We start from the raw sequence: 222191 nt of genomic DNA, 5'->3' as shown, positions 1-222191 counted from the left end.
CCGTGGGCTTTGTCCTGGAATTGATGATCCGGTAATCAACTATCAGCCTCCGCTGGGGCGTGTCTTTTTTCTTCACGAAAAACACGGGACTGCCTGTGGAGTTTGGAACAGACAGGGTTAAAACTCCGTGGTGCCCTGCATCTGGGAGGGGCCGGAAGCAGGGCTTTACGTCACAGGCTTTGTCTGTGAGAGTTACTTTCAGTTCTACCGAGAGACGCTGAGAGACACAGCTAAACAGACAGGCTGTGTCTGTGTGCTTTTGGAAAGCACAGAGGAATGTCTTTGGAGAATGGCGGAGGTTTCCGATGGAGAGACTGATTTATGGCTTGTAAATAAACGCTTCTAGAGATAAGAACCGATCTGTCTTTTGGACTTGATTTATCCCTTTCTCACATGGACTCAGGACCGCTGCATTATTCTGCTAGGCCAGCTCAGAGCTTCCAGGGATACGGAGCTGAACTGGGAAGCTTGCTGGACCCAATATTCCGGACGGGGAATTTATTTTCATTCTCAAAGGTTATGGGTGTTACGTGTTTCCTGACAAGTGTGAGAAGGGAGGAGAACGCCAGCTTTGAGTTGCTGTGATCTCCTGCCAGGGAAGGCAGTGGGAGATGCTGGGGAGCGGAGCCAAAAGCCAAGAGAGATGGCTGCTTCGGACGTCCAGCTTGCTGGCAGAGTGAGTACGCTGAAAGCCCCGGGGGGAGGAGAATGGCTGCTGCTCAGGCACAGCAGGGCCAAGACAGCTACCCCGGTGAAAGGCTCAATGGGGCCAACTGGAAGGCCTGGAGTGAGCACATGTACCACTGGCTAAAGGGAAAGGAGCTGTGGGAATGCACGCAAGCTGATCCAGGCCAGGCCCAGCCCAAAGCAGACGTGGCTGATGCTCTAGAGAGAGAGCAGAGGGTGCTAGCCAGTTTAAAGGGCGGCATTCATGCATGGCTGTTGCCAGAGCTCCAAGGGAAGAAGCCCTGGGTCGCGTGGCAGGCACTGAAGACTGCATGTCAGAAAGCAGTAGTAGCCAGGCCAGAGGGGGCTAGAAGATGCCCAAAGGGAGCAGCAAGCCCAGGAGGGGCTGAGCAACGCCCAGAAAGCCCAGAGGGAGCTAAGAGAAGCCCAGAAGAAGCTGGGGCTGTTTTGGGGAGCTGTTTTTATGCTTCAACACATCTGTGTCCTGGAGAAAGGCTGGGAGCTGGAAAGAGGAAAGCAGTGGCAAGCTGTTCCTTAGGCGACGTGGCACCCAGGAGTGGGGGTGCAGGCCGATCCAAGAGCTCTGAGAAAGCCAAAGTCTCCAAGAGTTGTTTGTGCTTTGAGGCGAAGTCCAACAGCAAAGGGCATTGTTCTGCTGAGGCTCTGGAATGCAAGGTCAGCCACCTGCAAGGAAGGCAGATAAGCAGCGTTTCGCAGACAACAGAGCCTGGGAACAGCAGTAGCAGCCGTGCAGTAACCATGGCAACCAGGATGGACACTGGCATTGACACTTGCAGAGGCCCCGGTGGGGGTGCGAGCGTTGCCATGGCAGCTTTGGAAGACAGCCAGAGAGACACTTTATCTCTAATTATAGACACGGGAGCCACTCACTGTCTTGTGCCATCTGGTGGGCTCCTGAGGAACTGCAAGACAGTTAAATCTGGACTAAATGTCAAAATGGCAGATGGATCTAAGAGACCACTGACTGAATCTGGGTCTTTATATTGTTCTTTCTTGGATTGTTGGGTGCAAGCTTATGTTGTCCCAGAGCTTGCGCACTCTCTTTTAAGTGTAACAGCCTTAAATGATGCTGGGTTCGATGTTCATTTCTCTAACACTTGTTGTTGCTTCTACAGGGATGGGAAGAAGATCTACAGCGTTGAGAGAACAGACAGGCTCTTTCTGGTGCAGATGCCTGTTGAAAATGGGGCTGGTGGAAAAATGGGACTACGATGCTGCCCCCCCTCTTCCCGAGGCCAACTCCCTCTGGCTTAGGTCCTGGTAGTCCTTCCTTGCCCAAACGTTCCCACCTGTTCTGCAGATCCTGGCAGAGCGCTAGTGCTTCTTCCTCCCTCTTCTTGGATGCTGCTACTTCGGAGTAAAGCGCTGTGACCGCTTCTGTCAGCTCTTTCACCTGGTCCTCCGTAGTCTTCTTAGCCGATCTTCGTGAGCTCGCAAAACACCAAGTTTTGCCCCTCGCTGCGCCAACTCACGCTGCGAAGGTTTCGTGGAGACAGAGCTTACTGTCTGGGCTGCCCTAGGTCCCAGCTCACAAAGGACCAACGCCAGTCCGCTGTTATATACAAAACTCTTTATTGAAAGGCAGTTTGGATTTCAAAGCCGCGGCGTGCAGCCCTACGTCTTAAACCCTAGACCGCTGAAGCTCCGTCTGAATCTCCACCCCCCAGACACCAGTTTAAGACTCTAGCCTTGCTCCACCTCTTCCTTTGCTCTTTCCTCCTCTGGGTCCGCCTGTCCGCTGGGGTGTTGCCCTTTCTGGACTCTTCTGATGCTGAGTCCCCGGATTCTTCCCCCTGCCTCCGGCATGCTTTAGGACCTGGCTCCCAATCCGTGCTTCCTGCTGTCCCGCACGCCTGTACATTTGAACTTGGCGCGCGCGCCCAGCCAGCAACCTTTCTCCTGACCGTTACACTGCTCCTGTCACTGCTTCCCCCCTCGGGGGGGGGGGCTAGCTGGACCTGACTTCCCCTCCGTTCCCTCACTCTGCGATGGAGGCATGGCCAGCTCTGACTCATCTTCTCTCCCTACTGGAGGAGACGCTGGCCCTGATTCATGGGACTCTTCCCCCCCACTCCGCTCTGGTGGAGGAGCTGGTCCTGATCTCCCGCTGCTGCTTTGGGAGTCCCCGCTGGCCCCTTGCTTCTGGTGTGTCCCCCCTAGGACCCCCCTTGCCCTGGCCATCGGCGCCCCCCTCTGGGAATCTTCTGAATCGCTGGAGAAGCTCATGGAATCTCTCGGGCCACTGTCATACTCCCCTACGCTGCCCTCAGATTCTTCCCCTTCGCTCTCCGTTTCCTCTCTCCCCTGTGTCTCTGCTCCTGAACCCCTGACACATACGTTCTTCTATAAATCGGTATAGTGTTATTGTCCTAGTGCTTATGCAATTGTTAATATACATAGCCTACTACATTTTGTTTAAACTCATTCCAAATGTTATCGTATTTATCCATACAGAGTCTGCGCCTGTAAGCAGTCCGCTCATAAATTGCCACTGATGTCATGTCATCAGTCCTTGGATTGAAGGGTATCATACCTTTATTTTTCCGATTCCTCAATGTCAATCTCTTGGCCACCATTCAGGCACAGAAAATCCATTTCCGTTGTCCCGCCAATGGTTTCCATACTGCAAGTATACAGTTCAATAAAATATTCTCCACTGAAAGATTTAACTTTTCCTGCACAGTCCTAGTTACACAGCCCAGGACTTTCTCCCAGAACTTCTTCAGTGCAGAAGGCTGTACAGACATATGTTTCAGAGGTGCATTGTCCTCGCCACATCTCCAGCACTGAGCTGTCTTAGCTAGCCCTTCTTAATACAACCGTAAAGGAGTCCAATAAACTCTCAATTTTCTTTTCTGTTGTATTAGTTTTAATTTTAAATCTAATGACACCTTGGGTATTGAAGCTGAAACATTTCCCCACTGACTGGGCAATGTTGAAAGTTCCCATTCTTTATTCCAATCATCACTTACAGTCTGCATATTGAACTTGTGTATTGTTAATAGATATCTATAAAAAGTAATTGCTTAATTTTTGAATAAGTTGTCCAGTTGTTCCAGTATCTCAGCTGTCTCAGAAGCTGAAAGGCCTGACGGCTCAAACACACTTGTTAGGAGATGTTGCAATTGAAGATATTGCCATTGGGCTGCATCTGATAGATGATATTTTTGTCTTAAAACAGCAAGAGTATGAAATTCATCTTCCTCATCTATCAGTTGGTCTATTGTCAATGCACCTACTTCCATCCAATTTTTCCATATCGCTATTTTGTTTGCAATTCTTAGTGTGGGGTTTCCCCACAAAATAAGTTTAGCATGTGAAAATTGATCAAATTTGTTTTTATTAGTCAATATATTCCATATTCTTCTAAGTGATTTGTTTCCAGAGTCACCTGAGATTTCAAATATTTCAAACCTAATATTGTCCAATCAACCAAAGGTGCTATGTACATATGTCAGGGACTCAGCGGGAGCGCAGGGAGGAGAGGAGATGGAGAGCGAGGGGGAGCAATCCGAGGGCAGCGTAGGAGAGGATGACAGCAGCCCAATAGATTCCGTGAGCCTCTCCAGCGAATCGGAAGATTCACAGAAGGGGGTGCCGATGGGCAGGGCAAGGGGGGACCCAAGGGGGACACCCCAGAAACAAGGGGCCAGCGGGGACTCCCAGAGCAGCAGTTGGAAATCAGGACCAGCTTCCCCACCAGAGCGTAGTGGGGGGGAGGAGTCCCAGGTATCAGAGCCCACATATTCACCACCAGCGAGAGAAGATGAGTCAGGGGTGGCCACGCCTCCATCGGAGAGCGAGGGAACGGTCAAGAGGAAAGTTGCAGGCTGGGCGCGCGCGCCAAGTTCAAATGTACAGGCGAGCGGCACAGAAGGTAGCCCGGATAGGGAACCAGGTCCTAAAGCCCGCCGGAAGGAGGGGGAAGAATCATCAGGGTCAGCGTCAGAGGAGTCCAGAAAGGATGAAACCCTAGGGGGCAGGAGGGCCCAGAGGAGAAAGGAACTTAGGAAGAGGTGGAGCAAGGCGAGAGTCTTAAACTGGTGTGGAAGGGGCGGAGACTCAGACGGGACTTCGCCGGTCTAGGGTTGAGACGTAGAGCTGCGCGCTGCGGCTTTGAAATGGAAACTGAACCTCAATAAAGACTTTTGTACATAACTACAGCCTAGCGTTGGTCCTCTGTGAGCTGGGACCTAGAGGCAGCTCTGACAACATATATTCCACGGTTGCCCACATCGGCCAACAATGGGATTCCAATATTTAATACATGACAGTAAGCAAGCATAATGATATAATTCCAAATTTGGGATTTTGAAACTGCCTTCTTTAATTTGTAGCTGCATTCTCTGGAAGAATATTCTTGGTGTTGCTGAGCCCCAAAGGCATTTCCTGAACAATGAGTTTTATCTTTTGAAAATATGATCCAGATATAAAAACGGGAAGCCCTTTCGGGATATAATCTGGGAATAATATTCATTCTGAGAGCATTCACCCTTCTCCAAAGGATAAGGTTTAATGGCTCCCACCTATCGATATCTGAGGAAACCTCTTTTATTAATTTATTCATATTAACTGTAACTAACTGTGTTATATATCTTGGTATTAACATGCCTACATATTTAATAGATTCAGAACAAACTCCAAATTTATATTCCATGAATGAGTGTGTAAACCAATTTTGACCTATAGGCATCAATTATGGTTTGGACCAAATATCACAATAGCCTGATATTTTACCAAAAGCGTCTATCATTTGCATCAAGATAGGTATACTAGTCTGAGGTTCCAAAATAAATAAAAGTATTGTTAGGCGCGTCCTACACAGGAGTAGGACCTTGGTAAAGACACATGCCCGCCTAGCATGCTCTCTCCCTCCTGGTCGATCATTCGGGAGCTTCAAAAGCTTTCTCCAGCCCAAACATCACAGCGACTGATGCCAAGAAGCATCAGCACACATACGGAACAGCAGAGTTTTAGCGGTTCGCATAACAGAACTCAGTAGCTCAGCATTTTGGCTAATCTACTTTATTTACATATAATACACTCGGAGCATTCTGCCTAGCTCCCTCCTCTTTCTCATCAGACAGCAAAGAGAAAGAACAAAGGACAATAGTCCCACTTCATGGAACACAGTAACACAAGACATCCTGTCTCCGTCACTTCCCACACTGTGGAATGAAAACATACACTGTCATGTGATAGACAACAATCTCATGACTGCAGACACAGCGCAGGAATCCGAACAAGTATATCGTCTGCAAATAAAACTAGCTTATGTTCAACTGAATTATGAACTGCTCTGTGAATCTAGTCAGGTGCTCTTAAATATTTAAATAACAAAGGCAAGTGTAGACATCCATGTCTGGCAGCAGACATACCATTCACTTTGACTCTAGATGTGGGCGTCTCGTACGCTACTTTGATCCATTTCATAAATTCCAAGGGAAATCCAAATTTAATCCAAAGCTAACTCCATATAGTTTTTATAATTGCTATCAAAGGCCTTTTCAGCATCTAATGATATGATTACAAACTGATCTTTATTTTTATTTCAGTCAGCCAAATCTACCACTAATCTAATGTTATCTGCCGCCTGTCTTGTTTCTGGAAAGCCAGTCTGATCCCTCATGATTTTATTGCCACAATTAGCTGTTAGATTCTGTTTCCTGGTGTCTTTGGAGTGGCTGAAGCTGCAGGGGTCCCAAGGGAAGAGACCTATCCCTAGGATCGGGGTGGGGGTTGCAGGAGGGGGGGACCACCTCCCACCTCTGCATTGGGCCACTGCAGCGAGACGAGCTGGATCCCACCATAGGCCATGGCCCCAGTGGAGAGGGCAGCTGCTGATGCAGAAGTCCTTTGGGTCTGGCTCAGACAGCTGCTTCCCCTAGTGGAAGCAGTGCCATCATGGGGGGGGGGGGTGAGCAAGAACATCCAAGCTGTGCCAAGCCAGGACATGGGGGGGTCAACTATGTGGGAGGGGGAGAGCAGAATGGGAAGGAATTACCCCAGCACTGTGGCGACCAGGCATCGAAGGTTCGGTCCAGCTGGTCTGCTTTAGCAAGATGTTTCCTGTAGGACTGAACTCCTGAGCAGCAAGCTCAGGAGAAGGAGGGAAGGAGTTTCTGTGTTCCCCACACCTTCCCAGCAATAGGTAAAGGTCAAGGACCCCTTGGTGGTGAAGTCCAGTCAAAGGCAACCCTGGGATTGCAGCGCTCATCTCGCTTTCAGGCCAAGGGAGCCAGCGTTTGTCTACGGACAGCTTTCTGGGTCATGTGGCCACCATGACTAAACCGCTACTGGCACACAGAGACAGTGACGAGTGCCAGAGTGCATGGAAACACTGTTTACCTACCTGCCACAGCGGTACCTATTTATCTACTTGCACTGGTGTGTTTTCGAACTGCTAGGTTGGCAGGAGCTGGGACAGAGCAATGGGAGCTCACCCCGATGGGGAGATTTGAACCACCGACCTTCCGATCGGCAAGCCCAAGAGGCTCAGTGGTTGAGACCACAGCAATAAAAAAGTTTTAAAAACCTCGAGTTAAACATTGGCTCCATGCCCCAAATAGATTTTGGAGCAGATCTGGGTCCAGTGTTCCCCGGGCGGTAGGCAAACTAGAGCAGTTATTTTAAAAAAAATTGTACTTGGAAAGGAACAGGAGTGTTATAAGAAAAAACTGCTCCTTTTTCCCTTGTGGGGTATCCAAGAGCCCATATGGAGTCCTTATGTACCATAGGTTCCCTATCGGTAGGAGAAAATAACAAAGGCCAACCAGAGAATAAAGGTAAAGGACCCCTGACAGTTAAGTCCAGTCACGAACGACTCTGGGGTTGTGGTGCTCATCTCGCTTTATTGGCCGAGGGAGCCGCCGTTTGTCCGCAGACAGTTCTTCCGGGTCATGTGGCCAGCAGGACTAAGCTGCTTCTGGCAAACCAGAGCAGCGCATGGAAATGCCGTTTACCTTCCCGCTGGAGCGGTATCTATTTATCTACTTGCACTTTGACATGCTTTCGAACTGCTAGGTTGGCAGGAGCAGGGACCGAGCAACAGGAGCTCACCCCGTCACGGGGATTCAAACCATCGACCTTCCGATCGGCAAGCTCAAGAGCCTCAGTGGTTAAGACCACAGCGCCACCCGCATCCCGCCAACCAGAGAATATTGAGAAGCAAAGCAGCTAGTAAGCCTGATCTTTATTAAACTGTTGCAACAGGGTCCTCACTCACCATACGCAGGGAAGGAGGAGAGGAACCCTGAACATTGGTGTGCAAGCTCCTATATAGACTTTGAAACTGCCCCCCCCCTGTAGCCCAAGACCACCCCCAAAACATCATACATGCATCGCAGAATGGGGCATCTGCAGCAGAAATCCTGTTGGCCAGGATACGTGATAATGGTCACTTTTACAAGACATCTGAAGACAGCCCTGTTTAGGGAAGTTTAAAATGCTTTTTTAAATGTTTGATGGTTTATTGTGCTTTTAATTCTGTTGGGAGCCGCCCAGAGTGGGTGGGAAAACCCACCCTGATGGGCGAGGTTTAAATAATAAATATCATCATCATCATCATCATCATCATCATTACTACTACTACTACTATTACTACTACTGATTGCATTACCGGCCATTCTTTCTGGTGGTTAAAACTTTAGTTCTTGAATGCAGGTCACAGGCTCACCCAATTCATACACAAATATGCCCATAAGACAGGATTTGAGCAAAGAGACAATGGGGAGACTTTCCCATTTCCTTCCTCCTTGCAGAGAAATGTTTGAGGTCAATTTGGGAGAGTCAAAATGGCTTCAGGATTGCTCTCCAGTACTATTTCAGACACGTGGATTATATACTTCTGTATGTGTTCGCATTGTACATTTATGAACATTTGATTTATATTTGAGACCTTAGAATTCTGAGAACAGTAGGATGTTCTTGTGGCCTAAAACCCAGGAAATGTCCATTTAAAGAATGCTGCTTTCTTTGATTCATCTCACAGAGGCCTTTCCCAGTATATTATATTAGAATAAATTGATTTTAGAATGTATTTCAATTAATTGATTGTGACTTTATGTCAACTGTGTTATTTTTACTGTTGTTAGCCGCTCTGAGCCCAGCTTCAGCTGGGGAGGGTGGGATATAAATAAAAAAATATTAATAATAATAATAAAATTTATACAAACCCCCACTTCAGCGCTTCTTCCTGACTAATAAGCCCTATGCCCCTTCTTTACCAGCTCTTAATACACGCGTTCATGCAAAATGAAGAAATATTGATATCTACACAGCTGGGATGCAAACAGAAGCCCCTGTGGTTCATTCCCGCCGAGCAGGACATTGTCAGAGTTAAATCTTTTAAGAATAAGATGCTGAACAAATCAGATCCCCATCTGAAAGAGCCGACTGCCACCTCCTGTTGAGGAAGGGAAGGGACAAAACCAGGAAAAACTTTACTCTCCCTCCTGAAACCTCCAAACTGCAAAGAGGGGGGAGGACTGAACAGGTGGCTAATATGCGCCAAATTGCCTTGGTCACAAATAACACATCAAATTATATAGAAGATGGTGTTATAGGAATTCTAAGGTCTTATATATATAAATTAAATGCTCATAAATGTACAAGGCAAACACATACATAAGTACAGAGGTCAGCACTCCCTCAGACCTTGGGGGGGGCGGACTATATTTTTGGGGGGGCATGAACTATGCCCCACAAATAACCCAGAGATGCATTTTAAATAAAAGGACACATTCTACTCATGTAAAAACGCTGATCCCTGGACCGTCTGCGGGCCGGATTGAGAAGGCGATTGGGCCGCATCCGGCCCAGGCTTTAGGTTGCCTATCCATGCATAAGTATTTCTGAAATAGCACAGGAGAGCAATCCTGAAGCCCTTTTGACTCTTTGAGTCTTTCAGTGACCTTAAATATTTCTCTGCAGTAAGGGAGGCAAATGGGGAAAACCTCCCCATTGTCTCTTTGCACACAATTCTGAGTAGGGAAGCTTTTAATGTTTAATAGATTATTGTATTTTAATATTCTGTTGGAAGCCACCCAGAGTGGCTGGGGAAACCCAGCCAGATGAGCGGGATATAAATAATAAATTATTATTATTATTATTATTATTATTATTATTATTATTATTATTACTGCTACTACTACTACTACTACTACTACTACTACTATAACACTTCCATGGGGAGGAGCTCCGCATAAGAACCTCAGGGGAGCACAGCAGGATCAGGCAACGGGGGGGCCCTACTGAATACAGCCTCCTCTTCTCATGGGGGCAGGGGCCACCAGGGGCCTCTTCTGGAACCCAGAGCCCCTCTCCCCACCTGTGATTGGCAGCCACTGGGATTGTTAAGTGGAGCTGACTAGGGAGACAGAGCCTGACCAGGGCAGCCATGAGCCCCCCCCCCCAGCCCTCTCCTCCTGCAGGCATTGGCCTCATCCTCTCCTTAGCGCCATCACTGCTTCCTGTGGGAGGGAGTTCCACAGGCTTAGCTCCGCACTGCGCGGAGAAGCGCTTCTTCCAACAGCCTTTCTTTCCCTTATTGCCAGGGCTGGATTGAGGTTTGATGCGGCCCTCAGCTGCTGAAAGTAATGAGGCCCTTTCTATGTCCAGCTGCCCTTTGTCCACAACAAATTGTTGCTGTTTTTTATGTTGAATATATGCTATATGGTCGTTGATGGACCTGATAGTTATCTAAAGCTATTTGCACATAACAAAATGTGTATTTTATCAAAGAAATTGCTGAAGTGAAATACAATTAAGAAGTATGTTAATACTGAAATACAATTAAAAAGAAGTAAATTAATAACATTACTTACATCATAGGACCCTACACAACACAAAACACTGTTGCTGTACGTAGGTTTTATTTTATTTGTTTTTTATCTTATATTTATCATATATTTATATTTATACATACATATATATTCATATTCTTTAAATTGGGGGAGGCAAGAGAGAGGGGGCCTAAGCTATAGCTTGTTTGGCTTATACATAAATCCAGCACTGCCTAGGTCAGGCTTTGGTTTTGTGTATACAGTATTTTATAGCAAAAGGGCTACAACCTCCGTGAATCTGAAGCGGGTTTCTTTGCGCGCCCCTTTCCCCTCCCCATGTTTGGGGACTACAACTCCCATGATCCCTAGCTAACAGGACCAGGGGTCAGGGATGATGGGAATTGCAGTCCCCAAACATCTGGAGAGCTGAGTTGACCTCTGGATCCATGAGCTGCAGGTCGCTTGCAGAGAAAAAGGGGGAGTCCCTCTGGGTTCTGATTTGGGGCTCCCCCTTCTCCCCTCGGGCACCCGGTTTCCCTGGAAAAGGGAAGTTCCCTTCTTCCGAATAGGATTCCTCGCAGGAAAAGGGGAAGGTGGACAGCTGGGTCCCGGGAGGCGCCGCCCCCCCCGGCAGAAAGGGGCGGGGAGGAGGGCGGGGCTTCGGCTCCGGAGGCCCCGCCCTCCCGGCCAGGCGCGCCCAGTTCAAGCAGCCGGGAAGGTTCATGGGGGGGGGGAACCCCCAAGGGAAGCCCCGCCCTGGATTCCCAGCCGAGGGGCATCCAGTCCGGAGGAGGGCAGGCCGGGAGCCCGGCAGCCGAGAGGCGCGTGCGCGGCGGGGATCGGCGCGCTCCCGACTCGGCCGCGGGCACAGCAGGCGGGGAAGAGATGCTCGCTCGCTCCCCCGGGAAGGGCGCCCCTTCGCCGCCAGGATGTGCCCGAGAGCCGAATTTGAACTCAGCGCCGGATCAGAATTAGAACGCCTTCGCCTCGGCCCGGAATCGGAGGCCCCTCGAGTCCAGCCTCCTGGTCCCACGGGGGTCAGCAGCACCCCCCCCCCCGTCTCACTAGGGGGGGCTGAAAAGAAGGCCCCTCTGTTTCACATCTGGCAAGCCATGCGCCCCTTGGGCTTCACAAATGTTCGCGGTCCTCTAGCGCAGACATGTCCAAAGTCAGTTTGGGGGGCCTAATGCAGCTGTTTCATCCGGTCCCTGGGGCAGTTTCTTTCCTGGGGTAAAATCCTAAAAAAAAAACCCTTAACAACGTCAATCCTCAAAAAGGCTCAACAACTTTGGTCGGCCCCCGTGGCCCTTCGCTTCATCACGTCTGGCCCTCTTTGGACGCCACTGCTCTAGCAGCTCTGGTGGCTCCTTGACCAGAAGGAATGTACTTAGGGATAACCTGGAAGTGTGGACCGGATTCTGGCCACAGCCTCCTGGTGCATATTGTGCTCACAAGGGAGCCTGTTTTGGGCAGGAGCCAGAGAAAGTGCCTGGAGAAGCTGGGTCCGGGTGCAGGGCTTGCGCTGGAGGCTCCACTGGGCGGGGGCGGCCTCTGGCTGTGGGAAGAATCCTAGAATGGTGGCGCTGGAAGGAACCCAAAGGCCATCAAGTCCGACCCCCTTGCAAGCCAGGAAGCTCAGCTCAAGCATCCATGGCCGTAGCTATGAAGAAGTACACACACAATATTCTGGTGTTTCCTTTATTGCGTGCTTATTTGAAAATTTAATTTAAAATATCCTTAAATAGTGCCTAAGAAAAAATTCAACAAAGGCCGTCCTGCATTCAGTCATTAATCCTTGGTCTAAAATGTTGTCTGAAAAGATTAGTTACTTGAAACGGGTGCAATGAAGACAATAAACAGCAGATCCGTCGACCAACATCTTCAGAGCAGGGAGGGAATTTGGATGTTCTGAATTTGGATGTTTGGGGGCGCCTGCGAGGGGCTCATTCCTCCTCCTCCTCCTCTTGCTCTCCCACCTCCAGCTCCCTGGGGGGAACCTGGATGCCCAGGATGGCCTCCACCCGCCAGAGTCTGCTCCGCACTTTCTGCAGCTGCGCTCTCAGCTCCCGGAGGGACCTCAGGCACTCCTGGCATGTCCGAACGTCCCTTTTCCCTGCAGGGGGAAATAACAAAAATTAAGGTCTTAGATATATAAGAAATCTTCATAAATGTACCAAGCAAACATGTACGTAAATATATAAACCACATGTCTGAAGCAGCACAGGAAAACAGCCCTGAAACCATTTTGACTCCTAAACTGACCAAATGTTTTCTGGGCAAGGAGGGAGGGGGTCAGGGAGCCTTCCCATTGTCTCAGGAATTGGGAAATCACCATCTCAAAGGAATGGCCAGACTACCAGGAAAGGCCATCAGATAAGGCATTATCAGATAACCTGGCAGACAGGAAAAACAACGTTCCAATTTCTGTTGTAGACCACCTTTGATGTGATGTAGGTATGATGTTGGGGGGGGGTCTTGGGTTACACCCCTTCTGTGATATATGTATGATGGAAGGAGGGGTGGTCTTGAGCTCCAAGGCAGGGAATTTAAAATGTCCATATAAGAGCAGGCACCCCTTTGTTCTGGGTCCTCCTCCTTTCCTGCGTGTGAGGGGAGCACCCTGTTGCAACAGATCCATAAAGATCAGGCTTACGAGCTGCTTTGCTTCTCAATATTCTCTGCTTGGCCTCTGTTCTTTTCTCCGACCAATGGAGAACCTACAAAGGACTCTATAAGGGCTCTTGTGTCCCCCATAAGGGAATAAGGGCAGGGGTTTTTTTATTACAAGGGGAAGAGAGACGGTGATGGGCTGGTGGATGAGGGCCCCTCCTTGTCCTGGGTGCTCCTAGCCCCTTCCCAGGTTGGGAGGCCAGTTGCTGTGCTTTTGCAACTGCTGTGGGTCGCTGTGATTTCAATGGATTTTAGGGAATCTGTGGGCATTGAACTTTGAATAACAGAACGTCTGGGACGAGATGGGTTTCTGGCGGCTGCACCTCTGGCTGAAGGGTGTCTGCATGCTCGAGGGAGGAAATCAGGCAGTTTGGGGACTGGCTCTAGAAAAGACACAGAGGCTGGACTTGCTCTCTGTGCAAATCCAAAACGGATCGTTTTGGTGATGTACCTGGAACCCTAAAGGGAGGAAGGGGAATCCGTTGGAGCAGGGATAGGCAAACTAAGGCCCGGGGGCCAGATGTGGCCCAATGGCCTTCTCAATCCAGCCCACAGACAGTCCAGGAATCAGCATGTTTTTACATGAGTAGAATGTGTCCTTTTATTTAAAATGCATCTCTGGGTTATTTGTGGGGCATAGGAATTCGTTCTTCTTTTTTTCCAAAATATAGTCTGGCCCCCCAGAAGATCAGAGGGACAGCGGACCGGCCCCCTGCTGAAAACGCTTGCTGACCCCTGCGGAGCATTAATGCTGGGAGCCCCACCATCTTCTTCTCAGCCTGAATATACATGCAAAGTAAGACCTAGACCACAGAACACACTGCCGGTTTCCAGTTTTTCATCCCAAGCAGGGCTGGACTTAGGTTTGACGAGGCCTTAAGCTACTGAAGGTAATGTGGCCCTTTATATGTCCAGCTGTCCTTGGTCAACAACAAATTGTCACTGGTTTTTTGTGTTGAATATATGCTATATGGTAATTTATGGACCTCATAGGTATCTAAAACCATTTTCACATAACAAAATATGTACATCATAGGAGCCTACACAACACAAAACACTGTTGCTGTATGTAGGTTTTACTTTATTTCTTTTTTATCTTATATTTTGGAAATGTACACTTAGGTTTTTTTCCCTTTAAATGTTTTTAGGGCCCCCAAGAGAGTGGGGCCCTAAGCTATAGCTTGTTTATCTTATACATAAATCTGGCACTGATCCCAAAGAAGGCCAAGAAACCAGTGGCGTAGCGTGGGGGGTGCAGGGGGGGCCAGCCGCACCGGGCGCAACATCTGGGGGTTAGGGTTAGGGGTAGGGTTAGGGGGCGCAAATCCACGGGTTAGGGGCCGCAAATTACTTGCCTTGCCCCGGGTGCTGACAACCCATGCTACGCCACTGCAAGAAACACCCTGCTCAGAGCCTGGGGTATTGGCAATGACAGGATAGTTAGAAAAACGAGCTATGACAAAGCTATTAATGATAAATTAACATGTGCCATTAAGGTAAGGTGGGGAATATGCAGGAGAAATTATTTTCAGGCGATATGGAGGGTGTTTGTAGAATTTGTACTGTTAAAATGGAAAGGGGTCAAACCATCGCAAGAGGTGTTGAAATTTTGGGAGGTTAGATATTTACAACAGAATGGTCTTGGCGGGGCAGTGCACATTTTTATTCTTATTTATGTATGATCATTACTTTGTCAAAGTAAAGAAAAAAGAAAAATGTGCTATCGGGACTATGAGTCTAGTGAGATAGCTTGCCAAGGAGGGTGTCAATGATCTGAAAGACCATCTCCATTGCTAGGATCTCCTCGGGAGCGAAGTTCTGCAGGGGTGAGGCCGTCTTCCATGGTAGTTCCACTGGCCCTCAGAAGTATGGGGGACTGTGGCCCGGAGGGCAAGAGAAAGTGGGGAGACAGGGCCTTCTCTGTGGCAGCCCCCACATTGTGGAGCTCCCTCCCTGGCGCCTTCGCTGTGGAAGGTTTAATCTCTTTCACCTTAGCCTTCGCCATTTCTGTGGGACTCCTTTGGCTGAAATGTATGCTGTTCTCCACTGGGAACAGTTTGATCTGCATGGCAGGGGTTGGACTGGATGAGCCTCTGGGTTCCTTTCTGATTCTACACCTGTTTTTTATAACTTTATATTATAGGACTGTCACCGACCCTGGGGCTTATTTATAAAGAATCTTGTAAACAGGATCAAAAGGAAGAGCCACGGGGGGGGGGGGCCTTCTGTCTGGTACTTACGCTCCTGCAGCTGGTGGGCCTCAATTTCCAGCAAGGTCTCCAACGCTTCTTGCAGGACCCTGAGATCTGGCTGGAGGAGGGGCGGGGAGGGGGGAGGCGGGGAAAGCGGGTGGGGCGGGAGGGAAAAGCTGGAGGTGGTGGGGGTGATGGAGACCACCTCCCCAGAGCTGGAGGCTGAAGTCGACTCCAAAGTGGGCTTCGAAGATGACAAGCTTGGGCCTGGGGAGCTTTGGCAGACACCTGCAAGAAACAGGAGGGTGGGGCGGTGGAAAGCATAAATTTGGCAGGCATGGAAGTCCAGCATCCCCAGCATCCACCCGCTTGACCCCCCCTCCCCTGTTTACCATTTTAAGCTGATTTCACGCCACAAGAGGAACTTGGAGGCCAGCAAGACAGAAAAGAATGGGGGCCTTTTGTCAGAGCCTGGCCAAGGATGTGTTAAGTATTATTTAATTGTACATTGAAATGGAAAATGGCTCTGTATGTGTATTGCTAAAGGTTTAACATTGGAAAATTCCATTGAGGTCAACTAGAGCTCTCAGAATGCATAACAGGTTAATGGTTAGCTGCTGATGTATCTCTGCTGCTCTGACATGAGGTGTTTAACAAAGATCACCTGAGAAAGGTATTCAGTTACAAATCTCCATTTCAGGTGTGTGAGTTAGTCTTTGTTCTTAGGCCACCGGAGAAAAAGTGTGTGCATCATCTGTCTCCAGGAACACAGCCTCCTGCTAAAGTAGTCCGTTTTGTTGGAAACACAGAGCATTGTTTTCAGTTCCAGGTGAAGTAATTTCCTATTTCAAAGATGTTGTTCCTATGCTTGGACAAGCACATTATATTATGCAACTATCTGATGTAACATTATTTGCTTTTTTGTCTGTTTTGAACAAGTTCTATTAGTAAAGCTTTGGAACCATATTTTTGGACTGGACAGTTTTTATTTCAATAAGATTGTGTTTTTGTTCATCCTATTTATTTGAGGGGAGGGACATGGGTGGCGTTGTGGGTTAAGCCACAGAGCCTAGGGCTTGCCCATCAGAAAGTCGGCGGTTCGAATCCCCGCGACGGGGTGAGCTCCCGTTGCTCTGTCCCTGCTCCTGCCAACCTAGCAGCTCGAAAGCACATCAAAGTGCAAGTAGATAAATAGGTACCGCTCTGGCAGGAAGGTAAATGGCATTTCTGTGCACTGCTCTGGTTTGCCAGAAGCTGCTTAGTCCTGCTGGCCACATGACCCGGAAGCTGTACGCCGGCTCCAACGGCCAATAAAGTGAGATGAGCGCTGCAACCCCAGAGTCGGCCACAATTGGACCTAATGGTCAGGGGTCCCTTTACCCTTTACCTTTATTTATTTGAGTGTTAAAATGTGTGCACCACTTGGTTTGAAATAAACCTTCTAAGTGATTTCCAAAAATCAAGCTGCAATGTTAACATTGTAAATCAAGAAGGTTAAAATCCATTTGGCAGAATCCCCCTTTGAATCTTGAAGTATGGGTCCCCCCAACAAAATTTAAAATTTGGCTTTGTAATTCGGAATTTATGTGATGTGATTTAATTTGATGTGATTGGCCAGTTAATAAAAATTATTTTTTTTAAAAAAAGAAAAGAAAATTGAAACCCGCAGCAACTTCCGAAGAGGCGCACCAGGGCTGCTGGCTTGACGCTGCAGGCGGACCTCCGTGCGGATGAGCCTCCGCCGGGTGCGGCAGATCTGGAGACTGGCGGCCCGCAGGGAGCGCGGGAACTGATGGCAAGCGCTGCGGATCTTCACTTCTGAAATTGGGAAGCGGGAAGGAGAGGAAAGGGATCAGGTCCCTGGCAAGAGGGTTCCCCGGCTGGGGGCTGGGGGCCAGGAGGTGCCCCTCTCCAAGACTTACCTGCCTGAAGGTACTGGCTCTGCATCTCCTTGAGGACCTGCAGATGCTTCTGCAGAAGCAACAGGGAGCCCCTGGTGGGGTCCAGGAGGGTCTCCGCAGGGGGGCTGGCCAGCAGCGGCTTGACCTCCTGCTGTTGGGGCTCTGGATCTGGGGCAGGAGGAGTCGCAGGAGCAGCAGGGAGGGTTTCTGCAGGAGGAAAGAAAGGTGACTAGCAAGAAAGAGCAGGTGACAGCTGGCCAAGTTGGCTCAGGCCTTGACCTGCCTCCTCTGCAGCAGGGGTCAGGCTAGTGAGGGACAGGGGGCAGGTTTCCTTGGCAGCCCCCCGTGGGGCAAACGTCCCCAAGCAGAGCCCAGCATGTTGGTGGGGTGGGGTATGAATTTGGGTAGTGATCTGGGTTGCTGGACTAGACACCCCCAGATCCCCACTCACCCCCTTCCTGTGACTCCTCTTTCGTCTTCGGCAGCCTGGAAAGAGAGAGAAGCAAGGAATGCTCTTTGCAGCAGGAGGGCACCAGGAATGCCCCCCAAGATGCCAAGGGGAACAAGGCACCCCCTTCCCAGTTTCTTCTGGCTGTGGGACATGCACAGCACCCTCCCCAAACGACCCCAGCGGCCCTGGCTAGCTGTGGGTGCCTGCCAGTCTGCCCTTGACCTTCCAAGCGTGGGCAAGATGAGAAGGTTCTCCCTGCTGAAGAAACATCCACCACTTCCCTCTGGGGTCAAACCCTCCTAAATTGGAAGCTGATACTTTCTTATCAAAGGTACATTCAAGGGCACGAAAGAGCCACTCACTTTGTATTGTTTTCAGATCTGCTCCTGTGGAAGGAGAAAGAGGAGGAAAACATGGAGGCGAATTTCTTGGAAGTAACTGTAGGAAATTTAATGCAGACAGGCTAGCCAAAATAGCCAAACTAACAGCAAAAATTCGACATCAGGGTGACGAAACATATCAAAAGGAATGGGGAAAATTTATGTTATATATAGAGAAGACGATGTGAAATAGGGAAACCAGTAGAACTGAAATAAACCTCATAACGGGAAAACACAAGAAATTGATTGGATAATAATATCAAAATGAATTAAAAATGTATATTAGGACTATTATTGAACAATATCTGTAAATGAATATAGACAGACAATAAGAATTGTATATATAGAAAGATTTGTTTACAGACATTTTATGGAAAAAAATTGAAGAACAATTATATATAAAATGGAAAAAGACAATGCAAAAAGTTAAAGACAACATAAAAAGCTGGAAGAAGGAAGGAGGGAAGTCTGCTCGGGAGAGCAAGAACAAATGTGAAATATAATGTATGTGTATGTAGAGTATGTAACTATAAATTCAATAAAGATCATCTTAAAAAAACAACAACGGAAATTTAATGCAGACAAATGCAACTGTGCATTGGAGTCAGGGCTGGATTTAGGTTTGATGAGGCCCTCAGGTACCAAAGGTAAAGGGGCACTTCATATGTCCAGCTGTCCTTTGTCAGCAACAAATTGTCACTATTTTTTGTGTTGAATATATGCTTAATAATAATAATAATAATTTATTATCTATACCCTGCCCATCTGGCTGGGTTTTCCCAGCCACTCTGGGTGGCTTCCAACAAAAAATTAAAAATACATCAAAACATCAATCATTAAAAACTTCCCTAAACAGGGCTGCCTTCAGATGTCTTCTAAATGACAGATAGTTCATTTCTTTGACATCTGGTGGGAGGCCGTTCCACAGGGCGGGCGCCACTACCGAGAAGGCCCTCTGCCTGGTAATTGATGGACCTAATAGATACCTAAAGCCATTTGCACATCTTGGCATGCAACCAGTCCATGCAGAATGTAGGCACCCTATATATAAAGGAGCAAACCAGTGATATTTTAGGGAGCAGGCTAGTAGGTGGGGCCCATGACTTACATCATAGGTAAGCAAGCTAAGACCCCGGGGCCGAATCTGGCCCAATCACCTTCTAAATCCAGTCTGCAGACGGTCTGGGAATCAGCATGTTTTTACATGAGTAGAATGTGTCCTTTTATTTAAAATGCATCTCCGAGTTATTTGTGAGGCATAGGAATTTGTTCATTTTTTTTTCAAAATATAGTCTGACCCCCCACAAGGACTAAGGGACAGTGGAGCGGCCCCCTGCTGAAAAAGGCTGCTGTCCCCTGACTTACATCAAAGGAGCTACACAACACAAAACACTGTTGCTGTAAGTAGGTTTTATTTTATTTGTTTTTTATCTTGCATTTTGGAAATGCACATCCAGTTGTTGTTTTTCCTTTAATTTTGGGGGGCGCCCCAAGAGAGCGGGGCCCGAAGCTATAGCTAGTTTAGCTTATAGGTAAATCCAGCACTGGAGAACAACCGGAGTCTTTAAATCCTCGAGAAAGCTGCCGGGCTCCGGGGGGTCGTGATCCCGCATCTCTCCAGCAGCAGGAGGAAAAGGGTCTGTTTGCCATTTCTCTCTCGCTGAGCTCTGGAACCGAAGGGATGTCTGGCGGCTGCAGACGCGCGCAAAGGACCTTCCTGCTAACATCTGTATTTTTCCTCCAGGTCGATCTCCTGTGCCTCTGCCTAGATCCATACTGCACTGAAGGGCGCAAGTTCCCTGGAAGTAAGCCTTTCCATTCTTACTCGAAAGGCTGGTCTGATTGTTGGGGAGCAAATCCCAAGCGCCCGGAGAAGATTCCCAAAAGAGGCTTCGCCGCCTGGTCGCTGCTGGATCGCTGGGCAAACGAGGAAACTCCGCCGGGAGAGGCTTTCAGGCTAGAGCCAAGTCCCAGGGGTTGTTGCAAATGCACGTGGGATTTAGGGGAGTGTGAGGGGCTCGGTCCCCACGGGGCGCGGAGCCGGGGAGGGGGCGCTGCGGGGCGCGCCCCAACTCTGCCTTAGAGAAGAAGGCAGCGCCAGAGGTGAAGGTGCTGGAATTGGAGAGCCTGAGATCCGCCGCTGGTAGCAGGGATCACGAGGAAAGCTCTGTAACATCGGTCCATTTGCCACCTTGAGGGGAGAGCGTCTGCTTTGCGTTCAGAAGGTCCCAGGATCAGGCCCCCCTGGGAAAGATGCCTCCTGCCTGAACCCCTGGCTTGAAAGGGCTGAGCCAGGGTCAAGTTTATCCTAGACCTTTCAACAATTTGAAGGTGCATTGGACACTTGGGTTGGGAACGTGATCCGGGCAGAATGCGCAGGTTGCGATTCGGCGCTTCTGTGCATGCGCAAAGCGTGATTTAGTGTTTCTGCACATGCGTGAGCACCAAAACCCAAAAGTAACCCGTTCCGGTACTCCTGGGTTTCGGTGCGTCCGTAACCCGAAAACTCGCAACCTGAAGCGTCTGTAGCCCGAGGTAGGACTGTACATTGTAATATTTATTTATATCTTGGAATACGTAGTTGAGGGTCAATTTATTCCTGTTCTTTGTAAATTTTGAAAATGAAAGAAAGTGAAAGGAAGAAAGAAAGAAAGAAAGAAAGAAAGAAAGAAAGAAAGAAAGAGGAGGCTGAGCTAGAGGAGCCTGACTGCACCAGTAGGGACTGTCCTGTTGTCACCAGCCAGTTCTCAGAGCCATGGAGGGGGTGGGAAAGGAGGGAGGCCCCAACCAAAGAAGAATGGTAACTGAAGTTGACAGAATACCGTATGCACAGTTTGCAGACTCAACGTATAGAATAAGAAAACAAGAAGAAGATATGTTGGGAAACGTTTCTGAAATATATGGGGAATAATTGTGTACAGCTGGAAACACTGGCAGCATTAAGGTAAAGTCAAGGGCATAAATAAGCTTTGATGGATGCAATAATGGAATACGGAATGGTATAGTTTTTGTAAAATAAGCTGGGACTTAGGAAAATGAACCATGGAAAGAGAAGCAGGGAGGGGAGGGCCTTCTCGGTGGTGGTGCCCGCCCTGTGGAACACCCTCCCATCAGATGTCAAAGAAATAAACAACTATCTGACATTTAGAAGACATCTGAAGGCAGCCCTGTTTAGGGAAGTTTTTAATGGCTGATGTTTTATTGTATTTATAAGTGTTTGTTGGAATCTGCCCAGAGTGGCTGGGGAAACCCAGCCAGATGGGCAGGGTAGAAAAATTATTGGTATTGGTATTGGTATCTTAAGGTTGTATAAATGAGCATTTCAAATTGTAAAACAGAAAATTTAATTTCAGAAGTTATATAGAACCATGGAGGGGGAGGGGGGAGCAGAAAATGATTCCAATGTGTCAGAGCTGCCTCCAGGTCCCAGCTCACAGAGGACCAACGCTAGGCTGTAGTTATGTACAAAAGTCTTTATTGAGATTCAGTCTCCATTTTAAAGCCGCAGCGTGCAGCTCTACGTCCCGACCTTAGACCGGCGAAGTCCTGTCTGAGTCTCCTCCCCCTCCACACCAGTTTAAGACTCTCGCTTTGCTCCACCTCTTCCTAAGTTCCTTTCTCCTCTGGGCCCTCCTGCCCGCTAGGGTCTCATCCTTCCTGGACTCCTCTGACGCTGACCCTGACGATTCTTGCCCCTCCTTCCGGCGGGCTTTAGGACCTGGTTCCCTGTCCGGGCTACCTTCTGTGCCGCTCGCCTGTACCTTTGAACTTGGCGCGCGCGCCCAGCCTGCAACTTTCCTCTTGACCGTTCCCTCGCTCTCCGATGGAGGCGTGGTCCACCCTGACTCATCTTCTCTCGCTGGTGGTGCATATGTGGGCTCTGACACCTGGGACTCCTCCCCCCCACTACGCTCTGGTGGGGAAGCTGGTCCTGATTTCCAACTGCTGCTCTGGGAGTCCCCGCTGGCCCCTTGCTTCTGGGGTGTCCCCCTTGGGTCGCCCCTTGCCCTGCCCATCGGCGCCCCCTTCTGTGAATCTTCCGATTCGCTGGAGAGGCTCATGGAATCTATCGGGCTGCTGTCATATTCTCCTACGCTGCCCTCGGATTGCTCCCCCTCGCTTTCCATCTCCTCTCCTCCCTGCGCTCCCGCTGAGTCCCTGACATCCATCCCCCCCTCGAAGCCCCCCCTTCCCCCCTCCCCCTCTTCTGGCGTGGGTTCCGGGTGCTCCAATGCTATGGGGGTGCCTGTCGGATACCGGTCTTCCCCCCTGGCATGCTGCCAGTCCGTGACGGGTACATCGACGTCGCTCTCCTCCGCTTCCATCTCGTTGCCGGCGTGCTCGAAACCAGGATCCTCCCCCAACCCGTCCATGCCCCCTTGTTCCCCCATTTCCTCTGGGTAGTCTGCGTGCCAGGGCCCTCTGAGCAGTCCCCTGCGCCACTCCTCCTCGGGTTGAGTGTCCCACCAATAAGAGCGCTCCGCACCCAAGTCTGAGACCGACCCCTCCGGCGAGGTAGTCTCTGGAACCGTCTCCTCAGCCGAGGAGAACCCCTGAAACGTACTGGCTGAGAGTGTGGGGGTGAAAAGATATTCGTCAAAATAATCCTCCGGCATGGGCTTGTGTGGGAAGAGTGCGTGGAACTCATCTTTGAGGTAGTGCTCCTCCACCGCATAGTACGGCACCCAGCTGTTGGCGCTGGCCGGGGCACCTTCCCTTGCGATGAGATATTCGACGCCCTCTTCCCCCCATCTCGAGTCCAAAATCTCCGTCACCTCGTTGAGTGGCCCCGCCCTCGGCGACCCCCCTGTCATGGGTGCATCTCTAAGCGGACTGGGAGCTGTTCCTGGCTCCTGAAACCTGTGAGGTGCCTTGTAGGGCGTTAGCACCGATCTATGAAAGACCGGGTGCATTCTGGAACCCTCCGGTAGTGTCAAACAGAAAGCCACTGGGTTGATCTGTGCCTCGACTAGGTAAGGGCCCAACTGCTTGTGTCCTAGCTTCTTCTTAGCTAAGGATCTGGCCGGCACTGCCTGGGCCGCTAACCAGACCCAGTCCCCTACCCGTATGTCCTCCCCCACTCTTCTGTGTTTGTCTGCTTGCATCTTGTATACGTGTTTTGCTAGGTCTAACTGTCTACGGAGCTGTTCATGGACCTCCTGTAACTCCTCTGCCAATGCCTCTGCTCCCTGTGGCTCCCCCTCCCCCTCTTTCTCTAAGCCCGGGAAGGTCCTGGGATGTCGCCTGTGGTTGGCAAAAAACGGTGTCACCCCCGTGGACACGTGTTGTGTGTTGTTGTAGGCAAACTCGGCCAGGGGCAGATAGTCCACCCAGGTCGAGGGCTGCTGGTTGGCGTAACATCTCAGGTACTGCTGCATGACGGCGTTGACCCTCTCCGCTTGTCCGTTGGTCTGCGGGTGTCTTGCCGACGCTAGGTTGACCTTGACGTTCAGGATCCCCATCAGCTTCCGCCAGAAACTCGAGATGAACTGGCGCCCCCTGTCGGACAGGATAGACCGTGGCAGGCCGTGTACCTTGAACACGTGGTCTATGAACAGCTTGGCTGTCTGCTCCGCTGTGGCCACCTTCGCGCAAGGAATGAAGTGCGCCATCTTGGTGAACATGTCGACTACCACGAGTACTGCTGTTTTGCCCCTCGAGCTGGGCAGGTCAGTGACAAAGTCCAAGGCTACCCTCTCCCACGGTTCGGACGGGGTCTGTAGCGGTTCTAACAGTCCCGCCGGCGGTCTGTGTACTGGCTTGGCCCTTTGGCAGGTGTCGCACCTCGTGACGTATTCCGCGACTTCTCCCCGCATCTTGGGCCACCAAAAGTCTCTGGCTACTAATTCCACCGTCTTTTCCTTGCCGAAATGTCCGGCGCTGGGTGCGTCGTGTAGCTGTTGCAGTACTGTTGCGCGGAGTTCATCTCCCGGTACGTAGATGGCCCCCTTGCGGAGGAGCAGTCCGTCGCGTATCTGGAACTCGTCGTCCTTTGCCGTGCCGCTGCGCACCTCCTCCATCTTGGAGCGCGCGAAGGAATCTGTTCGCAGCTCGCGCCGTATCGCTTCCAGGTCTACTGTGGCAGAAGCGCATGCCCATGCCTTGGGTGCGAAAATGTGTTTGGCCGCTACCGGTGCTGCTTCCTCCAGATACTGCGGCTTCCTGGATAGCGCATCAGCCATGACGTTGTTGTCTCCGGGGATATATTCTATCCTGAAGTCGAAATCCGCAAAGAACTCCGCCCAGCGGATGTGTCTCTGGTTCAGGAACCGCGCCGTGCGCCAGTACTCCAGGTTCTTATGGTCCGTGCGAACTTGCACCGTGTGTTTGGCTCCGATGAGGAAGTGCCGCCACGCCTTGAATGCTGCATGAATGGCCAGCAACTCTCTGTCCCAGATGGTGTAGTTCTGCTCCGACTTGCTGAGTTTCCTGGAGTAGAAAGCACACGGCCTCCAATCCCCTTGCGGGTCTCGCTGCAACAGGACTGCCCCCACGGCTCTGTCGGAGGCATCCGTCTCCACCCTCATGGGCTTGCTGGGGTTCACATGCAGCAGTTGTTCCTCGGAAGCGAAAAGACGCTTGAGTTTCTGAAAGGACTGCTCCGCCTGCTCCGTCCAGATGAACTTCTTCTTCTTGGAGCTGAGGGTGTCCGTGATGGCCGTCGTCTGCATAGCGAAACCCTTGATGAACTTGCGATAAAAGTTAGCAAAGCCGACAAACCTCTGGACCTCCTTCCGATTGCGCGGGCTCTTCCAGTCCAGTACTGATCGTACCTTGGCGCTGTCCATGGCGATTCCCTTGTCGGACAGCTTGTAGCCCAGGAAATCCACCTCCGTCATGTCGAACTGGCATTTCTCCAGCTTGGCGTAAAGCCTGTGCTCCCGTAGTCTTTGCAGGACTTCCTTGACATCTCTCTCGTGAGCCTCCTGCGATTCCGAGAAGATCAGAATGTCGTCCAGGAAGCAGACGCACTTCTTGTATAGGAGCCCCGCTAACACGTGATGCATGAAGGCTTGGAAGCAGTGGGAGCCATTTTGTAAACCGAAAGGCATAACCCTATACTCATAGGTGCCCAAGGGCGTGAACATGGCCGTCTTCCACTCGTCGCCCTCCCGCATGCGTATAAGATTGTACGCCCCTCGTAGATCCAGCTTGGTGAAGATGCGTCCCTTTCTCACCGTCGCGAGCAAGTCGTCGATCTTGGGCATCGGGAAAGCCGTGGGCTTGGTTTTCGAATTTAAAATTCTGAAATCAACTACAAGCCTCTTCTGGGGCGTCTCTTTTTTCTTCACAAAGAAAACAGGACTGCCCCCCACTGCTTTGGATTCTCGGATGAATCCCCGCTTCAAATTGTGCTCTATGAACTCCCTGAGCTCTTGCAGTTCGTCTTCAGACATGGAGTACAGTTTTCCGGTTGGCAGCGTTGCCCCCGGCAGGAGGTCAATCTTGCAGTCGTAGGGTCTGTGGGGAGGCAGCTTGTCCGCTTCCTTCTCGCAGAAGACCTCCAAAAACGCCTTGTACTTGTTGGGTACCGCTTGCAGCATGCCCAGTTGTAGCTGTGGGTCATCCTCTTGCCCCTCGTCCTCCTGGTTAGTCATGATGCAATGTTCTGCGCAGTAGGAGGAGCAGAAGGTCAATTTACGCTGGTACCATGCCAATGCCGGGCTGTGCCTGTCCAACCAGCTCATGCCCAACACTATGGGCGTGTCTGACAGTTGGGTGACGTTGAAGCTGATGACTTCGCGGTGATTTCCAATGCGCATCACCATTGGCGGCGTTTGCTGTACCACCTGTCCCCCCAGCAATTCTCTTCCATCGACTGTCACTACTTTCAGGGGCATCGTGGCAGGCAGGAGCGCTATGCTATGTTGCTTGATGAAATCCACCCCCATAAAGTCTGCATTGCTACCAGAGTCAATGGTAATAGGCACTTCCATGGTGAGCCCATTGGGAAGCTGGAGTGTTGCGGTGAGCTGCACCACTGGTTTGGGCGGGAGGGGGTCTGTGGGCTGTAAGATTCCTGGGGACTGCTTTACTGATTCGTCTGGCTGGGCCCCAGCGGCTCTGCTTCCAGCCAGACTTCGTCGTTTCCCTGCTGCGGCTCCCTCTGCTGAGCTGCTTCTGTTACTTTTGCTGAGGCTGCATTGTGCTTGTGGAGCCTCTGGGGGCACTCTTTTGCCATATGCTGAGCACTTTCGCAGATGTAACACTTCCTGTTCCCTCTAGGAGGCTTCACCTTGGCTGCTCCTGGTGTGAGGGCTCTGGTCGCTGACTGAGCCTTGGCACCACCTATCTCCATCGGCTCCTCTCCCCCTCCCAGTGGAGGCGTGGATTGAGCGCGCGCTGAGTCTCTGGGGAAGAAAGGAGGTGCCCTTGCTGGCGTGCGTCCCCAACGCCCTTCATCTTTGCTCCAGGGACGTTCTTCCAGCCGCACACCAATCGTCAACGCCTTCTGGACCACTTCTTGAGTGCTCCGTGGCCTCTCCCCCCTTGCGATTTCGTCTTTCACAGCCCCGTTGAGCCCCTCCCAGAACAGGTCCCTGACGGACGCTGAGTCCTTTTCCCATCCCAGCGCGTTGACCAATGCAAAAAAGCGGGAATGATATTGCCTTACAGTGGCTCTGCCTTGTTTCAGACCGTGAATCTCTTTTCTAGCGACATCCACATCTATCTCTGATAAAAAACAAGCGTCCATTGCCTTAATGAAGGCTTTTGCGTTTTGGAGGGCTGGATCATTATCTCTCCACAGATTGCGCAACCACGCTTTAGCTTCTCCATGGAGATGCGTTAGTATGAAGCCTACTTTCTCCTGCTCATCTCTAAAGTCCTTCTCCAGCAACTTTAGCGCAAAAACTACGTCTGCTCTGAAGTTAGGATATTGCTGCAGACTCCCATCGAAATGCGACACCAGGCTCCCCCCTCTCTTCCCGAGCCCGATCCCTTCGGATTTGGCTGCCGGTGGCCCCTGTTTAGTCAACATTTCCAACCTGTTTTGCAGATCCTTGCAGACAGCATCTGATTCCTCTTCTCTCCTCCTTGCCGCTCGTATTTCTGCGTTAAGTTGTACCACTGCTTCTTGCAAAGCTGCCAGTCGTTCTTCTGTAGTCATCTTGTGCTGCTTTTGTGAGCTCGCGAAGCACCAATCTTCGCCCCTCGCTGCGTCCTCTCACGTTGCGAGGTTCTTTGAAATTTGAGACAGGACTTACTGTCAGAGCTGCCTCCAGGTCCCAGCTCACAGAGGACCAACGCTAGGCTGTAGTTATGTACAAAAGTCTTTATTGAGATTCAGTCTCCATTTTAAAGCCGCAGCGTGCAGCTCTACGTCCCGACCTTAGACCGGCGAAGTCCTGTCTGAGTCTCCTCCCCCTCCACACCAGTTTAAGACTCTCGCTTTGCTCCACCTCTTCCTAAATTCCTTTCTCCTCTGGGCCCTCCTGCCCGCTAGGGTCTCATCCTTCCTGGACTCCTCTGACGCTGACCCTGACGATTCTTGCCCCTCCTTCCGGCGGGCTTTAGGACCTGGTTCCCTGTCCGGGCTACCTTCTGTGCCGCTCGCCTGTACCTTTGAACTTGGCGCGCGCGCCCAGCCTGCAACTTTCCTCTTGACCGTTCCCTCGCTCTCCGATGGAGGCGTGGTCCACCCTGACTCATCTTCTCTCGCTGGTGGTGCATATGTGGGCTCTGACACCTGGGACTCCTCCCCCCCACTACGCTCTGGTGGGGAAGCTGGTCCTGATTTCCAACTGCTGCTCTGGGAGTCCCCGCTGGCCCCTTGCTTCTGGGGTGTCCCCCTTGGGTCGCCCCTTGCCCTGCCCATCGGCGCCCCCTTCTGTGAATCTTCCGATTCGCTGGAGAGGCTCATGGAATCTATCGGGCTGCTGTCATATTCTCCTACGCTGCCCTCGGATTGCTCCCCCTCGCTTTCCATCTCCTCTCCTCCCTGCGCTCCCGCTGAGTCCCTGACACAATGCATTTCATGTCTGGCAACCAATGCGCCCCTTTGGTTTCGGATAGTACATGGGCACACGAGGTGAAAAAGCCCAGGGCAAAGATTTTCTGGGGGCTCATTTACCCAAAGTATTTAGCATGAACCCTGGAAGTGTCTACTCGACTCTGACAATATGCACCAGGATGCTTAGCTTGGCCAGAATCAAGTAGACACTTCCAGGGTTTGTGCCAAATCCGTTCCTTCTGGCCAGGGGCGTGGTGCTATTTGCCAGAGCCTGGGAAGGCTGCATGCCCACACATACCAGGCGGGGGCAGAGAGTACTTGCCCAGCCCTCACCACCCACATCTCCAGGTGGGTGCTCATGCGCCAGCGGCAGCAAGGACTGGGGGATGTGGAGCCAGTGAGGGCTGGCCAAGCGCAGAGGGTGAAGATAATGTCCGCACTCACCCAGCCCTCACCACTGGAGCCCGGCAGGGTGGGCACAATGGGGAGCTCTGGAGGGGGTGCCTGGTTCGCGCCCCGATTGTGCACCCAGGGACCCCCACGCTAGGCCACTGCTTCTGGCAAATAAGCCACCCTACCCACGAGAGAGCTGTGAAAATGTGTGTCCTGGGCTTTTGAAGACTCATCTACGGTAGACAAGTGACAGATGTACATATCAGCTAAACAAGGTATAGCTTAGGGCCCCACTCTCTTGGGGGCCCAAAAAAATTTAGAGGGCAAAAAAACTGGATGTACATTTCCAAAATATAAGATAGAAAACAAATAAAATAAAACCGACCTACAGCAACAGTGTTTTGTGTTGTGTAGGCTATGATGTACCTGTCGCCTGCTCCCTAAAATATCCCTGGTTTGCTCCTTTCTATATATAGGGTGCCTACATTCTGCATGGACTGGTTGCAGGGCAACATGGGCAAATGGCCTGAGATACCTATTAGGTCCATAAATTACCGTATAGCATATATTCTCCTCCCATCTTGGATCAAATCTATGCTTCCAGGTGTCATAAGAAAGCTGCAGAGATAGCGCAGTATAGTAACCCAACCCCCCCCCCCCCCCCGGAAATGATCTCTTTTAGCTTCTGCCTTCTGGAAGAAGGTACAGGGTTATAAAGACTAGGACTAGCCGCCTGAGAAACAGCTTTTATCCAAATGCGATTTTGTTTTTAAAAGCAGTGTGAGGAGTCTCTGGGAGTATCTTGTATTTAATTATGGGGTATCAGAGTTTTTAGGGGGTTAACCAGGCTTGTTGGTTTTTGAATGTCTGATGTAGATTTTTTCCAATTTTGTTGTTCTGTATGGGACAATGACAATAAAGATTATCGTATTGTATCATATATTCAACACAAAAACCAGCGACAATTTGTTGTTGACAAAGGACAGCTGGACATAGAAAGGGCCCCATTACCTTCAGTAGCTGAGGGCCTCATCCAACCTAAATGCGGCCCTACGTCTACCCATGTGCTATCTGAAACCAAAGGGGGGCATTGGTTCACAGATGTGAATTCCCCCCCCCCACCTCTCCACCCCACTGCTGAGGTCAGGAATATTTCTTTTTCGGGAAAGACCATGGCTCAGTTCAGAATGGCCCAGGCTGCACCCAAGGCATTGCCAGGTCGACTTGAGAAGGTCCTTCGCCTGACATTCCTGCTGCTCAGAATAATTGACAATACTGAGCTTGGCGGATCTGAAAGGCTTGACTCCCCATCAGGCAACCTCCAGGGAAGCAGTCTGGAGGGGGTGAGCCAGAGAGCAGGCGGATGTCAAGAGCCAAACCAAAACCGCCTGAGCCCCTGAGCCCAGAAAGAGGGGGCGTGGGCGGGGCTGCCCCAGGTGCCATCTTGGAGGGAGGTGACAAATTATCAAGGAACAATTACTGCCCTACCAGGGCAGTTCATAAAAAAACTTTTTTTAAAAAATGCCTGCTCCAAAGGTCTTATCTTACAACACTAGGGATTATATAGCTACATATGAAATTTCACGCATATTAGTTAATATATTGACCCTCCACCACGAAAACAGCTGTTTACTTGGCCGTTTTCCTATGTCGCGAAGGCTGAAATTTCAACAAAGTACGTGCCTTTGCTGGACTCTTTTCAGGCACCTGCTAGAAGCATTCTTCTTTAGGCAAGCATACCTAGATGCTTAGGAAATTGAAGTAATTTTAATCTTAATATTTTAGCTTTTGTATCTTTTAAAGTAGGATTGTTAATTTTTCTTGATTTTACTGCTGTGGTGTTTTTTGTTGTTGTTTTTGTTGTTGTTGTTGTTGTTTTGGTAAACCACTTTGCAGGTTTTTAAAATAAATTTTATTAAATAAATAAGCAGTCAATATAAATAAAATAACATAAGCCAAAACACAATCCATCCTGTAGATTTAAGTATCTGTCCATAGTCGCCTACTTGTTTCAGAGGCTCAGAATCCATGTTCCTTTGTAAGAAAACCATTACGTAAAACCATTTTTGCAGGCAAAAAAAAAAATCATTGTGGGGGGGGGGGCAAGAAATTTTCCACACCGGGTACTACCTGACCTTCCTACGCCTCTGCCAGGGGGTGGCAGGTTCAAGCCATCGATTTGGCTTATTATTATTATTATTATTATTATTATTATTATTATTACCAAAGATTGTCTTTAAAATCTGGCCATGGGGGGGGGGGAGAGAAGGCTTCAGGATGTCTCCCCTCTCCCCCCTGACTTTACCTTCTGTGGCAGCAGGTGAAACAGCCGGCCATGGTGCCACCACAGGGGAGGCAGAAACCCGTTCCCTCGGCTTTCAGTGGATCCAAAGAAGGCAGTTCTCCAGAGGAGACAGGTGCCTGCGATGTCAGCTGATCTAAGGGTCCTTTCAAGGAACCCCCCTGGTCTCCCGGGAAACAGGGTTCCGCAGCCTATTGTAAGGTCAGAGCTTGGACAGGGATTGGCCTCGAGGGACGCTGGGCTCCTGGCCCGGGTCACCACTTGGTACCTTCAGGCAGGTGAACCTGGGCTCCCCCCCCCTTTTTTTTTTAATTCTGTTTATTGAGCTTTTGCAATATACATTAAACAGAAAAAAACAACAACACACACTTTAAAAGACAAAATCAAAGTAAAAGAGAAAAGAAAGAAAAAGAAAAGATGAGTTCAGAAGAAGAGAAGAAAAAAGAGACGGAAAAACAAAATCAAATTACCACGTTTCGCCATTCAGCAAACAAATTTACAGACACTTGACCTCCATCCAACTCGGTTTAGGTTAGGTAGTCTTATAATCTTTCTGCAGTTGTATTATACTAATTCTATACATCGCAGGTGTTAAATTCCGTCTACTGTGACCTTAGTAATTCCCAAATTGACTTCAATATAACTTAAATATTTACTCCAATCGTTTTTTAATTTTACATTATTTTGATGCCTAATTCTTTGTGTCAATCTCGCTAGCTCTATGTATTGAAACAGTCTCATTTGCCATTCTCTGACCGTGGGGGTGTTGGGGGTTTTCCAGTTTTGGGCTAATAAGATCCTGGCCGCCACCATGGCATACTGAAAGAATGTTTGATCCTCACTTTTAATCTCCTCTGCAATCATGCCCAATAGGAACGCCTCCGGTTTTTTAGGGAAGTTGTATTTCAATATTTTCTTTAACTCATCATAAATTTGTCCCCAGAATCTTTTCACCACATCACAAGTCCACCACATATGGAAGAAGTTTCCTACCTTAGTTTTACATCTCCAGCAAGTGTTGTTTCCGGTTTTGTACATCTTCCCCAGTCTTGCCGGGGTGATGTACCAACGATACATCATTTTTTCCAAGTTTTCCCGGAGAGCAGCACATGCTGTGAACTTCATACCCTTCTTCCAAAGTTTCAGCCATCTGTCATATTCCAGGTTATAACCAAGATCTCTGGCCCATTTAACCATAACTCCCCTTTTAGCCACCCCCCCCCCAAATGCCCCCAGCCTTGGGTCCCTCTGGGGCATCAAAGGAAATAAAGCAGACCTCAGCTGTTATCCACTTCCCAGCACCTCCTTCAAACTCACCTGTTCACCCAGGAGTTGCCCAACTCATCATTCTACCCAGACATTGAGGTCCAGCACCGAGGGCCTTCTGGTGGTTCCCTCCCTGCGAGAAGTGAGGTTACAGGGAACCAGGCAGAGGGCCTTCTCGGTGGTGGTGCCCTCCCTGTGGAACGCCCTCCCTTCAGATGTGAAGGAAATAAACAACTATCTGACTTTTAGAAGACATCTGAAGGCAGTCCTGTTTAGGGAAGCTTTTAATGTTTGATGCATTACTGTATATTAATATTTTGTTGGAAGCCGCCCAGAGTGGCTGGGGAAGCCCGGCCAGATGGGCAGGGTATAAAGAATAAATTATTATTATTATTATTATTATTATTATTATTATTATTATTGAGACAAAAACATGCCTCCCTTCATTGAGGGCATCGCACAAAAGGAGCTGCTGCTGAAAATCCTTCCCGTTCCAGTGGCAGAGAGTGGGCTGACTTGTCTTACGGAGCCATCTTCGCTCTCCACCTGCAGTCACCACCTCGATGGGAAAGCTTGTTTTTGCTGGACAGTTTGAGTCCCCAGGTGTTTTCTTTTTCTTTCTTCCCTGCCTGCAAATGGTTAATGCACGGCAGCCTCTTATTGGCCGAGGTTCCAGGAGGGGGACTTGAAAAGGAGAGGATTTGGAGAGAGAGAGTTAGTTGAAGCAGTGGGGGGGGGGTTTGAGGTTGGGAGGATCGGGTAGTCCAGGGCTCAGCAAACCTTTTCAGCAGGGGGCCGGTCCACTCTCCCTGCAACCTTGTGGGGGGCCGGACTGTATTTTGGAAACAAAAATAAATGATCAAATTCCTATGCCCCACAAAGAACCCAGAGATGCATTTCCAATACAGTGGTGCCTCGCAAGACGAAATTAATTCGTTCCGCGAGTTGCTGCGTCTTGCGATTTTTTCGTCTTGCGGAGCGCGGATTCCCCGGGTATTAACGGCTTTAAGAAAAAGGAAGCAAACCCGCAAGACGTCTTCGTCTTGCGAAGCAAGCCCATAGGGAAATTCGTCTTGCGAAGCACCTCCAAAACGGAAAATCCTTTCGTCTAGCGAGTTTTTCGTCTTGCGAGGCATTCGTCTTGCGGGGCACCACTGTAAAAGCACACATTCGACTCGTGTAAAAACATGCTGATTCCCGGACCGTCTGCTGGCCGGATTGAGAAGGCGATTGGGCCGGATCTGGCCCCCAGGCCTTAGTCTGCCTCCCCATGAGCTACAGAAAGGAGTCTCTGAGCTTCATGTAAAGGACAAGTGTGTGGGGTCCTGTGAGAGTAATCGGCCAGGAATGAACTGGGAGGCTGAGGCTGAGCCAGGAGAAGTGGAAGCTGTGAGAATGGAGTCTCTTTAGGTCTCATTCCAGTCAGGAGGGGAGCGATTCTTCTACAAAAAGAGAAGACTCCCCAAAGCAGTGGTTCCTTGGGTCTGTTACTTGGAGTACCTCAGGAGTAGGGTTGTCTAAGGGGCTGTAACTGGCAGGAAGTACCATCTTGTTTAAGAACCAAAGTATTAAGCAGCAACAACTGTGCAACATCTGAGAAAGCACTGAAGTGAAATAACATTATAATCTGAAGTATCCTGTGTTTGACCCACTCGTGTCATAAACTTCCTTTGTTAAATAAAATCTTTATTGTTTATTTGAACAAATCCTGCCTGAGATTCCAAATTACAAAGGTTTCCCTCACGCAAATCTCCCTTGCATTTGCGTGAGGGAAACCTTAGTAATTTGGAGTCTCAGGCAGATATTTTGAGCATATCTTGTGGGAATTCATGGGATTGGTGTTCTTGTGAGGTGAGTGCACAATATATAAGAGAAGTGTTGGCCCAAAGGCACCAGGGGAAAAATAGCCATTGAGCCGTTGGATATTAATTGGTGGTAGCACCGGGATACGTAGTTAAAACCCACACAGAAACGTACCCAGAGATACAGAACAACCAGTTTAACAAAGCATTGAGGATATATTATTAAAAGAAGAAAAGTTTTCTATTCGAAAATGGCCAGCAAGTACCAAGCGAAAGAGACTCGGGATGACCCAGTGGCAGGAGCTGCCACATCTGAGGAGAATCCTCATATTGAATTCGAGATGGTGAGGCTAAGATTGGAACTGGCTAAAGTTGAAGCAGAGAAACAGGGCCGTCTTTAGCAGATGCGGCACTGGGGTGCAAATATCTGCCCAGCGCCCCCAAATTACCATGGATAGTGTTGGGGTGGCCGTAGTGAGGCATCTGATCAAGGCCTGTATTTTAAAATGAGCTTAAAGATATCTTTGCCAATGCTTGTATGTTTCATGCCAGGCAGAAACCAGCTGGCTAAGTACTTTGGCAGTTGTTTATCTTCCTGCTCTCCTGATTTAGAGCAGTAGCAGGAGACAAGTTTCTCAAAGTTGTAAAAGGGAATTACAGGCTGGGAGCAAAGGTTACACTGACCCTACATATTACAGAATACAGTCAAGCTGCAAAAACACTAATTAAGAGTTGGTAAATAGTAAGATTTATTGTTTAACAGAAAATAATACCATGTGCCTCCCACCAGACTCTAGCCATATTTTCCTAAGGTTTAAGGTATACTGAGAGAGTTAAATTAGGCAAAGGATTTAGAAAGTAAGAAATGTTAGATTCTTATGTTAGATTCTTATTTCATTGATGGTGTGTGAGAATGTGAACCCAAGATCTCTGTTTAGATAGAATTTAATACCACGAGCCATTTGTTTTAGCCATTTGTTTTGGAATGCAGGGGCAACAGGGGCAAAAGGTGATCTGGTAATTAAGGTGCCTTGTCGAGGCAAATGTAAGATATATGGCTACTTGTCTGCCATTTATGGATAGAAGAAAATATAGCTCTTTGTCTCCCATAAAAGGTAATAGGAAATGGGCGTATCTTTTATGATTGGTTCTAGCAAACAGCCAATAGGAATTTCAACCAGGCTGATTGGACAGAGGCAGCCAAAGGAGGAGCAAGGGGGCTGGGCTGAGGAAATATAAGTGCTGGCCATCAGGGCTGGAGGGGGCAGAGCTTTGGTAACCATATACCACTGTGCCTATCATTTATTTGTCTGACAAATAAATTATTATTTTAATTTCTCTATTGCTGCGTTGAATATTTCATTCCAGCTAAGCGTTAACCACAAGCAGGGTGCTACAGTAGCTGTGCACTGCCAGCCATCCAGAGAGGTGCAACTCTCCCCCATGCCGCTGCAGGAGAGCGATCCCCACAGAGGCTTGGGAGGGAAGTTGTGCCCCTCCCAAGCCTCCTCAGGAGTAGAGCGATCCCTGCAGAGGCTTGGGAGGGAAGCTTTGCGTCTGCCAGTCTTATGGTTGGCGGGGCGCAGCTGGCGGGCATGCAGGGAAAGGGGAGGCCGCTGGCAAAGCCGCGCAGCTCCCCCCACTTGCTGGGGCGCACCTGAGAGGCCAGCACCTGGTGCAATGCACCACTAAGCCCTATGGGAAAGACGACTCTGCAGAGGAAGAAAAACATACAGTTGAAGCAGAGAAAGAAAGAGAAAAGGCCAAAATCGCAGCTGACATTCAGTTAGCACAGGCAGAGAGAGAGAGAGAGAGAGAGAGAGAGAGAGAGAAGAGTAGCTCATGAGGAAAAAGGAAAAGAAAACACTTGGGGACTCAACCTGCCCAGGAAAAAGAAAACCTTTCTGTCCCAGGAGCCACTGCCGAAAATTCTTCCCATTCCAGTGGCAGAGGATGGGCTGACTTGTCTTACGGAGCCATCTTCTCTCTCCACCTGCAGTCACCGCCTCCAGGCATCTTTCCGAAAGCAGTTTTGTGCTCCCAGGGGCCTTCTGTGGTGCTTTATTTCATTATGGCCTTAGAAACCCACCTTTCCTCCAAGGACTCTTGAGGGTATACAATTGTTTGGTTTTTTTAATAATATTTTATTTCATTTTAACAATAAAAAAAATTATAAGACAATATATAGAAAGAAAAACACAAGAAAAATACAAAACACAGAAATACAAAAATACAAAAATGCAAACATTTAACATAAAACAATAAAGAAAAGGAAAAAAATCCCTCTTTTTTAATTTCTCGTCTTTGATTAACTTATTTTCCTGACTTCCTCACGCCTCCCTTTTTTGTATTCCATTTAAAGATTGGTTCAGCAAATTCATATCCTGTTAGTTTATCCTTAATTATTTTTCCTCACATATTATAACTTCAAATTTTCATCTAATATCAATCCATTCTTACATATTCTTATACCTTATTACTAGAACCCCTTCATTTCATTTCAATGTCATCAACATTCAAAAACTTTACAGTGTTTCTGTAAATAAATTTTAAATTTCTTCCAATCTTCTTCCACCAACTCTTCTCCCTGGTCTCGGACTCTGCCAGTCATTTCCGCCATTTCCATGTAGTCCATTACTTGCATCTGCCATTCTTCCAAGGTGGGTAGGTCTTGTGTCTTCCAATGCTTTGCAATGAGTATTCTTGCTGCTGCTGTAGCGTACATAAAGAAAGTTCTATCCTTCTTTGACACCAATTGGCCGACTATGCCCAGGAGAAAGGCCTCTGGTTTCTTCAGGAAAGTATATTTAAATACCTTTTTCATCTCATTATAGATCATCTCCCAGAAAGCCTTAATCCTTGGGCACGTCCACCAAAGGTGAAAGAATGTACCTTCAGTTTCTTTACATTTCCAGCATTTATTATCGGGCAAATGATAGATTTTTGCAAGCTTGACTGGAGTCATGTACCACCTGTACATCATTTTCATAATATTCTCTCTTAGGGCATTACATGCCGTAAATTTTATTCCTGTGGTCCATAACTTTTCCCAGTCAGCGAACAAAATGTTATGTCCAATATCTTGCGCCCATTTTATCATAGCAGATTTTACCGTTTCATCCTCAGTATTCCATTTCAACAGCAAGTTATACATTCTTGATAGTGTCTTAGCTTTGGGTTCTAACAGTTCTGTTTCTAGTTTTGACTTTTCCACCTGGAAGCCGATTTTTTTGTCCAAATTATAAGCCTCCCTTATTTGAAAATAATGAAGCCAGTTTCGCACCTTATCCTTAAGTTTTTCATAACTCTGCAATTTCAATTTATCACCCTCCTGTTCCAAGATTTCCCAATATTTTGGCCATTTGGCCTCCATGTTAAGTTTTTTCAAAGCCTTCGCTTCCATAGGTGATAGCCACCTTGGGGTTTTGTTTTCAAGTAAGTCTTTGTATTTTATCCAGACATTAAACAGTGCTTTTCTGACAATATGATTTTTGAAAGCCCTGTGCACTTTAACCTTGCCATACCACAAATATGCATGCCACCCAAACGCATTATCATAACCTTCTAAATCTAAAATGTCTGTGTTCTCAAGAAGCAGCCATTCTTTCAACCAGCAAAATGCTGCTGATTCATAGTATAATTTAAGGTCTGGCAGGGCAAATCCCCCTCTTTCTTTAGCATCAGTTAGTATCTTAAATTTTATTCTGGGCTTCTTGCCCTGCCAGACAAATCTAGAAATATCTCTTTGCCACCTCTTGAAACAGTCCATCTTGTCTATAATTTGCAATGATTGAAATAAAAGCAGCATTCTTGGCAATACATTCATCTTTATAAGAGCAATTCGACCAAGCAAGGAAAGCTTCAGGCTTGACCATATTTCAAGATCTTTTTTCACTTCTGACCAGCATTTCTCGTAGTTATCTTTAAACAAATTCACATTCTTAGCAGTCATGTTCACCCCCAAGTATTTTACTTTCTTTACTAATGTTAAACCTGTCTCCTTCTGAAACCTCTCTCTCTCAATCGGTATTAAATTTTTCTCCAAAACCTTGGTTTTTTGCTTATTCAACTTAAAACCTGCCACCTGACCAAATTCCTGGATTAATTCCAAAACCCTTTTAGTACTAGACTCTGGCTCCTGTAATGTCAATACTAGGTCATCTGCAAAAGCTTTAAGTTTATACTGTTTAACTCCGACCTGAATACCTTGGATCAGATGGTCCCTTCTGATCATATTTAGCAGGACCTCCAGGACCGAGATAAACAAGAGAGGGGAAATTGGGCAGCCTTGTCGTGTCCCTTTCTCCATCTTAAATTCTTCTGTCACCACATTATTAACTATCAATTTAGCCTTTTGTTCTGAATAAATTGCACCTATACCATTTTCAAAACCTTGACCAACCCCCATCCCCTGAAGATTTTTCTTCATGAAGCTCCAAGAAATGTTGTCAAAGGCTTTCTCCACATCTACAAATATCAAAACTGCTTTTGTATTGATATTCACTTGTAACTTTTCTAAGATGTTGATTATATTCCTCGTCTTATCAGACAAATGTCTACCAGGGAGGAAGCCAGCTTGGTCTTTATGTATCACCTCTGCTAATACTTTTTTCAGTCTTTTAGCCAAAATGTCAGCAAAAATTTTGTAATCCACATTAAGCAGGGATATGGGGCGGTAATTCTTAAGTTGTGTCTTTTCAGACTCAGTTTTCAGTATAAGTGTGATATAAGCTTCTTTCCACGACTCTGGCGCTTTTTTCCTTGAGGGTATACAATTGACCCAATCGCCCTCTCCAGATTACCTTCATAACTTTATCTGTTGATGGACGGCCATTCTGATTCGGCCCCAGATACACGGACCAGATGCCTGGAAGCTGTGGCCGGATGGTTGCTGGGCAGCTGGTTGAAGCTAAATCCTTCAAAGACAGAGGTCCTCTGGTTGGGTCAAGATGACATGGGGTTGGGGGTAGGGAATTGGAAATTTTGGAAAAATTGAAAAAAAAATCAGTGTGGAGTAGTTTTACAAAATGCGTGAAATGCAGTGTTTATAAAAGTATTATGCTTTCAATAAAACAGGTAACCAAAAATACAACAAAAAAACAAGAAACCATCAACATATATAATAATCAGATTTGCCCCTTAGCACCAACAGCAAATAAAGTTAAGGTCCACCTCAATATTTAAGCTCCACAGGTCTACCCTTTGAGCAGTGCTTTAAAAACAACAGAAGACACAACAAATACATGCAGTTTATTCTGTCTCATTTTCTAAACTACTGCTATCACTTTCCATTTCTTCTTCTTCCTCTCTGTCATTTTTCTCATGGGCTTCTAAAAAACAGCTTTGGGGGAAAACAGGAAAAAACCTGTCCCCACCCCCACCCCAATTTTTCCATATTTTTTTTTCAGGCCTTCCCATCTCTACTTGAGGAGAGCTAGGGCAAAGCGTAAGGCAATTTTTTTTTGCATACCAGGCCCAGAAGGAAGCAACATCCAGTTACTGAACAGTATGTTTTTGAATTCTGGTGCTGGAGGAGACTTGAGAGTCTCATGGACTGCAAGATTAAACCTCTCCATTCTGAAGGAAATCAGCCCTGAGTGCTCAGTGGAAGGACAGATCCTGAAGCTGAGACTCCAAGACTTTGGCCACCTCAGGAGAAGAGAAGACTCCCTGGAAAAGACCCTGAAGTTGGGAAAGATGGAGGGCACAAGGAGAAGGGGACTACAGAGGACGAGATGGTGGGACAGTGTTCTCGAAGCTGCAAACATGACTTTGACCAAACTGCGGGAGGCAGTGGAAGACAGGAGTGCCTGGTGTGCTCTGGTCCAGGGGGTCACGAAGAGTCGGACACGACTAAATGACTAAACAACAACAACAAATGTTGCACTAAGGCTCAAAGGAAAAGGAGTGTGTGTGTTTTTTTAAACTGAAATTTGTTATTACATGTTATAAACCGCATGATGGTAAGAGAGCTTCTAAACAGTTTACAAAAATATACAACAGAGCATTAAAATGATTGATAAAACACAGTTAAAAGCAGGTATCTAAGGTGATTAACCCCTTCATGGATCACTGCCTTGCCGTGGCGAAGGGGCTTGAAGAACTCAGAGAAGCTATGAACTATGCCGAGCAGGGCACCCAAGATGAACAGGTCATAGTGGAGAGTTTTGACCAAACGTGATCCACCTGGAGGAGGAACCGGCAAGCCACTCCAGTATCCCTGCCAAGAAAACTCCATGGACAAAGACAACAGGCATATAAAAGTTATGACGCTGGAAGATGAGCCCCTCAGGTCGGAAGGCGTCCAACATGCTACTGGGGAAGAGCGGAGGGCAAGTACAAGTAGATCCAGAGCTGATGAAGCGGCTGGGCCAAAGCCGAAAGGACGCTCAGTTGCGGATATGCCTGGAAGCGAAAGGAAAGTCCAATGCTGTAAAGAAAAATATTGCATAGGAACCTGGAATGTAAGAACCATGAACATGGGTAAGTTGGAGGTGGTCAAAAATGAGATGGCAAGAATAAATATTGACATCCTGGGCATCAGTGAACTAAAATGGACGGGAATGGGTGAATTCAGTTCGGATGACCATCATATCTACTACTGTGGGCAAGAAACCCGTAAAAGAAATGGAGTGGCCCTCATAGTCAACAAAAGAGTGGCAAAAGCTGTACTGGGATGCAATCTCAAAAATGATAGAATGATCTCGATACGAATCCAAGGCAGACCTTTTAACATCACAGTAATCCAAGTTTATGCACCAACTACTGGTGCTGAAGAAACTGAAATTGACCAATTCTATGAAGACTTACAACACCTTATAGAAGTGACACCAAAGAAGGATGTTCTTCTCATTATAGGGGATTGGAATGCTAAAGTAGGGAGTCAAGAGATAAAAGGAACAACTGGCAAGTTTGGCCTTGGAGATCAAAACGAAGCAGGGCAAAGGCTAATAGAGTTCTGTCAAGAGAACAAGCTGGTCATCACAAACACGCTTTTCCAACAACACAAGAGACGACTCTACACATGGACATCACCAGATGGGCAGCATCGAAATCAGATTGATTATATTCTCTGCAGCCAAAGATGGAGAAGCTCTATACAGTCAGCAAAAACAAGACCTGGAGCTGACTGTGGCTCAGATCATCAGCTTCTTATAGCAAAATTCAAGCTTAAACTGAAGAAAGTAGGAAAAACCACTGGGCCGGTAAGATACAATCTAAGTCAAATCCCTTATGAATACACAGTGGAAGTGAGGAACAGGTTTAAGGATTTAGATTTGGTGGACAGAGTGCCTGAAGAACTATGGATGGAGGCTCGTAACATTATACAGGAGGCAGCAACGAAAACCATCCCAATGAAAAGGAAATGCAAGAAAGCAAAGTGGCTGTCCAATGAGGCCTTACAAATAGCGGGGGAGAGAAGGCAAGCAAAATGCAAGGGAGATCGTGAAACATACAGGAAATTGAATGCAGATTTCCAAAGAATAGCAAGGAGAGACAAGAAGACCTTCTTAAACAAGCAATGCAAAGAAATAGAGGAAAGCAATAGAATGGGAAGAACCAGAGATCTGTTGGAGATATGAAAGGAACATTTCGTACAAAGATTTCCATAATAAAGGACAAAAGTGGAAAGGACCTAACAGAAGCAGAAGACATCAACAAGAGGTGGCAAGAATACACAGAGGAATTATACCAGAAAGAAACGGATGTCTCATATACCCCAGGTAGTGTGGTTGCTGACCTTGAGCCAGACATCCTGGAGAGTGAAGTCAAATGGGCCTTAGAAAGCACTGCAAATAACAAGGCCAGTGGAAGTGATGGTATTCCAGCTGAACTATTTAAAATTTTAAAAGATGATGCTGTTAAGGTGCTACACTCAATATGCCAGCGAATTTGGAAAACTCAGCAGTGGCCAGAAGATTGGAGAAGATCAGTCTACATCCCAATCCCAAAGAAGGGCAGTGCCAAAGAATGCTCCAACTATCGCACAATTGCACTAATTTCTCACGCTAGCAAGGTTATGCTTAAAATTCTACAAGGAAGGCTCAAGCAGTATGTGGACCGAGAACTCCCAGAAGTGCAAGCTGGATTTAGAAGAGGCAGAGGAACCAGAGACCAAATTGCAAACATGCGCTGGATTATGGAGAAAGCTAGAGAGTTCCAGAAAGACATTTACTTCTGCTTCATTGACTATGCAAAAGCCTTTGACTGTGTCGACCATGGCAAACTATGGCAAGTTCTTAAAGAAATGGGAGTGCCTGATCACCTCATCTATCTCCTGAGAAATCTCTATGTGGGACAAGAAGCTACAGTTAGAACTGGATATAGAACAACTGACTGGTTCAAAATTGGGAAAGGAGTACGACAAGGCTGCATTTTGTCTCCCTGCTTATTTAACTTATATGCAGAATTCATCATGCGAAAGGCTGGGCTGGATGAATCCCTAGCCGGAATTAAGATTGCCGGAAGAAATATCAACAACCTCAGATATGCAGATGACACAACCTTGATGGCAGAAAGTGAGGAGGAATTAAAGAACCTTTTATTGAGGGTGAAAGAGGAGAGTGCAAAATATGGTCTGAAGCTCAACATCAAAAAAACGAAGATCATGGCTACTGGGCCCATCACCTCCTGGCAAATAGAAGGGGAAGAAATGGAGGCAGTGAGAGATTTTACTTTCTTGGGCTCCATGATCACTGCAGATGGTGACAGCAGCCACGAAATTAAAAGACGCCTGCTTCTTGGGAGAAGGGCAATAACAGGCCTAGACAGCATCTTGAGAAGTAGAGACATCACCTTGCCAACAAAGGTCCGTATAGTTAAAGCTATGGTTTTCCCAGTAGTGATGTATGGAAGTGAGAGCTGGACCATAAAGAAGGCTGATCGCCGAAGAATTGATGCTTTTGAATTATGGTGCTGGAGGAGACTCTTGAGAGTCCCATGGACTGCAAGAAGATCAAACCTCTCCATTCTGAAGGAAATCAGCCCTGAGTGCTCACTGGAAGGACAGATTGTGAAGCTGAGGCTCCAGTACTTTGGCCACCTCATGAGAAGAGAAGACTCCCTGGAGAAGACCCTGATGTTGGGAAAGATGGAGGGCACAAGGAGAAGGGGGCGACAGAGGACGAGATGGTTGGATAGTGTTTTCGAGGTTACCAGCATGAGTCTGACCAAGCTGCGGGGGGCAGTGGAGGACAGGAGTGCCTGGCGTTCTCTGGTCCATGGGGTCACGAAGAGTCGGACACGACTAAACGACTAAACAACAACAACAACAAGAAGGTGATTAAAGTCAGCAGTGGTAAATCGCATGCAGCTTCTACCTGTTCAGATGGGCTGCCCTAATGAAAATGTTTTGAGCAGATGCCGGAAAGAGTACAATGAGAGCACCTGCCTGGAGCTCCAAAGTGGGGGTGCTAGAAGGCTGAGGGGTGGAAAAATTTGGGGGGGGACAGGATTTTCTCCCCTGTTTTTTTCCAAAGCCATTTTTATCAGGAAAAATTGGGAGGGGGGAGTGTGTGGAATATTCAAACTATATCAAACTTTTTTTTTTCAATTTTTCTGGGGAAAAACGACTGTGGGGGAAAAACCTGGTGTTCCCCCCCCCCCAATTTTTCCGGGTTTTCTCCAGGCCTTCCCATCTCTATTTGGGGGGTAAACTCCCATCCCTTGCGGGGGCTCAATTAGTGCCAGCACCTTCTGTCAAGAGTCTGGGTGTCCCTCTCTATGGAGGCGCAGGTTACAGCCACGGCAAAGGCGGCATTTTTCCATCTGCACCATGCTAAGCAGTTGGTTCCTTATCTTTCTTGCCCTGATTTCGCCACTGTGATCCATGCAATGGTCACCTCCAGGCTCAATTATTGTAATTTGCTCTACGCGGGGCTGCCCTTGAAGCTGACCCAGAAACTCCAGCGGGTGCAGAACGCCACGGCGAGACTCCTTATGGGGTCATCGCTGTGGGATCACATTCATCCAGTGCTATATGAGCTGCACTGGCTCCTGGTGGAGTACAGGGTCAGGTTTAAGGTGCTGGTTCTAACCTTTAAAGCCCTATACCAAGGGTAGGCAAACTAAGGCCCAGGGGCCGGATCCGACCCAATCACCTTCTAAATCTGGCCCGCGAACGGTCCGAGAATCAGCGTGTTTTTACATGAGCAGAATGTGTGCTTTTATTGGAAATGCATCTCTGGGTTATTTGTGGGGCATAGGAATTTGTTCATTTCCCTCCTAAAATAGTCTGGCCCCCACAAGGTCTGAGGGACAGTGGACCAGCCCCCTGCTGAAAAAGTTTGCTGACCCCTGCCCTATACGACCTGGGACCCTCGTACCCACGGGACCACATCTCCTGGTATGCCCTGTGGAGGACCTTATGATCCGCAAACAATAACATATTGGAGGTCTGGGGCCTGGAGGAGGTTAGACTGGCCTTGACCAGTGCCAGGGCCTTTTCGGCAGTGGCCCCAGCCTGGTGGAACGCTCTGTCAAATAGACTAGGGCCCTGCTGGACTTGGCATCTTTCTGCAGGGCCTGCAAGACAGAGCTATTCCGCCAGGTCTTTGGCCAAGGCAGAGTCTGACCCCTCACCTTTTACAAGGCCCTGCATATAAGGGCCTCTCTAACTCTTCTCACCAGCTCATACAAATAGCTGAGCCTGGTGAGTACTTAAGGTTCCCAATAGGGATCAGCAACCTAAGGCCCGTGGGCCAGAAGTGGCCCGCTGAGGTTGTTTGACTGGCCCCCGAGCCGCCCCCAAACTGAGCTGCCCGCTCGCTTGCTGCGCTAAACCAGCACAGCGCAGTGCAGGGACTCGCTTTCGCAGCGCCAAAAATCCCAGGCGTGTATGCACGACCTGGCCCACGGAGGGATCTCCGCGGGACCGATCCAGCCCAGGCAAGATAAACCTTGCTGACCCCTGCCCTATAGTTATAATTTGCGGGTAGCCATCTGATCTTGTTTTGATTTTAATCTGATTTTAATCTGTATTTCAGTTGATTGTGAAATTTTATGTCTTAATGTATTATATATTTTGATGTTAGCCGCCCTGAGCCCGGTTCTGGCAGGGGAGGGCGGGATATAAATAAAATATTATTATTAAACCTCGAGGGTTTGGGGATCTTGGGGAGAGGCCATTCTCTCTGTCCTGACACCTTTAAAGGCACACTTGGTGGGGAGGCAGGAGAAGGCCTTCTTGGTGGTGGCTCCTCCCAGACAACTTTGGAACTCCCTGCCTAGGGAAGCCAGACTGGCTCCCTCCTTGCTGTCCTTGCGATGGCAGACAAAGACCTTCTTGTTCCAACAGGCTTTTGGTATGGGTTTAATAGATTTTAGATGCGTATATAGTTTTAATTCTATCAACGTTTAATTGCTTTATGTCAGTGCTGGCAGGGCTGCTGCACACCCGGTACTTATCTCCACATGCAGTGGGAATGTACAAAAATCCAGCCTTTCTGGAATTTGATATTCCAATAAATTAATAAAATGAGAAAACTACCATTGGAAGTCAACCCAAATTTAGCTTTACGAAGTATATTTCAAGACAACAATCTGGATTTACATAATAAAGCATTAATGAGCTATTCATTGCAGGTGGTGAGAAATAGCATAACTAGACTCTGGAAAGACGTTTCAGGGACAATGATAGACAATTGATACAAAACAACTTGGGAAACAGCCCTTCTTGAGAGATTAGCAAATAGCCTATGATTGACACACGGACAGATAAAGAAATATGGCTTTATTTTATTATTAAATTTCACAACATGCCAATATTCCAGAAAATGAACAATCCCCCTTCAGCCTTTGGTCAATCTAGTGAATCTAAATTTAAATGTCAACATAAATTATTATCTTCCCTTTGAACCCTGCTCCCACATTCATCAATATGCCTTCATATTGATTCACTGGTAGCTTAAGAGGAAAAATGACTATTACTCACACTTAATCTAAGCACAACCGCAAGGGTTCCTGACTAGGCATTTAGCAATGCAATGCTGCATGTTATCTGCTATTTCTCTTCTATCCTGTTTCCCCTTTGGTTTTGTTTAAACCAATTCACAAACCAAGAACTCACACATTGACCGCTAAGAATGAGCCCTGTGTTGCAGATGCTGCTGCAAATTTACTGCACTGTTTTTGTGATACACAAACGACACAAGAAGACTTGGTCTCTTAATTTGTGTCCTTTCTTATCCCTATGATCCTTGTTTATAAAACCCGACAAAAAGTTATTCAAAAAGGGGGGGAAACAAGAGGTCCTCAGGGCAACCCTTTTCCTTGTGGAATTCTCCATGTACCAGTTTGATTTTTTTAATTCCCTGCTTCTCTTGAGGATGATGAGATTTGCTCCTTGTTTGTTCATTACGCTGGAAATATTGCTCTGCAGAGGTCAGAGGGGGCTGGGGGCAGAAAGAGATTGCTGAATGCCCCCAAAATGCTGCGATGAAGTGTGGCTCTTTCCGATGCCCTGTTTTGAAGAAGGGTTTGCAAAGAGAATGTTTGGCTCTTGGAATGTAGTTTATTTCTTATTTACCGTATTTTTCGCTCCATAAGACACACTTTTTCTCCTTGTAAAAAGTAAGGGGAAATGTCTGTGCATCTTATGGAGCGAATGCATGGTCCCTGGAGCCGAATTGCCCAGGGGCAAAAAGCAGATCGTGCTTTTTTTCTTTCTTTCTTTCTTTTTAGAAAGAGGGAAGGGGGTGTTGAAACAAAGCCGCTGAGCAGCTGATCAGCAAGGGATTGGGAGGGAGATGAGGGACTCTAGCGATAAAGGAGGCTGCCTGGGAGGGGGGAGGTAAAGGCAGCGAACTTGCAAGGAGAGGAGACAGGAATACTAAAGCAAGCAATGAAGAGAGAAACTCACAGTCAGATCACATATCATGTCTGTGGCCACAGCATGAACCACAAAAATCATACATCCACTGTTTCGCTCAGAATATTTTTTTTCTTGTTTTCCTCCTCTAAAAACTAGGTGCGTTTTATGGCCAGGTGCGTCTTATGGAGCGGAAAATATGGGATATCCTCTTGTGTTGAAATAAGAAGCAGAAGAGCCTGCCGGACAGTGGAGCAGCTTGCAGGACAGCTGGGGTACTGTGACCAAGAGAGGGGTAGAACTAGTAAGCATAAACGGCAGAGCAGTCAAGGAGTGTGAGGTTAGTGTGAGGTTAGGAGGTCAAGGTCAAGGACCCCTGGACAGTTAAGTCCAGTCAAAGGTGACTATTTATCTACTTGCACTGGTGTGCTTTCGAACTGCTAGGTTGGCAGGTGCTGGGACAGCAAGAGGAGCTCTCCTCGTTGCGGGGATTCGAACAGACCTTTGGATTGGCTGTTATTGGAGGGGGGGCTGAGGGGTTTGGGCTCTACAAATGCACAAACTTTATCCCACCCTTCACCAAGGTCGGGTGAAAATAGCTGGAAGACATACAAAAGACAGTCCATAGCTGAACTAAGTGCCTAAACTATGACAGTTACAGATAGGTAGCCGTGTTGGTCTGCCATAGTCAAAACAAAAAAAATTCCTTCCAGTAGCACCTTAAAGACCAACTAAGTTAGTTCTTGGTATGAGCTTTCGTGTGCATGCACACTTCTTCAGATACACAGATCTGAAGAAGTATCTGAAGAAGTGTGCATGCACACGAAAGCTCATACCAAGAACTAACTTAGTTGGTCTTTAAGGTGCTACTGGAAGGAATTTTTTTTGTTTAAACTATGACAGTCACACACTCCCATAAGAGCCACCAATTTGGATGGTTTTAGAAAAAGTTTTGTCACATTCGTGGAGGATGAGGAAGCTGTCAGAGCTACCAGCCAAAGCCACGTTCTGCTTGGAGGCAGCAATGATTCTGAGTCCCAGTTGTCAGAAACCGAAGGAGGGGAAAATTTGGGTCTCAGGTAGGAACAAAATTGACCAGGAGCTTCTGCAGAACAGCAAGAGCTTCAAACTGCAAATTCAGGTCACTGGCCCAATTCTCCTGCAAGTCTTTGAGCCATTTGCACACAGGGCCATCTTTAGCATATGCGTCACCAGGGTGCAAAGATCCGCCCAGAGCCCCCAAATTTGGAGGGAGTTAACTCAAAGTTGTTGAGCTTTTTGGGGGGGAGGAAAATTGCTCACCTATAACAACGATGCAGCAGAAAAAACTGCTTTTGTTTCCTGACTTGTCGGGAATATTTGATGCTACAGAGTAACAGAGCGACATAGGAGTGGGGACTTTCGCTCCATTGCTTTTCACTGCCGCCGATCAAGAGGGACTGGCATACAGTAGGTATACATTTTGTGCCCCCCCAGAATTCAGCGCCTGGGTGCCCTGCACCCCTTGAACCGCTGGGTAAAGACGGCCCTGTTTGCACAAGGCGCAAGCCCACTGCTTCCCTTTTAAAAAAAAAAACACACCTGCATTTTCTTCTGCCTAGAGCTCACCCCCTTGTCCGGTGACCTTTGGCAGCCCACTGCATCAGAGAGCGTCCCCAGGGGTCCCTGCCTGCCACCTTGCCCAACAAAGTCACGGGGTGGGGGGGGGGCTTGCTGGCTACTTTCTGCTTCCCCTGGGTCCGGTTGTAAACCAAAACAGGTTGTAACCAAAGCTGCACTTTCGCCAATGGGGTCTCCCCCAAAATGGGTTGTAATCCCAAAAAAGGGAGCCTCGCCAACCATAGCTGTCAACTTTCCCCCTTTTTCTAAGGGAAATTCCCTTCCCTTCCCTTCCCGGGAAAAGTTGACAGCTATGCCCCCCGCGGTGTGGCGATGGGGCCGCTGCTCCCTCCAGGCCGCCGCTGCTGCTGCTGCTGCTGCTGCTTCTTGCCGGCGTCTGCCTCCCGCTGCTGCTGCTGCTGCTGCGCCTCTGCTCGCGCCTTTACGGCGGTCGGCGGGGCTGGGGGCGTGTCCTGGCGCGCTGACGCCACCGCGCACGCCCCGCCCCTCCGTCTCTGGAAAAGAGAAGAGAAAAAACTTTTCTCTTTTTTTTTTTAATTGAGGAATCAACAGCCGCCATCTTGTCGCGGAGCCGGAGCGCGTCGCGGGCGGGAGCCGGGCCGGGCCGGGCCGAGAGACGGACAGCCGGGCGGGCGGGAGGGAGGGAGGGCCGAGGGGCAGGCACGTCGACGCGGGAGACGCCGAAGCCGCCGGACCCCGAGGCCGGCCCTCGCCGAGACCCCGCCGGGCTGGGAAGGCGGGCAGAGGAGACGCCGCCGCCGCCGCCGCCGCTGAGGAGACGCCGCCCGCCCGCCCGCCCGTCAGGGGCCTGGTGGGCCGCGCCACCCGCCCGCCCGTGGGGCCGAGGCGAGGCCGCGCCGCCGGGAGGAGGGGCGGGCGAGCGAGGAGCGAGCGAGGAGCGGGGGGTCGGGCGGCGGGCGGGCGGGCGGGCGCCATCCGGGCACCTCCTGGGCCAGGGGGAGGGGCGCCGGGCCTGCCTGCCTGCCTCCTCCTCCTCCTCCCCTCCGCCCTCCCTCCCGCCCGCCCGCCGGCCATGGGGGGGCAGCAGCAGCAGCAGCAGCCGCGGGGTCGGCGGCCGGAGGCCCCTCCGCCCCCCGCGCCCCTCCAGCGCTGACCGCCGCCGCCAAGAGGACGAGGACCAGGAGGACCAGGAGCCGCTGCCTCCGGGCAGCAGCCGCAGCAGCGCCAGCGCTACGGGGACGCCGAGGAGGAGCCGCCGCCGCCGCCGCCGCTGCTACAGCAGGCCATGGCGGAGAACTTGCTGGACGGGCCGCCCAACGCCAAGCGGGCCAAGCTCAACTCGCCCGGCTTCTCCACCGCCGACCCCGCAGGTGAGCCCGGACCCGGACTCTGCCCCTGCTTCTCCCGCCAGCTGCAGCCTCTCCCCGGCTTGCTCCTCCCTCCCTCCCTCCGGAACGCGGGGCCGCCGCTGAGAAGCCCCCGCCGCCCGAGGGTTGGGCCAGGAAGACCCGCGAGGGGCGGAGGGGGTTGCGGGGACACACGCTGCGCCTCCGGGGCCTCTCCCCTCGGGCATCCTGCGCAGGTGCGCCTGGCAGCCGCGCACATGGACTCCTCGGGGTCAGGGATGAAAGGGAGGCGGAGTTTCCACGGGGGTCCGGGATGGATGGCCCTCGCTCTCCGCACACCCCCCCCGGGAAGGGCCGACGGACAGCTCATTTGGTGGGGTTGCAGGTTCCCAGTGCCCCAGGACCACCCATACTGGGATACTGGGGCCCTTGGCTTCTTCTCCAGCATGTTGAGCCTTCTGCTACCCATTGATGGGAAGTAACATTGTGGCCGCGGGAAGATGCTGAACAACACTGTATCCTTTTGCCACAGCCTGATCCCTCCTCCCTTGGAAGTTTTCTCTCTGCACAATGCTGCGCTAATGTCAATTCTGCTGTACAACTTCAAGGGTTGAGCGTTAAGCATTAGGCCTTATGGCATGGGACACAAGGTGGCTTGGTGTTGGGATACATTTTGTGCTTTCAGGCATTTGGATGAAACGCTGGATTGCCTCAGGCCCTCCAAATGTGTCATCAGGGTTAGGGTAGAAGGAGCTTCAGTAGATGGTTTCTCTGATGACATGCAAGGTGCTACAGGTAGCCAGCTCAGGAGATGCCTCTTCTTGCAGTATTTAGCTTTCAAATTATTCAATATTTCCACAATTTGGACCATATTCCAATAGCTATTTAACTCAGTGGAACTCCTCCATCAGAAATGAACTTTGTCTCAATGAAGGAGAGAGCTTGCTTGGCAATGTGCCCCCCCCCCCAGCTATGGAATGCCCTCCCTAGAGAGGTATACACCTGACGCCAGCTTGGTTTTCTTTTAAGTGCTGGGCAAAATATTTTCTATTTATCCAGATGTTTAAAAGCATTTTCACTATTGTGACTATTTTAAACTGTCTCATCAGGTGGTGGCTTTGTATCTTTATTTTTGGTTTGCTTGTTTATTGCTTTTAAACTGTTTGAAATATCGGATAAAATGTTCCATGTTAATATTTTAAACGGATAATTTGGGCTTGAAATTATGTAAAAAGAAATATTTACCTAGTTAACGCCATATTGAAATAATGTGACATTTCTGAGACCCTAGTACTGAAACTATATGCATGCATTGTACACCCCAAACTCAGTTAAGGAGTTGGTTCATATGTACTGCTGCACCATGGTTTGGTCCTGTACTCATATAACAGTAAACGAAACTATGGCTTATTGGGACTATGCAAAGGTGTTCGCTCCCTGAGTGGAGCTTGGACCCTTTTATAGTCCCGTGCAGCATTGGCAGCAAAGCCCAAGGTATGCCTTAGCACGTTGTTTGAAAACAGGATGATAATTAAGCTTTCTCTTCCTTAAACACCTTCTGCAGCAAAGAAAAAACCTCAGCTATAAATCATGGTTAGGGAAGAGAGAGCTTAACTACAGTGCTGGGTCCAGACAACATGCGAAACCCTACCTTGGCACAGTTGCCACTGCCATGCTGAGCTGAGCTGAAAGGACCAGGGAGGAGCAAAGGGACTGGGGTCTCCTCTTTGGGAGCCTTGTGTTTGCGCTAAGCCATGGTCTGCCTTAGTGTTACATGTGAACGTGGCCATTATTTTCAAACTGTGTTTGTGCAATCCTTGGAAACTAGGCTTTGAAGTGGATCTTCAAACCAAAAGTGATGCTGAGCATGGCTTGGTGAGATACTACTAATAGGCTTCTACATGGAAAGGGTGCTGCAGTATCTGTTTCTAACATACTTTCCCATTGGCAATGTACAGTATTGACATAAACATCAGAGTAAAGGTAAAGGTAAAGGTACCCCTGCCCGTATGGGCCAGTCTTGACAGACTCTGGGGTTGTGTGCCCATCTCACTTAAGAGGCCAGGGGCCAGCGCTGTCCGGAGACACTTCTGGGTCACGTGGCCAGCGTGACATCGCTGCTCTGGCGAGCCAGAGCCGCACACGGAAACGCCGTTTACCTTCCCGCTGGTAAGCGGTCCCTATTTATCTACTTGCACCCGGAGGTGCTTTCGAACTGCTAGGTTGGCAGGCGCTGGGACCGAGCAGCGGGAGCGCACCCCGCCGCAGGGATTCGAACCACCGACCTTTCGATCGGCAAGTCCTAGGCGCTGAGGCTTTAACCCACAGCGCCACCTGCGTCCCTCTGATGAGACAGTTTAAAATAGTCACAATAGTGAAAATGCTTTTAAACATCAGATTAGTTTTTCCTAAATTTGTGTGTTCTGCTACATTCTTGATTGCTCTTTGTTTTGTTATGATGTGGAAGGTACATTAGTTCATTCCACGTTTAACTCACCCTTCCTTCTAGACACTAAGGTAGGCATCCCCAAACTTGGCCCTCCAGATGTTTTGGGACTACAGTTCCCATCATCCCTGACCACTGTTCCTGTGAGCTAGGGATGGTGAGAGTTGTAGTTCCAAAACGTCTGGAGGGCTGAGCTTGGGGATGCCTGCACTAAGGTGTTGACAGGTCCTCACTCTCAGTCTCTCTCAAGGCTAACATAAAATATTTGATTTGATTTGAATACTATCTTGAAGCAGTTCTCCTGTGGAAAAAGGTTCATAAACCTCATGCATATGGAAACTAGATTTAAAAAGAGAGGAAAAGGTTTGACAGATTGTTATTTGCTTAAAGACTTTGCTTCCCAGTCATACTTGAGTAGAGATAGTTGAGAGGGCAACATTACATTTCCCCCCTTGTTCCTGCATGCACCTAATTTACTGGTATTTTGCTTCTTGCGTACAAGGTACTTTTGCGTTATGCTAAAGTTAAGTCATATGGTGCCTTATATACAACAATTTAAAACATGTTTGGCTGCTCAGCAAAGTATCAGAATACAGAAGGGCTTCGCTTTTCTTTAGCAACTGCCTCTCAGTTATTTGAACGGGGAAGCTGTAACATGTAGGCATAGTTGAACACAGCAGAACTTGTCTTGAGCAGGGTTGCTGAGCAGCTGCATCAAGAAGCAGATCAACTGGGTGTGAATGTTCTGTCTCTTACATCAACCTCTTCTGTTCACCTTGCAGATTTTGAGCCCCTGTTTGACTTGGAAAATGATCTTCCAGATGAGCTGATCCCTAATGGAGAGTTGAGTCTCTTAAGCAGCAGTGGGAACCTTATTCAAGATGCAGCTTCCAAACACAAGCAACTTTCTGAACTTCTGAGGGGAGGCAGCGGCTCTTCTCTTAACCCGGGAATTGGGGCCGTGAACTCCAGCAGTGCCGCCACGCCAGGAGTGAATAACCAAGTCCAGGGGCAGCCGAGCGGCGTCACCATTAGCAGCCTGGGCGTCCTGGGCAAGAACCCCTTAAGCCAGGCGGACGCTGCTGCATCGAGTCTGGCCAAGCAGGCCGCCAGCACTTCTGGGCCTAGCACCCCAGCTGCTCCGGCCTTGAACTCCCAAGCCCAGAAACAAGTGGGGATGGTGGCCAGCAGCCCAGCAGCCTCCCAGGCAGGAGCTGCGATGTGCATGAACACTGGCTTCAACCAGGCTCACCCGGGTCTTCACAATAGTAACTCTGGCGGCCACACGTTAATGAACCAGGCCCAGCAAGGGCAAGGGCAGGTAATGAATGGATCCCTTGGAGCAGCTGGAAGAGGACGAGGTGCCGGGATGCAGTATTCTACCCCCACCATGCAGGGAAATGCAAGCAGCGTGCTGGCAGAGACCTTGACACAGGTGTCTCCTCAAATGACAGGTCATACGGGCCTGAACACAGCCCAGGCAGGAGCCATGGCAAAAGTACGTGGCACTCACTTCAGTTGTTTTTGTTATAGTGTCTCTTGAACTGATCTTATGGATGCTAAAGTTGAAGATGTTTGCTTCTGGCTTGGGTCTAACTGGTCTCCGTGTGCAGCTATCAGAATTCTTGTAGGAATAAATACGACAGAATTGTCATAAGCAGTCAAGGAATTAGCTGGGCCAGTTAAAGTATTGATTCTTCGTGTTTAGTGAGGAGGATAATGTTAAATCTTGCAAGTGTGCCTCTATAACCTTACTTTTAAATATGTGCCCTTGTGTTACTGTTTCTCAAAGACCGTTTTTCACAAGCAACAGTTGTTGACAGCTGCCAAATAAGTCAGGTGTCACTTTTGTGGTACAGTCAAACCTCGGTTGTCAAACATAATCCATTCCGACCTTTCACAAAAGGAAGTCAAACGTCCAACGTAGCTTCGACTTGAGTGCAGGGTGCTCCTGCAGCCAATCGAAACCGTGCTTCGCTTGTCAAACATTTCAGAAGCCAAATAGGCTCTCGGAATGGATTATGTTTGACACTTCCGGGTTTTCGGCGTTCTGGAGCCGAAACGTACAGTAATGGAGGTGTTTGGGAGCCGAGGATTGGCTGTACCTGGTAAACTTCATTTTTCTTGGAACTGCACACTTTGGGGTTGTATCCAGCTAAGCTCTACTCAGCATAGACCTTTAAAAATTCATGGATTTAAGTTAATCATGTCCATTGTTTTAATGGGTCTTTCTTCTCTGAGTAGTACTAGCCTTGGATACAGCTCTTAATACTTTCAGGTATTACAGGGTTGTAAATATTCAGTGTTAAGGAGCCCTTTATTCTATTGCTGTTCAGGAAAGGATTTTTTTTTTAATTTTTTTGGACTTGAGCATCTCTACTAAATGCTGCCACCAGTTGCAGGGAAGAAGACAATTGAACAGAAAGCAAACTTGTATACCTGGGTGGAATAAAGGGGATTTTGTCAGGTACTCTAGACAAGCAAGAGCACCCCACTCCCAGAAATGTTCTGAGGGTCATATCATCACCTCAGCTTGCTTTAAATTAACGTTCAATGTTAAGGTCTCCTAATGTGGGATTGGGAAGAGTCTGTGCGTATTCGTTGTCATCATCTGGCTGTAGAGCAGGGATGGGGGAATCTTGTTCAACCTGAGGGCTGCAGTCCCCTGTAGAAGATCTGCTGTGGGGGTACATGCCAGTGGTAGATGAGGCCAGAGGCAAAAAAGTTGGCAGAGCAATGGCTATGCAATCTTTTCACAGTAGAGTATATTTCACCCTCACAAAGGGTTTTATACACACAAAGTAAAAGCACTTGAGGTAGATGTGGCTCAGCGCAGGAGAAGGATGGCCTGGGGAGATCCCAAGGGCCAGGCAGAGAAGCATGAAGGTCCCTGCTTCTGCTATGGATCACAGATATTTTACTGTGTTGGATACCTTGTCTTCAGAGGAATTGAAACATCTGCAACACTGATTTGTACTTAAAACCCAGAAGCCAAAATTAATCTCTTCTCCGCCTCAAAACTTCTGAGGGTCAAGTACTGAAAATGTAATAGGTATGAGTTTCTGTATTCTAATTCCAGGTGATCACAGCTCAGAGGCATTAGAATTGGAGGGTCTGCGGTGAATCACTGAAGTCTCACCTACCTTGAGGAGTTCCATGCTCTTCCATCTGTCCATGGCAAAGCAGACTTCACTGCCTTTTGCTTTTCATGCAAAATGTGAAGTTTTGACTTCAGGGGCTAAAATTAGTGGGGCAAAAGTGAGTGTGTGTGTGTGTAGATGAGACCTTTTCTCCCTTTGGACCTGGAAGCTTGTAATAGCTATTGCCCAGTTGTGAAAACCTTGTTTTTGGATGAGGAGCTGTAGAAGGTGGCGGAGATTCACTCCCAAGTGCCATTGGACGTAGTGGATTATCTGGGTCCATTTTCATCCAGGTTCAGTGCTAGGTTTGATCCTGAGACAGTCTTGCCATGTTGAATGACCATTGTTGGGGGAGAAATGGGAGAGGTGTGACCCTGTTTATTCTCTCAGTGGCTTTGACCATGTTATCCTGCTGTGTTGTCTCTGAGATGGAAGTCGGTGACATTTTTTTCCCACTGCTTCGCTGCTTTTAACAAATATGTATTCTGGGGGTGCTTCTGCATCCAACATTGTTACTTACAGATTCAGGTGGCCTTTTTCCATTTTGAGGTGGTTCATTGGCCAGGACTGTCCCTAGGCAAGGATAGTCTGCGGTCACAGTGATCTGTGCTCTAGTATCCTCCTGACTGCATTGCTGTGATGTACTGCAGGGGTCAGCAAACTATGGGCCTCGGGTCAGATCAGGACCAAAGCTGGAACCCGCCGCAAAGCCAAGGCTCCTGGCGATGGTGACAAGAAGAAGAGGCCGAGCAGCGGCAGCTCTGCTAATCAAACGCTGCACCTGGTTTACCTCAGTGGCGCTTGATTGGCAGAGACGTCCGTGCGCCGCACTGAGGTAAACCAGACACGGCATTAGATTGGCAGAGCTGCCGCTGCTCGGCCTCTTCCTCCTGCCGCCGCCGATGTCCTGGTGCTCCTGTGGGCCAGAGAGCGGAGTGGACGAGCTTGCTCTGCCTACCCACGAGAAGGTAAGCGCAGGGGGTGGAAAGGGGGACTACTTGCCCCCCTCGCCTTTTCTTCCAGCTCACCCCCCCCTCCATTCTGCTTCTCTGGCCCGCCACAAGGTCTGAGGGACAATGGACCAGCCCGCTGCTAAGAAAAAATTGCCCACCCCTGATGTACTGTATGTGGGGCTGCCCTTGAAGATTGTCAGAAAACATGAATTACCTGTCCAAATTTTAACTGGTAGCCTCAACCCCAATTCTAAAAGAATTATGTTGACTGCCTATTTGCTTTCAAGCCCAATTAGAAATACTGTTGCTTACCTTTAAGAATCCTACATGTCTTGGGATCCAAATACTTTAAGAATTGCCTCTTCCATATACCAGTCTGCCAGGTTCTTGGGATCATCAAAAGAGGCTCCTCTCTGTATTCCACTGTTCACAGAAGCTTGCTATGTGGTGATTTGGGATAAACCCTCCTCCTTGTTGGTGCCTTGTCTGGAATGACTGGTGCAAACTTTGTTATAATTTAAGTGACATGTTAAGACTGACACATTTTCCCAGGCATTTTAAGTTGGTGTACTTAAAATGTTTTTAAGTTACATTTATTGGTTTTAATGGTTGCATTTTGTATGTGTGTTGTATGTTACATTATTAGCTTTTTTATGTTCTGGTGTCTGTGCAGATGAAGAGTTGGTTATACAGTAAATAGTTTAAATTTAAAGAAGTAGCATTGGTCAGCAGCTAGTTTTGCTGGCAGGCCACTGAAATTGCATGTGATAAAGGACAACAGACTTCCATCGGTATTGAAGAGAACTCCCATGGACTCCAGACTGTGTACTTGAGTCTCACGGACATTATCTATGTGGCAGAAGGCCAAGATATCAGTTGTCCTTTTTACTTGGGTTAAGGTTTTGCAGCTGTTGCCCCACCCAGAAAGGATTTTAGGTAATTTAGCTTGGTGTTCTTGTGAATGGAAGTCATATTGGTTCCAAATCCCTACCAGCAGTTAAGGCAGGCTTCCTCAACCTTGGCCCTCCAGATGTTCTGAGACTACAATTCTCATCATCCCTGACCACTGGTCCTGCTAGCTAAGGATTATAGGAGTTGTAGGCCAAAAAAACATCTGGGGGGGGGGCGAGGTTGAGGAAACCTGAGTTAATGTTTCCGTGAAATCTTTCAATCACTAGTTTGTGGAGCTTGCCCCTTGGTTGCTGTATGTTTTCCTTGTTGGCGAAGAGGTACATCTAGCTTCTTCAGGGAAGGGAAGTGGGAAGGAATCCTGATGGTTCTCTAGTCTACCTCCTGCAATGCAGGAATCTCAGCTAGGTCATAAATGACCAATGGCCACCCATCCTCTTCTCAAAACCCTCCAAGAAAGGAGAGTCCACAACCTTCCGAGGGAGACTGTTCCACTGTCAAACAGCTCTTACCATCAGAAAGGTCTTCCTGATGTTGATTTGGAATCTCCTTTCTTGTCACTTGAGGCCATTTTATTATGTTTTATATTTTGCTGGAAGCTGCCCAGAGTAGCTGGGGAAACCCAGCCACATGGGCGGGGTATAAGCAATAAAATTATCATTATCATTATTGGTTCAAGTCCTACCCTCCAGAGCAGGAGAAAACAAGCTTGCTCCATCTTCTAAGTGACAGCATTTAGATACTTGAAGAAGACCCTCATATCTCCTCTCAGTCTCCTCTTTTCCAGGCTAAACATACCCAGCTCCTTCAACCTTTCCAGGCGCTTTATCATCTTGGTCACTCTCCTCTGCACACATTTCAGCTTGTCAATATCCTCCTTAAATTATGGTGCGCAGAACTGGACACAGTACTCCAGGTGTGGTCTGACCAAGGCACAATGGAGTGGGACTATTGCTTTCCTTGATCGGGACACTAGACTTCTGTTGATGCAGCCTAGAATAGCATGAGCTTTTTTGCTGCTGCATCACACTGTGGACTCATGTTCAGCTTGTGGTCTGCCTAGATCTTTTTCACATGTGCTACTGGCAAGCCAGGTGTCCCCCATCTTCTATTTGTGCAGCTGGTTATTCCTGTCTGTGTAGAATCTTACATTTGTCTTTGCTGAAATTAATTTTCTTAGGTTGGGCCCTGTTCTCCAATCTGTTACGGTCATATTGAATCCCAATTCTGTTTTCTGCTGCATGCTGCATGGTGTCATTTGCAGATTGGATGAGCACCCCCTCAGTATCTTCACCCTGGTTTATAAAGACATTGAACAACAACAGGCCCAGGCCCAGGCCAGAGCCCTGCCGCCCTGCAGTCCCCCACTTGTCCCTTTTCTCCATGATGACAAGGAAGCGCTAGTGAACCCAACTCTTTGGGTTGGGTCAGTCAACCAATTATAAATCCACCTAACAGTTATTGCATCCAGGCCACATTTTACCATCTTGTCCGTAAGTATATCATGGGGGAATTTATCATAGGCTTTATTGAAATCAAGATACACTGTGCACCCACAGCATTCCCCTGATCCACCAAGCTTGTAACTCTATAAAAAATGAATTGAGCCTTACTAACCACAGCTGCAAGGTCAACTGCACTGGTTTTCCAACCTATGTTCTGGTCTTTATAGTCCTGCACTGTTTCTACCTCTTTCTTTGATCCACCTAGAATCCCAGTTATCCTACAACTTTGTTTTGGTCAAACTCATTTAGAAGCTCTTCCTTCACTTTAGGCTGACTTAAGTTTCCGCAAGCAGGTTTAACGTCGATACCTCTTTTCTATCATCCACATTCTGTATTTTTGCAACAGTTTTGTTGTCAGTGTTCTAGTTACAGCCGTCTTGCACCTTTAACTTTCCAAAACTTCAGCCTTCCCCCTTTTCGTTTCTGACCCTACTTTGCAGTCTGTCTTTTTCTATTATTTTCACTTTCTGTATTTCAATGCCAGTAATATGCAATAGCCATGGTTTTCTTAACATGGATGGGGCTTCTTGGAAGCATGATACAGATTTATTTTATTAACTGACAAACTTTGCTTCCAAAAATCTGGACTCTCCTTCTACAAACATGGAATGGAATGGAAAATTCCAGGTCGTCCGTCCCCGTCCCCCCACTTTTCATTACATTGAATGGGAATTATATTAAAGGATGTAATTTTAGACCTTTTCCAGTGTTGCTCCCAAACCGTTACCCACGTAGTTTCAGCACAAGGCCTTGTTACAGGCTGATCTGGTGTTTAATGGCACCAGATAAGCTCCCAGGGACTTCCAGAGAAGTGTGGGTTGAAACTGAGGATGGGGACCAAACATCTAGGCCTCTGCCTGAGATGGTAGTCAACCGCTCTGCTCAGACTGTACCTTCCACTGTCCACCACCACTGAAATTGGGGTCATATCACTGTAAGCCCCTATGACACACACACACCTGGGCAAATCATAACACCATCACCCAACACCGCTAAGCGCAGTGCAGAGACGAGGGCCACAGATGATAAGGTACCCACTAGCAGTAAGCACACCTTACACTGCCATTTGGAAGACTGAAATGCCTTCTCCACATTGCTCCCCTTACCTCCTACTCCTCAGGAGGAACCCATCAAACAAAATCCTAACTGTCCTGCAAATCCCCCAAATGGCAATATCCTTTGGTGTCAGCCCCTTTTTGGATGACCGGACCACAGTCCAGCCCACTGTTGGTCAGAGAGTTCTTACCACTCTTGCTTCGTTCACTCAGCCAGAAGACCCCTCTAACCTGCAGGCAAATACTAAGTGGGACAAGGCAGCCGAGCAACTGATGCCGACAAATACACTTACTCTCTCCCCGCCCTCCTCTTTCTCTGGCCGGGAGAGCAGGCAGGGGCCAGGATAGTGCCAACCAGTCCCTTCTCCTTCATCTTCCTGTGGGTCTGCTTCCAAAGTCTCTTCTTATAGCCAAGGCCAGGTTCTGGACCATGCCCACACTTCAGCTAGGTCCATTCAGCCAGTGATCAAACAGTGCCACAGATAGCATCCTTGCCATTATAAAAACAAGGAAAGCCATTCTAAATGGAGCAGAATGGTACAAATTCAGCAAAGCAACTCTTGAGGGCCAGGGCAAAGAGGTGCGTCTTCCCGGAATGCCATTCCCCACACTTTTGAAGGTGGTGGAACTACCAAGAGACACAAACTGATCCACTCACTCAGAAAGAGATCTAAACACCCATGAAGGTCAGTAGGGATGGAGGTGGTCAGATATTTGGGGCACAAGTCATGTATTTTGTGTTTTAATCTTTTATCTTTATGTTATGAATCGCCCTGAGATTTTCAGATAAAGCGTGCTATACAAATTGAATAAATAAACAATTGAATAGATAAAATTTAGGGCTTTAAGCACTAATGTGAGCACCTTGAATTAGAAAGTATAGGGTGTAGGGGACCACTGGCTCTCCAGATGTTGCTGTACTACAACTCCCATCACTGGCATTGGCTCATGTGTGCTAGGGCTGATGGGAATTGTAGTTTGAAATTGTGGCTTTCCTCAGGGTGTTGAGGGTGGGGTTAGATGGAGGTACCTCTCTGCTCATAATGCATAATTGACTTTGAGAACTCTTTGCAACAAGTAGCTTAGATGGACTATAAGAAAACGATTGGACAAATCTGTGAGTGCTTCAGATGCAGCGCTCCTCTGGTCAGTGCCAGGAACAAACAGCAGGCCTGGGAGTTAGCCTTGTGCCCTCATTGTGAGCTGCTCAGAGGTGTCTGGTCAGCCCCAGAATGGGAAGCAAGGCCGGTGTTGATGGCCTTTGATTAGATGAGATGCTGAGGTAGCTTTTGATGTGGCTCTATCCTCAACACTTACAGGAGGGTGCAGTAAGTCTGATGATGTAAGGGCATTGTAAATAAAATGACAAAAAGGAAGAGAGAACCCCAGAAAGGTATGTCCCTTCTCACACCATATGGGGGTGCACATTCCATGTTGCAGGCACATGCTGTCACACACACACACCCCTTTCAGCAGATTGTAGCAGACAGTGCAATGAGGGCAAGGGCAGAGGCCAGCTTGGCTTTGTGGAACTGTGACCAGCATTTAAAGGCATGTCTTAACCTACACTGAAGCAACCGGAAGCATGTTTTTCATAATCGCTATTTAATTCACGGCAAAAGTGCTGGGCTTTACACTGACCGAGTTAGAGGTTTGTCTAAGTTTGCCCTTTGAATGTTGTCTTAAGGCAACCTTGTTCGAGAATTACACAGGGAAGGCTGCCACTCACTGGCAGAACATGCTCTTTGCATACAGAAGGTATCACAGGCTCAGTTCCCGGCAGCATTTCCAGTTAAAAAAGCAGGTGATGGGAGAGACCCTGGAGGGCTGCTGCGTGCCAGAGTAGACAGCATTGGTCTTAGGTGTAAGGCAACTTCTCATGTAAATCATTGTATTCAGCAACATAAGAATATTGGAGGAGCCTTGCTTGTCCAGACTAGTCACTTGAAGCTCAGTGTGAAGCGCAAGAGTCCCGTTCCACTCCTGTCTCCAGCAGCTGCTTTCCAGAAGCACGCAGCCCCCGAATCCTGAAGATGTGAGGTGTTGGGAGTGGAAAGGGAATCTATAAACTCTAATGCAAGCACACCTGCAGCAGGGCCTGAATACTGAAAAGGTGTAGAAAACTGACCACCTACATTTTCAGATGCACTGACAATTGGTTTCAGGGAACAGGGCTAAAAAAAAGTGGGGCTTCAGAGTTGTTCTTTGGCACTGTCACTTTCCACAGTAGGACGCCTCTTAATGCCTAGCACTTTCTAGTTCTGCATAGCATTGTGCTCCCTCAGGACGCAACTGAATCATGGCTTTCCTTTGCTACCGTTTGCTCCACTGGTGTCACAAATGGCAGAGAGCCTCAACTGGAGGAAAACATCCCATCTGATAATGAAAAAAATTGGTAGCTTGCTTAGAGAGAGCCATAAATCAGGAAATACAAGTTAAAAATACTCCTAAATGTTGTTGTTTGGTCATTTAGTCGTGTCCGACTCTTCATAACCCCCTGGACCAGAGCACGCCAGGCACTTCTGTCTTCCACTGCCTCCCACAGCGGAAATGGCATCACCTTTAGAGGAGAGAGGCAGCCGCTGCAGCCTCCCGGACCCTGGTTGGCTGGTTGACTCAAGGGAGAGCAAAACAGCTGCCATTCTGCCCCTTTGTGCATCATGCTGACAGCCCCGCACTTACCTCTCCCAGCACTGAGGTTTCAGCAGTTGTTCCCCCCCCCCTTTATAAATTTTGCATAATTACATTTTCAGATGAGTAATTAATTGATTAGTAATTGAGGAACAATGTAACTTTCAAGGTTGTTAGTAGAGCATAAAGATGAAATAAGTCACAATGGTAGAAAAAGTTCATATCACTTAAAATGATGAAACTTACAAAGAGCAGTAGTCACTTGAAGCTCTGCTTGTGCCCAAAGTGCTTAGAAACTATGGAGGCCACAAAAGTGAGGTTTGAGGGGCAGGAGGTAGCCTGTCCAGTCTCAGGAGCTTGGGGCTTGCCAGTTCAAGCATCAGAACTGCAAACTCTTAAGCATTGCCTGTCAGAGTAGACAGAGAAGCTGCCATTTGCTCTTCTGCTTTCCACTTCCAATATGTGATTGCAGCCCAAACTATTTGGGCAGAGCTTTTAGCTATCCTTGGGCCGTCACAAAGGATGCAGCCCTTACTATTAAGTGTTCTAAGCAGGAATAAAAAGGTAACGGGCAAACAACTTCCTCTTTGTGGGTTGTGTGCTTATGTTGAGTAGTAAGTCTCATTTCTTCAAAAGAAATATTTGCCGTTTGTGGCTGGGGTAAAGCAAAACCATACCTGTGGTTAGATCGCTAACTCATAAGATAGGGGCAGGTTATTCATTCAGCCAGCTGTACTTTTGTACCTGAGACTCAGAAAAATAGATGGCTTTCCTTACTGTCTGTACCCGCATTTGGTTGACTTCAAGGCACTAATGGTAATCATGTTGCTTTCATTCCAGATGGGAATGGCCAGTAACCCAAATCCCTTTGGGCAGCCATTTAGTCAAGCTGGAGGGCAGCAGATGGGAGAAGCGGCAGGAGTCAACTCTCCATTACCAAATAAGCCAGGCATGGCAAATAGCTTGTCTCCTTTTCCTTCAGACATCAAAAGTGTTTCAGTTACCAGTGTGCCAAATATGGTGAGTTTTCTGCAGCTCACAATTTTTCTCCATAGTTCTTGTATGCCTTCCATTGACACAAACTTTCTAAGCCTGTAAAAATTGCCCTGAAAAAGACAACTTCTTATATTCAGTAGAAATTGGGTTGGATCTGGACATGGTGAAATAGAGGCACCCTGAATAGCTTGGAGTCACAGCAGTCAGTGTGATATTTTGGACCGTTTTACCAGACTACCTGCTAAGATGCACATGCGCAGATACTGTTTCTTAGCTGGATATTTGGCATCCTTGTGCAGCATTCATTTCAGCAGTTTTCAGGAACAGCTCTGATGGGTCGTGCTGCTGGAATTTCATCTGTTAGCAACTTTTGTGATAATAAGGAAGCTAATGAGAAACATTAATTGTTATGCAACTTTCTGCTTCAAAAAAATGGATAGTGGGAAACGTATCTATGAATGAAAGGGGTGTTTTTCAAACATATAGTGCATGTAATCTCTTCAGTCTCTATATCAAGGAAGGAATATACTTCTGTAAATGAGTTGGAGGGTTTTATTTGCTCATGTTTGGCAGCTCAAAACACTTTTTGCTTCTGAAAAAATTGAGGTAGGTGGCAGTGCAAGACCATTCAGGATTTGGAAACCTCAGATTTTTAACCATAAATGTGAGTTGGAGTAAACTCTAGAAACAGTTTGCTATGATCTTTTCATCTTCTAGCTGTCCCTTCTAATCTTTCCTCCTGTCTGCCTTGCTTGATGAATTGACTACCCTGCTGTCCTTCTCTAAACTCTCCAGATGTGCCCACCTCATCCTGTCCTGTTTTCTAGGTTGCCATCTGTCCTTCCATTATTCTCCTTCACACAATCAGACACTTTGCTCCTTTTCCCAGCCCACCCGCCCCCAGCCCCATTTCAAATGTGTCAATACCTCCTCAAGAAACCATCTCTTGGTCCACCTTCCTTGTTTAGAGCATGCTCCATCTGCCATGACTTTTCCTCCTCCAGCTTCACTCTCAACCTCTAAATCTGGTGTCTGTCCCCACCCTCAGCATTCCCCTGCCTTCACAAAGACCACTGGCCCTCCACACTGCAAAATCTAAAACCTTGATACTTCAAACACCTTTGATACTTGATCACTCTTCCCTACTTGATTCCTTTTATGCGTTAGGTTTCCACGATTCTCCTCTTACTTAAGCATTCTTTCAGTTTTTTGGTAGGCATAAGCTCTTCCACTGCTTTTCTCCTCTTTCTATTGGGATCTCTGCACACACTGTCCCTGGGTGACCTTAGTAAACCCCATGGCCTTTACAAAAAAATAATAATAAAAAAATTGTCCAGTAGCGCCTTAGAGACCAACTAAGTTTGTTCTTGGTATTAGTTTTCATGTGCATACACACTTCTTCAGGTGTATTTGGGCACAGTTAGAGACCACAAAACAAACCCTGATAATGCAGCCCTATAAAATTAATTAATTAATTAATTAAATTTGTATACCATCCTATACCTGCCGGTCTCAGGGCTGTTCACAACCTTAGAAAGGAAATGGCTGAGTGGGTTGGGTGGGTCCCTGCTTTAGTTTTATTGAAAGAGAACTGTGTTTAATGACTGCAGGGCTAAATTACATGCTGAATTTAAGCGACATGGAAAATGAAGAATCAGCTGTATTCATTTTAAGATTGATATCTGAATATTTCATCCAGGGATCAATTTTCACATGTACGTATGTGTGTGTTATTGAATGTGAGCAAGTGGGTAAAAGACTTACTGATCGTTTTTAAAAATTTCAATAAATTTATATTTTTGTCAGAAGAAAAACGTGGTGGGGAAGGGACCTTATATTTTTCATTGGTCTTCCGTTATCTAACCTTGGTCTCTTTGTGTCTGTTCAGCACTCTGCTGCCAAAATTATTCCTCACCTCTCTGATCACCTGACACCTGTCCTAAAATCCCATTCCCAGATGCTGCTCGTCACGCTCCTTGTCTTGCATTCAGAGCCTTGCATGCCCTTTCTCCAGCTCTGATCTTTGCTCGCCCTTCTCCCTTGCGGCCACCAGTGCTTGGAGTTCCTCACATGTTGCCACCTCTTGTCATTTAAACGCTTCTTCAAGACACATTTTCACCCCCTAGTTCCCATGCGCTGTGTGTAATCTTAAGCATGCGCAGCTGGAAGAACCACACATTGCCTCCCTCTTTTCTCATGCCTCTCCTTCCCCTTCCTCTGCCTCTTTTTCTCAAATTTTAGAGGGTTTGCTCCTGAACACAGAATGGCCTGTCCTCCTTCTCAACCTTTTTGAGTCAGTGGATCCCTTGACCAACTACGTTCTTTTTGCAGCACCCCTGTGGGGCTTACGATAGGGTTGCCATATTTCAAAAAGTGGAAATCTGGACACAAAAGTTGTTGAGCACTTTTTTGGCAAAGTTGTTGAGCTTTTTTCTCCTTTTTTGGTTTTTGAGCTCCTGTTTTAAAGGAATTTCACCAAAATCTACACTTTCAACATGGGTTACCATACGTCTAGATTTTTCCCGGACATTTCAGCGATTTCCACCCTGACACTGTTTCTGACAGCTGTTTCCCGGCTATGTCTGGGAAATTCCAGGTGAATGGCAACCCTAGCTTGGGAGCCCAGTTATGTCACCCCAGAGCTGGCAGCCTCTTCTCCTCTCCCCTCTCCTTGGGAGTCCTGCAATCAGCTGCTGCTGCTGCTGCTGCCCCTGGTCTCTGAGCTGCCCCCCCCCAAAAGAGAGGGGCCTGGGAAGAGGATGCCCCCAGCCTTACTGGTCCAGAGGAGAACATGAGGCCCTCACCTTATCTGGGGAGGCAGCAGTGGGCGTTGCCAGGCCTACATGGTGGAAAGGCTCCCTTCAGCATTGGGCACTCAGCTCCCAGGCAGGCAGGCCTTGCACACAGCAAACACAAGAAAGGCCAGCGCACTGCCTGCTTGCCTGCCTGACCTCCCACTAGTCTGTCCATTCCCAACCCCAGGGGCTGGTGGACTGGCTGGCTGGGCTCCCTGGCCTGCCTGCTTGCTTGCTTGCTTGCTCGCTCTGAGGCCACCTCAGCTCCTGGCGACCAGCACCCCCTAGCCAGCCCCAGAGGCAGCACTCGCCTGCAGAGCTTGTCACTGGGGCTGCTGCAATAAACAACTGTGCAAGCCTCTGGGAAGCAGAGACGCAAGAGGGCATCAGAGGAAGGAGGGAAGGAAAGAGGGACAGAGGCCAGGGTTGCCCGTGGCACCCTTGACCATCATTCAAGGCACCCCAGGGTGCCACGACACACTAATTGAAAACCACTGCTCTAAAGCATTAGGCACACTGATGGTGCTATAGGTAAAGGTAAAGGGACCCCTGACCATTAGGTTCAGTCATGGCCGACTCTAGGGTTGCGGTGCTCATCTCGCTTTATTGGCCGAGGGAGCCAGCGTACAGCTTCCGGGTCATGTGGTCAGCATGACTAAGCTGCTTCTGGCAAACCAGAGCAGTGCACCGAAACGCCTTTTACCTTCCCACCAGAGCGCTACCTATTTATCTACTTGCACTTTAACATGCTTTCGAACTGCTAGGTTGGCAGGAGCAGGGACCCCGTCGTGGGGATTTGAACCGCCGACCTTCTGATCGGCAAGCCCTAGACCCTGTAGTTTAACCCACAGTGCCACCCGAGTCCCTGATGGTGCTATATATGAACATAAATGATATTTGATGTTAAATCCAGTGCTGCCATCCATGTCACAGAACAGCTTTTGATTCAGCAGAAGAGCCTACTGTCATAAGAGGAGGCAGTGTTCTTCATTTCCCCCTTCCTGATCCAGCCCCGTACGCTTTCTCCTGCTGTTCTGCAGTGGCTCCCCATTTGTGGAATCCTCCCCCCAGGGAGGTTCTCCTGGCACCTTCAGCGTACACCTTCAGGCGCCAGGTGAAAAGCTTCCTCTGTAGCCAGGCCTTGGGTTGATTGATGCCTAATGCCCTTCTAAAATGTGTTGGGAAGGGCACAGGTTATTGGGTTGTGTTTGTTTTTATTATGTATCTTATACTTTTATATTGTGTTTTTACATCGTAACTGCCCTGAGACCTGCAGGCAAAGGGCACTATACAAATTTAATAAATAATTTAGCAAGTAATAATAATAAAATAAAGGCCAAGGCCTGAGGTTTTCTGAGGCCTTAGAAATGGTCCAGATTCTGGCTGCCTGCAGGAGCCACCAATCCTTAAAGCTTTTGAAGTTACTTGTGAGCATTTTCCAAACCAAGGAGGAACCAGGTGCTGCTTTTGTAGAATGAAGGAGAAATGTTGGGGTTCCCTGCCTTTCTGTTCTTCCACTTGCTGAGAAGGCAGGAGCTGGAGGCCTCTAGCAGAGAAGAGCAAGCTGTCTCTCTGCACACTAGAGCCCCAGCATTGGTGGGGCTGCTGGGCTTGGCAGCTTCCCCAGTGGGTCATCCCCACATTGGTCAGGGTTTTGGATGTGTCTTCAGAAGTGAAGCGGATGGGCTCCCTTCAGAAACTGCCTTGTTCAAAAGAAGGCGACGTTGGGCCAGTCAGTACCTGCTGACCTGAAAGTGTACTGCTCTCTTTACCTGCAGAACATACTTAGCAAAGTCTGAGGAACAGTGCCTGCTTCTGTTAGGACACTTCTATGCCAGCTATTGTTGGCCCAGGAAAAGCACTGCAGTTTTTGTTTTATATCTCTAATTCTTTGGGATGGCAGCAACTTTTTCTTTGCTGAATAAGCATGAATGGTTTGCCTGTTTCCCAAACTAAAAATGATAGCTTTTAAAAATACCAGCTTTAAACTGACAAATGTGATCTGGAGAAGTGTGAATTGACTTCCAAGTATGTCTGAGGTGGTCCACATTGAACTGCTTGGAGTGCTAGTTATGATTTGGTGATAATTTAGCAAGAGAACATACTGCCTGCTGAAATATTATTAAAAGGGGAAGCAACAAATGTGGAAGTAGACAACAACAGGTGCTTTCAGATGGAGGCAAAGTAGCTTAAACTGTCAGTCATTCTCATCTAATCTCATGTGGATGACAACTGCATTGAAAGGAGCGAGACTTGCATGCAACATGTTTAGAATCATGCATACACCTGGTTCACAGCACACCTCAGGAGTTCCCATTGAATTTACTGACACTTCTGAGTATTTATGTCCAGGGTAGAGTGCATAGCTATAAGTTCTCCCACAAAGTAAATGCTAAAAATTGCATGGTGGAAGCTTAGTGGCTGTTAGTTGTGGCAAAATAGTTTGAGATGGTGATCAAAGGGATGCTCTTTAATAAGATTGCTTTGCAAGTTGTTCTGCCCTAAGTGAAGCTTCGTAAGGTGATACAAAAATGTTTTGTCTTTCTTTTTAGTCTCAAATGCAAACCCAGGTACAGCAGGTGGGAATTGTCCCAACGCAGGCAATGGCAGCCGGGCCAACAGCTGACCCTGAGAAACGCAAACTTATTCAGCAACAGTTGGTTCTGCTACTTCATGCTCACAAGTGTCAGAGACGAGAGCAAGCCAACGGAGAGGTGCGGCCATGTGCCCTTCCCCACTGCCGAACCATGAAAAATGTCCTCAACCATATGACACATTGTCAAGCTGGAAAGGCCTGTCAAGGTAAGAGCAAGGGTTTAAAACCTTGTCAGGAGGTCTGTGGTATATGGTTCTCCGTTGTTTGTCTTCTGCACGACTGTGTCCCTCTCTCTGGCCAGTGAAACTGGGCCTCCTTAAGTTTGAGCGTCATGGCCCAGTTGGCTTCATTGCAACAGGAGGCACTTCTCCAATTCCAGACCAGCCCATAAAGGGAATAGGTAGCTCTCCAGGGCTTCTGGCATTGGGGGTTAATTCCCTCCCTTGTGGTTTAGTCCTATATTGTTTTTGAAACTCTCACCATGCCTCGGTTCACTTGGAGGCAGATGGGATAATAAGTATTGATTTGGAGATTGCCTCTAGAAGCACACCTGTTGGCCTCATCAGAAGGTTCCAGGCTGCTGCTGCTTTTCTCTGCAGTCCTCAAGGTCTTGCAACAAACCTGCTGCAGGAGACAGACAGGACACTCGGATCCTTTCAGAAGTACTTTGGCAGGCTGAGCAAGTTGGGGTCACAAGTCCCACCCTGACCATGTAGGCATCTAGCTTGACCCCCTGCTAAAGTTGGAGATCCAGAGCTAGACTCCCCCCTCCCTACACATGACAAAGAGATGACTGCCCACCCTCTGCTGGAGGCCCCCTTCCCAGAAAACTGCTTCCATTGCCAAGCTGTTCCTACTCTTCTAAAGTTAAGCTGAAATCTACCCCATTGATCTTAATGCTGTTAAACCTGCGTGTTTCCTCTTTGCTCTCTTCTCTGGGACAACTCTTCATGGGTTGGAAGAGGGCTGCTGTGCCTCCCCTCAGTCTTCAACCTTTCCTCATAAGACTTGTTTCTCATACTGCCAACGAACTTCATTCCCCTTTTGAACCTATCCCAGTTTGCCTGCGTTCTTGGAAGTGTGGCACCCAGAGCTAGACTCAGGACTCCAGATGCAGTCTTACTAATGCAGAATAAAGTGGGCCTGTTAATTCTCACCACTTAGAAACACTGGTTGGCATCTGTTTGTCTCGGGAGACAGTGGAAGAGTGTGCGTACAGGGGTGAAGTCAAACCATTGGAGAGTTACAGCGTCTGCTGTGGCTGTAGAGGACGATACGGGGGGGAATATGTTTTGTTGCAGCTAGGGCAAATGAAGGCATCTGGTTGTGCTGGTACAGGTGTACCATGATGTTTCTTCTTAGAAACGGTGGTTCTGCTGAAGCAGCCTAAACTTGTATTGGCCTGTTTTTGTAGCTGCTGCAGCAGACTACTCATACTGGGAGTAGATTGCAGTCTCTTGGAAGTTGGACATACCTGATCTAAGTCATTGATAAAAATGTAACAAGGCTGCTCCCACGATAGCCTCCAGCACCTGCTTGGAACTTCCCCCCGACTTGATGCAGAGCGTTGATGGGCATGCATCCCTCTGGAGCACTCTTTTTTTACCAGCTGTGAACCCACCTGATGGTTTTTATCATCTACCCTGCCTTTAGCCAGTTAATTAACCCAAATGTCATGGAGATTTTTGTCTAATGCTTTGCTGAAACCAAGGTGAATTTCACTGAGAGCGTTCTCACAATCCTTCAAAGGATATGAGAGCAAAAGGGAGAGCAGGCTGCTTTTCTGTTCCAGGAATGTGACTCTTGACTTCAAAAAGTTTGCCTACCAATAAGATGGCAGTGCAGTGTGAGGCCAGGGTCCCCGTTCGTGTGGTGGGCAGGCATTTCCCCCGCAGCTGGCTAGTAACGAAAGGTTTGTAAGGCCTTCCTGCAGTGGCATGCTGCCCCAGCAGACCAAACCTACCACTGTCCTCCCTCATAGGTTCATGGCAGCCAGAATTAGACCTCCCTCTGAATTCTGCTTTTGCACAGGCTTTAAACCTGTTGTGATTCCTGTTTCAATGTTTGTTTGCAAGATCCAAAGCCGCAGGGAAGAAGTGTGGCACGCAGCAGATGTTTGGAGAGCAGCTAAGATATTTGGCTCCAGGATGGGTTCTCTTAGACCAGGCATTGCTGGTGGTGGTGGGAGTGGTCTTGAAAGGCTTGGAGAATGTCTGTATTAAACTGTTTCTCAAACCTTTGGGGCTTCTCCCTATCCCAGTCCAGCTTGCAGTCCACTGTGGTGGGGGGACGACAACGGAGGAGCCGCTTCCTGGGCACTGCAACCCAAGGCCAACTGTGCAGGCCGTGGCATGGAGGGCTTTGACTTGTCCTGTTATTGTTGCTATTGTTCGTTTGTTTAAATTTGTATACCACCCTCTTAAATACATGTTTGTTAAAAAACCCGAAGCCTTCCTGCTGGGGATAATTGGTAAGGATATCAAAGAAGAAGATAGAACCTTTTTTCAATATGCAACGGTGGCCGCCAGAACCCTCATAGCACAGTACTGGAAAACACCAAAAATCCCAACACTAAAGGAGTGGCAACTTAAATTATCTGATTATTTGGAGCTGGCTAAATTGACACAGAAAATAAGAAATCAAAGAAGTGCAAAATTTAACAATGAATGGGATAAATTTAGGATATATATGGAAATAGAGACAAGGGGAAAATTAAAATGTTGATCAGAAACACATATGTACTTATAGAAATCACAGTAGGCATGAGATAACGCTTACTACGTAAAAAGTTTTATTAAGGAATAGACACAGCAGATAGATAAACAAGATAATAATTTCCGAAATCGAGATAAAGGGAAGTCGATCAATGTCATCAAAGTTGTATGTATTTCATGTTTTGTTTGTTTGTTTTTTTCTCTTTTTCTGTTTTTTCTTTTCCATTTTGTCTTTTGTATGTTTGTGAAATATATTTATGTCAAAATTTAATAAAAAATTAAAAAAAAAAAAATTTGTATACCACCCTTCATCCAAAGATCCCAGGGCAGTTCGTAACGAAACAAAACAAAAATAATTAGAATACATAATAAAACAAAAACTGCCGTCCGCCCAGGCCCTGCCCTCCTAGTCCAGGTGGAAGTATTGCCTGAGCAGAGTGGGGGGTCTGGACTTGAAAACATTGCCTGCTCTCAGTTTCCCTGCTCTGGATCTGTTTGCCCAGGAGAAACAGACTTGGGCCTCCAGTGGAGGAAGGAGAACTCCCTCTACAGTGTCCGTAGCATTTTCCTTCACAATGTCCACCTTTGTTTCATCACATTGCATTTATTCAAGGATTAATGGCTAAAGTGGGGTGTGTTGTTGCTTTGGAAGAACTGTGAGGGGCTGAGGTTGCAGGATGGGGCCTGGTCTTTTGAGACACAATCTCTACTCCCTTTTGGGGGCGCAATTGCAAAAGCCCTATGAGTGGATTTAAGCTCAATTGGCATTCTCTTGCTAAGAATTCTGAGGTTTACTTTTTGTATTTCTGGTGGCGAAGCATCAGTGCTGAGTCCATATCTTTGGGATATCAGCTGTGCAGTGTGTACGAATTGCATTTCTTGTCCTTTCCGTCCATTATAGTTGAGTGGCATGTTGAGGGTTATGTTATTATGGTCATGGAAGGTGGATTTAATGTTTAATAATCTTATTTGAGTTTGCCATTTATGCATATTTAGATATATCCTTTTACCTGCCAAGAACCTCTAAACAGCTTTAAATAGATGAAGCATCTTTCAGATATTTCATTTTTATAAGTTACTGTTACTTACCTTTGGTAGGAGACCATTTAGTCATGACAGCCTTTTTAAAACGATAAAATAGAATAAGGAAATTATTTGTGTCCCCTTATCTTCATTAGTCTAGTAGGTGACACTGTCAGTGTTCCGTTTCTACACCAATGTAGAATGTTCTCCTGCTGCATTGTCTGCTTTGCTTTTTCCAGTAATGCTCCTTGTTCATAGATGTGAACTTTCAAATGCTCCTGCAGCATTTACTGGAGAAAACAGGTGACCTCAGAGTGGAACTGAGATCCTTCAAACTATAAAGATGTTGCATATGGTTTCTCTTCTTGTCCTAGTTGCCCACTGTGCATCGTCACGTCAGATCATATCCCACTGGAAGAATTGCACGCGGCACGATTGTCCTGTGTGTCTCCCATTGAAAAATGCCAGTGACAAGAGAAACCAGCAACGTACGTATTCACCAGTGTTCAGAAAAGTCTGGTTTGGAATACATACTTAGGAGATTCTGCCCTGAAGAAGTCCAGTGTAAATGTAATGCTAGCCTAATTCCCCTTCTGATTATTTTTGTGATTTGCTAGTTCGCAAACCTGCGCTAGCAAGTTGAGATAATCATGCATAAAACTGTAAGGGTGTCTCTCATGCCGTCTCTACATGAGAAGGTGTGATGGGATCTCTCCCCCTGCCTTCAACACCCCCAGCACCCCTTTACAATCTGCTGTGGAGGGTTGAGGGACCCCACCCCTCAGAGATGGTTTTGGCATGCTTGTAAGACTGCAGAACTGAGGAGAAAGGTGGGATCTCGTTGCACAAGTCCAATTCCACTATGTTGGATTCCACTCACAGCATCTAGAAGAATCGAAGCACAAACTGAGCAAGGGTCAGTTAATGCGCCTGCTCCTCAGTCGTGTGTGGCCGTGGGGTGTGGTTCTTATCATTGGCCCAGGTCTCTCCAGTCTGTAAAAGGGCAGAGTTATTTCAAGATCCTTGCCATCTCATCCTCACCTACACCCCAGGGTTGTTGTGAGGATAAGGGGGGGGGGGAGAGAACCATGTACACTGACACAAGCTTCTTCCAGGAAAGGCAGGGCATGAAGGCCATTCAGTCAAGGTTTTAAAAATCCAAGAACATCTTGGCCAGGTTCCTCTGCTCTGTCCAACAGCATTTCATGCTTCTTTTGTCCTCCTCTTTTGCAGCACTCCTGGGATCCCCAGTTGGTGGCATCCAGAATTCTATTGCCTCTGGCACGGGACAGGCAACGACTCCTTCTTTGAGCAACCCAAACCCCATTGACCCCAGTTCCATGCAGCGAGCCTACGCAGCTCTTGGCCTGCCCTATGGCAACCAGTCCCAGCAGGCGCCCCTGCAGGCGCCCCAAGTGCCCCAAGGCCAGCCAGCCGCCCAGCCCCAGGCTCACCCGCAAATGAGAACCATGAATGCACTGGGTAGGTGCGGGCGCATGCAGGACGGGGGGTGGGGGGGTGGGTTTCAAACGAATGTTAACTGCTTTGGGAGGCATGGAGGGGAAGGGGGTACAAATCTTACTAGAAATACAAAAACAAATGTAACTGCAGCCTCATTCACAAACTGCAAAATAGTGGAGCCTCCCCTTTTTGTGTTTGGTCTCTCTCTCTCTCTCTCTCTCTTGTCCTCCTTGACACCCACGCTTGCGCCACAGATTCATCCTTCCTGGTGTAGAACTTGGGGGGGGGGGAGAATAGTGAATCTGTTAACCACAGTTAACAACAACAAGGTAAATATATGAGATGAAATAGGGTGGAAGAAAAGGATCTGCAGCAGAATACTGTTTGAGTAGAATGCCAAGGAGAGATGGACCAGGAAGTCCTGAGAGAGGTGACTTGTAAGGGAAAAGGTGTAATGTATATACTAAAACTTTGGAAATGACCAAACTGCAGGAGGCAGTGGAAGACAGGAGTGCCTGGCATGCTCTGGTCCAGGGGGTCACGAAGAGTCAGAAACGACTAAACAACAACAAACATATATTTAAAATAGTGAATATGGTAGGACCGCTATTTATACAGTTAAGGATCTTGCTTGATCTATCCTACGGTACATATAAAAATGCTAGTGATTTAATGGTGTGAATTGACTGGTATTTCCTCTGAACTAAACGAGGGATAATCTTATTCCAAAGGAACTAATCAAATGAATCTGACTGCTGGAGGAATAACAGACCAGCAACCTAGCATGATCCCAGAAACTGCGCTTCCGACTTCACTTGGGGCAGCAAAGTAAGAAATGTTTTTAAAGGGTTGTTGAGTGTTTACACATGATTCCTATTTTCAGTTGTAGAAATAACTAGTCCTTAGTCACTCTTTTTCTCCCAGTTGTTTCATAGTCCCCTTTTCCAAGTAACTCCTCAGTTCTTTGTTTTCTATTTTCCCTTCAAAAGCAAAATTGCACTTGAATTTCATTACCTGCTCTGTTGTAGTCAGTTACTGGATAATTTCTTAGCCTTAAAAACAAGACTTTTCTGGAATGCAACAGAGAGCTTCAAGAGTTTCCCTCACTGCCTTTTCTTTCTCAGCTCCTTAATGAATGATGGCACAAATTCGATGCCCACAGCTGCACCACCTTCAAGCACCGGAGTGAGGAAAGCCTGGCACGAGCATGTCACTCAGGACCTGCGCAATCACTTAGTGCACAAACTGTAAGTGTGTTGCATGGGTGGACCCGACTTGCTGCGGGACAGGGCAGGGCAAGAGTCTTGCCAGAGCTGCAGCCCTGCTCCTTGGCGTTTGGGGGTTTCATGGGTCTGAAGGCTTCGGGGGGGTTGGAGGGTTACAGTCAGAACTGGTTTAAGAAGATTCTCCATTCTTTCCACTTACATTTTTATTTTCAACAACCCAACCCTAGACCCACATTTTCTCTCAGGGTGTAGCTATCATCAATTTCAATTATGCCATCCTAGGGGAAGACCGAATCTCTCCCAATTACCTGAAAACTGGGCTTTTGAAATCATTTTGCATGGTGTGGGCAGATAGGGGAAAGTAAGGTTTACCCAGGTCTTCCAGCAGCATTCGTGATGGAATTTATGTCTCTTCTTTCTTCAGCGTGCAAGCCATCTTCCCAACTCCTGACCCAGCAGCACTGAAAGATCGCCGGATGGAGAATCTGGTGGCTTACGCTAGGAAAGTAGAAGGGGATATGTATGAATCAGCTAACAGTAGGGTAGGTTCTGTACCAGACAAGAGCTTGGCCTTGTGAAGTCCTGTGTGGCTGAAAGTGGCTCCTTTCGACTGTGTTCCTCCACTGAAACAGCCTGGGATTATTATATAATTCCTGAAATCTTGAGTGCTGCGCCTCCTTTGTTCAGCAAACCAATGAGTGCCTAGAAGTCTTCCTGTCCATAGGCAGGAAGATCAACTGGTTAAAGAAAATACTGTAATCTTACTAGGGATAGCCTTCATAAATTGACAGAAGCGGGACTGGCTCTGGCCTTGTTATTGCCAACTTAGCCATTGTTCCTTTTGTCAAAGAGTCTACTTTTTGGTCAAGTTCCAGGAAGTGTCTTGGTCTTCACAGCATAGCGCTCAGATTCCTAAAACTCAAGTTATGAAGAAGAACTCTTCAGATCACCTTTCATGCAAAATAAAATTTAAGCCAGTGTTAATCAGTCATCCTTGCTGCTTTTTTCTAATATATTCTAAAACCTAATCCTAACATTTTCCCCCTTCTAGGATGAATATTACCATTTATTGGCAGAGAAAATATATAAAATACAAAAGGAGCTAGAAGAGAAGCGGAGGTCTCGTTTACATAAGCAAGGGATCTTGGGTAATCCGCCAGCCTTACAGGCTCCCGGGACTCAGCCTCCTGGCATTCCACAGGTGGCGGCAGCTGTGGGACAAGCCCAGCCTGTGAGACCTCCCAGTAAGTACTCCCAAAAGGCATGGACAAGTGGAGCAAGGAAGTCTGGGTCAGCTTCTATATCTGTGGCGCACCATTCAGCCTTTCACGAGGCACAGAAAGTGGGTTACAATAATAACACACAAAGAAAAAGCAGTATGGAATAAAATCACCCCAGAAAGGAAAGTACTATGTTTATAAAGCCACGTTGAGCAGCAGCAGCGTGCTTGCATCCCCCAGAGCCCAAAGGCCCTCCCAGGCAAAAGTACTTTCCTGCCTTCTAACAGTCTGAAAAGAAGGTGCCACAAATGAAAAGGCCCTGCTCCTTGCAGATGTCCAGGTAGCTTCTGTGAAGGATGATATCTGGAGAAGGTGCTCTTTGAGAGGGCCTGAATTTAGGGTGGTTTGTTGTCAAGATCAAAAGCAGCATGTTGAATTGACCAAGATGCAAACTGTTAGCCGGTGAACTTCTTGCAGGACTGGCATTGTCTTCCATACTTGTAGATTCTCGCAATAGGTTGGTTTTTTTGCCATTCTGAGCTGCCATAAGCTACGCTGCCCCCCCCTCCCCCTGTGCATTACAGCAGTTCAGCTGAGATGCTGTGGAAGGTGTGGCAGTGACAGGCTTCCGTCTGCCAAGGAGAGAATGCCGTTGGTGCACCAGCCAAAACCGTGAGAATTCTATCTAGGTCTCCAGGGGGGCAGCAGACGTCTCCCTTCAGAGGGCAGTGTGAGCAGAAGCAGCTCACTAGCTCAGACTCTGACCATCCCCTCTTACATGGATGGACCTGGTTTAGCATAAACCCCATTACTGTCTTCATTCGGGAAACCCATCACCGAGGAAAAGGAGAATTGAATAGGTGCCATCAACATCCAGAGACTTCCCCCAGCAGTTTCATGTAGGTGTTCAGCAGTGCAGGAGACAAGACTAAACTCTGCAGCACCCCAGAGGTTACTTTCCTTGGAGGGGAGCAACTGTCTTCTCTCACATCCTTCCAGAACCACACACACACACACACACACACACTCCAGCTAGTAAGCCCAGGGCTGCTGTAAAACAGCGGCCCCGCTCCACACCAGGCAGGTAAGGAGGACACCCTGGTTGGTGGCCTCGGAAGACAGTTACAACCCCAAAGCTCACTTGGAGTCCGTTGTAGGGCTGTTTGTTGATTAAAGACCCCTGAGTTGATTGCTCAGTGAGATTCAATCATTTCAATTGGCATATGCGTCTGTTGCACCATCTTGGAAGAGGCATTAGAATGAAAGGGGAAGGCCTGTTCTCAGATGGGGCCTGTCAGCTGCCGTTTTGATAGGCTCTGATATTAAAAATAGTGTTCGTTTTTTAAAACAAACAAACAAACTTGATGCCTAATTAACTAGGGTGGCTTTCTATTTAATTGAGGTTTTAATCTACACATTATTTGAAGTTTGCAGCCCTATCAGTTTGATTTCTAGCATTTTGATTTGTCTGCTAAGTGAAGATTGTGCTGACTGAAGCCGCGAAGGAAGAACTGACGGTGCTGCTTTTGTCCTCTTGCAGATGGGCCTCTGTCCATGCCGAATGTGCCTCTGAGCCGCATGCAGGGGTCTCAAGGTATTCAACTTGCACTCACCTGCTCCTTTCCTTACCCTCACTCTTGCGAGTCTCCTCTTGGGGGGGGGGGTTGTATCCTGCCTCCTCTATGCCACACTTTCACCTGAGCCTTTGTTCCAAGGTAGTAGACTGAGAGCATGCCACGGGCGGGGGGGGGGGGGGGCACAGCCGTTGAGGCGGATACAAAAAGCTTGGCTTTCTTGAGCTCTACTTCCCCCAACCCAGAGCGAACCAGGGGGTCCCTGAGTGCAACTTGGTAGCAGTTCTGGGGAGAATGCACCTATTCCCAGATGCCCCTCACTAATCTGTTGTGTGCATTACCCTCGCCACACAAAGCCCATAGTAAAGCCAGCCAGCTTTCCTGACATAACTGCAGGGTGCTCCAGACGCCACGTAGAGAGGGGGTAAGGCACCTTTTCAGTGACACTGGCTCCCTCTCAGATCCACTTCCTTTTATCCAAAGGGAATGGTGCGTGTACCGTATTTTTCGCTCCATAAGACGCACTTTTTCCCTCCTAAAAAGTAAGGGGAAATGTGTGTGCGTCTTCTGGAGTGAATGCAGGCGGGAGGCTCTGCTCAGTGCTCCCTTTAAAGAGCTGCGTGTGTGCGTTTCTTGGGGGCTTTTCCGCGAGGTGGGGGAAGGGACTGACAGGCTGCCCTCTGTCCCTTCCCATACCTCCCGGAAAAGCCAGCAAGAGCCGCTGCCAGGCTCTGCTCAGCGCTCCCTTGTAAGGGCTCCCTTTCGTCCCTCATCCCGCTTTGCTGGGAAGCCAGCAGAAGAGGCGCTGTGCAGCTATCGCTCTTGCTCTGCTGGCTTCTCAGCGAAGCGGGAGGAGGGACGGAAGGGTTTAAAGCAAGAAAGCCGCTTGCATGCTTTGTGCAGAATATTTTTTTTCTTGCTTTCCCCCTCTAAAAACTAGGTGTGTCTTATGGAGCGAAAGATACAGTATTTTTCACAACCCTTAGCTTTCCATTTTCCTTTCCCCAAACTTCAACATGGTTCCATTCAGTTGCATTTTTTCAACACAGATCCTGTCTCTGCATGGCACTTCTGGATAACCCAGCTTCTGGGAGTGGTAGAGGGGATGGAGGAACAGGAAGCCCTTGGTGCCAGCTGTTGGGGGAGGGATGGCTTGTGCTCTGAGTGCTGAGAATGTCTGTGGCTAGACTTGTGCAGGACAGATCCCATGTGGGGAAGACCACTAAGACTTGCGTGGAGAACAGTGTCTGCTGACAGTAGCAACTCCTCCCCTCGGTGCCCAGGCATCGCTCAATAACAAGACAACGGGACGACAAATGTCCCTGAGCTGCCCTTTAAACAGAATCAGAAAAGGTGTGCTGGAGAATTAGGGGGCAGATGGAAAGAGAGCTCTCCACATTTAGAGCTCCCTGTCTTTAGTCCCTCTGCTAAGTGTCTTCTGTGGGTTTCTTTCGCAGTCACTGCAAAGAGAGAGGGGTTGGGTCTCCTCTGCTCAGCTGCCCTGCAGGCCAGGCTTGACTGTTCCTCAGGCTGGAATGGTGGCAGGAGCATGGTGGGCTGAGCTGTGTGTTGATCTGCGCTTGGGGGACTCGCTCCTAATGAGCTCTTCTGGGGGTGCATTTTGCAGGAGTGAATCAGTTTAACCCCATGTCCATAGGGAATGTCCAAATGTCCCAGGCATCGATAGGACCCCGCACCACCCCTCCAATGAACCATCCTGTCCAGATGAACAACATGGGATCCATTTCCACGGTTTGTAGCTCTCTCTTTCTTCCTTTTCTTCCTGGCTATTTAAAGCTTGGGTTACGTTAAGAGAAATAAACTCATATGCTGGTTACCTCAGGTTCTTTCCCGTATTGCATCATTCAGTTTTGGATTAATTCAGTCACTTTATTTTATTTCATAACATGTATGTACAGTAGACCTGCAGCTTACATGGGGGTTGTGTTCCAGGGCTCTGCACACAAAGTCAGGAAGGCCCCCCCGGAACCAGCTCTCCATGTGAGCCCTCCTTTACGGAGCTCTCAGAAGGCTTTGTGAGGCCTCTGGAAGGCTGTGGGTGGATCCTGCAATATCTTTCGGGGGCCCTTCCAGCTCCCCCCCCCCTTCTCCATTTACTTACTTATTTTCCCACCACCTCTGCAAATCTGTAAGTTGTGGGTCTACTGTACCATTTGATTGTTTTTTTAAAAAGCAACAACCCTCAAAGCAATTCACAAAAAGAATAAAACAATGGTGTGGGGTTTTTTTAGTTAAAAACAACTATTTAGCACGTTTAAAAAATAATTGGGACGCGGGTGGCGCTGTGGGTTAAACCACAGAGCCTAGGACTTGCCAATCAGAAGGTCGGCGGTTCGAATCCCCGCAACAGGGTGAACTCCCGTTGCTCAGTCCCTGCTCCTAGGAGGTCGAAAGCACGTCAAAGTACAAGTAGATAAATAGGTACCGCTCTGGCGGGAAGGTAAACGGCATTGCCGTGCGCTGCTCAGGTTTGCCAGAAGCGGTTTAGTCATGCTGGCCACATGACCCGGACGCTGTACACCGGCTCCCTCGGCCAATAAAGCGAGATGAGCGCCGCAACCCCAGAGTCGGTCACAACTGGACCTAATGTTCAGGGGTCCCTTTACCTTTACCTTAAAAAATAATTAAAATCAATGATAAGCTGAAAACCAGGTTAAAATACATGTCAACTTTCTAAATTAGACATTAGGGCAATTTTCTGTTTCAGTTAGAAATAGAAATCAAATAAATACATTGGATGATTCAGTGTAGTGAAGATGTTAGAGGGCAGCCTGGCGGGAGGGAAGAAGAGACTGCAACTGGCAAGCACATTCAGCTCAGAGAGACGGTGGGGGGAGCCCACTGGTGCCTGGTGCCTGTTTTCCCTCTCTTCTGAAACGGATTCAGTGAGCACCTAACTCTCTTGTGGTCCAGACCCTTAATGCGCAGGGCCTGCTTTGTTTGCAGATGGCTCTGTCTCCCTCCCGGATGCCTCAGTCCCAGAACCTGATAGCAGCTCATTCCAACAGTCTGATGGGTCAGGCCTCCACCCCAAGCCCCTTCCTGCCACAGAACCAGTTTTCTGCTTCCAGTGGAGCTTTGAATGTCAACAGCGTTGCTTTGGGGCCAGCAGCGGCACAGGCAGGAGTGGCACAGGTATGGCTCATGGCTTGCTTCATTTTACTCGCCCTGGCATAATGTGGAATTCCAGGTTTCATCAAAACTGTGAGGACCATTCACTCGCTTCAGATATTTGTGTCCGCACCTTAGTATTTCTGTGGCCTCCACCATTTCCCTGGATGTCAGAGTCAAGGCACTGTGTCGCTGTGGTCCTGCTGTGAACATTTGTATGCAAGAGAACCTCAGCAATGCTGCCTTGTGACGGTGGTGTAGGAGCTCAGCTCTCAAGCCCAGCCATGACTGTGACCTGGGTCACAAGCCACTCACTTCCCAGACCTCATGGTTAAATCTAAGGAGTTGTCTATTGAGCTTACCTAATGCACACCTCTTCCCTCAGCCTCTTCTCCTGGTAGATAGGGAGCCAGCCCCTGTGTGCCATGCCATATCCTCTTCACCCAGCCACTGGCAGAGGAAGGGGGTGCAGTGGGTGCAGTCCCCTCTGGGTGTCATCCCTGAGGGGAGTGACATCGCTGCACCACCAGCACCCCCAGGATGCTTGCTGCAGGCGGCGCACCCCCCCCCCCAACACTTGCCCTGCCCCTGCAGGCAGCTAGCCCCACCCCACGGGTGCAGCTAGCTCCGCCTCTGCACCCAGCCAGCTGGAAACACCTGGCTAATCTGCATATCCACTTGCTCTGTGCCTTTGCAGACCTCTCCTTTCCTCCTCAGTCCTGCTTGTGCCGAGGTGTAGCAGTATCTTTCTTGCTCTCTTCTTTGATTCTTTCCTTGCCTTGTCTTTGTTGCCCTCCCGTCTCCTGGGGGTACACATCACTCTTGCATCCCCCCTCCCACCTTTACTCCTCTCCCCCAAACTCTCCATGGCTCCAAGGTGGAAAAGCAAGGCAGCAGAATCACATGCAGCCTCTTTCATGGCCCCCATGCAGAAGGGGCAGTTGCGGCCACTCAGGCAGCTTCTCATGCAAAGCACACGGGCAACCGGGCTCAGCCTTCAGCTGCAGCATGCAGGGAGCAGATCGCCACGCCTCCCTGGCCCAGCTGGGAAGGGTCTTCAGATTCGATGGCCGAGGCCAGCTCCATGACTTGGGCAGCGATGCCTCCAGCTGCATCTGGATGGGCTGAAAAACTCCTGAGCAAGAAGAGAATGAAAATGTACCAGAAGTGGCCTCAGCACACACAGCCACAAGTTAGACAACTCCTGAGAGGAGCCGCTCTCCTCAGTCCGCCAACCATCCACAGATTTGCAGCAGTGGAGAATACAGCCCTTAAAGCACTAGCAGAGACTCCCTTGAACATCTTAGATCTGTTTCTTTATACTCCAAGGCTGTGCTTCCTGCTGGTCAGCACAGCCAGGCGAGTTTCAGAGTTCAACACCCTCTCCATAAGGAAGGAACTATATTTCTTCCGCAAGCCCAGCATGACATTTGCATAGAGACCTTGCGTTTATCCACAAGGGAAGAGGGAATCCTGCCGTTCCCACCCTTCCCATCCTATAGAGAGGACTAGCAAATCCACTAGACATTAGAAGGGCCTTTAGGAGTTCCATAAAGAGCACTGAAACGAACAGTGGCAGAAGGTGTGTCTTTCTTCAGCCGATGGGTCCCAGCACCTGGACACATCACAAGAGTGGCAGCTGCCTCGTCTGCTTCAGCCACCACCATGGGAGATTTCTAGAGCCACTACCTGGACCTCCACTTCTGCCTTCACCTACCACTATTAATGGGACCTTCTTTCCTTGGCAGAGGCAGCACTGGGCAGGTGTGTTATCCCCACAGGAGCAGCCTCTTGTCACACCTCCACAGCACAAAGAAGCTGGCTGGCTCACTCTCTTACCACAAAGGGGCCTTCTCTGGCAGGCAAGGGACCTGGCCACCACCCAGCCCTGCATAGCAGCTGCTCACCACAAGTCTAGCCAGGCCTCAGGATCCGTCCTTCTGCCACAGCTGTCTGTGTCCGTCCACTGATCCATCTGTCAGCTCAGGAACTGGTCTGACCAAGCTTAGTCACAGGGGGAAACTTGAAGGAGAGGCAGGAGGAGGAAGTCAGTGCCAATTAATTGAGTTTCCCATTTTGGTGAAAAGCATACGATGTAACTCACAGTGGCTGGCTCACCTGCCTACCCAAAAAGCGTACTTTCTGCCACATGAGATATTGGGGAAACGGTGTGGCAGAGGGACGCAGCCAGACTGGCGCTTGGTCTGCTTGTGTTGCCCACTTTTGCCCAGGGGTTTTTGAATGCAGCACTAACAGTGTCTCCTTCCGGCAGGGGCAAGTTCCTGGAGCTGCTCTTCCCAACTCCGTGGATATGCTGGGACCACAAAGCAGCCAGCAGCTCTCGTGTCCTCCCGTGACCCAGCCACCCCTTCACCAGCCTGCGGCTCCTCTCTTGTCCAGCGTGGCGGCTGGCATGCCACCGGTCCAGCACCAGACCCCGCCAGGGATGACGCCTCCACAGCCTGCAGTGCCTGCCCAGCCGTCCACACCGGTCCCCGCGGCAGGACAGGCACCCACTCCAGCAGCCGGCTCTGTCCCCAATGCTACGCAGGTGCAGAGCACGCCTTCGGGGCAAGCCGCAGCCCAGTCGCAGATCCCACCGCAGCCTCAGACCCCAGTGCAACCCCCACCCGTGCCAACCCCGCAGCTTCCGCAGCAGCAGCAGCCAATGTCTGCCCAGGCCCCTGGCACTCCGGTGAGTATTTGGCCTTTTTGCATTACTGGGCCCAGCATTTGCGCCAGGGAGCAAGCACTCTGTCATGAATGGCAGCGGTGCTCTACAGGGCGCAACATTTTCCTCACCTTCGTTGCCTGTCGTCAAGCAGGAGCAGCATAGGAAGCTGCCTTACCCCGAGACAGGCACCTGGTCCACCTCACTCAGTACTGCAACAAGCAGAATCTTTCATAGTCAGGGACGGAACCAGGAGTCTTTTGTCTCTCCCACTGACCTCGGATTTCTCTAGAAGCTCTGCCTTCTCTAGAAGCATTGTGCGTAGTTTCAGAAGCAAAACAAAACAAAACAAAACACCCGAAGGAGATCGGGGCTCCTGTTCCCAAGTTGCTTGCAATCCAAATTCCATCTAAGAGGATCAAGAGAAGAGCAAAAAGAAGAGAAGAGCTAGGATGGGCTGGAGAACCTGTGGCCCTTTAGATGTGGAGGCCAAATGGTCAGGGAGGACAGGGGTTGTAGCATAACAACATCTGGAGAGATGCAGGTTCTCAGCAGGTGCTGGTTCGCAGCCCAAATGTTTCAATAGCACATGGTCTGGCAGCCAGCCAAGCTGCTCCTAATGCTCAGAGTGACCGCTGAAGAGCAGAAGTGTGTCTCCCACCTGGGAAGGTAAGCCTGCCTGCCTGCTCAGGAGACTGCTCAAGTCTTTTAAGCCTTCCGACGTTGAAGATGGGCAGAAGAAGAGCATGTTTACATGTTCCGCTCAGGCTGCTCTTCCTTTGACGCTGGCAGAGTAAGGCTCTTACTGTGACACAATCATTTCCCAGCCTTTCACCAGTTGGTGTGCTCTCAGCAAAGGGCAGCCCCGTATTTTTGTACCTTCAGGAGATGTTGATGTTGGTGTTGATGTAATAATTGTGTTTGTATAAGGGGAAAGGCCACAGCACCTCAGCAGGCAGCACTGGGTGAAGAGGTAAAGCAAGCTCTGAGGAGGAGGCCAAGACTAGTTGTGTTCATGTAGGTCAGCAGTGAGGAACCTCAGGCCTGAGGGCCTCAGGAGGCCCCACAAGGCCATTGTGGCCAAGAAGACATGAGCCCACCCGCCTACAAGGGGGGACAGGTAAAGCTGTGGCTGACTAGAGAGCGGGGTGGGAGGGGGCATTGTAGGCAAAGTATCAGCTGAGCAGGGGCAGCTGCAGAGCCCCGTACTGAGCACTTTGCAAGTTCCATCTTGCCTGATGGGCTTCCCCAGCCAGCCTTAATCTTGGGCCAAAATGGGTCACCCACCGTCATTGTGACATCAGGAGGCCCTTAGGAAACTGAGCCCAAAGACAGCGGAGACAACTCCTGGGAGGAAAAGACTCCATTTAGGAGGAACTGAACGTGTGCGCTTATAGAGCACAATGTTAGGGCTGGCTGGGGAAGCTGCATGCACCAGTGGAGTCCAGCGGAGGGGAGCTGAGAATTGGGACACAGGGGGACCCCTTTCGTTGGGCATTTTCAAGGAAGGGTTGCTTGGGTGGGCTTGAAGAAGGGATGGTGTTCTGTTAGGGCAGGAGCGTTGGCATGGAGGCAGCCGCAGAACTTGCAACGTTCCGCTCTTGCTTCCGTGCTTGTAACTCTGGGAAGCACTTGCCAGAAGGCAAAGATGGCCGAGATTGGCAGAGAAGCCAAATTCTAGTGCTGAAATAGAAATTGCCTGCCAGTTTTGAGTTTATTCATTAAGGACTCAATCAAGCCCAAGGTGCTTTTTCCCACTCCAGGTGTTACATTAGCCCAGGCATCCCCAAACTCGGCCCTCCAGACTACAACTCCCATTATCCCTGACCACTGGTCCTGTTAGCTGGGGATGATGGGAGTTGGGGATGCCTGCATTAGCCTGTCAAAGCTAGGAGGAGGTTATGGAAAGGGTTGCAGCCCTTGAGGAGGGTCCCTGCTGCTCTTGTGTGCAGAGCAGAGGAATGTCAGAATCCCACCTCTGGCCCTGAGCTTCCCTCTCCTGACCGAGGATGCTCTTCATGCCTCTGACAAAGTGGGCTCCAGGCAGTGAAAGCTTTTGCCACAATACATGTTAATATTTAAGAAGTTAATATTTAATACCCATATCCTGTCCTCTGAAAATCTTTCCCAGGGCAGCTCGCAGACTAGTGGGTGTGTTCAGAAGTTGTTTGTTTGCTGTGCATTTGGATCCCTCTTAAGATACCTCAACCAAACTTTGAGGGGCGGTTGCTGAGGTCAAGGAGCAGGTTTTTGATTGTTTGGATGCAGTTGGGTGCCATTCCAAATTAATACAGCAGACTCAGCCCTTTAAAATCACTGGCTTTCTTTGTTTGTTTCTTATGAGGTGGCTATTGGAATATAAAGCAAAGTGGTGAGGGCGGGAAGGAACAATCCAAAATACTACTAAAAATCACCACCGATGATAATATCAGACAGCAAGCAAAGAGCAAATGGAAAACCATGCACTAGAGCAGGCTTCCTCAAACTCAGCCCTCCAGATGTTTTTGGCCTACAACTCCCATGATCCCTAGCTAGTAGGACCAGTGGTCAGGGGTGATGGGGATTGTAGTCTCAAAACATCTCGAGGGCCGAGTTTGAGGAAGCCTGGACTAGAGCATGAAAATAAAAGCCAGGCACCAGAATGATGTTAATGTCAGGGAAGCTATCTTTGTGAGAAGTATTTCATATTTAGAACACCACCACTTAAAATATCATTTTCCTGCTTGCTACTGACTATCCCTGATGAATGGAGTAGCCTCTCCACCTGGCTTTTTAGTCGCAAGAAGGCTCAGGTGGGAAAAGGCAACCAGCAGGCATCCTGATCCTAAGCTGTGCAGGGTTGATCCAGCAAAAGCATTGTGCTCCCAAAATTATCTGCACGGCAGAGGTCCCCGCCCCTGCACCCCACTAAATCTGCTCCAGAGGGCTTGGGATACCTCCAGAGCAGATATGGGGGTGGCAGGGGCAGAGAGAGAGGTAGTTCTGTTCCCTGAGCACAGCAAATGCACAACCCTTTTTGGACTGAGCTTGGAAATGGATCAGGAGCCAGACATTTTGGCAAATGTTCCCAGCTCTTGGTCTCTGCGCTCTCACAGCTTGTTCTATCCGCAGAATATTTTCCAGGGCAGCCTCAGGTATAATGCATTGCAATGCTGCAGCATGGAGGCTTCCAGAACATGCATAATTGATCCTAGGGTATTTTTCAAGGCTTTCTCTGCTTAAGAACTTAATTCGTTCTGGAGGTCCATTCTTAATCTGAAACTGTTCTTAACCTGAGGTACCACTTTAGCTAAAGGGGCCTCCTGCTGCCGCCACGCAATTTCTGTTCACATCCTGAAGCAAAGTTCTTAACCCAAGGTACTATTTCTGGGTTAGCGGAGTCTGTAACCTGAAGCGTCTGTAACCTGAGGTACCACTGTATTTGCAACCGTGCTGTGGGAGATGGTTCTTGAGTATTCCCCATTTTAGACTATTAACAGTTATTTACTGTTTAGATTTCTACACCACCCCTCAAATAAATTATCAGGGCAGCTTACAATAAGAAGCTTAGGAGGTGGATGATTCCCTGATGGTTATGCTGTAACATCCTGTTAGGCCTCTTGTTATCAGATGTGAATTCTAGGCAGGGGTAAACTAAATGGATTACTCATAGAATTATAGACTGGACCCCTGGGGTAATCTAGTCCAACCACCTGCGATACAGGAATCTGCCTCCATGACTGATGGCCATCCAACCTCTGCTTAAGAACCTCCAAGGAAGGTGATCCCACTGTCTGTTCCACTCTCGAATGGCTCTTGCTGTCAGAAAGGTCTTCCTGGTGTTTAGTCAGAATCTCCTTCCTTGTAATTTGAATCAGTCTGTTCGGATCTTGCCCTCTGGAGTAGCAGAAAACAAGCTGGTTCCATCTTCCATGAAAGGATAGTCTTTCAGGTGACATGCTGGGAGCCATTGGTGATGTCCCTGTCACCTGACCTGACCTCTTTTTTTGGAGTTCTGCACTGGGGCACGAGGCTGGTTTCCGTGTGTTCAGTGTCTTTTCCCCCCTCCTCCCCACACCAGCTATCCCAAGCAGCAGCAAGCATCGACAACAGGGTGCCCACGCCAGGCTCTGCCACCAGTACCGACGTGAATGCTCAGCAGCTGGGGCCGGAGACCCAAACGCAAGAGATTAAGCAAGAAGGGAAGGTGGAGAAAGCAGAGTCCGAATGTGGTGAAGCTCAACTAGATCCAAAATTGGAGGTAAGCAAGGGCCCAAGGGATAGTCGTGGTCAGTCTGTGCTGTTCAGGGACACAGGGAGGAGGAGTTTGGTGCCCACCAGATATTGTTGGGCTTCTTACCTCCAGCATAACCTGTAGTTGGGGCTTATGAGAATTCTAGAATCCCATTCCGGGATTAGGCAGCAATTTCTAGCTTTCGGGAGGAAGCGGTAGGGAAATAAAGCCTGCCCTTTGTGGGGTAGAGCAGAGAACACCCACTGCCTGGTAAACTAGGAGGAGAATTCACAGGGAAGGGAAATCATCCAGAATATGGGATGGATGGATGGATGGATGGATATTAACATGTTAAATATTCCATTCTCTCTTGCTTTGCTGGGGAAGCTGACCTGGGTGGCTGTGGAGGTTATGACTCCTCACTGTGCCGTGTGCTTTTCAGGTGGAGGAGGACGTTCCAGGCCCCACACAAACCAAAGAAGACACAAATGGGGTGGAGATCAAGCAGGAGCCCATGGAGATAGAGGGGAAGAAGCCTGGGACAAAAGAGGAGGATGACGGGGGCAGTAACGGTGCCGCCTCCCAGTCCACGTCCCCATCTCAGCCACGGAAAAAGAGTAAGTCTACATCTGTGTAGCCCTCAAGTACGTCTGTCTGCCACTAGCTTGCGCTCCATCTTGTTAAAGTAGGAAGATAAGAAGCATCTTGCTCAGCTGGGCTTCCCCAGGTTGTCTCCTGCAGGGGCCAGGCAGCTTCACAAGCAGGGGGTGACGGGTAGCGACGGCGGCTTGCTGTCCCTCAGCCTCTCCTGAACAAAGGCATTCTGTCTCTGAATAGGGAGAGCCTTCTTTTTTACCTGTCACAGTTAAAGCCACTTCTTTTTTCCCTGTGAAGTGGCCCAAGTCTTCTAGTTCTTGTTGCTGTTCTTTAAATTTGTATACCTCCCTCCGGCCATCGATCCCAGAGCGACTCCCTGCATAAAAACACAGCACCCTGAGCAGCCGTTACCACATCTTATAGACTGAATTCCACCAGCTATTTACGATTTGATGACGAAATACTGCTTATTTCATGAATGAGATGACTGTAGATAGAATTGACCTGTGGTTTTATTTACGTTAACTCATTTGGATATTTTCAACAGTCTTTAAGCCTGAAGAGCTGCGCCAGGCCCTCATGCCCACCCTGGAAGCTTTGTATCGCCAGGACCCAGAGTCCTTGCCCTTCCGACAGCCCGTGGACCCTCAACTCCTGGGGATTCCGGTAAGTGAGAAGGTGGGCCGGGTGTCCCTGGGCCTTCCCAGGAACCAGCGGGTCAGTCTTGGCACCGTAGCTAAGAAACAATCTCTGGCAGATTGGATTGAAGCCAGTTGAGCAGCAGAGTGTTTTGCAAGCAAGTCACAGCTGTCTCTCGCAGGGTGTGGGCTTGTCAGGTAGGCAGTTGTGTGTAATTTTCACCGTTGGGCAGTCCTTTGACTGGTGGCAATTCTTTTGGATTTAGGTTCTAAAGTAGTCCCTGTGGCCTTGCTGCCCAGGAACTCCTGTAGCTCCCAGAGCCAAGTGCATAGTTTATTAGTCTGCCATACAGCCAAAGTTGTCTTCCAGGTCTGTCTCTGAGTAGACAAATATAGGAAATTTGAAGGCAAGACAAGATTTTCCACCGTTAAGCATTTCTTTCAAGTGAGGACTGTTTTCAAGGTTCCCTGTACCTTTCTGTCTAGGTCATTATTTTGTGTAGCACTGCTCAGAGGTTGGGACAGTTGGCTTCAGTATGTGCGACGTCTTGAGCTGCTTAATGGCTGCTGTTGCTAACGAAGCTTTGGGCATCCGTTTATTCAGAGCTGTAGGAATCCAGAGGGTGGTGTTGTCATCCCACCCAGATGGCACTTCAGCCCGATTCTCTCTAAACCCTGACAATGTGTGATTTTTGCAAGCAACATCCACCTGTGATAGCACCCTAATTTCAGGTGCATCAGACTGGTCAAGACGCAGGGTCCCTAAGAGCAAGATCTATCTGGGTGGGGATTTCAACCCAAGTCTCCCAGGCACTCTAACCATTACGCGACACAGTCTCCTGAGGTTGCTGTTATGGTGGGCTGATCTCCCATCAATAAAAATTACTATTTTTGGGAAACTTTGGATTTGAATGCCCAGCTGACACTGTGTTCCTTCTTTTTTCTAATTTGCAGGACTATTTTGACATAGTGAAGAATCCCATGGATCTTTCCACCATTAAGCGCAAGTTGGACACAGGGCAGTATCAAGAGCCCTGGCAGTACGTGGATGATGTCTGGCTAATGTTCAATAATGCCTGGCTTTATAATCGCAAGACGTCACGAGTCTATAAATTTTGCACTAAGCTGGCCGAGGTCTTTGAACAAGAAATCGACCCTGTTATGCAGTCCTTGGGATACTGTTGTGGACGCAAGGTATTCATGGTTTCTTCACAGCTATGGTCTTTGAACATACAAAACCTGTGTGTTTCATATTCACAGTGTGAATATGTGCATTTATCAGAACTTTCTCTTTGAGAAGCTGATTTTATGAGATTTACTTTAAATGTCATTTAAAAGAGGTTGTATCCATTTTTAGGCATAATTACCCCCTGAAATTAGTGGACCCAAGTTAATCCTATTAATTTCAGTGGATCTGCTCTGAGTAGGACCAGCAGGTCTTTATTTTCAAAATATCTGTGTTGAATTTTGACAGGTTCTTATACTTAAAAACGTTGACTCAGATACATGCGCAGGTGTGTGTTCCACTTGCTACAATTTGATGAGAACTAGATTGACTTCATATGCGCAGCACATCATGCTCTACAACTAGTAAAATTGAGCAAGTGAGGGCTTCTTTTGTGGCTCCTCGCAACAGGGGCTGCATGCTTCCCTCAGAATGAGGCAGCAAAAGCTGCTGAGTATCAGTTGGGGCTGAGCAGCAGCAGAAGGGCGGGCTCGTGATCACATGCTCTGCTTGCAGACTTCCCTGCTGTGCCTCGTTGGTCACTGTGAGAAATGGGGTGTGAGACCAGAGGGACCCACTTTGGTCTGATCTAGTGGTAGCCAGGCTTTTTTAATTTTTCCTAAAAAGTGCTCTTGAATTTTTAAAAAGATGAGCCACTGTTATGTTTTTGGCACACATGGATCCTTCTCAGGGAGATCCGTGTGTGAACCTTCCTGCCCTGAGCATTTGGTTATTAAATTTGGGGTGCAAATCTTGAGAACAAATGTTTTAAGGCATTGTGCTCTGCAAATATGATGAAGAATGTTGCAATTGTCTGCTATCTGTAATAAAGTGAGCCAGCAGCTAACACTAAGTATTTTTAATTCATACATAAAGGTCAGAACACAGAACATTCTGCTTAAAATATCTATTACTTTTTAAAAGTGTCTATGGCTTGCATGCTGTTTTACAGTTTCTAAATTCTGCCTGCGCAGCGTTGCAAAGAGCTGCTCTGCAGATGTTGGCTAACTGACTAAATAATCCCAAGATCATTGTGGTACAAAGAAGAATAATGCTCCGTTAGGGCTTGGTTTTTTTAATACTACAGATTTTAGTTAGACATTGCATTATGCTCAATCTCTTACTGTTTTCTGTGAATTTCTAACTTTCTGGATTTATCTCTTTTAATGAGTGTGAGTGCAGCCCAGTGTGTCTGTGTCTCCTTTCTGCTCTTCCCAGATGCAGTCCAGCCGTGCTCTTCAGCCGCCCGTCAGTTCTAGGGGCTCAAACAGGCACACACCCATTTTTATTTTCCAATTGGCACATAATATTCAGTGGTTGCTGGCTATGCTCCAAACAGGACTGTTTTTTTGAGGGGAAGGGGGTTGTCCTCTTGGAAAGAACAACAGTGAACAGTGAATTAAAACAATAAACTGCTGAAGCTAAAAAAAAAGCGCTGCCTCTGCTGTAGAAGAAATTTGTGCCACACAAACGTGTGCCTGTAGTTGTTGCATGTAGTCATCTTTTCTCTCTGGCTTTTCTTCTTTTTCAGTACGAATTTTCTCCCCAGACCTTGTGCTGTTATGGGAAGCAGCTGTGTACTATTCCCCGGGATGCCGCCTACTACAGTTACCAGAACAGGTAAGTCTGGGCCTTCTCAGGACTCAGAGTGAGGCAGTATTTTCTTAGAGCAGGACCTGAGCTTAGAGGTGGCTCCTCGCCCCACAAGAACACGGACAAGGAGTCCCTGGAGAGTTCGCAGCAAGACTGACTAGCCCTCGAGGGGCTACAAGTGGCATATTTTGATGTTTTCAGAAAAGCTCCCCACCCCACTTGGGGCTTGGACTATTGCGGTGATTTAGTGAAGGTATCCCCTGGCAAGCTCCTTGGCTGGTGGGCTGCATGTCGCTTGGAAACTCATGAGTCAAAATAAAAGAGAGAGAGCGAAAATCAAGAGAAGGGGAAGGAAGGAGAGGTGGCAATTTCACATTGGCTTATTTACAACACAGTGGTACCTTTGTTTAAGAACAGCTTAGTTTATGAACAACTTGGATTAAGAACGCTGCAAACCCAGAAGTAGGTGTTTTGGTTTGTGAACTTTGCCTTGGAAGCAGAACACGTTCTGCTCATAGCTGTCAACCTTTTCTTTTTTTGCGGGAAATTCCCTTATTCCAGCGCCGCTTCCCGCTGCTATCCCGGATTGTTACATATCCCATAGACTGTCCCCGGGACAAGTGAGGCTGCTGATCCCTTATTTTCAAAGCTGCTGATCTCTTATTTTCAAATCTGAAAGTTGACAGCTATGGTTCTGCTTCCTGTTCAGTGTGTTCCATTTGTAAATTCTGCTATGGGATAGCATTCCTTGGTTTAAGAACACTTTGGTTTAAGAACGGACTTCCGGAATGGATTAAGTTCATAAACCAAGGTACCACTGTACCATATTGGGACTAGCAGGTTGTTCCAAAAACTTCCTGGAAAGGTGGGTTTTTAGGTTGCAATCCTATAAATGCTTAAAGGTAAAGGTACCCCTGCCTGTACGGGCCAGTCTTGACAGACTCTAGGGTTGTGCGCTCATCTCACTCTATAGGCCGGGAGCCAGCGCTGTCCGGAGACACTTCCGGGTCACGTGGCCAGCGTGACAAGCTGCATCTGGCGAGCCAGTGCAGCACACGGAACGCCGTTTACCTTCCCGCTGGTAAGCGGTCCCTATTTATCTACTTGCACCCCGAGGTGCTTTCGAACTGCTAGGTTGGCATGCGCTGGGACCGAATGACGGGAGCGCACCCCGCCGCGGGGATTCGAACCGCCGACCATGCGATCAGCAAGTCCTAGGCGCTGAGGTTTAACCCACAGCGCCACCCGCTTACCTGGGAGCAAATCAGCTGAACTCAACGTGGATTACCGTATTTTTCGCTCTATAACACGCACCCGACCATAACACGCACGTAGTTTTTAGAGGAGGAAAATCCGTAGGCATGCCACCCGTAGGCATTCCCTCCATAACACTCACAGACATTTCCCCTTACTTTCTAGGAGGAAAAAAAGTGAGTGTTATGGTGCAAAAAATACGGTACTTCTGAGCAGAATGCACTCTTATATTGCCCAGGAATCCTGGAGTTTTAAATTTTTTGTAGTTATTCAGTGATTGCGCACATAGTCATAATTTAAAAATCGTGAACTAGTGAATGGAGGCCTTAGGCAAAGTCCTGGTTTTAATAATTCCTCCCTCTGGTTGCTGTCAGTTGTGCACCCTGCTGTCAAGGCCACCCACCCCCCTCTCTTGCTCACTGGGTCCCCTATGGAGGAGCGGGGGCCCTGTCTGTTGCTGCTTTCTCCCTGGGGAGGCACTTCTGATGCCTGAAAATCATCACCGGCCCCTGGTTTTCTGAATAGCTCTTGGTTGCTAGCTTGTCTTCCGGGAACAGACTTGCTCCGTAGGTTTCGATAAGAGCCTCTCTCCCCTTGAATGAGATAGTCCCAGGAGACTCTCATCCTGTGGACATTTGTGTGTGTGTGTGTATGTAAGGACCTCCCAGGAAACGGCGTTCTCATCTCCCCTTGGTTGGTTCATTGTGGTGGCCAGAGTGGAGAGCTGTGGTGTTCAGACGGCTGACGCTGCCCTGACTGCTCCCACCTGTTTCCTCTGTTTGTCTCAAGGCATCCCGGTGTGTCTCTGTGCCCCACCCCCCACCCCCCATGGATTGCCCTAGCCTGTGTTTCTTACCTTCTTTGGTGTTTCAGTTCATACCCTTTCCAAACATTTAGTCAAGATTGTCTTAGAAGGGATAGTTTTGCTTCCAGTTTACCCAGAGCAAAACAAGAAATATGGACTTGGGCCTTATTCGAACGCAGGTTTGTGTCTGAAAGAGACCTTGGCTTTTAACCTTCTTGGATTACTTAAAAGCAGCAAGGGATGTGGAAGACTGACCAGTTCAGTTTGGTTCACAAAATTTTTCACAAGTTCCTGTTTCAGTTTGCAAAGCCTTGATCTACTTTTTTAATTATATTGTATTTAATTACAATATAAACGATGTAGTTTATAAAGTTTACACACGTGACTGGAAACACTGAGCGATAGAAATGCATTTCTGTTAAATGTTTGTCTGGAGTATGAATTGGGTGTCATTTGTGTTCTACTACATTTTAATTGAGCAGCTGGTCACATTTAACGCAAGGTTTTCAATCTTGAATGCTTTAATGCATTTGGCAATGTTGAAATTGTTCCTGCTTCTGTGGCTTTAATAAAATAATGGCAGTCTCATGATTCTGGCTACTGTGAGACTGCTTGCTTCTTAAAACCTGACCTGAGAATTGGATCCAAATTCTGAAATGGATGCCCTTGGAAGTCTGCTCCAGAGCCTCTCCTGGTCACCAGCGGTGGCCTGTGGCGGCTGAAATGCGACCGAATGCTCCCCTGCGCTCTTGGCCGTGCCTTTCTGCTCTGCCGTGTCCTGGTGTCTGTCTCTTACTACTTCTGTCTGTGCTGTTTGTCCCTTTCCCTCCCCTCTGCTCCTCCTCATTGGCCACACTGACCCATCAATCGACCAACCAACGACGCTCCCCCTCCTCTCGCCTTGGTGATCTCTGCCCTGCTCTGATTGGTGGCTCCCTTGCTTGGGTTGCTCTGTGTTTTGATGGACCAGTTCACCCAAATATGGCCTTCTTGCTGACAGGTATCACTTCTGTGAGAGATGTTTCACTGAAATCCAGGGGGAAAACGTTACCCTTGGTGATGACCCTGCCCAGCCACAAACGTAAGTAATTTCTTTTCTTTAAATGCCGGGTCAGAGTAATGAGAGGACACGTTCCGTCGTGGCCTTGGGTGCAGCAGGAAGAGATGCGCTTCTCATTCAGGGTGCAGCCCCCCAGGTGCAACTTCTGCTTGGCTTTGGAGTCTCGTTCACTCCCAAGAAAGCTGCATCTCCCAGCCTTTGCCGGGAGAACAAAGGAGCATAGCGAGCTGGCATTGCATTGCACTTAGAAGTTCAAGAGTGTTCCCACGGAAGGGCCCCAGTTCACACACTTAGCGGCCTTGGGTAAACCCTTGTGCCTCAGCCTTCAGCCCCGTGTTCTGCAATTTGTGGTTAATAATCTAGGCTGGTTGAAAAGATTTCGAAAAGTGAATTAAGAGCACATTTTCAATGCCCAGGCAAGATGCCCAAAACTTAACTCCTTTGAATGTTGTTCATTCTCCGTAGGTGTGATGCTTGCTTAGGTGACCCTCTGACCTGTAAGCCCCTTCGCTGCCATGTCCCTTGGCAGCTTTCTGTATTGTCATTAACCTACATGATAGCCTAAGTGTTTTCTCAAATTGGCTTCAAGAATAGAGTTGACTTGGGATCTGCTCTTACTAGCTAATAGTTAGCCTGTCATAGCTGGTGTGGATAACTGGGCTGGCAATTATTTAGTTCGAAGGTTTGCTTGTTTAAAAGGTTTATGGCCCTCTCTTCCTTCAAATAATCCCAGAGCAAGGTACAATATAAAATATAGACTCTAAATTATACACAGCAATAAATTGCACAAATTGTGCAATTGACATATTGAATATGTCAATAGCACAAGTCCCGTGGATCCAATGGGAAGGCATGCTGTCTCTACCCATAAAAAATTAGCCAAGTGCAAAAGCTTGAGCGAATAAATGCTGCAAACCCTCCAGGGCCAGCCATCCCTGAGAGAGGAGAGCGCTCTATAATGGGGACACCGGCCCTGAGAATGCCTCTCCCAGGCTGCATCCTAATAGAGGCTGCAAACACAGAGTCATAACAAATGAGCAGGTCCACATGGGAGCAAGTGAATCGTCAAATATCTAGGTCCTGAGCCGTGATGGGCTTTGTGTGTTGGAACAAGCACCTTGAACTTGGTTTGGGAGCCATCCAGCCACCTGTGCAGCTCCTTCGGAATGGGTGTCCTGATTCCTTGGTGGGCTGCTGCTGAGGCTCCTGGACCTGGTTCAAGGGATGCCCCACATGGAGCACATTGCAGTATTCCAGACACGAGGCACCAGGGTGTGGATTGCCATAGCCAATTGCCATAGCCAAGCTATCCCTGCCCAGGAATGTCAGCCAGAGCTGGGAACAGGCACTCCTTGCCTTGGAGGCCCCTTTTACCTTCCTCAGACCCCTTGGATCCAGGGGTACCCTGGCTACGACCCTCTTCCTCCAGGGGGAGTGCGACCCCATCCCAAAGCGGCAAACTGCACCCTTCCCAGACCTGGGAGCTGCCTTCTCCCCACATCCTCCTTATTAGGGTTAAAACTTGCTCTTGGGAGTGTCCTGAAGGAGTCCCTGCCTCTGCAGATGCCTTTTTCGGAAGAGGTGCTCCCTGGCTAGGATGAAGCGGAGCAAAGTGCAAGACTTAACTTACTCTGTGTCTCTTTCTGCAGAACAATATCGAAAGATCAGTTTGAGAAGAAGAAAAATGATACACTAGACCCAGAGCCGTAAGTATCAAGACATCTCAGCATGGAGCCCTTTTTCACACTTTTTAAAAGTCCTTGGCTAGAAGTAGCATGAGCCAGGCTTTGCCTTGTCGAGTCAAAGGAATTGCAGAGGCAGGCAGTTTATTGTACCACATTAGCCTTGATGTCGTAAAGACACATTAGCGCCTGTGACTCCGTGGAGTGAACTATTTAGATTCCAGCAGCAGTTGCTGATCAGCTGCAGATCCTTCGCTTGCGGCTGTTTCTGCTTAAACCAAAACGAACTAATTCAATATAATTTTGCCTTTTGTGCTGCTGTTTCCCTATTGCATCCTCCCTGATTACTAGCCACACACAACTCAGTATTTCCTCTTATGGTCTGAGTTATGTCTCAGGTGTGGATGCTCATTACCCAGTCCAAACAGAGCTGCCGGAGGCCTGATTCTGGTTCATTTGGGAAAGATTAGGACCTCATCATTGTTTGTGGAGATCCCCGCCTGTGTCATGTGTGCTTTTTGCCTGGTTAGCAAGCGCACGGCACCTGCACACAGGCTCTCTTGCCATCTGGCCCTAAGCAGGAGCTGCTTCTGTTTCCGTTTGCCTCGTGGTGGCGCTTTGTTCTGACGTAGCAGAGCTGCTCTGCGCTCTTTGTGCCAAATCTGTTGTCTTGGTACCATCTGCTGATGGGTGCAAGTATTGCAGCTCCACTCCCAATGTTTCTGCAATGTTTCTAATTTGACTGCTCCAGCAGTGTCCCAGGGAGTCAGTAAGACATGATGCTCTTACGTTGCAAACAATGGAAAGATTTAATGGTGTTTCCATGAAATGCCCGTTCCGGCCTTCCATCTTTGAACTTTTTCTTCATGGTTTTACGTATAAATTGCAAAGCATAAGCTGGACATGATAGGACTTTACACCCAGCGCTATAAAAATGCTTTTTATTACTAATGCCAAACATGAGTGTCCCAGAGAATATCTGGTATGTTTAACAAGATTGCCCACTGTCGTTGTATTTCATATTTATTGTCCACTGAGGCTCCTCAACCTTGTAAAAATCCAAATTCCAAGAAAACTATATTTTAAAGAAATATACTGACAATATAAAATATTACACGTTGCTCAAATCGCCCTTTCTTATTCTTGGTTGCAAAGCCAAGTGAAAGATTTTGCAAACTTCAGGGAGGAAGTGAGTTAATAATCTCCTCATAATACTCAGATATTTAAAATATTGTTATTATTTATGTTATTATTTAAAGTTTTGTGACTACGGAAGTATTCTCTGGCTCCTCTTTGTGCTTCCACATTTTCGCTTTAAGAAAACCAAGGCTCGTTCTCTTGCCTGCTTTCCTCCCTCAGCTTTGTGGACTGCAAGGAATGTGGCCGGAAGATGCACCAGATCTGTGTGTTGCATTATGACATTATTTGGCCTTCAGGGTGAGTAGCTTCGAAAGGTGCCGGGGTTTGGGCTGGTGAAGCTTTAGCAAACTTCCTAGGTTCTGTTTCAGTTCAAATGATTTGAGACAACAATGCCTTCAGTCTGGCAAAGATGCAAAGTTTTGATTGGGAGCTCAGCATTTGCCTAAGCGCCTTGGGGTCGAGTCCCCTTGGGGTCTTGAGCCAGAGGACTCCCTCTCTGCTGATGCCCCTGAAAGACCCAGCGAGTGGCATCTTCTGCTTTCCCATGGGATGCCCAGTCCCAGCCCTCTCAGCAGTTTCTCCCTGTCATTCACTCTCTGCCTTGTTTTGGGGCACCTCGCTGCCAACAAGTTTCTCAAAGCATAGGCTTTTGTATGCACTTTGTCCATTGCCAGAAGGGTGATAGATGAATGGGTCAGAGGAAAACAGAAGGAAGGGGGCTCCAGTCCGTGTTGGTGATGCCACACAGGCCCCAGGGCATTCACACGAGATCAGTTCAAGCACAAAGTCTTTTGATACTGCAGTTTCAGCCATGTGACCTCTAAAGGAGTGTAGGGGAGAGAGGGTCTTTGGCCCACCCGGTTTCTCAGCACTCAGGTGCTGTGGCGTCTCCCCTCCAGAAGAACTGCCCTGCCAGGTGTTGGATGTGCCCGTTTGGAGATCCTGCCAAAGCTGCCGCCAGGTTGGGTTGAGGTTTGGTGTTGCCCAGTTGTCAATAGACAACATGGCAATCTTGCCCATGATCTGCCAGGCAGCACCAAAACTAAGCCCAGTCTGGTGGCAGCACAACCTGCTAAAATGCCACCCTGAAAGCCAGAAGGGTTGGAGCTTGAGCCCCCCAAAAATGGGCTGGCGTGGGCTGGAGCCCCACCTTGATGATAGGCCCAGTCCCAGGAAGAAGCGGCTGAAACACCGAGAGGTTTTTGGCTGCCACTGTGTTCACTGTGTTTGCGTCTATATTAACTTTCATAAACTTACTAGCTCTCCGTTGTGGTTTTAGCTTTGTCTGTGACAACTGCTTGAAGAAAACTGGTCGAACACGCAAAGAAAACAAATTCAGTGCCAAAAGTAAGTCTGTGGCCTCCTTAGTTGTATATGAAGATGCTTTTAATACAGTGTCTTAATGCATCCCCTATGCACCTTTCTAAGGTCTCCATTTTTGAAAAGTAACCTTGCGGGGGAAGGGTGCTGTTGGGCCAGATCCTGCAGGGAAGCTTCAGTCGAAATGGAAAATCAAGGGTGCAGTTTTAAAACTAAAGTAAAAGCATGTAATCTGTTACAAATAAACAGAATATGCCCAGCACTGGTACGTGGATAACATCAAATAAGTTGTAGGTTGACTGTTGTGATGTCCAATTAATCATGTTGATACTCTCCAAAGGCTACTGAGCAGATGTAGCAGTCACAGAATCAGAGGGCAGGACCCTCTTCTGAGCAGGGAGCAGGAGAGACAGAAGGGAACAGACTTTCTCGCAAATAAGGGAAATAGGAATTTGAGTCCCCAAGAATCTGTTCTGGGACTGGTGGTATTTCACATGTTCACAAATGATCTTGTCAGGGATGAGCAGTGAAGTGGCAAGTTTGCTGATATCGCCAAAGTATTTCGAATTGAGTTGGGATCTTTTAGGATTTACATTGGGTGTCTAAGTAAGCAAGTTAGTACCAGATTGTTGTGGGATAGTAACTTATTTTGGAGGCTGTGGTAAGGTTAAGGGAAATTGCTGAAATAAGTGGGAAAGTTGGCTAAAAACGGAGAAGGCATAGTTTGTAGAGAGGAGTATAAACATGTTTAGGGTTCAGAGGGAGGTAGACCTTGAAAAGGGAAATGTGAAAAGAATGGCCCTTGATGCTGCCAGGAGTCTCCACACCCGAGAGGGCAAGATTCACTATTTATGCATTGTGCCACTTCAGAAAGTAGGCAGGACTCAACATGCCTTTGCTAGCCAGATAAATGTTCTTGTCCCACGGAGCCTTCAGACACAAACACTTCCCTGCCTTCCCCTTGGCTTCCTGCTCAGTTCTTCTCAGCTCCTTTTTCAAAGCTGGCTTTGAGCCCGACCCAAACTACCTTTCCCCATTGGTTGCAAAGGGAGCACAGCAAAGGGATCAAGCCCTACCTTTTTCTAAGTGTGACCTGGATGCGCTCTCTTTGCCTCCCAAGGATGACTTCCTCCCACAGCTCTTTCCTTGCACTTTCCCCTCTAGGGTTGCAGACCACCCGCCTAGGAAACCATTTGGAAGAGAGAGTCAATAAATTTTTGCGACGGCAGAATCACCCAGAAGCTGGCGAAGTGTTTGTGAGAGTGGTGGCCAGCTCAGATAAAACGGTGGAAGTGAAACCGGGGATGAAATCCAGGTGAGTTCTGGCCTTCCTCAGCAGGCGCACATGGTTACCAAACTATTGAAACAGTTGTCATCTGCACCATTTCATTTATTCTGACTACAGAAATATTAATTCTTAATTATACTATACTATTAGCATTTTCAAGGACACGGGTGGCACTGTGGGTTAAACCACAGAGCTTAGGGCTTGCCGATCAGAAGGTCAGCGGTTCAAATCCCCGCGACGGGGTGAGCTCCCGTTGCTCGGTCCCTGCTAACCTAGCAGTTCAAAAGCATGTCAAAGTTCAAGGAGATAAATAGGTACCGCTCTGGCGGGAAGGTAAACAGCATTTCCATGCCCTGCTCTGGTTTGCCAGAAGCGGCTTAGTCATGCCGGCCACATGACCTGGAAGCTGTACGCTGGCTCCCTCGGCCAATAAAGTGAGATGAGCACCAGAACCCCAGAATCGTCCGCGACTGGACCTAATGGTCAGGGGTCCCTTTACCTTTTTATTAGCATTTTATCTCCATAGAATCTTTTTTTAAATGTGCTTTACAGGCAGGTGAGGAGAAGACCTGGTTGAGTGCATAGCAGCAGCACATAGAGCTGGAATCAGCTTGGGGGAAATTCCCCAAATATGGTCATTTTCAGCTGTTTTCATGCAAGAGCCTAGCCAGTGGGCTGTAGAGTTGGAAGGGACCCTGAGGGTCATTCAGTCCAACCCCCTGCAAAAACTTCCATGAGAGATGGCCGTCCAACCTCTGCTTAAAAACCTCCAAGGACGGAGAATCTGTCTGTTCCACAGTTGAACAGCTCATACGGTCAGAAAGGTCTCCCTGATGTTGAGTCGGCATCTTCTTTCTCGTAACTTGAATCCTTTGGTTTGTGCCCTGCCCTGTGTAGCAGCAGAAAACACGCTACCTCCATCTTCCATGTGACGGCCCTTAAAGATAGTTGAAGATGGCTATTGTACAGTGGGGGGCGGGTATTTGATCCTCTGCTAAATTTGCCCGTTTGCCCTCTGACAAAGAAATGACCAGTCCATAATTTTAATTGTAGTTTTGTTGTAGCTGTGAGTGACAGAATAACAACAGGAAAAACCCCAGAAACCCAGAAGAAAAAAGTCAGAGATTGCTGTGCATTATAATGAGTGAAATAAGTTTTTGATCCCTTTGCAAAAGATGACTTAGTACTTGGTGGCAAAACCCTTGTTGGCAATGACAGAGGTCAGACGTTTCTTGTAGGGGGCCACCTCCTCATTTCCAGGCGAAACATTCCCAGTTCCCTCAGTACAAAGCCTAAGTGGCCTGTTCCAAAGATAGCTGCCTGTTTCCCGTCTAGCTTTCATTCATAACCTAATCGTATAGGAAGGTTTCCTTGAGAATAGCCAGGGCTCTGTTGCCATTGATAATCAGCCCATCCTAGTAGTCCCCGAGGAGTATGTTTGCAATGAAGTGGCTGGTGACGGCATTCTCTTTCCTTCAGATTTGTAGACTCTCGTGAGATGGCCGAGTCCTTCCCCTATCGCACAAAGGCTCTCTTTGCTTTTGAAGAGATAGATGGCGTGGACGTCTGCTTCTTTGGCATGCATGTGCAGGAATACGGTTGGGATTGCCCACCCCCAAACACCAGGTACGTGGGGCATTGCTTCCGTTGGGGCTCCAGGAAAGGAAGGGCCTTGCCAGTGAGACACATTTTCCTGAATTTTGCCTTGCTTCCATTTTTGTCTCTTTCTCCCCTTCTCGTCTGTCTTGTTCCCAGATGCCAAAAATTCTAAATTTCTTTTTATCCCAAGCCACACTTTTTCATAATTATCTTTGTAAATATTTATATTTTTTGCAGTTAACCATATCCCTAAATATTTTACTTTTTTATGGACTTCTATCTCAATGCTTTGCTCCAACTCTTTTTTCTCTTCTTCCTTCAAATCTTTTACTTATAACTTGGTTTTATTTCTATTTAATTTAAATCCTGCCACTTCCCCAAATTTTTGAATCTTTTCTATAACTCTAGGGAGAGAGTTTTTTGGATCTTCTACTGTAATCACTAAATCATCAGCATATGCTTTCAATTTGAACTCACTTTTCCCAGTTTTTATCCCACTGATCTCTTTGTTTGCTCTTATATTTCTAGCAAGTACTTCCAGGACCAGGATGAACAAAAGCGGTGATAATGGACAACCTTGTCTAGTTCCTTTTTGTATCTTACAATCAGCCATTATCACCTGATTTACAATTAATTTAGCTTTTTGTTCTGAATATATTGCTTGTATTCCTTTTAAAAAATTGGGTCCGCAATTAATTTCTTCAAGTAATTTTGTCATAAAATTCCAAGAGACATTGTCAAAAGCTTTTTCGGCATCTATAAACATCATTGCTGCTTTCTTTTCATTTTTGACCTCCAGGTATTCTATTACATTCAGAATATTTCTTATATTCTCTTTCATTTTTCTACCTGGGAGGAATCCTGCCTGATCTTGATGTATATACTCATTTAATATTTTTTTCATTCTAAAATATTTGCAAATAATTTATAATCATTATTTAACAATGAGATAGGCCTATAATTTTTAATTTGCAGTAAATCTGAATCTTGTTTTGGAGTTACTGTAAAATAAGCCTCTTTCCATGTTTCTGGAATTTCACCTGTATTTAAAATCTCGTTCATAACATCTTTCAATGGGTTTACCAATTGTTCACTTAATTTTTTATAGTACTTTGCCGTTAATCCATCTGGACCAAGAGACTTGCCAATTTTTGTCCATTTTATTGCCTCTAACATTTCTTCAACTGTTACTGGAGTGTTTAAGATCACCATTTGTTCCTCTTTTATGTTCGGTAGATTACTGCTTTTAATATATTCCTCTATTTTTTTTAAAAAAAAAATCCTTCCCTTTCCTATATAAATCTGAGAAATATTTTACAAATGCTGCTCTTATTTCCTTCAGCTTATCTGTGATCATTCCATTTATATTAATTTTATTTATGGAGATCCTTTGTTCACTTATCTTCAACTGCCATGCTAGCAGTTTTCCTGATTTATTGGCATGCTCAAAATATTTTTGTTTTATTCTTTTTATTTTCCAGCTAATTTCCTCATTAACTATCATAGAATATTGTGTTTGTAATATTCTAATTGCCTATTTGACTGGCTCTTTATTTGCTTTCTTTTACAATTGTTTCTCCTTATTCACAATTTCATCTAAAATCTCTTTTTCCCTTTTTTCTTTCAATTTCTTTTTAAATGAGTTTTGTTGTATAAACAGTCCCCTCCTTACCGCCTTACTTGCATCCCAGATCGTCTGCAATTTTGTCTGTCCTTGCGTGTTTGTTTCAAAATAATCACTCAAGGCCTTTTTAGCTTTATCCATAAATTTTTGATCATCTAATAAATCTTCATTCAGTCTCCATCTGAATGAAATTTGGCTTTCTTTTTGTATTTCCATTGTCAAGGAATTATGATCTGAAAATGTCCTGCGATTGATCTCAATTTTTTTAACTCGAGGTTCCAACACTTTGGATATCCAGAAAGAGTCTATTCTTGAACTACTGTCATAAACATTGCTATAATAAGTGAACTCTTTGTCAAACAGATGTCTTGTTCTCCATATATCTATCAAATTCAAAGTTTGAGCCAAATCAAAAAAAGTCTTTGGTAATCTGCCTTCTTTTGTTTCTAGCTGATCTATCTTTTTCTAATAATGGGACTCCATTTAAATCTCCCATTAAAATCATCTTTTGATCTGCAAATTCAAGTAATTCTGTTTCCAGTTTTTTGAAAAAGACTGCTTTTTTCTCGTTGGGTGCATAAATTCCTACCAAGATCACCTTCTCTCCCTGAATTTTTATTTGTATTATTAAACTCCTACCTTTTTCATCCTTCTGAATCAATTTGGGTTCTAGTGCAGGATTAACGTAAAAAATCACTCCTCTTTTTTTTGCTTTGTCCACCGAAATGAAGTCCAAGCCTCTATTTGCCTGGACCGTGTCGTCCCTTAAGCGGACGACATGGAGCTCGCCGCCATTAACCTCCACAGCGAACCGGAAGTCTCCTTCTCTTCTCTCTTGTTCCCAGATGTCAAAAATTTTGTTGCTTAGGTCTGCATGCAAATTTTGTTGCTTAGGTCTCCATGCAATTTAGCTCTGTCCACACGTTAAAAACACACATCCTGAAATTGTAGGTCATTTGAATTGTGATGACGATGGGGCCCAGTAGGCAACTCTCCTTCCAACTCTGTCATTTGGGGACAACCACATAGCTGTCAAGCACAACTCCACAAACTCTCTCTTCCCTTTTGTCACAGGCGTGTTTACATCTCCTACTTAGATAGCATTCATTTCTTCCGCCCAAGATGCCTGCGAACTGCAGTCTATCATGAAATCCTTATTGGCTATCTGGAATACGTCAAGAAACTGGGGTGAGTGTTTTGTTGTGGTGTCTTTGCATCGGCACATCGGGGGGGGGGGTTCTGCCTCATTACGTGCTGCTTGCTCCTGCGTTGTGAAGTGGGGTCATCTTGTATCTATGGGACTGCCTCTCCTGGTCTGCCCCGCAGAGGACCTTAAGGTCCATCAATAACCATAGTTTAGAAGAATAGGTCCATGAATAACCATAGTTTAGAAGTCCCGGGCCCTAAGGAAGTCAGGCTATCCTCCACCAGGGCCAGGGCCTTCTCAGTGATGGCTCCAACCTGGTGGAATGCTCTGTCCCATGAGACTAGGGCCCTGCAGGATTGAACTTCCTTCCGCAGGGCCTGTAAGACAGAGCTATTCCGCCTGGCTTTCAATTTGAACTTAGCCTGATCTTTTATTCCCCTTCCTTCCCTCCCCCTCCCCTTTTTATGAAGATTACCCGCTCTGGGATCCCACAGCTAATTCTCCCCTGGTCTCCTCACCGGCCCAAATCGGACTAATTTAGCCAGCTAGCCCTGGTGATCATCTAATGTTTATTGGATGGATTTCCCCCCTAAATTGATTCTTGAATTCTGAATTTATTGTTATTCACGTTTTATACTGTATTTTATGCTGTTTTCTGTTGCATCAATTAAGTGTATTAAATTTGTTGTTAGCCGCCCTGAGCCCGGTTTTTTGAACTGGGAAGGGCGGGGTATAAATACAAAAATATTATTGTTATTATGAAGGCTTTTCAGTAAAAAAAAAGTGTGTTGTCTGGTGCTCTGGCCACAAGGTCCCATGCACTAGTTCTGGAAACATTGCTGGTCTGCTTCAACTCTGAGCCACAGCAGAAACAGCTGCAGAAGCGGCCAGATGTTGAAGCTCCCCCAGGTTGTGGTGGCTGGTGGTGGAGGCTGATGCAGGGGACACTGGGAGAGGGAAGGCTGGGGGCAAATGCGCTTTCCAAGCCTCCCTCTGGTCCTTGGATGTTCCCGTTTGTGGTCGGTAATACCTTCAGGTGTGGGCCCAAGGCATCCCTGGGCAGTAAGTCTCAGAAAGCACAGCCTTGTGACACTGGCCTGCAACTGAGCAGTTTCCCAGCAGAGGCCATCCTGAGATCCTGGGTGGGACAGTCCTTACTGGGATTCTTTTGTGCGGCATCCAGGTACGTGACGGGCCACATCTGGGCCTGCCCCCCAAGTGAGGGGGATGATTACATCTTCCACTGCCACCCTCCTGACCAGAAAATCCCCAAGCCCAAGCGCCTGCAGGAATGGTACAAGAAGATGCTGGACAAGGCCTTTGCGGAGAGGATCATTCATGACTACAAGGTAAGGGGGAAGGGGGGCTGGTTGCTGGTGCAGCTGGGAGACAGGCTGGCCAGGCCTCTCTGAGATTAAGGGTCAGCTCCTTCAGGCTAAGAAGGGGGTTGTTGTTTTTAAGCATCCATATTAGAAATTTAAAAAAACAGCTAATTTGGCATTTTAGTATTTTAGGGAATTCCCTGTTTAGGGAATTTTTAAATGTTTGATCATGCTTTTAAAATTTTGTTGGGAGCCGCCCAGAGTGGGGCTGGGGAAACCCACCCAGATGGGCAGGGTATAAATAAATCACCATCATCTGTTTATTAATATTTTAATTGAAAAGGAGTATTTATTTTATGACCTTCAGCACAGTGGCATGTATTTTTTTCACAAATGCCTGGTGTGCAATAGGCTTTGGCTGCAATCCTAAACCCATCTGCTGGGGAATAAGGCCCATTTAGCAGAGCAGACATTCAAAAGATAGTGAACAAGCTGAAATGAGACATAGGAAAGAAAGTACTAGGAACAAGTACTAGGAACCAGATTGTGCTAAAGGAGCTTGCCCTGTAGGATCCTGGGCCTCTGCTGCATCTGCTGGGGGTGTCATCCTGTCCGCCATCGTAACTAAGCCTCTCGGGGTGTTTTTGCAGGACATCTTCAAGCAAGCGACAGAGGACCGGCTGACAAGTGCCAAGGAACTGCCTTACTTTGAGGGTGACTTTTGGCCCAACGTGCTGGAAGAGAGCATTAAGGAGCTGGAACAAGAGGAGGAGGAGAGGAAGAAGGAGGAAAGCACGGCAGCCTGCGAAACAACGGAGGTGACTGGAGTCCCGAGCGCTGAGGGAGGCTGGGAGGTTTCTGCTGGTCTGCATTGAAATCAGGCCGCCTTGGCTCCTTGGGGCGGGCAGAAATTCCGTGAGTGAGAATGATAACAGGCACATGTCATTCTTCCAGCTCCAGAGCTGATCAGAGAATCCAGGGCAAGTTCTAGACTGAGGCAGCCCTTCCCTGGGAGCAGCCAATGGGGTGTGCGGGGGCGGGACATCCTGAAGCCTGAACAAATCAGACAAAAAGGGTGATTAAGAAATTCTTTGTACCTGGCTTTCCAGGATGTGAGTTCCTCCTAAAATTTGATTAAATGGGAAATGGCATTCTTCAGGCAGTTACTCCTGCCCCCGCCCCTATTCATTCAGATCTCTGTCCCTCTTGATTGCACACCCTCCTGTTTCTCTATGAGCGTGAGATGCGCTGTGTCGTTCTCCCTCCTCCCCACGCGGGAGGAGCTGCTGAGCCCTTTCTGTGTCCGCCTTGCAGGGGAGTCAGGGGGACAGCAAGAACGCCAAGAAGAAGAACAACAAGAAGACCAACAAGAACAAGAGCAGCATCAGCAGAGCCAACAAGAAGAAGCCCACCCTGCCCAGCGTCTCCAATGACCTCTCCCAGAAGCTGTATGCCACCATGGAGAAGCATAAGGAGGTACCTGCAGACACCCTTCCCTCCCTCCCTCTGCACTGGCTTTGGGCATCCATGGGAAGGCAGGCGGGGGGCTGCGAGGGGCAGGGAGCCCCTTCCCCAGGCCCCGCCTTGGAGGTGTCTTGAGGCTCACCTGTCCCTTGGCCTGCGCACCTGCAGGTCTTTTTTGTCATCCACCTGCATGCCGGGCCCGTCGTCAACACCTTGCCCCCCATCGTGGATCCGGACCCGATGCTCAGCTGTGACCTGATGGACGGCCGGGATGCCTTCCTCACCTTGGCCAGAGACAAGCACTGGGAGTTCTCTTCGCTGCGCCGCTCCAAGTGGTCCACGCTCTGCATGCTGGTGGAGCTGCACACGCAGGGCCAGGACCGCTTCGTCTACACCTGCAACGAGTGCAAGCACCATGTGGAGACCAGGTGGCACTGCACAGTCTGCGAGGTGAGCGTCTGCCGGCTGCTGGGGGGCACCTGCTGGCCAGAGGGCTCCGGGCTCCAGGGATGGCATCACATCCTTGCTTGGGGAACGCAGTTGAGGGCATGGACAGGAAGTGTGCTGTGGAGAGACTCTTCTGCAAGGCCAGGCAGCCTCTTTCTCCCAGTCAAGTAAGAAGGGGGCAGAGGCTTCCCAGAGAGCCTCTGGACGTTTTCATTCCTGTTTTCTCAGTAGCATTGCTTCGTATGAAGCACTTTGATCCTTTCTTCTCTCCTGCCCCTTGGGGCATCTCCCTCAGGCCAGACAGCCTTCTGCATTGCGGAGAGGCTCATGGGCCTTCGTTTCCCCTTCCAGTGTCCTTGGCAATTAACTGGGTGGCTCCTATGACCAGGACAGACAACCTGCTTTCTCAAGTAGCATGTGTGGAATGCTCTCTGTTTCAGGGGGACAGATTTTGTTTTCATGTTTTAAAACTGACCACAAGCAACTACATGTCACAGTTGTATTTGGCTCTGAAGTCCACAAAGTTGGCTCCCTTGGGAAGTTGTGGACTCTCCTTCCTGGGAGGTTTTTAAGCAGAGCTTGGATGGCATCAGGGGGTCCTCCGGCAATGGCCCTGAGGGTCCCCTCCAGCTCTACAACGCTAGGATTCTATGAAGCGGCATAATTCCATGATATAAATGTGCCTCCTTGTCTAAAGGATGTGCATCTGGGTTGCTTTCAGTTGCAGGGCTGACTTTGGAAGTCTCTTGGGTGGTTGGGATGCGTGTCAACATGGCTACGAGGCCAAGCCGGGAGTGTAGCCCAGCCTCAGACACCACATTTGTGACGGACGGGGTTTGAGGACCCCCAGGTCCCCTCTGGGGCCTGGTCTCCCTCGTGTGTGTGCCCTGTTTGAGCTCTGACTTTTGCCTCCCTCTCCTCCGCTTCCAGGATTACGACCTCTGCATCAACTGCTACAACACCAAGAGCCACGAGCACAAGATGGTCAAGTGGGGCCTGGGCCTGGACGACGACAGCAACAGCCAGGGGGAGCAGCAGTCCAAGAGCCCCCAGGAGTCTCGCCGCCTCAGCATCCAGCGCTGCATCCAGTCCCTGGTCCACGCCTGCCAGTGCCGCAACGCCAACTGCTCGCTGCCGTCCTGCCAGAAGATGAAGCGGGTGGTGCAGCACACCAAGGGCTGCAAGCGCAAGACCAACGGCGGCTGCCCCGTCTGCAAGCAGCTGATTGCCCTGTGCTGCTACCACGCCAAGCACTGCCAAGAGAACAAGTGCCCCGTGCCCTTCTGCATCAACATCAAACACAAGCTCCGCCAGCAGCAGATCCAGCACCGGCTGCAGCAGGCGCAGCTCATCCGCCGCAGGATGGCCACCATGACCACCCGCAATGTGCCTCAGCAAAGTTTGCCTTCTCCTACCTCAGCCACGCCGGGGACCCCCACGCAGCAGCCAAGCACCCCGCAGACGCCCCAGCCTCCGCCCCAGCCCTCGCCCGTCAACATGTCGCCAGCCGGCTTCCCTCCCGGGGCAAGGACTCAGCCTCCGCCCCCCATCTCCACTGGCAAGGCTGCTCCCCAGGCCCAGGCCCCCCCACCGCCCGCCCAGCCACCCCCCGGAGCCGTGGAAGCGGCACGGCAGATCGAGATCGAGGCGGCCCAGCAGCAGCAGCAGCAACAGCAGCTCTACCGGGTGAGCAGCAACGGCTTGCCTCCTGCCCGCACAGGAATGGGGAGCCCGGCTGTGGGCGCCGTGAACCCCCTGCAGGCGGCTGGCATGAGCGTGCCCCGGCCCAGCTCTGTGAGCGGCCCCCTCATGCCCAGCATGCCAGCCGGGCAGTGGCAGGCGGCCCCCCTGGCCCCGCAGCAGCCCCTGCAGCCCGGCATGCCCCGGCCATCCCTGCCCCTCGCCACGCCACAGGCAGGGCCCGGCCCCCGCATGCCGGGCGTCCAGCAGCCCCCTCGCAGCATCCCCCCCAACGCCGCTCTGCAGGAGCTGCTGCGGACTCTGAAGTCTCCCAGCTCCCCGCAGCAGCAGCAGCAGGTGCTCAACATCCTCAAGTCCAACCCGCAGCTCATGGCGGCTTTCATCAAGCAGAGAACAGCCAAGTACGTAGCAAACCAGCCTGGCATTCAGCCCCAGCCCCAGCCGGCACTGCAGCAGCAGCAGCAGCCGCCCCCACTGCCCCCACCCCCGCCGGCAGGCCTGCACCCTCAGACCGGCTTGCAGAACCTGAGCGCCCTGCAGGCAGGCGTCCAGCGGCCAGGCGTCCCACTGCAGCAGCCGGGAATGGGGGGCTTGAGCCCCCAGGGCCAGCCCATCAGCATCATGAACCCGGCCCACGGCGCTGGCATGGCCAGCATGAGCCCGCAGTACCGGGAGATGATCCGCAGGCAGTTGCTGCAGCAGCAGCAGCAACAACAGCAGCAGCAGCAAGGAGGGGCTGGGCTGGCTGCGCACGGCCAGTTCCCGCAGCCGCAGGGCCCGGGCGGAGGCTACTCACAAGCCATGCAGCAGCAGCGGATGCAGCAGCAGCAGCAGCAGCAGCAGCACCTCTCCATCCAGGCGGGGGGCCTGGGCCAAATGGCCCCGATGGGGCAGCTGAACCAAATGGGGGGGCAGCCCGGCCTTGGCAGCGCCGAGGGCAGCACCAACATCCAGCAGGCCCTGCAGCAGCGGATCCTCCAGCAGCAGCAGCAGATGAAGCAGCAGATGGGCTCCCCGGGGCAGCCCAACCCCATGAGCCCCCAGCAGCAGCAGCAGCAGCAGCAGCACCTGCTCTCAGGACAGACGCAGCCGGCCCCCCACCTCCCTGGGCAGCAGCAGCAGCAGCTCAGCACCTCCCTCAGCAGCCAGGTGCGGTCGCCCGCCCCGGTCCAGTCCCCGCGGCCCCAGTCGCAGCCGCCACATTCCAGCCCGTCCCCCCGGATCCAGCCCTCGCCGCACCACGCCTCCCCGCAGACTGGCTCCCCGCACCCGGGGCTGGGGGCCGTGGCGGCCCTGGCCGGCCCCCTGGACCAGCAGGGGCACCTGGGCACCCCCGAGCAGCAGAGCGCCATGCTGCCCCAGCTCAACCCGCCCAACAGGAACGTGCTGCCCAACGAGCTGTCCCTGGTGGGCGACACTACAGGGGGGGACACGCTGGAGAAGTTTGTGGAGGGCTTGTAGCGGCCGTCCTCCCAGGCCTGGACCTTCTGCTCCCGAAACACGGACCTCTCCGCGCTCGAGGGCAACCGGGATGGGGCTGGTCTGTCCTGGACCCACCGGAGGATGAATTGCTGTTAAAAACACAAACAAAGAATATATAAATATATATATTTTTTGTTAAAGCCAGCCAGGTGTGGTTAAAATATCTGGTCTCTTTGTTGTTCTTGTTGTGGGGGGGGGGGTGTTTGTTTTTTTAGTTGTTAACTGTTTGTTGACTTTGCTTTTTTAAAGGGGGAGAACAAGTCCATTATAGTCATATTTTTATTTGTACTTTCAAGACTAAGCATTTGTGTTTTAACAGAGAAGAACAATAATCTTCAGAAATGGATTCCTCAAATAATGCCACATTCTAATGTATCCTGCTCACTTTCTGGCATTTGGCAGAAAGGGTTTTTTAAAATTCTATACTGAACTCTGCAGGTATTTGAAGTATTATCGCCCCTGGAAAAGATGAGAACGGACTCTCGTGCTCGCACACACACAGACATACCTGTGTTGCAATGTAGAAATCGTTGCTTTGTTTCTCGGATAAAAACTGGTTTTAGATTTACAAAGAAATGAAATAAAATAGGGATGATCACTTCTTAGGCCATGCTAATTTTAATACAGAAGAAGCATATTCTTTTCTTTAATTCATCGATGTGAAACTTGAAATGAGGAAAAGCAATTATAGTGTAAATCATGCAAGTTCTAGAATTACTATAAATATGAAAAATGCAAGAAGATTCAATCACTGTATAGAATGGGAGGGGGGGAACAAAACTCATTTCTTACTTCTATAGCATATTGTTAAATAAACTGCAACAGACAAAAGGGTGGTCCTTCTTGAATTCATGTACATGCTATTAACTTAGTGTTTGGATTTTTTGTTATGAAAAATGCTGTTTTCAACATTGTATTTGGACTATGCATGTCTTTTTCCATTGTATATAAAGTATTGCTTAAAAGTGATATAAATTACTGAAGTTTTTAACATGTATTCTGTTCTTCAAAACCCATGTAAGAATGTTTAAGGTTTTTATTTATTTATATATATATTTTGGATCATGTTCTTTGTAAGACATGGCTAATTATTCACTCATCACATAGACCCAGCCAGCGGTACCTTGCAGACAGCATATCTGGTCTACAGAGCCCATCTGTGTGTGCCTATGAAAGGGATAGGGACGGGCAGCCATAGGTTTCACAGTGGTTTAGTATTTGGAGATGTTCATTCGTAAGTGTTAAGTGGAATAAAAAAATTATCTTTGCTTTTTCTAAAAATCAAAAACATTAATTTTGACAGAGACCACCAATTGGGAGTTAAACATCAATTTTAGGATCCAGGAAATTAACCCAATACAAATTCCTGATTTGAAATCGAGGGCAAAATTCAGGGCTTTCTGTGCAGTAACTGATGCAAGCAGCCCTCTTCCGTCTCCTCTTCGATGATGTTGGACAAGCCAGTATCACTTGGGAGGCTTCTGCTGCGAGCCTCTTGCCTCATCTGTAGAATCCAAATGTTTTGGCCAGGAAATGGTTAAAAACAAGTTGCCTTTTTCATGTGTTGAACATCTGACTTGCTTGGTTTTGAAGGTGAAATACGTGCTTCCTTCTATCTTTGTGTTGGAATAGGAACCCAAACACACAAGTCTTTCCCAATGCTAACTGCAGTCGTGTCGTCTCTGATTTTCTAAACTGGACATCTGCACACCAGACAGCTGGCGCTTTGGGTTCCTCTCCCTTGTAACAATCTTCTTCAGCAAGCAAGATGTCCAGTCTGAGCTGTGGTCGGTGGGTACAACCCAAGACATGTTTAAAAGGATGGAAAGCCCTAATGCTGTGTCATATTGTATACGTAAAAAGAAAAGCAAAAACCTATATTTGTGATCAAAAAGGAAGAAACTTGAAATGTGCTGGTGTTTCTAATAAAGCTGGTAAAAAATGCTTACAGGGTGGTTCCAAGTGGCTCAGTGCCCTATTGGGCCAAGTGGAAATTTGCAGGCAACTCCCTCTTCCGACAGCTATTTCTGCCCGGCTTCTGATGTTGAAGCGGAAAAGATAGAAAGCAGCAGCCACCTATTGCATGCAAGCTACCATTTTCCTCTAAGTAGCACATCTCCAGCCTTTGTAGATGGAAGCAGCCAAAGGATGGACCATCACACAGTTTTAGTCCTATGGAGTTTTTAGTTACTTTTTGGGGTTGCGGCTACAGACACCCAAGCGCATTTGATGCGAGTCAGACCTCTTGCATGCATCAGGGCATGTTTCTGCCTAAAAAGGTTTGCAGTGCTAGTGTGAAAAAGAAAGGGTAGATTCCTCATCAACTCCCGTGCCCCCCCCCAAAAAAAACCTCATACTTACTGGTTAAAAGGCTGCTTGTGTGTTCTATATAGAATCCCTGCTAGAGCTAGTTAAAAGTCCAAGAACCAGTGACAAATTGCAGTGCTCTTGGCTAGAGGGACGTCACAGCTTTACAATAAACTTGCACTGAATGCTAGTCCTGTGAAGGGCATCTTAGACAGCCCACCGAAGTTCTTAAGGACAAGTGGTTCTTGGAAGAGGCAGCCAGTTTTATGCTAGAAAGAGTACAAGGCCAAAATGGCAATCCATTCGATTCTGAGCTTCCCGCACACTTCTCTTTGAGAGATGCCTGTGCAGGCAAAAGGGCCTGTTGCAGAAGCACAGCCACTGGGAACAACGGCATGTGCATCATTTAAAAACAAATCCAGGCTCCAGTACAGACTAAATGGCAGGAACAATATAAAGCCTCTCTCCTGCTCTAGAGTAAGCTTAAGACCGCCAACCCGTTTTTGTGCACAGTACAAACACTTCCTCAACTCTATCCTTATAGAGTCAAACCTTGGTTCTCAAACGGCTCCGTTATCAAATGTTTCGGCTCCTGAACGCTGAAAACCCGGAAGTAAATGCTCCCATTTTCAAACGTTTTTCAGAACCCAAACGTCTGACGCGGCTTCCGTTTTGAGTTTCCCTATTGAATTGAGGCTTCCACTTTCAGTTTTTGAATGTTTCAGAAGTCTTTTGGAACAGATTATGTTCGAAACCTGAGGTTCTACTGTAGATGAGCAGCTAGAAATGCAAGCCCCGATTCTCCCCCCTTGGGACTAGCCCCTAGCACCAGACCACCTTCCAAAAGATGTGGGTTGCACAGCACTTGCTGGAGCTGACAGCAGTTGTCCAGACGACGCAGAAAGCAGCAAGTTGGGGGCAGCCTGAGGAAACCTCTCGCTGTTCATCCCAATCGCTTTTAGTGAAACATTTTTATTACACAGGCATGTTACACCCACATGTTTAATGGTTGGCATAGATCAACGGGTACAGAGGGATGCTCAAGGTGAGCCACATCTAACAACCCATAATCTTGGCCAGCGAACACAGCTGCACCTGCAATGAGGAGGCCCTGAAGCAACTGCAGTGTGTTTCAGCGTCTCTCTTTGCTCCCCCTCAAGCCGCTCCAGGGACCTGCTCTGTACAGATTTGAACTGACGGCCACCAAAGAAGCTGTTTTCCCCCATGGAGGAACACAGTTCAGTCCGAGTGCATCATCTAAGCGGAGGCTTAGTCATGTCTTTGCCACAGCTCTTCCAGTCAAAGAAAAATCACACACGCACGGAAGTGATAAGAGGCAGCTGAGTGGGCAAAGCACCGGCGGTTCCACCATCAAGGCCCATAGAAACTCCTCAGAACCGCCGTCTCCGCTTTTTGGAGTGCCGTTGCTTCTCCCTCCGGGCTTCTGCAGTCGTGAAGGTAATGCAGTGTGCGTCGAGGAAGTCCATCAGCTTGCCCATCGCAATCTTGACACCGCTTTCCTTCAGTTCTGCCTGCAGCCCAGCTAACTCAATGGGCTGGTACAGGAGGATTTGGCGGCAAAGAGCTGGCTTGGAGGTGAGGTGGCGCCGCAAGGCTTCTACTTTGTGTGCCTCGCGGGCTGCAGCCTGAGAAGCCGGGATGTACTCCTCCTCTTCCTCCTCGACCAGCGAGCCAAACTCCATTGAAGAAGAGCTGAGAGAGAGAGAGAGAGAGAGGGTCAAAAGCTCTTCCCTTCACTGGCCCTTTGCGAGGAGTCAGGGACACACCACTGCTCTGGCCAGAGGATCAGGCGCCACACAAGGAGAAAACATAGGAGGCAGATTGTGGGCAAACAAAACAAAACAATAACATTACCAGTAAAACATTCAATAAACTAAAACCAAATTTAAACACACGCCCCTATTCTGCGTGTCCAGACAGGCTCATCTAAAGGGGAACGGTTTTAGCAGGTTCCAAAAAGAGGACCGTGAAGGCTCTTGCCTTGTGTCAGTGGCAGGGAGTTCCAAAGTGTAGGTGGCACCACGCTAAAGGATTAGAGTTCTTAAGAAGACAGAACAAGATGCAAGGGACTGAAGGTGTTCTGCCCTGCCCTTCCCAAACCCTGTTGCAGCAAAAGTAGCGGCCTGCCTGGGCACCATTGAAAAACCACTCCAGCCTGGCTCTGGGCACACAAATCCGCTTCCTAAGTCTCTCTGTTCTCGCTGTGTTTCTAAAGACGCCCTGATTCCACCTGGGACAGCGATGTTAGACAGGCAGTGGGCCAAGGCTGCTATGAAAACTCAAGAGAGGGCAGAAGAGCAGAGGGATGGGGGGGGCTGGTTTCAGCTCCTGAGCAAATTCCCACTGAGCAGATTATGTGGAGACAGAGAGACAGGACCCAGTTTCAAGGGGTGAGAAAGGCTGGGTTTGGGTTTTGGCAGCCTGGCCATTGTCGGGGCAGCTGCGTTCAGTGGCCTTTTCTGGCCAGAGGGAAATGGCAGGAAGGAGCATGCCACCCCCAGCCAGCCCCCTACCTCTGGGATGCTACAGACACATCACTGCCAGTCCCTGAAGACGCAGTCGATTCCTGGGAGGCCGTGGGCGCCGAGTCCTTGGTGCTTCCTCCAGGGGGAAATCCTGTTGGAAGCGAGACTGTCCCCTGAAGCCGCCCTGAAGCGGGGGGCTCAAACACCTGCCCAAGCCCCTCACGGCCTCCGCCAGAAGGATCCCTGAAGCCGCCGACAGCCCGGCTTCCCCCAGCGCCCTGGCAAGGCTCAGCAGATCCAGGCAGCCGCTTGCCAACGGGCCTGGAGGCGCCAGCCAGCCTCGATTTCCTCGGGACCGGCTGGGCTGGGCTGTGGGGCAAGGCCATCTGGGAGGCCACAGCTGCCTGTTCCTGGGGGTTGGCTCTGGCCCCGTGGTGAGTGTACTGAAATATCTCCTTCAGCTTCAAGATCATCTTCCGCTTTGGGAGAGCACGGACTCCAAACCTGAGAAGAAACAAGAGACAAGCGGTCACAGGGGCAAATGCTGCAACCTTCCTCTCCCTGCCGGAGGAGCCTGCCCGCCCCGCCCCCCCGACAGCACCCACCTGTGCAGCTCCTTCTTCAGCTTTGGGGTCTCCATGATGGAGTAAGATGGCATCGGGGTGGGCGGAGCTGCCCTCGGCGTCTCGCTCCCGGCCTCAGAGGCAAGATCTGGAAAAGAGCAAGGTGGGCGCAGCCCTCAGGAGGTCTAGCTGGGCTGCCCAGCGAGGGGAAGGTGACCAGCAGGGCCAAAGGGGCTTTGCCAGGGGGTGGCGGACTGGGCAGCAAGTGGCCAGAGAGCCAATGCCACACAGCACAAGCCCAGAGCCCCATGCCAAGTGCTCCCCACCCTCTGCTCCCCCCGGGCCCAGAACGGCCACTTACCAGGCGTTCTCTGAGTCAGAGGAATAACCTCGCTGCTATCGGAGTCTTCTCCTGTCGAAGCACCCCTCTCTCCGAAGTGGGGGGCAGCTGCTCCCCCAGCCGTGGGACTTCTAGCTGGCGGAGTCCCCAGTGGGGTTGGGGCATTTGCTGTCAGAAAAAGAAGGCTGTCCCCTTCCTCCGAGCGACACAGGGAGTCCTCCCCAGGCACAAGGGGGCTGCTCTGGGGCCAAGGGGCTGCTGAATCGAGCTCCTCTTTGCTGACGCCCACGACCACCACGGGGCTGCTGGCAGGCTTCTTCCGGACAGGCGGGGGTCCCAGCAGAGGCAGCCTGGTAGCGGAGCTGCAGGTGGGTGGGCTCTCTCCAGCCCCTTTAGACCCCTGCTCCTCAGTCCTGGGGGCCAAGGTGAAGCTGCACCCTCCCAGCAGAGGAGTGTCTGGCACTCTCCAACTGGAGGCCTCTTCCCAGCTCTCTTCTCCATTGCTGGCCAGCCTCAGAAGCAGAGGACTTCCTCCACCAGCGTCCCAAAGCTCCCCAGGACCCACCTCATGGGCAGGTGGCAGGGATGGCCTCTGCCCACTGGAAACATCTGCCCCCCCTTGGCTCGACTGACACTGCAAGGCCCCTGTGCGTGGCTCAGAGAGGGCCGCTCCGGCAAGCTCTGCCTCTTCATCAGAATCCAAGAGCACAATGGGGCTGCCCTCCAAGGTCCCACAGCCGCCTGGGCTGCAGCCAGGACCTGGGGTCTTGTTCCGCGCAGGCCGCTCCAACTCGCAGTTCGGAGGGGCAGAGAACAGGCCCCGAGTGCTCAGAGAGAGGAGTGCCAAGGGGCTGGTGGGTGATGCCGGCCTCCGTTTGGGAGAGGAGGATCCCAGGGGCAAGAGGTCCCTCGGTGGCCCCTGGAGGAGGCCGGGAAATCCCTGAGATGCAGGGCCTGGGCTGGCTGCACTGCCCCTCTGCTCCTTGGCACAACGGCTCTGCTGGGAGAGCCCAGAGCGGTCACCCTGGGTGGCAGGAAACAGGACTGCCGAGTGCTCGTGCTGCTCTGAATTCTCCTCCTCCTCCTCCGTCTGGGACACTCTTCTGGAGGCAGCTCTGAGGGGGGCCCCTGGGCCACTGGCAGCAGCAGCAGCTGGCAACTGGGACTGTTCTGGGCAGAGGCTTCCTGTCCACTCTGCCGTGGCTGCCCTGCCCTCTGCAGACTCCCGTGGCACCTTCCTGGGATCGGCGGCTCCCTTGCGGACGGCGAGCCCATCATGGGCAGCTCTGCGCTGGGTGGCAGCAAACTCGTAGATCTGCTCCAGCTCCTGCTCACCCACTTCCTCGCTGTCGGCTTCCTCCAGCTGTCCGCCCTGCAGGAAGGCTTCTTCCTCTTCCTCCAGCCACATGGACTTCAGGAGCCCCTCAAAGGTCTCGGCTCTGTCCTCTCCTGCCTCCTCTTCAGCTCCAGGAGCCCCCAGGCCAGGCTGGCAGCCACGGCAGATGCCAGCCAGTTCCGTCACTCCAAACCTGAAACAAAAGACGTGCATGCAAATGCGCTTCCAAGAGAGGGGGGAAATGTCTCTATCAGGCGTCAAAGTGGAAGTCAGCCTGGGGGGGGGCAGGGGGCAGGGAGCAGGGCCCAATCCAGCAGCAGCCCACCAACCTCCTGGCCATAGCAGCCACTTCCGACAGCACATGGCGAGGGACGGAGACGTCGGCCGTGTAAAGGTAGCTCAGGAACACGCCCAGGGCCTCCTTCGACACATCGCTCAGCAGCACCCGGCGGGTCCCTGTGCCCCCTTCTTCAGCCACGAGGAAACCTTCGCAGCCAGCCTGGCAAGAGACGGAGGACTCTGGAGCAGCCAGCAGACAGGGGCACCTGCTTTGGGCATCATTCCCTCGTGCCAAAGTGCCCCTAAGCAGCCTGGCTTTCTCTTCCTCCTTGGACGACAGGCAAGCTCCAATCCCTCCCCCCCTCTCTTGCCCTTTTCGGCACCCGCTTCCCTTGGTCCTCCTTGCCTCCTCTCACCCCTCAGCCACATGCCCTCCTGCACAAGGAGCTCTTGCCTGCAACAGCACATGGCTGCTGGCTTCTCTGCGGAGCAGGCCCTCCTCTCCTGTGGCTCCTGCGTTGGAGCGGCAAGACCCAAAGGCTGCAGCGGATTCCATCGCCCTCTCCCAGGCAGGCAACACGGCTGGGCTTCCTCCTCAAATCTCAGCCAACATGAAGAGAAAATGGCAAGGGCAAAGTCTCGCTCCTTGTCTGATACCCACAGACCCAGAACCCAGGCCAGGAACAAGGAGACCCCTCGGGGTGATGTGCCCCCCAGCCGCTCGTCCTTACCATTTCCATCAGCTGTGGGCACCGTGCATAAAGCACAAACAGGTGCGCGTAGAGGAGCTCCCCAGTGTCCACCTGAAACTGGACGTCACTCAGGTGAGGGTTGTTCACCATCCCTCTGAAGGCATCAGCCAAGGAGCCCAGCGGGAGCTGAGAGAGAGAGAGAGAGAGAGAGAGAGAGAGAGAGAGAGAGAATGGCCGCACTGCACCTCCTGCTCCTGCTCCAGCTCCTTCCTGGAAAGCAGCAGGGGCCAAACAGACCTTGAGGAAGGACCACAGTGGGGCTCAAACCCCCCTCACCCCCCCCACATGCAGAGACACCCAGCTGTCCCCTGCACATCCACAAGGGGCTCAGGGGGGGCTTCCTCCCAGGGGGTTTCGGGATCCTCTGCTTCCCAGCTAACACAGTGCCCCCCCCTTCCAACCAAACATGGGGGTCTAACCTTACCATTTGAGGACAGCTCCTTTGGGGCAGCTGCTTCTCCAGTGGTTGGAGAAAACTGCTCTGCAGAACATCACCAGAAAGCCAACCTTGACCTGGAGCAAAGGGAGAAAAACACAGGTTCACAATAAGTAACCTGACGACCAGCTCTGGGTCCAGGCAGGTCTCTGCCCCCGTCCGCAGCCCAGACTCCTCTTTGCAGGCTCAGTTCTGTACCGGCCGGCCCCTTTTCCCCAAGGAAGGCCTTGCTCACCCGGCCCCTCCTGCTGCCACTGGGTGAGGGTGAGCCCTTCTCCCGCCAGCTCCACCAGGTCCTGCAGCGCCTCTGCATCGCCCGGTCGGCCAGGCAGCCTCTCCCTCGAATCTCCAGAGGCGCTTCCTGGGAGAAGCACAGCACCAGTCGGCCCCTGCTCCCTCTCGGCCGGTCCGATGGGCCCCGAGGATGGCAAAGCCACGCCCAGCACGGCTCCCTGGAAAGGAAGGTTTGGGGTGCAGACATGAGGTTTAGCCTCAACACACCAGACGCCAGCCCAAATGGCAACACCCACCATCTCTCAACCCATATATATATATATATATATATATATATATATAGTGGACGCTCAGGTTGCAAATGCGTTCAATGCGGGATGCACATTCACAACCCCCAGTGGCGCATCTGCGCACGCGCGGTTTGAGATTCAGTACTTCGGCGCAAGCGCAAAGCACAATTTAGTGCTTCTGCGCATGCGTGACCGCCAAAACCCAGAAGTAACCCGTTCCAGTACTTCCGGGTTTCAGAGGTCCATAAACCGAAAAAACACAACCTGAAGCGGCTGTAACCCCAGGTAGGACTGTATATATACATCTATAAAGGTACACAATTTTTATTAAATTTCCTGTTTTACAATTTAAAGTACTCATTTTTACATTCTTAAGATATCAATGACTTCCCTTCTTCTCTTTCCATGGTTCATTTTACATATCACAAATCCCTGCATATTTTACAGAAACTATACCATTCAGTATTTCATTATTACAACCATAACTTATATACTGTTGAATTTATCTGAATGCTGCCAGTGTTTTCAGCTGTACACAGTTATTTCCCATACATTCAATACATGTTGTCCAATCTCTTTAAACACATGTTCTTCTTGTTCTCTTATTCTATGTGTTGAGTCTGCAAGCTGTGCATATTCCACCAGTTTAAGTTGCTGTTCTCCTTTAGGTGGGACCTCGCTCCTTTTCCATTTCTGGACAGCATCTCTCAACCCTTGTCCAGTCTCCTAGGTGTCTGATCTCAGGCCGAGGAGCGGCGTCTTCCTATCTGCCTGTGGGCAGCCAGCCCCAGAGCACCCAGGGGAAGAGCGAGGCTGGCCCTGAACTGAGGGGGCCATCTCATGTCCAAAACACCCCACCCACCTCCCCTCCCCATTCTGCCTGGAAACTAGAGCCAGCAGAGGAGGGGGCTGGGTGTCACCTGCTTCTCCCCACCTCAGGGCAGAGCATCCTGGGCCCCCCCTCACGCCCCAGAGGCAGCAGCAGGAAGAGACTGGGAACCAGGAGAACAGTCAGAAGGAAAGAGAAACAGAATGAAACACTCCTGTTATACGGAAATCTCCTAATGGGTCCAAACTTCAATGTCTGAAACTCCTGCTAGAGGACAAGGATCTAGAGATTACGCTAAGGGTGGCCAAATTCTGTGCAACTGCCATAAAGCTTAGGGAACAAGCTGTATTACCAAAAGGTTTTAAACGATAATTTTAGGTTATATTTTAGTGACCAAGATTTAATATATATTTTTAACTGCCGCTATATCTGAATTGTCTCTGTTATACCCAATTGCGATTCAATGTATCCCTGTTATATTTTATGATTTTCCTGAAATTGTAAGTGACCCGGAACTGGTCTGTGACCATAATAATAAAATTCTATTCTATTCTAGAATTAAGCAAAGCTGGAGGCCCCGGCGAATGATAGACACAGATCAGAGCATGTTGAAGCCACCCGTGGCACTTTGGGGAAGCTCCTTGGCTGGGCCAGGGTGCCAGAACCCAGAAGTCCTGGGCTCCATTGCTCCCTGGCTAGACTGGGATCCTGTGACTCCCCCTCCCCTCCTCCTCTTGAAAGAGCTGCTGTGCACAAACGGCGCTGTTCCTGGGGGGGGGCGCGGGGGGGCTGGAGAGGCCCTTGCTCTGGGCTCTGCAGGAAGGGCAGCCCCAGGATCAACCGCCCAGAAGGAGATCCCGTTTCAAAAGGGCTCTCCAGGACTGGATCCTGAGCAGGCAGTCCCAGGAACGCCAATGTGCGGATGAGACCCCCTGCACCTTGCCAGCCTGATTACTGAGCACCTAATAAGCAGGCAGGAGCTGGAGCCCCCCCCCCCCCCGCCCCGACACAGACACCCACCTCCTCGGGCGTCTGCAACAAAACAGAGCGGGCGAAGTCCGTGGCCTGAAAGCTGCCCGGGGGACACAGTCCTGCCAAGGAGCTGGCTTCCCACAAAGAGCCGTGGGCCCCACCTGCTCCCCGGAACAGCTCAGCACCCATGAGGCGGCTGGGGGGGAGCTGGGGGGTGTTGGGGAACTCCTCCTCCGCTTCGGAGAGCAGCTGCGCCACACGGGCCTCCATCCGCCGGCGGGCCTCCTGGGGGTCCTGGGCCAGCAGCAGAGGCAGGGGCAGGCCCAGCTTCGCTCGGTTCTTCTTCTCTAGGAAGCAACACACAGGGAACGTGGCTGAGAGCCGCCAGCCTCCCCACAGAGGAAGCCCCTGCCTGCCCCACAGCAAATGCCGCCCAGGCCTCCCAAGGGCGAGGAGGAGAAGCAGGGAGAGGAAGCAGCCCCAGTGCAGCAGGGGCCACAGCCGTTCCCCACATCACCCTCTGGGAACAAGGGCATTTCGTCTGAGAAGCTTCTGTTGAAGGATCCTGGCAGGAGAGGGTCAGAGAGGCAGAAGAGACCCCAGGGGTCATCCAGACTAACCCCCCCCCCCAGTGAAGAAATCACAACCACAGACATAAATGCAGGAAATGGACATGCTAAAGATCTGGCCTGGGATGAAAGGCTCCCAAGAGCTGCAGAAGCCCACTCCCCCCCCCCCATCAGCTTCCTGGCACAGCAGGCCGAAAGCAGCCCATCTCAGCGCTGGGCTCTCCCTGGCGTCTCAACAGGATAAGATGCACCAAGGAAAAGGTTCTCAAGAGAGCTGCAGGATAAGCACATTTCCAGAGGACGTAGAAGGAACCCGTAAGTTGCCTTGAGCCCAGAAGCCAGAAGCAGCCACCAGAGACCTCCCCCGGGGGCCGGTCACCTTCTGCCAGGCCCTGCCTGGAGCTCACCTGCTTTTCGGGGCTTCCTGCTTTGCAAAGCAGTGTCCTGCCTGCTTCCAGCCAGCCGTTTGGTCTTCCCCTCCTCCTCCTCCAAGAGAGAGCGGGACATGGCCATGGCAACCAGCAGATCCTCCGTCGCTCCATCCACCTCAGCCACCGCCTTGCGCTTCTTCGGCAAGCGTTGTGCGGAAGAGGCACCTTTTCGCTTGGAGCCGCTGGACAGGGCAGGTGAGGTCAGTTAACCCAGCTCAGGGGCTGCAGTGGGCAACAGCTGCCCCCCCCCCCAATCTGAGTGGACCACCCTAAGCGTCCTGCAACACTCCTGTCTACGGACCAGGCTGCCTTTCAGAGGGGAGGTGCTCCTATCTCTGAAGACCAGGGCCGCTCCATCTCTCAGCCCAGATCTAGCACCTGAACCACCTCTTCTGATTCAAGCAGAGCTGGGCGGGTGCCAACCACCTACTGGCAAGATCTCACTCCTGACAATGACAGCTCCCAGCTGCTTCAGGCAGACATGAAATAGGGCAAGGAACAAGAGGGCAGCAGGAGGCCACAGGAACTGCCCTCCCCAAGAAGCACTTTCAAAAAATGGTTCTGGATGCAGCGGCAAAACCGCTGGCCTACGATGTCCCCAGTGCCCCCCTCCCCGGGCTGCTCCAGAAGGACAGCAAGGTCCACAGCGCCAAAAGACCAAGGAAAAGGAGAAGAGGGGCCCTTCCAATGACAAGTGTGATGTCACCAGCCAGGGTGACCAAGCCTCTTCAGCACCACTGTAGACCAGTACGAAGTAAGCAGCACATAAGCGTTTTTAACATGTGATATTTTACTGTATTTTTGGTTTCTATGGAAGCCGCCCAGAGTGACTGGGGAGGCCCAGCCAGATGGGCGGGGTATAAATAATAAATTATTATGATTATTATTATAAGCGGCACACAAAACACTACCAAACCATTCTACGTTCTAAATCTTATATTAATACAGTGGTACCTCGGGTTACATAAGCTTCAGGTTACACACTCCGCTAACCCAGAAATAGTGCTTCAGGTTAAGAACTTTGCTTCAGGATGAGAACATAAATTGTGCTCTGGCGGCACGGCAGCAGCAGGAGGCCCCATTAGCAAAAGTGGTACCTCAGGTTAAGAACAGTTTCAGGTTAAGTATGGACCTCCGGAATGAATTACTACTAAGTATTTAACCTGAGGTACCACTGTAATCCAAAAATTGAGAGAAGAAGCTACAAGATCTACAACAAAAGCCACAAATAGAAAACTCATTCAAATTGTGTCCAAAAGGAAGATTCAGTCTTTAAAGTTCCTTTAGCCAGGCTCCTGTAGATATCAACAAAGATAAGTTTGATCAAACGAAGTGTCAGCGATGTTACACTCAAGGGTTAGATACAGGTAGCAAGGAAGATAAGTTTGATCAAACGAAGTGTCAGTGATGTTACGCACCAGAGTTAGAGAGGGTGCCGGCGTTTGTCACCTGTTTCGCCCATGAAGGGTCTCAGGCTTCTTCAGTTTTCTGTTTGTGCCTTTTGTAGGAGATCTTGTACCTTGTTCTCTCAATTTTTGGATTATTAATATAAGATTTAGAACATAGAATGGTTTGGTTTGTGTGCCGCTTATGTGCTGCTTGCTTCATACTGGTCTACAACAAGAATTGGCAGCCTAGGTTTATTTCTTCAGTACTTCAGCACCACTGAGCAATCCTGAAGGCAGGTCAGCGGTTTTCTCCAAATATGCTACCCTCTCAAGTCCCAAGAGGAGGAGGGTTGCTCAGAACTTGGGGGTCTTCTCAAGAAGGGGAATGGGCGCAGCACCCCCTCCTCCCCTCTGCCCAAGTGAGGCATTAATTGCCCCCCAGGCCCACCCCGTGAACCCCCCCCCAGCTCACTCAAGAGGCCAAGAGGAGGAAGAGCTTCACTGAGCAGGACTCCACATCCAAGGGAGCCTGGGCCCTGAAGGGCTCTTGCTGGAGGGGACTCTGGACTCACCTCAGGGCGGCTGGGGGGCCAAGGAGCAAGGTCCGCTGTTGCTGCTGCCGTACCGCCTGAAGGAGCAGCGTGGGCGGGACCTCCATCCTGGCAGCGCAGCGCTTCAGGTGGCTGCCCCGACTCCGGAGGGAGCTGAAGCCCTTTCCGCAGATGGGGCACTCGGGAACAACCGGGCCCCTGGCAGGGGGGGCAGAAAGGGGGCCCTCCAGGTCATCCAGGCACCTGGAGGAAAAGTAGAGTCTCTTCAGGCAGGAAGCCCTCAGAGGAGAAGAGGACTGCCCCCGCCCCAGCAGCTCAGCTGCCAAAGCAGCCTTTATTCATATTTGATTGAACTCTTTACAGTAGATTAAATAGAAAGGGGGGGGGGGGGGAATGAAAATGTAGTCCATTACAAAACATGTAATATATATGTCAACAGGCTTGTTTTTTCCTTCACATATATATCAGTTCATGAGTCACTATGGTTTTGATAAATGCTTTTCAGCCTTTCCCGAAGAAATGAAAACAAGGCATGGAGCCACCGCTGTTTAAGGTGAGGCCCAGGAGAAAATGCAACAGGTGAGGCAGGAGACACGGAGGCAGCCGCTCAAGAGCAACAGGGATCGCCTGTCCAGCTGCCCCCACCCCAGCCGTCTGCTCAAACCAAGGAGCCCCCACCTGTTGACATGCTGCTCCCTCCGGACAGAGTTCATGGCAGAGAGGTCCTTCTGGCAGATCTGGCAGAACAGCCAGCCGGCCTCCTCCAGGCTTCCCGGCTGCAGCTCCGGATGAGCAGCCCCATGGCATCCCCAGGACTGGGCTAGGGGGAAAGAAGAGAGTCAGCCCCAGGCCCCTGGCTCCCTCGGAGCAGCCTCACCCCCCCCCCGACACCCTCTGGGGCGCAGGAGGAAAGCATTTCCCAAGCCTCAGCTGTGACATCTGGACAGCGACCAGCTGTGGGACCCAGACCTTCAATCCAGCAAGCAGGCTTGGGCAAGATCCTGTTTTCCTTGGATGCCAACACTGGGTCTGAAGGATCTGCCCATTGCCAACACACACACACACACACACACACCCCAACACGTCACTCCTGAGCCGGGGCAGGACCCGGGGCAGGCCTGGCACTGACCCTCCTGGCCAGCGGGTGGCCTCCTGGCCTGCTCCTCCTCCTCCTCCTCCTCCTCCTCCTTCCTGGCGGAGGCGGCGGGCAGCACCAGGGGCTCCCGGGTCCCCGGCGCGGATCCCGGCTCCTCCTCCTCCTCCTCCGGCGGCTGCCCCGGCCAGGCGAGGCTGCATCTTCCTCCTCCGCCGCCTCCTCCTTCCTCTGCTGCTGCGTCTCCCGCTCCCGGAGGGGCTCCTGCGGGGGAAACCAGGCCGGCTCCACTTGCTGCTGCCAAGGGAGGAGGAGCTGCCCCCCCCTGTGTGCCCCCCCACAACTCCCAGAAACAGGCTGACACCCCCCCCCCGTTGCGCTTCTTGGTACGACCCGCCTGAGCGAAGCCAAAGGAAGCGGGTCATACCAGTGAGCGATGCGGGGGGGAGTCCGGACGCCCCTTCAGGGGCTCCTCCGCCCCCTTCTCCACCATGCTGGGTCTTCCCGGAGGCCTCCGCCTGGTCCCCGCGGGCAGGGGCAGGGGGAGGCGCCAGGCGGCGGCGGCGGCGACCCCCCTGGGGACCCCCCGCCAATTTGAGGCGCCCGCGGCGGGACGCCCGGAACTCGTCCTCCGAGTCGCCCATGGGCGGCGGAGTGCCTACCGCGCATGCGCCGCTCGCGGCCGGAGGACTCGCCATAGAGACGCAGAGGGGAGAGCGGCCGGGATGGGAAGCGGAAGCGCTTCCCCGCCCCCGGAAGGGGTTCCGGAGGTGCCGGGTGGGGCGGCGCGGAGCATGCCGGGAGCCGATGGGCGGATCTACCTCTGCGCCGGATGATGACGCCACCGAGCCGAGACGCTGAAGTTTTTGGACTACAACTCCCATCATCTTTAGCTAGTAAGACCAGTGGTCAAGGATGGTGGGAATTGTAGTCCGAAAACTGCTGGAGACCGAAGATTGGGCAACACTGGACTTGTTACGGTAAAATCTGGGTGCGAGGCTGCTCTGCCACCCAGCTGGTCGGACTAAGTCCGCGGGTCCCTGCGGAGGAAAATGAGATCAGCCGGAGACAGGAGCAAGCGGCAGAAGATCCAAGTTTATTGCGCAACAGGTTCAAGGCGAGATTGAACAGCGAGAAAGGGGTGACATGAACTTTTGAAACTCCCTCCATGTCCCAGAATACAGTGCAAAATACATCCCAGTTACATCATGAATACATAAGAAGAGGTTGGGTTACACAGATGACATCATGAATACTTTAAGAAGAGGTTGGGTTACACAGGATTAACATATGGAGGAGGGAGGGGGGAATATGCAGAGCTGGAGATATGCGCAGATAAGCACATCCTGAGTACCGGTGATGAGAAGACAATGGTCCATGTACTGGCATTGCCCGGAGGAAAGGCTTGGCAGAGTGATTTGGCAGGATTAGGGTCTTGACACCTTGCTGGAGGGATTATGGAGGACAGGGGAGGTGTCATGGAGTCCTAGAGAAATTGAGCAAATTGGCACGTTGAGTTTCTATGAATTTTATAGATTTTAGTTCCTGTTGACATTGACAATTGGAAATAAATGGATATATTGTAGCGAAGAAGGTGAAGAAGACATCCCCCCCCCTTCCGTATCAACTATATGACCCTGGGACACCCCCACCCCCAGGATTCTGCAGGTGCATCCACCCCATGGACTGGGCCTCGTCTCCCCTTCCAGACTCCCGGCTGCTTCTTGCCCAGGTCCAAGGGCGGCCGAGGCTTCCCTCTGGGCAGACGTCTGACTGCTTGACTTGCCCCTCAACGAGGCAGCTGCCTGGTGTAGCCAAGGGCCAGGCAAGCTTTGCAAAGCCCCCTCTTCACCCGGACTGGGTGGGGCGCTGCCCCTTTTGCAATGCACAGCGACTGAGAAAACTGGAACGAGGAGTGAGAGACTCCCAACACCCCCCCCCACGAGAAGTCTCCCCTGCATGTCACCAAACCATTCACGTACATTTTCCTGCCTTTCACCTGTCAAAGCAAATCCTCCGGCGTCAAGAGAAAATAACAGCGACATCTCTGCAAAGGCATTGATTGCATCTGCAAAGGGAGCTCAGCTCAGGAGCCTGACACTCCAACAAAGGAAAACAGGGAAAGCGTCAATACCAAATCGCTGATAACTGTATCCATATAGTGGCTGAAAAAGAGAATGAATTTCATAGGAAATCACTCGTATCAATCTTCTCAGTTCCAATGGCATTTAGGATCCAGGGAAGTGAGGTATAAGGGTGATATCCTGCCCCAAGAGTGTCAGACAGATCGTCATCTCAATCACAATGCCTACCCCATAGTGGGATGGTGTGATAGGAATTTTATGCTCTATATGATAATGTTCATAAGTGTACCAACCAAGCACATACATAGATCAGCACAGGGAGGCCACCCTGGAACCATTTTGATTCCTAAACTGACCAAATCTTTTCTCTACAAGGTCAAAATGGAAAAGCCTCCCCATTGTCTTTTCCTTCACAAATCCTGTCTTAAGGTTATGTCTGTGTTTGAATACGGTGTGAGCCTGTGACCGGCCCAGGAACTAAGTATTTATCGCTACAAAAGTATGGCCAGGCTCCCCAGGAAATCCAATCAAGTAACCTGCCAGACAGGAGATAAACAAGGACAAGAGATAAACAACATTTAAATTTCTGTTTAGACCGCCTTTTCTGTGATGTATGATGTATCTGAGGGGTGGTCTTAGGTTACACCCCTTCTGTGATGTATGTATGATGCTTCTGGGGGTGGTCTTGATCTACAGGGTGGCAATTTCAAAAGTCTTTATAAGGCTTTGCACACCATTTTTCTGGGTCTTCCTCCTTTCCTGCGGGTGAGGGGAGCACCCTGTTGCAACAGATCAATAAAGATCAAGCTTACTAGCTGCTTTGCTTCTCAATATTCTCTGGTCGGCCTCTGTTATATTCTCCTACCAATAGGGAACCTATGTAAGGACTTTATATGGGCTCTTGGATACCCCATAAGGGAAAAGGGCAATTTTTGTTTACAACAATGACCAAGACAAAGGGGTGTATTTGACTTGACTCCGGGACCTGGAAACTGTAAATGCTTTCCTTTGTACTGTGATGGAGTGAGCGTAAGAGACTATATTTGAGTGACAGAGGCATGCCTGGATCTCAGGTTCTACCCGAGACCACACTTTTTCTGACATATCTATGATGTCTTGATGATGCATTCTGAGATGTATTATGCAAAACTTTGGAAAACTTTGAAATGCAGATGTAACCCATTGATCTGGGCTTCTCTCTGCTTCTATGTTGTAGCTGGGAGCCTTGTTGCAACAATAAAGATCATGCCTCTTGGCCGCTGCTTTGCTTCAATTTCTTGGCTGTACTCTTGTTTGACCTTCCAACCTAAGCCTGCGGAACTCCCTGCTGCAGGAAAAGATCTGCTCCTTGCATCTGCCATGGGGGGGGGGGAGCTCTGAGCATGCTTAGAAGCACTTGGTCCTAATTGCCAGTGCGTTTTGTGAACAGTACGGAGCCACTCTCTTCCCATGTGCATTGTAGAAGGGATCCAAGAACCACCCACTCGAAGACAGGCTCAGAATAAAAGCAGGACGATACATTTCAGAACTGGGGGTTTAAAAGTCTTTACTTAGAGGTACTGCCAACACACGCAGCCTGCAGGCAAGTCCAGAAACACACACCCTGACAGCCGCTGTGCAAACACACGTTTTGAAATAAAGTACCATGGCTCCAGGTGGCTCAACTCTGGCCCCTCTGCTCTTTCCAACGGGCCACGATCCGGATATGGGAGCCCAGGCCAAGAGCTCGCCAAGAGCAGGCAAGCCAGGCCAAGAACCCCTCTGAAGACAGGCAGGACTGCCCCAGCTCAGCTCCAGGCAGGACTCTCAGTGCTTCTCCAGGGCTTTGGCAAGGAGCTCGTTCAGCCGGTTCACCATCGGCCGCGGGTCATCGTTCAGGCCTGCTGCTATCATGGCGTTGTCGTAGATCTGCCAGCGAAGGAAGGAACAATGAAGCGGGTTGGAGTAGAGGGGGGCTACCTTGGCTTACTGTGTCCCAGGGTATGGCAGGAGCACCAATGGACAGAGATGGGATTCTGCTCTGAATGCCAGCCAGGAGTAGGCAAGGAAAACATGACAGGAGGGGAGCATTTCCCTCAGAAACTGCTCTCCTGGTGGCTGGACTACATGATCCGCTTGGCCCCTTCCAACTCTATAATGCTATGATTCTTCTGCCCCCCCCCCAAAGGCTCTCAGAGAGGCCCCAGGGAATCCACGAGGGGTGGCAGGGGGTTACACTGTTCCCTGCTTGTGGAGGCTGCAGGTGCCAGCTGTCTCAGCTCCAGACATTGCAAAGGCACTGGACACCTCCCCCACTCCTTTCCACTGCTCTCCCGAGGGCATGACGAGACGCTGGCAGTCCATGTGCCCCTCTGTGTGGCTCAGCTTCTCCCCTGAGGAGGAAGCAGAATCTAGCTCACCTGGTCAAGCAGCATAAGGGCCAGATCTGGCTGGCTGGAGCGGAGCTGGTTGAGCTTCTTGATCAGAGCGTGCCTAGAAGGGAAGATGGAGGGGCAGTCTGAGTGCTGCAGCAGGCAGAGCGCATGGGCTTCCTTCCCCAAAGCCCCCTCTCCGCCTGTGCCCAGCCCCTCTGTCCTCCCCAAGGAGAGCCCTTGCTGAGGTCCAAAGGGAGGTGCCCGAAAGCAGGATGTGAGGGCGACAATGCAGTCCCCAGTGCATCACGTCCAGGGATTCCTCCTCCCCCAGGTCCAGCTCTGCCTGTTCTCCTGCCCACCCCCAAATCCAATACCCAGTATTGATCTCCAGCGTGGGCTGAAGGATCTGAGCCCGCTCCTCGCTGGTCTTGGCCAGCTGCTGCATCCGGAGGAAGTGGCGGGCAGCACCCATCTCCAGCACGGTGATCATGGCCGGGTGCATCTCCAGGCGGGGAGTCACCTGTAGGGCAGCAGGAAGGAGGGGGGGTGAGGTCAAGGCTAGCAGCCCCTCCTGCCTCCCCACCAGGTCCCAGGAAGCAAGCCAAACCCCCGGCTGCTGAGAGGAAATGGCAGGCCGGTAGATGGGTTTGCCCAGATCCATCACAACTGCCCTTTCCAGTCATTTATGCTCTCAGCCCTTCACACAAACAGTCGTCACCATCCTGACAGGTCACACTGTGGCTGCAGAAACAGCTCCCAGTGACGCCCGTTCCTGGAAAGGCCTCACTGAAGCCCAAAGTCCTGCCAGGCCCAGCCAGGGGGCTTCCCGAGACCTAAGCCCTCAAGGTGGCCAAAGTGTTCTCCCTAGATTGTGTGCAAACGCAGGCCTCCCACTCAGGCCAGAGTGGCGCATGCTCTGGTTAACTCCCACTTCAATTACTGCAATGTGCTCTACATGGGGCTACCTTTGAAGGTGACCCAGAAACTGCAACTAATCCAGAATGCGGCAGCCAGACTGGTGACTGTAAGCGGCCGAGACCACATAACACCGGTCCTGAAAGACCTACATAGGCTCCCAGTATGTTTCCGAGCACAATTCAAAGTGTTGGTGCTGACCTTTAAAGCCCTAAGCGGCCTTGGCCCAGGATACCTGAATGAGCATCTCCACCCCCATCATTCAGCCCGGACACTGAGGTCCAGCTCTGAGGGCCTTCTGGCGGTTCCCTCCCTGCGAGAAGTGAGGTTAGAGGGAACCAGGCAGAGGGCCTTCTCGGTGGTGGCGCCCGCCCTGTGGAACGCCCTCCCACCAGATGACTTTTAGAAAACATCTGAAGGCAGCCCTGTATCGTTTTGTGTCTGATTTTACAATGTTTCATGTGCTGTAAGCCACCCAAAGTGGCTGGGGAAACCGAGCCAGATGGACAGGGTATAAATAATGAAATTATTGTAATTATAACTTGCCCCCCTGCCCCCCTGCCCTGGACCCTCACCTTGATGGCAGCAACCCGTGGGCCAAGTGCATTCCTCATCCAGGCCAGGAGCTCCTCTGCAGCCGAGGCGCTCAGAGACTCTTCTGCTGCCAGAGGAGGAGGAGGAACACAGGGGAGTGGATCAGGGTGGGGGAAGAGGAGACAAACCCCTCAGTCACAGCCACAAAGTCCTTCCTGAGAGGGTGGGGAGTGCTGACAAGAGGACAGCCTCTGGGACGCCTCCTGGGGTATTCCCACCCCTCCAAGATGGGTGATTCCCCACCTCCTCCAAGCTAGGCAACCAACTTTGCTTGAAAAGGGCTCACGCCCTCTTCCCACCGCACAGCAGAAGCCCACCTGGCTGCTTCTCCTCAAACTTCTCCTCCTTGTAGTGGTCGACGACGATATCTGTCTCCACAGACATCAGCTTCTTCTTGTCAAACTCCCGGAGGTGCAGGAGGGTCAGTTCGTCAAACTGCTCGTAGCAGAATAGTACCTGCGGGGGCCAAATGGGGGGGGGGTGTCCTCAGTTCCAAGGAAAGGGAGAATGACCACCACCACCCCGGTCACAGGGCTTCCTCCTCTGCTCCTGGTGCCCAAGCCCAAAGCACTTGCTGGGAAAGGGGCTCCCACAGGCCCCGGCTGAGGCTTTGCTTCCCAGGCCCCCCCCCCCTTGCTCTCCTGCTCACCTCCACATCCTTCTTCTTCATGGCTTCGTAGTAGGGCGAGTGCTCAGCCAGGTGGCGGTTGGGAGAGCACAGGTAGTAGATGTTCCGGCTGCCGGCCTGCATGCGGCCGGCATAGTCTGAGAGGCTGGTCAGCTGGCCAGCGGGCAACGCCGAGGACTCGTAGCGAAGCAGCTTAGCTATGTCTTCCTGCGAAGGAGAGTGCCGTCAGTCAGAGGGCAAAGGAGGCAGACCCCTCCCCCTTCACCAGGGCATCCGCTGCCCAAGTAAACCGCTTTGAGGGTGGGTTTTACAATCAAATTTTATGAAATAAATGAAGTAGGTGGGCATCACACCCAGTTTCCCACCTCCCTCTGGAAACTTGGCAAGAATAAGCCTCGCCCCTCAGCTGTCCCTCAACACACCTTGACATCCTGCTCGGCGATGGTGACAATCCCCTCGCGCATGAAGAGCCCGTAGTCCTCAAAGAACTTGGCGTACTTCTCGGGGTCCTTCTTGCTCTGCTCAATGAAGAACTTGATCAGCCTCTGCTGCAAGACTCCCCGGAGCTTCCTGCAGGACAACACCCAACATCAGGGAGATGGGGGGGGGGATAAGTGCCTGGAAGCCCCAAAGATTAAAAGAGGGGCAGGAGAGGCAGTGGAGGAAAGACTGAAGACAGTGACAGGCTGAAGCACCTCTGGCCGGGAGGGGGGTTTCTATTCTTTCCCCCCTTCACCTGAAGATTTGCCTAGGTGCCATGTGCAATCTAAGTGAAGTCGGCATTGCTCTGAAGAAATTTCGACAAAAGAAGAACGGCAGGCGAAATTAATGGACTATGCAGAACTGGACAAAATGACAGGAAGGATTCAAAACCTGCAGGACCAGAGATTCACAGAAGATTGGAAGAAGTATATGAACTATTTGAAGAGCAATTGTAACCAAAAAATCAGGCTAGGAGGACTACAATAAGTTTTGTAAGGAGAAATATACAAAGTGTTACAAAGCAGAAAAAGATAGAGATATTGGTTATGAGTTTGAAATGTAATAAGGAAAATAAGAAATGCATACTAAGAGATTAGATTGGAAAATTTTCAGACAGGACTGATGGAAGTAAAAAAAAATTGAATAAGATGTACAAGTTTAATTACTGTTGAAAATGACATGTTCCCAAAGGCATTTCGACCAATCGCACCTCTGCCTGCTGGGATCCCAATTCCTGGCATTAGCCACAACAGGTGCCGGGACTGATGGGAGCAGGAGTCGCAGCAACACCGGGAGGGCCCCAATCCCTGCCCCCTGGTGACCAAGAAGGGAGCAGACCTGCAGGAGAAGGAGCCAGGGCCCAGCCCAAAGGAGCAGGCAGGAAAGGGGGACCCAATTTTTCTGGCAAAGGGTGTCTAAGGAGGCAACAGAAATCCCTGGGTTAAAGCTGACCGAAAGTCCAGAGGTAGCCCTGTTATCAATTGACGATGGGGTGGAAGGGTTGCAGGCTAGCAAGGACTTGCTCACAAATTCATTGACAGCTGCACGAATTATGATAGCTAGCAAGTGGAAGGGGCAAGCAGAATATAAAATGGAAAAATGGTATGAAGAGGTGTGGGATATAGCTATTAATGGTACATTAACATGTGCCACTAAGGTAAGACAGGGAACACTCAGGAGAAATGACTCTGAGGAGATATAGAGGGTGTCTGTAGAATTTGTACTGTTAGAATGGAAAGGGGTCAAACCATCGCAAGAGGTGTTGAAATTTTGGGAGGTTGGATAGTTACAATGGAATGATCTCAGTAGTGGGGTGCACATGTTTATTCTTATTTTTTATTATTACTTTGTCAAAATAAAAAAAAGGAAAGGGGGGTCGTGAATTCTCCGTGGCGCATTAGCAGAAATGCTCAGAGTTCCAGGTTCTTCAGTGCAGTATATTTATTGTGAGCTATATAGGAAGACCTTCCTCTCTCTCTCTCTCTCTCTCTCTCTCTCTCTCTCTGACCACACACCCCACCACCTTTACTGCTGGACTGGTTTCCCTTTTAAACCAAGGACAGCCAATCAACTGACAGCACATTACTGCCGAGTCTTTCTGACCCAGCACTTGCATAGAAAGTATTGCAGGACAATTGCATCAGCCAGCTGCATCAGCCAGCAAACTCAAGCCTGCAGACTTACTATCTCACACAGCATTCTGTGAATCCCGACAAGGGGAACCTTGGAGCGCCACTGCCAGTCAAAGCAGCCGACACTGGGCAGGGCTGACCAACAGCCTGCCTTGGGGGAAGGCGGATCAGCGAGCGGAGCTTCACGCGCCCCCTTGGATCACTTCCAGAAAAGCCCCAGGGCTGGAGGGACACACACGGACACGGCCCGCAGGTAGCTCACCTGACGAGTGCGCTCTCCTGGAGCAGCTCCCGGCTGAGGTTCAGAGGGAGATCTTCGCTGTCCACGACTCCTGCACCAAACAGAGGGAGGGGCAGCGTCAGGGACAGGGAGGGCAAGGGGGAGCTGTGGCCCAGAAACAACCCCCCTGCCCGCCCCAGGGCACCTGCAAAGGGGAGGGTGGCTACCTTTCAGGAAACGAAGCCATTTTGGCAAGATGTCTGCGGCTTTGGTCAGGATGAGGACCTTGCGGCTGTAGAGAGAGACGCTGGAGCCCAGCTCCCGGCTGACATCAAACATGGAGGGCTTCTAGAAGCACAGGAAGTCACAATAATGGTGTTATTCTTTCTACCCCACCCATCTGACTGGGTTGCCCAGGTTGAAACCGGATGTTCTGCCAGGTGGGAGGGACCCAGCTCAACCTCCATCCTGGGGTGGGGCTGCCCCCCTCCTCAGACCACCCCTCGGTGCCTCTGGAAGGCAGTGGGGGGACCCCCAGGGCCCTCACCGCCTCCGGGACGTAGAAGATGCTGCGGATGTTGAGAGGCGCGTCTGTCTTGTAATGCAGGATGTAGCGTGGCTCATCATAGGCCTGCGCAATGAAGCGGTAGAACTCCTTGTGCTGCCAGTCCCCAATGTCCTTTGGCTCCAGGGTCCAGAGGGCCTGCGCAGAGGGAGGGGGAACAGGGGGGCAGAGGCTGCTGAGGCATTCAGAGGGCACAAGGGACAGCCAATGCCATTGCTGCCAGAAGGAGTTTGGTCCAGAGGCGAGCCCAAAACACCCCGAGGCTCCGGGCAGAATAGCAAAGAGGAGCCCAAAATAATTCTCCTGCCCCCAAAGCGGACCAAGAGTGGGACTAGGAGGGCATTGGCATCCTTCTCCAAGCCACTACCCCACTCTGAAATTAAAAGGCCGTGGGAAGAGGACCCGGCATTGAGAAGCATCCCCCACTGTCCTTGTGGCAACTCACAGGAGAGAGCAAATGTTGCCCCTGTGCTCCAGAGGGGGGAGCTGCTCCTCAGAGCCACTTGCACAGGACCCCCACAAAGCCCAGGGAGAAGGCAAAATCCCAGGCAGGGCTTCCTGGCCCAGAGCTTTTCCTAAGAGCCGGCTCCTCCTGACCAGCACCTTGTTCTGAGCAGGGCGGAAGAGGACCGTGAGGCTTCATTTTAATGTTGTACTTTAATCTTGTTTTTAAGTTGTATTTCAATCAATTGTTTTTATACCTGGTGTTAGCTGCCCTGAGCCCGGTCTTGGCTGGGGAGGGTGGGATATAAATAACATTATTATTTATTTTTATTTTTATTATTATGCATGTTTGGGGCCCAAGCAGTGCAAATCTGCAGCCACCTTACCTGCATGGCGTTGACACGTCGACCATTGAGGAAGAGAGGGTAGCCAACGAAGTTGCTGTACTTTGTGATGACCTCTAGCGGAAGGAAGGAAGGGGTTTGATGATCAACCTTGGTCAACAGCCCTGCCCGGGACACCCGAACTCCAGAGGTGCCCACTGGCCCACCCACCCAAGGGGAGCCCAGAAACATGGTGGACCAGCCCACAAGGAAAGGAAAGGCAGCGCTGGATGCTGTGGAGATCCTGGAATGCAGAACTGTGAGCACATTGAGGTCCACCACAGGTATGTTGCTCATGGAGGGCCAGAAGGGGTCAGAAAGACCCCCCAGCCCCCACTTCTCAACCTGGCACTTAACAAGCCCAGAAGCCAGTGACAGCGAACCTACACCATGCCAATGGTCCAACTTGAGCCAATAACTGCCCGCTTTTGGTGGCAGCTCTTTGGAGTTCTGGTCTTCACAGGAGATGCTGCCAGAGACCAAAACTGGGAGCTTCTAGGTGCAAAGCCTTTCTCCCCCTCACAGACACACCCTCCCCAAGCCAACCCCCACCAAGCCACCCTGGGGAACCCCAACCAGGTGCAGGGCAATCACCTTTGACGCGCTCCTCGTTGGCGAACTCCTTGCAGTCTTCCTTGAGGTGGAGAATTATTTTCGTCCCTGGTTGAACTCCAGAGGCTTCCAAGATCTCAAATGTCCCAGAACTAGGATTAGAAAACCATTTCCTTAATAACAGTTTGAACAACTTATTTGACTAAAACAATAACGTTACAGTATATATATCCATGTTTGTTAACTGATGTGGTTAAACAATTTTATTTTTTTAAAAAAAACACTAGACTGAGTTTTAGTATGGACTATAATGCAACTTAAATAGAATACTATCTTTAGAAAGATTTTTTCCTCCAAAAGCATTCTATTTTAAAAATCCAATTTAAATTTAAAAAATCTGATTTAAATTTTTAAAAATCCAAGATTTCTGCCCGCAACCTACACCTCCTCCCGCCTGCTGCCCAGGCTTGCCCAGCTCCCTCCGGAGCACCACTTACCCATCCGAGTGCCAGCAGTACCCAGGGCTGCCTGGCTCTGCTGACTGGGAGAAAACTTCCACCCGATCCGCCACCATGAAAGCCGAGTAGAAGCCCACTCCAAACTGGCCAATGATCCTGCTGCCGGCTTCCGCCTGGTTCCGCAAGGTGTCCAGGAAGGCCTGTGAACACAAAGCCCCTTGCTTGCAGCCAGGCTGCCCTGACAGATGTCTAGCCGCTTCCCAACAGCTCAAAGGGGTGTCACCAAGGTGCCAGAGCCCCCTCTCCTTGTAGCCTCAGGGATTGCTCCGCCCTGGAACTGTGGCAAGCCTAGCTGCACCCCAGAGCCTGCACCCGCTGCCCCAAACCCTCCTGCCCCGTTACCTTGGAGCCAGACCTGGCGATGGTCCCAAGATTAGAGATTAGCTCCTCCTGGGTCATCCCGATGCCTGTGTCCTGCAGGGAAGAGAATGGCAAAGAGATCTGTGTCATGTCCTGGCCCCCACTTTGGGACAGGGAGGGCAACGCTCCCCCATCTGCACAGACTCGGGCAAGAGAGACATTCCGCAGCAGCATTGTTTCTAGCTGTTTATGAGAGATCAGCCCTGATCTGAGCAGAGCACCAGAAGGTTGGTCTATGGGGTCCAGTGCCAAGGTCAGAAGTTAAGTCAGAGCCAAATCCCACCAGACACCAAGCTCATTGGGTAGCTGTGGCCAAGGCCACGTCTCAAGCTAGGCAGAATCCCCACACCAGTCTCCCTTGGGCCAGAGGCAGCAAAATCTCTCCAGTCCAGCGACCTTCCTTGGCAGCCCTGGCCAAGGAGTAGGAACAAATAGAGAAGTCTGGGAGTTCTGGCGCAAGTCATCCACTCAGCAGCAGTACCTGGATGGTGATGGTTCCTTGTTTGGAGTCTGTCTCAAGGTGGATTTCCAGTTCTGGCAGGATCTCCCCTTTGGACATCAACTTGTGGCGCAATTTTTCTAAAGCATCACTGCAGTTGGAGATCAGCTCTCGGATAAACACCTGCAGGGAGAGGCCACGCTGATGCAAACGGGCACCACAGAGAGAGCAGGGGAGTGGCTCTCGAGTGTGGAGCAGCGCCCCATCCCAGATGGAAGCGGGTCATGCCTTCCACCCCCACTAGCCAAAGGCAGGGGAGACTCCACACACTGTAGCAGCAGGCATCCCCTAGAGCAGAGCTTTCCAAACTGTGTGTCGTGACATGTTAGTGTGTCAGCTGCAGTAATGTTGGTGGTCAACAAAAAAGGTTTAAAGACTGTCTCAAGGCAAATCTTTAAAAATGTAGTATAAACACCAACAATTGGGAAACCCTTGCCTGCGAGTGCTCCAACTGGAGAACAGCCTTTATCAAAGGTGTCATGGGCTTTGAAGACACTCGAACTCAAGACACAAGGGAGAAATGAGCTAAGAGGAAGGCATGCTTGGCAAATCCACTCCGTGATCAACTCCTGCCCGGAATCCAATGTCCCCACTGTGGAAGGACGTAAGGATCCAGCATTGGCCTCCACAGTCACTTACGGACTCATTGTTAAAACCGTGTTTATGGAAGACAAGCTACGAGGGATCGCCAAAGAAGAAGCAGCAGCAGCATCAGGTATGTCACATGAATGCTCCTTACACTCATCCCAGAGCTGGAAAGGGGTTAGTTTAACCTCCGGTTTGCTAGTAAAACTGCATTGCTCTGTCATGAAAAGCATGTCACCAACATGCAAAGTTTGTTGGAGCTACCCTGGATTCGCAAGCACACTGCACTGCCGCCCCAGTCTGATCTGACTCCTCAAGCCCTTCAACTCACTCCCTTTCCTGGGAGCCTGTTCTGGTCCTTGCAGTTCCCAGGAGTTGGAGGGCTTCAGGGAAGCTCCAAGGACTGTGGAGTGTGCTGCTTTGAGGAAAGACATACTGGGCAAGGCGCTACATCGGCTATATTCCCTAAGAGGTACAAGGACTGCTTCCCAACTGAGGTGAGAGGAGGGCTGAGTCTGTAACGCGGTGCACCTGCTTTCCACTAACCTGGGGAAACTAACCAACCCACTGCAGAAGAGGTGCAGTGAAGCCTCCAAATGTCTGCATTTGGAAAGTTGCTTCAAATTAAGGCAGCAGCCACTACCAGGGCTCAGGATCCCCCAACGAGGAGTTAGGGTCAAGCCAGCGCAGCAGGCATGGGCAGTGGCAGGCGCTGGCTCTGCCCTGCAAAAGGACCCTTGGGATGCACCAGGGCAGGAGCGGCCAGCCTACCTCCTTCTCCGAGTAGAGAGAGCGGGCCACGATATCCAGCAGCTCCTTGGTCTCTGCTTGAAACTCGTGCCTGGAGGCAGAACCTGCAAGATGGAGAGAAGGGAGAGGAAAGGGCTGCTGCTGTTGTTCTTGGCAAAGGGCTGCCCCTTTGCCCCCCACAGCAGGGCCCAGGAAAGAGTGTGGCTTGACTCCAGGGGAGGAGTAGTCGGACCTGGGACTGCCTCGGGGTTGCTGGTCAGTCGATGCAGCGGAGGGGCCTCCTCGTCACTCGGGGCAGCTTGCGAGCTGTAACTCTTCCTGGACGCCCAGCTCAGCCCTGGAGGCAGCAGCGGAGGGGCTGGTCGGGGCAGGAGTACGGCCCTTGGACCTGAAATGGAAGAAGCATTGGGTGGTGGGCCAGGGACCCTTCTGAACGCGGAGCTTTAGTGGATGCTACCTGCTGTTATAAGAATTCTAAGGTCTCCGATATAGAATAAATGTTCACAAATGTACAAGGCAAATGCACATACTTAAGTATATACTCTACATGTCTGAAATGGTACTGGAGAGCAATCCTGAAGCCATTTTGACTCTCCCAAATTGACCTCAAATATTTCTCTGCAAGGAGGAAGGAAATGGGAGCAGCTTTCTAATGGTCTTTGGACTGTAGGGGCTGCTTACACCTCCCTGCACATATAGTCGGGCAAGTATCTGTTAAGCTGAGCCCACTCTCAATACGTGTAGGAGATTCAGGAACTGAGTATTTACCATCACAAAAGAATTGCCAGACTGCCCAGAAAATGCAATGAAGTAAGGCATTATCAGGTATCCTGGCAGACAAGAGAGAAGCAACACTCTCAAATTTCTGCTGCAGACCGCCTCCTTCTGTGATGTATGTATGATGTTTTGGGGGGTGGTCTTGGACTACAGGGTGGGCAATTTCAAAAGTCTTTATAGAGGCCTGTGCACCATTGTTCTGGGTCTCTCTTGTCTCCTTGCAAGGAGGGAGGGAACTCTGTTGCAACAGTTTATTCTCTGTTAATGAAGATCAGGCTTACTAGCTGCTTTGATTCTCAAAATACGCTGGTTGGCCTCTGCTTTCTGTAGATGGGGCTCTAGGTACCCCATAAGAGAATTCGAACTGTGGTTCCCAACATGGGGTACACACCCCACGGCAGAGAATTGATTTTTAAGGGTGGCAATTCAAGAAAGAATTACAGTGGTACCTCGGGTTAAGAACTTAATTCGTTCCGGAGATCCGTTCTTAACCTGAAACTGTTCTTAACCTGAGGTACCACTTTAGCTAATGGGGCCTCCCGCTGCCACTGCGCAATTTCTGTTCTCATCCTGAAGCAAAGTTCTTGACCCAAGATACTATTTCTGGGTTAGCGGAGTCTGTAACCTGAAGCGTCTGTAACCCGAGGTACCACTGTATTAACAGTGAATGGCCTTTTAGGCTTCCTCCGCGTGAACAGGAGTTCACTTTTTGAATAATAAGGAGAAGAAGAATAATTCAACGGGGGTCAGGAATTGAGAGGTGCTTAGGCGGGGCATGAGACGTCTTTTTCCTGTGACGCCGCCCCCGGGGCTTCCCGGGCCAGATCCGCGGCGGGGCCGGGCATGGCGCGGCCTGCGGGCTCAGAGGGGCGGGGGGTCGCCAGGGTCACGCGGCGCCCAGAGAAGCAGCAGCCGCCGCCCCCTCCTCCCGGGGCCTCGCCAGGGCCCGGCCTCCCTCACCTGCTCCCGCCGCCGCGGCTCCCGGGCGGCCCAGGAGGCGGAGGAGGCATCGCCCGCCGCGCAGCACCTCCAGCCTCGCCATCGCCGCTCCCCTCACGCCCGCCCGACTTCCGGCGCGGGAATAGCGTCACGCGAGACGTAGCCGGCGCTCCCGTGACGTCGGTGCGCCGCTGGGCGCATGCGCTCTTCCGCATGCGCTCGCCAGGCCCCGCCCCTCGGCCGGACCGGTCGGAAGGAGCGCCTGCGCCCCTCAAGGTAGGCCGTGACGTCGCCCCTGTGCATGTGCAGAGCGCCGCCAGGAGCGGGGCAGGGGGCGCGGGAGGCGGAGGGAGGGCGGGCTGCCGAGGGGCTCCGGGCCCCGCTCCGCCTGGGCGCCCCTTTCGCCTGCCGGGCTCCGGACTACAACTCCCAGCAGCCCCGGCAGGCCGGCCCCGCAGGGGGATCATGGGAGTCGTAGTCCGAAGGCCTGCAGGGCCCGGGGGGGCGGAGGCGGAAGAATTCCCGGCCCGGGACGCCCCCCCCCCCGGGGAGGAGGATTGGGCCCGTTCCGGGAGGAGAAGGACGCTGCCGGGGGCGGCCAGGCAGGACTCTCAGCCGCCTCGACCAGCACAGACCATGTTATCCTTTTTACCAATGTTGCCGTGATGACTATTATTAACCATTTCAGCCCATATGACGACTATAATTATTAATTATATTATTAATTATATTAAATATAAATAAATTATTTGTAGGCACAGCTCATCCTCTAGAATATAATAGCTTACTAGGGAAATGCCGAAGTTGCCCTTTGGGGTGCCTCAGGGTCAATTTCTATGGTAGCTCGTATGGTTGTACGGGTGTAAGTATTTACCTCAATTTCAACTCAAGAGCTTTTGCTGCAGTCTGCTCTGATTGTATATTTTATCTTTATGAATGCTGTTTTTATTTGTGTTGTGCACGCTGGTCTTTGACCGTAATAAATTATCTATCTATCTAATATAAATATATTAATTATATATTATTATTATTATTGTTATTATCATCATCATTAATTATATTAATTATAACTATTAGTTAATTTAAAAACAACTGTGCACAAATGAATACTGTTCAAACCCCACAAACTGTAGCAATGAAAGCACCGCTCTGAATGCTGTTTGCTGGGCAAGGCTCCCCACAGGCGTTGGGTTGGCTGCTGTGGGTCTGGGCCAGGGCGGCATTTGTTTGGCCTGATCCAGGCTCCCTTCTGTGCGGCAGGATCCGAGCTCCTTCCCCAAAGAGCCAGCTAGGATGGAGAGCAAAGACCTGGAAGCCGAGATCCACCCGCTGAAGAACGAGGAGGGCAGAGGTCCTGAGGGCCTGGCCAACTGCACCCAGAAGGAAGCAGCCCCCAAGAAGCTCAAGCGGCTCTCGCAATGGCGCACAGCGGCCTTCTTCCTCTCCCTCTTTCTGTGCCTCACGGTGGTGTTTGCCTTCTCCTTTATCATCCCGTGCCCAGTGAGGCCCATTTCCCAAAGGATGTGGAGCAGAACTTATGAGGACGCAGGTGAGTGCGTGGGCGCAGGGGCCGCAGCCACTCCTGGGGGCCCCACGGGTGCTTGCGGCCCATCGCTGAAGCCCCCCATTCTGGCCTCTTTGCAGCAACCTACTCGTTCCTGGCCATGCAGGACGTCAACAAGGACCGGGTCCAGGATGTCCTCTTTGCCTTCAAGGCTGCCAGTGCCGGCAGCAACAGCACAAACAGCTCTTGTGCCAGCCAAGGTGAGGGTTCCTGGGGCTTGAGCGGCTCTGCAGAGACTGCTCCTTGGGGGAGAGAGGGGAGGAGGCCGCCGGGGCTGAATGGGCTGCTCCTCTTCCTCCAGGCTTGGCCTCCCCCTGTGCCTTCCTGGCCGCTCATTCGGGCACCAACGGCACCACACTCTGGCAGAGGCCTGTCGCCCAAGAGCTCCTGCTGATGGACTGCTCCGGGGAGCAGGATCACACCCCAGCCTGCTTCATTGTAGGGGAGCCGGACATCCTGGCAGCCATCGACTTGGAGACAGGTAGGCAGGTGTCCAGCAGCCCCTTGCCCAGAGCGTCACGGCAAGAGGCATGCCGGCAATCTTCCTAGTGCGATGAGGGGGTTGGGGGGCTTGTCTTGCCAAAGACAAGGTGGTTCCTTTCAAATGAGATTCATGAGCAATACAAAATACGCAAGCAAGAAGATTAAAAAAATATATTTTAAAACAGCAAGCAATATATACCGTATTTTTTGCTCTAGAAGACTCACTTTTTCCCTCCTAAAAAGTAAGGGGAAATGTGTGTGAGTCTTATGGAGCGAATGCAGGCTGCGCAGCTATCCCAGAAACCAGAACAGCAAGAGGTATTGCTGCTTTCACTGTGCAGCGATCCCTCTTGCTGTTCTGGCTTCTGATATTCAGAATATTTTTTTCCTTGTTTTCCTCCTCCAAAAACTAGGTGCATCTTATGGTCTGGTGTGTCTTATAGAGCAAAAATACGGTACATACCAAGCATGCACTTCAATCTGCCACTTGGAAACCCTCAAGAAGCGGCGAAGCAACTCCCCCCAGGTAGCCTCAGTTTGCAGGGCCCTGCGGCCGATCAGTCCGTGCACGAGCTTCAGTGAAACTCTGCCCAAACTGTCCCATTTTATAGATAGCCACCCCTTCCCAATGCCTCACTTTCTCAAAACAATGTCCAACATCAAAGAAGGTACCCAGTATTATTTTGGGATGCGTCCAAGGGAACAGGGGCAATTGGCAGGCCCCCAGCTGGCTCCAGCCCACCGGCCAGCAGCCGAGCGAACTCTGGTCCTCGGATCAGCATGGAACTGCGACCTGAGCTTCAGAAGCCAGGCATGCAAGCCAGCAGAGATAAGAGCTCTTCACAACGGAAGGGCAGAGAGAGGCTGTGTAAAGCGTATTTACAGGCATTTTATTCAGCATCAGGACAGAGGAAAAACATGTCTGCTCCCCTTCATGCCCAAGCAAACAGCATAAGCAAAAGCTAAACACACAACGGAAGTTCCCAGCAGGCTGTGCTGGAATGTAAACAGGCACGTGACACACAGCAGTCATGCCTGTTCCTCTGAAGGTGGAATGGAATGTCATAACACGTCCTCCACAGCTGATTAAGGGAGCTGCATGTGGGGCTTCTCCCAATGTTCCCAGGACATTAAAGACTGTTCTCACACCATCAAAAAACTGAACAAGAGCGAGGGGGGGAAGGAACAGAGGAGGCAGGAAGGGCTCTGTGTCACTAGCTCCTCAATACCTTTTCTCTTCCGGGTGCATTTCCCCATTCTCATGAAGGAGTGGAACAGGTCTCGGTGTTTCAATTTCTGGGAATGGAGTTGAGAGGTGACCTAACCTGGGGAGAAAACAGCAAAGAACCCTGATGAAGAGAGCACAGCAGAGGTTGTATTTTCTGAGAATCCTCCGGAAAAACAATCTCTCCAAGGACCTGTTGATGGCATTTTATCATTGTACTGTGGAGAATGTACTAACTTATGGTCTGTGTGTGTGGTTTGGGGGGCTGCACAGTCAGGGGAAAAACAATGCTGTCCGGGGTTGTAAAGACTACAGAGAGAATAATTGGGTGCACTCTTCCCACCTTAGATCAAATCTATGCTTCCAGGTGCCATAAGAAAGCTGCAGAGATAGCGCAGGATAGTGCGCACCCCGGAAATGATCTCTTTCAGCTTCTGCCTTCTGGAGGAAGGTACAGGGTTATAAAAACCAGGACTAGCCCCCTGAGAAACAGTTTCTACCCAAATGCAATTCTGGTTTTAAATGCAGTATAAGGAGTCTCTATAGTATATTGTATTTTAAAATGGGGTTTCAGAGTTTTTAGGGGGGTTGAATGTCTTATGTAGATTTTTCAATTTCATTGTTCTGCATGGGACAATGACAATAAAGGTATTGTATCGTATCGAGTGAGGAGCACCCATCCCACTGAAGGGGCACCTCTGCATCCTGCAAGTGGGCTGGCACTAAGTTAACTGGACGCAGCTTTGCTCTGGGCAGCAACAGTGAGATTCCGTTCTGCTCAGACAGACAAGAGAGCTGCCTGCTGGATCAGCCCCAGGAGGGATCAGCGACCAAGTGGCCTCTTGAGTCTAATTCCGTGAGCTCCGCTCTGCGATCGGGTGCCAGAGGCTGCTCCGCTGCCATCCACCTTTATGCCAAAGGAGAGCATTGGCGTTCCTGTCTTCTCCTCCTTGCTGGCCCAAATAGGACTAATTTAGCCAGCTAGCCCTGGTGATCATCTAACGTTTATTGGATGGATTTTCCCCTTAAACTGATTTTTGAATTTCTGAATTTATTGTTTTATACTGTCTTTTATGTTGTTTTTTGTTGCATCAATTAAGTGTTTTAAATTTGTTGTTGGCCGCCCTGAGCCCAGTTTTCTGAACCGGGAAGGGTGGGGCATAAATAAAAATTTATTATTATTATTATTATCATTTCTATTTTAGCCCATATTCTGTGTTCCAAAACAGAAAGTGGGCAAGAGGGAAAGAGAGGCAGAGTTGTGGCCAGGAGTGTGTGTTGGCTTCCATGACCAAGCCGCCCCCAAAATGCTGGGACCTGCTGTCCTTTGTCTCCTTCCTCCCTCCCCTCACCCCATGAGGCCCTTGCTTCCTGCTTATTCCTCAGGCCAGACTCTCTGGAATGAGGCTGCCAACCTCGGGCCTAATTCGACAGTGCTGAGTCCATTGCTGAAGATCCCAGATGTCAACGGAGACAGCACTTCTGACCTTTTGGTCTTTGCTGAGACGGGAGAGGAGGTGAGCTTAAATAACTATAGATAACTATAGCGAGGAAACTTGGCATTTCTTCAGCATTGCCATGCAAGCCTCTTTAAGACTGAGCAGGCAGTGGCGGCAGGATAGCTCAGTTTCCTCCCCAGGCGCGAGAATCCCATGGCCTTCGCTTGTTCTGCAGATTCAAGCCCACTTCTATTCAGGGAAACATGGCACCCAGATTGGATCCGTTGAGACCTTGCATCTCCCGGGAAGAGTCGGCCATCTCATGCAAGTCACTCCGAAGGGCTCCCACTATGTGCTGCTGTACACAGGTGAGTCCTTCCCCCTCTGGAGACAGGCCCCGTCTTGGCCCAGGGGTCCCTGCCGAGGGCGGGGTCCTCTCTGGAGAAGAGACGCTCTTTGGAGTCTGGCAAAGACACTGCTGCTTGGCTCACTGACTCCCTTCCTCCCTCCCTCAGCAAAGGCCCTTTACGCCTACTCTCTGAAAGCGCTGTGCCAGATGGGGTTCAGCTCTCCTGCCCACAGCACCTCTGGTTTGACGGAAGATCCACTCTGGGAGACGGCGATCAACAGCGCCACGCGCCAAATCACCTTGCTCAGGTAGCGCTTGTAGGGCTTCCAGCAGGGGCAGGAGGCGGGGTTGGCCATTGGGGGGCTTGGGGAGAATGCGTAGCTTTCAGAGCAAGCCGGGTGGGAACTTGGGAAGAAGGGCCACGTCCGAGAGCAGCAAGTGGGGTTGAGAGAGGGAGGTAGTGTTGCTGTGAGCCAAAAAGTCGCCAGTTCAGTTGGAGATCTTGTATTAGGAAGTCCCAGTGCTTTTTTTCTTAGAAAATGTTTAGGGGTTCTCTCATTTTGACTCAAGTTCAAACCAAGAAAAATAAATATGGTTAATGGACAAAAGTACAAAGAACATGCATTACAGCGGGAAAGGAAGCCGCCATCAGTGGTGGTAACAACAAAATGGACCAATCACTGTGCTAGATTCCAACTCCTACTTCACACATTAAACACCCGCTTCCGTCTGAGACTCAGGAAACACCGTGACAGAAAATGAGGCTGCCATCGGAGGGAGCAGCGGAACTGACGATTCACCAGGCTAGAGAAGAAACTAATTTTTTTAAATAAAAATTAGTTTCTTCCCCCGTTAGATTCACAAAATATTTAGGGGTATGTGTACCCCCAGAAAAAAAGCACTGGGAAGCCTCCACCTGTCATACTGAAATACTGGCCCACCTCACCTGGTTGTTGTAAGTTCTACAGAGGAGGAGGTGCTTCTTTCCCTTTGTCAGAAGAGCCCGTCTTCTGGGGTCAGGAGGGCAATGTGGTCTCCCCCCGCCAGCCTCCTCTTGCCCTCATTGGTGTCAGCTGGCACAAGTGCCCCCTGCAGGCCCAGCTGAGCAATGACCAACGCTTTCGGTCCCTCCCTGTTTAGCTCTGGAGAAATCCGCTACCTGACAAAGATGCCTGTGTCTTCGAGCGCCGATTTTCTGGTTTCAAGATCGAACATGCTTGAGCTGGTGGACGGGCAGCACTTGGGCTCGATGTGGGTCACAGAGACACCCCACATCCTAAGGTAAGGGGTGCCAGCTTCTGCCAACAACCATGACCTGCAGGGTCCGACTCTGGCTTGTGCCTCGTCCTAAGAGGTGCGGGGAGAGTGGCCTGAGCTGTGACTTTGCACGGGAGGGAGAAGGGAAAAGGAGGGCCAGCCAGTGGTTTTGCCATGCATGAGGCTCTGAGCAATTAATTACAGGTGGGCTTTGCAGCCCAGAGGAATTCGCCAGCGGTGCTCCCGAGTTCAGGCAGAATGCCCAAGGGAAGGGAAGGGCTTGTGCAACTGGGAAGGGAGCGGGGCTTCCCCACAGCTTTCTGGAGATAAATCCCTTTCTCCGCTGCCCTCTTTAACCAACAATCTCATCCCCCTTTTCTGGAATGATGGGGTGGAGGAGGGAGAGGTCCGGTGTGCCAGTCAGGGCTGCTGGGAATGGCTTGTTCAGCCCCTTCTCGTCTCCCTCTTGCAGCGAGCCTGTGCTTGGAGCCTACAGGCCGGACGAGGTCGACGTTATCGTTATGAGCAGAGACTCTTCCAGGAAGAAGGTTTGTTTAAAGGCCCACAGCCACACGGAGTCCCTTGCAGCAAAGGCAGTGTTTTATGATCCATTTCTTTTATCAATTAAATTCAAATGCCGCCTTCATCTGAGGATCATAGGGTGGTTTACAGGGGGAAAAAGAGCAGCCCTGATCAGGAAAGTTTTTAATGTCTGCCATTTTATTATGTTTTATATTTTGCTGGAAGCTTCCTAGAGTGGCTGGGGAAACTAGCCAGGTGGGCAGGGCATAAACAAGAAAATCATCATAAAAATGCACAGCACAATATCAAGCAAGGACAATGCCTTTGACCCCCTGGGACCCTGCCCCCCCCCATTAAAAAGGCCATAGTTTTTGCCTGGTGTCAAAAGACATGTGAAGCAGGCGCCAGGCAAGCCTTTCTGGGGAGAACATCCTACAAACGGGAGACACCGCGAGAAAGGACTGTCCTCGTGTTGCCATCCTCCAGACTTCTTGTGAAGTAGGGGCGTGGGGCAGAGAAAGAAGGGCCTCGGGTGACAGTCGCAGGGTCTCAGTCAGTTCATATGGGGAGAGGCAGTCCTTGGGGTATTGAAGGCTTTTAAACCAGTACTTCGAATTGGGCCCCAAAACTGATTGGCAGCCAGGGCAGTTGGGCCACAGTTGGCAATACATGCTCAGAGCGCCTTGCCCTCCTGAGCATCGTGGCCACTGAATTCGGCACCAGCTGAAGTTTCCAAAGCATCTTCAGAGGCAGTCGCATTGCAGTAACCTAACCTGGAGGTTACAGGAGGACAGGTGACAGAGGTCAGGCTGTTCCAGTGCAGGTGGGGGCGCGGCTGGGCCACCAGCCAAAGCTGAAGGAGGCCCCAAGCGACAGCAGTGCACCCAGGAGGACCCCAAGTTGCGTACCTGCTCCTTCAGAGAGAGTGTCACCCCCTCAAAAGCGCCACCTCCCACCCTCAGGACTTTGGTGGCTGGAAACCCAGCCAGATGGGTGGGGTATAAATAATAAATTATTATATATTATTATTATTATTATTATTATTATTATTATTATTATTATTATTATTATTAAAGATGAGCAAATCTGGTGAAGGAGGGTCCGCTTAATCAGATCCAAAGTTATGCATTTTATAGGTGTGATGGTTAGGCATGGTCCTGGCCTGCCATGGAGCAGCTTCTGGGTGCTGAGAGCCTTTGCCTTGCCCAGCACCCCGTGGCAGAAGCGCCCGGAGCAGGGGCTGCAGAGGGCAGCCTGCTTGGGGGCAGGGGCTGCAGAGAAGAGCGCTAAAGACCTGAGAAGGCAGCAGCCTCTAAGGCAGGCCTCTTCTCCGCAGGTCATGGTAATGGAAGGTACCTCTGGAGACATCGAGTGGGAGGCCGGCCTGCAGCTGCTCTCGGGCGCCGACAGCCCCCCGCCGGCCACCCTGTCCACCCTCGACCACAGATCGGTCTTCCTCTTCTGGGGCCTGTACCAGAGGGACGCAAACGGAACGGTAAGCGGAGGGTGGCATTCTGTAGCAGGAAGGGAATGCAAAGGCCCCCACCCCCAAATGCAAAGAAACTGTTCCTTCTGCCAGCTGGCTTTGGACGGGGGGGGGGGGGTAGCTGAATGGAATTTGCCTTTAGGAATCTCTAGCTCAGTTGGTAGAGCATGAGACTCTTAACCCCATGGTCGTCCGTTTGAGCCCCACGTTGGGCAAAAGAGTGGACTTTGCATGCAGCTGGACTAACGACCTTTGTGCTCCCTCCCAACTCCACTGCAGTTTTCCATGAAAGCCCTCTGAACCCCAAAAGGAGAACACCAGCCTTCCCACATGTCTGGCTTTGTGTGCCCGGGCCGACAGTCACACTGGCACAGAGTTGCCCCGGTGCCCCTGCCCCTCTCCTCTGCCACTGCATAACAGAATCGCCTTCCCTAATTGCCACAACCTCGCCAGTGCACATTTCAAGCAGGGAATGCGCTGCCTCCGTGTGTTATGGGGGGGGGGGTCTTGCTGGCGGGGCCTGCTCTACGCAGTTTGCCCTTGCCTGCAGCTCTCTCTTCTCTCTTGGTGCCAGGGGTCCTGGGACGGCGCCCAGCAGCAACTGTACCTGTTCCACCCCGCCTTGCCCAATGTCCTTCTGGAGACGAGCAACGTCACGGAGCACATCGTGGGCTTTAAGGGTAAGTCGGTGTCATGGTCCGGTTCACGGGCAATCAAAGTCCCGGCAGGGGATGTCAGGACCGGAGGCAAGATGGCGGGGTGGGAGCAGGAACGGGGGTCCAGAAGCCAGGAGTCAGGAAGTCAAGGGTCTGAGGGTCAGGAAGCAAGGAGTCACGAAATCAGGGGTCCGAGGGTCAGGAAGCAAGGAATCAAGAAGCCAAGGTTCAAGTACCAGGAAGCAAGAAGCCAAACGCAGCAAGGCAGGAAACAAGTTGCTGTGGCAAAGAGCCGAAGGGAAATGCTGACCTTATAACCCTTCCCAGCTCTTGCCACCAGGTGCAGTGAGTTACGAATCTGCCTCACCTGTGAGGCCGCGCCTTGCCTCTTCAGAACAAACTTAGGTAGGCCCCAGTCCTGCAAAGTCCTGTTGGTCACAAGGCCTGGCTCCTGCACACACTCCTGACAGTCAGGGCCCTCCCCATGCTGCTGGGCGGCTGCGAGGAGGAGGAGGAGGAGGCTGCTGTTGCTGCTGCTGCTGCTGCTGCTGCCTACCCCCCAATCCTACACCCTCTTCTACTTTCAGGGGTGCTCTTTGAGCGGAGCCGCCACGCCTGCTATGTGCTCCTGACGGGGCCCCAGGTAGGGCAGGCCCCCGGGCAAGTGATGCTGTCGAAGTGGAAGCTGAAGGAGGCCATCGCCGGCAGCCGCGTGATCTGGCTCAACCAGGTGGCGCAGAACAGCGAGCAGAGCGTCCGGGAGCGCTTCCTCAGGATGAGGTACCGCAGCCCCCAGTGAGCGCTGGCAAGGCTGGGCTGCAGGGAGAGGACGACCCCGGAGGACCCGAGGCCGGCAGAGGCTTCCCGCAGCGCCAGAAGGCAGAGAAGAGCCACCGCGAGGCTGACAATGGGCAGGGCTGGCATGGCAGGAGGGGGCAGAGGCGGCCTTCCCAGCGCTGCTCCTCGCCCGCACCCAGGGCCCTTTCCCTGGGGGATTCCTGCTGCAAAGGCTCCCTCTCTCTGTCTTTGTGGAGGCCTGGATTGGGGGGCAAGCAAGCATGTGGCCCCTTGACTGGCACTGGAAGGCTCCCCCACCAATGGACTCTCCTGGGGGGAGGAGAGGGCTCAGCACCCTGCACTTCACTGGGGTTGATGTCTGCAGCCCCCACTCCCTTGGCTGCCCAGCTCCTCCTTCCTCCCTCTCGCTGCTGCCTCCACCAGCTGGGAGCCAGCAGGGAACCAGGGAGTCGTTTGGGGGTGGGGGCCTTGAGAGCTCAGTGGGACCCTGGCCTGCAGCGCTCAGGGGCAGCAGCCTGGGGGGGCGGGGGGGCTCTCCCTTGCTCCCCCTTCCCCAGCCTTGCCACCCTGCTGGCCTTGGCTTCAGGCCCCACTTGGTGCAGGGAGGAGGAAGGGGGTTGGCTGCTTTGCAAGGGGAAGGGCCCGAAACCCGCCCCTCACAGCATCCTTTGCCCAGGCGACCCACCCCCCACCGCTAGGACTGGAGCCGACGGGGCTGCTTTTCCGCCTTCGGGGATTTCTCGAAGGTTTTTCCTTTGGGCTTTGGTGGTGGAGGTTTCGCACACAGGGCCACCTCTTGCACCTCAGGAGGCGGGGACTTGGCCAGTTTGCTGCTGCTGCTGCTGCTACTACTGTGGTTTCAATAAATCCTGGTTCCTTGTCCACAACCTCCGTTTTCGTTCTATCTTGGGGCTCCTGCAATCGGTCGCCAGAATGAGCTGGGCCCCCAGACCTGTGCCATTCACTTGGGAGGGAGGAAGGAGGCGCAATGGGCAGAGGCCCCTCCTCTCGACACCCTCTCCCCCTGCCCATGCTCTCTCTGGGATGAAGAGGCCGTGGCTCGTTTGCACCCCAGGCCCAAATTCAAATCCTCCGGACTGGCAAGGAGAATCCGGTGACCTGGTTATATGCCACTCCTGTTTGGGGGGTGGGGGTTTCAAAGAGAGACCTCTGTGTGACAGGGCAGCCCCCTCCTTCGCTCCAATAAGCCCTTAGGTACCTGGAAGCATCTCTTGACGCAAGAGGGGAGTGTTGGTAGTCTTGCTAAGTCCTGGGTCGGCCATGCCCTTGCCTCCTCCTGGGCTCAGGCAAGCAAGAGGACATCTGTGCTTCGGCAGAGTTTTCCCTGTGCAGGTTTTCAGTGAGGCCGTTGGTCCCTATGGCCTGCTGCTGCCTAAGCTGCCAGGCAGGAGTCGTCCAAGGAGCCAGAGCTTGGCTGGGAGAGGCTGCCAGGAAAGGGCTTCTGCATGCCAAGCAGCCGCTCTGCTCCTGCACCTTCTTCCACGCTGCATCCCCTGGGAGCAGGAGCTGGAGGAGGAGTCCCTCTGTCAAGGCTACTGCAATTAATCCAGAATGCAGCATCCAGACTGGTGACTGGGAGCGGCTGCCAGGACCACATAACACCGGTCCTGAGAGATCTGCATTGCCTCCCAGTACATTTCTGAGCACAATTTAAAGTGTTGGTGCTGGCCTTGAAAGCCCTAAACAGCCTCAGCCCAGTAGACCTAAAGGAGCGTCTCCACCCCCATTGTTCTGCCCAGACACTGAGGTCCAGCGCCGAGGGCCTTCTGGCAGTTCCCTCATTGCGAGAAGCGAAGCTATAGGGAACCAGGCAGAGGGCCTTCTCGGTGGTGGCGCCTGCCCTGTGGTACGCCCTCTCTTCAGATGTGAAGGAAATAAGCAGCTCTCTTATCTTTAAAAGACATCTGAAGGCAGCCCTATTTAGGGAAGTTTTTAAGATTTAGTGCTGTATTGTTTTTAACACTTGATTGGGAGCCGCCCCGGAGTGGCTGGGGAAACTCAGCCAGATGGGCAGGGTATAAATAATAAATTATTATTATTATTATTAGCACAGCGGCACCAGAAAAAGAGCCACAGCAGGAACTGCAGAAGCAGGTCTTGGCCCTGGCACCAGGGGCTCGGCTTGCGCCCTCTCAGCTTTTAATGTGCACACACATATACACAACCCCCCACGTCCCTGTTGTGCAGGCCAGAGGGGGTCCAGGCAGAGCAGCTCCTGGCTGACTTCCAGCACTCGGCCCCCATCTGCTCCGAAAGTGCTTTGCTGGCATCTGTTCAGCAGTGGAGGCAGCATGCCACGCTGGGATTAGCGAGCGGGAAACGGCAGCAGTGCCAGGCTAAGAGGATGCCCTGCCCCAGTTTCCCCCAGGCGTCAGGACTGGTGGGCCAGGCAGAAATGTTGGGGGCAAAGCCGCCCTCTTGCGCCGCAGGCCTGCCAGGGGAATGAGAGGGGGACTTGGCTGCAACCCCCTGCTCAAAGATGGGGGGCCAAGTGGGGTTTTAAGGCTCTCCAGGTTCTGCTGGGGAAATGCAATGGGAGAGCGGAGCTTTGCAGCCCCTACTAATCTCCTTACTGGGCAGATGGCAAATACCTCCCAAGCCCCAGAAATGCAGAAAGATCCTGGCAGGAGATTTGGGGCTGAGGGGGGGTGGCATGGAGCAGATGGACACGGCCGGTCCCTGAGCCCTTTATCTTCCCCAAGGGCTACATGGGTGTGAGAATTGTAGAGTTGGTAAGCTCAAGGTTAGGGTACTGCAGGGCGTTCTACGCAGGTCTGCCTCTGAAGACGGTTCGGAAACTTCAGCTGGCGCAGAATTCAGCAGCCAGGTTGCAGCCACTGGAGCAAGACGGTTTCAGCATCTTACACTGATCCTGGTCTGGCTACCAATTAGTTTCCGGGTCCAATTCCAAGTGCTGGTTTTGACCTATAAAGCCTTAAACGACTCAGGACGGCAATATCTCAAGAACCACCTCTTTCCATATAAACCTACCCGGACCCTGAGATCCTCTTCTGAGGCCCTCCCTGTTTGCCGCCACCTCGAGAAGTCCAGAGGGGGGGTGGCAACACGAGAACGGGGCCTTCTCTGCAGTGGCTCCCCGCCTGTGGAATGCTCTCCCCAGGGAAGTTCACCTGGTGCCTTCACTATACACCTTTAGGCGCCAGGCCTTTGGATGATCCGATTTACATCCTATGCTCTTTTAAAATCTGCTTTTTGTGGGGGGTGGGCTGTTGCGTTGTTTTTGTTTTTGTTAGGTATTTTGTGGTTTTATATCTTGATTTTATTCTGTGAACCACCCTGAGACCCCCGGGTATAGGGCAGTATATAAACTCTATGAAGAAGAAGAGTTGGAAGGGACCCCCCCACAAGGGTCATCCAGCCCAGCCCCCGCAACGCAGAAATGGCACTGTGGGGGTCTCATCCGCTGCCCCCCCCCATTGCAGGCAGTCTAGGCAGGCCACCCCACTCCTTGCAGCTGCCTTGAAGCCAGGCATCTTCCCTGCCCCACACATGGCTGCCCCCTCCCTCTGCTCAAACCCCCACCACCCCCTTTGGGGAAGGAAAGACACCCCGGAGGTTCCAGAATGAGAAGCTTTTGCTCCCCTAGCCCCCACCCCCACCCCTTTCTCCCTGTTGACTGCAAATGCCCCCCCCCCGCCCCCAGTTCTTTGGGTGGAGAAAGGAAGAAAAACTGAGCAGCCCCTAGACAGCTCTGCTGTTCCAACGGGTTTTTATTGTATTCCATCTTTGCAGAACAGAACTTCCAGCAGCTGCAACCTCCTTCACACACCGAACAGGTGCTGGAAGACATCTGGAGGGCTGAGTGGGTGCGGGGGGGGGCGCAGAGCAGAAGAAAGCCCGGCCCTTCTGGCCTTGCACAGCCCCCTCCCCTCAGGCAGCTGCGGGAGCAAAGGACACCCCCACCCTGCTCTGGGACCCATCTGGAGGCCTGGCCAGGGGTGGCATCCCTCACAAACCACTGGAGGACCTGTCGGGGGGGCACACACAAGGCCTTCCACCTCTGGGGTTTTAGGGACAGCCTGAGTCAGTTGTGCATGGGAGGGAGGGGGGCAAGGAACGCTGCTCAGCTGAAGGAGGGGGGCTGGGAGCAGGTGGGCGCTCTAGGCAGGGAGGGGGGCAATTCCTGAGGCAAGAGAGTGTCGGGGGGGGGCAGTGCTCCAAGAAGCAGATAAGGCAGAGGAGGTGATGCGTCTGTGCTGGGCTCCTGCATCATATGGCTTCGTTCCAGTGGGGGGGGGATACAGGAAGGTCAGTTATGAGCATCAGTCGAGGGACGTCCAGGAGAGTCAGCAGGGGGGGAGGCAAAGGGAGGCCTTTCTCCTGCCTGTGTGTGGATGGCAAGGGGAATTGGGGGGGGGTCCTAGGTGCCGCCGTCCTCTTCGCCCCCCTCCTCCACCGGGGCGGGCGGCCCCACTTTGCTCTTGTCTTCGGCCTTTGCCTCATGGTCCCCCGGGGGGGGCAGCAGGGCAGGACTGGGGCTGGAGTGGCGCTGCTTCCGCATGAAAGGAAAGACCCTGCGGGGGGAGAGGAAGGGTCCGGTCTGACACTGCAGAGAGGCAATCTCCCCACAACCCCATGCCAGCACCCTCCCTGAAGTGGGGGGCACTTGCGGGCCCCCTCCCCATCTGCTCACCGCTTCTTCGTCTCCGGGGGAATGACAGCCTCCGCCAGCAGGTTCTTGTAGAGATCGGACTTCAGGAAGCGAGGGTAGGAGTCCTAGCAGGGAAGGGGAAGAGCTCTGGGGTGACTGGGGGGGGGCGACGATGGCCAAGGCAGCCCCAGCCCCGAGCACCCACCCCCAGGATTGCTCCGCACCTTCTTCATCAGCATGTAGATGTGCATTTGGGCGTCATCCATGACGTAGCGGTGGGGGGTCTTAATGCCTTCCAGAGTCCTCTCCATCGTCTTGCTGTCGATGTTCACCCAGCGGGTGGCGCCGGGGGCCAGGAACTGCCTGGAGGGAGCAAGAGCTGCCTTGGCATGGGGAGGGGGCAGAGAGCTCCTGGCATGGGTGGGTGTAGGGGTGCAAATATCCAGAGTGTGGGGGGTCAGGTGAGATTGCTATGAGGAATCATGAAAAATGAAGCAAGCCATTGTGTCCGCGACGAAAGCATGGCGTCGTCTGGGTTTGATTCATTGACAATAGTTTCTGATCAAATCCCACAAGCCTCTCCACCTCTGCCATTTGCTTTCTCTACGCCTGACAGGCACGTATAAGCATTCTGAAACACAGGCCAGTTGCTTCATCAGGCATCCTCAGTACATAAAGTTAATAGGTTACTTTGATGTAGTTTGTTAATCTTTAGATAGATCTTAAGGGCCAGGAAGAGAGTTCACAAGGAGATGGTAAATCCTGCCTCTCCTGTTTATTACCACCGGGGTTTTGCTGAATGCATTCCTCCTTTTATTCTTATTTTATTTACTCTGGACTACTATGCAGGCTCTGGACTACTATGCAGAAATAGTTTCTTTGTAGTTTTAACTTTCAACTTTGTCCCCACGTGGGGGTTTTGAAATGCTCAGAGGAAATCTTATTGGTTCTTATGAACACTGCGTAAAAAGTTCTTTTGTGCATAAAACGACCTGGGCCGAGGGGTGGACAGAGGAGAATTATTATTGGCACCCCTCCCAGAGTCTGGCTGGTCAAGCCTCATGTGTATTTTATTAATCCGAGGCCAATCCTTCCTTGCTTTGGGAACGCTACAGGTGGGCACTGAGCAGAAGTGCCTGTGTGGGGTCTGGGAAACCCAGCTTGGCTTGGAGGTTCAGGTTCCCTTGGGGCTGGGAGGAAGGGAGAGGCGAAGGCTCTGGAGAAGTGCCAAACAGCCCCATTGGAGCCCCCTATGGTGAGAGGCCATCCTGGGCCGGCCCTACCATGAGGCACTTGCTACCTCAGGCGGCCAAGATTGAAGACCAGCAAGCGCAGGGAACTCTGGGTGGGCGAGTGCTTTGCAACCCATCCTGCACCCGCTAAACTCAGCCGCTGCCTTTTGGGGTGCAGCAGAGGAGGCAGAAACAAGATCCGAGGGTCTGCGGAGATTTCGCGCATGGAACGGGACAGGGAGGAGGCTGCTTCTTGCCCTCGGCTTCGGGCAGCAAAACGCCTTGTGCCGGCCATGCAGGCGGGAGCCAGCGAGGGGAGGAGAGCAAGGCGCTTACTGGTAGATGGAGTCCACGATCTCCTCGATCCGGGCCTGCTCCCCATAGCGCAGCTCTTCGCAGGCCTCCCAGAAGCTCAGGTTCTCAGCTGGAGAAGCAGGAGAGGAAGAGGAGAGAGGTAGGAGAAGCTGAAGAGGTGGAGGGCCCCAGGGGAAAGGACGATGGGGGGCAAGTTGGTCTTGCGCTCCCCAGAGGCAAAAGTACATTTCCGAGCAGAAATGAATGTGTTGATGTTGACCTTGAAAGCCCTAAATGGCCTCAGCCCTGTATACCTGAAGGAGCATCTCCACCCCCAGCGTTCTGCCCGGACACTGGGGTCCAGCTCCGGGGGCCTTCTGGCAGTTCCCTCCCTGCGGGAAGCCAAGTTACAGGGAACCAGGCAGAGGGCCTTCTCGGTGGTGGCGCCCGCCCTGTGGAACGCCCTCCCATCAGATGTCAAAGAAATACACAACTATCTGACTTTTAGAATACAGCTGAAGGCAGTCCTGTTTAGGGAAGTTTTTAATGTCTGATGTTTTATTGCATTTTTAATATTTTGTTGGAAGCTGTCCAGAGTGGCTGGGGAAACCCATCCAGATTGGTGGGGTATAAATAAATTGATTATTATTATTATTATTATTATTAAAGCTGGACCTACCACTGAACTCCTTCTTGAGGAACTCCAGGAGCTGCACCCGGCCCAGGCTGTCCCCGATCAGCTCACTGAAGCCAAAGCTCCAGCGCTCCACTCGCAGCTTGGTGGGGGCTGTCACCCTGCAGGCAAGCGGGGGGGGGGGCAGGGTGTAATGCAAGCCCTGAGGGACCCCTGAAAGCCAAGGGGCCTTTCCCCAAAGAGAGAGGTGGGGGGAGGCACAGCACAGACGCTGGCAAGGAGGGGGCCGGGCAGGCATCGGGGGCGCCTCCACCAATTGGGGCAATGCACTTACGTGGGGGCGTTCATGGCCCAGTAGGTGGTGTCGTCTGTGATCCAGGGATTACTGGGGAGGCAGCCGGACATGATGGGATCGTGCGGCACGTATTGCTCGTTGAACTTGAGGTACCTGCAGAGGCAGCATGAGGTGGGGGGTGGGGAGTCAGTGGGGGCCTTCTCTGCTGCCAGGTACAGCAAAGGGGCTAAGCCCACCCTGGGAGCAACAGGCAGAGAGATGCAAGGACCCCCCCCCCCAAAGAAGAAACACGTATGAAATAGGCAACTCACATCACCCAGTAAGGCTGTGGAACCAAGGAATGGGCAGAACCCTGCTCCCCGCCCCCCCACCCCACCTCTCAATCATTATCATAAGCTAAACAAGCTAGAGCCCCACTCTCTTGGGGGCCCCCCAAAAAAATTAAAGAGGAAAAAACTGGATGTACAATTCCAAAATATAAGATAAAAAACAAATAAAACCTACATACAGTGTTTTGTGTTGTGTAGGCTCCTCTGATGTAAGTCACGGGCCAGCCTGCTCCCTAAAATATCACTACTTTGCTCCTTTCTATATATAGGGTGCCTACATTCTGCATGTGCAAATGGCTTTAGATACCTAGGTAAAGGTAAAGGGACCCCTGACTCTGGGGTTGCGGTGCTCATCTTGCTTTATTGGCTGAGGGAGCCAGCATACATCTTCAGGGTCATGTGGCCAGCATGACTAAGCCTATTCTGGCAAACCACAGCAGCGCACGGAAACACCGTTTACCTTCCCACCACAGTGGTACCTATTTATCTACTTGCACTTTGGCGTGCTTTCGGACTGCTAGGTGGGCAGGAGCTGGGAAAGAGCAATGGGAGCTCACCCCGTCGCTGGGATTCGAACCGCCGACCTTCTGATCGGCAAGCCCTAGGCTCTGTGGTTTAACCCACAACGCCACCCGCGTCCCTATTTTAGATACCTATGAGGTCCATAAATTACCATATAGCATTATATTCAACACAAAAGAACAGCGACAAATTGTTGTTGACAAAGGACAGCTGGACATATAAAGGGGCCCATTACTACGGCCTCATCAAACCTCAATCTGGCCCTAGTCACTGTTCTCCCCACCCCCACCCCTTGCCCCCTGCCTTTTAGATTGTAAGCCTGAGGACTGGAAGCGCAACTGCCAAATGTGGCCTGGACGAGGCAACAGTGAGGTGGATTTGTAGCTGGTTCACTGAAGGAACCCAAAGATTGCTCCTTCCTGGTTCCTCGTCCTCCTGGGGGAAAGTGGCCCGTGGGTGCCACCAGCTGGGACCATTGTTGTTCCACCTGCAGAGCCCCAGGTGAGCCCCACCTGCCCCTGGAAGCCCCTGGCCAGCTGGCAGCCGCTGCCACTCACCCTTCCAGGCAGACGGAAGACTTGACCCTTGTCCTGACCATGGCGGCGCGGCAGTAGTGGATCTGCGTCCAAGAGAACGGGGGGGGGGGGGTCAAGGAGCTGCCTGCAACCCCCTCCCACCCACTCACTCCAGCTGGCCCAAGGCATCTCAGCAGCAGCCTCAAGGGCACCTCCTGATCTTGACCTGCGTTGCTCTTGGCCCACCAAGAACTTGGCCCACCTGCCTCCCACATTAACCCTTCAAGAGGTAAGGAGGGTCTCCCCCCCGACCCCCAGAAGGAGCTGCACGCCTGACTGGGCAAACTAGGAAGGAAACAAAACCCTCCCATGTTCCCCAAACTGAGTCTGGAACATGGTTCTCCACCCCCATCATTCAGCCCAGACACTGAGGTCCAGATCCGAGGGTCTTCTGGCGGTTCCCTCCCTGCGAGAAGTGACGTTAGAGGGAACCAGGCAGAGGGCCTTCTTGGTGGTGGCACCTGCCCTGTGGAATGCCTTCCCATCAGATGTCAAGGAAATAAACAACTATCTGACTTTCAGAAGACATCTGAAGACAGCCCTGTTTAGGGATGATTTTAATACTTGATTCTATTTTGAATATTCTGTTGGGAGCCGCCCACAGTGGCTGTGGAAACCCAGCCAGATGTGGGCGGGTTTAAAGAATAATTTTATTATTATTATTATTACTACTACTACTACTACTACTGTCCTCTGGAAGACAGAGCCAGCTTGTTTTCTCCTGCTCTGGAGGGTAGGACCCAAAAGAATGGCTTCAAGTTATAAGGAGATTCTGAAGGTGTTCAACTCCCCTTCCTTGGAGATTTTAAGCAGAGGTTGAATGTCAGGGATGCTTTAGCTGAGATTCCTCCATTTCAGGGGATGGGACAAGGGGGGTCCCTTCCAACTCTACAATTCTGTGATTCCTGTATCCCTTCAGGCCCCCCCCCCCCCCAATAAACTCACCTCCCGTTTGTAATAATCCGTATTCTTTTCCTGGAAAGGGAAGAGGGATAGAAAGAGGTGAGCAAATCTCAGGGGCTGCCTTTGCCTCGCTGCCCCCCTCATCTTCTCAGAGAGGGTCAGACTCCAGGCTTGCTGCTCCCCCCCCCCGGCCTTTCCCTCCCCTTCCCCCCAACTCCCTTTAACTAGAGATGTCCAGAGTTGAAGCAAGAGAGCAAAGCGCCAGGCTCAGACCTCTCCCGATGGGGGCCCCCCCTCCTCCCACCCACTCAAAAGGCAGAATGGGGCTAAGGGACCCTTCCCACCCACCAGCAAGCTGAGCCCCCGCCCCCCCCCCATTCCAGCGGCAAACAGCGAGTTAGTTACATGGCTGTGTTAGTGACTTACGTGGACGGACAGACGGACAAAGCGGCAGACAGAAGAGAAGAAAACAGACCCCAGTGGTCAGTAGGGAGGGGGAGGGAGGGAAGAGGAGCACAGGCAGACAGAGCAATGTGAGACAGAGAGACGGACGCAGCCCGACACCCCCCCCCAGCACAGGGACGAGGGGGGCAGTCCGCACACAAAGGGGGAGACCCTTCCCTCAGTCATCATCGTCCCCCCCCCCTCGTAGCCCTTCTTGGTGGGGATGCAAGGAGGGCCTTCTCGGTGGTGGCTCCTCCCAGGCAACTTTGGAACTCCCTGCCTAGGGAAGCCCAGCTGGCTCCCTCCTCACTGTCCTCCTTGCTCCCTCAGATTTGGGGGAACTGTCTGCTTTTGAGGAAGAGGCTGGTGCTGGCTGCTGCTATTGCCATTATTTGCAGGGTTTTCATAGAATTTATTATATGTACCGTATCGGCCCATATATATATATATAGTTTAATTTTTTTATTTTTTACCAACAACCAAAACACAAACAGTGAAATCCCCCAGGCGGTTGGTGCATTGGGTATACATAATCAATAATAACATATTCAAATCAACCATATGTACAATTTTATATACGTTAACACTCCCCCATACACAAGATTTAACTTTTAACCTTTTAATTGCCCCAGATTGTTCAAACCTACCCAAATAATTCAATATCTTCTCAAACCAATCCTCCTCTTTCTCACTGACCTTAAACCCTTTCATTCTGTGTATCTTCACAGTTAGATATTCTAAAATTATAATATTATTCAGTTTTTTCCTCCATTGGTTCACCCCTAACTCTTCTGCATTTTCCCAATTACTTGCTATAACCTGTCTGGCTGCAGTTACCATCATTTTTACCCATTGACATTCCGCACTTTTTTTTTCCAAATTCCCACTGCAAAGTTAAAAGTGCAGCTTAAATTAATGGCCATACGAAAACTGGCATTTTTTGTGAGATCGCTGCTGAGACAGACAAACGGGAACAGGGGATGGGTGTGAGCACTTGTGGAATTTTAAGGGAGCGGCTTATATTCAAGCATTTTTCTTTTTTCCCCCTTGAATTTTAAAGGTACGGCTTATATTCGAGCCAATACAGTATACTGTTTTACTTCTATCAATGTTTAATTGTTTTTTAACCATCTCCCCATCCCACCACCCCTGGCCAGGTTTATAGCAGTTCTTATTTGTATCTGTGAGCCGCCTTAAGTCCCATTAGGGGAAAAGGTGAAGTATGAATAATCATATTAATATTATAATCTGCAAAGCTGGGGGGGGGGGCTGCCGAGGGGGCGAAGGGAGCCAGGGCGACAGGCACCTTCCAGAAAGAGAAAAGTCAACACAGAGGCACATCCTCACCCAAGAGGAACCCCTAGTGGGGTCAGGCACAGGTGGGGGTTGCCTGCCCCACCCTGGGCTGGCCAACTCACCCACTGCAATGGGGGAGCAGGGAAGCCAGAGACAGGCATTGCTCTACCACCAAGCGAAAGCAGGCGGTAAGGCTGGCACAGAGGGTGCCCCCCACCATTGGTGAACAAGAGGCAGGTGTGCTGGGGGCATTGCTGGGAGCCAGCAAGCCATGCCAGAGGCTCTGATGCAGCTGCAGCAGCTGCCCAGGGAGAGCTGGGGCACAGAGCCCAGGGCAAGGGTGGCCCAGCAGTGTGCCCATCTCTCCCCACTGCCCCCCAGATCCGCCACCACCCCCCTCCTGCACTCACCAGCTGGACTCGGGTGCTCTGGCAGTTCCTCCTCTCCGGCCCTCCCTCCATCACGTTCAGGCTGCCAGGCTGCAAGCAGGAGAGGCTGGATTTTACCCTTCCCTCCCAGAGCGGGATGCCCACCCTGCGCCCGGGCAAGCGGGGCTCCAAGTTCCCGCTCTGCCACTAACCTGGAGGTGCCCTGGGGGTGCAGGATAAACCCTAGGCCTGCCTCCCGGGGCGAGAGGGGTCAAGGAGGGGCCTCAGGGGCCTCCTCTGCTCTGGACCCAGATGCCCCCGGGCAAGGGAGGCCAGCACTTGAGAAGGAGGAGGAGCTCACTGCCCAGGAGATGCCCACGCCATCCCCTCTGCAATGCCACTCTGGCTAGAAGAACAGGGCAGTGGGAGGCGGCAGCTGAGGTGGCTGGGAAAGGGAGCCAGTAAACTGGTGTGATACCTATTAGTAATAACAGCCATATAGGTCAAGGACCCCTGGATGGTTAGGTCCAGTCAAAGGTGACTATGGGGTGCAGGGCTCATCTTGCTTTCAGGCCGAGGGAGCCGGCGTTTGTCCACAGACAGCTTTTCAGGTCATGTGGGCAGCATGACTAAACCGCTTCTGGTGCAACGGGACACCGTGACGGAAACCAGAGCACACAGAAATGCTGTTTACCTTCCCACCACAGCGGTACCTATTTATCTACTTGCACTGGTGTGCTTTCAGACTGTTAGGTTGGCAGGAGCTGGGACAGAGCAATGGGAGCTCGCCCAGTCATGGGGATTCGAACTGCCAACCAGCAAGCCCAAGAGGCTCAGTGGTTTAGACCACTGTGCCACCTGCATCCCAAAAAGCCATACAAACCCTCCCTGTTCATGGGCAGTCTGCCCCTAAACACCAATTGCTAGGGGTCGCGCTGTTCAGCTCATGCCCCACTTGTGCAGGGCCATCTTTAGCAGATGCGCCGCCGGGGTGCAAATATCTGCCCAGCATCCCCAAATTACCATGGATAGCGTTGGGGTGGCCGTAGCTGCGCACTGCCAGCCATTGGGGGGGGCAGAACTCTCCCCCATGCCGCTGCAGGAGAGCAATCCCCGCAGAGGCGTGGGAGGGAAGCTGCGAGCCCGCTGGCCATATGGTTGGTGGGGCGCAGCTGGCGGGCATGCAGGGGAAAGGGAGGCCGCGGGGAAAGCCGCACAGCTGCCCCACTTGCTGGGGTGCCCCTGGGAGGCCAGCGCCCTGGCGTGTCGCACCACTAAGCCCTATGGGAAAGACGGCTCTGCACTTGTGGGCTTCTTGGGGGGCATCTGCCTGGCCTAGAAGGGCCTTTGGTCCCCTGACCCCCATGTGGCCCTGCGAGTTAGGAGAACAGTGGGGCTGGCTGCCTCCTGCAAGGGCAGCAGCTTCTCTCAGGCTGGGCTGCCTCCCCTTCCCCGCCTCACCGGGGGCCTGTTGACGAGCCAGTAGGCCTGTTCCTGGCACTCGATGACGATCCGGTCGCCTTTCCGCCGCTGCTTGGCTGCCCTGGGGGCGTCAAGAGGAGGGAAGGACAGAGTTTCAGGGCCTCTGGCTTCCCAGCCCCATGCCCCACATGGCTGCCACTTCCTCCTGCCCCCCACATACTCACCGGAGCTGCTCTCTAGCCTGCATAACGACAAAGTCCCAGGTGTGGTTGATCCTTTTGTGCAGCTGGTTGTAATCTTCCTGCAGGGGATACCGTCATTCCAGAAGAGGGGAGCCAGGAAGCATGAAGAGGGGGCTGCATTCCCCCCTCCCACCTGCCCCCATCCACCATGCCCCCCCCCTTTACCTTCTCATGCTCAATGAGCTCTCCCTGCTTACGGATGTTCTTCTTGGCCAGGTAGATGGCTGGAAAAGGGAGGGTCTGCCGTTGGTCAGGGAACCTGGTTGGGGGTTCCCCCACTGCCTGGGGTCAAGCTGCCCAGAGGACAGGGACTCCCTGGGCTCCTGGGGGGCCCCAGAAAAGCAGCTCTCACCATAATCCAGGTCTGTCGCTGGCCACTTGGTGCTCATCCAGAAATAGGGGGTCTGCGGAGCACAGAGAGAGAGGCCGGATTAACTATGAACCGAAAGCAGCACCTGCCAAGGGCATCATCGAAAGAGGGCACCACAGACATCTCCCACTGCCGGATTTACCACGGACTTTGCAGTTAGAAAAAGTATGGGATTCCCTCCCCCCCCCAAAAAAAATGTAAATAAAGTATATAAAAATAAATACTTTTTCCCATCTGACTGTAGGTTTTGTTTCATTTCGAAAAACAAAAATCTATTCTGCAGTTTATTATAGTTTATATTTTGAATTAGATATCTGTGGGGGCACCCAAATCTTCCAAGCGCTTAGGGCCTCTAGAGATCTTAACCCGGCCCTGCCTGGTTGGGGGGAGCGGGGCAAGAGCCATCCAAGCCCCTTTGGCCTGCAGAGGCGGCGCTGCTCCACCCCCAAGGTCCTCCTGGCAGGGGGCTGCCCTATGCAGACGGCGACTCTGCGCCCCCAGGCTTCCCGGAGCCTGAGAGAAGGACCGCCCCCCTCCACCTCCTCCGTTCCCAGAGATGCTGGCCGACCCACCTGGAAGCGGTAGGGCGTCTCGTCGACGCGCAGGGCGAGGCTGCGCGGCTCCTTCAGCGGGTAGATGTAGCCGTGCTTCACGATCAGCTTGCCCAGGTGCAGGGACTCTGCGGGAAGGATGAGGGTCGTGAGCAGCCCCCCGCCCAGCCGCCCCCCGGCACATCAGACCGCCCGCAGCCGCGCCCGCGAGCAGCTCCGCGGGGCGCGGCAGAGCTTTGCGCAGCGGCGACTCACCCTCTTCCGAGAGGCCGTATTTCTGGAGGAGCCACTCTACGATGTCGTATCCTGCGGGGAGAGCGAGCCCCCCGGTCAGCAGGGAGCCCGGCGCCGCCCGCCCCCACCGGCCCCGTCATTGCTGGGGCGCCCCGGCGGGGCTCAGACCGGCCCTCCCTCTCCATCCATCCAGAAGCAGCTTGGCGCAGCCGCCGCCGCCGCCGCCGCGCCGAGATCCCCGCGGGAAGCGCGCTGCCGGGAAGGCGGAGGGGCGGCGGGGCGCGCCATCGGGGGAGACTCACTCACCGGTCATGGCGTGCGGGATGACCGTGAGCAGGAGGCGTTGACTGCGCAGCTTGATGCCCATGTCCGGGTCCTGCATGCCCAGCACCACGCGCTCCATCTGCGGGGCGGCAGCCGCTCAGACCCAGACCCGCTGGCTCCCGGAGGGGCAGCGGGGGGACCCGGGGCTCCCCACCCCTCCCCGCCGCCCCCGGGGCTGGCGGAGACCCAAGGCAACCTCCGACGCCCCCCGCCCGCCCGCCCCCACCCACCTTGGCCAGGCAGGGCAGCTGCAGGCGCGGGCTGCCCCCCGGGCGGAGCGCGCTGATGGTCATGGCGGCGGCCCCGGAGCGGCCGGGCTGCTGCAGGCGGGCGGCGGCGGCGCCAAGTGGCCGCTTCTGCGGCGGGGCACCGTCGTCGGGCCGGAGGCCGGGCGGCTCTCGGCTGCCCCCTGCTGGCCTGCGCCGCCAGCCTTCCACCTGGTGCCCGGTGCCTCTGCGCGCGTGCAGAGCGCGGCAGCGGGTTGCGGCCAACCCGGGGAAGCGCCCGGTCCGGCTCCTTCAGGTCTGCGCGGGGCAGGGGCGGGTCGAGAAGCAGCAGCCCGGCGGGGGAGTCCCTTCCCTCCTTTGGCCCAGGCGGGGGCTCCCTCGGCCGGACCGCTGAGTGGACCAGACGGTGCGGACAAGAGCAGAGGGGTTCCAGTCTTGGGTCGCCGCCGCCATCCTTCCCGGCTCCTCATTTGCACTTCGGGGCCGCTTTTGCAGAAAGCTCGTTCCAAGACTCTTCCGTGCGAAGGAGCCTCCGCTCCCTCGCCCACTTCTCCCTGCGGAACCCGGCCCCCGACGCAGCAATCAGGCCCGAGACAGGCGGCTGGCTTCGGCTCTTTATTGGGAGGGATCAAGACAGGGGTTGGGGTCCGCGCGGCTAGCGCAGGGGGCGCCGTCGGGGCCGCGCAGAGCGGCGCGGGGCCGTCTTCAGCGGGCTGCTCCGCGCGGATTTGCGCGAGAAGCCGCGGAGCGGGTAGGACGTGGAGGTGCCCAGGCCGGGGTCTCCCGCGGCGGCGGCGGCGGCGTCTGCCGTTGGCCCTTCCCTCGACGGCCGGTATCTGCAGCCGGGCGACTTGCACAGGCAAGCCCAGCGGCGGCCCTTCGCCTCCCAGAAGCGCTCGCCGTAGTCGAACCTGCGAGGGGCAGAAACGCCGCCGAGTGAAGACGGGGCGCCCGCTCCTCGCCGGGGGCAAACTGGGCCCCTCCCTCCGCCCCCAATCCGGCAGGAGATCAGAGGACGCTCCGGGACCGGCTGTTGCCACCCCAGCTGCTGCTGCAGCCAAAGTGCTGCTCTGTTCAAGAGGGGTGGGATATCAGGAGCGGAGCAGGCAGAGAGTCACGTCTCCTGCGGTTGCCAGGCGCCCATTCGGGAGTGGCTGAAGCCCCCGGGAGGCCACCAGCAGGTGGCGCCAGAGCCAATGACGGGCGAAGCTAAGTGGCTTGGCTCCAAGCAGCGCCTCCTCCCAGCTGAGTCTTGCAAGGGCAAACCTGAGACTGAAGTCCGAGAAGCCCCCCCTCCTCCTGGCTGGTTGCAAGTCCAGGGGGCAGGCATGGAGGTGGGGGCCCCTTCACCCCACGGCAGCCCCCTTTCTCTCCGGCAGCACCACCTACGCCAGCTCTTCGCCCGCCTGGATGGCCCGGGCGCTGAAGAAGGCGATGCCCGGGATCTCGTGCCCCACGACCACCGGCAGAGCCACCAGGTTGGGCTGGCACGAATGGTTCAGGAAGCGGCCCACGCTGCCGTAGAAGCGCCCGTCCAGGCAGCACTCGGGGCCCGCCTGCGGGGAGAGGGGGGCATCGCTGAGCTCCAGTGCCCCACCCCCCGGGAAGGGGGCACAAATCCCTCCCGCCCCCCAAGTGGAGGCAGAGATGTCACCTGCATGTCCACCACGAAGGAATAGGCGGCGTCCTCTCGCTGGGCAGCCTCGGCGCTGGAAATCAGCTCCCCAAAGTACCTGGCGGGGAGGAAAGGGCCATGAGGGGTTGTTTTGGGGGGGGATTGCCTGGACTCAGTCCCTCTCTTCACCCCCCCCCCTCCCCGGGACTTACTGGCAAAGGAAGGCTCCTCGGGGCACCTCCTGCATCGTGCGCACTGCCCAGCCCTTGCCTGGCACCCGGTACAGCTGCAGCTGCGTCCTGCGGATGAGAGGGTGCTGGGGCCCACCTCGGGCAGCGGGAAGCGGGACCCCCACCGGGCACCAGAGGGGCGAGGGGGGTTGTGGGGCGAGAAGAGAAGCAGGCAAGCAAGAGTCCCAAGGGCGGGGTGGCAAGCGGGGTTGTTTTTTTAAGGGGGCGACTTGGGTGGGCTGGCACGGAGGGAGAGCCAAGTGGCGAGGGGGGTGGGCTTCGCCACTTGGCTCTCAAGTATTTCTGCCCCTATGAAAGTGGGAGCGGTTGAGCGCGCAAAGCGCGGTCTCCTTAATGGAAGAGAACAAAGGGTCCCCTCGCGGAAGCAGGAATCTGGAAAGGGGCTGCTCGTAGAATCACAGAATGGCAAGGTTGGGAGGGACACCAGGGGTCATCTAGCCCAACCCCCTGCCATGCGGGAGTCCAAACCAATTCACCCCTGATGGGCGGCCATCCAAGCTCTGCAGAAGAACGTCCTCGGAAGGAGAGGCCGTTGACACCATCATGTGCCATTTGGCCAGGGGGCAAAGGAAGAGGGTGCCAAGGCATCTGATCCAGGCTGGTGGGTGCTCCTGCCCAGTGGTAGAAATTAGCCAGGCACCGGACACATTTTGCGACGGGCGACGGTGCCACTTGCGACCACATGGAGATCTCTAGGCACCAGGTTGGTATCGCTGACCTGCCCACCTGGCTGGCCCCTCCAACTTTCTTAAGCAGTTCAGCAGAAGAGCTTATTCAGGCATAGGCAAACTTCGCCCTCCAGATGTTTTGGGATTACAATTCCCATCATCCCTAGCTAACAGGATCAGTGGTCAGGGATGATGGGAAGTGTAGTTCCAAAACATCTGGAGGGCCAAGTTTGCCTATGCCTGAGTTTATCCATTGCATCTGTCTACCATCTTTTTCTCTAAGGACTCCATGGTTCACCCCCCCTCCTCATTTGATCCCTACAACGACCCTGCGAGGTCGGCTAAGAGGCTGTGACTGACCCAGTGAGCTTCATGACAGAGTGCGGATTCGAACCCTGATCTCCCAGGTCTTCGTCTGACACTCTCACCACTACACCCCACTGCCTTCCTGAAGGCACTCCACTTCTGCTGTGGGGCAGCTCCATATATTAAGTCGGTAAACTGAGGAGGCCGGGGAGCCCGCAGGCCCCTGGCCCAGGGAAAGGGGGCTCACCTGAGGCCCCTCTGCGCCACCCGGTTGGGGCAGGATCTGGCGCAGGAGCAAAGCATGTGGCACTCGTAGATGGGGCCCGCCTCGGCTGCGCTGCCGGCCGCGTCTGGTGCCAGCCGGCCATCCTGGACCACAAGAGGAGAGAAACGGCCGGCTGGCCCTCAGTGGCTCCGGCTGACCTCCCCGCCTGACCCCAGGAAGGGCAGGAGCGGCTCTCACCGGAGTGTACCAGGAGCGCAGGCTGCGCTCGACACACGGGCAGGTGGGCGCAGAGCAGGAACTGGCGCACTCGCAGCGCTGAAAGAAGGCGGCAAGGCGGTCAGGCGACTCGGGGGTCACGCTCAGCCCCCGACCAGGCCCCCAGAGGGCACTCTGCAGCCCCAGCTTAAAGGCAGACGCCTAATTCATTATTATTTCTTTTTATTACTCTTTTGCTTCGGCGGTCCTCTGCAGGGAGCCAGCCCTGGCAGAGTCCCGCCGGATCCTCCCTCTCAAGCCACCTGCGCTGGGTATCCTCAAGGCTCCCGGTGCCGGAAACAACGTCAGCAGGAGCAGCATCACTTCTCTGCAGCATTCGCCAACCTGGCGCCCTCCACGGGGTACTGAGGACAGACCCTGTCAGCCCCGGATCGTCCAAAACATGAGATTTGTTGGGTTTGGGAGGGCGCCAGGTTGGCAGAGGATGCCTTCAAACAGCACAAGGAGGCCTGAAGGGTCAAAAAACAGCCCTGCGTAATGTCCCTGGTTTGGAGGGCGGCTCCGAAGATGCCCCAGAGTTGTAGGGCGTCTGGATGGATGGGGGGGCTTCCCTGCCCAGCCAGCAACTTCAGCCCCTCCGATTCAGCCTGGGGCACAGAAGAGGGGCGGGCGGGCGGACGGACGCTGCCCCTCACCTGACTTCTGCCCCAGCCCGTCGCTGGGAGCGCCGCCGAGTCCGACACAAAGTTCTGCGTGACGTAGAGGAAGGCTCCGGGGGCCGGTTCCTCGTCCACCCCGTTGACGCAAGGGATGGGGACTTGCTCCAAGCCCCGGGAGATGTCTCTGGGGGCGACAGGAGCGGCCGCTGAGCCCCAGCTGCAGCCCGGTCGGAGGGAGGGAGGGAGGGAGGGAGGGAGGGGGTCCCGCCCCAGCCCAGCCGCCCCGGGGGCCGCTCACCTGCAGAGGAGCCTCTCCGTCGGCTGGGGGGGCCGCGCAGAGGCCGCCTCCAGGGCCCGCCAGGAAGGGGAGCTGGCCTTGCAGCACTGCAGAGCCACTCGGCCGGCTCTGTTCTGCAGGGAGACTTGGGCGCCGTGGGCAAGAAGCAGGCTGTGGGACGCAAAGAGGGGCAGCTGAGCACCCTGGGGGGGGGGAGCCCCCAAGTCCCCCAGTCAGATGCTGGAGCACCAAAGAAGGACTAAGAAGGGCCCAGACAGGAGCCCCGGGGAGAACCTCGGGGGGGGGGGTGTTCCTTTGCTCTCTCTCCATACATACCCCCCAGTGGAAGCCTCTTGCTGCCTTCTCCTCTAGCCAGGCTTCCCCCCCCCCAGACCTCCCTCCTCTCCCACTGCAACTCCTGACTCCCTGGGGGGTCGGCTAGGTTGACCCCCACATCCTTCCCACCTGGCTCAGAGTAGCTAGGACCCCGCCTGCCTGCCTGCCTCTGTGCTCCTCCACTGCTCTCTCTTGGGGGGAGTATAGATGCCGCGAGAGGATATACAGTACTGGCCTGAATATAAGCTGCACTTTCTTTTTGCCAAATTCCGACCGTGAAAAGTTAAAAGTGCGGCTTAAATTCGCGACCTTACAAAGATTGACTTTTACGATATCGCTGCTGAAACACACATATGGTCAAAATGTTTTCTTGCCGATTTGCAAGCTTGAGACTGTTGTGCAATCAATTCTAATGCCATTCATAGCTTTCCCCGAATTTTACAGTGCAATATTGGTTTTTTATTTGCATTTACGGTGCTATGGACAGGTGTTTAACCCACTTGCCAGTCCTCCCTAGTACCCACAGGATTTTCTTGTACATCTGCCATTTACAGGTGTGAGTGCGGCTTATATTCAGGTATTGTCTTTTTTTCCCCTCTCCCCCCCTTGAATTTTAGGTGTGCGGCTTATATTCAGGCCAATACGGTATTTGTTATATATTATCCTTCCTTCCTCAGGTTTGTGAGTTCAGCAGGGTGTCATTCCTTTGCGGCTTAAAAGGGAAGCTCAGATAGGCTGCTTTGAGCCTTTTTGATGCAGGAATCCAGGATGCTTCAAGGCGGAAGGTCAGACTCAGCAGATGCTCTCACAGTTCTGGCTAGGTGGAAAGTGAAAAAAGAGAGGAAGAGCCCAGGCAGGTTGGAGGAGATACAGAGCTGGGCCCCCTCCCTCTCCGGGCACAGCGGGAGCACCTCTCACTGCAGAGTCCTCTCTAGCAGGCTAGAGCTTCAGCGCCTCTCATGTGCCAGCCTAGCAAAGCATGAGCGTCTGCTCTGCACTGCTCTTTCAATATCCCACCCTGCACAGCCAGGCTAAGGGAGAGGCGGGTGCTGACCTCTCGTCTCCTCGCCAAGGGCACAAGGGAGCTTCTGGGCGATGGCTGCTTCTCCTCCGCAGCCAAGCTCTGGGCCTGGCTAGGGGCTGTGGGATGTAGCAGTCAAATACAACATTTCCTGTTTGCCCAGAGTGGACACACAAGGGGGTGTTACTCCAGTGCCAGGAGGACTTCCTGCCACACCTGTCTGGAGCATCCTTCCCCTGCGTGTGACCAGGTAGGTGAGTGTGACCCCGGGAGACCCCATAAAAGAGCTGGTCATGCAGCCATCTTTCTCTTGATCTTTCTCTTGATGCTGCTCTCTTGATATCTTTTGCTGTCTGCTGGCTCTCAGCCAGCAGCGCATGGGCTCAATCCCCATATGGGATGAACCCACACTCTCTTCTGTAACTACAAGCTAAAGACTGCCTTCAGGATCATACTGTGAACTGAATGTAAGTAAACTCCTTGTTACTTTTAAGAGAAGACTGTTGTGTCTTTATTCTTTTAAAGAGGGAATTAAAGGGGAATTTAGCAGGAACAAACCCAATCTGGACAAGCCAGACTGGATTGCTTAACTCAAGAGATTCTAATGAATCTACAAACTTCCTGCAATATTCAGGGGAATGTACTCGCATGAGTGAGGAAGGATAATATTTAATCTATATATCCTCTCCTACTGTCCATAACATTCCCACATGGGCAGGGGAGACCCTCACTCACACGAGACACTCGTAGCGCCTCTCCTGGGCCGCCAGGTGCAGGGGGGAGTCGCCTTGGCCATTCAGCGCATCCACATCAGAGCCGGCGTCCAGCAGCATTCTGGCGATGGAGGGGCTGCCGACATACACCGCCCAGTGCAGACAGAGGTTCCCTTCCTAAGGAGGGAAGGGGGGTGGGCAGCAGAGAGAATGGGGTGAGCTGAGCTGGGGGGGCCCTTGGCCAAGCACCTCCCAGGCCACCCTCGAGGGGTTGTGTGACTCTGCAAGGTTTGCTGCCTTTCTCCACAGGGGAGCAGCCTGTGGACCCCAGGGCCCCCACAGCCTGCTGCCCCCAGGATCCTCCAGGCAGGAGGACCTGTGCCTGGCACAAGTGAGCAGCAGCCTTCCCTTGCAGCCTCCCTGCCTGCCTCTGGTTGCAACACACAGTCACACACAGCCTCTCCTTGGTCAGCCCCACAAGGTGCCCCCAGCTTCCTCACTGGCTGGCAGAGCCCACCCCCTCCAGTGCCCAGGGACAGAGCAAGCCGATCAGGCGACTGGGGCAGTGCGCCTGCCATGTGCCCAGGAGCGGGGCCAGCTGGGGCAGCACACTCCATGGGGCCTCCAAGGAGTCTGCCTGCCTCCTCTTAGCCGCCCTACAGCCGAGGAAGAGGCAGTGGGTGGACCATTTGGGTGAGTGCCGCCCGGCCTTTTGTCACCCCCCTCAGTGGTGACACCCGGGGTGCCCCCCCACTCCTTCCTCCACCCCTGCCAGTGCCGTGGCATCGCGTGGCAGTATGCCAGCAGGGAACGTGTGCCTGTGAGAGCCGCTTGTCCACACTGGCAGCCCAGCCCACTTTGGAGATTCCCCGCTCAGCTCTGGCCTCTTCCTACCAACCGGGGCAGATCTACTAAGAAAGGAACAAAGCTTCAGCTTCTGGGCCGGAGGGGCCCCAGAAGCCACTTTAGTCCACATGGCTTAATTTGGGGGACCCCATTTGAGCCACATGATGGAGGCCAATTGCTTTGCCTCAAATTGATTAATTTTTTGTTGTGTATATATCAACCAACACAAAGTCTGAGAGTAAGGAGCACAGTTCTGACGAAAGAAGAATGGCAGACAAAATTAATGGATTATGCAGAATTAGATAAAATGACAGGAAGGATTCGAAACCTGCGGGACCAGAGATTTACAGCAGATTGGAAGAAATATACGTTTTATTTGAAGAGCAACTGTAATCAACAAATTACGCTAGTAGGTCCACAAGAAGTTTTGTAAGGAGAAATGTATGAAGCATTGCAAATTAGAGAAAGAATAGTGATGTTAGTTATGAGTTAAAAGTAATTGCGGAAGTGAGAAATGTATATTTAGTGATTAGATTGGAAAATTTTCAGATGAGATTGATGGAAGTCCAAAAAAATTTAATATATAAGATGTTCAAAATATGTTTAATTATTGTTGAAAATAATATGTTGAAAATTAATAAAAAGATATAAAAAATAGAGTAAGTAGCACAGATGTTGTAAGGGAGGAAGGAAGGGGAAAGTTGGCTGCTCTGCTGTAGCTCATGTAACTCTCTCCTCCCCCCCCCCCTTCTAACAGACCTCCTTCTGGTTGCAAAGGGGCCTCCATAGCAGTTTAACTTCAGGGCCCCCAAATTGTAGGTCCATCACTGCTCCCAACTGGTCTTCTGTCTGGGTGGGCAATAGGGAGTGCATACCCCCACCCCAATTCATTCCTCTCCCCCCCCCAGGGGTCCAGCCTCGCAGCGCAATCGGAGGGCGAATTCCTCACGTGATCCCGCACAGCTGGGTCTGCTCCTTGGGCCAGCAGGAGCTCCACCAGGCTCTCGTGTCTGTACTCCGTGGCCCAGAAAAGGGGCGTCCGGCCACTGGCGTCCTGGAGAGCGAGGGGGAAGCCAAGAGAGCAGCCGTGGGGTGGGCCTTGTGCAGGCGAGGGGCCTTGGAGGGGGGCAAGGAGTCATCTCCCCCCATCACAGGCACATCCCAGCCCTCCCACCAAGGGAAGAGGGTCCACCACAGCCTGTGGGGCAGGGGGGGCCTCCAACCCATCCTCTGCAGCCTCTGGCGGACCTACCTGGCTGTTGAGGGCCTCTGGGTCCTGGGCAAGGAGCTGGCGGGCCGTGTCGCAGTGGCCCTTCCTGGCCTCCATGTGCAAAAGGGGGTCTGTGGCCCCCACCTCATCCTCCTCATCCACCTGCAGGCAGGAAGCAACCGGTCTCCCAGCAGCCTCTGCCCCCCTGCCCTGGCCCTCCCCACAAAGGGGTCGTCCTGGCTGAGAGTGGCCCAGCCCAAGGGAGTCTGCGGGACCCCTTCTCCTCCTCACAGAGGGTCAAGGCCAGAGACCTGGAGAATCTGCTTTGCTGGGCAATGGAGCAGACGGCCCTGGGTCAGGGAGATGGAGGCTCCCCTCTTGCCCAGCAATGTGGGGAGGGAGGGAGGGAGGGAGGGAGGAAGCCCCCCATCAGGGACGTCAGCAAGCACCCCAAGGGGGTCTCTGCCCAGAAGCATTCCTTACCTGTCTTTCAGAGGGGGCTTCGCCAGGCCCCAAACCTCTACTCTCTGTGGGGAAAGGGTTAATACAACATGCAGTTAGCTTGATGCTGGCTGGGGTGCAAAGTTGAATAAAATTTGGGGGGGATAAGCCCCATCCAATATAATCAATCACAAGATGCATTGCATGTGCACCATTTGAATGGCAATGCCCATCAACTTTGGGGAGGGGTCTGGCCCCCTCAAATATGTTATTGGGGAGGCCAAAGGGACCTCAGCCAATAGGAGTTGGCTCCTACATTGGGGGGGCGAGCACTTGAGAAACACACACTTCTTGGAGGCCGCTCACTATGTTCCTCAGTTTCCTTTGCTCTCCCCGCCCAGAGAATAAGCCCCCCACTCTGTGCCAAGATTCCCATTTCCAACCCCTCCCCACCAAGCCTGCCTCACCGCTGAGCCCCATGGCAGTGCCACTCTGCGTGGGCAGCAGCCGTTGGGGTGGAATTCAAACAATGCCTGGAGCAGGGTGGGCATTCCATGGAATGGCGCTGCGTCCGGCCAGGACCAAGTGAGGAAGAGCAAGGGGAAGCTGGGCAGGACCCCACACAAGACCCTCATGTGTGGCCGCTGCTCCTGCTTGGGTCTGGCCAGCACCCCCCCCCGGGAGCCCCTCTCTGGGTTGCTGAGCACAGCCACAGCCCAGGAGGTCTGGCCAAGGAGCTGCCTTCTCTAGATGGCCTGCTATTTCTTATTGTTGTTGTATTATTATTGGGGGGGGGCTTCACTCTAAAGTCCCAAGGATTGCGGGGGGGGGGGGGAATACAGCAATTAAAAAACATCAAGAACAGTGTTGTGATTTGGGTCAGTCTGCAGCCCCTTCTAACACTTGGAGTCCTGAGCCCAGGAAGGGTTAATAGCTGATGGGAGAAGCCATTGCTAACTGGGTAGTTGCAAGTGAATGGCCTGCCATTGAAGCACCTCCATCAGCATCTCTTTGCCCAGCCAATGGGTCAAAATAAATAAATAAAAATTGTCCAGTAGCACCTCAGAGACCAACTAAATAGGTGTTGGCCGAGGGACTAGGGCTGCCAGATTTCAAAAGACGAAAATCCTGAAACAAAAGTTGTTCAGCTTTTCTTTTCTTTTTGCCCAAAGTTGTTGATCTTTTTTGGGCAAAATCATGGCTTGCCACACACCTGGACATTTTGCTAAATGCTGCTTCCCACTGCAGTATTCTGGGTATGTCCGGGAAATTCACACCAAGGACCATCAGCGTCTGAAATTAAGGAGCTGGATTGCCAGGGCAATGACTGACTGCGGGTGCCTGGCCTGGCTGGGATGCGGAAGGATGATGGCCAGCGTGGCTGGGTGAGAGCTGAGCTGAGTGGATGCTGCAGGCTGAGAAGCCAGAGAGACAGCGCCATGCTTGATTGATGGGCGATTCCAAGGCGGTCACAGTGAGAGAAGAAAGGCCTTTTGGGGTGTCGATGCTGTGAGATCCTCCATCTTTGGATCAGGCTGTACCTAGATTTTTCCCTAACAAAACCATAGATCCTAAAAACACCACAGTCTCTGCTGTCCCTCATTCCAAGGGAACCCAGTCCTGGAACCCCTGCAATCTTGCCCTGCTTGGGGATTGGGTGGCAGGCAGGCAGTGCTTTTCTACCAGTTCTGTGTCCCCTTGAATACCCCCAGAAAAAAGCACTGATGCTGTCAAAGTCGGCCAATTAGCTCACATCAAAGCAAGTGAGTGTAAATGCGCTCATTGCTACTATTAATTGTGGGGTTATCTTGATTTCCAAGATGGTGTTTGCAGAGCTTCCAGAGCCGTTTGCCTTGGGTTCAGCACCCCCTCTCCAGCAGCTCTTATCGGGCAGCCAGTGGGGAAGGGCCACGTGGGGCAAACTCTGGCTCCACGTCACGGAAAGGCTTGCCCCGGGAGCTTTATCTGCCCCTTCCCTGCCTGGCATCTCCTGGCTCCGGCACGCTGCCTCTCTCTCTCCTCCAGGCCGCCATGGGCTTCCTCCCGAGACTCCTGCTGGCACTGGGGCTGGCAGTGGGCTTGGTGCAGCGTTTGGGGGCCCAGGAGAGCAGGAACCAGGCAGAGGAAGAGGAGGAAGAGGAGGACCAGGGGGTCTTGGTACTCAACCAGAGCAACTTTGCCCAAGCCCTGCAGAAGCACAAACTGCTCCTGGTGGAGTTCTGTGAGTAGCAGCTGCTGCAGGGGGGAGAGCTTGAACGGGGCACAACCAGGGACTCCCCTGGCCTGCACCCCCAGGCAAAAGGCAGCAGGCGCTGGGAGGGGGCAGGTGGGGCAAACCGGAGCGCCCCCTTTAGGCTGCTTGGTTGCTTAGGGGAGGGGGCACAGTGGACCCTGTTGAGAGACATCCCCTCCGGCAAGGATACCCACTCAACTAGGACCAGGACCTTTTCAGCACTGGCCCCGACTTGATGGAACACTGTCCCAAGAGACCAGGGCCCTGCGGGATCTGACATCTTTCCGCAGGGCCTGCAAGACGGAGCTGTTCCGCCTGGCCTTCGGGCTTAGACTCACTCTGACCCCTCATATGGGATTTGGTATATAAATTTCCCCTTGGCTTTTTTGCTGGCCCATGTAGGACCAGCATCGGTGAATATCTGGTGTTCCCTCCCTTTATGGTCTTGATTTGTGGGCTACTACTAAAATGAGGCTGTATTTTAAGCTGTATTTTAATTAATTATTTTTTCTCTATTATGTTTTGTTGTAATTTACATTTGGTGTTAGCCATCCTGAGCCTGGCCCTGGCCGGGGAGGGCAGGATATAAAAAAAAAATTATAATTATATTATATTATATTATATTATTATTATTACCCTTCTTGTAGCTCCCGCCTCACCTTCCAGCCCCCCACCCCACCCCAGCTGTGTCCTCCTGTGGCACCACAGAGCTGCCTTTGTTGGAGCAAACCTGCTCTATGCTCTGGAAGGCGAGAGGAGAGGAGATTAAGCAAAAGCGGCTCTCAGCAGCCTATGGGGAGAGCAGACATGGCCTGCCAGGCCCACAGAGCCTGGCCCAGGGAACAGGAGGGATGGCAGCCTACAGAACCACGCCCTCCTGCTGTGCCTGTGGCTCCTGAGACCCACTGGTGTGCATGTACCACCACAATGGGGTTGCTCTGGCCCCACACTCAGAGACAGCAAATGCTTCCCAAGGCCAGTTGCTGGAAACTGCAGGAGGGAAGAGTAGCTCTCGCACCCAGGGCTTGCTTGTGGGCTTCCCTGTGGGGCTTCTGGCTGGCCACTGTGAGAACAGGATGCTGGACCCGATCCAGCAGGCTCCTCGGATGTCCTTACACACCTCCGCACTGCCATTTGTTGCCTGTGGGGTTGACGCTTCACCCCTCCTCCTTTTCCCTCCCAGATGCCCCCTGGAGCAGTCACTGCCAGGCCCTGGCCCCGGAGTACGCCAAGGCCGCCGCCCTGCTGAAGGAGGAGGGCTCTGCGCTGCGCCTGGCCAAGGTGGACGGGGAGCAGGAGAAGGAGCTGAGCGCAGAGTTCGGAGTCAGCGGCTTCCCCGTCCTCAAGCTGTTCAGAGACGGCAACCGCACTCACCCGGCGGACTTCACAGGTCAGAAGAGGCAGTGGTTTTGCGGGGCATTCTCAGCCGCCCTGGACCTCCCCTGTCGGAGGCAGGGTAGCTCTAAATACCCATTGGTCCCTTTGGGGGCATCCGGCTGGCCCCTTTGAGAACAAGATGCTGGACTAGATGGGCCTGATCCAGCAGCAGCCGGGGTCTCCCTTGGTTCTTATCCTGTGGCTCTTTGGGCATGAGGTGTCAAGCGAGGGAGTTCTCCTCTTCCTCCTCTTCCTCACAATATAGAATTAATGAGCAGCTGATAGATTTATAGTCCTTTATTACAGCATTGTGTTGCACACACAGACAACCCTCTGCAAGGAGATCAGTTGCCTATTCTGAATCCGACTTCCGACTTCCGACTTCCGCAGCAAGGACTGTGCCAATGGGAAGTTCCTCCCCCTCTCAGTCTCCTTTGTTCTCCGATACTGTCAGGGGCTCAGGAGCAGAGGCACAGGGAAGAGAGGAGATGGAGAGCGAAGGGGAAGAATCCAAGGGGAGCGTAGGAGAAGAGGACAGTGGACCAAGGGATTCCATGAGCCTCTCCATCGAATCGGAAGATTCACAGAAGGGGGCGCCAGTGGCCAGGGGTAGGGGGTTCCCAAGGGGAACGCCCCAGGAGCAAGGGGGCAGCAGGGACTCCCAGAGCAGTAGTTGGAAATCAGGACCAGCTTCCCCACCAGAGCAGAGTGGGGGGGAAAGAGTCCCAAGTATCGGGGCCAGTGCATTCCCCACCAGGGAGAGAAGACGAGGCAGGGCTGACCACGCCTCCATCAGAAAGTCGGACAACGGAGGGGAGGTCAGATCCGGCCAGTATCCCGGAAGAGGGAAGCAGTGACCGAAGTAGTGTAACGGTTAGGAGAAAGGTCACTGGGTTGGCGCGAGAGGCAAGTTCAAATGTACAGGAGCGCGGGACGGCAGAGAATGAGGATTGGGAACCGGGTCCTAAAGCCTGCAGGAGGCAGGGGGAGGAGCTAAGCAACTCAGCGTCGGAAGAGTCCAGAAAGGGCAATGCCCCAGCGGGCAGGAGGACCCAGAGGAGGAGAGAGCAGCGGAAAAGGTGGAGCAGGGCTAGGATCTTAAACTGGTGTCAGAGGGGAGGAGACTCAGACGGGACTTCGCCGATCTAGGGTTTAAGATGTAGGGCTGCGCGCTGCGGCTTTGAAATGGAAATTGAACTTCAATAAAGACTCTTGTACATTACGACAGCCTAGCGTTGGTCCTCTGTGAGCTGGGACCTAGAGGCAGCTCTGACAGATACGTTCAGACCTCTGAGTCCGAGGGAAGAGGGGGGGTCCCCCCACTTTCAATTGATGTATCTTCCAGCTGTCCCCTCCCTTCCGGATCTCTTGTCATTATCTCATAGCTGGGTAACTCCTCCCTAATCTGTTCAGCTTCTATGTTTGTTTCTGCTTCTCTCTCTGCTTCTGGAAATGCTGGAGGTGTGTGTGGGGGGGAAATATTCCCCCTCCACTTCCGAGAGGGGCTTATCCATCTACGACTGCATTCCCCAATCTTCAGATCCAGACCATTCCCTGACATGAGGGCTTCACCTCAGAGGGAGCAACAAGAGCTCTTTGCTTGCAGCTCCTTGCCTAGATTTCCTGGGATTGCATTCGCCCTCTTTGCAGTGGCATCACATCAGGGGCTTATTCTCATCTGAACCTCAGCTGCCATGAGCCCCTGTGAGAGGAGTGGCGCCATTCGCCACTCTCCCTTCTTAACGCAGCGCCTGGTCAAGCAGGTGGTGCTGCCCCACAACTCACACTTTTGCCGCCCGTTTGCCAGGCCAGCGAGACGCAGAGGGAATTGTGAAGTGGCTGAAACGGAAAGCTGGGCCCAGTGCGGTGCTGCTGGAGAATGCCAGCCAGGCGGCTGCTTTCCTGGATGCCAACGTGGTGGCGGTGGTCGGATTCTTCTCTGTGAGTGCCCCGCTTGCACCTCTGCACTCCCTAAGCCAAGCCAAGCTGCTACTCCTGAGCTGGTGCAGCCCTGCTGCCTGTTCCCCGCAGCTGGGAAAGGGAGGAAATGTGAGGGTCAGCCTCTGGCACATTCCAGGGGATATTTGGGCAGGCTGGGGAGTCCCCAGGCTGGGGAGTCCCCAGGGAGTTGCTGTCTTGAGGCGCCTTCCCCACACCCAAGGCCCTGCCGGGGGAAGCAGGTCTCCCAGAACGAGACTCTCTTTCCTCTCCGCAAATGGAGCGCAGGCCTCAGATATCCTTGGCATGCTGCTCCTGGCATCCTGTGCCCGGCTCAGCCGCTGCGCATTCCTTGCAGGACCTGCAGGGTGAAGACGTGCGCCTCTTCTACGATGTGGCCAGCGATGCTCCGGACGTTGCCTTCGCACTCACCAACCACTCGGAGCTCTTTGAGAAGTTCAACGTGACCCACCCTGGCACCGTCTCTCTCTTCCGGAAGGTGAGAGCTGGGCCAGGCGGGCACTTCCAGGAGCTTTGCAGGGTTGGTTAAAAGACCGGGGGGGGGGGGGACATTTAGAGGGGAGGTGTTTCTTTCTGTGGCTGGTGCAGCTGCTGAGATTTATAGATGGTGCCCAGACACACTCTGTCACCTCTTGCAGCCCAGGGACATAACCACTTTTTGAGTGGATTTTTTTGGAAATGTCCCTCAAGTACAGCTGAAGGCAGTATATTCAATCTTGTGAGAGTAAAAGCACATCTATATTTTGGAATTATAAAGTTGTGGTATACAGAGGATAAAGGTAAAAAGTCAATTATATAAAATGCATTTTGGGGGTTTGGGTCAATAGTCAAATACTGGGTCTTATTCTAATTGCCCCAGCTAAAAACCTTGCAACCTTTGCTGTCACCTGCTCATCTTGACCTGTCAAGAGAAAGGACACTGTAGCAGTGGTTGGGCAACCCAGATGAATAATAGAGGGATGATAACCCAGCTACTCACACTGCGTTTTAGAAAAGCAAATAACTTAATTAGGCAGCGCTTAAAATGATATCAAGCGACAGAACAATCTGGCCACAATAAGGAAATTTTGCCTGTGGTATGACTATTTTCCACCCAGTCGTCTTGACTCTCTGGCACCCTGTTTCCATAATTTTGTTTGCTTTACAGTGGTACCTCGGGTTAAGAACTTAATTTGTTCTGGAGGTCCGTTCTTAACCTGAAACTGTTCTTAACCTGAAGCACCACTTTAGCTAATGGGGCCTTCCGCTGCCGCCGCGCCGAGTGATTTCTATTCTCATCCTGAAGCAAAGTTCTTAACCCAAGGTACTATTTCTGGGTTAGCGGAGTCTGTAACCTGAAGCGTCTGTAACCTGAAGAGTCTGTAACCTGAGGTACCACTGTATTGTTATGGCTGGTGGCTGATGCAAAGAAAGATTGATTCATTGATTCATTCATTCATCCTCTTGCAGCACGATGAGTCCCGGGAAGACTTCCTGGTGGATGAAGAGCTGGGCCTGGATGGGGCGGAGCTGGCACAATTCATCCTGGCGCAGAGCCTGGAGCTGGTGATGGAGTATACGAGTCAGGTGAGGGGGGGGCCTGCAATTCCTCATCCCCTTCTTCCTCCTGGCTGCCAGCCAGAGCCCAGCTCCTCCTGGCTCTTTCTTGCCAGGGTTTCTTGTCCCTTTTAGGGATTTTCCAGCATTGCAGGGGTTTGGCCCAGATGACCCTGGGGGGGGGGCCTTCCAACTCGTGACTTCCCCTTCTAGCAAGCAAAGCCCTGCCACAGCTCAGCACCACCAGAGGGAGAGGAGCCACTGCGTGTCAGGCTCCAGGGAATCTGATCCCTCCTACTGTGGCAGTCAAGAAGCAGATAAAAAAAAAAGTTATTACCAAGTCTTTTATTCAATATTTACAGAGAGAGAATGCAGAAATTGTGGGAATGTTCAGGGAGGCAGGAGAGGATATATTGTTTATTAATATCCTTCCTAACTTGCGCTAGCAAGTTCTATAACCTAGCAGAGTTTTAACAGTCCTCTTTAAACGCACAGCGGGTAGCTGGTTGCAAGCGTGTTTAAGCTTCTCGATATAGATTCCTGGTAAGATCCCTTATTTCCCTCTTAAAAGAATAAACACGCCACAATCTTATTTAAGATGTATAAAAGTTGTTTACTCACATCATCAGTTCACAGTTGGATCCCTGAAGGAAGACTTAGTTACAAAGTATATACATGTGAGTCTATCCCATATGGAGATAGTCTCTTTGTCCTCTGTTGGCCAGCAGAGTATCTCTAGCTAAAAGGTTGCTCCAATGAAGAGAGGAAGTCAAAGAGAGAGAGATAGCTACATGCCTTGTGCTTTTGTTACCTGCACAGGTAAGATCACGCCCACCTCTAGTCACAGGCCAGAGGAAGTATGTCCCAGTCAGGAGGAAACAGGAAGTTTTCGACTGGCTGGTCCAAACATCCCCTTGCAAGTCCACTCTAGGAAAACAAGGAATGTTGTACTTGACTGCTACTTATGTATCACATCCCACAGAGATGCCATCTCTCTTAGATAATGGCGTTGCTCCGAGTAAAGTCCCACCCCCTCTGTCTCTCCTCTTCTACGTCATCCCTCCGCCAGTTGAGCTGCGCTTTCTGCCTCTGAGCTTTCTGCTCTACTACTCTCAATGCACGCCTGGTCCTAGGAGAAGGGGGGTCAAGAATACTTTGAATGATAACGTGTCAACCAGCTGCTCCGGCTCTGCTGCTTCCCCCTCCTTTTCCATTATCTCCCAGCTTTTTCCCTCTTCTGTCTCAGAGTCATGACCTTCTGCAAACCACCATTGTAATTCTATACCGCCCTCCTCTTCTTGGGAAGGTTCAGGAGAAGAAGGGGGGCTGTCTCTATCATTCCTTCTCCGATGTCCAGTCCCTGACGCTGTGGGTGGGACCCCTCCGCTCAGTGGAAGGACCCCTGCTGGGTCACAGTCAGCCCTGGGCCTTTGGGTCTGTCTGCCTGGCAGGGAAGGGGGGCCCTGAGAGCCCAGCACAGCCCCCTCGCCATTTCTGCTGCAGAGATGCAGGCCTCCTCCCTGGGGAGAGTGGGCTGTTCTTTTGCTTCTGGGTTTTTGGGGCACCTGTCTTCACTGTCAGAACTAGTGTTCGGCCGAGCTACTCCTTCAGTCGAGCCCTCTGGCGGTGATTCACAACCTGAGCCTTTGATGACGTTGCCTCATTACGCAGAGTATCCAAGCAGCAGAAGGGCGAGAAATATGAGCTACATTGCTAAGAGTTTTATTTCTAACTACGCAGACAGAAAAGAATATACATCCTCTCTCTGTGAAAGCAGAGAGGCAACTGGAACAAATGAACAGGAAACCAGTAATATCAACATCCGTCTCCTGTGAGACTTCCAGCAGTCTGGAATGTCTGGAATGTAAAGAGAGTCTTGTGACTCCAAGCACTGCACAGTGGCAAAACAGAAACCTAACATCCTCCCCCTTTCTGTGAACACCACTGGGCAGTGTGTCAAAACAGAAGCCTAACACTTAGACCCCTCCACCCCTGGGGGGTCCCCGCTCTGGCATTCCCAAACCAAAGGAAGGATTAGACTCTGATTAATAGAAGACACACAGAGGCTTGACCAGCAAGACTCTGGGAGGGGTGCATATAATAATGATGACTGTCTACCCTTCGGCCCAGATCGTTTTATTCACAAAATAACTTTTTACACAGTGTACGTAAGAACCAATCAGATTTCCTCTGAGCATTTCAAAACCCCCACGTGGGACAAAGTTAAACTACAAAAACTAATTAAGCATGCATACTTCTGGGGTAAATAAAACAGAACTAAAAAGGAGGGATGCATTCAGCAACCCCGGAGGTCATAAACAGCAATAAACATGTTAGGAAGGATGGCAAGGACGATAGGGATCTTTATCACCTTCATGTGAAAAAATATTCCTTGGCCCTAAGATGAACAAAATCAAGGAAGGGCACATCAAAGAACTGCCTACTATCTTTCATGGCCTGGCGAAGCAACTGGTAACTGGGCTGTGTACGTGACTTGTCAAGCAGGAGAAATAGGACAGGGATGCGGAGGCATGGATTGATAAAAATCATAACAAAATGGCTTAAGCCCAGTCAGCGCAATGCTTTCACAGATGGCTTGCTCCATATTTGGTATAATTCCTCCTAGCAATCCCACCTGATCACTACACCCGCCTGTGTCTTTCCCCTAGAACTCCTCCAGGATATTTGGGGCAAAGATCCCAAACCACCTGCTGCTCTTCATCAACAAGACGCAGGACTCTCAGCTGGAGCTCCTCAGCAGCTTCCGAGATGCTGCCCCTGCCTTCAGGGGACAGGTGAGCCCCCCTGGCCAAGCGGCACATTTGCCCTGGGGCTTTGGGGTTGGGGGGTCCCATGCAGGGAGGGGCTGGGGTTTGTGTGGGTGCTGTGTTTTCTGCTTCTGGGAGGCGAGTCCCAGGGAGCATATTCCTGCCCTGCCAGGGGTTGGACTAGACGCATCTCTGCCCCTCTATGCAGGTGCTTTTCATGCTGGCGGACGTCAACGGGGAAGGAGCCCAGATCCTGCACTTCTTTGGCCTCAAGAGCCACGAGGCTCCCGCCATCCGCTTCATCAACATTGAGAGCAACAGGAAATACCTCTTGGTCGCAGACGGATCCCTCACGGCTCCTGCCATCCATGCCTTCTGCCAGAAGGTGATGGAGGGCAAAGTCCAGGTGGGCAGCCAGCCGCATGGTCAGGCTGGGGGCGGGGGGAGAAAGGGACAATGACTCTTAAAAAAATATGTACTTCACATACAATTTATCATTCACTTATATGTTTCTTTTTGTCTTCCCACCCACCCCACGCTGATGTTTTTAAATATTTAATTGCTGCATTTATACTTGTTACTAAACCCCCCCAATTCCATCTGATCTTCCTTTTTTTATCCCGCTCATATTTCAAATACACTCCTACCATTCCTGTTCATGGAATATTTATTTGATTCTTATTAGTTTGTGACCCCATGCACATATTGTATGTCTTCTGTTTATGAATTTTTAAACAGTATAGTGTTATAAAAATATTGTCAGTATATTATTAGCCGGCATGTTGCTTGTTGTTGTTCATATTTCAAATCCTGCACGCAATTTCCTATTGCTAAAATATTTTGGCAGGTAGTCCCATTTTCCATAAACAGTTCATCACTGTGTCCTCTGAGTTTTACCGTCAGTTTTGCCATTTCATCATAATCCATTCATTTTATAAGCCATTCTTCTCTGGTTGGAGTCTCTTTGAAGGCTCTTCAGGGATGCCACTGTCAGGAGCTCGTCCTACACTCGAGTAGGACCCTGGTAGAGACACATGCTTGACTGGCATGTTCTCTCCCTCCTGGTCATTCTTTCAGGAGCTTAATAAACTTTCCTCTGCCCGAACATCACAGTGACTGATGCCAACCGACACAGGCACACTTAGGGATCCGCAGAGTCTTCGCAGTTGGTGTAACAGACCTCAGCAACTCAGCATTTTGGCTAATCCACTTTATTTACATCTAAACACCCACGGAGCACTGCAACATGGCTCCCTTTCTCTCTAGCATCAGACAGCAAAGAGAAAAAGAACAAAGGACAATAGTTCCAATTCACGGAACACAGTAACACAAAACATCCTGTCTCCGTCACTTCCCACACTGTGGAATGAAATCTTACACCATCATGTGATAGACAACAATCCCATGACTGCAATCACAGAGCAGGAATTCTAACAGCCACCATCCCTCACCCCAGATGGGAAGGAGCTCTGCCCTACAGGTGAGATGCTGGTGGAGCAGTGGCCACAGCCTCCGCCTGGTCCCCTCTCCCCCCAGCAGTAGGGAAGGGGCCAAAAATGCAGAGTCGAGGAGGCTGCCTCCCTCGCAATGGGGGGAGACCCATAGGCCTGAAGTCTCTCACCACTCCTGGTCTTATAGTAAGGTTAAAGCTTACTGAGAAATGATATATAATGAATTGGAAAAGATGTTTAAAATAACATTTGTAAAACAAAAAACAAAAAACCCAGTAGCTTTCCTTTAGGGAAATATAGGGAGTGAACTACCCAAACTGTGCAGAAATTTATTCATATATGTGATTACAGCGGCAATAATGTTTCTTGGCCCAAAAATGGAAAGAAGAAGAAGTCCCAGCAAAAGAAGAATGGATACAAAAACTTATGGCATATGCAGAAATGGAGAAACTTATAAGAAAAATAAGAAAGATAGCAAACTTTTTATAAAAGAATGGAAGTGGTTTATTGAATATTTACAAACAAACTGTAAACAGATAAGAACATTGGCAGGATTATTGTAATAAGCTGCAGTTTTATAAGAGTATGAATTTAAAGTAGATGGATAAATGAGCAAATTAACTTGGAAGTGCAGAGAATATTAAAAATAAATTTAAGGAACTACAGAAAGAGGGGGGAGGAAGTCAAGTTTTGAAATGTTAAAATGATTGTAAAATTATTGAAATGTATAAAACTGAAAATCATAAATAAAATAACATAAAAATAAAAAAACAAGTCTCACCACTCTACTGACCCACAGCACTAAGCGCTGCTTCATCTTTCCAGCCGTACCTGATGAGCGAGGAGATTCCAGAGGACTGGGATAAGGCGCCAGTCAAGACCCTGGTTGGCAGAAACTTTGATCAAGTGGTGTTTGACGAGAGCAAGAACGTCTTTGTGAAGTTCTGTAAGTGGCTCTTTGGGACTGGGGAGGAGGAATCTCAAAGCTGCCTCTGGGGCTCGTCCACATTCCCTCCTGGCACCCTATGGAAACTTACTGGGAGGGCAGAAGAAGCAGAGGGCAGCCCTCCTTGGGGGTTTTCCCCTCTCATCCCCAGTTGGCAGAAACAGGCTTGGCCCAGATTTTCAGGTACATATACAGAGCTCAATGATATATACATATACAGAACTGCAGGAATCTTTTTGCCCGGTGTGGGACTCAAACCCACAACCCTGAGATTCAAAGTCTCACGCTCTACTGACTGAACTATCTCCAGGAAAATTGCTGCCGAGAGACCTTGCCTCCTCTGCAGACTTTCAGAGCCCAGCCCTTTTCAAGCGGTTCAGAAAACATTTATTACAAAAATTGCATAGAAATAATTTACCAGTGTGATAACAAATGTATATCAGCCAAACAGTCTGGAATTTATAAAGTCTTCAGGATACTTTGAAATAGGGCCAGACTACTCAAAGGGGCCAGAATTGCCTGAGGAGGAAATCCCGAAAGGCAGGGCCCACCACTGAGAAGGTCCTGTTTCCCATTTTTAACAATTGATTGGGAGCTGTCCAGAGTGGCTGGGGAAACTCAGCCAGATGGGCGGGGTATAAATATATTATTATTATTATTATTATTATTATTATTATTATTACCCTGTGGAACACCCTTCCAGCAGATGTCAAAGCGATAAACAACTACCTGACATTCAGAAGACATCTTAAGGCAGCCCTGTTCAGGGAAGTTTTTAACGTGTGATTTTACTGTATTTTTGGTTTTTATGGAAGCCGCCGAGTGGCTGGGAAGGCCCAGCCAGATGGGCGGGATATAAATAATAAATTATTATTATTATTATTACCCGTCAATCCAGTAGGCCATAACAGGCCACAACGGAGCGTGGTCTTTGAAGCTGAACTTAAAAGTCCTGGCAGGCTTACAGTGGGGCAAGGAGTCCCACACTATGTAGGGCTTTAACAGTTAAAACCAGGGCCTGAAAATGGGAGCAGAAAGCAACCAGCGGCCAGTGCAATTGGTACCAGATCAGTGCAAACACCCACAACCATTACATCCTCTGTGCCAGTTGTGGGGTCATTTTTAAAGGCAGCCCCACAGCGAGGTGTTAAGAGGGACACAGGCTGCACAACTGAAACCAGGTCAGCTTTCTCCAGAGAGGGATGCAGCTGGTGAACCGGCCTGACGACAAAACAGACTTGCATCTTCCTAACTCCATCCCTTCTCTTCCGCTTCCACAGATGCCCCCTGGTGCCCCCACTCCAAGGCAATGGCGCCCGCCTGGGCAGAGCTGGGCGAGAAATATAAAGACCGCGAGGACGTCCTCATCGCCGAGATGGACGCCACGGCCAACGAGGTAGCAGGGCTCCCCATCCGAGCCTATCCAACGCTGTACTACTTCCCTGCCGGGCAGGACAAGAAGGTAATGAAGGTGCCCCTTGGCGTGGGGGGGGGGGGTAACTGTGGCCACAGGATGTGCCCAGGTCCTCCGGGACAGTAGAGCAAGGAGGCTGCCCCAGGAGGTAGAAGGGAGGCAGCAGCTGCTTGTGGGGCAAAGCCAGGCCAACACCCCCCGTTTTCCACCCCAGATGATTGAGTACCGGAGCACCAGAGACCTGGAATCCTTCTCGGCGTTCTTGGAGAATGGGGGTGAGATCCCTCCCCAGGACGACACCCAGGTGAGTTTCAGCAGCAACCCCTCGTGCCCACTCCAAACATTGAGTTTGTCCCCGTTCCCACGGTGATGCTGGGCTCTGGCTTTCCAGGCTGCCGAGACCCCCGAGGAACCCCAGGAGAATCGGACGAGCCCACCAGGCTCCCCAGAACCAAGAGACGAGCTGTAGAGCCGGCCGTGGTCTCCAAGGGCCTCGCTTCCTTCGTGGCTCCGCTGCACGTTTGCCGGTGGCCAAAAACCAGAGGATCTGGGACAGCTGCCACGTGAGAGTTGTGCAATGTAGGGGACAACAGCTCCCTTCGTCCCCCCCCCCATCAGGCTCCCCCTCTTGCCTAAATGCTGCCCTGGGAAGAGACCAGCAGCCCTCCTCCCTCCTCGTTTTTATATATTTATTTATATCCCACCTTCTCCCCTGAAAGGGACTCAAAGGTGGCTTACAGACGAAAACACCAGAAGGAAGCAACAACTGAAAAGCAATGAAGCACTAACAGAAATCTATCATCTATCAATCATGATGATCTATTAAAAACATGCAGATAATTGCAGCACCAGCCCTTTCATTAACAGCAGCCCCCCCCCCCCCGTGTCCCTCCCTCCCCAGCGGCAGCCTCCATCCCAGGGAGAAAGCTGCAAATACCTGCAGCTTAGTTAGAAGGTGGCAGCGCTAGTTTAGAAGTCACACGGGACTCTTCCTTGGGGAGAAGGGAAAGGCAGCAAGCACAGACCATTTGTGGATGGCGATGAGGGCTGACCCAAGGCCTATCCTCTAAATCATGGGTAGGCAAACTAAGGCCCGGGGGCCAGATCCGGCCCAATCGCCTTCTAAATCTGGCCCGCAGATGGTTCGGGAATCAGCGTGTTTTTACATGAGTAGAATGTGTGCTTTTATTTAAAATGCATCTCTGGGTTATTTGTGGGGCATAGGAATTCGTTCATTTCCCCCCCCCCAAAAAAAAGAAATATAGTCCGGCGCCCCACAAGGTCTGAGGGAGAGTGAACTAGCCCCCTGCTGAAAAAGTTTGCTGACCCCTACTCTAAATTAAGAACGTGTTTCACCCAAGCGATGTCCCACCGTTTGGCTGAGGTCCTGGCCCCCAAAGCAAGCCAAGGCAGGACCCTGCTATCAGCCCACACAGCCCTGCAGATGGGGCACACAGGGGTCTGAGAGTGAGTGATGGGGAGGGGGGGTTGATACGACATCCTTGTGCCAAGAATCCCCCCCCCCGAGGGTCCGTTGCTGCATCTGCGCAGATTGCAAGAGCAACGTTGCTTCTGCTGCTGTTCCCCACATGAAAAAGGGTTCCAGAGCATGTCCAGAGTCTTCCAGGGCTGCCTGTTGGCCACATCTGAGTGAGCTCAGTTCCTGAGGGGTCTCAGTGAAGGGTGAGCTGATCGGTGCCCCAAACAGTCCATGTCGGAGCAGGCCTCGCCTCCTCCTCCCCCAACGCAAGCAGAGGACGGCAACCCACACAACTCACAAACACGCAGAGCTGCCATCTGAACATGGGCTTTTATTCCATTATTATCCAAGTACCTTTTAAAAGATAAATTGTACAAGTCAACATGTGAAAAAAACGTTCGGGAGATGCCAGCCGCTGGCCCAACCGCTGGTGGCTGATGCCGTCTTTAGAAAATGTACATATTTACAAGGGAACCCTTCAGGAAAAAAGGGAAATGAAAAACCCGCAACGGGTCCGAGGCCTTCGGGGTCCCTGCCGGCACAGTGGGCAAGCGGGACCCGGGGAGGAGGCCGTCCGGGGCAGTGGGTGGCAAACAGAACAGGCGTTTGAAGGCACTCGGTGACGTACGCAAGAAGGTGCAGGGCTCTAGCAAGGGCAGACACCCCCCACAGCCCAGGGGTACCTGGAGAGCAGCAGGGGGGGATCAGGCAACTGGGGAGGAGTGGGGAGACGAAGGCTGCCCCCGGAAGGGAGGCAGAGCAGAGGCAGCCACCATCCAGGGTGGGGGGCACTGAATGCACCCAGATCTATGGGGCGCAAGGAGGAGGCTCAAAGGGGCAGCCCAGAGGTCCCATCCCATCTCCCAGCAAATACCAGGCTGCCCCTTCTCTAGACGATGAAATCTGCTCTCTCCTCAAGACTCCCCCCTCCCCAACCCCTCTGACCTGGCAAGGTGGGCAGCAAGGCGTGGAAAGGCTGCGGGCTGAGATGGAGGGGTCAGCTGCCAGCCATAGAGCAGCAAGGTGCAAAGTATCAAGTGGCAGCTAGTTCCACGGGTGAACAAGCACCCTTTGGAACTTCCCCACCTGTGGGGCTGCTGCTACCCTCCCCGTCCCAGAGGAAGCATGTGCACTTTTGTGGGGGGGGGCTGGACTGCCCCGTTCCTGATGATATCAAAACGGGGGGCTTCAGTGAATGGCCCCCTAATGCGCAAAGCTTCGGTGTTATGTTGAGGGGGCTGGTGACCGCCCCACAGGCAGGCAGGGGGAAGGCAGAGCCATTCTGGGCAGCGGGTGTGGAAGGATGGCAGTGCCACCGGTGCCCCCCCTGCCCCCCTCCCTGGCCGGCGCTTCCGCCCATCTCTGGCTGCTTCCGTCTCGCTCGGCCTCCTCTGGGCTAGTCAATCTTCTCCACCTTCCCAATGATCTTCTCCTCAAAAATGGGCAGGACGGCCTCATCCTCCCGCACCTCTTCGAACACCACGCCGCAGTCAAACTCGTCGCTTACTTTCTTGAAGTAATACCTGCAAGATTGGGAACAGAGAGTGTCTTTTTAAACCAGGGTGGAGAAATCTGTGTCACTCCAGGACTGCAGCTCCCATCATTCCTGACCGCTAGCCATGCTGCGCTGGGAGCTGAAGTCTGGCAACACCAGCAGGGTTCCCACAGCTCCCCCTGCTTTAAAGCAAGTTTCTAGTCCTCATCAGAATTTCAAGAAGGGTCATGTGGTGCATGGCTGCGCTGACAGAGGGCTCCCCTCACAGCTCAGGTGCCCCCGACTCCTGCCACCCCCACCTCTAAAATGGGCCCATTCTGCTCTCTGACAAGAAACTAGATGTTCTGCAAAAAAGTGGAAATTGTCGGTTCAGAAGAAAGCATGCAACTCTGAACATGATGTGCCATTTAGTGTGTTTGGGGTTTCCCTTGGCACAGGCTTCCTCAGCTCTGATGCAAACAAAATTGGGTTTTGACTTGAGTTTCCTTCTCCAAATACCTCTTGGCTTGGTTTTGCGGAGGTGAGATTTGCACATGATCCATCTCCCGGGCGCCCTCCCCCTGCCTCTTTCCTGGTTCTGTGCCAACCGTCAGAGTTGGGGCCCACACATTTGTGGGACTTGCCATCCCCAGGGGCAGAGGCTGGAGGCCACGAGCCAAAGAGGGGAAGCACCAGAGGCAAGGCTTCTTGCCCAGGGACCCGAGGCATCCCTCCTTGCTCACCTGTAGTTCCCTTTCTTGGTGAGCAGCTCCTTGAAGTGGCCCAGGGTGACGACACGGCCTTTGACCAGCGTGCGGTAGGGGATGGGTTCTCCGCAGAAGTAGTAGGCCACCACAATGTTCTCGCAGGGCTGAGCGGAGCTGGCCCCTGGCCTCTTCTGCACCTTCGCCCTGCAAGGCAAACACAACGCAAGCTCATTACATGGTGGGAAGCCGATACACCACCTGCTGAACTTCCTTGGAGGAGGGAGGGAACCGGCTCCCTTGCAAACTGGGGGCAAGAACGGCACAGGCACCCCCGACCGGGACCCAGGAAGCTCTGGGGGAGAACAGCTTCCTCTCCAGTCCCAGAAGCCCAAAGGAGAAGAGCGGCAGGTGACTGGAACTTCCCATAGCCAAAGGGCAGGAACACAGAGAGAGGGAAAAGCCACAGCTCAGAGAGGGGGACGCCCAGGCCGGGGTGGGTGGGTGCTGCAGCCATCCCAGCATTGCTACCTGGGGAAAGGGGGACAGATACCCCCAACGCTTACTAGGCAGGGAGCTGAGCAAAAGACCTTTCCAAAAGAGGGGGGGGGGTGTTGGTTGCCTTCAAAGACCGAAGGATTTGTTCAGACAAAGGGATGCCACCTCTTTCTCTGGGAACGACTCGGCCCCAAGATGTCCCTGCTAAGGGAAAAGCCCTCGCTTGCCAAGAAACCTCCTTCAAGGAGCTTCGCCAAGAGCCCTGGACCAGCACACAGGTCAGCTCCTGCACAATTCAGCTCCCTTCTGTAGGAAAGGGGGCAGGAGGGGCTCAAAGCAAGAAACCGTCCCACTGCTCTGGCACAAGCAATAAAGGGGCCGTTGGTACCCGGCTGCACCCCTCCACTCGCCAGCCTGTCCTTTCCCTTCGCCAGCCCACCCTGGCTCTTTGCACGCCGGACGGGTGCTCAGACCAGACACAAAACCTTCTAGTGCGGCAGGAGAGCTGGAATAAAATTCACATCTGGCAAACAAGGGCCCCTTTGGTTTCAGATAGTGCAGGGGTGAAGGTAAAGGTAAAGGGAACCCTCACCATTAGGTCCAGTCGCAGACGACTCTGGGGTTGCGGCGCTCATCTCGCTTTATTGGCCGAGGGAGCCAGCGTACAGCTTCCAGGTCATGTGGCCAGCATGACTAAGCCACTTCTGGCGAACCAGAGCAGTGCATGGGAACGCCATTTACCTTCCCGCTGGAGCAGTACCTATTTATCTACTTGCACTTTAACGTGCTTTCGAACTGCTAGGTTGGCAGGAGCAGGGACCGAGCAACGGGAGTTCACCCCGTCGTGGGGATTTGAACCGCCAACCTTCTGATCGGCAACCCCTAGGCTCTGTGATTTAATCCACAGCGCCACCCATGTCCCTTAGGGGTAGATGAGACTAAAAAGCCCAGAACACAAATATTCATGGCCCTCTGGTGGCTATGATGGCTCATTTAACAGAAGTAATGTATTTAGGGCTGCCATACGTCTGGATTTTCCCAGATATAACTGGGATTTCAAAGGCGGAATTGACATCCGGGAGGAATTTCTGAAACGCAACGCTTTTTTTTGGCGTTTTTGAAAGCTCAACAACTTTTGGGGCATCCTGGTTTTTACTTTTTGAAATATGGCAACTTGATTCTGACCAAAAGAAGCCTCCTAGGACTAGATCATAATACAGTTGTACCTTGGAAGTCAAACAGAATCCGTTCTGGAAGTCCGTTCAACATCCAAAACGTTTGAAAACCAAATTGTGGCTTGTGATTGGCTGCAGGAAGCTCCTGAAGCCCCATTGGACGTTCCGGTTCCAAAAGAAAGTTCGCAAACCGGAACACTCAATTCCAGATTTACGGCATTTGGGAGCCAACACATCCGAGTTCCAGGGTGTTTGGGATCCAAGGTATGACTGTCTACACCAGGAGGCTTAATTTATTCAGAATCAAGTCTGCACTTCCAGAGTTAACACTAAATGCATTCCTTCTGGAGGATCTGTGAAAATGTGTGTGTCCTGGGTTTTTTGGACTCATGATCTATCCACGAACCATCTGAAACCAAAGGGGCATGTTGGTTGCCAGATGCAAAAAATATTGGCGTTCTTTTCAGCTCTCCAACCCCAAAAGGCAAGCCACAGAACCAGCCTCACGGGCCCCACGGCAACAATAGTTGAGAAGAACCTCGGGGGAGCTCTGCTGCCACCAAGGCCCCCCTGGCCCAGCACCCTCTCCCCGTGGCCAAAAGCAGCTGGAGGCCAGCAGTCTCTCCTGATGCTGCCCCCCAGCGAGAAGCAGGCGGCCTTCCACTGGCACCAGGGGGCATCAGCCCTAGAAGCCACGGACCCTCCTCCTCCTCCTTGTCTAATCCCATTTTAAAGCTGCCCAAGACTACCTGCCGCTAACACCTGAGCTGAACTGGGCACCAGGGGCAGGCGGGAGGCTGAGGCCAGGGAACCAGAGGAGCCAGAAAAACAAGGACTCCCTGAGCAGGGAAGGAGGGAGGGAGGCTCTCCACCTGCCTAGTGGAGGCTGCCTGCCAGATCAAAGGCTTCCCAGCAGCAAGCGAACGGGCACATTGGGGGCAAGGAGGCTCCAGAGGGGTCCCCACAGCCTCCCTGCTTTGCCCTACAGGACCACCTCTCCTGGTCTGCCCCGCGGAGGATCTTAAGGTCCACAAATGACAACACTTTGGAGGTCCCAAGCCGCAAGGTGGTTAGACTGGTCTCAACTAGGGCCAGGGCCTTTTCAGTACTGGCCCCGTTTTGGTGGAACGCTCTGTCCCAAGAGACCAGGGCCCTGCGGGACTTGACATCTTTCTGCAGGGCCTGCAAGACAGAGCTGTTCTGCCTGGCCTTTGGTTTGGACTCGGTCTGACCCTTCTGTTTCCCTCCCCTTATGGTCTTGATTTATCGGCTACTTTTAAAATGAGGCTGCATTTTAAATTGCATTTTCACCTGCGTTTTAAATTGGTTCCCCCACATCTCTTTTTCCCCTATTATGTTTTTACTGTGATTTTATCGGTCTTAGCCGCCCTGGGCTCTGGCCAGGGAGTGCGGGGTATAAATAAAAATTATTATTATTATTATTATTATTATTATTATTATTATTATTATTGTTGTTATTACTACTACTGCTACTACTACTACTACTATTAGGGTTCCCTGGTCCAGCCGTCCCATAGCTGAGGCCGATCCTGGCAAGGCGGCAGAGCGAAGCCCCCCTGGCAGGGCGGGGGGTGGGGAGGGTTCTAGAGAGGCTACGAGACGGGTGGGTGGGAGGGAGGAGACAGGAAGAGCTGGGGCACCTACTCAGACTCGGAGAGATCCAGGTCGGAGACGGCGGGCACCACACTCAGCAGCGGCATGCAAGCCGGCCTGACAGAGGAGCGACCTCGCTGGATCACCTCTTGGGCATACCTGGGGAACAATCTCAGACATTAGACAAGCCTTCCTGCCGCCAGCCGGGGAGCCCCGTGGGGTGCAGGCCCCAAAGGTCGGGGGACTGGGGCCTCCTCTCTCTGCCCCTCTCCCAGGGGCCTGCCCAGGGAGCTCAGAGAACAGGAGGGAAGCTCTGCCACGTGGGGAAGGAGGAAGGGGGCCGGGAGAGGCGCTGGCAAGAGACCCAGGCCAGGGCCCAAAGCACAGCTCTGCTCGGGACCCAGTAACACAACAGGAGCCGACCTTGTGGCCGTTTGGGGCAGGAGGATGGATGGGTTTAAAAAGGGATCCAACAACTTTGCGGAGGAGGAGGAGGAGGAGGAGGAGGAGGCTCTCAATGGCCAACAGCCCCCCTGGCTAGGCTCTGAGGCAGCGATGCTTCTGATCAACAGCAGCTGAGCGTCTTCCTGGGATCAGGCCCCACGTCCAGGTTCCCTTTGGGGCCCTCCTCAGAGAACAGGGTGCCTGATTAGAGGGGCCACGGGCCAGATCCAGCGGGGCTCTCCTGATGAAGGGGGCGCCACACCCCAAAGGCCACCAGCAGCGGAGGCGTCTTCCCCCCCATGACAAAGGGGGTTGAGAGCTAGTCACCTGGGCCCAAAATGCACACACGCACCCCACCCCTCTGGAGCAAACAGGCCCCCTCAGCACCCTCACAGTCGCCTGTGTCTTTGTGGGGGGTGGTTTCCTCACAGAGCTGGCAAGTCTCACACCGCAGCCTCCCAACTGCAGCACAGAGCAGAGCCCCCCCCCCCAAGCATCTCTGTCTGTTCCTCCAGTCGAAGAAGAAATAAGCGCCAAGGGGCAAGAAGCAAAGGGAACTGCTCTACCCGTTGCAGCTGAGATAGCCCCATGAGCCACGACCCCAAAGTCCCAGAGGAGAAGGAGGCGCTTTCTCTTCTCTTCTCCCCCCCCCCCCCCGCAAGTGCTGCTCTGCTTAGCAAGTAGAAGTGCAAAGGGGAGGGCTGTGCAGAACACCCACCAGCCAGCAGCAAGCTCTGGACTGCAGTTTCTCCCAGGAGTGGAGGGGCCAGACCAGCCCCTGGAGGACAGCAGACCCCCTGCAAGGCACACCGCCGCCCCCCCAGGTTTTGCTACAGGCCCTTGAGGGTGGGGAGTGTCTTTTGACCCCCATCTCCAGCTGTTCAAGGCCCCTCCGCCTACCTGCCGGGGAGCCAAACCCAGCAGCCCCCTCCTCATTCTGAAAAGCAGTGCGCCAGGTGCAGGGGCAGGGGGTCTGGGGGGAGACAACCACCCACCCACTCCTGGTCAACCCCGTGGCCAGGACAAGGCCACACCCACTCCCCCCAAGAGCGCCCCCCCGGCCGTACCGCTGCTTGGCTGGCGGCTTCCCCGTCCTCTTCTCCTCCTCTTCCAGGCGCCGCCGGGCTTCCTCCAGCTGCGTCAGCGGGTTGGGGGCCGGGTTGGGGGGCATGGTGGGGTCCTGGATGAAGGGGTGCGAAGGCTGGACGACGTTGCGCAGCTGGGCGCTGACCCACGGGTGGACGGCCATGGGGCGCTCCACGGAGACTGGCCGGGGCAACTCATGGGGCAGCTGCTTCTTGGCCCCGGAAGAGCTGGGGGGGGGGAGAGAAAGCAGAAGAGGTTTTGGGATAGTACAACTAGTGCTGTAGAAGGGAGTGAAAGAGGTGCCCCCCTCCCTGAATTTTAGCATCACGCAGACTGCCACTGGAATTAGAGAGCCCAATGTCCCCCTCCTTGTGGAATTGGAAAAAAAACCTGTCAAAGGTCTGGCCAATTCTCTCCCTCTCCTATGTGCCCCCCACAAGAACCGCCCCCCCCCCGACAGATCAGTGGAGAGCAACAGATAAGGGGCTCTCTGCCCTGCCCCTTCCCTGAGGAACTGGAAAGTTGAGGGGGGGGCATCTTCTTCTGAAGGCCTGGAGGGGGGAAGAGGGGGCAGCCAAACATAATATATACCGTATTTTTCGCTCTATAGGACGCACCGGACAATAGGACGCACCTTGTTTTAGAGGGGGGAGAACAAGAAAAAAAAATCTCCCCCTCTCTGCCCAGCACCCCTTCAGCGAAGCGACAGGAGGCGCTGCGCAGAGAGGGGGAGAATTTTCCCCCTCTAAAACAAGGTGCCGCTTAAGGAGGCAAGCCCCCTTGGGCTCCCCCCTGCAACCAGGCAGCCTTGCTTTCCGGCAGTGGAGCTTTCGCACCCGTGACCGCCTGCTCCCCCTGCCCCTCTTACCCGTGGCCTGTCTTCTTGTGCCTGCTGATCTCCTTCTCGCCTTCGATGATCCACTGCATGATCTTCTGGTTCTTCTCCACGTCCTCCGAGGAGCCCGGAGCGTCATAGCCGCTGCCGTCGCTCTTCCCCAAATCAGCTTTCTTGACGCTCCTCTTGGAGAGCAGGCCAGCTTTCCCGCTGCGAGGAAGGAGGAAGAAAACAACCGCCTCAGTCATGAGTTGCTCCCAAGAGTGGGATGGGGGGGAGGGATCTGCTGCACTGCAGGCAGCAGAAACCCAGGGGATTGGGACCCCAACCCTGCGCTTGTCAGCATGAGCTCTCTCTCTGTGCTGGAACCCCCTCCCTCGCTGCCCCACAGACACTGGACCTCTTCCAGCGCCAGCCCTCCATCCTGCCACTGGCTTGCAACAGAAATCCTCCCTGAGCATTTCTGCCTGCCTGCCCCTGCCCACCTGCGGCTCACAGGGGCCAACGCCCGTCCCAATGGGCCCCCTCCGCCGCCACTCACCCATAAGCCGAGGGCTCCGGGGGGCCCAGGCTCTCCCCATAGGCCCGCGACTTGGCAGCGTAGCTGTGCGCGTCCACGTTCCAGGCGAAGGGTCCCGGCGCACCCTGGCCGGCCTCCGCCTCAGGCGGCTCCTTGGGCTTGAGTGCCCCATGGTGGTGGACCAGGTGGTGGTGGTAGACGTGCTTGTGGTGGTGGAGGCCGGCCGCGTCCGCCTTGAGAGTCGCCTTGGCGCTGTGCTTGCCGTGCCCGAGGGGCACCGTCCCCAGGAAGCCGTGCAGCTTGCCGGCCAGGCCACCCTCGGGGGAGCGGGGCTTGGGCGAGTGGCGCCCGGGGCCCGGGGACTGGCAGCCCGGCGTCTTCATGACCCGCTGCACGTGCTCGTCCAGGATGCTCTCGGGGTTCTCCTCGTGGGCGTCCCGGAGCTGCATCTCGGCAAAGCGGGGGGTGAAGTGGGGCAAGGCCTGCGGCAGGGGGAGCTTGTGGCCCGCCAGGGGGGCCCCCAAGGAGATGTCGGCTTCCTCGCCTTCCTCCTCCTGCTGGGAAACACAAGGCGGGTCAAGGGAGGGGGGGGAGACAGATCTTAGGGAACACCAGCCGGGAAGAGTAAGTGAGGGGGCTGGACGGGGGGGGGGGAGATGTCAGGGGCTAGCTGGACAAAGAGGAGAGGTGGGAGGCGCCAGCCGGGGAACCCCCAAGGGAAGACGGCTCAGAGCCAGGGTGGTGGGACACAAGGGAGACGTCAGAGGGAGAAGACTGGGAGGTGCTGGATGCTGAAGGGGCAACAGGATTTAGGGAGCAGGTGGCAGGGAGCAGTTCAGACTCAGAGGCTGAAGCAGAGGAGGGGAGGCGGTCAAGGGACTGCAGAAGACTCCAGGGAGTCTGCCTCTCCGCCTGTGACAAGCCCCGCTCCCCCCGGTCTCTGAGAACGCGCAGAGTAATGAGGAGAGCAGAACAGAGGTGCACAGACACCACCCGATACTGCTTGGGAAACATCCAGGCAAGGCTGGGGCAGGGATCTCCACGTAAGCCACAGCTGCTCCCGCCGCCCCTACTGACCGCTCGGACACGCTTCAGGCGCTCCTCCAGCTTGGCCTCCGCCTCCCGGTCCCTGAGGACTTCCTCCAGGCGGTTGATCAGCTCGGCAGCAAATTTCTGTGGTTCAACGTGGATATCCTTTGGCATTCGGTAAGTACGCTGTGGGAACGACACGCAGCCCTGGTTGGCAAAGGGGCCGGCCTCACACCCCCAGCCACGCAGCCACAAGGCCCCGGGCAGAGCCCACCCTCGCTTGCCCACCAGCCCTCCCGACTCTGACTGGCAGCTGCAGAGGGAGAAAGGCCTTTCCCAGGGGCTCATCCCATAAGCAGAGCGGATGCTCTCCCTCTGGAAGACAGAAGGGGGCTTGGCGTGACTCACGGGAATGTGAGGTAGTGGCACACGTCCATTTGCTTTGGCACTTTCCTGCATCTCTCGGCGATGCTGCTTCCGGAGTCGGTACGGCGGGATCCCGTCTCTGGCAAGAGGAAACAGTGACAGTTTGCGCAGGGCAAGGCAAGCTCCAGGCAGAAAGGGGTGCAGGGGGGACGGCCAGGGGTCATGGACCGGCTGGAGGCAGAGTAGAGGGGGAGGCAGCAGCCGGGGAAGCCCCAGGGCAAGGAGGCTGGGCGACCAGGGGTGGCCAGAGGGAGAAGAGGGAGCAGACTGCTGGCAGGTGTCGGAAGCAGAAGAAGCAACAGGGTTTAGTGAGCGGGAAGAGAGCAGTGCAGACTCGGAGGCGGAGTGTAGGCAGGCTGTGGAAGAAGACAGGGAGACTCCCATCCTGCTGTGAGCAGCTGCCCTCCCCGCTGGTCTCCCAGAATATGCAGAGAAATTACGACAGCGGAGCCACGAGAGGCAAGAAGACCAAGGCTTGGGCCACTTGGGAAGGAGCCTTAGAGAGCGAAGGGAACTTCTTCAATGGCACCCTTTAAATGGCACCTTTTTGACCTTTAAAGCCCTATGCGGCCTAGGATCCACGCACCTACGGGACCGCCTCTCCTGGTATGCCCCGCGGAGGACCTTAAGGACCACAAATGACAACACTTTGGAGGTCCCAAGTCGCAAGGTGGTTAGATTAGTCTCAACTAGGGCCAGGGCCTTCTCAGTACTGGCCCCGATTTGGTGGAACTCTCTGTCACAAGAGACTAGGGCCCTGCGGGACTTGACATCTTTCCGCAGGGCCTGCAAGACAGAGCTGTTCTGCCTAGCCTTTGGTTTGGACTCAGTCTGACCCTTCTGTTTCCCTCCCCTTATGGTTTTGATTTATAGGCTACTTTTAAAATGAGGCTGCATTTTAAATTGCATTTTAACCTGTATTTTAAATTGGTTTTTTCCCCTATTATGTTTTTATTGTAATTTTACTGGTGTTAGCTGCCCTGAGCTCGGATCTGGCCAGGGAGGGCGGGGTATAAATAAAAATTTATTATTATTATTATTATTAAGGTAAAGGTAAAGGTACCCCTGCCCATACGGGCCAGTCTTGACAGACTCTGGGGTTGTGCGCCCATCTCACTCAAGAGGCCAGGGGCCAGCGCTGTCCAGAGACACTTCCGGGTCACGTGGCCAGCGTGACATCGCTGCTCTGGCGAGCCAGAGCCGCACACGGAAACGCCGTTTACCTTCCCGCTGGTAAGTGGTCCCTATTTATCTACTTGCACCCGGAGGTGCTTTCGAACTGCTAGGTTGGCAGGCGCTGGGACCGAGCAGCGGGAGCGCACCCCGCCGCAGGGATTCGAACCGCCGACCTTTCGATCGGCAAGCCCTAGGCGCTGAGGCTTTAACCTACAGCGCCACCTGCGTCCCTATTATTATTATTAATAATAATGGGGGCAAGACCTCCTGGAAAGAGAGTTCCCGAGAACACTAGATTTTTCAGGGGATACTCAAGGCCACGCAGCACCGTCACCTCTTTTTGTTGTTGTCAAAAAGTGTGGCACATACTGTAGCGGCTTCATGGCGAGAACTGGCATTTATTTTTCTAGGAAAAAACCCCTGCTCACGCCTGACACCGGGCGCTGCTGCTGCTTTTCCCCGCAGAGGCTGATTCCGGAAGGCCTCCCTGGATGCCAGGCCCACGCCTTGAAGCAGGATAGCAAGGTGCACAGGGAAGGGTGTGAGGGCCACATGGCAAGGCATCTCACAAGAAGGGATCTTGCCCCACCCCCCGGTCAGGTCCTGCCAGCATCCTCCTCCTCCGACGCAGGCTGGCTGCCACCACTGCATGCCCACAGCGGCCTCCGTGGTCAACGGCTCAGACTTCTCCCCACCTCTCACTTCCATCGCAGGTGCCCACCTGCCCAGGACAACCTGTAGATGGCTAAATATTCCACAAACACACACACACACCCGCCTTATTTATAAGAAGAGGCTGGCAAATGTGTCCTCTGTGGCAGGCATGCCAGAAGGAGGGTGCCTCAGGCGTGGAGCCGTAATTGCTGCAAAGATTCAGGATTTATTAGGTGTTATTTTTAGAAAGAGGCAGCCTGTGGGGATCATTCTTGAGGGAGCACCACAACCCGCCTTCGACCAGCATCTCTGCAATGGGGAGGGAAGGGGCTTCATCCCCCACTGCAGCTCCAACGGCAGTTTCCCTTGTAAACCCGACATTTGTTCTTCATTAGACCCTTCCCTGGGCTGCTGCTGGCTCTCATTACAGCTTGCGTGGATTTACTCAGGTTAAATAAATCCGGAGTTTCAAAAACGAATTTCTGCAGGAAGAGAAGGTCGAGGCCTGCAGAGACCTTTGTGATGCTGCAAGGGTGGCGACCATGTCTCTGCCCTCAGCGCAACGCAAATGGCTCTGACCGCAAGCAGGTCACGCTTTCCAAACGCACAAGTCCTCTGGGGCCAGGGAAAGTCACACCCGGCCACCACTCCAAAGGAGGCCTGGCATGGAGAGCCCCCGCCCACAGGGCAACGTGAAGCTTCTCCCAGAAGCCAGGGGGCAGGTGTGTGTGTGTGTGTGTGTGGAGCTATTAGCCCCACAGCTGGGAAAGCCCAGGGGGTCTGCAGAAGAAGCCGGAGCAGGCAATGGGAGGCAGGCTCCGAGGACAAGACTCCCGTCAGCCACTTGCTGGGAGCCAGGCCTACCTGCCTGCAGCAATGGGAAGGGCGAGGCAAGCTGCCATTTTGCTAATATTGTTTTACAGATTATAACTGCTTTACTGATGACTTGTTAATCATATAACATGACTCATGCTGTAACTGTGATGCTTAGCTTATTTTTTAGTTGCTGGTTTCTTAACCGAAAAGGTTTTACTGGCTATTTGTTAATTATTACATGTACTATATGTAATCATATTATATTCCAGGCTGTTCGTGCAGTGCTCTGTTCCGCTGTTGCTGTTTATTGTTTGTAAGCCACTTTGGGATTCGCTGGAATGGAAGGCAGTGTAGAAATACAGTAAACCAAATTGAATCAAGGCAGCAATAAGCAGGCTCCCCCTGGCTCTCTGCAGATGTTGCTGGCCTTCGACTCCCCCCTTCCTCCTCCCTGGCTCCCATGGGGCCAAGCTGGCTGCTGGGGTGGCTGGGATTTGGAGTCCAGCAGCGCCCGGAGAGGACTCCTGTGCAGGCCACGCCCCCTCTGCTCCCTGCTCCGCCCCCTTGTCCTGGCAGCCCAATCCCAGGTGTCTCTCTCGGGGCAGGTACTCACACGCTGCTGTCTGTCAGCGACATGGTGTCGGCGTCACTGGACATGCTGTGCTGCTCGCTGTCGTTGGCGCTGGTGGCGGGTGCCAAGGCGTAGCCCGTGTTGACGTAGTAAGGGTTGACTGGCTCTCTCCAAGGCCCATGCCTGCAAAGGAGCAGAAAGAGAGAAGGGGGTCCTGGTCACCCTCCGGACTCCAGTCCCTCGAGGACCCCACCCATCCAGCCTTCGAAATTCCCCGGGCACCAAGTGCATTTCACAACTGGCGTGGGTGCCAACTGTGACCACACAGACATGCCCACCTGGCTGGCCCCTCCAGCTTTCTTAAGCAGGTCAGCAGAAGAGTTTATTTGTTCCATTTGTCTCCCACCTTTTTCTCCAAGGAGTCCATGGTTCATGCCCCTCCTCATTTGATCCCTACAACGACCCTGTGAGGTCGGCTAAGAGGCTGTGACTGACCCAGTGAGCTTCATGACAGAGTGCGGATTCGAACTCTGATCTCCCAGGTCTTCGTCTGACACTCTCACCACTACACCCCACTGCCTTCCTAAAGTACTTCTGCTATGGGGCTGCTCTATATATTAAGTTGGTAAATAAATAGCGGGAAAGCAATATGTCCCTTAGAGAAGGATTGGAAATATTTTCCTGGAAGCCTGAATTTGATTTACTCCGGATGGTTGATTTTGAGGTTTTAATGTGTTGCAAACCACTTTGAGATCTTCTTTCTTTAAAATATAAAGCGGTAGAGACATGAACGGTGGCGATGAAGAATAATCCCCACTGGCGGGAAATGGCGCCTCTGACATTCGGTTGTGGCAGCCATAATAACCAAGGTTTAAGGTGCCATTTGGCAATTGGCTTATATATCCGAGCCACCACAGAAACATGGAGCCAACATGAGTAGACTACGGCACTTAGAGGACGTTTAACTCACCACCGGAGGGTGATAAGACGAATAACAAAGAAAAGTGGGCTTGACTCTGCACGGTCTCAATTTATATCCTTGATGAACAACAGCACAGCCATCTCCCTTCCATCTGAGTCACAGCAGCCGCTATGGAGAAATCATCTTAAGGCTTTAGACTGACGTGTACCCTGAGGATGGCAGCTTAATCTTTAATGTAGGAGATTTTCCAAGTCGGTTTTTTTGCCTTACAACTGTATACAAGACAATAATACAGGTACATGTATTTTGTCCTGGAAAGCAACACTTCATGCTTGGTAACTGTTTGTAAAGCTCCCAATATAGTCCGTATTGGGGGGGGGGGGATGGTACAATTTGCCTTTGGCACCTTCTGGGTCCCACCAATGGGGACTGCAAAGGGGGCAGAAGCAACTTGGAAGCTCCTGCAGAGAAGCAGCCCCACAAGTAGGAAGTGCCAAAGGCGTCTGGTCACACGTACAAAAGCCCCCCAGCACAGACCTCCACCATTTCCCAAACTAGATGGCACTGAGCGGCCAGCAGAGGGAGAACACCAGCCTCACAAGGCACAACCACGTTGCACTGGGTCAAGGACCAAGGAAGCCAAAACTGGGCTCCCAAGAAGGCAGCCAAGGCATGGAAGGGGCTGAGCTCAGGCTTGCTGGCAGAAGTTGTGGCGGAAAGCACTGGGGGAAACCCTTGGAAAGCCGTGGTCAACCAGAGAAGATGGCAGCCAACCAGAGAGGACCCAAGGCTGCTTCACATGTGCCGCTGGAGAGGGTCTTCCATCTGCCCAAAGGCTTCCTGGGCAGAAGTCTCCCAAAGAGAGCAAAGCAGCAAGGCCCCGTATCACCCACCCCCAGGGCTGGGCTCTTGCAGGTGCTATAAGTGGGTAAAGGTAAGGGACCCCTGGACAGTTACGTCCAGTCAAAGGCAACTATGGGGTTGCGGCACTCATCTCGCTTTCAGGCCAAGGGAGCCGGCGTTTGTCCACAGACAGCTTTCCAAGTCATGTGGCCAGCAGGATTAAACCGCTTCTGGCACAACAGGACACTGTGATGTAAGCCAGAGCGAACGAAAACACTGTTTACCTTCTCACCACAGAGGTACCTATTTATCTACTTGCGCTGGTGTGCTTTCGAACTGCTAGGTTGGCAGGAGCTGGGACAGAGCAATGGGAGCTCACCCCGAAGGGGAGATTTGAACCACCGACCTTCTGATCGGCAAGGCCAAGAGGCTCAGTGGTTTGGACCACAGCGCCACCTGCATCCCTGCTATAAATGAAAGTGGGAAGGAGACCTGGGGTTTTTCACTTGAGGCTGGAGTTTAAAAATGCTTCCCTGTGGAAGTGGAATGCCCAAAGAGAGACGCAGCCAGCCATGATCAGGGACAGCACAGTTTAAAACACCACATAAGGCTGATTAATATTTTACAGACTTTTAAATATGCTTGGGGGGTTATTGTGTTTTCCTTGTTTTGCTTTAACTACTTACTTGTGCTTTTACCTTGCATTTTTACCCTGTGACTCACCCCCTGAGATCTTGTAAGAAAGGGCTGAATATGAATCTAATACACAACAACAACAATAACATGACCAGGTGTGGGGCAAACAGAAAGGGATTCTGGAAGAAGCACCTGCGTCCTTCACCCACCCGCATACTGCCCCCCTGGGGTGTGGATCTGGAGATCAGGCTGATCCATGTTTAGGGCCCTCGGAGGTGGCAGCACGAGGCTTCCTCCGACCCAAGGCAGCGGAGCTCTCCCCAAAGGCACCAGCGTTCCTGCCTTGCTGGCTGTGCAAGAAGCAGCCCCTGAGCTTCTCCAGGTGGCCCTTCCCAGAAAGGCCCAGGCTCTCTCCGCATCCAGCAGGCCCAGCTCAGAGCAGGCAGCCATGAACGTTTCCCTTTATTAACAGAAATTCCAGGGAGCTTTTCATCTGGAATGCATTACTATGAGCAGAAGGAAGGAATGAAAGAAACGCCACCGTCCACACACAGACGGGGGCAAACTGTTCCAGATCCCTTCCTGCCCTGTTTACAAGAGCGGCTTCGGCTAGGGAAGCAGGCCTCCTGTTTCGGGAGCGCCAGCCATTGTTCCCGCGGGGTGCAGGCAGCCTCCGGGGTCAGGACCCAGGTCCCAGCATGGGCAAAAGCAAAGGGCCACGCCAGCCAGCCCTTGCCACCTTCACGTGGCTCAGGACACCCAGCTGGGCCAAGAGCAGCCCGCAGTGGCCAAAGCAAGAGGGGCAGCAGGATTGGGGGGGGGGGACACACACACTCCACCAGAACATGCTAGCAGGAGGCCCGACCTGAGGGACTGGTAGAAATGCTCAGCACTGGTGATGGAAGGGAAAGATGGAGCCAGCTAGGCTGCTGAGATGCCAGGAAGAGGAGCTTCAGATGAGGGGAAGGGGAGAAGGAGAGTCAGGGCCTGGGAGGAGCAGGAGGACTGGCAGGGGGTGGCAGGGGGCTGGAAGGAAACAAGGCATGCAGAGGAGGCTGAGCAAAGGGGCAGACGCAGGATCTGGGCAAGAGTCTGAGAGGTGGGCAGACCCAAGGGGGAGTGGGAGGGTCAGGTTGTGGCCATGTTCCCTCCTGGGCAGAAGACCAAAGGAAGGAGACAGGCCCCGACCCAAAGGAAACAGACCCATGTCCCCAAGCTGTGGGTTTCCATATTAAAAGCACAGAGGAGTCGTCCAAGGATGCCCATCCACAGGGCAGGCCACAAACGAGGTGGGCTCAGGGGCCCAGCCTGCATCCAGCAGCATACCAGCCTGGCTTCACCTAGTGGCACAGGCCGGCCTTGAGCGTGAGCAAGTTGGGGGCTTTCAGCTCTGGTGGCTGAAACGTCTCTCTTTGCAGAGCTCAGAAGGAATCTCAACAATTTAAACAACAAGAGCCTCCCCCGCCCCCTCCCAGGCCACCAGATTCGGAGCCACTTTTTCCATTTCAGCCAAATCCCATCTGCAAAGCTTCTGGGTTTGTTTTTTTAAAAAACACCTGTGCTACTTCGGATGTGGTGCAAGAGGGGCAAAATGTCCCCCGAAAAGCGTTTTTACAGAGTCGCATCCATTCCTCACCCTTCCATTCTGCGGTCTATTTTTACCCCAAACATTTGGTGCACAATTGAGGAGGAGCAGCAGCAACAGGTGATGCCGTGATGCCTGCAAGGCGGGACCTGCGTTCGGATCACACTCACCAATCCAATTAGCTGTCGAAAAGGGGATGGAGGCAGGCCCCTCTGCAGAAATAAATTCCCCCAGCTAGCAAAAGCCTGCGTGCTTGCAGCTCCCTTTATTTGTAGGAAGTGCCGCAGGTGCCTACTGCACCCACAAAGGGCATTTCCAGCTTGAGCTTTATGGTCTGGAGGCACCTGGCACAGCTACCCTGCTGAAGACGGGCAGGTCTGGGGGGGGGGAGCCTCCTGGAAAGAACTCAGGTGCTGCCTTGCGTTCCACGACTGTGGAAAGGCAGGCAGGACATCATGGTGGAGATGGTTAAAAATAAAACAGCAAAATCAGCAAGATATTCATGCAGAAATGGGAATTATGTTCCAAGAGGCAGTCAAGATTTTTAAATGGATCCTGTAACGCAGAAGACGTGTGGCAAATTGTGTTTTGATCCAGTCAAAAAGTCTACCTGCCTTCGATAAGATTGTGCAAATGTATAGCAAGGAGGGCTCATTTGGGTGACTCCAAGGGAGAGAAAAACAGCCGCCCAAGTGCGCAGGCAAAACTGCCGAGACCCTTCCTGGGTCGGGAACTCCCACATGGAATTGTGCGAGGAGGAGAATGTGCTTTTTCACATTATGTGCCATGACAAACACTTTCCTGAAGCTGAAAGAGTTCTTCTCTCTTGGAAACACACCAAGGTGCAGTCTGAAGTTGAACTCCAAACTGATTCAGGTGCATCAACTTCAAGCACGAAACAAACACCCAAATAGACTGTGATTTTGGGGGAACTGGGGTTAAAACGGCCTTGAAGCTTGTCACTTCCACTGCCAGTATCGGGGCCCAAAGACGACAATCCCATTGATCCCTTACGCAGGGCAGCAGCAACTTTTAAACCAGTGAAGTAAGAAAACCAGGTGGCTGTGGGCTCTGCTTAATAATAATAATAATAATTTTATTATTTATACCCTGCCCATCTGGCTGGGTTTCCCCAGCCACTCTGGGTGGTTCTGATTGCCCTCTCTTGCTAGCTCTGGAAACTGGGGAGGAGGAGCAGAAGGAGAAGGTTTCTCTTCACACAGACCCTGAAATAGGGTTTCCTTAGGAGTCTGAAAGCAGCCCCTAAGAAACAAGGACCACAGGTGTACTTTGCAAAGAAAACACACCACCACCTGCAGCCATGAACAAAAACAGGATGTTTAGGCAAAGCATCCCCACCTGACCGTCCCATCTCAGCATCAGCAGGTGCCCCATCAGGTCCCAAAGCTTCTCTCCGCCCCCTTGCCTCCCTCCCCCCTGGAAGACCCTTTCAGAGACCAGCATTGCTCTGTCATGGCAGGCAAGGGCTTCACCCCCTCCTCACGTGCAATTCAAGGGCGGCTGGGTGCAAAAGGGGCTTTTAAGGAACAGCCACCTGGAATGTTTTTCGTGAAGGTGGTACTGACAGCTGCCCCCCCCCCATCCACAATTCATCCAGAGGACTCTGTTCCTGGGACTGCTTCCCATCTCCAAGCACACTGGGGACCTTAAAACAGGGAATCCGGGAATCACGTTGCCAGAGGTGGGTGATGGTCAATTAAGTTTTACTCAAGTGCAGACCGCTTGAAATTAATGGACCTGTATGGAGGGTGTTCATTCATTTCAAAGGGATTACTCCGAGTAAAACTTAGCAGACTACCACCCCACACATTTCACTCGGGTGTGACTCTGCCATAGGGACCAGCAAGGGAGGCAGAGAATCCAAATGGCTCCAAGCAGTGCTTTGTGTCGCTGCTGTTTCAGCATCACAGGTGGACCCATATAACACCCCCCCCCCTGCACACCTTCGCAAGTCATAAACAAGGAAGACACACACTCTGTCATTGCAGAACAAGAAGAAACCTCTGTAGGCCTTGCTGTCTAGAGAAACAATGAATGGTTACCAAACTCAGCCAAAGTTACTTCAAAGCTACCATCTTCCCAGCCCCGACAACCAGTGTTCGAAATTCCCCAGGTGCCAGGCGCGTTTTGCAGCTGGTTCGGTTCCAGTCGTGCCCACGTGGAGATCTCTGGGTGCCAAGCTGGCAACACTATCTGGCTGGCCCCTCCAGCTTTCTTAAGCAGAGAAGCAGAAGAGTTTATTTATTGCCTTTCTATCCCATCTTTTTCTCCAAGGAGTCCATGGTTCACACACCCCTTTTCAGTTTGATCTCTACAATGACCCTAAAAGGCTGTGACTGACTTCAAGGTCACACAGTGAGCTTCATGACTGAGTGGGGATTTGAACCGACGGCCGGGGGGGGGGGGGCAGGGAATGGCGCCTAGGCATTCCGTTGTGGTGACCGTAACTGAGGTTTAAGGTGCCATTTGGTGATTTGCTTTCTAACACAGCCTGAACTGTGGCAGCTCGCCTGGATGTAAGCACCACCCTTTAAATACAACTGTGCAGACTTCCAGCAACTCACCTGCCCACGAGAGCCACAGCATAAGTCTCAGGGTCTGACCTGTGTAGTGTCAAATGGTGGCCTTGCTTAAGCTAGGGCTGGCTACTTGCTAGCCTACAAAGTTCCCCATCTCTTATCTAGGAGGGGAAAGTTCTGGGACCTTTTGTATCCGGAAGACCTCCAAGGCCAGGGATGGTCATCTGGAGTTCAGGAGGAGGAATGCCATAGGATACAGAAGAACAAGTCATAAACCTCTCTCTCTCTCTCTCTCTCTCTCTGAAAGGGTCTTTTAGGAGTTCCAAAACTTTGCCCCCAGGAAAATGTTCTCCCAGAAGCACTTGGAGCAGGGGTCAGCAAACTTTTTCAGCAGGGGGCTGCTCCACCATCCCTCAGACTATGTGGTGGGCCAGACTATATTTTGGAGGGGGGGAAAGAACGAATTCCTATGCCCCACAAATAACCCAGAGATGCATTTTAAATAAAAGCACACGCTCTACTCATGCAAAAACACGCTGATTCCCAGACCGTCCGCGGGCCGGATTAAGAAGGTGGTTGGGCCGCATCCAGCCCCCGGACCTTAGGTTGCCTACCCCGGACTTGGAGGTTCAAACTCCACAAGGAAGGCCCAGTAGCTGGGATCATTTCCCAGCCTCCTGAGTAAACTAGCAAGAGATCAGAGGAGCGCCTCCTTCTCTTGCGGTTTCGCATGCAACATTCCTGTCTCAAAACCCAGATGAAAACAGTACTCAAAACGGAAGGCTCCCAGCATCTGCAACAAGGGGCGGAATTTGCTTGGGGGACAATGAGATCCAGCTGTTGCCCTCCAGACTGCTAAGACAGTAAATGCAATAGGCAAAGGGGGTGGAAGAGCTTATCTCCAGAGCCTAGCAAGAGGGAGGGGGGACCTGCAAAAGCACTTCTTGGAGTTCCCCTGCTGTTTCTAGAACCTGCTGGTGCTGGGGTTGGGTGGGGGGCAAAGAGAGGCAAAGAAAATAAAATGCAATTTGAGCCTGGAAGTAGATCGTGGGATATCTGGATTGAGTGGATCTTTTAAAAAAAATCTTACTAGTTTATGCGCTATGTTCTTCTAATAAGTTTAGAACAAAGTTGTTGGGGTGGGGTGGAATAGACGGTGTGAGACTCAGAGGCCAATTCTGGAGAAATTCCCAGCAATGCATCTATCGATAACTTCTCCAAAATTGTTGCAAGAGCAGTTAGGCAGGAGAGCAAAGCTGCCAGGAGCTTCAGGCAGGGGCTGCAGCCAAGCATTGCAGACGGCAGGGGGTGAGCTTCGCTCAAATCTCTGCCGCTGAAAGTAGGAAGTGCTGGGCCTGTAACCCCTTTCAGCTCTTCCCCAGCCGCCAGGGGGCGCCTCCACATCCTGCCCTGCTACCCGGCGGAAGCAGACTTCTGCCCCACGAGGTGGGGGCACGTGGTGGGGCAAGCGAGCGTGGCTCACGCTGAGACAACCTGCAGCTCTCACCTGTACTCTCTCCCCTCGCTGTATCTTCTGGAGGATGTGGCTCGCTGCGTGGCCGTCTCCAGGAGGAGCTTCTGGGTGAGCCGGCTGGAGGGAGCAGACTCCCGGCCGGCCATCTCCTCCTCCACCTCTTTGTCGCACTTCCATTCCTCGTCCTCGTTAAGGGTAGGCAAATAGCCGGGGAGACACTTCCCTGTCCCCGACCCTGAGCTCTGGTCACTGTACACCTTCGGACTCTCCCCACCCGTCCTTGTATACTCCAAATAAATATCCGACTTAAGGAAGAGGGGGTACGTGTTCTCCTCAATCATGGACTGGATCTCCGTCTGGGCCTGGTCAAACATGGCCGGGTCGATCAGCTGCTTCATCACACAATCTTTTATAAAGCTCTTCGTGGCCGGCTTGATCTGCCGCGACACAATCCCGTTATTGTCCAGAATGTACTTTTTGTAAATGGCCTTGGCCAGCTTGAGCCTCTTCTCCTCGTTGGAGTCACACGGCTCCAGCTTCCGGAAGCCGCTGCAGGCAAACCAGAAGTCCAGCAAGTCTGCACAGTCCTCCTGCTTTAAGAAGGTCCGGAAGAGGTTTATCCCATCCTGGTCGTCCAGCAGAGAGTGCAGAGACTCTGCCCATCTCAGGTAGGGAGGGGTGGGTGAAGCGCTCCCCTCTGGCTCGTAGCCCAGGTCCAGGTCGGGGCGCCTAGGAGTGGCCGTGGAAGTCTCGGCTTTGATGGCATCGCACTTCCCGGAGTAGAACCCGTGGCCGCTTAGCCGCAGGTCCGTGGAAACGAGTTCCCCTTCCTCTCCTGGCACTGGGGGCCTTGGAGCATCCTCGGTGAAGCTCCCCCCAAGGTCCAGAGGGAAACCTTGGCCCTGCACACTCATCTTGACGGCATCCGCGGGCGCAGCAGCAGCAGCAGCAGCAGAACGGCGGCCCACGCCTCAGCGGCCCAGCAGCCCCTGCCCCAGGGGGAAGACACACGGCCGGCTGCAAGGTTGGAGAAGGACGGTTAGAAAGCAGCGCAACGCTGGCAGGCTCACCCTTCCCAAGGCCCTGCAGCCCGCTCCTCCGAGGAAAAGGCGGCAAGACTTTGTGGGGCAAAGCTGAGGGAAGAAGCTGAGCATCTTCTCCCCCAAATTAAGAGAGCCAAGGGCCCCGAATGAGCCACGCAAAGGACCTGAACGCAGCACACGCGCCTTAATGGCCCCCCGGAACCCCTAAGAACTTCCTGTCAATTCATGCACTGCAAAGATAAGATGACGAAGTTCCCTTTCTGGTCCTGATCCTGGAAAGGCCCAAAGGGGGGGGGGGGGAATCAAGACCGAGTGAAGCTTTTTTTGACAGCACACCGGGATGCAAAACGATGCAGCGGGGGCTTTTAAGAAGCCTCCCCTTAAGAGGGGAATGGGCAATCCTCTGCAGGCAAGAGCTCTCTCTCCAGCACAGGAGAGCCCTTGGGGGGCCCAGGGAGCCCAGCCCCTCCACTCCCCCCCCGTCCCCCCCCAAGGGGGGCAGGAGAGCTCTCGGGGTCCCCGGCGGGCGGGGTGGGCTGGATGACCCCGGGGGTCCCTTGGCGGGCGCCGGGGGGTGGGCCGCGGAAAGGGGTCCGACGGGGCACTTCCTGAGGGGGGACCCGACCCGCGACAGGCACGTGGGAAGGCGCAGGCCCGTCTCCCTCACCGGGACAAGGAGGCGAGCCCCGGACGCCGCCCCGGACGGGGAGCCGCCGCGCAAGGCCGCCGGCCCCGGGACTCCGCCGCCGCCGCCGCCGCCACCGCCATCATCCGCGCCGCCGCCGCCGCCGCCTCCTCTCCCGGTGGTGGGCCTGGTCGTCGTCGTCGTCCCCCCCGTCCTCCTGGTCTCCGCCTCCTCCCGGCCTGGGCCTCCTCCTCCTCCTCCTCCTCCTCTCCGGCCTCCCTCGCGCTCCCTTCCGCCGCCGCCGCCGGAGACGGACGAGGCTCGCCAGCGCCCCCGCAGGCCGCGCCGGGAAAGCGGAGGCCCAGCCAGCGAGCGAGCGAGGGAGAAGGGAGGGAGGGCCGGGGCTGCGCGCGCAGGCGGGCCGCGGGGGAGGTCGCCTAGCAACGCCAGGGGGGAGGGCCAGGCCCGGCGCCGACCACTAGGCGGCGCTGCTGTTGCTGCCGCCGCCGGCCAGGGACCGGAAGCGAGGAAGGCTTTCTGCGGGGCCCCGCGCGGCGCGGGGTCGGACTAGATGACCCCTGGGGTCCCTCCGGGCCCCGTGGCGCGGGGGCCTGGGGACCATTCATATTCCACAGCTTTTTCAATACTTTTTTTTTGGGGGGGGGTTTACTGTTTTGTTGCTTCTGTCGGGGCTATTTGTTTGCGCATCTTTGATCTGGGTTTTTTTAAACAAAAATCATGGTAAATCTTTATTGATTTAAAACACTAACGTACAGGAAAGATAAGTATAGAAGAGTTAAATACAAAAGAAGAAAACATGAAGACATAAGGGTCAGAATTTTTTTTATAAAGACAAAAAAGGGGGGAAGAACCAACAATTTATACAAAATCATATCCATCAAATAAAAAATTTCTGCATAAATTTCTTTCGGGGTTATTTGTGCATCTTTGATCTAGGTTTTTTTTAAAAAAAATCTTGCAAAGTACCCTGAGATATTTTTTGACGAAGGGCGGTATAAATCAAATAAATAGAAGGCAGCAGCCAAGCGCAGGGAGGCGGGAGGCAGCCGCTTCTGCTTTCTTCTTTCCTTTTCACAGTCTGACTTATTTATGTTAATTGGGGGTTTTTAACAACTTTATTGGTTTTATTTATTAAACAAACCAGCTCGACCACCTTTTAAAAAACTCAATGCTTCCGATTTCAAACTCGGGGGAGCAAATAGGAGAGGAAACAGGCTCCCAGTCTCACTCCCCCCCCCCAAATAGAAGAGGGAAGAGGAGAGACACACACCCCACACACGTTCATATTTATATATATTTACACTCCAAACCTCAGAGCTGCTCCCCCCTCAGATCAAAGAGCCTAGAAAAATAAACGCAGGTGAAACCAAAGGAAATAAACAACTCCTTTTCTGTTTGCCCCTTGGAGTAGGGGTGTTAGACACTTAGTGGGTGTAATTATTATTATTATTATTATTATTATTAATTTATACCCCACCCATCTGGCTGAGTTTCCCCACCCACTCTGGGCAGCTTCCAACAGAACACTAAAATACAATAACCTATTAAACATTAAAAACTTCCCTAAACAGGGCTGCCTTCAGAAGTCTTCTAAAATTCAGATAGTTGTTGATTTCCTTGACATCTGAAGGGAGTGTGTTCCATAGGGCGGGTGCCACCACTGAGAAGGCCCTCTGCCTGGTTCCCTGTAACTTGGCTTCTCGCAGGGAGGGAACCACCAGAAGGCCCTCGGAGCTGGACCTCAGTGTCCAGGCAGAACGATGGGGGTGGAGATGCTCCTTCAGGTCTACTGGACCGAGGCCATTTAGGGCTTTCAAGGTCAGCACCAACACTTTGAATTGTGCTCAGAAACGTACTGGGAGCTAATGCAGGTCTTTCAAGACCGGTCTTATGTGGTCCTGGCAGCCGCTCCCAGTCACCAGTCTAGCTGCCGCGCTCTGGATTAGTTGTAGTTTCCGAGTCGCCTTCAAAGGTAGCCCCACGTACAGCGCATGGCAGTAGTCCAAGCGAGAGATAACTAGAGCATGCACCACTCTGGCGAGACAGTCTGCGGGCAGGGAGGGTCTCATCCTGTGTACCAGATGGAGCTGGTAAACAGCTGCCCTGAACACAGAATTGACCTGCGCCTCCACGGACAGCTGTGAGTCCAAATTGACTCCCAGGCTGCGCACCTGGTCCTTCAGGGGCACAGTTGCCCCATTCAGGACCAGGGAGTACCCGACACCTGCCTGCCCCCTGTCCCCCCCAAAACAGTACTTCTGTCTTGTCAGGATTCAACCTCAATCTGTTAGCCGCCATTCAGCAGAGTTCAAAAACCTGGTGAGCTGAAACTCTGCTTGTTCACACAAGCCAAGGAACAAGCCAGCCCCATCCGCACTGCGGCACGGAGGCCCACGTGGCCAAGCTGACACACACACGCCTTCATCATGGGAGAATCATGGACTTGGGAGGGTCATCTGGCCCAACTCAATCAGCTTCCGCAAGCTTGTCCAGCAAACACAGGAAGCGCCTGAAGACTCTCCCCCTCCATCTCCCCTGCGTCACACAAGTGAAGCGCCCTGAGAATCTCTGGGCGGTATATAAATTCAATAAGTAAACAAAGTGACATCTTGCACTCTGCTCCACCCTCCCGCTGATCCAACGCAAGGATGGAAGACCACCTTGCAGGAAAAGCCAACTGTGGGAACCTTCCGTTTTCGGCTTCCCCTTGCCATCAACCTTTTATGATTTTGCTGTCAGGTTTAAAATTGTTGTAAAAAATTAAAATTAAAATAACATTGTTGTAAACCGCTATGGCATATTTGTATGATACATCAGTACATTACACACACAAACACACACAGCTGCATTCTACACATGATTACAGGCCAGCACAAAAATTGGGAGTGTAAATTTGCTAGTACAGTTCTGTACTAGCACAATCCTCTGCCTGAGAATCCCCCAGCTGTGGGACTGTAGCACCCAGCAAAAGCCCCACTTTCCTATGAAAATGGCAGACAGGCCATGGCTATATATTGATCCATTTATTTACTGCACTTCCCTCCCTTTTTCTCCAAGGAGCTCCGGGTTGCATGCATGGTGCTCTTCCTGTTTCACCCTCACAACAACCCTGTGAGGTTGGCACTGGGCTGAGAGGCAGGCACAGGCCCCCAAGGTCACCCTCTGCGCCCAATGGCTGAGCTTTTCTCTGGCAAAATAGGTGCCAGTACTGGCCAGGAAGTTGTTACAGCGGGTGCCACTCTTATTAACAACAAAGAGGAGCCACTACTGCGTGCTCTTGAGTACCCCCTGGGGGGAAAGCACTGGCCAAGTGGGGAATCTGAACCCGGGTCTCCCAGGTCCGCTGCCTCTCTCGTGGTGGTAGATGCCTGCTGGCAGGAGGCAGCATCTGAAGTGGGTGGGGGGCACCTGCACCCCTCAAGTCCAGCGGGAGGCACTGCCTGCTTCCTTCGAGATCTAAAAACTGTGCTGTTAACACAGACCATCGGAATGTGAGCTTTCTCTGTACAGTGGTACCTTGGTACTCAAACGGCTTGGCTCCCAAACAAATTGGCTCCCAAACGCTGCAAACCCGTAAATGTTCCAGTTTGCAAACATTTTTCGGAAGCCAAACATCCAACACAGCTTCTGCTGAAGCTCCTGCAGCCAATAGGAAGCCACGCCTCGGTTTTCGAATGGTTTCAGGAGTCGAAGGAACTCCCGGAACGGATTAAGTTTGATGAAAGAAGAATGGAAGATGAAACTGATGGACTATGCAGAACTTGATAAATTAACTGGAAGGATTCAAAATCTGGGGGATCAGAGATTCTTAGAAGACTGGAGTAAATATACGAACTATTTGGAAAGTAATTGTAGTGAACAGATTACGCTAGTAGGACTGCAAGAAGTTTTGTAAGGAGGAATATTCGAAATATTGCAAGGAAGACTATGAGGAAAATTATTAGTTAATGACAATTAAGAGTAATAGTGAAATAAAGAAGTGCAGAATAAGTGATAAAGAACGAAAAATCATCAGAGGTGTTGATGGAAGTCTAAAACATTGTATAAGATTAAAAGTTATGTTATATGACTGTTAGAAATGATTTGTTAAAAAAGCCTATAAAAATGTATTTTTTAAAAAAAGTTTGAGAACCAAGGTGCCACTGTACCAATCCGTTCCTTGAAATGCTAGTGACGTTTTTACTGGTTTTATTGCGCTGACCAGGTCACATTCATCATAAAAGAGCAGCTTACAAATACTTAAAACAAAGATTGCTACTACCTTAAGAGAAGCTGTCCTCTTGCATACCTGCAGCGAAGGGTTGGGGGGGGTCATGCCTCTGAAAACAGTCGGCCTTCTTCAGCCGGGGGGGGGGGGAAAGGACCCCATGACCCCAACCTACCAAGGGCTGCAGGTTCTTTTGTGGGCTCCATTCCAGGTGATGAGTTTTGGGCTATACAAGGATACCTGTGCAAGGTCAAAGGAGCAGGGAGACAGAAGGTTCACAGGAACTTCCTCACCAACCCGTGCTGGGGGGAGGGGGCATGCATGGACACAGAGAAATGTGGGAGCAAAACCAAGCAGCGTTCTACAGAATCGGGGTGGGGGCAGCTTCAAAAGAAGGCCAAGATGGCCAGGCCTCATCCTGAGGCGCATTCTCACCTCTTAATTTAGAGATACTTCGCACTCATGCATTTAAAATTGCAGAGATCCTAGTGTAAGCAAAACAAGTCAGACCACTAGCCCAAATCTTGCACACGGGCAGGGGGGCACTTTGCACAGCAGCAGCACCCCCACAGTTAGGGGGTGTCTGTGGGCTGCCCCCCCACCTCCAAATAATGTCTTTGTCACTGGCCCTGAAAGTGCTGCTGGGACAAATTCTAAGTCCTATTCCTAGCATCCAAAGCCCTAAATCAGACATGTCCAAAGTCTGTTTCGGAGGGAAATAGATGGGTTTCAGAAAGAGACAGAGTTAAATGTTGTTAAAAAGGTAAAATACCTAGGGGTAAACTTGTCTGCCAAAAAATTGAATCTATTTAAAGATAATTATGAAAAATGCTGGTCAGAAATTAAGAAAGATTTAGAGATCTGGTCAAGATTGAAACTTTCCTTGTTGGGTCGAATTGCAGCTATAAAGATGAATGTATTGCCGAAGATGTTATTTTTGTTTCAGACCCTACAGATCGTGGACAGAGTGGAGTGTTTTGGGAAGTGGCAGAAAGATATTTCTAGGTTTGTCTGGCAGGGCAAAAAGCCCTGAATAAAATTTAAAATATTAACGGATGCAAAAGAGAGAGGGGGGTTTGCCCTGCCAGATTTAAGGTTATATTATGAAGCTGCGGCTTTCTGCTGGATGAAAGATTGGTTACTCCTTGAGAACACTGACGTCCTAGATCTGGAAGGGTATAATAATGTTTTTGGATGGCATGCATATTTGTGGTACGATAAGGTAAAGGTTCATAAAATATTTAAAAACCATATTGTCAGGAAAGCTATATTTATGGTCTGGACAAAATACAAAGACTTATTGGAAGGTAAGACCCCGAGGTGGTTATCACCAGCGGAGGCCAAGGTTCGAAAAAAACCCAATATGGAGGCCGGATGGCCGAAATACTGGGAAATAATAGAAAAAATTGGAGATAATTGGAGGCTGCAGAGCTTTGAAAAATTAAAGAATAGGGTGCAAGACTGGTTTCATTATGCTCAAATTCAAGAGGTTTTTAAGTCAGACAAAAAAATAGGATTCCAGGTGGAAAAATCGAAATTAGAGACAGAACTGTTAGAACCTAAGACCAAGGCGCTTTCGAGAATGTATAACTTGCTGCTTAAATGGAACACCCAGGATGAGATAGTCAAATCAGCCATGATAAAATGGGCTCAGGATATTGGGTACAACATTATGTTAGAAGACTGGGAAAGGTTATGGACCACTGGAATGAAATTCACGGCATGTAATGCCCTGAAGGAAAATATTATGAAAATGATATATAGGTGGTACATGACCCCAGTCAAACTTGCAAAAATATATCATCGGTCTGATAATAAATGTTGGAAATGTAAGGAGGCTGAAGGGACATTCTTTCATCTCTGGTGGACTTGTCCAAAAGTGAAGGCCTTCTGGGAAATGATCTATAATGAGTTAAAAAAGGTGTTTAGATACACCTTCCCTAAGAAACCAGAGGCCTTCCTCCTGGGCATTGTGGACCAAAAGGTGTTAAAGAAGGATAGAACTTTTTTTATGTATGCAACTACAGCAGCAAGAATTTGTTGTTGTTTAGTCGTTTAGTCGTGTCCGACTCTTCGTGACCCCATGGACCAGAGAACGCCAGGCACTCCTGTCTTCCACTGCCCCCCGCAGCTTGGTCAGACTCATGCTGGTAACCTCGAAAACACTATCCAACCAAGTAAAATCTCTCACTGCCTCCATTTCTTCCCCTTCTATTTGCCAGGAGGTGATGGGACCAGTAGCCATGATCTTCGTTTTTTTGATGTTGAGCTTCAGACCATATTTTGCACTCTCCTCTTTCACCCTCAATAAAAGGTTCTTTAATTCCTCCTCACTTTCTGCCATCAAGGTTGTGTCATCTGCATATCTGAGGTTGTTGATATTTCTTCCGGCAATCTTAATTCCGGCTAGGGATTCATCCAGCCCAGCCTTTCGCATGATGAATTCTGCATATAAGTTAAATAAGCAGGGAGACAAAATGCAGCCTTGTCGTACTCCTTTCCCAATTTTGAACCAGTCAGTTGTTCCATATCCAGTTCTAACTGTAGCTTCTTGTCCCACATAGAGATTTCTCAGGAGACAGATGAGGTGATCAGGCACTCCCATTTCTTTAAGAACTTGCCATAGTTTGCCATGGTCGACACAGTCAAAGGCTTTTGCATAGTCAATGAAGCAGAAGTAAATGTCTTTCTGGAACTCTCTAGCTTTCTCCATAATCCAGCGCATGTTTGCAATTTGGTCTCTGGTTCCTCTGCCTCTTCTAAATCCAGCTTGCACTTCTGGGAGTTCTCGGTCCACATACTGCTTGAGCCTTCCTTGTAGAATTTTAAGCATAACCTTGCTAGCGTGAGAAATTAGTGCAATTGTGCGATAGTTGGAGCATTCTTTGGCACTGCCCTTCTTTGGGATTGGGATGTAGACTGATCTTCTCCAATCTTCTGGCCACTGCTGAGTTTTCCAAACTTGCTGGCATATTGAGTGTAGCACCTTAACAGCATCATCTTTTAAAATTTTAAATAGTTCAGCTGGAATACCATCACTTCCACTGGCCTTGTTATTTGCAGTGCTTTCTAAGGCCCATTTGACTTCACTCTCCAGGATGTCTGGCTCAAGGTCAGCAACCACACTACCTGGGGTATATGAGACATCCGTTTCTTTCTGGTATAATTCCTCTGTGTATTCTTGCCACCTCTTCTTGATGTCTTCTGCTTCTGTTAGGTCCTTTCCACTTTTGTCCTTTATTATGGAAATCTTTGTATGAAATGTTCCTTTCATATCTCCAATTTTCTTGAACAGATCTCTGGTTCTTCCCATTCTATTGCTTTCCTCTATTTCTTTGCATTGCTTGTTTAAGAAGGTCTTCTTGTCTCTCCTTGCTATTCTTTGGAAATCTGCATTCAATTTCCTGTATGTTTCACGATCTCCCTTGCATTTTGCTTGCCTTCTCTCCCCCGCTATTTGTAAGGCCTCATTGGACAGCCACTTTGCTTTCTTGCATTTCCTTTTCATTGGGATGGTTTTCGTTGCTGCCTCCTGTATAATGTTACGAGCCTCCATCCATAGTTCTTCAGGCACTCTGTCCACCAAATCTAAATCCTTAAACCTGTTCCTCACTTCCACTGTGTATTCATAAGGGATTTGACTTAGATTGTATATTACCGGCCCAGTGGTTTTTCCTACTTTCTTCAGTTTAAGCTTGAATTTTGCTATAAGAAGCTGATGATCTGAGCCACAGTCAGCTCCAGGTCTTGTTTTTGCTGACTGTATAGAGCTTCTCCATCTTTGGCTGCAGAGAATATAATCAATCTGATTACGATGCTGCCCATCTGGTGATGTCCACGTGTAGTGTCGTCTCTTGTGTTGTTGGAAAAGCGTGTTTGTGATGACCAGCTTGTTCTCTTGACAGAACTCTATTAGCCTTTGCCCTGCTTCGTTTTGATCTCCAAGGCCAAACTTGCCAGTTGTTCCTTTTATCTCTTGACTCCCTACTTTAGCATTCCAATCCCCTATAATGAGAAGAACATCCTTCTTTGGTGTCACTTCTATAAGGTGTTGTAAGTCTTCATAGAATTGGTCAGTTTCAGTTTCTTCAGCACCAGTAGTTGGTGCATAAACTTGGATTACTGTGATGTTAAAAGGTCTGCCTTGGATTCGTATCGAGATCATTCTATCATTTTTGAGATTGCATCCCAGTACAGCTTTTGCCACTCTTTTGTTGACTATGAGGGCCACTCCATTTCTTTTACGGGTTTCTTGCCCACAGTAGTAGATATGATGGTCATCCGAACTGAATTCACCCATTCCTGTCCATTTTAGTTCACTGATGCCCAGGATGTCAATATTTATTCTTGCCATCTCATTTTTGACCACCTCCAACTTACCCATGTTCATGGTTCTTACATTCCAGGTTCCTATGCAATATTTTTCTTTACAGCATTGGACTTTCCTTTCGCTTCCAGGCATATCCGCAACTGAGCGTCCTTTCGGCTTTGGCCCAGCCGCTTCATCAGCTCTGGATCTACTTGTACTTGCCCTCCGCTCTTCCCCAGTAGCATGTTGGACGCCTTCCGACCTGAGGGGCTCATCTTCCAGCGTCATAACTTTTATATGCCTGTTGTCTTTGTCCATGGAGTTTTCTTGGCAGGGATACTGGAGTGGCTTGCCGGTTCCTCCTCCAGGTGGATCACGTTTGGTCAAAACTCTCCACTATGACCTGTTCATCTTGGGTGCCCTGCTCGGCATAGTTCATAGCTTCTCTGAGTTCTTCAAGCCCCTTCGCCACGGCAAGGCAGTGATCCATGAAGGGGACAGCAGCAAGAATACTCATTGCAAAATATTGGAAGATACAAGACCTTCCCACGCTGGAAGAGTGGCAGACGCAGTTGATGGACTATATGGAACTGGCTGAAATGACTGGCAGAATCCGAGATCTGGGAGAAGAGAAAATGGAAGAGGACTGGAAGAAATTTAAGGACTATTTACAAAAACATTATAAGTTGTATGAATGTTAAGAATCTGCATGACTTGGAAATTTTAGCTCCTGCAATTAGATTAGGAAAATAGAAAGTTAAGTTATAAGTAAGAAAAAGTTGAAATTTAAAGTTATTTTATGTATTATCTTAAGGTATAAATATTTGACAAAAGGTACTTTAAATTTAGAAGTAAAACACTCTGAAAGATATAAATAAGATACGAAACAAGGTAATAATTTGCTGATATGTTTATTGTAAAGAACGCAGGGTGAGGGAGATGTGGGGAAGTCCAGTTAGTAACTTAAAAATGTATTTTGAAAGTTGGATTGTTTTTCTTTCTTTTTTCTGTTTGTCCTTCTT

The 222191-nt window shown here is 51.4% G+C and overlaps 9 protein-coding genes and 1 long non-coding RNA gene across 25 annotated transcripts; 3 read left to right on the top strand and 7 right to left on the bottom strand.

Moving 5' to 3' along the window:
- Nucleotides 1–12174: 12174 nt before the first annotated feature.
- LOC307202727 (uncharacterized protein) lies at nucleotides 12175–30886 on the bottom strand. The gene is made up of 7 exons (XM_079952910.1): nucleotides 30735–30886; nucleotides 18067–18090; nucleotides 17705–17739; nucleotides 17275–17460; nucleotides 17042–17170; nucleotides 15401–15640; nucleotides 12175–12603 (listed from the first exon to the last, which is right to left on the bottom strand). Exons 1-7 carry the CDS (start codon nucleotides 30764–30766, stop codon nucleotides 12434–12436), a joined length of 816 nt encoding a protein of 271 aa, XP_079809036.1. The 5' UTR covers nucleotides 30767–30886; the 3' UTR covers nucleotides 12175–12433.
- Nucleotides 30887–49348: 18462 nt separating this feature from the next.
- On the top strand, nucleotides 49349–111326 carry CREBBP (CREB binding lysine acetyltransferase). 3 transcript variants are annotated; one of them, XM_079952943.1, is made up of 31 exons: nucleotides 49351–49558; nucleotides 52763–53478; nucleotides 63014–63193; nucleotides 68517–68766; nucleotides 72672–72785; nucleotides 73531–73779; nucleotides 74490–74586; nucleotides 74883–75005; nucleotides 75409–75526; nucleotides 76036–76228; nucleotides 77745–77798; nucleotides 79436–79530; nucleotides 80746–80934; nucleotides 83183–83605; nucleotides 87642–87821; nucleotides 88237–88411; nucleotides 88939–89057; nucleotides 89984–90223; nucleotides 91786–91874; nucleotides 94907–94987; nucleotides 96616–96672; nucleotides 98008–98085; nucleotides 99068–99135; nucleotides 100273–100423; nucleotides 101876–102022; nucleotides 104694–104807; nucleotides 105950–106115; nucleotides 106739–106906; nucleotides 107403–107564; nucleotides 107721–108002; nucleotides 108930–111326. In XM_079952943.1, exons 1-31 carry the CDS (start codon nucleotides 49474–49476, stop codon nucleotides 111159–111161), a joined length of 7395 nt encoding a protein of 2464 aa, XP_079809069.1. In that variant the 5' UTR covers nucleotides 49351–49473; the 3' UTR covers nucleotides 111162–111326. The 3 variants fall into 3 exon arrangements, with proteins under 3 accessions (XP_079809070.1, XP_079809069.1, XP_079809071.1); XM_079952945.1 differs by having other exon boundaries at nucleotides 49363–49558; nucleotides 79406–79530; XM_079952944.1 differs by lacking the exon at nucleotides 63014–63193 and having other exon boundaries at nucleotides 49349–49558; nucleotides 79406–79530.
- LOC307202752 lies at nucleotides 81535–84670 on the bottom strand. Its single transcript, XR_013832986.1, has 3 exons — nucleotides 83713–84670; nucleotides 82818–82932; nucleotides 81535–82045 (listed from the first exon to the last, which is right to left on the bottom strand). It is a non-coding gene; the product is annotated as an uncharacterized lncRNA (long non-coding RNA).
- Nucleotides 111327–111382: 56 nt separating the features above from the next.
- On the bottom strand, nucleotides 111383–126736 carry SLX4 (SLX4 structure-specific endonuclease subunit; the record flags this gene model as incomplete). The annotated part of the gene is made up of 14 exons (XM_079952946.1): nucleotides 111383–115202; nucleotides 116024–116479; nucleotides 116581–116686; nucleotides 116900–118407; nucleotides 118544–118713; nucleotides 119225–119371; nucleotides 119670–119758; nucleotides 119917–120133; nucleotides 122055–122353; nucleotides 122983–123188; nucleotides 124967–125188; nucleotides 125624–125765; nucleotides 126075–126302; nucleotides 126466–126736. The coding sequence occupies 14 exons, from the start codon at nucleotides 126734–126736 to the stop codon at nucleotides 114881–114883; spliced, it is 4383 nt and encodes a 1460-aa protein (XP_079809072.1). The 3' UTR covers nucleotides 111383–114880.
- A 2915-nt stretch (nucleotides 126737–129651) lies between these two features.
- TRAP1 (TNF receptor associated protein 1) lies at nucleotides 129652–141472 on the bottom strand. 2 transcript variants are annotated; one of them, XM_079952948.1, is made up of 18 exons: nucleotides 141341–141472; nucleotides 139836–139991; nucleotides 139625–139707; nucleotides 138251–138391; nucleotides 137752–137823; nucleotides 137389–137549; nucleotides 136934–137043; nucleotides 136343–136416; nucleotides 135495–135650; nucleotides 135175–135295; nucleotides 134990–135059; nucleotides 133036–133183; nucleotides 132635–132820; nucleotides 132303–132441; nucleotides 131967–132052; nucleotides 130851–130996; nucleotides 130522–130594; nucleotides 129652–130030 (listed from the first exon to the last, which is right to left on the bottom strand). In XM_079952948.1, exons 1-18 carry the CDS (start codon nucleotides 141420–141422, stop codon nucleotides 129929–129931), a joined length of 2106 nt encoding a protein of 701 aa, XP_079809074.1. In that variant the 5' UTR covers nucleotides 141423–141472; the 3' UTR covers nucleotides 129652–129928. The 2 variants fall into 2 exon arrangements, with proteins under 2 accessions (XP_079809074.1, XP_079809075.1); XM_079952949.1 differs by having other exon boundaries at nucleotides 131967–132049.
- A 23-nt stretch (nucleotides 141473–141495) lies between these two features.
- On the top strand, nucleotides 141496–151985 carry FAM234A (family with sequence similarity 234 member A). The gene is made up of 12 exons (XM_079952952.1): nucleotides 141496–141595; nucleotides 142580–142868; nucleotides 142964–143083; nucleotides 143185–143364; nucleotides 145978–146108; nucleotides 146266–146398; nucleotides 146546–146687; nucleotides 147520–147660; nucleotides 148109–148184; nucleotides 149495–149653; nucleotides 150219–150324; nucleotides 150888–151985. Exons 1-12 carry the CDS (start codon nucleotides 141533–141535, stop codon nucleotides 151097–151099), a joined length of 1752 nt encoding a protein of 583 aa, XP_079809078.1. The 5' UTR covers nucleotides 141496–141532; the 3' UTR covers nucleotides 151100–151985.
- A 2845-nt stretch (nucleotides 151986–154830) lies between these two features.
- RGS11 (regulator of G protein signaling 11) lies at nucleotides 154831–166083 on the bottom strand. 2 transcript variants are annotated; one of them, XM_079952282.1, is made up of 17 exons: nucleotides 165997–166083; nucleotides 165749–165845; nucleotides 165464–165514; nucleotides 165230–165336; nucleotides 164640–164691; nucleotides 164453–164511; nucleotides 164270–164346; nucleotides 164085–164166; nucleotides 162666–162734; nucleotides 160558–160587; nucleotides 159595–159656; nucleotides 158226–158339; nucleotides 157937–158052; nucleotides 157300–157387; nucleotides 155956–156094; nucleotides 155774–155856; nucleotides 154831–155654 (listed from the first exon to the last, which is right to left on the bottom strand). In XM_079952282.1, exons 1-17 carry the CDS (start codon nucleotides 166057–166059, stop codon nucleotides 155501–155503), a joined length of 1443 nt encoding a protein of 480 aa, XP_079808408.1. In that variant the 5' UTR covers nucleotides 166060–166083; the 3' UTR covers nucleotides 154831–155500. The 2 variants fall into 2 exon arrangements, with proteins under 2 accessions (XP_079808408.1, XP_079808409.1); XM_079952283.1 differs by having other exon boundaries at nucleotides 160558–160581.
- Nucleotides 166084–166593: 510 nt separating this feature from the next.
- LOC307202767 (histone-lysine N-methyltransferase EHMT2-like) lies at nucleotides 166594–175324 on the bottom strand. 4 transcript variants are annotated; one of them, XM_079952990.1, is made up of 13 exons: nucleotides 175246–175324; nucleotides 174821–174864; nucleotides 174380–174499; nucleotides 174077–174181; nucleotides 172304–172458; nucleotides 170233–170382; nucleotides 169971–170118; nucleotides 169297–169374; nucleotides 169081–169202; nucleotides 167821–167907; nucleotides 167648–167726; nucleotides 167383–167549; nucleotides 166594–166904 (listed from the first exon to the last, which is right to left on the bottom strand). In XM_079952990.1, the coding sequence occupies exons 1-13, from the start codon at nucleotides 175256–175258 to the stop codon at nucleotides 166649–166651; spliced, it is 1524 nt and encodes a 507-aa protein (XP_079809116.1). In that variant the 5' UTR covers nucleotides 175259–175324; the 3' UTR covers nucleotides 166594–166648. The 4 variants fall into 4 exon arrangements, 3 of the variants coding, with proteins under 3 accessions (XP_079809116.1, XP_079809115.1, XP_079809117.1); XM_079952989.1 differs by lacking the exon at nucleotides 175246–175324 and adding an exon at nucleotides 175127–175222; XR_013832989.1 differs by lacking the exon at nucleotides 175246–175324 and adding an exon at nucleotides 175127–175222 and having other exon boundaries at nucleotides 166788–166904; nucleotides 167260–167549.
- A 60-nt stretch (nucleotides 175325–175384) lies between these two features.
- PDIA2 (protein disulfide isomerase family A member 2) lies at nucleotides 175385–189307 on the top strand. Of its 6 annotated transcripts, none has more exons than XM_079952985.1 (12): nucleotides 175385–175501; nucleotides 176804–176999; nucleotides 178195–178401; nucleotides 180196–180329; nucleotides 180685–180825; nucleotides 181797–181913; nucleotides 184553–184678; nucleotides 184860–185057; nucleotides 186928–187048; nucleotides 188329–188510; nucleotides 188677–188766; nucleotides 189182–189307. In XM_079952985.1, exons 1-12 carry the CDS (start codon nucleotides 175412–175414, stop codon nucleotides 189230–189232), a joined length of 1653 nt encoding a protein of 550 aa, XP_079809111.1. In that variant the 5' UTR covers nucleotides 175385–175411; the 3' UTR covers nucleotides 189233–189307. The 6 variants fall into 6 exon arrangements, with proteins under 6 accessions (XP_079809111.1, XP_079809110.1, XP_079809114.1 ...); XM_079952984.1 differs by having other exon boundaries at nucleotides 188854–189307; XM_079952987.1 differs by lacking the exon at nucleotides 175385–175501 and adding an exon at nucleotides 176330–176541 and having other exon boundaries at nucleotides 188854–189307.
- A 946-nt stretch (nucleotides 189308–190253) lies between these two features.
- AXIN1 (axin 1) lies at nucleotides 190254–212811 on the bottom strand. Of its 4 annotated transcripts, none has more exons than XM_079952274.1 (11): nucleotides 212675–212811; nucleotides 210998–211981; nucleotides 203007–203147; nucleotides 199730–199826; nucleotides 199370–199507; nucleotides 198314–198849; nucleotides 197806–197982; nucleotides 196919–197164; nucleotides 195459–195566; nucleotides 192160–192327; nucleotides 190254–191465 (listed from the first exon to the last, which is right to left on the bottom strand). In XM_079952274.1, exons 2-11 carry the CDS (start codon nucleotides 211876–211878, stop codon nucleotides 191339–191341), a joined length of 2619 nt encoding a protein of 872 aa, XP_079808400.1. In that variant the 5' UTR covers nucleotides 211879–211981; nucleotides 212675–212811; the 3' UTR covers nucleotides 190254–191338. The 4 variants fall into 4 exon arrangements, with proteins under 4 accessions (XP_079808400.1, XP_079808401.1, XP_079808402.1 ...); XM_079952275.1 differs by having other exon boundaries at nucleotides 198314–198846; nucleotides 212675–212810; XM_079952276.1 differs by lacking the exon at nucleotides 195459–195566 and having other exon boundaries at nucleotides 212675–212810.
- Nucleotides 212812–222191: the final 9380 nt, after the last annotated feature.

Source organism: Podarcis cretensis (genome assembly GCF_951804945.1).
Source record: "Podarcis cretensis genome assembly, chromosome: 14".
Classification (NCBI taxonomy): Eukaryota; Metazoa; Chordata; class Lepidosauria; order Squamata; family Lacertidae; genus Podarcis; species Podarcis cretensis.
This window is presented reverse-complemented; position numbering and strand designations above follow the sequence as displayed.

Excerpts from the sequence above, each read along its gene's own strand:
- LOC307202767 (XM_079952989.1), bottom strand. The coding sequence starts at position 175,214 with ATGGGAATCTTGGCACAGAGTGGGGGGCTTATTCTCTGGGCGGGGAGA. Across the intron at positions 169,375-169,970 it reads CGGGCTGGGGCAGAAGTCAG|CGCTGCGAGTGCGCCAGTTC; the intron begins GTGAGGGGCAGC and ends GCCTTCTTTCAG. Across the intron at positions 166,905-167,382 it reads CAGGCGGGCGAAGAGCTGGC|GTTCGACTACGGCGAGCGCT; the intron begins GTAGGTGGTGCT and ends TGCCCCTCGCAG.
- TRAP1 (XM_079952948.1), bottom strand. The coding sequence starts at position 141,422 with ATGGCGAGGCTGGAGGTGCTGCGCGGCGGGCGATGCCTCCTCCGCCTC. Across the intron at positions 139,992-141,340 it reads AGCCGCGGCGGCGGGAGCAG|GTCCAAGGGCCGTACTCCTG; the intron begins GTGAGGGAGGCC and ends CTTCCATTTCAG. Across the intron at positions 137,044-137,388 it reads TACTGCTGGCACTCGGATGG|TTCTGGGACATTTGAGATCT; the intron begins GTAAGTGGTGCT and ends TTCTAATCCTAG.
- AXIN1 (XM_079952274.1), bottom strand. The coding sequence starts at position 211,878 with ATGAGTGTGCAGGGCCAAGGTTTCCCTCTGGACCTTGGGGGGAGCTTC. Across the intron at positions 198,850-199,369 it reads GCCTGAAGCGTGTCCGAGCG|CAGGAGGAGGAAGGCGAGGA; the intron begins GTCAGTAGGGGC and ends TGTGTTTCCCAG. Across the intron at positions 191,466-192,159 it reads ACCAAGAAAGGGAACTACAG|GTATTACTTCAAGAAAGTAA; the intron begins GTGAGCAAGGAG and ends CCAATCTTGCAG.
- RGS11 (XM_079952282.1), bottom strand. The coding sequence starts at position 166,059 with ATGACCATCAGCGCGCTCCGCCCGGGGGGCAGCCCGCGCCTGCAGCTG. Across the intron at positions 164,347-164,452 it reads AGCTCATTGAGCATGAGAAG|GAAGATTACAACCAGCTGCA; the intron begins GTAAAGGGGGGG and ends TATCCCCTGCAG. Across the intron at positions 160,588-162,665 it reads AGAGCACCCGAGTCCAGCTG|GAAAAGAATACGGATTATTA; the intron begins GTGAGTGCAGGA and ends TTCCCTTTCCAG.
- PDIA2 (XM_079952983.1), top strand. The coding sequence starts at position 177,804 with ATGGGGAGAGCAGACATGGCCTGCCAGGCCCACAGAGCCTGGCCCAGG. Across the intron at positions 180,330-180,684 it reads CGGTGGTCGGATTCTTCTCT|GACCTGCAGGGTGAAGACGT; the intron begins GTGAGTGCCCCG and ends CATTCCTTGCAG. Across the intron at positions 188,511-188,676 it reads CTGCCGGGCAGGACAAGAAG|ATGATTGAGTACCGGAGCAC; the intron begins GTAATGAAGGTG and ends TTTCCACCCCAG.
- LOC307202727 (XM_079952910.1), bottom strand. The coding sequence starts at position 30,766 with ATGGCCGGCTGTTTCACCTGCTGCCACAGAAG. Across the intron at positions 15,641-17,041 it reads GCGTCAAGCCAGCAGCCCTG|GTGTCTGCCAAAGCTCCCCA; the intron begins GTGCGCCTCTTC and ends TGTTTCTTGCAG. Across the intron at positions 12,604-15,400 it reads GGCCCACCAGCTGCAGGAGC|GGAAAAGGGACGTTCGGACA; the intron begins GTAAGTACCAGA and ends TTCCCCCTGCAG.
- FAM234A (XM_079952952.1), top strand. The coding sequence starts at position 141,533 with ATGCGCTCGCCAGGCCCCGCCCCTCGGCCGGACCGGTCGGAAGGAGCG. Across the intron at positions 146,688-147,519 it reads CGCCAAATCACCTTGCTCAG|CTCTGGAGAAATCCGCTACC; the intron begins GTAGCGCTTGTA and ends CTCCCTGTTTAG. Across the intron at positions 150,325-150,887 it reads GCACATCGTGGGCTTTAAGG|GGGTGCTCTTTGAGCGGAGC; the intron begins GTAAGTCGGTGT and ends TTCTACTTTCAG.
- CREBBP (XM_079952945.1), top strand. The coding sequence starts at position 49,474 with ATGGCGGAGAACTTGCTGGACGGGCCGCCCAACGCCAAGCGGGCCAAG. Across the intron at positions 87,822-88,236 it reads AACTAGATCCAAAATTGGAG|GTGGAGGAGGACGTTCCAGG; the intron begins GTAAGCAAGGGC and ends TGTGCTTTTCAG. Across the intron at positions 89,058-89,983 it reads CTCAACTCCTGGGGATTCCG|GACTATTTTGACATAGTGAA; the intron begins GTAAGTGAGAAG and ends TCTAATTTGCAG.